Below are 243793 nucleotides of genomic sequence, written 5' to 3'. Positions count from 1 at the left end.
CTTTGCAGGTCTGCAAAGCAAAGGAAAACTGAAGGAAGATCATAAGCACAGCTGCGGGTTCACTTAGTGACCATTCATTTAACGGCAGAGTTGCCAGTTCCAATTGTGATCGCTCAGTGAGAATGATCTATACATGGCAGCAAAGAGGAAGGGAACTTGGTGCTTAAACTGTAAATCTGACTGAAAGTGAAAGCTGTGCATTTCCTAAAACAGGAGCTTCTTTCTGGTATTTGCAATTAAGTGGGACTTTCCCTCAAGGAATTCTAAAGACCAATCAGCTTTAAAGAGGGAGAATTCTCTTGTTATAAATGCCCAGCATTTGCTAGAAAGAATTAACACTCAAGAACTCCTATCACCATGAGCAGAGTGTGCAGTCTCTTCCTTTCTTTGTTACTGCTTGCAGCAGGAATACAAGGTAAGAAGAAATTACAGCAATTGGGGACTGAGTGTGTTTATCCTATAGCAGTGCTTTTCAACTTGGCCACTTGAAGATGTGTGGACTTCAATTCCCAGAATTCCCCAGCCAGCAAGGCTGGCTGGGGAATTCTGGGAGTTGAAGTCCACACATCTTCAAGTGGCCAAGGTTGAGAAACACTGTCCTATAGTGTGAACTGATTTGTTGTTTAGTCGTTAAGTCGTGTCCGACTCTCCGTGACCCCATGAACCATACTGCGCCAGGCCTTCCGGTCCTTCACTGCCTCCCTGAGTTTGCTCAGTTTCATGCTCATTGCTTCAGTGATGCTATCTAACCATCTCATCCTCTGCCGTCCTCTTCTCCTTTTGCCTTCAATCTTTCCCAGCATCAGGGTCTTTTCCAAAGAGTCCTCTCTTCGCATTAGGTGACCAAAGTATCTGAGCTTGAGCTTCATTATCGATCCTTCCAATGAGCAATCAGGGTTGATTTCCTTTAAGATTGACTGGTTTGACCTCCTAGCAGTCCAGGGGACTCTCAAGAGTCTTCTCCAGCACCACAGTTCAAAGGCATCAATTCTTCGGCGCTCCGCCTTCTTTATGGTCCAGCTCTCACAGCCATACATTACTACTGGAAAAACCATAGCTTTGACTATGCGGATCTTTGTCGGCAAGGTGACGTCTCTGCTTTTTAATATGCTATCTAGGCTTGCCATAGCTTTCCTCCCAAGGAGCAAGCGTCTTTTAATTTCATGGCTGCAGTCTCCATCTGCGGTGATCTTGGAGCCCAAATAAATGAAGTCTGTTACTGCTTCCATTTCTACCCCTTCTATTTGCCAGGAATTGATGGGTCCAGATGCCATGATCTTAGTTTTTTTAATGTTGAGTTTCAAACCAGCTTTCGCACTCTCCTCTTTCACCCTCATCAAGAGGCTCTTTAGTTCTTCTTCACTTTCTGCCATTAGGGTGGTATCGTCTGCATATCTGAGGTTGTTGATGATTCTCCCTGCAATCTTAATTCCGGCTTGTGATTCTTCCAGCCTGGCATTTCTCATGATGTACTCTGCATATAGGTTAAATAAGCAGGGTGACAGTATACAGCCTTGTCGTACACCTTTCCCTATTTTGAACCAATCGGTTGTTCCGTGACTGGTTCTAACTGTTGCTTTTTGGCCTGCATACAGATTTCTCAGGAGACAGGTAAGGTGGTCTGGTACTCCCATCTCTTTAAGAATTTGCCACAGTTTGTTGTGATCCACACAATCAAAGGCTTTTGCATAGTCAATGAAGCAGAAGTAGATATTTTTCTGGAACTCTCGTGCTTTCTCCATGATCCAGCGAATGTTGGCGATTTGATCTCTAGTTCCTCTGCCTCTTCGAAACCCAGCTTGTACATCCGGTAGTTCTCGGTTCATGTATTGCTGAAGCCTAGCTTGTAGGATTTTGAGCATAACCTTGCTAGCATGTGAAATGAGTGCAATTGTGCGATAGTTTGAGCATTCTTTGGCATTGCCCTTCTTTGGAATTGGAACGTAAACTGACCTTTTCCAATCCCGTGGCCACTGTTGCGTTTTCCAAACTTGCTGGCATATTGAGTGCAGCACTTTAACACCATCGTCTTTTAGTATTTTAAATAACTCAGCTGGAATACTGTCATCTCCACTAGCTTTGTTGTTAGCAATGCTTCCTAAGGCCCACTTGACTTCACTCTCTAGGATGTCTGGCTCAAGGTCAGCGATCACACCAGCGTGGACATCAGGGACATTAAGATCTTTCTTGTATAGTTCTTCTGTGTATTCTTGCCACCTCTTCTTAATCTCTTCTGCTTCTGTTAGGTCCCTGCCTTTTTGTCCTTTATCATGCCCATCTTTGCACTAAACGTTCCTTTCATATCTCCAATTTTCTTGAAGAGATCTCTAGTCTTCCCCATTCTATTGTTTTCCTCAATTTCTTTGCATTGTTCATTTAAGAAGGCTTTCTTATCTCTCCTTGCTATTCTCTGGAAATCTGCATTCAGTTGCTTATATCTTTCCCTTTCACCCTTGCTTTTCGCATTCCTTCTTTCCACAGCTATTTGTAAAGCCTCATCAGACAGCCATTTTGCTTTCTTGCATTTCTTTTTCTTTGGGATGGTTTTAGTTGCTGCCTCCTGTACAATGTTACGGACCTCCGTCCATAGTTCTTCAGGCACTCTGTCTACCAAATCTAATCCTCTAAATCTATTCATCACCTTCACTGTGTACTCACAAGGAATATGATCTAAGTCATACCTGAGTGGTCTAGTGGTTTTCCCTACATTCTTCAATTTAAGCCTAAATTTTGCAGTAAGAAGCTCATGATCTGAGCCACAGTCAGCTCCTGGTCTTGTTTTTGCTGTCTGTATAGAGCTTCTCCATCTTTGGCTGCAAAGTATGTAATCAATCTGGTTTCGGTTTTGACCATCTGGTGATGTCCATGTGTAGAGTCGTCTCTTGTGTTGTTGGAAAAGAGTGTTTGCTATGACTAGCTTGTTCTCTTGACAGAACTCTATTAGCCTTTGCCCTGCTTCATTTTGTACTCCAAGGCCAAACTTGCCTGTTATTCCGATTACTCCTTGACTTCCTACTTTAGCATTCCAATCCCCTATGATGAAAAGGACATCTTTTTTTGGTGCTAGTTCTAGAAGATGTTGTAGGTCTTCATAGAAGCGGTCAACCTCAGCTTCTTCAGCATCAGTGGTTGGGGCATAGACTTGGATGACTGTGATATTGAATGGTTTGCCTTGGATACGCACTGAGATCATTCTGTCGTTTTTGAGGTTGTACCCCATTACTGCCTTTCCGACTCTCTTATTGACTATGATTGCAACTCCATTTCTTCTAAGGGTTTCTTGCCCACAGTAGTAGATATAATGGTCACCCGAATTAAATTCACCCATTCCCGTCCATTTCAGTTCGCTGATTCCCAAGATGTCGATGTTCAGTCTTGTCATCTCATGCTTGACCACATCCAGCTTGCCTTGGTTCATAGATCTTACATTCCAGGTACCTATACAATATTGTTCTTTGCAGCATCGGACCTTCTTTTCGCTTCCAGATACATCCACAGCTGAACGTCCTTTCGGCTTTGGCCCAGCCGCTTCACTCTTTCTGGAGCTACTTGGAATTGCCCTCCGCTCTTCCCCAGTAGCATACTGGACACCTTCCGACCTGAGGGGCTCATCTTCCGGCGTCATATCTTTTAGCCTTTTAACACTGTCCATGGGGTTTTCTTGGCACGGATACTGGAGTGGGTTGCCATTTCCTTCTCCAGTGGACCACATTTTGTCAGAACTCTCTGTCATGACCTGTCCGTCTTGGGTGGCCCTGCACGGTATAGCTCATGGCTTCACTGAGTTACGCAAGCCCCTTCGCCACGACAAGGCAGTGATTCATGAAGGGGGTGAACTGATTAGTTCTCCATTAATTTCTATTGCCTGTTGAATCATTATGTTAAAGTTCAGGGCAGGTCTAGATGAGTTTCACTGCCTAGGCTGATAATGTCTAGTACTTACCAGAGCTGGGAAAACAGCTGGTTCCTTCAGATATTAAAAACAGATTGCTTATTTTTAATCTTGGATTGAGAAATTAAAAAAAGTTCTTCAGGGCAATTTTTGTTTCAGTGAGGACTAATGTTTTGTGGCCACTTGCAAATGTGCAAAGCAGTTTGTGCCCTTCCCAATCCAAAGGTGGCTTCTTCTCAACCCAGTTTTTCTCCTTGTAACTTCTTCAGTCACCTTATCTGTTGATAAGAAGAGCTCTTGCACAATCCTCAAGTTTTAATATGGATTTTCCCCCCTCACGGCCAGCATGCTTACCTTTTCTTTTACAGTACTTGCCTCACTTGTAACACTTATTTTTAAACGTTCAGATTCTCTCCCTTACAACTGTTTCACTGGCTTAAACTCCAGCTGTAAACTATCATGACTTCTGGCTCATGATTGCCTGAGTAATCACACACCTAAAGTTTTTGCCTAGCTGTGTCTTTCTCATTTGCAAATTCTCGCTTGATGCTTAGGCAGCAAGCCATGCACAAGCCAATTTAAACCTATGTAAGTAAGTAGTTTTGTTTCAAAATGTCTGCTGAGATTTGCAATAACATCTCTTGCTTTTTTTCCATGGGGTCTAGGAATTGTGACCAGTTTAAGGAATAATTGTATGTGCAGAACTATGTCTTCCAAACCTTTACCAGTGAGATTATTGATGAATTTTGAAAGACTCCCCAGAAGTCCTTCCTGTGACCACAAAGAATACATGTAAGTACTGAATCATCCCCAGAGCAAAGTAGGGAGAGAAGGGAAAAACAGCAAATTCTCCTGCCATGGACATACTTATCTGCTGTAGCCATCCAAAATCCTTGGCTGCCTTTATCTTTAATGCATGAAAGAATTTGCAGTGTTTAATTGGGATGGGGTATAACTGTAATAAATAAGGATTTATTTATTCATTCCCTCATCTTTCTTTTCAAGAGTGACACTGAAACCCTTGGGAGAACAGCAGTGCCTAGATCCAAATTCACAAGCCATACAGGAAATGTTTAAAAAGTATGAAAAATGTAAGTTGTTTACTTTTGTTCAGATTGTACTTTTATATCACTGTCCGGTTGCAAAGTTTGAGTGGCAGGATCTACACCACACCACTTACAGTAGTTACCAAATTAATCCTTTTTCTGGGTTTTCACAAGTCAGTGAACCCTGATTAACATGCTGTATTAAGTCAAAACAAACTGTACCCAACTTTAAAGCTATCCAAGCCTAGCAAGTTATGGGAATGCAGCTGTTGTTTGAACCCAGCTGTTAAGGGTCTAACTCAGCTTACTCCATCCTGGCTGCTCCTGATGTGTTAGACTACAACTCCCAAGATCTCTAGCTGCAATAACATCCTATTGAGGAAAGTGGCCCTAAACTATTAACTGTATTTGAACTTTGAATATATCTTCCTTTTGTTTCTTCCTCAAACTGTCCTGCTGATTGTGAGTTTGGGGAGCCACAATTCCTCCCAGGACCCAATTCCAGAAGGCTGAATTATCCCATGTTATCCTGTACAAAGTAGATTAGGCAAAATGGTTGCCTTGCTCAAGGAATCTCAGATTAAGTTTTGCATCAGAAATAAGAAGAGACACTTATTGGTCAGCAACAGCCTTTTTCCGACTAGGGGTGGGAAAGATTGCTTTTGGAAGGGCTGGCACCCAAGTTGGGCTAGGCAAACTCCACTTAGCTGAGAACTGCTAACCTCAGCCCCTGATGTTAGGCTGAGCCTAAAGGGTGGGGAGCCATTTGCAGGCAGCAGAGGGAGAATTATTATCTCATTAACTCACTCCCAAATGCAGAACACACCAGAAAATAACTGGCAAAATTGAACTACCAAGGTCTCCATGCCTGGATATGCTCAGAAACACACTGCTCTGGTTCCCTTTACTGTAGTCTCTTCAGAGAGATATTTTGTCCATCCTTAAGCACTCCTTGGGTCAATTTAAGAAAGGCTTTGTTCCCCTAAGAGGACTTTGCATGCATTCAGAAGGACCATGCAGACCGGGAGTCTAAATGCAGAAGCTATTTAGGTTTGGCCCAGGCACCCCTGAGTTGCAGGGACAGATTCAGCTCAGAAGTCACCAGGACTGGCCAGGAAGATGCCTCTCCAGCAGTTGGGTTTTGGCTTCACCTCTTCCATTTTGTTTAAACCAGTCAGAGCTTTGAGGAGGCCCCACCGAGGAAGCAGCAGAGGGAAAAGATCCCAGTAACTTCATCCAGGCAAGGGGTGATGGTCTTCGTTGGATGCCCCATGTGTGCCTCAGGGATAAAATCGCCCCAACCAGAGGATGCAAGTTGGAGAACATCTGCAGGCCTGTGCTGTGCTTCTTTCAAAACCATGTACTTTTGTAGATATTGTGCTAATGTGCATGCTAAGCCATCATGCAGTTTGCTGGGCTTTGTTAGAATAATGGCTTAGCTGTTTAAATATAGCCAACTGTGTTTAACTAACCAAATGATGGTAAACAAATGTTTGAAGCCAGTCTGTCTGGGGAGTCCTGTATGTCTCCGGCTGGGCTTGCATATCACACTAAGTCATCAGGTGGTTAGTTTGATCTGGGCTAAGTATGTAGCACAATCCTAGCCAATTGTGATCTTCAACAAACCAGGATTATGCAAAGTATGGGTCCAGGTTCTGTCTGAGAGCTAGCACAATCTAATGTTGCCAGAACTATTGAAATAATTATCCAAAAATGTTTATCCCTATTGGTGGGATCCAAAAAGCCATGCAATTAATTTTAGGTAAACCAAAGAGCTTTGAACCTACATTCTGATGGTACAGAGGATATATAGCTGAGGGCTGGATTGTTGGGTTGCAGAAGTTCTCTGAGCTTGGTTTTCCATGGCAGTTGCAGATGTTCATTGCTGCAAATTAGCAATGAACAATGTCACAGGGCATGAACTCTAGAACACTCTACCCGGAGATTAGATTGGCCTGGACTTTGCTGGCCTTTTGCAAAGCCCTGAAGCCCTGGATGAGCTCCAGAGCATGGGAGCTGAGAGATTAAGTGGCTCATGCACTGTTGATGGCCTGCTGATTGCTTTAGGTTTATTTTTCTCAGCATCCCTTGTAGGTTCTTTATGTTTCATTGACTTGGTTCTTTTTATTGTTTTGAACGTGTTGTGAGCCACCCAGAGTCGCATCTGCGGAATGGGACAGCCGCATAAATTTATTTAATTAATTAATTAACCAACCCACAGAAATCACTGGAGGTTCAGCTGACATGAGATCACAGCATCATTCCCCTTTCTCACCCAACTATGAACCATAACGAGAACCAGAGAATGACAGGCCAGTCTTGTAGAAAACAACTGCATTCAACAGGGCAGCTCACCGATGACATATAACTGATAGGACAGGCTCTGATGTATTCCACAATGATGTGCAAGCCTCACCTCTCCAAGTTCGTAGCACTGAAGGTGTGACTTGGTATAGGTAATGAAATGTCTGCAAATGGAAAACTATGCTCAGAGGACATCGCTTTATCGAATACAGCTCCTCTTGTCAACCGCTTTAAAATCTGTTCTGTTTGAACAAAAAAAAAATGTACAAGGAATCCATTACTACATATTCTTAAGACTTTAGATATGAATTTTAGTCTGCATAAATGCTAAAGGTTAGTAATGTAATTTATATTATTCATCCCATGTTGTGTGGGAATTTTAAATTAGTCCGGTGGCTCCCTCCAAGACATCTGTAGAAAGTTCACTTCTAATTTCCACCATATGCAGCACAGAGAAAAGTATTTCCTTATAAATCAGTTCTAAAGATTTGTTTTTGTTAAATATATCCATGAAGAAATATACAGTATTTAAAAACAGATACGTTTATATCTGAGAAGATATAGTAATACAGACTTGGTCAGTTCTTAATCAAACTGTTACAGATTTTGCCTACAGCTGTAGTTGAAAATATAATTTGATTGTTATGTGTGCTCAGGAAAAATAAAATTAATGTCAGAATGTATTTAAATATGTTCCTGTTAACATTTTTAAAGAAAATGTTATTTTTTTTACACTTCTTAATTTACCTTTTACCTGGAGAAAATATAAACTATTCAATAAAAGATGACAAAGCACAGACTTGTTTTATGGTGTTCTTCAACTATTAAAAGCGATGTTTCCATTTCCTTTTTACAAAAGGGCAGCAAAATATTTTCTTTTCCAAACTGTCTGGAAACCATAACCCAAACTGGAGTGTTCACTGATGGGGATTCTCTAAAACCATCCATTTTGGCACCATATAATACAGCAATAACACTGCCAGTGGGACATGTTGCTCTCCTCTGCACCACATGTTTTCCCCTGGTTAACTGAGCCTGGTTTCACCCAATGTTCTGGGTTCACACATCAAACTCAGCCCAACCCCATAGGATAAAATGCGGTTGGCTGGTTTGTGCTTCAGCATATTGTGTGAACACACTGTGAGTTTCCCTTCTACGACTTAAAAAGCAACCCTTCGCCAATCTTTCTGCCACCGTTGCAATTACTGCTTGAAATCTGAAAGTACAGAGTGGGGAAAAATCAATGCACAAAACCACAAAAACTGAAATGCAGGTTCCTGTTACATTACCTGTAAGTGGTTAAGGTCTCAGGCCAGAAACTGGGAGCAATATACTTGAGTATGGTTTTTTTTTGAGCTTCTCAAGAGCCAGTTTGGAGTAGTGGTTAAAGGCACCAGGCTAGAAACAAGCTAATGCATTGCAAGAAATGGCTAGAATTTGTGAGGGACTTGACTATTTCTGAACTTGCTGGTCAAAAGACTAGAAGTGGAAGTACTTCGGATTTGTCTGTTTTTCGTTTTAGATACACGTGGCAGCATGCAAAATGCTAAAGAGGATTAGACCTAGTAGGATATGGATGGGACACTACCAAGAAATCCCAAAAATGTGATAGGCAGCAACAAACTACTTCCACATTGTTACCAAGGAAGCTGCCTAATTCAGCAGGCCTCAAAGGACATTTTTACCTCAACCTCAGCAACTTTAAGATGCAGGGACTTCAACTCCCAGAATTCCCCAGCCAGCTTTGGGAGTTGAAGTCCCCACCTCTTAAAGCTGCTGAGGTTGAGAAACATTGCTCCACCTTAAAAGCCAGCTAGGTACGTGGGGACTCCAACTCCCAAAGTTCTGTGCGCTGGCTGGGAATTCTGGGAGGGCCGGGAGCAGCCGGGCACCTCCATGGTTTTTGCTCTACTGCACTCGAGGCGCTCTCGCGTTGGAAAGACCCAGGACCCTTCGCAGTTGCCGTAGCCGCGTGACCCAAGATGGCGCCGCCCAGCGACGGCCCACGTGGACCGTCCGGAGGAGGCTACGCCGGTCGCCGTCATGGCCGCTCGCAATAACAACAAGCTGCCGCTCAACCTGCCGCAGCTACAGAACCTGATCAAGCGGGACCCGCCGTCTTATACCGAGGAGGTGAGGAATTGGGGGAGGCGGCGTCCTGAGCCCGAGGATGGCCTGAGAAGAGGTTCTGCGTGATGCTTCGGTGGGCTGTTAGCGCTTGGCCGTGATGCAGCGGGAAGAGCAACGGAGGAGGGTGCCTCTGAGCATACACAGAGTGACTCAGGCCGGGTAGAGCTATGGCAGCCGCACCCTCTCCTCTGTTGGAGATTGGATCAAAGCAGGGCGGCCCTAGCCGACTTCGCAAAGCTAAGCGAGGGTGGTCTTGGATATTAATTACATTTAGGTTATATTATAACGCAAGTGTTATTAGGAGACCTGGCCCAAAGTCACCCAGCTTGTTTTCCTGCCTAAGGGAGGACTAGAACTCACCGTCTCCTGGTTTCTAGCCCAGCCCCTTCACTGCTGCACCCCACTTCAGCTCTCATCACTTCCCCTCCCTGTACTTTGCCACTAAATCCCGGTTTCGGCAACCGTTCCCAGTCGTTCTTCCAGGCCTCACAGCTCTCATAGTTTGCAGCCAGTGCAATGAAAGGAATTATGGGAGATGTGATCCAAAGATTTGATAGACGCAGAGCCGTTTTAATTGGTTTTCTGTTACCTCACTCCATTAGATAATATAACATGATGAAAATCTTTGTTTGCAGGCTCAGGACATTTCCCATTCCTAGTAAATCCTACAGTTCCACTGCTCTTTTTGAATGGAATATTCTTATTTCATTTGTTTTGTTGAGCATCCTTCTCGATCCTCACTCCCAGCTAAAGTTCAGCTATGGATATTTAACATGAACTACAGTGGAAGTAATTCTTTTTCTTTGGATTTCTCCTAGTTCCTTCAACAATATCGCCATTATCAGTCCAATGTGGAGATATTCAAACTTCAGCCAGCAAAGCCCAATAAAGAACTGGCTGAACTGGTGATGTTCTTGGCCCAGGTAAAGTGCATGGGGTGTGTAGTGTTTGTGTGTGTGAAGAATTTTGCTTGAATTAGATTAAGCCTTCCTCACTGAAGGAAAAAAATCAAAGTGAGAATGTTAAGGCTTTTCCTACAGATAATTCAAATGACAAGTTCTAAATGTAAACGAGTGAGAATCATCACTTCTGACAATTCTAAGAAATGGAGCTAAAATAGATTTAGTAGTTTCTTGTGCTCGAATCATCATTTTGCATGTGACTCTAATAGTATTTTCAGAGAAAATTCTCACCACTCTTGAGTTGCGAGGACGCTGTGGAAAAAACAGAGGTAGTGGATGGATCATAAGTTATATAGCAAGGAATGCAGTACTTCAGATTCAGTTCCAAAAAGATGATTTGGAGTGGGTGGGAGCATGAACACAGCACCTGCTGCAACTTTTTAAAGCAGCTGTATCTTTGCCAAGTCATGTGGCAGCTGCAGAAGATAGGAAATGGCATAGCTGTATTAAAGCGTAACCTTCAGAAGTAGCATTCTGTCCTCTGAAGTACCTTTTCCAAAGTATTACACAACCTTATAGTATACTTTGAAACATGCATTATCATGTAAACAGTTACATGGAGAAGAAGTGACCTCAATTATCAATAGCAAGCATCTTTAAAGGTAAATTTCCTTTTTAGTAGTGAAACCATGCTAGCTGAAGATGAAAATTGACTTCCGGTATTTCCAGGGAATGCCAGGTTAGGATGGTATGACTGCATGGTGGACTGAGTGGGACACAGAGGTATGAAGCCAGGGTATTAGAGGCACTCACCTTTGTGGCAGGGATTAGCAGTATCCTCAGGTATGGGGTCCCCCCAGTTCCTAAAGAAGGAAATTGTTGGATCACCAAATCTTCCAAGGTTCCAATGACCTCAACGCTGAGATTTCATGTAAGAATGCCAAAATCTTGCAAGATTTCAGATACTTTGTTTAAGTCACCTATGCTCTGGCATCTAGTAACTCTGAGGTTGTCATAAGGATTCATTAAGAAATCCACTCCAGTCCTGTCATCAGACACACCCTCTTGGTGTTATTTGATTACAACCAAACAAACTGTCTGCTTGGCATGGAAATATTTTTACTCAGCCTTCTTTTCTTTTTGAAACAGGTTGCCCATTGCTACCCTAAATATCTAGAAGACTTTCCACAACAGTTGAAGGAATTACTGTCCTATTGTCACACAGTCTTGGATCCAGATCTTCGGATGGTGAGCATCTGCAGTCCAGATTTTTGATCATTGGAATCATCTCTCTGCTATAGTAGGCAGCCTTTAATTTCTCATTTTAAGAGATTAGAGCCAATGTTTTGGAATAGGATAAATGGGTATCTCATGCCACTGTGCTGATATTTTATGTAATTAAGGAAAGGCAAAAAAGATGTGGAAAAACTCAGTTTCTGCTTCACGGTTGCTAGAGCTTCTAATCAGCTTGTAGGAAGTCATGGAGGTGACCTTGGAGAAAATCTTCAGAAGCGATTACAAAACTAAAAGGTGCAGAAGCATGTCTTGAGCCTGGGGAAAAGAGAAAGTAATTAGGAAGAGATTTAGGTTGGCTCCTCCCTGACTACTTAGGGCAGTGTTTCTTAACCTCAGCAACTTTAAAATGTGTGGACTTCAATTCCCAGAATTCCCCAGCTATCAGGAGGGGAGGGAAAATACAATCAAGTTTGCAAGATTCTGTACTAGAACCTATCTCATTAAAGTAGAGTTCTACTGGTCTACCTCGAAGGGTTGATATTTGCCCATGCTCTGAAGCTTTGGTCTGCCAACATTAAGGAGCAAAGATGTTCTTTTAAAAAATGGCAAGCTGAAAAACTGAGATGGAAGAATAGTATATGGTGATTGTTTTAATTGGTGTTGAAGTCTGGCAGATTCACACTTCATTATTGCCGTTATTAGTAATTCCCTTCTCCCTTTTGCAGACATTTTGCAGAGCTCTGATCTTGCTGCGAAACAAGAACCTGATTAATCCCACAAGCTTGTTGGAACTTTTCTTTGAGCTCCTCCGTTGCCATGATAAATTTTTACGAAAAGTGAGTAGCTGTACTGACTTTTTTGGGGGGGGGGGGAACCTTGACAATTTTACTTTAAAATATGTTAATTAAAAAGTAAAAGCAGGCAACACATTTAGCCATTTCCTTTAAAGACTGAGAAAGTGATTAACAATCTAATTTCATTACTCCAAATCATCCAGTAACCTTGTTTGCCTTTTTGTCTTTGAGAAATGTTGATGGAAATATTGCAAGTTAAATAATCTATCTCGGGAAGAGAAGCAGTAGCAAGAGTGTAAAGAAAGAAATCTAAAAATCTGCAGCAGGGCACGCGATTCCAGGTTTTTTAATGCTTGCATTTGGTCTCTTACCATATGCCGCAAGATTACATATTTTTTTCTGTTCTAGAGGCTGTGGGTAGATTAAAGTGAAGAATAACAATTCCCAGATTCCTGTGAAAAACAGGAAGAAAGGCTGGGCCCAGTAGCATCTGCATGGGGGATTAAAATGGGCAACTTGGCAGACAGAGTGTCGTGATTCAAGCTAAGTGTCTACCTGCCACTGAGGCAAAATACAGGTTGTTTGGTTTTGCCTCAGTTTGTTGTTTGACTCAGTAATTGCAGTTTAGAAACCACAGATTGTAGCTCAGTGCAAAATGTGAACTAAATCAGCCATGGCTTGTTCAGCAACAATGGTTAAAGGCATTGTGCTTTTACATGATGTGTGAGTGCAGCCTAAACCTAACTCTATTCTCTTGGCATGCATGTCTTGTGTGAGTAATATACTGCAAAGATAGAGGACTTTTTGTTGAATGGGATTGTCATATTTCTTCAAGAACAAAATATGTCAGATGGAGTCCCATGGTGGAGCAGAAACCAAGAAACAACACAGCTTCCCCCTTTTTTTCTCAATCCCTTCCTGCCTAGTTGGCTGGTGTTGGAAACTCTTGCTAAGAATTAGTTCTGGAGGGTTTCTAAAATTAGACCAAAGGCTGTCCAAATTCATCTCTACTCTGTTGTTGTCTTAGCCCAGTGGTGGAGAATCTTTTGCTTTCCAGATGTTGCCAAACTACAGGCCCTAGTGGTCCATCTAGTGTAAATTGACATCACCAGAGTTGCATTTTTGAGGGTTGGGTGGCCAAATCAGTCAATCAATCAAGGTATCCAGATTTTGATAGGCTCATCAGCTGTGAAGGTCGCTGTGTGACTTTGAACCAGTTGCATCTCTCAGACTGACCCATCATGGAGTGCTTGCTTCTGCTTCAGTTCGTTTTACTTGAAGAACGTTTGACAATTATTCATACTGAAATTTAATTTTCTTATTTTGACAGACGTTATACACTCACATTGTCACCGATATCAAGAACATCAATGCCAAACACAAGAACAACAAAATGAACACTGTGAGTTTTCTGCTTGATCCATCAGTTTTAAGTGTGGGTAGCTCCAGGAAACTCTTCCTCGAAAACAGTGTCTCTTCTTCTTCTGCAGATGCTTCAGAGTTTCATGTACACAATGCTGCAAGACAGCAACCCAACTGCAGCCAAAATTTCACTGGATGTGATGGTTGAGCTGTACAGAAGGAACATCTGGTAGGTTGCAGAGCACGTTCCAGGTATAGGATCTACAATATGTAGAAACAGTGGTGACATGTAAGAGAAAATAAAAATGTCTTTAATTTCTCAGTCTCTCTTGTAAAGTGTCTTTTTTTTTAAAACAGGAATGATGCCAGAACTGTGAACGTCATCACCCTGGCTTGTTTTTCCAAAGTCACCAAGGTAAAATAAGCATTTTGGACCAGGTAACTGTTTCAGTGCAACTTCCAGTTTATTCAGTAAGCATTAAGCATAAAGGAATGGGAGAAAGGTGTTCCATAAATTAAATTGCAAAGAATTGAAGAGGTGATTCAGTACGTTGTCTGTCTTTGCCTGGATTCCCTTTCTGGCAGCTGAGAAAGGCTGGTGCCTTTTATTTTAGTTCTTAATTACAGTTTACTACTTTGTTGTACAATTGACAAAGGTGTATTGGTTATAACCGATGGTTGCAAGAATACATTACAATCATTTGATGTAGAAATCAGTCACTTCTTCCCTCTCTCTTATGAACATGCTGATGCAGGTGAGCAGATGTATGGCTTCATGTGGCCCCTCAAAGGTCCTTTGTAGTCTGGGATCACGCCACCAGAATCCAACAACAACTTAGCCATTTCAGTGGTGTAACTTTGTGGGAGCATTTTTACGAAGTTAAGAACTGGAATGAGTGGAAGGTCTTTGAAAGCCTAACTGCTCATTTCCATCCTTTGAATCGCCCCACAAATCTTGAAAAACACCCCCACTCCAAAAAAAATGGCTTGTTTTTAGAGAGGTTTAAGTATGGAGGTGGTTCACCTTCTGGAGACCTCCCCTTCTATTCCCTCCCTTAAAACCAAAATAACAGGAAAAGGGGGGTTTAAGAAGGAGACTCTAGATGGTCTCCTTCAGAAGGTTGGGGCTAATTTGCAGCTTCCCACCCCTCCAAGGTTGCATACTTCTCTGTTAACTGAAAGGGTAGGAGTCTCCCTCTTTATGGAGCGCACTGAAAAACTAGCAGTTTTTAGCAATTATTAAAACTGTTGCAAGTTCATAACACTTATGAGTTAATTTATAAAATTGGTCTGACCCTTTAGGCTACATAGTTTGATATTAAATCAGCCTTCCCCAACTTGGCCCCCTGCAGAAGTGTGGAATTCAAAATTCCCAACTATGGTCCTATTGGCTGGGAAGGTCTTGGAATTAATCTTGAGGTAGCCCAGATACAAGAACATAAAGGTCAACCTTGAGCATGTTAATGAAAAAGGGGGATATAAACATATATACCTTTTTCTAATTGGTGTAGGGTGGACAAGATTTACAGGTGAAACTCGAAAAATTAGAATATTGTGCAAATGTTCATTTATGTCAGTAAGGCAACTCAAAAGGTGAAACCAATATTTGAGATAGACGCATTACATGCAAAGCGAGATATGTCAAGCCTTACTTTGGTATAATTGTGATGAGTATGGCGTACAGCTTATGAAAACCCCAAATTCACAATCTCAGAAAATTAGAATAGTGTGAAAAGGTTCAATATTCTAGGCTCAAAGTGTCCCACTCTAATCAGCTAATGAATCCATAACACCTGCAAAGGGTTCCTGAGCCTTTAAATGGTCTCTCAGGCTGGTTCAGTAGGAATCACAAGCATGGGAAAGACTGCTGACCTGACAGTTGTGCAGAAAACCATCATTGACACCCTCCATAAGGAGGGAAAGCCCCAAAAGGTAATTGCAAAAGAAGTTGGATGTTCCCAAAGGGCTGTATCAAAGCACATCAATAGAAGGTTATGTGGAAGGGAAAAGTGTGGAAGAAAAATGTGCACAAGCAGCAGGGATGACCACAGCCTGGAGAGAGGATTGTCAGGAAAAGGCCATTCAAAAGTGTTGGGGACTTTCACAAGGAGTGGACTGAGGCTGGAGTTAGTGCATCAAGAGCCACCCCCACAGACGGATCCTGGACATGGGCTTCAAATGTCGTATTCCTCTTGTCAAGCTGCTCCTGAACAACAAACGTCAGAAGCGTCTTACCTGGGCTACAGGAAAAAAGAACTGGTCTGTTGCCCAGTGGTCCAAAGTCCTCTTTTCTGATGAGAGCAACTTTTGCATCTCATTTGGGAACCAAGGACCCAGAGTCTGGAGGAAGAATGGAGAGGCACACAATACATGATGCTTGAAGTCCAGTGTGAAGTTTCCACAGTCTGTGTTGATTTGGGGAGCCATGTCATCTGCTGGTGTTGGTCCACTGTGCTTCATTAAGTCCAGGGTCAACGCAGCCGTCTACCAGGAGATTTTGGAGCACTTCATGCTTCCTTCCGCAGACGAGCTTCATGGGGATGCTGACTTCATTTTCCAGCAGGACCTGGCACCTGCCCACACTGTCAAAAGTACCAAAACCTGGTTCAATGACCATGGGATTACTGTGCTTGATTGGCCAGCAAACTCGTCTGACCTGAACCCCATAGAGAATCTATAGGGCATTGCCAAGAGAAAGATGAGGGACATGAGACCGAACAATGCAGCGGAGCTGAAGGCCGCTATTGAAGCATCCTGGTGTTCCATAACACCTCAGCAGTGCCACAGGCTGATAGCATCCATGCCACGCCGCATTGCGGCAGTCATTGCTGCAAAAGGGGCCCAAACCAAGTACTGAGTACATATGCATGCTTATACTTTGCAGAGGTCCGATATTGTTCTATTTCCAATCCTTGTGTTATTGATGTCATGTAATATTCTAATTTTCTGAGATTGTGAATTTAGGGTTTTCATAAGCTGTACGCCATAATCATCACAATTATACCAAAGTAAGGCTTGACATCTCTCGCTTTGCTTGTAATGCGTCTATCTCATATATTGGTTTCACCTTTTGAGTTGCCTTACTGACATAAATGAACATTTGCACGATATTCTAATTTTTCGAGTTTCACCTGTATGCCTTCATTAGTTCAGCACTGTATGAAATGTGTGCACTCAAGAAGTTGGCTGTAAAATAACTGGATTTTCTTTGAGTCCTTTTGGCCCTTCATTGTCACCTCTCATGCCTATGTAGATCCAAGTTGCTGGCTTGACGTTTTTCCTCGGGAAGGATGAAGATGAAAAGAAAGACAATGATTCAGAATCAGAGGTTAGTGCATCTGGAATCCAGAATAACAACTCCATGACGTCCCTTGGGCCTAATTCTCAAGAAATTAGAAGTGTTTACCTGGACTGTACCAGAAGCTTGTGTGTGGGCTGTACCACATTGATTGAATGTACCTCCATTAAAAACCAAGAAATGTCCAGGGATGGTGTCAGATGAGAAGGATTCTATGGCCATTTTTTCTCTGAGTTCTTATTTAACTTGTTGTTTCCAAAGTGTGCCTCTATTTTCAGTTCCATGACCACTTGAGTGTGCATTGCCAATAAGATGCAGTAAAATTTGTAGAGGAAGGTGTGCAAGATTATGTCTATACACCCAGGGGGTAGCATTTGATTAAGAGTAGATGTTAGTTACATGCTTTGCTCATTGCAAAACTTTACTGGATCTTAAATTGCTTTTTTGTGAATTATTTATTTTCCAAGGATGATGGTCCCACAGCAAGAGACTTGATGGTACGGTACGCCACGGGAAAGAAAACCACAAAGAACAAGAAGAAACTAGAGAAAGCTATGCGAGTTTTAAAAGTGAGTAGTAGGTTTGGTAGACCTGCTCAGCAAAGGAGATTTAGATGTATTGTGCAACCTGTTCTCTACGCTTGTCCTAATACCTTGATCACTATGTGTTTGTGGAAGGCCTCTTGTGAAGTAATGATTAACAATCTGGAAAATGGCCATGATACATAGGATGTTCACCCTGTACTTCGCTTTCATGGTCCCCAGGCAGATTTTAAGCTAAGACGTGGATGTTCAGCAGGTCTAGAACAAACATTTCCCAATAGCTAGACATGCAGGCTGATTCTTTCCATCGGTATCACCTTTCCCAGCAAGAAGTTAATTCAGAGAGGTTAATGAAATGTAATTGTTGTTATCATTCTCATTTTTCACTGAACATGTCTTTCCCTCTTGCCCAGAAACACAAGAAGAAGAAGAAGCCAGAAGTGTTCAACTTCTCAGCAATTCATTTAATCCATGATCCCCAAGGCAAGTTCATTTGATCTGAGATAAGTCTCCACAAGAGGTAGCTTCTGACTGACCTTATTGTCTCTTGGAAGCTGAGCAGGGTCAGTCCTGGTTAGTATTTGGATGGGAAAACTGTAAGGTATTCCAACTATGACTCACTCCATGAAGTCACTAGAAGCTAAGCCTGTTTCTGGGTCTTCTCTTTTTAAATATAATACAAGTCCTTCCGTACGTTGGGGAATGACTCCATCATTTGGGACATTGGTTCTAGATCCTAGAACATTCAAGTGGGCCCACTTTCATTCTGAGCTTCCTTAAGGTTGCCTTTTCTAACAGTATGTTGGATTTACTTCTCATAATCTCTATCGACTAAGGATTATGAATGCTGAAATCTCATGCTTTTCTCTTTGGCCCCAAGCAGACTGAATAAATTTTGTTTATATATCTGCTTTTACACTCCTCTTATTGGTTAACTCTAATGTTCAACTCATGATGCATTAATAATGAGTTCATGTACTGTAGCTAGACTGGAGTAGTGTTAAAACAGACTTTTCTGCAAGGAAGAGGCAAGAGGCAAATACCGTAATTGTGTCCTCCATTGAAGAAGACAATTCCTTAAAAGAAAAAGTCAGTGCAATTATTAATTTTCAGAGAACCATGACCCAGAACAAATAATAAGGACAAGAAACCTTAAATTGCAAAACTCTTTGGGGGACAAAGAAAATTTTTGATTTAATTTAAATATAATTAAAATTACATTAGATATCCTTCATAGGGTTGCCTCTGGTATATTTCATCATTTTCCTCTACTGTCATGGTAGCAATGTTAGGAAGGTGGCTACTTCCAGGTGTGAGGAAGTCATAGTGTCATACTGACCCTTGGCTTCTGTCCCCTTTTCACAAATCTAAATTGAAGATTAAATTGGCTTGGTATATGTAGCTCTGAGAAATATAGAAGGGCCAGTGCTTACTTTAAGCTTAATGTATTACCTATTTCCTCACTTAAAATCTTTTGATTTTTTTTTAAATTTTGCTTGTCGGAGGGTGGGAAAAGGGACAAGAACTTGCCAGACACGTGCATGGTGTCCTTCTTGAGATGACAGTGTTTATTGGTGTGATGCTTTTAGGGAGATAATTTGTACCTGTTTCCAATAGATAAGAGTGGCTTAACAAACTATACATAGACAGTTCTACACAGACAATTCCAAACAGAGCTTGTTAGAATCTGTTACCTGTTTCACTTCCTCCCTCCCTGACTCATGCGGCTTCTCTCAGTACTTTCATTTTTGGGGTCACAGAGCTAGGAGAGGGACGGGAAGAGGGAAAAATAACTCTTTCCTGGGCATCTTGGATTCCGCACCTGTGTCATCCAGTCATCTCCAATACCCTCCAAAAGTTGGAGCCTTCTCTGCTCAGAGGTTCTCTCCCTTGGGTCCTGCATGGTCTTCAACTGCAGATTCTCCCTCCACCTTGATACTCAGCTCTCTCCAGGTCACACCATACAAAACCAAACTTGGTGAATATCGAACAGCGTCCCCATCCATTACTTAACACCATCACTTTCTGTATGTTTTCACCTATAAGGCAAACTTGCCTACATCCAGGTATTTTAATCAGGCATGAAACTTCTCAGTATCTGTGTGACACTGAGCCTGGATTTGTCATGCAAAAAAACCTTTAACCTTGAGACCATCAGGGCAGCTCACCTTGCCACATGCCTGTCTCTAACTTTCCCCTTTCATCAATTTCTGGTGATTTCAGACTTTGCAGAGAAACTATTAAAGCAGCTGGAATCCTCGAAGGAGCGGTTTGAAGTGAAGATGATGTTGATGGATCTAATTTCTAGGCTGGTTGGGATTCATGAGGTACGATGAACAGGTTGAGTTACTTTTCTATCTATCTCTTCCATCCCTTTGGTGCTCTGTGGCAGAAAAGTAAAATGCGCTACTAAATTTTGTGGCCATTGATAAGAGTGTTTAGGAACACATATCCCAACTGAATGCCCTCCGATGGGTTGGGTTATAAGCAACAGCCATCTGCTGGAGATGGCTGGAGTTGTGGTCCAACACATCTGAAGGGTGCCAGATTGGGTTCATCTAATGATGTTCCAGCTGCTTTTCACTCTGGCTTTGCTGCAAAGTCACCCTGGTGGTGGCATTTCCCCCCCTTTCAATAGTCAATTTCATTCATAGCTGACTTCTTGCCAATGATCTGTTTCCATAGCTTTTCCTCTTCAACTTTTACCCTTTTGTACAACGATTCCTACAACCCCACCAAAGAGGTAAGTGACTTAAATTCAATATATTCTTCCCAACTTCCTTATTTCTCTTTGCTTTGTGTTTATGGGGTTGAAAGAAACGAAGTGTTCTTGTGCTCCCTTATTGCTAAGGGCTGCTTTTAATTTTAGCCCATCCTGAACCTTTCTGGCCCTTTGCAGCTATTTAAGAACTCAGAGCAAGAAACCAAATGACTCCGCTCCAGAGAAAAGTCTCAGTAACAAATTATGTGGATTTTTCTGTATTCCTGTGGAAATGAATCCTATACTAGCTCAGTTTTATGAGTAGTCAAATGTTTCTCTCTTTTTAGTCCAGGAGCTCCCAGGAAAAGTGAAAAGGGAGGCTTTTTCTACCTGTTTCTTTCTTTGACCCATTTTATTATATTCTTTTGGTAACAGCCTTGATTTTGAAAGAAGATACATACATAAAAACATCAAAGCAGATGTTCACTTGCCAGTAAAAATCTAGGTTGCAAAGTAAATGTTTTTTAACTTTTTAGGAAGTCAGAATACTGGAAAATGGCCATAACTCAAACTTTCAGGCCAAAGATTCAGTTCCTAACATCTTCAGGTCAGGTGAGGGAAAATGCCCATTATTAAATAGGGAGAACCACTGTTGGTTGTTGCCAGCAGTCCTAAACAAGATGCATCAATGATAAACTTGATGAACCTTTTTGCCCTTCTATTTGGGGAACGCATGTAGCTTTTCTCCATCATCGCAACTGTCCTTAATTTTGGTTTCTTTTTGTTGTAGAAGTTACCAAGATTCTTCTTTTTGCTGCACAAGCAACTCATCAGCTTGTCCCACCAGAGGTGAGGCTGTTTCAGGCTCACATTGACCAAGGCACTAGGAAGAAGCAATTGCTTAGCTTTCAGACTTCTTACCTGAAGGATAAAAATAGGATATCCCCTTTATAGATAGTCAGTATAGCTTAACGAAATGAACATTAGTCTGTGGTTGATACTGCATATTCACCATAGCGGCTGATTTCACACAACATTTTGTGTTGTGTCTGGATGTGCTGGAAATAGAACCAGTGCAAATCCACTCAGTGGTGTGTTGAGAAAGAGTGATTGAACAGATGCAAGTTCTCATTTGACCAGGATGTTCTTGAAAGACTCCTTAGCTCTCAACTAGACCTGTCCCATATTAGGAGGATAGTTTGTGGGGAAGAGTGAGTAATATGAACCTCCTTAGGCTGCTTGGAGTCAGGATAAATGCAACAAGTAAAACAAACTTCCTGTGTTGGTGTGTGGTTTGTGGGAGCCCTAACAATTTCATGGAACCTTTTCAGGAATTTCCAAATTTTGATGATCTTTCACAAAACGGGCAATGGCAGCCTTCTTCAACCCGGGGTTCCCTCTAGATGCTTTGGTCTATAACTTCCATCACACCTAGTCTTTTAGAACAATTTGCCCATCCTTACTAAATCTTTCTTTTTAAGCTCAGTTGTGGTAGAATATTGGATGCTTTTCTATATACACTTTAGAAAAGTGCCAGAATGTTTTGCCCAGTGCATAGAAGGTCCTAGCAGATTCTTAAGGGTCCCTCTGAATCCAAGTAGACATGGAAGGCCATATAATAGGTTGATCTAAAATGATCATGTGCCAATTGTTTTCTGTGTGTTTCAGAACCTAGTTTCAAACATAGAACAGCTCTGCTGGATGAAGCCAAACTTATCTTAGTTCAGCATTGGAGAAAATGCATCAGACTGCAGAGATAACAAGGGGGAAAAGAGAAAATTGGTGCATTTATACCACATTGTGGAATCTTAACCCAATGTTTTTCAGGGAAGACCTGTGGGAGAATTGTTAGAATACGAACAGCATTAAAAGTAAATGCTTACATTCAGATTGGTTTGCTATAGTAAAATGTTTCTGTTGTGATGGTTCCGCTGAAGAAGAGGTTCTCCCTTGTATCATATCAGGATTGAAGTTCTGCAATAAAGTATACGTGTACCATTTTCTTTTTTAAAGATTCTCATAGTAGCTGACCAAACATCCCTGCGGTTTTGAGATGGAGACTTAGCCTTCTTCTGCCAACCTGATGGTAACACTGGATCTTCAATAGGAATAGGCCTCAATAGCCTTTGGGAATTTGTCCAGTTCCCTTAAAGCTCTTCCATTTAATGGCCATTGTCACGTCTTACGTGAATCTCATAGGTTTAATCATGTGCTGCAGGAAGAAACAAACCCTCGTCTGAATGTTTTGAGAGAAGGAGATTCCCTGTCTACTTTCTTTATATCATGCCTGGTTTTATATGCTCCAATTCTGTCCCCTGTCAATTGCCTTTTTTTCTTCCTAAGATTAAAAGTCTGAAACTTTCACCTTCTTTTTGAGAAGATCCCAATTTGAGCTCCTTGATCATTCTGGTTGCTGAGTTCTATCTTTTGCCCAGTGGTTTTTGTTAATTTAACAGGGAGGGAGGGACATCAGCCAGGCTGAAACGTGCCATGTAATTCAGAGTTTGTTATAAACTTGATGTAATAAAATTCAATTCCTTGGTTTTTAAAGAAGGGGAAAAAAACTCTCATACCCCTTCTTCAACATAAAAGTGTTTTTTTCCCTTCTTTTTGACAGATTATGCAGCCGGTGCTCATGACAGTAGCCAACAACTTTGTCACAGACAAAAACTCTGGGGAAGTTATGACAGTTGGGTAAGCATTTAGAGCTTGGGCCAGCATGTAAGTTTTGATGCAACATCCAAGGAGGAGATAAAATGGCTTGGAAAAATTGAGTACTGGATTACTGAGAATCTCAATGTTTTTGTTTAGATTTCTAGCTGGTAAAGCAGCTAAAATAGGCTCAAAATGTCTACTTTGTGCTTGGGGATATTTCAGAAGTATGGATGGATTTAGCAGAATCTCCAAAACAGGAAGTTTCCAGGGCTTGAACACCCATTATTAGGTATAGCCCTTTGATTCTAGTAGGAATGGAATAAATTCAGGTAGTCTTCACTTGACAACCGTAGTTGGGATCCACAACTCCATTACTAAGCAACACGGTTGCTAAGCAAAACATCACGTGACTCTGATGGCTTACGACCTCACGCTGCAGTCATTAATCGAATCACCTGCACTCATTAAGTGAGTCATCATGGGACTGCAACGTGCAACTTCCTGCCGGCTTCTCCTTTGACTTTGCTTGTCAGAAGCCCTCAGGGAAGTCGCAAATGGCAATCACATGAATTTAGGACTCTGCAACCATTGTAAATGTGTACCGGTTGTGAAGCACCCAAATTGTATTTGCATGACCCCAGGGATGCTGTGATGGTCATACATTTGAGGACTGATTGTAAAGCTGCTTTTTCAGCACCGTTGTAAGTTTGAACAATTGCTAAACAGGGCAGTCATTAACCGAGGACTACCTGTAATGCACAAAAAGTAGATTTCCTTAGCTTAGGCAGAATCCAGCTTTTCACAGAATAGAATTTCATGGCTTTGGCACTGAATTTAATTTCAGCTAGTGCAGAATATGCATTATGGATTATATCAGGGTTGTGGAGTCCTTGGGGTTCTCTGAGCTTGGTTCTTAATGAAACATTTGCAAGAAAAGAACCAAGCTCAGAGAACCCCAAGGACTCCACAGTTCAACCCTGAGCTACACATATTCACCTCTATTGGTATATCAGGGTTGTGGAGAGTTTGGATTCAATCTCCATAGATCCTCTGAAGTGTGTAAAAGCACAAATTTAGCCCCTGTGTGCAACACTTCAAAGCAACTGCACCTTTTCCAGGACCATGGAGAGCTGCTAATAGGTCCTGTGTTTGTACTCCTGAACATTTCTTGGATATCAAATCAAAGGACTTCACAACTCTAGTATACATTCAAGCAACATAAGAGTATACATCTCCTATTCACAAATGTGTTGTATTTTCCAACTTTTTAGGATCAATGCTATTAAAGAGATATCTGCTCGATGTCCTCTGGCCATGACAGAAGATTTGCTCCAAGACCTGGCTCAATACAGATCTCATAAAAACAAAAGTAAATCATTTTTGTGTGCATAAAAAGTTAACGACTTTTGTAGATTCATATTTCCTCCCGAGGGACCTTGTTGAGTTGATTCAAATGCTGGGTAGGCTTGCAGAGTTCAGTTGTTACTAATCCCAAGTAACAAGAGAGTGTTTTCTTTGAATTGTCTTTAATTTATTTCAAACATTTCTGAGAGCTTCAGTTTTTTATCATCTTATTTATTTTTAATGGAAAGCAATCAGGAAGAATATAATTCAAAGGTGTATACTTCATAATAATTCTGAACTTAGCTTTGCAAGTCATGCTCAGTGTTATTCATTGTTCTTGACAGATGTTGTGATGTCAGCAAAGACACTGATACAGCTGTTCCAGTCATTGAATCCACAAATGTTGCAGAAAAAATTCCGGGTAAATAATTATTTCATTTTCATGCCCGTGAAAGAACTGCTAACCATTGATCCTTACCTTCTGAAATTAAAACAGAGTCAGGTACAATTAAGAGTTGGTTTGGACTTTGGGTGAAAGCTTTAATCTGTTGACCTCATTACTAGGTCACATCTTATGTGCTGACTCTTGCATGACCTGCCTGGCTCTTCTGACTTTGATTCTGGGGTGATAGCCCTTCAGCACTGGCTTTTCTGCCATTGGCCACTTGGTGGAGCTGGCCCACTCTGGCTTGGAACTCTCCTTGCACCTGTTGGTATTGTAGAAGGCAGTACTGGCTTCTTTAAGCTGCTTCCTGTGATTGCCATCCAACGTCTTCAGGCCTTAGAAGCTGTCCTCTCACAGTGCGAGAGGAGATTCCCCAAGCTTGAGGCCATCTGAATGGTCCTACAGCCTCATGTGCAAACCCAGCACAGCATCCTTTTTAGAAATAAGCATATAGGTGGGAGGTAGTGTTCATTAAGCAATAATTGATTTGTCTGTAGGGTAAACCAACAGAAGCCACATCAGAAGCCAAGATTCATGAATATGGGGAATTGGATGTCAAAGATTATATTCCAGGAGCTGAAGTCCTGGAGCTTGAGAAGGAAGAAGAAAAAAACCTTGAAGAAGGTCAGTTGGAGTTTTGCTTTCATAAATTGCTACTCCTGTTGGTTAGATAGGGGTCTGTGGCAGAAACAGTGATCCAAACTTGATCCATTTCAGGGTTGATTTCGTGGATGTTATTAAATACATTGGAACAGTCGTGCTCATTTACTCAGTTGAAAAAGAACAAGGAGTGAAGGAGGGTGCAAGTACTTTTGGAATCTGATCTTTTGTTTTGATCATTTCAAGTTTTTAAAAATTTAAGCTTTCGTTTACCAAACGGGTTATGTCCTTTGTCTCCTCAGGGAGACAGAGTAGTTGTACGTCCCATAACCTCCCCAAAGACCTGCAGGGTCTAGGTGATACAAAGACAGCTGTGGCTATAAAGACCCAGTTATCTATCCAGTATTGTACTTTCCAAATGGAGTAATGACATAGGAAGATTCTAAGGCTCCCAAAGTGGATCCTCAGGATAACATTGGGTGATGATCTTAATTCCACGTGGCTGCATATAGCAAATCCAAGCCATCAAAAACAGGAAATGTCAGTAAAAATTTAAAAATAATTTGAGGACTACAAGTTTCATGTTCCCCAGCCAGCACTCTATGTCAGTAATGGGGATTGTAGAGAGGGCCTGCTAAGACTGAGAGCAGCTGAAAGAGCTTTGGAGAGCAGGATGGAATATTTTTCTGGAGCCTGAAAGATGATTGCTCTGCAAGGTTCAAGATGGGGTTGAAGAGCATCATCACCTTACTTGTGGAGACATCACCAGGCACTTTAAAAACAATGGTTTCAATTAAGGGTGGTTGGCATACTTCCTTTAGCCTCATTTTTTTTTCATAATCCTTCTTTAAACTCAATGGGCTCCATGCATTTTCTTAGAAAATAAAAATAATCCCCCCCCCCAATAGCCACAAACTAGCCATGAATCAATTTCAGGCGGGGGTGTATCTTAGAGCGCCTTAAAGGGCTTATGTTTATAAGGGCTCGAAAGCTTTTGTGGATTAAACTTCATTTCCTATTCAGAAAGCATTCTCCTGGTTGGTATGTCTGTGTTTCTGTATACAAACATACAAAATAGCTGGAAAATTATAAATGATATGATTCCAGGGAAACCAGAGACAGAGTGGGCAGACTGACATTTAAAGTAATTGGTAATAATAATGATGATTCACAAAGTAGTTTTGATAGGCAAGAAATATTGGCCTTAATAAACTTTTTAATGACTGTGGTAGCCCTTAGGTTTACACTTTCCCTCAATGAAATTCTGAAAAGCAAAGCTCTCTTAAAGTAATTTTTCCGACTCTGTTTCATCACCCACCTCTTTTTACCTCTTTGCAGATGGTTGGGAGACAGCCAGCTGCAGTGAAGAGGAAGATGATGAAGAAGGAGAATGGGTGGACGTGCATCACTCCTCAGATGAGGACCAGCAAGAGATAGTAGGATGTTCTTTTATCCTATTTTTACCAAACATCCTCCCCCATGATTTCAATTATTCTTTGCTAAGTTCTTGGCTATTTTAGCTGTACAAGTAGTCCTCATTTAGTGACCACAATTGGGACTGGCAACTCAGTTGTTAAATGAAGCAGTCGCTAAGTGAAACCACGACTGTGCTTACAGTCTTCCTCCAGCTTTCCTTTGCTTTTCAGACTTGTGAAGGTCGTAAATGCAAGGACTGGTCATAAAGTTACTTTTTCATCACCGTCATAACTTCAAACAGTCACTGAATGAGGCAGTCACTAAATGAGGACCACCTGTACCTGTTTTGCAGGATGAGACAGACACAGTCTGGGACCATGTGAACAGCATGCTTGCCTGTGAACAGTTGCTCATTGTGTGCAGATGTGACTCATTGCTGTAAAACTTTCTCAGTGTAGTTCTTGGTGAAGAAGGGGGTGGATTTCATTGGTCTTCCAAGTCTCATCCGTTATGCATCTTCCCTTAAAAGGCTGAGAAGATTGAAAGCATGCCCGTGGACGAACGGAAGGCCAAGGCGTCAGCCATCAGCAGTGGCCGTCTTCTCACTCAAGAAGACTTTCAGAAAATCCGTCTCGCCCAGCTTAGCAAAGAACTGAACTCTGCCCCTGGCAAGGCAGCCAAGAGGAAGAATGTTGAAATTGAGAGTGATGAAGAATCAAGGTAAAAGTCATTGATAAAGGCAAGGGACTCTTGCATTGAGTGTTGGGGAAGGGAGAACAGCAGAATCGTACGTGAAAAGGCAGGCCAGGCCAGTCTTTTGAGGGATCTCTGAATGGGTTGCCTCTGATTCCTCTTGTTCTCCTAGGTTTTCCCAGCCTCTGCAACTCAAACTAATTACAGACCTGGAGCTTAAAACGATCATCGAAATTTTAACTATAAGGAGCTGGTGTTTCTCAGGCTTCCCTGAAATGTCCATTTGGCGGTGTGAAGAAATAATAATGCCAGAACCATAACTTCATGTTGAAGCTTTGTTTTAGAGTTGTCAGCTGCCAAGAATCTTGCAGGACGAAGGAATGTAACTAAAATATTGAATTGGGGAGGTAGACAGAAGGAGCTGACTGAGGCAAGGAGGTTATTTCAGCCAGCATTTACACAAGCATCCCCTGTGTAAAAAACTAGCTCGAAAGAAAGGATGCTTTGAACTATTTTGTTTATTTATAAGATTTTATTCCTGCCTTTATTTATAGTCAGCTCATGGTGGCATACGTACCTAATGCTCCCACCTCCTCTTTTCTCCACAACAACAGCCCTGTGAGGTGGGTTAGGCTGCAAGAGAGTGACTGGCCCAAGGTCACCCAGCCACTTTCCTGCCTAAGGAGGGACTAGAACTCACAATCCCTTGGTTTCTAGCCTGGTGCCTTCACCACTACCCCAAACGGGCTCTCGATTTTCTCCTCCTTTTGAAGGAAAAACATTTTCCTTTTGGCACCAGGCCATCAGTACCTTTGTGATCTTTTACAGGGGAGAGCTGCTTTCACTTAGAGACATCGAACGCCTCCATAAGAAACCTCGGTCTGATAAAGAGACAAGATTAGCCACTGCGCTGGTGAGTTGTTTTGATGTAAATGTGCCAGACTTAAAATTGGCTGCAGTTGTTCAAAAATGTGTGAAAAGCTCAACCACCCTTTCCTGGTTACCTCTTTAGTGTCTTCATTTTGATGTTCCCTCTGCCTTCCAAGGGGGGGTCCTTCATGTTAAAGGCTTTGAGGCCAGAGGCATGCAGTTCGGGTGAGGGGTGGGGGGGTGAGGTTGCATACCAGAGATTGCAACCCCAAACTTAAGCTTCTTTGAACAAGGAAGTAGATGCGGGCCAGATGTGTACATAGAAGGCAGGCCGTGTAAGTCCTTCCAGGCATCTCTTAGTGCTGACCAGTTTTCCTTTCCCAACAAAGATTATTAACAAAAAATAAATAATTAGGAAGCTGGCATGTAGCAAGGCATCAGCCTCTGTTATTGTATTTATTAACAGGAATGAATTTTGGCCTGAAGAATGGTCCCACTGGGAGGGGGGAGGGTATCCTGGAAGTCTGCCTTCTAATAGATTGAGTGGGGTTTTTTGACTCTCCCTGTCTGTCCTTACAGCCATAGTGTCAGGATTTCAATACAGGTAGTCCTCACTTAATGACCATTCATTTAGCGACTGTTTGAAGTTACAACAGTGCTGAACAAAGGGACTTACAGCTGGTCCTTGCCCTTACAACCGTTGCAGCACCCCCACGGTCATGTGATCACGATCCAGGGGCTTGGCAACCAGCTCACAATTAATGATGGTTGCAGCTCTCTGGGGTTGCATAATTGCCATTTGAGACCTTCTGGCAAGCAAAATCAATTTGCTTAACGACTGCATAATTTGCTTAACAGCCATGGTGGTTCACTTAATGACCGCTGCAAATAAGTTTGGAAAATCAGGCACGACTTGCTTAACAGCCACCCTACTTAACAACAAATTTTCCAGTCCCTATTGTGGTCATTAAGCAAGGACTACCTGTATAGTAAATATTATCCTGGTCCAAAATGGATGTGTACACCTAGTTTAAATTTATGAGCTGATTTTTAGCTGCTAATGTAGCTGCTTATTGTGACGTTGCATTTCTGCGACGCAACTATAATTTAATTTGTGAGCTTCCTTGTTTACTTCTGTAAGTTGTGCTGCATGTTTTAAAGTGAAACACATCATGCATTTTAAAGTTAAAAAAAAAAAGTGAACTGTGTTGTAAAAGGTTGTACTATGTCTCTTTCCTTCTCCATGGCTTTTAGGCTGGCAAGACCGACAGAAAAGAGTTTGTGAAAAAGAAATCAAAGCTGAATCCTTTCGCCAGCTCCACTAACAAAGAAAAGAAGAAGCAAAAGAATTTCATGATGATGCGATACAGCCACAACGTCCGGACGAAAAATAAGCGTTCTTTTAGGGAGAAGCAGGTGAGAAATTCACGCCAGAAAGATGCCCCAAATATGCTTGAGCAAAATACAAGTCAGATTTCTGTATGTTAATTGGTTAATTCTGTGGTAAGATTGCTGGAAAGGAGTAATTGTAATGTTTACCTATGTATAATTGCACCTTGCCCGAAGGAAGACGAAACTGAAAATTACTCCATGTTAATTAAATGTTGGAGATAATGCATACTGTACTTCTGAGCTGTGAGCAGCACATGAATATTAGGAATGGATTATTTATTTTTATTTCTGTACAGCGAGCAGCTTTTTAATTCATTACAGTGCTTAGTTCCCTTAGTATCTTTGTTTTCTTTTACATTTCCAAACGCAAGTTCCTATTTTTCTTGGCTGTAGAAAAGCTGGAAAAGTGAAAGTGCCGAAGGTAGGATGTAATGGTTAGAACAGTGTTTTTCAAACTTGGTTATTTTAAGACGGGTGGACTTCAACTCCCAGAATTCCCCAGCCAGCATGCTGGCTGGGGAATTCTGGGAGTTGAAGTCCACCCATCTTCAAGTTGCCATGTTTGAAGAACACTGGCTTAGAAAGTTGAGTGATGGTGCAAAAGCACTGAACTTCTAACATTTCTGCCTTACCTATTATTGCTTTTGGCGTTAAACGTACACCAGTAAGCATAATACGGCTTCTTTCATTTCTGTGATACAGGAACCATACAATTATGGTTTCAATAGAGGTGAATATGTGTAGCTCAGGGTTGAACTGTAGAGTCCTTGGGGGTCTCTGAGCTTGGTTCTTTTCTTGCAAACGTTTCATTGCCCAGCTAGGTGACATCTTCAGTGCTAAAATGGGATGGGGTTTGCTCTCTGTTTATGTGCTGTGGCCTGCCCTGCCAGTGTTGCTGGGGCTGTGTGGGTTTTGTTTTGCTCCTCTGGTGGTTCTTTGATATGTTTGCTGCTTGATTGTGTGCCAGGTGGTAACCTTTGCTTATCTGGGTGATGATTGCTGGTGATGATTGCTGGTGACCCCTACCAGCACTGGCAGGGCAGGCCACAGCACATAAACACAGAGCAAACCCCATCCCATTTTAGCACTGAAGATGTTACCTAGCCGGGTAATGAAATGTTTGCAAGAAAAGAACCACGCTCAGAGAACCCCAAGGACTCCACAATTATGGTTTAGTGTTATTTTGGCAGTTGGGGATTTTGGTACATGAGAGTTTATAAGGGATTTTCAACATTGTACAGCGTATCAATTCAGCTTTTCAGGGATTTTCCTTTGCGAAGTGTGTCTTGTATACTGACGGGTTTCTTTCCTTCCTCCCTCCCTCCCTTCCTTCTTTCTTGTTCTTATATTGCAGCTGGCTCTGCGGGATTCGCTCCTGAGACAGAAAAAAAGGCTGATGAAGTAACATCATGACAGGGTAGAGGATATAAATTTCAAAATTTACAGCTTGAAAAACAAAAACTAAAAGGGCTGGAGAACGTTTGAACTGAAGTGATACACGGATTTCCTTCATGACGTAGGAGAGTTTAAAAAGGGACTTTTGTACATTACATGCTTAAGAAAACTATTAATGAAATTCAGCAGTTTTCCCAGCTTGTGTCAGCCTTGGAAGAAAATCTGTTGTGAAAGTTTACAAAAATCGGTATGATGATAAAAGCCAATGATTTGAGTTCTGGCATTCCGAATCCAGCCCAAATCCTACAAACTGCAAAGGGATTGTCTTATGAAGAAATTGGCACTGGAAAGCTGCCATCAACTTGCAAATGTTTATATATATTGGGAGAGGAATGTAACTTCTACATGACTGTAAAATATGGTTTTAAATATATTTTAAAATATTCTCTCCCTTCTCATTTATTCTGACTAAACTGTAACATGAGTTGGGCTGACTGACCTAACCAATCTTCCTGAAGAACCTTTCCACAGAATCATAATTAGAAGGGATCGTAATCATGGCTGGCTGGGGAATTCTGGGAGTTGAAGTCCACACATCTTAAAGTTGCCAAGGTTGAGAAACGCTGGTGTAGGGGATTGTGTCATCCCACTTCACCTGATATTTAGTAGTTACACAATGCATTTTAATACTTACCTCTAATCCTTGGATGTTTCTAAGTACAATTTACAGGGCTGTGTGAAAAATGCTGTTTTAGGGAACCGCTGCTCCTACAAACTTCTGCATGACTTTGACCTAAGCACAGCGGTCTCTCCTGCACAGTTTAACAAATCTAACTCTATTTTACTCACATTACTACAGGATGATGAAATGCAAGACTTTGCAAATTACCGCATTATTATAAAAAAATGACTAAAACAAAATGCTTTTAGCAGGCTATAAATACTTGACCCTTGCAAGTTGTCTTCAAGAGACCAGATGCTCTATCCCCTAATATTTGAGGTGCACCCTCCTGCCCCACCCATGTGCTTAGTTAACAGATTTGGAGAACCACCTTCTTCATTAAATAATGAGAACGACATACCAAAATTAAATAGTGGGAAGATGCAGGAAACGTTGATGCCAGCCGGTCATCCGCAGCCACGGTTCCCGTAGAATTTGTTGGAAGAACATTGCTTAAATTATGACACCGCCGGGGTTAAATAATGGTGGTGGTGTTTGATGTCTAATACATTTGTTTCAATTGTGTTGCAGTACCTGTTGTTGTTCTGTACCTAGGTATAAGTGCCCACGTTTTTTTAAGGACTCCTAGAATGTCTACACTCCTAGAAACACAGAAAGGAAGGACATTTTTGCTGTTTCTTCCCAAAGACACTGACACCATCCTGGAGTTGTAAAAACGCTGGCTAGACCACCCACGCTCTTACTTTATGGGCGAACCCAAATGAACAGATCCCGGGCAGGTGGGTGTCCTCTGCAAGACCCGGTGGCCAATTTTGTAGAACTTTGTTAGACAGTGTTTCTCAGCTCTGACAACTTTAAGACATGTGGACGTCAACTCCCAGAATTCCCCAGCCAGCATGTCTTAAAGTTGCCAAGGTTGACAAACACTGCTAAGCAACATGGTGAAATCTAAACCAGGCTTTGTGAGCCTGATCTGAGATGAAGGGCTGTCGGCAGCACATCGCCGTGACTTGAGAGCGGGTGCCCCAGTGCCTGTGGCCTTCTTCCCCGGCAGAAACCACTCCTTGGTGCCCACTAGCCTTCCTGCCCCACCTGACTTCCCCAAAGCAGCGTCTGCCGCGCGTGTCCGTGTAACGCATAATTCCTTTTAGTGGGGCTGTGAATAACAGCGGTGTCCATTTTATGGACATAACGTAGGTTTGGAGCTTAAAAGGAAGGGCGACCCTAGCTTTGGTGACTTGCTCGGCCAACCAGGGTTCAAGCAGACCATGGCTAATGACGGCCAACCCGGGCAAAAGAAGGGAATCCGAGGCAAACGCAGGCTGGAAAGCCGGGAGAACCGCCCGAACAGCAGGACTTACACGGGGCGCCGTAAAGGGGCAGGTGACGCTTCAGAATCGAAACGGGCGTCTCCTTGCTGGCGCAGCGGGCGGCTTCGCCCTTCCTGCCGAGTGCCCGGGGCGAAACGCGCAGCCACCGAGGCCGCTGCTTTTAAGCCAGACGGCCGGGTCCCCACAAGGTGCCAAGCCCGGTCCAGCGCCCTGGTGACCGGGCGGGCTGTTTGGTGGGTGGGCGTCCCACGGGGCGCCAGCTTTCCGCCTGCGGCAGCGGCGAAAGCCTCCTCGGGTGAGGGTTTCGCCCGCGGGGCTCCCGCCCGGCTTCCCGCCGCGGCCGGGGCCAGCGCAGCCAGGGCGTCGGGCAGGTGGAAAAGGGGCGCGGCGTGAGAGGCGCCGAGCAGCCAATCCGGAGCGGGAGGGCCGGCCGTGGAAACGCAGACCCGAGACCCGGAGTCCCGCTCGCGTCCGGCAGTTGCATCCATGGCCGGGCAGCGGTGCGGGCGCCTAGGCTCCTGCCTGGCGCTGGGGCTCCTCTGGCTGGGAGCTGCCGCCGCCGCCGCCGCCGCCGCGGGGGGCCGCCGCGCGCCCGCGCCCCCCGTCACTCCCTTGCTCTTCAACATCAGCCTGGACAGCCCCCCCGAGCGCCGCTGGGCCGCGGCAGCCCAGCATTTCGACCCGGTGTTCCTGCGCGCCGTCCTCAGCCGGATCATCGAGTGAGCGCTGGCGGCGGCGCTGCCCCGCTGGGCGCTGGCCGCGCTCCCAGGAGGGGCGAGCGGGGGTTGCCGCTGCAGCTGCTTCGGGCGGGGGGGGGGGGTCTTAAGCCTTCCCCGGAAAGCCTGACGGTCTCTGAAAGGGAAAGCGGGTGAAGCTGGGTCAGGCCTGTGCCGGGTCGCCGAGGGCTCCGCAGCGGATCAACAAGCGACACGCCTGTCCCTTCGCCTGGCGTCTGCTTCCGTGCTTGCTCGCTGGACGGGAGACCCGCTTCCCCAGCTGAGCGAAACGCTGCAGACCAGACAGAGGAACTTCCTCCTTCTGTCCGTCCGACTGTCTGTCTTTCTCTCCCTCCTCCTCCCTTTCCTTTCCTTTCCTTTCCTTTCCTCTCCTCTCCTCTCCTCTCCTCTCCTCTCCTCTCCTCTCCTCTCCTCTCCTCTCCTCTCCCCTTCCCTTCCCTTCCCTTCCCTTCCCTCCTCTCTTTCTTTCTTTCTCTTCTCAGATTGAACTTCTGAAACAAGACCAAAGTTCACCTGAGCTGGTACCAAGTACAGGTCTCTCCTGGCTGGGTGAACTTTAGAAAGGAGGAGAAAAGGATTAGGGTAAACATTTGCTTCATGGCAGAAAAATTGGACGGGTTGAATTTGGCCAAAACTAGTTTGTTTACATTGTGGAGTTTATTGTTTTATGTAGCCAGTATTGTCAGTGGCTTTGTTTCCAGTCTCTTTCTTCTTCATCTTTGTTCCAATTCCTTGCAAACTGGGTCTTCTGTGGTGCAAAGCATCCTTTCTAGGAACAGAACTCAGAATTTTTTGCAGGGATGTCCCTCAGTGTTTAGAAGCCAACCGTGAAGAGTTTTGTGCCTCTTCAAGGTTTAGCTGATGTTCTTATGACATAATGCAGCATTGTGTTAATTGCTGTACAAGTTTTGATGTGAGAATAAAATAGATGGGGCATTAAGATGGCACTAAGCTCTTCAGTTTTGGTTTGTGCTTCAAAAGTTGCTACTTTCTGGGAACTATTCCAGTGTATGTTTTTAAGTGGGTGAGTTGAAGTTTCTACTTTGCTCCCAACTTTGGTCTTTCTATGTCGTGGGTACATAAAATGTAGATCAGGACTGAGTAAGAATCTGAATACTCTGCAGTAAAATTGCAAAACAGCTTTCTAATTTCTTATTGCTTTAGAAGAGCAACAGCTAAAGAGCCACGACTTCTATTCTACTGGTGGAAACAAATGTCTGAGTTGAGCAAATATGGGGTGGTGAGGTTTTGGGGGGGGGGCAATTATACAAAAGTAGTTTGCAAATGCCTTCCCTTAGGATATTTTTCTTTTACTTCTCCATCTAGCCTATAGATCTGAAATTTTCTGGAAATCTCCCATCCAAGGACTAACCAGATCTGGTTCTATAAAGAGGTTTTTATTGGATTTGGGAGCACGAAAGGAATGTAGAGTACAGCCTGTTAATTGTGCTATGAAAGTCCATGTTTATCACTTGGCTCTCTTTTTTTCCAGGACAGTGATCCCAAAATGGGTTCATCCCATTCTTCGATCTGTAGCGGAAGAAATAGAATCCTTTGTTCCCCAGCCTTATCGAGGAGAGATTCAGGGGCTTTCCGAAGTCCTGGGGATTAACGTTGGTGATGGACTCTTGCTCAATATGGCCTATGAATTCACCGCGTGAGTGTTGGGATGAGCTCTGGGTCTCAGGAGTGGGGAGAGAAAATCCGTTGCTGCAAGGGGATGTTGCAAAGATCAGGAGAGGGCAAAAGAGTGTCTCCTCCACAGGCTTCCTTAGTAAAATTTTGTCAGAAAAGAAAAGGTTGATTGCCAGCAGAAGCTGATGGCACAAAGGAGATGATTTCCGAGTGCAGTCAGGTTGTAGATAAGCCTTCTCCTTCCTCGTGCTCTCTGAAAGAATGCTTGGACACCAACAATCCATTGGTCAAACAGTGTCATCTGATGAGACCCAGGAAGTGGACCATCTCTGTTGCAGTGCCTGCGGTCTGGAACAGCATCCCCACAAAGATCTGTGTGGCCTCTCCCCTTTGACCTCATTTCAAAGGTCGCTAAAAACGTGGCGTTTCCTGCAAGCCTTGGCTAGAGTGGGTGATAATAGGCTTATGAACTTTGGTTTTATTCCCCTCCAAATGGGCATCATTCTTTTTCTTTGTTATATTGTTCCATGTTTTGTTTTGGGTTTTTTTGGTCTTCTATGCTTTCCAGAGTCCAGTGGGGTCAGGCAGCCTTCTATAAAATTGTGTCAGCCCCAGAAGATAGACCCAGCTAAGAAACCAATGCCATATAGGCCAGGACTACTTTTATTGTTACAGCTATATAATAACAGAATCTTGCCAGTCTGAATATGCTTCTCCCTCCCTCATTTTATCTTCATGTGAACTAGGGAGGGGCTTATCTGAGTGGCTTTCTCATATTACTTTCTTGGCCTGAGCTCAAACCCTGCTTATCTGACCATTGTCTTAGTAGCGGCTCTTCCTTCTGTCCTTCAAGGCCATTCCCTATTCCCCCTACAACTTGATAAATAACCAGTTTCCCCCCAGTCTCCAGCAAACATGGCAGTTGGGACAAGGCTGTGCACCAGATACCTGTTTCAAGTGGCAGCCAGTGCTTGTTCCTGATCAGTCCTGATTTGTCCCATCTGCACAACAATGGAAGTTTTCTCTACTAGAAAACAGTGATTTTGACACTTGTAGTGTTGCAGCGAAGAATATCACTCCAGGCTCTGGTGGAAACATCAGACTATCCTTACTTTGTTCACCATTGCAGATTCATATATCTGAAACCAAGAGGCCTAGGTTCAAGTGTCCATGTGTCCTTTCAGAAAGTGGAAGCTGGCACTCAGGAGGTGCCTTTACAGAGGGGTGATCTCTGCTCGGAAATAGTCCTTTGAAACTTTGTAGTGCATTGGGCAGGGAAAAGTATGTAATACACCTATGAATAACCATATGAATAATATTTTAATTGCACTTAATTGTAAATGAAATAAAATCCCAGATTTTGCATCGCTGTAAATTTGTCTTAGTTCTCCCTGTGCTGTTCTTGGTCCAAAAACATTGTGGGAATGAGGAGTCACGGTGGGTACATGAATTTAGAAGCTTAGCCTTGTTTAACAAACTGCCACCCTTTTTCTTTTGCAGATTCTGCACCAGTATTGTTGCTCAAGATAAACAAGGAAATATATATCATGGTCGGAATATGGATTATGGGTTTGGAGATATTTTACGCAAGCTTACCATCGATGTGGATTTTATCAAGAATGGGCAGGTACAAAAAGGGCCTGGCAGTGACCAAAAGTTATTGAGAGCAGCGTAGGAAAACAGTTCATTTTGCTGTATATACATTTAGTCGCCAAACCATGTATCGTCAGTAAATCAACTGTATTGCAAGCATTTGCTTGTCAGAATCTCTCTATCCAATTTTTATAAACATGACCATCCATAAAGTTTGGTGGTAAAAAGAAACACCGGATTGTTCCAATTTTTTTAAAAAATAATTTATTTATTTTAAAAGGAAAAGGAGAGAGAAAAAAAGATACATGTAGTCCTAAAGTTACAATGGTCCCAGAAGGTAGAGCACTTCCAGCCATCATAAAACATTGCGCCCCCCCGCAATCACATGACTGCATTTCACCCTGCGATCATGTGATCACCATTGGCAATCTTCTCTGCCAACTTTCCCAGAAAGTCAGTGGGGAAGCCAGCAGGGAAGGTTGCAAGTGGAGGGGACAGAGGGGAGCTGAAATCCTGTGGGCTGCAGGAATGGAACTGAAATCTTCAGGATTTGAGCTCCATTCCTCCAGCCCGCTGAAGGATTTCCCCTCTATGCACAGAGGGGAAATCCTTCGGCGGGCTGCAGAAACATTTGAGAGTGAAAGGGCTGCCTGCCGGGAGGATTTCAGCTCTGTGCAGAGCTGAAATCCTTCAACAGGCTGCTTTTTTGCTCCATCTGCTTAACAACCCAGGAGATCGCTTTACGACCACAACCGGGAGTGCCCAGATTGCAGCCATTGAGCAAAACAGTCACGCAGGTGTCTCGCTTAATGACCACTTTGCTCAATGATCGAGATTTCGGTTCCAATTGTGGTTGTTAAGCGAGGACTCCCTGTACATAGAAATTGCAAAATACAGATATTATATGGAAACGTTTGTAGAGTAGTAGTAGATAAAATGCGAAGAAAATGCAAATAATTTCACTGGAAGATAAAACACAATAAAAAATGTTTTTTTATCGTGGTGGGGTAGAAATATGTTAAATAATAACCACAGTAAATGCTTGATTTAAACTGTTGTGAAACTCTTTATATTTGTTCTAGCCCAAAGTCAAGTTTAACCCTTTAGCACTTTCAAAACTCTTATATTTAACTCATTAAAATCACATGATAGAAGCTAAGTCATCTATAAGAGTTGCAACAAGCTGCTGTAATTATGTAGTCTTCTGTCCTTGTACTACACAACAAATAAGAGGAGTATTCAAGTGTCCATTTCCATTTTTGTTGAGTGGTGATAGGTGTCATCTCTGCCAACTTCCACTCCCAGTCTGTGATGCTGGCTTTTTAAATAATAGTTCCGATGAACTCCGGCTCCATTTCTGGATAACGTGGCAAGCAGCTCTCAAGTGACAGGCAAGAGAGGAGAAAGGCTGAGGAATATAAATAATAAAATGAAACAAACTCCATAAACTTTGCACTGAGCTGGTTTGAGGAAGAATCAGTCAAATGCAGAAATTTTGCTTCCTTAGATGTGTTCCTCTTTTTTTGCCTTAGTAAACAAAATATGACTTATAACCTTATAACCTAAATAAGTATTTTAACTCTTAGGCTCTTATTCTACATTTAAGTAAAGATTTATGGGTTTTCATCAAGTTAAATTACTTACAACTTCCCTGATCTGTTGCTATTTTGGAGAGAACCTAACATTGAAAACAATTAGGCATAAGTGTAGCTTCTACTGTCTTTTAATTTTCAGGTAAAATTCAAAGGCACTACATTCTTTGGTTATGTTGGTTTATGGACGGGGCAAAGTCCACACAAGTTTTCAGTCTCTGGGAACGAGCGTGGTAAGGAACACTTATTTTTACTTGGATAAGGTGTTAATTTGCGGACTTAGTGGCCTTGTTCTGAAGACTAATACCAATGTTGAAACAACTGTAAGGAATGTCTGTTAGCTACCGAGCCAGGTTCAGATTGGCTTTTAGTACATGAAGCCCGGAACAACCTGGGACTTGTAGGATCTAGAATTCTTTCAGAGAAGGCAGGTTGAATTTTTTTCCTCAAAATTAAGATGTGCTGCACTCCTTAAAAAGACAGAGCAGTCCTTGAAAATTCAGAATTCCTCCCAGTGTTCCTGTTTTAGTGGCATTATTTTCTCCCCATCAAGTTTCCCCCTGAAGTTCCAAACATAAAAATATGAAATCTGAAAATTGTAGCCCCATCCACTTGGGTGACATCAGTTCCATGGCAGGTGAGAAAGAGGAAATACGGCCCCAAATCTGAAGAAGTTTGCTCATCCCTAAGTTGATCTAAGTTGAGGTTCTGCAGACTACCATATTGTGGCTGTATGCAAGCAGGTCTTTATCAGGGATGTCCGCAGGGTGGGGTGAGGGGTTCAAAAATGTCAAGATGGTGACTGTGACCGTGTGATTGAGGCTTCACACCTCTCCTATGAGCAGCGTGGGTGCATGTAAAAAGAGGCAAGGCTTTGATTGCACACTCATAATTGCCATCTTGAGTCTTTGAGCTCTCTCTCCTGCAGATGCTCCTGCTTTCTCTCCAGTGGCACCCTCTTTTAGAAATATTCTTTGCAGATATTCAAGAGACACATGAAGTGATTATCTTTGGGTGTTTTTAAAGCATCAGTGAAAGATAATATGTTCAATGGGGCCTTGATTAGGAAGGGGAAGACCCAAGTTCATGTCAATGCTCAGGCATGGAAGCTCACCAGAGTGCCTTGGGCAGTCCATCTCTTTCAGCTCCATCCACCTCTCAGGATGTTTGTTGTGGGGGAAAATTGGAGGAGGGAGCACTAAGTATGCCTCTGTGAGCATCTTCAGAGAAGGTGAGATCAAAGTTAAATAAATAAGCACACGTCCTTATAGACTTCATTTGATGTTTTATGTTAAATATCTTAATAACTATAATTTTATATGCTTTCCATTTTAAGTACTTTAATCCATTTAATTACACTCTGTCTACAATTTTGAAAAAATACTGGGCGTAGGAAGTGGGATTAAAACAGATTGCAAGCATACCGGCAGTATATATTCAATTTCCGTCAGCTCTATGAAAAAAGAAGTTTGTGTAATGTTGGCACTTGACTTGGAAAACCAATTTTGAACTAGGGAATGTAGGAGCCTTGGTGGCAATTGGGGTAAAAAAGAAAACAGGTCATTTCTCCAGTTGATGTACTTTTGAAAATAAGACTTGCAATAGATAGACTTGCAATTAAAGGCTTGCAATTAAATCTATGGCTGGATTTAATAATATGTTAAAGGACACGGCTAGTTCTATATTAACATTTTATGGATATATTTTTAGTTTCCACAAATGTCACTAGTTAATAAATTCTGCATATTCTTTTTTGATTGTATTAGCACTGTTATATTTTTGGTACTTCATCATATGTACTTCATCATATCCTCTGGTTGTTATACTTACCAATAAGAAAGGAAGAATAACTGAAAAAAAGAAAAGAAAAGGAGACCTGCTTTAGTTTCCAAGTTCTCAACAAAGCTCAACTATATGCATTACAGTTGTTGTTTTTTCTTGTGGATTTACAGTAAGGATAAGAGAAATGTTTAACAAAAGAGTTCCCTTTTGGACAAAGCAGAAGTAAGCAGAGTGATACAGTGTCACTGCAAAATGAAGAATTAGAAGAAGTAGCTGGCCACGGTCTGGTAAATTGGTGCTTTGTAACATGGAAGTCATTTTGCAAAGGGGCCCAGTCCCCCAGAGACCGTTTTGTAAGAGTGCCTACAAGTTCTCAAAAGGCCAGATTTGTCCAAAGGCCTGAGAAGGCTGGGGACCTCTGGTTTAGAAAAGCACATTCAAGGCCACATGAAGACCTCACAGGTCTTGTAAAAGCACCCAAGACCTGCTCTTGTTTGTGACTCTTGTTCAGTGATTCAGTCACTTCGGACTCTTGTGAACCGAGGGCATTATTTTGCCAGGATTAACTATCAGTGACTGCTCCCTTGGGCTTGTGTCAGCACTCCTATTAGGTGGCCACCTTGCCTTCTGCCAGCCTCTTTTTCAAGCATCCGGACCTTCTCCAGCAACTCTAGTCTTTACATTACATGTCCAAAATATTGAAGCTTTAACTTCCTGATAGTGCTTCAATCTGGTTTCAGTCCATGTGGTATTGAATGAGTAGATGTTTCCAGGATCAATACTTCGACATCCAAAGTATTCTCAAGCATTTTCATCAGCACCAAAAGCCTCCCTTTTTCTTTGTTTAGCCCTTCTGATGTTACACCTGGAAAAACCATGACCTTGACCATGTGTATCTTTGTTGTCAGTGTAATGGGTCTGCACATGCACAGTTTTTCTCCCAAGTAGCCAACATCTCTTTATTTCATGGCTGCAATCCCCATCCCTGTGAATTTTGGAATATTTAATTGCTCCTTATTCCATACTACCGCTTGCTTCCTGATGACCATATACATTCTTCAATAGGCAGATGAGATACCTCCATGTCTTTTAGGGTTATCCACAATAATATCCACAATCCACAATTTTGTTGTGGTCTACACAACAAAAACATTTGTATAACCAATAAAGCAAAAACATACATCTTTCTGGAGTTCATTTGCCTTTTCCATTATCCTTCGGATGTTAGCAAGGTTCTCTGGTGCTCCTCTGAATCCAGTATACACATTTGGTAATGCTCATTCCATATATTGTTGGCGTCTCTACTCCAAAATCTTGAGTGTTATCTCCCATGAGATGTGATTGTTCGGCAGTTTGAGCATTTTTTAGCATTGCCTCTTTTTGGTAGTGCAATATAAATGGATCTTTTCCAGTCTTTAATCCACTGTTGTGTTTTCTATACCTGCTTACAAACTGTAAATAGCACTTTATCACCATCATCTGTTATTCCACAAACTCTTACAGCTTTACTATTTGCAATATTTTCTATGTTCCCTTTAACTGCATTTCCCAGTAATTTTGGCTCTAGTTCAGTGATCAAACCTACCTACATATCTTTGCTTGGGATCTTTTTTGTGCTGCTCGTATTGGTGATAACTGGTTCTCATGAGGCATTTCATTTATTTTTATACTCTATTTTACAGATATGGGCTACTGGTGGGAGAATGCCATAGCTGCCTTTTTTGCTCAATACTCTCCAGCCAGCTGGCTTATCAGAACTGTGCGTAACTTTTTTTAATATAAGTATGTTGCAAAATAAGCCTTATTCCTTGGTAGGTATAGTAGCCATAGAAAAATAGCATCCTATATCTAATTGCTGATTTTTTAAATTAGAATTATTTATTTGTTCGTTTGTTGTTGGATTTCTCCCCCGCCCATCTCCCCCACAATAGGGGATTCTGGGCGACTTACAAAAAAACATTAAAACTATAAATATATATAAAATACATAATACATCTAGAATTAAGAACAATACTAAAAAAGGAAAATCCAAGAAGATGGAAAATCGGACCGGGGACAGCTGGCCACTATGGGGCTAGCCATCTCCCTGCTTAAGGTATTCCCTCCCTACCCCAGCCCAAGTGACAGAGCCAGGTCTTCAAGGTCCTTCGGAAGGCCAGGAGTGAGGGGGCCAATCGCACCTCCGGGGGCAGAATGTTCCAAACAGCAGGGGCCACCGCAGAGAAGGCCTGCCCTCTGGATCCCGCTAATTGGAGTTCTTTTACTGAGGGGGTCCGAAGCATGCCCTCTCTGTGTAATCGGGTGAGACGGGTTGAAGTCATAGGGGAGAGGCGGTCCCTTAGATAACCTGGCCCCATGCCATGTAGGGCTTTAAAGGTAATAACCTTTATTATTCTATATTAAGATATATTATCATATATTAATACCGTGTACAGTAGAGGGGACATTCACATTAAATTTAGGATTTCTGTTGAGTCAGTGTAGACTTAAAACTAACATTTGCCAATAATGAAGACCTAGAAGTTTTTTGGTTTTAAGTTTTGGGAAATGTGTGCTTTAGAGAAATCATTCAAAGTGAGTGGCTTAAGCAGATTTCCATACACACACACACACACATTAAAGATTTTTAAATATATACAGTGGTACCTCTAGTTACAAATGCCCCTCCTTACGAATTTTTCAAGATACGACCAGCTCCAGCCTCAAAAATTTACCTCTACTTGCGAACTGTGCCTCTACTTACGAACCGGATCCGCGGCCATTTTCCCTGCTGCCTTGTGGTCGCGGCTTCCTGTGGGCGAGATCGCGGTAGCAAGGAGACGTTCAGTGAGGCTAGTGGTGTGTTTTGTGGTGTTTGGAAGGTTTTTGTGGCGTTTGGAAGGTTTTTGAGGTTTAAAAATAAAATGCATATGTTTCAGAGCTGTTTAGCCGTATTTACATTGAACCTTATGGGGGAAATTTACCTCAGGGTGCAACCAAATTCGGAGGGCGGATTAGCCGTATTTACATTGAACCTTATGGGGAAATTTGCCTCGTGGTGCGACCAAATTCAGAGGGTGGAACGGATTAACCGTATTTACATTGAACCTTATGGGAAACTTTACCTCGACTTGAGACCAACTCGAGTTGCAACCAGAGTCACGGAACGGATTAAGTTCGTAACTAGAGGTACCATTGTATATATAAAAACTAACACAGATATAATGTAAGAAAAAGAAACCAAAGAGAAGTGCAAGAAAGGGAATAAAAGAAAGAAAAAATAGAAAAGAAAGAAAAAATATAAAGAAGTAGTTTCCAATTTTCTTTACAGCAGTTATAAGTACAACTATAAGTTTACCATTTACTCTACGGTTACAACATACCTCTCTTCTTTCTATAATCTAGCTTAAGAAGATTTCCGTGATAAATTTCAAAATTACATTTTAAAAAATGTTTCTTATCTTCTTCCAGAAGTCACTGTACAGCTTGTTATAGCCTCTAGCATCTATTGAAACTTCTTTCAAATGGGTAGATATTGAGAAGTGAAAGTCACTTGACCCACTCATTCTTTATTTATATTGGCCAAATACAGACCCGTCTTTGGCAATTTTCTAGGCCCTCTATTATGACTTTATGAAGAGGGCTAGAAGCTCTCTTTCTAAAATTAGGTGCTAATTTTTTTTCATTGTTCTGAAAAACATCCATCTAGTTCTTTGTAGAACTTTGTATGATACCTTCAGGCATGCCAGATCCCATCACCTAAGTATAAAAATGTTGAAAGGAAACCCTCACCAGCTGTGATTCTCCCAACATCTTGGGTATTTTGTGCTGTTTTTACGATGAAGCTCTACAGTCTGGCTAACAGATATTTATCCAAGCTTGAGAATATTGTGTGGAATCTTCTTTGTAGGTTCTAAGTGAAGCAGAAGATTTTGAGACAGCTGCTTTTATGCTCGCCAAAACGCCCATTATAGCAGATGTTTATTATATCATTGGAGGCACATCATCAAGAGAAGGTGCTGTTATTACAAGAAGTAGAAGAGGCGCAGTAGATATTTGGCCCTTGGATCCTTTAACCGGGGGGTAAGCTGCATAGAATCTGTGAGTTTTATAAGGCAAATACCAAGCAATGTATCAATTTGTAATGATGATGGGAGCATAAATGCTCCTTTATGGCTTTTAACTGGGGGTGGGAGAAGGCCCCAGAATACCTTCAGATGAATGCAAACACAGACTGGTCTTGTATGTTACCTAATCATTCAGGCCGAAGATTGAATAGAGGTAATAGTCTACAAAAAACAAAGTAGCTATGATGAGTGAAACAAAGTTAATGTGTTTATGAGCCATCTACATTCCTCTGTAAAGTAGGACTGGGGTTCATTTTTATTTCAAAAGAGGGTGCAGGAGAAAGTGGTTTCACTACCCATACCTCCATATGATCTGCCCCCAAACATTTTTGCAGCCTCATTTCCAATTTCAGAAGTTAGATAACATCCTTCTTTGATATTAAAATTCAATCCTGGACTGGCACTTGAGTAAACAGTAGGACTGATGCCAGGTGCATCCATGGTTCCTGAAGAGAGAAGAGATCATGGCATGAAAACATGAGCTTATGACATCTTAAAGCAGTGTTTCTCAACCATGGCAACTTGAAGATGTGTCAAGTTGCCAAAGTTGAGAAACACTGTCTTAAAGATATGCATTTGCTATGGCCTAAACTGGAGCTACCAACAAATATTGTTTTTTAAAAACATTAAATATTAAAATAAACTCTTATGAGAGTCAAATCATGCAAGTTCTCTGAATTCTCACTTAAGGACTCTCTCAGCCCTAGGAAGAAGGCCATCCGTGTGTACATTTGTGTATAATGTATATATGTGCATTTGCTTTAAAATTAATCTTTTAAAAATGTTTTATTCATTTATGATGGCTTTACCATTGTGTGAAATCATGTAGTGGTGCCTGTCATCTATAAAGATTGTTGCCTTCTAGACTAACCTGATATGAACTGCAGCTACCTCATCAGATGCTCTCAGGTTCTTGAATTTGTGTTTATTTATTCAGTTTTTAGTACATTTATATCCTGCCTTTCTTCTTGAGAGTTCAAGATAGTATATATAGCTATTTCCCCTAATTTGATCCACCGCAACAGTGATTCTGTGAGATAGGATGTGATTGGTGCAAAAATCACCTAAGAATCTCCAGAATTGCACAAACCATGATCCATATCTAGCACCTGATCTGCTACATCACGCAGGCAATCTTGAGCATTGTTTAACCTGCAGTTGTTAATCCTAAATTCATAAAGTGAGAATGCTGTACGTTACGCCAGGTTTTTTAGTCTTTTTATAATTCGTTCTTATCTGCCCTTCTTTTGGAAGGTTGGGACTGTCTTAAATTCAGAGTGGCTTTCCTTTTTGGTAAATAGAGTAGATGCTGTGGTGGGGAAAAGAACCAGATGAAGACCTGGGGTGAAGAGCTGAATCTGGCACAAGGACCAGATGTCTCCACCCCTGGTTAGGCTAGTGGTGTAAGGGGTTGAAGTTCCAAAGAATGGTTGGCCAAAATCTTCCAGAGCAGTCCTTAATACAGAGTGAAAGAAGGAGATAGTAAATAAGAGTCCCATTTGCCATTGTCAGAGGGTGCACAAAGTAACTACAAGCTCACTAGTGGAGGAGCCATCTTCTATCCCTCCATCAGAGCTTCTGCAAGCCACATGTGTTAGAAGCTTTGTAGATCACACCCACCTCATGTGTAGAGATTCTTCTCTGATTTTGATCTTCCAGATATCCAATATCAGTGGTAGATTCCCCTTTGCTGGATCTGTTCAGCAGAGGCTAAGCAGTCAGTCATCACAGATGCTTTAATCTGGATTCCTGCCCTGAACAGAGGGTTGGACTAATGGGCCTCCATGATCCCTCCCATGGTAGGATGACGTGTTGGATAAAATAATTGGAACAAATTAATGTCCTCCCTGTAATGAAAAGTGAATGTTGATATGCATGCTATAACATGGTAGCTTTTAAGTATATCTTCTGTTTGTAAGGTGGTACCGAGTGGAGACCAACTATGATCACTGGAAAGACCCACCACCTTTTGATGATCGAAGGTATGCTTTTCTGGAAGGCGACCATAACAAGATTACGCTCTTGTTTAAATGTAAACAGTTGTACAATATATCCTGCTTATGCTTGAGATCTCCTGCGCTGGGGTAAATATGATGGCTAAAATCTCAAAAAATAGTTTGGGATTGAGCAGGGCTTTGGGAAAGAGGGCATTAGCCGCTCTTCTGTTTCCCTCCTTTTTATGTGACTAGTAGAATATTGGGAGCCGGTTTGGTGTAGTGGTTAAGGCATCAGGTTAGAAACCAGGAGATTGTGAGTTCTAGTCCCACCTTAGGCACAAAGCCAGCTGGGTGACCTTGGGCCAGTCCCTTTTTCTCAGCCCTAGGAAGAAGGCAAGGGCAAGACACTTCTGGAAAACCTGGCCAAGAAAATTGCCAAGTGTCAACACTGATTCAAGGCACCCCCCACAAATATAGAATAATAATGATTTATAGGACATTTTAAAAGCTATGCATGAACCTGGAGGTTTGCACATCAATTTTAATCATGCAGAATAGCTACAGTTATATTGATTCAGTATAAAGAAATCTTGACATACTTTCCAGTTTGGATTTAGCCTTGGATCCAGTTTAACCATCAGAAGCATCCTGTGATTGTATCATAAATAATTTTTACAACTTGGTTTTGCATTCCTAGAACTGGTTTATGGATGCAAAATACATCCCAAAATACAGAGTTTCTAACAGAAGAAAGAAAGAAAAATCACACTGGGAAAGGGGGAAGCATTGTTGAGACTCCATGTAGGAAGTGACGGCTGTATTTTCCATGGCTGGAAAAATGGATGCAAGAGAAATATTCGGACCTCTTCCTGCAGTATAAAATAATTCAGCTCTTTAAAATTTTGGTGTACAACTTGTTTGAGCACACGCGCGCACACCCACACACAAAGCAGTAGATGCAACTTTTTTTTAATTCAGGTTTGCACACTCTTGATTTGTGAGATCAGTTATGTTTGTCCACTAACATTTTTTGTTGTTGTTCTGCAGAGGTCCAGCTATGAAAGCGCTAAATGCAACAGGGCAGGAAAATATTGATCTTGATTCCCTCTTTAAGGCAAGTTACCTAGTTTAAATCATGCTCGTTTTTCTGTTGTTTTCTTTACTCTCCTTCCTACGCCACATCAATCAAACCAACTCTAAGGGGCTTACAAGTTACACAAAGTAAAATAACAAAACACGATACCAACAATGTAATATAACATTGACACACCCCTTTTTAAATAAACAACTACAACAGTTCTTTCTGTGAGACTGCCATCTAAGTAGTTTCTGGTTGGATCTTTTATCAGCACCCCAATACCATAAAATAAAAAAGTATTTTAAAAGTTGGTGGTATCTCAGCCAGGACCATATCCTAAGATGGGTAAGTAGCAAAGGATGGTGAATCCTCTTTGGAGGCACAACTTAGTGGGTACTCAGGATTCTCCAAACTGCCTTTCAAATATTTTAGTTGCCCAGGTTTGGGAGAAAGAGATTTGTAATCCAAAACATCTCTGGAGGGTGCTGGATTAGGAGACATCTGGATAGTTGGCATATCACAGCTGGCTGGTTTAAGCTTTCTGACCATGGGTTCTGCTCAGAAGGAATCTGGTTCCACTCCATGGGCACCCGAAGGGCAGTGGCAACAGGCAAATTTGTGCAAACTCTGGCTTTTTCATACTTGCATTGTGATATCATATACAAAAGGGGGGGCTTGCATTATGACATCATGATGAGCAATTAATCATCACGGCATTGTTGTGCTTTGTGCCAGATACCTCAATTCAATAGAGAGAGAGAGGGACAGACAGACTGACAGACTTTATTAGAAAGGTCGGAGGTCAATGTTATGACCTCCATTTTTTCCCTCTTCTAACCTGCATGCATATCTATGAAGGAAGGTACCCATTGCACAAGATAAAAGTCCAATAATAATGCAGTGGCAGCATTTCTGTTCATAAAAATACAATTCCCCATATCTGAAAGACAAATAAAAATATCAATTTTTATTTTTATGTTAGAATTATAACCTGCTTAAGCATATTTACAGATCAAGCTTTCAAGTTTCTATGTATAAAAAGGCATCTTAGGACCAGACAAACACAAAATAACCAACTAGAAATCTTAATACATGGTACACCTTCAATTCACAATATCATTAAATGTGGAAATAACATGTTCCTGCAAGGCATGACGGTATTAATACCCTAATGCATCTTTTCTTGGTTTGAATTTTCACACTCAGCTTGGATTTTGAGGTTTGAAAATATTTTGCACATATGTAGTCTTGAAATGGGCAGGAAGACTTCGAAATGACCCATTTGTGGTCAGACCACTTCTGGCACACTTGGAATGGCCTTGTATTTTTGAGTTGAGGACACAATGTTCCAAGGTTGGAACACTTCATCAGGGCATATTTTGCACTTCTCTAGGCTAAACCACGATGATTTCTAGTAGTGTTCTGGGGATCGTGGCGATCCCAGTGTAGGATCATCTTGATGCATTGGCTAAATTGGTTGGGCTTCTGGGAACTGAAGTGCAACACATTTGTAGAGCTTCAGTAGGGAGAAAATTGCCCTAGGTTTCTCTGTAGCTGTACTTGTTAGCCTTGGCTTAACATATATTTGGACCCTGCTGGTATTCACTGTTCAAAATGCTGCATAAGTTTGAATGCATGACCACCTTGTCCTTCATTGTTTTCAGGTGTTATCAGTAGCACCTGTATTAAACAGGTAAGTTTTTTAAAATTAAAATCCATTCATTTTGGATTTCACACAATCTTTTAGGAAAGGATCACTGACCAATAGTTATGTGCAAAACACTCTATGCACAAACTGTTCGGTGCATGAACAGTTGGCTTTGGATGGTTCACAACTGAACCAACACATGCACATTTCAGGTAGTTTCAGGACTGTTTTGGTCTGGGCAGAGATGATTCAGGGCAGGACATAAAGAAGTCAAGGACATCACAGCTGAAGAAAGGGAAGAATTAGGGAGCTGATATTGTGCTTTGAGATTGGTAGCAGCAGTGACTAAAGAGAGGAAAGGAAGGTGCTGTGAAGATTGGAAGGTGTATGGACTGGTGGAATGTGCTTAAGCAGTGGCAGCTGAGGGGAAGTAGGGAAGATGCTTTTAAGCCTCTGCAGCTGGGCAAGATCAATGAAAGAAGAACTCCACAGATTTTGGTAAGGTGTCTTTAATGCTAATTGGGGTTAATACAGAATCTTGGAATTTCCCAGCCTCATTTATAGTGTTAATTAAGACACAGTCTCTTTGTGTGATCTGAAAGTCTTCTCTTCACCTGGGCTCCACTGCTGTTTATGAGATGACTGACTTATCTGTCTCTTGATCATTCATGTTTAGTCTCTCTCACTCCTTTCCTAGCCTCCCCATAATGTCTCATGTTTGGGAGGAGGGTTAGTGGAAGAGGCCAAACTGGGAGCTCCAGAGGGAAGAGGATCCAGATTTCAGTTCTAGGAAACCATCACTAATCCAAAAAAGTCTTGGGAGAACTTCCAGAATGTGGTAGTTTGTTCCAGGTTCAAAACAAAGCATTTTATTTGTGGTTTGTTTGCTATATTTTTTCACCACCATATTTCTCAAGGACTCCTAGTGGCATGCAGTTTTGTGTATGACCCTGCAAAGTAACATTTCAGTGAGTACTATTAGCAGGTAGCAATGCCAGGAGACAACTCTTGATTTCATTCCCCACCTGTAGGAATCCCTGAAACTTCTGGTTGGCCTTTGTGAAAAATGGGATTCAGCTGAGTTCACACATCATGCAGAGGCTGAATTTGGTTGGTTTCTTTGGCTCAATGTGATTTATGAAATCAGGTTTATTGTCCAAATAACTGTCATGCAAACACAGCCACTGTGATAAATCTAATTTTTATTCTGTTCCACTTGGGTTGGACTGAGAATTGGATCTGCTCCTGGTCTTCATTTTTGTTTTGTGTGTGTGTTTTTACCAGTTTCACCATCTATACCACTGTGATGAGTAACGCAGATCCAGGATCATACAAGACTTTGATCAGGATACTGGAATGAAAATGGGTAAGTCCTGAGTATAGTTATTGCAGATTGCCATTTGTAGGGGCAGCTGACCCTTCAAAGTTTCATTCCAATTCTACTCTTCATGTCTTCTAAAAATGTTATTTAAAACCTTCATCCTCATTTCTTTGTTTCCATAAAACAACCCCAGTGAAGGAAAAGAGACCCATTGGCAGACTCTATATGTATAACTTTCCTGTGGCTTGAGAAGTAAGCGTGAAGAGATTAAATCTCAATGTGCGAATCTTGCCATTCATTTGGTTTCATTTGGGTGTGAAATGTGAACCCTGTCAAGTCAACTGCAGTTCTTGCAAATTCTTGGAGCTTACATTCCACCACACTCAGTGGGGAACTGAGTGTTGATATGAGGTCTAGCCCTGATTCACACAGAGTTTTGCTGCTGTCTATTGATGGGTACCCATTGTCCATCTTGGTTGATAATTTGGAACATTATAGTACAATTCACTTTTTCAGGCATATGTAGCCAGTTGGTCATCTCTATTCACATGGCTTGGCCTCCTGCAACATCAAAGATTATGATAATTGGAAGACTTTGCCCATCTGTCCTTTCAGTATCTCTAGGGCAAATACAGTTCCCAGCAAACCCAGCTAGTATGGTTAGCAATCTGAGATGCCAGGATTGAACCCCATATGGAGTGTAATATTTTCTCACAGCCAGGTGACTGTCTAGGCCAGTGTTTCTTAATCTTGGGAACTTTAAGATGTGCGGACTTCAACTCCCAGAATTCCCCACCCAGTATGGCTGGCTGGGGAATTCTGGGAGTTGAAGCCTGTACATCTTACATTTACTAAGGCTGAGAAACACTGGTCTAGACCATGCAGTCATTTAGGTGCAATTAAATAAAGCTTATTTATTTTGTCCAACAAATTCAGTTGGGCAGCACTTTAAAAAACCTACTGCATGTGCAACTGAGAATCAATAATAAATTCTGAATAACAATTCAAGGGAGCTTTTTAAGGTTGCAAATTTTCAATGGGTGTGAGATACCCCCGTGGAATTCTTTTGTAGATTTTGTGGGGTCTATTTGATAGCAGGCTTTATTTTCATTTACCAAATAAAACTATATTTTGAATTCAACGTACTTCAATAAACTACTTCTATGTAAGCCACGAAGAGACTTTTTTGGAATTGCAGGGGGTAGCATGATATCAAGTAAATAAATAAAAATTAGATAGAGAAGGGGCATACAGTCAGTAAGTGGCATTGCTGAGTTTTGCAATTAACCTTCAAATGTTTTTAAAATATTGATTCTCTCCTTTTTTTTTCCTCTCCCTTTTCTCTCTCTAAAACCAGAAAATGAAGGAATGCAGGTCTTCGAAAACACAAAGGCAAGGGCTGTGTTTATGAAATATAGATGCAAAGTACAAGCCAATGTATAGACTTCTCTTCAGAATCGCCATCTTCAAAAGAAAAAGAAAGGAAATCACGTCCTTAAGGCTTAGTGTCTGGGCAACAGATATTGAAATAATAGACATGGATTAAGACTCAATTCCCCAGTCTTAGGAGGCAATATCTTTACCCTTTCTTTTATTGATTAAACATATTATATGGTGCTGTTTTACCCCATTTGTACAAAAATCAGCTTTCCCTTTTGCTGTATGACTTTACCATGCCTTGACTAGATACATTCTGACTTGATATTCCATGGGAAAATGCATTGAAACCATAAGATACAATTCTGGATCTCATCAGGACTTGAATGGACTACTTTGGATCAATATATCCACAGGCCAACAGCAAGGTATACATGCAAATATAGCTCCTATCTGTATGGCAAACTCTAGAAAAAATTAGTTTGAACATCTGTTAATTTCCAAGATAGACAAAGAGCTCTCTGAATTCGCTGCTTTGCAGAAGTACCTTAAAAATAGGAGACAGACAAATGCTGTCTTTGCATGGCCTTTTCTTCTAGAGGAAGGGGGTGAGCCAATGGCACTTCTGTAGCCCTCCCTTTTTCAGGTGTCAACTATATACATAATCCTTCATAAATGCACTTCCCATTTCCTGTAAAATAAATAGGATTCTAAAAAATCATTTAAAAGTTAATTAACATTTTAAAATCCTTTCTGATTAATACTTTCAGTGTTGCAAAAGCATTAGGATTTATACTTTGAAATGTCCTTAATCTTTAAATGAAAGCTTCAGGCCATATTATAAAATTTTAAAATCCTTTTTGACTAATAGTTTCAGTGTTGCAAAAGCACTAGGATTTCTACTTTGAAATGTCCTTAATCTTAAAAAAGCCACTTTTTCCTTTTTCTTTTGTTGTGAAATGTCGTCACGAGCATCTAATGATAGGGCTGAAAATAAATTGACTTGGAAAAAGACAGCATCCTGCTTGTTTCTGTCTCTCTCCCTCTCTCTCTGGAGAAGGCTCTGATGCTGGGAAAGGTGGAAGGAAAGAGAAGAGGACGATCAGCAAGATGTGCCAGTGTGGGTATTGGTTAAAGTTTTGGGCGAAGAGGGAAAGACACACGTTTTAATCCACCCTCAGACACGGAAGCTCACTGGGTGACTTAGAATCAGCCACTTTCAGACCAGCTTACTTCTGGGAAAAAATAGGAAGAAAAAGCCATTACATATGCCATTTTGAACCCCTGTGCAAAAGATGGACTACCAATCAAATAAATAAATTTCTGTATTGTGGCCAAGAAATAAATAAATAAATTGCCGTATTGTGTCCACGTATTCTCCAGGAGGCAAGCTTGCTAAGGGGATCTTCACCTTTGCCTACTCAAACTAAGGTTCCAAGTTCTTAATCTTATCATCCAAAAATACCATCGAGCGTTCCTATAAGTAGAATGGCAGCATATAAATAATAACTTACGTCTGCGCGAAGTTGATAATGATTTTGAAGACCACAATTGCCCACTGTTTTTGTCCAATGCTCCACATCTTCTGCCTTTTCAGTCCACCAGATATATTTAGAGCTTCAAGGATGTTTGCCAGACGTGTTTAGAGCTTCAAGGAATTTTGAGAATTCATAAAGAATTTTGCAAAGGAGAAAGGAAAAATGGAATTTGTTTCCAAGCAACTGTATTTAGACAGAGCACAGCAGATATGTGGTTCAGTCTAAGAGGATAAATTTATTGCATCTGAACCCTCATAAGCTTTCTTGAATTAATAGCAGCTGTTATAAATGCAGAAGGACAGCAGGAAATCCACACTGAAGTTGAATTGACACCCTCTCAGGATCTCAAAGCCTAACACAGCTTTCCCAGAAGCAGTCTTCAGGAATAATAAGGTAGATTATTCTTTATCCTTTATCCATGTCTCTGTTTGTACAGCTGTTGTTAGAATATCTTCCTTGTAGCTTGATCTAAACAAACCATACAGGGAAGAAGTTACCATTTGCTTTGAGTCAAGCTTGTCAAAGGAGACATCACCTTCTACCCTACATTTATTTGATTTAAATGAAGCCAAATCAGGTGAAAACTTGATTATTTTAACTCCTGTTTATCAGATCTCCTTTGCCCTAGTCTAATAAAGTCTGTAATGTTCAAGTTGACTGAACAGCTGTCTAGCAGGACCCCAAGCCTTCCAACTACAAGAGTAAGAGATGAGAAGTTCAGGGACAGGAATACCAAGAAGGATGAGGAGATCTAAATTTCAACTGGATTTGGAGATTAGTTTTGCCATCACATCTTCAGAAGCCTGTTCCAACCACAGACGTTTCTTTGGGGCAAAACTGAGGCTCATTCCTAACTTACCATCCATAGGATTCTATAACAAGTTAGGATAATGTCAAAATGACAGCATGTGTGTCGTGACATCCTTGTACAAATGACAAAATAATGTGCATGCTTCCTTACATCAGCCTTGACCCTCCTGCTGATGTACGTGCTACCATCTAGATTGCTTCTCAACCTCAGCAACTTTAAGATGTGTGGACTTCAACTCTCAGAATTTCCCAGCCAGTTGAAGTCCACACATCTTAAAGTTGCTGAGGTTGAGAACCAGTGATCTAGATGTGGACGACGACAATGATGATGATGATCTAACAAAGCCCACAACTTTATATATCAGTCTTCTCCATCTTCATATGCTCCATATGTTTGTATTCTTGTTCTATTGAGGGGGTTATTCAAACCTCAGTTAAGAAGATTAAGAGTGTATGCAGGCGAAGATATATAAGCAACGCAGAAGTTTGACAATCAAACTTCAGTGCAAAATGCGGTTGCTAGAATGTTTAAATGTGCTCGAGTCACTGTGCTCCTATGTTAAATTTCCCAGCTATGCTCCAGCTGTCAAGCTCCTGGGTTTGCATGTCTGCTTGCAACCAAAACATTTGGCCCCTTTTCATTCTGCAAGTCTCCGCATCTAGAGAGTTTCTCCTATATTAAAGAAACTGGCAAACTATGTAGTCCTAGGATGAATTCCTGGAACTGGCATGGTGTATAATCCTCAGAGAATAAATAATAGAATGAATAAATAAAATGGCATTTTTAGAATTCTCCCGTGGTGGCAAAAGGTACCCTCCCCCATTCACATGTGAAGGGCATGCACTACCAAACCTATGAGACCCCCCCCCCCCCCTATACATGTGAACTGCTTAAAGGGCCCTCGTAAGAAAACACAGCAAGCTGAATTGACTCTGAGGGGCAACGGGGAGGAGTCAGACAGGGACCAGTGGCCTGGTAAAGCAAAGTGTTTATATTCACTGGCCATATCTCCAAGACCTAATAGGAAGGGATAAATAATAAGAAGGTCACCCAAATGGGTTTATCAAAAACATTCCAGTGTCATGCTGTGATTTCCACTGTATCTGCCTTTGTCTTGCCTTTGCAATGTAGTGGGCCAGAGGTATATAAGCTCTGGTTCTGCATTTGCTCAGGGCTGTTCAGCAAGTTGCCAATGCTTTGCTAGGAGTCCGGGTTACACTGTTGTTTGCATGCTTAATAAATTTATGTTGGATCTTCAAAGTGATTTGGTTGTTTTAGGTGAGCCAGGTTCTGGCTACAATACTTCCTATGGCTTTCCCTCAACCTAGAGGTCTCTAGTTTTGTTGACATGAGCCATCCTGACTTAGAATTTTGTGAATTTCAGCCCCAATACATGGGCAAGCACCAGGATCCATTGCCAGTTTTTTTTGATAAAAATATAAGCTTATCTATGTGATTAATATGTGTTTCTAATACACATTAATCTAATTGCCCAAATCTTTGAAGGAATTAAAGGAAGATACAAGAAAGTATAAACCGGTCAGATTATTTTACATTCTGAGTAAATGTAGAAGTTTACTAACAGTGATCTGGAGTTAGATGACCAAATGGGAATCTGAACTAGCAGTGACCGAACAGCGAAGACATATCTTGGAGTCATGGTGGACAATCCAGTGAAAATGTCAACCAAGTGTTTAGCTGCTGTTTAAAAAAGAAGGCAAATTACAAGCTTGGGATCGTTAGGAAGAGAATTGGATGTAAAATTAACAATATAGGAAATGCCCTTATATAAACTTATGGGGGAGAGCAAACTTGGAGAACCATGTATTGTTTTGGTCACCACATGTGAAAAGGAGTATTGTAGAGGGAGAAAAAGTGCAAAGAAAGGTTTTCAAAATGACTAAGGGCTTAGATCAATACCCCTCTGAAGAAAGACTATATTGTTTTTTGTTGTTGTTTTTTACCTTGGAGTAAAATTGGGTAAAGGGGGATAGGACAGAGGTATATAAAATCAAACATGACATGGAAAATGTAGCTGGAGGGACACACTGTCCTCCTTTCAAGGCTGGAACCTAGGATCATTGCTGCCTCTAAATGGAGATTCCAAACCAAAAAAAGAAAGCCCATCTTCATATAATGCATAGATGAACTGCCATTCCTTGGGTAATGGCCACCAGTCCAGACCATTTTAAAGGGCACTGGCCAAATTCATTGACTTGCAGGCTCCATGTGGCTCTGATGACAGTTTGCTATCTCCAAAATCATGACTGGCATGCCTATTGGGGAGCAACAGTGGAGATGATCTACTGTCTTCCTACCCATGTTTGAGAACTCCCCAAAAGCATCTAGCTGGCTCATGTGTAACACAAAATGCTGGCTTAGATACATCCTTGACCTGTTCCATTAGGGTTGTTCTTACGTTCTTCTGTCAGAACTTCAGAATGGTACCTTTCTCCTGTCTAAGATTCTGGCCAATGAGAGCCAAGAATATTTCCTGTTTCCCCTCCAGCTTGTCCCATTGGGTGATTTAAGACAATGGGGAAGCTCACTACAAATCAGATTGCTTGGTCTGTTTTAGAAGCCTGGCTTCTAGGAAGCCCTAGAATGTCATTGTGTACCGGTTAAATCTATGTGGTTACAAAGTATGGAAAAAAGGCAATTCAACAAGGATGGAGGTTCAGAGAAAATGTACAGTAAAGATCCAGGTTCAGACAAAAGAACCCCTAGAGAATTTGGTATGGAGAAAAAAGGCAACAACTCTTACCTGGGTGAGTACACAGGCATGTTGCAACTGCCAAAATGGCTGCGAGTGATTCAAATCCATACATTCTGACTTTATTTGTTATAAAGTAATGGATTATTGAGACCCAGTTTGGTGTAGTGGCTAAGGCATCAGGCTAGAAACTGGGAGACTGTGCGTTCTAGATCCACCTGACACAAAGCCAGCTGGATGACTTTGGGCCACTCCCTCTCTCTCAGCCCTAGGAAGGAAGCAATGGAAACCACTTCTGAAAACCTTGCCAAGAAAACTGCAGGGACTTGTCCAGCCAGTCTCTAAGAACTGGACAAGATTGAACAGCTTGAAAGAATTATAATCACTAAAAATATGATCCGGGTTCCAAAAATTATTGACTTGGTGTACCGAACACCTTTATCCTTCCTAGATTTGTTCTCCCTGAAGTACATAGTGGACTTTAGAGGGAGACCCAAAGATTTTTTTCATTTCCTCTGTGACAGAGAGGTACGGCTGTCCAAAATCACTATCTCTGTGGTGGACAGGTGTGAGTGGCCTGCCATTTTAATCACAACTGTGCACTACTGTTGTGCCCTAACACGGACATTTCAGTTGGTGGACTCCTTCCATGGTTCAATCACTGTACCACCTTGTAGCACTAGGGCAGTGTTGTCCAAACTTGGCCACTTTAAGATGAGTGGACTTCAACTCCCAGAATTCCCCAGCCAGCATGGCTGGCTGGGGAATTCTGGGAGTTGAAGTCCACTCATCTTAAAGTGGCCAAGTTTGGACAACACTGCCCTAGGGGCACTGCAAAAATGATTCAGAAGAAGTGCTCTGGGGCTCAGGCAACCACCATCCTTTTTTCAACAGAGCCCAATGCACCAGCATCAAAGGAGATTCCAATAGTTGAAAGAATCCACAAGTGGCATCTTGAAAAAAGGCAGGTTTTGTTCAGGAATAGCAGAAAGATGCTGTGCTTCCATGAGGTCCAAAGCAGGTCCTTCCATGGATTTGGGTCAAAAAACGACAACAGGGCAGTCATGACTGTGTAGTCAAAATCCTGCCCATTTTTAAAAGCATTGCCAGAAGACTGCACATAAAAACATCTGAGGAAGTTCATAGAGGGTGTCTTTGGGAGAAAAAGTGCAGCCTATTAATATTAATAATCATACTAGGAGGGGGAAAATCATGTTTTCATTATTCATAATAAAATTCTCAAATAAAAAAATGATGATTTCTTCATAATACAAATGACTCAGATCTTGCCCTGAGTTTCTCTTTTTGTTCCTCAGCCCTTAAAGCAGCTCTCCTGATTCAGCGGTGGTATCGGCGCTATACAGCCCGGCTTGAAATGCGTCGGAGATGCACCTGGCGCATCTTTCAATCCATAGAATATTCAGGGGAACAGGACCATCTCAAGGTATCGTGGCAGTGGGTGATTTTTCTTGGTTTGGAGGGAGATTTGGTTTTCCATTGATTTTTAAATAATGGGTAAGATTCCATGAGAGGGGCAGAAAGTCCAGATGGTGGTGGTGACTCCTTGAATGAAGGCCTCCTTTCTTACATGAGTCGTAGGCTTTGGTAATGCAATGGGCAGTTGCCATCTGGACTTTTTTGAAACCCTGTAGATACTCCTGGATCAGTCAGGAACTGCTTCTTGGAATTGCAAATTTGGGTTGGTGGGATCAGTGATGGTATCTAGCCACCCTGTCTTCTGTCAGGTCCTTCTTCAACTGTCTTCCATTTCTCCAAGCATCAGGATCTTCTCTGACCTTAGGCAATACTGAAAAACATAGCACTAGAGGTGGTAGTTGATCAGGGTCTGGTAAATTGGTGCTTTGTAACATGGAAGTCATTTTGCAAAGGGGCCCAGTCCCCCAGAGACCGTTTTGTAAGAGTGCCTACAAGTTCTCAAAAGGCCAGATTTGTCCAAAGGCCTGAGAAGGCTGGGGACCTCTGGTTTAGAAAAGCACATTCAAGGCCACATGAAGACCTCACAGGTCTTGTAAAAGCACCCAAGACCTGCTCTTGTTTGTGACTCTTGTTCAGTGATTCAGTCACTTCGGACTCTTGTGAACCGAGGGCATTATTTCGCCAGGATTAACTATCAGTGACTGCTCCCTTGGGCTTGTGTCAGCACTCCTATTAGGTGGCCACCTTGCCTTCTGCCAGCCTCTTTTTCAAGCATCTGGACCTTCTCCAGCGACTCTAGTCTTTACATTACATGTCCAAAATATTGAAGCTTTAACTTTAACTATTTAACTTTAACTTCCTGATAGTGCTTAGATCTGGTTTCAGTCCATGATCCAATGATTGGATCTTTCCAAGATCAATACTTCGACATCCAAAGTATTCTCAAGCATTTTCTTCAGCACCAAAAGCCTCCCTTTTTCTTTGTTTAGCCCTTCTGATGTTACAAATTCTCCTCTGTTTCTGTTGCCTTTTGCTTTCCTTCACCTATTTTCAAAAGATCAGCCCACAACCATTTTGCTTTCTTTTACTTTTTTGCATTTCAGGATATTTTTGCTTGCTTCCTATTTAATGATACTGAAAACGTCAGTCCAGAATTCTTCAGGCCATTTATTTGTCAGATCGAATCCATGAAATCTATTATTTATCTTCACGACATGATCATATGGAATATTGCTGAGGCTGTGGATGATTTTGGTTGATATCATAATTTTGTTTTCTCTAGTTTAAACCATAAATTTTCAAGACCATGTTCTCAGCTGCAGTCAGCAACAGCTCTTGGCTTTGCTAATTGAATAGAACACTCCATTTGCTTGCAGGTTAGATAATCAACTGATTTTAGTATTGCCCATCTGATGATGTTCCTGTGTAGAGTTCTCTGTTAAGTTGTTGGGCAAAGGCAATAGGTATATACATGCCACGTTCTTGTCAGAACTCTATTAGTTTCTCTCCTGCTTCATTTCATAAACTGAGGCCAATTTTTTTCAGATGCTAGTTTATTCCAACTTTAGCTTTCCAATCTCCTATAATTAATACAACATTTAGAGGGGGTGGGCGTCAACAAGATGTGACAAGTCCCCATAGAGGAGTTCACCTTCTGCTTCTCTACATCAGTGGTTGGAACACGGACTTGGATCACAGTAATTTTGTTTGGACTTGAATTGAGATCACTCTATCATTTGTGGGGGGTGGGGAGGCTGAATCCATGCATTGGCTTTGACACCCTTTTATTAACAACGATGGTTTCCTCCATTTCTTCTATGGTTTGTTTCTTTGCAGTAGAAGATCTGATGCTCCTCTGATGTGAAGTGACTCGTTCTCAATCCATTTCGTTTTGCAGATAGATCTCCAGAACATCAATGCTCAATCCTGACATTTCTGCTCTGACAAATCCAGTTTCTTTTAGCCTCTAGGTCTCTCACCCAACATGCCAGTAGAGGGGTGCAACTATTTTGTCAACAGAGTTAAAAGATCTTTCTGTGTTGAGGCTGGGCAGTGTGAGCACCCTCAGTGTCTACAGAAGGCAACTTGTCTATTGGCGGAACAATGGAATAGAGCATTCTGGGAGAAAGTAGGACTGTTGTCTGAAAACACCATTATTATTGTTATTGTTCATGTTATTGTTAATATGATTATGATATTATCAAGTTGGTCTGGATGCATAGTCACCTGATAGACTTTCTCCTGGATGATCTGTCCTCAGCCATACAGCTACAATATATAAAGTGTATCTATTTCACACACTTTAATACTTCTTCAGATTAAGTTGTGGCTCGAACATGGATGCAAGAGGGCAACCCAGGAGGGCAGAAGGAGAATACAAATGTATGTTTCCTCTAAGTTTTGACAATGTTCTTCTTATCTTCTGCAGCTCAACCATTTCTTTGACTATCTTATAGAGAACATCACACCAAGAAGCAAGAAAGACAGTAAGTTTATGTATAGGTGTGTGTGTGTACAGTTACACACACTGACCTGTTGATACATGCTTGCTTCATTCTTTAAATGCTTTACACTGAGTAGAACAGCACTGAAGTATGTTGAAATGCATGGTCTGTTCAGCTAGTTTACTGTCAGCTAGAGTCTTATTCTGGCTTTTATTTGTGAAAAAAAATCTTTCTATTGCCTATTAATTAGCAGCTGGCTTTTGCTTTGTCTGTTTAACAGCCTTAATTATACCCAACTGCTTAATTGTTCCCATTGTCAACATTTGTCCCAAAATTCCACAGAATGGATGGGATGGAAATGGATGGAAACGTTAGACGTGTTGTTGTTGTTGCACTTTTTGATTTGGGGTATGATCTGATGGGCAAAATAGGTACATTATAGATGCGTAAGGAAAACTCTACACTTCTGAACATTTCCCCAGAATCACAGTGAAAGTAAGCAAAATTTAAGACATAAATGCTCCTGAACAAAGGAGACCCAACCTTTTGGCCCTGCCGATTCTGGTGATGACTCATCGTGTGTTGTAGTAGGCCTGAATGCGTACAAATATTGCAAATCAGCAAATGTACAAAAAGGGGGGAGTCAGAAATCAATAGCTTCTCTTTTTATTATAATTATTCCTTTTTTCTTTTACCTTTTGGGCATTTTAATTTTTGTTAAAATTGCTTTGTCTATCTCTTATTTCCTTTTATCAATACACACACACACACACACAGCAACACAAAACTATCTAACAATACAATAGAGTTCTTAATATTAAGTAGTTAGTTCAAGTAATTAGTTCAGTTATTACAGTATGTAACTGTAAGATGCGAATTGCAGTGGTTCTTTTTTTAATGTTATACTTAACTTTTTACATAATCTTATGTCTGTAATATGGATATCCTAAACTGCAATTAATACTGATACAGTAGAATTTTTACTTTTCGCTTTTTATCTTCAGTCCTTTAAGCTTTCTAAATAATAGAATGTCCATAATTTTTAATCATATTACATTAATATTACTGCATTGAAACAACACAAGGTATCAAGATTTATGATGTTACAATAAAAGGGGAAAAATGTAGATAAATAAACAAGTGTTGTAGTGGTTAAACTCTTGGATTAGGAGCAGAGAGACCCATGTTCAAGTCCACCTTCAGCCATAGAGGCTGACTGGTGACTTTGGGCCAGCCTACTTCACAGGGTTGTGGCAGAGGGAAGAACAGGAGAAGGGAGAACTATGTATGCAGGCTTGAGCTCCTGAAGGAAAGCCGGGATATAAATCAAATCAAATCAAATCAAATCAACTTCCCTGGTTTACCCCTGCTTTCCTCAGAAAAGGCAGGAAATTCTAGCACAGGCTGAAAAACAAAGGTGCCCATCCTTGATCTGCGGTATGGCAGAATAGAAATATCCAAACCTTTCCATGATTTGTTTCTCTGCTAGCTGTGGGGAGAGACTGAAGGCCACTCAACAGGACCAAACTCTATTTCTCTGGCCCTAAGAAATATCACTGACACACTTCCTTCCCTCAAACTAGTTTCTGAGCCAAACTGAAACAGACTTGTGGAAACATGTAACTGGGATTCTCACGAGTTGAACTCCAGCATGCTTTGCTTGTTTCTGCATTTGCTCAGTATGATTGTGTAATTGAGAGAGGTGCCCACAGATATATATTCTGTATGTCATAGAAGCACCCAGCTGGAAAGGTCCGCAAAGGTCATGATCCAACATCCTGATCAGTGCAAGATCTGCTACTAGAGCATTTCTCGCTGGGGCTGGCTGGGGAATTCTGGGAGTTGAAGTCCACACATTTTCAAGCTGCCAAGGTTGAGAAACACTGATCCAGACACTATTTTGTGTAAGATTCAAAACAAGGAATCTGGGATCTGATCCCTCTTATTTAAATTAACTACCGGCTCATGGAAAGAGTAGCACTGGGACAATAGAACATGCAGGATGCAACAGTGCATAGAAGCTTCAACAGCCTATAAGAAAAAATCATTTCAACTAGTTCTCAAGGCAAAATTGGATTTTGGAAGGGAAGTAGCATTTAGTGAATGCATTGGTGTGAGATGTTTGGCATTTTCATAGGATAACATGTCCACGTCAATTCCTGCCCCTCACCGCCTGCCAAAGATTTGCAGAGAAAGCTACCTAGAGCACAGTAAGAGAATGCTGAATATCTGGAATTTAGCCCAGACAAAAGCCAATTTTGAGACATTTCTGCTTTCCCAATATCTCATAGAAATATGTCAATACTAAGCAACATGCATGAAAAAACCCAGGTAGAGTTTTGGTTGAACTGCTGTGGCCGCCATCTTGGCTTTCTCAACCATGCCCTGAGGACACCAGCACCCATACTGTTGACCTTTAGTCAGGAGGGATACAGCTGAATGAAGACCCAGACCCTATTTTGTAGCCAACTCCCAGCACTCCAAGATCACCCTGCCAAATTTTAAGGATTCTTGGACTTCACTCATTTGGACATATCATCCAACTCACCTCCATGCATCCATTAGAAACTGACTTTTTAAAAATTTTAATGTCCTCACCCAAGCCCAAATACCACCTCTCTGCCATCAGGTACCCAATAAGGGTCTGAGAAACAACTCTTTTGCCCTTGCTGTCTGTTGAGGATGGGTATGGTTGAGGGGAAGGTCCTCCATGTGGGGCTGAAAGTTCAAGGTGATGGCCAAAACCGTGTAACCTAAACTCCACCCCTTCTCATGTAAAAAGTGGTGAGGCTTCATAATACCTGAACATAATACCTGAAACATCTTAAGGTTTTGCTCTGCTCTTCCAAAGGGGAGTTCATTAACCGTATACTGTTGGAGCCAGAAACTATGAAAGAGAGCAGGCTGGAAAAATCAGTGGAATCTACGACGGTACCTGACAGTTACAAGGGCCCTCGTCTTAGCTTCCCTCTCACGCCGGACAATGCAGTAGCCATCCTGGAAGCCTTCAGAAACAATCAAGTAAGTACCTGAAGAGCAGCTGTGTCGGCTTCACTTTGAGAAGTCCAGGGAATGTATCAGAGGGTCCTAAAACAGAAGGCAGCCATCCAGCCTAGCCAGTCCAAACTCAGTAGAGGATTCCACATTCATTGTTTCTGACCAATGATGTTGCACATTTATGTTGCAACAGGTTTGCTCTCTGCTCTAGGATTTCGAATCTTTTTTTGCAGCCCAAGACCAAAATCGGGGAAAACCATCAACAGTAGCAGGAGATTACAATACCAGTAGAGTTTAAAAGCTTTAGTTTAGCAAAGCAAGTATTTCCCCTTCACTCTCTCAATCTCATGAACTTTACGCACCTAGAACCCGTCTTGTCTTGGCCAAGGGCCCAAAGGGAATGAAAGCCCGGGAGTGATGCAAACCTCTTGTAGTATAAATTTGCAACGATGGCTGTCGAGTCTCTGCTTGGACATATTCGTGGAAAAAGAACCTGACGTGCCTTGGGGCATTGGCGTCACTGTCAGATTGTTCTTATCCCCACCACATTAGCCATTATGGAAAGTGATTTTTCCTGCTGGTTCCTGATACCAGAAAAGGAAATGAAATCCGGGAATCCACCAGTCACTGCCCTGAAATTTTCCTGCCTTTGGCCTGTAAGGAGAGAGCCATTCTTAGCCTTGTTGCTGAGACGCAGTCAAGTTCAGCCATGAGGACAACATGGATTATGTCAGCATAATTTTCCACTAACTCAAGGATGGGGCATGAAGCTATAAGAGTTACTCTTGGAATATTATCTTCCGAGTAATATTTAAAATATGTTGAGTGGAACTGCCTGGCAGGGTGTTAACAATTGTGGAGTCCTTGGTGCTCTCTGAGTTTGGTTGTTTGCTTGCAGATGTTTCATTACCCGACTAGGTAACATCAGCAGTGTGAGGGAGTGTGTAGTTTGTTCCCTGATTATATACAGTAGCTTGCCCTGCCAGCGTTAGTGGGGGTGTGGTTTTCTTCTTGGTAGTTCCTGATTAGGGTATTGCTTTCTGCTTGATTGTTTGCCTGGTGTTAATCCCTGCTTATCTGCGTGTAGGTTGCTGGAGAAGATGTGTCCTGGTCTTTGGGTTTCCTTCTTAGCTTTTTATTGTCTCTTTTGAACGGTGTGTAAATGTGGTTTATCTCTTTGTGTCTATTGATGGCTGATTGGTCTGAATGCCAAGCTTCCAGGAATTCCCTCTTGTTTTTGGATTAAGCTTGGTCTAGAATGCTCAGTTTCCCAGTTGAAACTATGGTTGACTCTATCCTTGTGATGTGAGATTAAGGAGTTTTCATCATGTCTTCTGTCAAATCAGAAATATCTTTCTCATGCTAAGTTTCGGCAAAAGTCCATCAAGGCTAATTTAAGATAGTTCCCAGATCATTAAATAAAGCAGAGGCTAAAATGCATGTTTGTCTAAACCCTCTAAATTTGGAGATAGCTTTATCAGTTGTCTTGCACTGCCAGATCCAATATAAACATGGCTGTTGCTCTATAAGTTCTTAGTGGGATGTTTAAAAAGTCTTTTATCAATAAACACATTATCCAATTTCTGCTGTAACTTCTCCCTAGGGAGAGGATCAAAAGCTCCTTTCAGATCCATGAAAGCTGCATGAAATTTGTCCTTTAAGGCTCCTGTTCAGTAGTGATAAAATTATTTCCACGATTTCAGATAATGTTTAGGGCTGTGCAAGGATTGGATGGCAAAAAGGTGTTTCAGAGTATGTCATATAGCAGCTATCTTCCTACAGTTCCAGTGTGAACCCAGGAAAAGAGGCATTTGGCTTAATGAGTAAAAGAGAGGTGCTATCAAGCTCTAATGGTTTCCAAATAAAAGTTGAGTCAGATCGTGGATCAGAAACCAAATCTCTTCCACTGACACATTTGCATAGCCTCCCATTGACTTGCAATATTCTTCTTTGGACTGGAACGATGGATGAGAATACTGTCTCAGCTTCATAACTGTCCTTCCTAGATCTTCAGAGTCCCTGGTGATACAGTTATAGTTGCTCTTGATAATATAATTTATCTTCAGATTGATTAGCAGAAAGGTATATTTGTCAGAAGACTTGATAAGTCTTGCAAGTTGTTCTATGATATCCCTGATTTATCCATCAGTATACTTTATAAGCTGATGAATCTGGTTGACACATGCTTTGCTTCCATTCTTCATAGAAGTGAGCCACCAACGATCATGTTTATTCTCTTTGTCTTTGTAAGTGCAGTAACATACTATCTGTCTTTCAGGGGTCCACTATCCTGAATTCTTTTGGGGAATGTCCATTTTTTTTTTGAAGCTCAGAGGCTGCTTCTTCAAGTGTCTAAAAACTCTTTGAATTCTAAAAGTGCAGTATCTCCTATATTTCTTGCAACTGATTATTACTCTCTTCCACTAAGCTTAATTATTTGTTTGAGAATCTTCTATATGTAGAATCCCTACTTCAGTCAGTTCCTGTTCTGGCACTTCCCTTGTTTGATCTGATAATTCTTCTCTTCTGAGCTGAAATGTGGTCACTCAATGACTTTTCCCCCCCAAACACTGCTATAAACTTGTATTTGATGTAGAAATAGGTCACATAGTTTTCAGCAGGAATATAAACACATCATAAGCTTTTTATGGCATTGAAGAATCATATCCACTCATGTTTAAACTTCCTTGCCAATTCTTCTCAGTTCTTCCTGGTTGGTGTCTCAGTGAGCTGTCCCTGGAAACTTTCTGCCATATATTCCTTCTATAAGCTTGCAGCAGCCTCTGCTTACTCAGAAGAAGCAGTCATTCAGCCACCCCTAATGGGTAATCAGCCACACTCAGGACCCACTTCTGGGAAATAACAGCTATTCAGCACTTTTTCACCTTCATAGTTAAACTTATTGTCCCTCAAATACAGCATTTCTTCCTTGCCTTCCTTCTCTTTGTCATCTTCCTTTGGTTAAGCCTTATTCCCAAATTCCTGTTAGTTCTCTGTGTTTGCTCATGCAGTTCATTTGCTCATATTTGCAAGTTTATTCCATATACTTGGACTTGCACAGAATATCAGGAAGAAGGAAAAGACTTCTCTCTGATTTTCCAGCTGTACCACTAGTCTGTACAGACAATACAGGGTTTTGCTTTTATAAATCACCATACTGTGTTGCCCTGTTTTTCAACGCTAAGCTGCCATGAGCTCAGGAGTTCTTCTAAAAAGACCTCTTTTTTTTTTTTAAATGGCCAGCTCCAAGTCATTGTCACCTTCCATAATAATCCTCCCATGTTTTCCTACCATATCTTCCACCTTTTCCCCTTCCCTTTATAGAGCTATGAAAGAAGGAAAATCAGAATAACTATGTAGGAAGAGCTGATGCACAGCGGAATATGCTTTGCCCTGATGGAACACTGGACGTTGTTTTGAAGCTTCCCCTTGTTTCCTCCCTGTTCTTTGCCAAAGTCAGAGGTGGCATCTTCTGGCTGTGGCCAGGGACCACTGAAGGTGGTGAGCAGAGCCAGAGGAGGTGAAGGGCACGTCCTTCCCCAGCACTTGGTTGAGTTTTTGGCAAATGGCTTCAAAGGAGGTGGGCGAGCACCGTGTTCTCCAGTGGCACTTACCAAAACTTTCCTGACCTGGAATTGTGAAGCAGAGTAAAGTGACCTCCTTTTACTTTACTCTTATGAGTAAAGGGGGAAAGGAGGGAGTGTTGATTTACATTTCCTACTATGCAGTGCATTTGTATTGGTGACACTGGGCCTTCTGTCTGCATGTTGCTCTTAACAGGTCTTGGAAATAATTAAGAACAAGGCCAACCTCTCTCTGACTGCCTTTTCAAATGTTTTTTCTTCATTCCCAGTAGCAGCTTCATCCTTACTATGTTCTAAAACTCTTCCGAGAGGCAGAACAGCATCTCAGCCAGCTGCCAAATATCACCAGCATCTCTACCTGCTACAGCGAGGAGATCACCGTGTGTGGTAAGTCTACCGGTGGTAAACATCAATCAGGTGCATGGCACTCGGCAGAGCTGCAAGAAAAAAGAGGAACAGGGCACCTCAGGTCAGCAAGGGAGAGCTTGAGTTGTTTCTCCTGAGCACTTCAAGATACACAAAGCAGAACAAGATGAAAATGTTAGCGCAGAGGTCTAAGCCATTGCAACATGCAGTGAAGCTTGGGCTCTTAAATGAGGTGTATGAGGCTTCAGCGAGACTCTTACCCGAACTCAAAGCCTAGCAGGCAGATTCAACAATCCAGCCAAGGTTGACTACGTGCTATGACCTGCTGTGATGCTAAAGAAGTAATATCCTCCATGAGTTTAGTTTAATTCCTGATGGACAAGTCTATGTTCTCTTGGCAGCAATAGGGAAATATTTTGGGGGTTTGATTGCTTAGTCTTTTCTCCAGCTCAGCAAGTTCCTATTTGATGTTAAATAGTTGAGAAAGAGAATTCCTGCAATGTGCAAGGGGCTGGATTAAATGACTTGAAGATCCTTTCCAATTTATATATTCTAGAATTCTATGAAAATCTTTCACTCAGCTAACACTTTCCCTCTTTCTTTTGTTAGGAGACTTACATGGGCAATTATTCGACTTATATCACATATTTTATAAGGTATGCAGAGCTTCCATGATTACATGTCAAAAGCAACTGAAATAACCCAACCCTTACAAAAATACCCTAATTCTAATTTTCCATGCAAGAAGACAGGAAAACTCTTCCCCAACCAAAGTATAAGAAATTAATTACACTTATGGTGAAGCAATAATACACACAACATATTTCTGCATCAATGTGTCTCTTTTGTCCATTTTTTTCCTCTTTGGAAAAAGGTAATCCTTTCAGGAGAAAGAAAAAGGGGGGGAAAGTCGTGGGGGAGGGGAAAGGGGAAAGAGGGGGAAAACAATCTTTAAAAGGGCGGCTATTCCATAGCATTTCACCTCGAGGGGTGCTGGCATCAACAAAAACTCATTTCTCCTTCTCAGTTCTATCCCCTAAACAACTGCAGTGGTCTGTGCATTTGCACAAGTATTTGGCTCATCTGCGCACCCATCTTTTTATTGAACAAAAATTGTCCAGGATTTTAAGCCTTCCCTCTATGGACTTGTCCTTACATGCCATGCTCTAGTAACCACTTCTCTTGATGTCATGTTCTCTTGATGTCATCTTCATCACATCCCCAGCCCACAAGAGAGGCAGCCTAAAGCTGTCTTTAACTGTTCGCATTTCAAAGGAGCATTTTCCTCCTTCTTCCTATACAATTTTTGCCATGGACTCGGTCTAGCATAGTTTGTCAACAAAGTGGTTACTGATATAGTCCAGTTCTGGGATCTGCCCAAATCCTGTTGGCCACTTAAGGCCACTGTTGTTCTGCCCTACATGGACACCCATCAGCTGTATGCAATTTTTCCAAAGTGCTTCTGAAAGATTGCTAAATCGCTTTGTCTTCTCCAGTGCCCTTTTGCCTACCCTGTGCTACTCCCCAGTGCTGCTGGCAGTGCCTGTTTGCTTCCAGCCTGCCATTCCTTTGCCACACCAGTTTAGGTCAGGGCTTGCTTGTTATTCTTTGCTTCCTTCTGCTTCACTTCAGGTCCTTTTTTCCTGTCTGGCTGTGACCTGTGAGTCAGGCTATTATTGAATCCAGGTTTAGTACTCTTTTAGAAGACAGCTAGACCCATGTTCAGAAATAGCCCAGACAGGTAATAGGTGTGGAGTGTCTCTGTACCTGGAACCGGACAGGTAGCTAAACAGGTTGTAAACATCCTTCTACACTCACCCATCCCTGCCCTCTCACATGTTAGGAAAAATGACTAGTGGTTGTTTTCCTGCTGGCAGGTGATGCTTGATGAGAGGGGAAAGAAAACCAAGGGATGCCACCAAATTTTCCTTAACTTGTTCTGCATTAAAACAATAATAACAGCACCACTCCTCTGCCTTGGTACTGTGCAAAGTAGGTTTGGGGGATTGGGACAGCACAATGTATGTGGGCATTTTTTTCTCCTGTTTTCTAGCACTTTGATATGGCCACATGGCTGTGCCCTTCCTTTTTCTTTACTTTACATATGCAGAGTAAAGAAAAGTGCTCTTCATCAACACAAAAGAGCAAGCTCTGACTGTATGCACACTTTAGTCCAAAAATTAAAGCTTGCTTGCTTGCTCCTCACCTCGTCATCCTACTGAAGTTTGATGTTAGGGATCTTTTGCTCCTTACAGAATGGACTTCCTTCTCCGCAGAGGTCTTATGTCTTCAATGGTGACTTTGTTGACAGAGGCAAGCATTCCATTGAGATCCTGATCATTCTCTTTGTTTTCCTCTTGATTTACCCCAAAGAGGTCCATCTGAACCGAGGAAACCATGAGGATTACATGATCAATTTCCGGTATGAAATCCAAAATATTTGCAGAAAAGTAGGGACACATGGGAATCTATTTTCTTGGGTAGACACAGTATATTTATATCCACAACCATTTTAAAGACAAAACAACAAGGCAATGGGCATATTATTCAACTAATAACCTACATTAAGACAGCAAAGATGAGAATGAAACAGATCAATAAATCTTTGAGAGACAGCATGCAACAAAAATCAGCCTAATGAAATGCAAAACAAAGAAATGCCTGAAGCAAGCCATTGAGACAGAAATTAAATTAAACATGTCAGAGGGGCTGCAGAAGAAGTAGATTGAGGAGAATGAAAAGGTATTAGCCTGGTCCTGAAAAAATTATAGAACTGGCACTAAGTGAGTGTCCTTCAGAGGAAGATCATTCCTTAACTGGGCAGATCCTTCTCTCATGATTATCTTCTAGATTTCAAGAAAGGAAGCATACTTAGGACCTCTGTAGATCAAGGAAGGATAAACAGGCCCCCATCCTTTTGTGATTCTCTCTTGAGCCCTCTTCAAGCACAGTTTTCAAAAACTGATGGCCCAGTTTCACACAAAAACTGTCACACAAAACTCTAAAATAGGCTTAGCATTGTTTTCAAAACAAAATTTTCAGCCCCCCAGATCCCCATTCATGACACAGCTCCACTCATTTTTCATCATTATCCCACCCACTGAAGCCTTGGTTTTCCCCAAATTATATGTGTCTTCCCCAGCTATCAAAGCTATCTATCTCTTAGGTCACCAGATAGCTAACAAAGAGAAAAGGTAGTCAGACATGAACTTAAAATCCAAGCCATAAACAGCTTTACAAGTGTAGAAGACATAAGGAATGGCCTTGAAAGACAGGAGGAAGAGCTGTTATTAAGATAAGCGGGGCTTGAGCCCTGACCAAGAAAGTAACATGAGAAAATGTCTCAGACAAGCTCCTCCCTAGTTCTTACAAAGATAAAGGGAGGGAGGGGGGAAGCACATTCAGACTTGCAAGATTCTGTTAGTGTAGCTGTTACAATAAAAGTAATCCTGACTGATATGACATTGGTTTCTTAGCCTGGTCTATCTTGTAGGGCTGAAAATACGTCAAAACTACCACTTTAAATATTATTATTGTTGTATTGCTATTGTTATGAAGCATCTATTTAAAACCATCTCTTCTCTTCTGTCTCTAGCTACGGGCTTGTCAAGGAAGTCACACGCAAATACAAGGTAATCTGGTTTGCCTACCTATTGCATCTTCTATGTTGTTGGATCTGAAAGTGCCCCTGAGTAGTGAGTCTCACCCTGCTTTTCTCCTATGGTTCTCTTAAATCTAGTATCATGGTAATAGAATTCTGAAGGCGCTCAAGAACGTCTTTAGCAGCCTGCCATTGGGAACCCTGATTGACAAGAAAGTTCTGATTGTACATGGAGGAGTGTCAGATAAGACTAATTTGGAACAGCTAGCCAAGATTGAGAGGTGTAAGGTATGGAATTAGAAGAGAAACTTTACCTGCTTTTGTTTGTGGCCCCATCCACCGTTAACCATGGTCAGGCAGTCCCTCCTTATTTGAAATTTGGATCTCTGTCTGTAAAGCTTCCATCTTTTGGTTCTTGCCACTGCAAAGAATAAATCCACACTCTCTTCCCTGTGACAGCCCTTCAAATATTGGAAGGGTCTTATCATGTCTTCTCTTCTTTAGGCTAAACATACCCAGTTCCTTTAACTCTTCTTCATAGTATTTAGCTTCCAAGCCTCTCGCTATCTTTGTTGCTCTTCTCTGCAATCTTTCCAGTTCCTCAGTATCCTTTTTTATATGGTGGTGACCAAAACTGGACACAGGATTCCAGAGAGACAAAACACAGGCACCTTAAGCTCCAAGCTAGTTTAGTTTGTTCTGGCCAATTCCATAATTGGATTGAAAGTTTGATTTTAGGACTTAGAAAAGATCTGACTCTCAGTCACAGATTCAGAATCTCTTTCTCATCAGCTCCTCCTTTTGTTTTCCTCCTCTGCTTAGATTCTCTCTGTGTTAACACCAAAGAGAAGAAAGACTCTGGATTCTATTGAATTTGAAAGTGGCAAACTTGCCAGGGGTATTTCTCCAACGGCACCTGAGCTCTCCCAGCAGGGACAACAGACAGTCCAGGAAGATTTGAAAATCTCCCGCAAATCATCTAGAACCCGCAGATCCTCAGGAGCCAGTTCAGCATGGGAATTGGGTGAGACCTCCAGTGAGCACTCAAGCTTTAAAGATGAGGACATTCAACAAGTAAGTGTTTTAATAACAGCCAAAATTCCAGCAAGCAGAAGAGCAGAAATGAACCCCAGCTTAATCTAACAATAGCCTAGCATCCATAGCTAAGGTAGTTAAGGATCAGGTAATGGAAAACCCCTCTTCCTAGAAGTTGGAAAGTCTCTTTCCAATGGAAAAACTCTGGTTGGGATGGACAAAGGTCTAAGGCCATAAGACAGTCCTGCGCCAATCTGAAAATAGGTTCGTATTACTCAGATCTGAGCTATGCTCTATAGGTAGTCCTTGACTTACGACCATTCATTTAACAACTTCAGTTACGATGGCGCTGAAAAAATCGACTTATGACCAGTCCTTGCACTTATGACCATTGCAGTGTCCCCATGGTCACATGATCAGAATTTGGGCACTTGGCAACCAGCATGTATTTATGATGGTTGCAGCATCCTGGGGTCACATGATTGCTCTTTGTGACCTTCCCAGCTGGTTTCCAACAAGCAAAATCAACGGGGAACTGCATATTCACTTAAAGACCATGTGATTCGCTTAACGACCACCACAAAAAATGTCATAAAATCTGCTGTGATCATGTGATGCCTCACTTAATGAACACACTGCTTAACCATGAATTTTCTGATCCTTATTGTGGTCATTAAGTGAAGACTACCTGTATAGTATTTAATTTTGGAATGTGCTTATAGTTAAGTACACAGCAAGACCTTTTTTTTTCCCCCACCACCTCAACCCTATGGGATAAGTTGGGCTGACAGAGAGAGAGACAGAGAGAGACTCGCCCAAAATCACCCAGGGAGGTTCCATGGTCGAAGCTGGATTTGAACCTGGGTTTCCAATTCATAGTCCAAGGCCTTCACGGCTACACCACATTAGCTCTGTACCAGACAATAGAGCAATATTTTCTCTTGCCATGTTTTGCAAGAAATGCAAATGTGTTAAAATGCTGAAGCGTCGTGGACAGAACCTTGATAGGTAACAGTGCCCTAACAGCTTTGCAGTTCAGTAAGCAGGGAAGTACATAATATGATCCCCCTCTCCTATGAAGCTGGACGATGGGTTTTTTCCCTCATACTCCAGAAACTGACAAGCAGGGTGTGGTGGTGTTTTCTTGATTTCAGCAGGAGCCTATGTGAAAGGATGTGCTCCTGAGCCTATGCAGAGGGCTAAAAGAACACCAAGTGATTGAAATAGTAGAATGTAACATTAACAAGAAAAATGCTCTGAATACAATGGTCTTGGATGCAGAAGATGTGCTTAGCCCAGCTATCCGTGATAGACATCCACCATCTTAGCTGATAGACATCCATTATGTCTGAAGTAGAAGGTAGATTTATCAAGAAAAGCAGAGGATAGGAAAGCCTCATTTCTGTGTAATATACATCTTGAGGAAGGAGAAAGATGAGAGAGAGAGAGAGAGAGAGAGAGAGAATGAGAGAGAGAATGAGAGAAAGTTCCCTTGTCTCTTAAACCCTAAGACTTATTTAACTAACAGCAGGCCAGGTGAGAAGCAGACTCGGAGACAGTGTGTGAAGATCCTTCCCTTATCAATCTCTTGTTCCTGTGATCAAACGGCTCCTACGGGCAAAGAGCTGATGTGCAAAGGAATGTAGAGATTATCTTGGGGAAGGAATGCAAACTGTTGAAGGGAGAGAAATGGCAACTCAGTCCTGAGGAAGTAGAATGCACAAGAAAGAAACTCAAAAGAACCCCTCCTTGATTTTCTTTAGGACCAGATGCAGCAGAGAGAAACTTGAACAGATTCTGTTATTATACCCCACAACAATGAAGTAGCATTCCTAGAATTCCTGCCATGTCTTTTTCTTGACCTGGCTGACCTCAAAGGCTTAACCTGAGGCCACCTCCAACAGGTTGATGTTCTTGGCTCCTTATTCCCAGCATTCTGAAGGCATCAGCAGCTGTCTCTGAGGGCCTGGCAAGTACAGGCTGGAGTCTCAAATTGGCACGACATGGTTTCCCACGTTCCTAGCTCCCTCCTATGGCTCAGGGTGAATTCAATTCTGAGCAAGGGGACCCCTCCAGAGTTTCAAATGTTGGCGCTGTTGCCTGCTGAGATTTGTTTTGAATTCTGTAACGTGGACATACACACACACATACACACAAATAAAATTAAAACACCGCAACTGGAAAATCCCATGTCTGTGACTCCATTTCCAGGTTTTGGATATTTTGTGGAGCGACCCTGATCCTAAGCAGGGATGCAGAATGAATGCAGAAAGGGGTGGAGGCTGTTACTTTGGACCTGATGTGACGGAGATGTTTCTGCGGAAACATGGCCTGCAGTTCATCATCCGCTCTCATGAATGTAAGCCAGAGGGTTTTGAGTTCTGCCACAATCGAAAGGTAGGTTCAGCAGAGCAACATGTTTATGGTGGTGCTGGAGAGGTATAGGAGGAGATCAGCTGAAGCTTCTGGATTGCAAAAGTGCATGGGGAAGAGAAAGGAACTATATTATTTTTTTCATATCCCTTGGTAGCATATATTATCATAGAATCATAGAATGTATGACTTGGAAGAATCCTTTAAGACCACCCAGTCCAACATCTTGCCAGTGCAAGAATGCACCATATCAGTGTTGGCTTTCTACAGGAGATAGGAAATTAATTGTGAATTAACTGGCTGCAGTCAAATACTCTCACTGTTTTAAGAGAAGAATATTTAGAGATTTTTGGTTTAGCCCTACACCACACAGCCTTCTAAATATGGAATGTTTGTGGTGATAGAACTTTGTAAAATTATCAGTAGTGTGAAGAAACATGAAGTAGAGGGATTTCTTCTCAAGTTCAAAGGATTGCTTTGGTCTACCTGACGGAACTTGCAGGACAGAAAGAGAGAAGTCTTGTCCATGGCCAGCTGGGTGGAAGCTCTAGCTGGCTGTAGCTGGCTTTGGCTAATCTACATCTAATCTGATGTTGACAGAATCCTGCAAGTGTGAAAGTACAATCCTCCCCTTGCCTCCTTTACAGCCTGAGAAACTAGAGAGGATCCCTTCTGAGCCTTTTGCTCCATTCACTATCCAGCTGTGGGCTATGCTGTCTCTTATTTGATTGTTCCCTTGGCAGCGTCTCTTGGCCCAATCTCCCAAGGCCTTTCCCACATACTATCACAGGTACAGACAGTCCTCTACTTACGAACTTTTAAGTTACGAACTTTTGACGATACAAACAAATCTATCTGCAACTCCAACAATGAAGGTCCCAGAAGGAAGGTCCCAGAGGTTTATGGTGCACTGCATACGTACCCCCAGAAGTTTACAATGTGCCACATACGTATGTTTGCTTGGACTTATGAACAAAATGGACTTATGAACAGCCTCTTGGAATGTAACCTGTTTGTACGTAGAGGACTGTCTATAATCAGGGCCACACTTTGTTAATACTTGGAAGGGGCATCAAGATAATCAAGGGCTATAAGCTACACTGGAATGTCCAGAAAACACCCCTGAAGAAAGGTGATGGCCAATGCCTTCCCTAAGCCACACCAAATAAAAATAAAGGCATGGATTGTATCATTAGGAGTTGAGCTCAACTCAGTGGCAACTCCACATGTCTACCCATCTCTTCTGGTAGTAACTCACCAGCAGACCTTGACACCATGGAATCCACCTTGTAGAACTATCTTCTCCTCGAAGGGAAGGGATAAAATAAGGGAAGAGGGGGGAGGGAAGGGGAAAGGAGAGGAGAATTAGATAGAATGGAATGGAATGTGTATAAAATATATAAATAATATACTATAATAAATATCTGCTGTCCTAAGGCATTATTCTTTTTACATTGTATTTTTAATTGATTTGAACTGCTTTGTAAACCACCCAGAGTCATTTTTAATGAGATGGGTGGTGACAAATTTGATACATAAATAAATAAAAATAATGATGATGAGATGCTTAGATAGCAATTAGATATAAATTAAATAATTCATAGCTCATTATCAGTGGCATTCATTGCTAAGCTGAACTTCCATATTCAGAAGCTGTGCTTCTCTGGATAAGAGGAGCTGGTCCAAAGGACTGCAGTTGACTGTGGTTGGCAACAGAAAGCTGAATGAGAAGACTATTTGGTCCAGGGGAGTAATTGTTGTGATAGTGAAAAGAAATATTTTGAGCAACTGTAATGGGTTGTGAGAATAACTTTGGGAGACAGGAGGAAAAGCTGCAGCCAAGGCAATGGTCAAACAAAGAGATGTCTCAGCCCACAGAAGGAATGGGGGTGGAGAAAGAATTGACCCTCCCTCATTCTCTGGAAAGCAAAGGCTGGGGAGGGGAGAAGTGCTTTCAGACCTGCAAGATTCTGTTACTCCAACCTTACAATAAAGGTAGTGTTAATACTCATGGTTTTGAGCTCCTGCCTGGACTACCTTGAAGGGCTGACAGCAATAGCAACTATTGGATTAATATTTTGCATTTAGTGGAGATAAGAGAAAAAAGGAAAGAGAAATAATTCTAATAAACACAAGAATTCAGCATTTCATATTTTGATGTATTAATTAATAACTAGAACTAGAATATAAAAGATCATTCCAGAACAGGTGTTGTATGTTTATTTTATTGTTATTACTATTTTACAAAAAGCTTGTTTTCTAAGAATGGTATGACTACAGAAAGAAGTATTTCTTGCTGTGGTGATTACATGTAATTTTTATCTGGGAGATAGGTGAAAACCATTTTGTGACTGTATATTAGTGGCATGTTTGCTGTGACAATGCACACCTGAAGAACAATATGGATTAAAGAAAAGCAAAGATGCTGATATGGTTCTTGGGGACTTTAACCTTGGGGATTGCTATAAATCTGTTGTACTCTGTCTTGTTTTGGCTTGATTTATTAGGTCATCACCATATTTTCAGCTTCAAACTATTACGCAGTGGGCAGTAACCGGGGTGCCTATATCAAATTGGGACCTGACCTCATCCCTCATTTTGTCCAGTTTCAAGCCACCAAAGGACTATCACGTCAACTGACCATGACTCAAAGGTCAGCCAGCACTATGGACTATTGTTGTAGCTCAACCACTCTTTAAAGGACCTTGGGATGGGTTACAAACCAGCAAACCGTAAGTTGGCCTTGAAATATAGTAGTCGTGTGAAAGGAAGCATCAGATGGTGAAAGGGCACAAGTTTGGATGCCAGCATCCTGTTCGCAGGTGTATAATTTTATTTGGAGAATCAGGAAGATGAGAGGGAGCCAAAGCCAACCTTGTGTTTCAATGGGTCTAATGTGAAAAGTATAGTATCCAAACCCAGGAAGGAATAATTCCACTCTTCTGCATTGCTTAGATCCCACCCTGAGTATGGTTGCTACTTCTGAGTAGCCCATTGTACGAAAGATTCAGAGGAAGTCCACGAATCAAGATTTTATAATAGCATCTATGTATTAATAGCAGCAGAAGTAGTAGTCATATAAATAAATCATTCTTTGGGAGAAAGTGGTTTGAGCAAAGGCACAAAAGGGAAAGTATCTAATCCTTTCTCCCCATCTGTTGTTCCAGAAAAAATCAGTTTTGCAGTTCATTCATGTCTTGGATACATGGCTAAGCTTGCCCAAGTGAATCAAGCTAGATTAGGCTGTATATATTATTAACTTTCTCTTGTCCAGTGTTCTTCAGATGCATTATGCTGGCTGGGGATGATGGGTTAGGAAGTCCAGCCAAGGAAGACTGGACTAGAGAAAAATAAGTGATGATTCAGGCAAAGGGAAAGATTTATTTAACTCCATAATCCAGCTGATGAAAAGAGGATGATTCTGTTCTTTCAGTGATCCGTCCCTCAAAGCCACTCATCCAGAAAGGGCATAGACTGAATGTTCTTCTTTGCTCCTGTGTGATTTTACATAGCAGAAATTTCTCTCTTCCTGTCAGGGTCAGCCGAGTGGAGGAGTCAGCCTACCAAATTTTAAGGGAGAAATTGTTTGCCTACAGGTCAGAACTCACCATAGCTTTCAGGAGCTTTGATAAGAAGAACACAGGTAAGGCTAACAAAGAGATGTTTTTGACAAGAAATGGATGTCCTCAGGGTGTGGTCAAAAAAGCCAAGATGGTGGCTCTGCACATAAAAACTAGGCAGAGCTTTAATTGCACCATCATGGCCACCATCTTGACTTTTTGGCCACACCCTATAGACATCCCCAATAGGAACATCAGTTCCTTTGCTGGCTGTGAGAAAAGAGATTGCCTATGGATAGATGCTCTGTAACAGAAGCATCCCAAAACCTCTGCTATGACACTGTTTTCAAAGTGGAGGGACATGGATTTTGTGTTTTATAAATCTGGAAAATATAGCTCTCCAGTGGCTCAAGGATGACCAAACATGGCATCCTCAGACTGAAGAATCATTCAAGCATTGTTTGTCATCCCCAAGCTGCTTCATACTTCGGAATGACCAGCACTTCTTAATTTGAGGTCCTTCTTTGAAAGTTACATCCTGTGATGCCCAACCAGGCTGTGCTGGCTGCAAGTTCAACCCAGTTTGAGGACCCCAGTTTGAATTTGCCTGGTTTCCCCATGGAGGAAATTCACTACAATTCCTTGGAAATTAGTGGGGAGGCAACAAGAACAGCAACTTATTTTCTTCAAAAGACACTAATGTTGGTCATTCCTAAACACCCTGTCTGTTTTTGTGTTCTCATAGGCTTCATCACTCTAAATGACTGGGCAAAAGCCATAGAGTCTGTCCTCCCTCTGGGACTGCCATGGCGGATGCTGAGGCCACACCTGGTACTGCAGCTGACCAACGGGAAGCTGGAATACAGGACGTGGCTCAAAGACATTGTGACGGAAACGCGATCCTCCACCCAAGAGGTATTGCAGTGGAGGGTTCCTGGGGATGCACAATGAACAAAGCCACATGGTAGCCAGTAGTCTCCTCCCCTCCCCTGCCCCCTCCTGAAATATTACTCTGAGTTGGAAGGATTTGGAAAAGGAAGGGATAACGGAGAGTTTCTTTTGTTTTGTTTTTTAGAACAAGAATTGGAGAAGGTATTTACATTTCAGGGGGTTTGCTGGTCAGCGCGATCTCCAGCCATTCAGAATGGGGTAGAGATCTTAGCTGGCTTTATGTACCTGCATGTATTAACATGTCCTTCTTGGATACAGAACTATTTGTTTGAAGTACTTTTGGATGTTGATAACTGTTTTTGTAGAAAATGCCTTGCGTTTATATCCAATTTTACCTTCAGGAGACGTACACACATTGGACGATATTGCTTCCCTGCCCCACCTTTCTCCTTACTGTATAACAGTCTTCTGGATAGTTGAGGGACTGCTTTTCACCAGAAGCAGTTCTGGATCTGTGTGATCTCACCCCATGAGATTTGTTTTGGAGCTGAACCAATTATGGATAGTTCTGTAGAACGTGGACCATCCTCCTAAGTGCAGGAACTCTTGCTTCATCCCAGCTCCTATTGCATAGCATCCTTTCAGTGCAACGGAGGAATGGTGGTTTGCAGTTTAACAGCTTCTCCTCATAGCTAGTGATGCAGAGGATTTTCCTGGTATGTGTGTTCCACTGTATGAAAATCCACGACATGAGCATAAATAGGAAAAAGTGGAAAGGGTGTATTTTTCTTCTTTTTTATGCAGAGTGAAAAATTGTTGCAGTCTTAACATTTCTTGCCAACTATGAAATTTGGTGACAACATGGCACCCAGTGAGGCTGAAGACCATCATTGCTGTAGACATATGCAAGAAATAAATACATGTTCATATCTTTATCCATGCTAAGCGTTTATGACTAAGTCTACACATATTTTGAAGATAGATTAGAAGTTTTTGGTGTAAACAGCGGTCTTGTTTCTTTCAGCGCCTTCAGTCGAGTTTGCTGGAAAGCATTTACCGAAACTTATCCAATCTGGAGACTATCTTCAGCATCATCGACACTGATAATTCAGGTAAATGCATTTATTATCTGCTGATTTCTCTTTAATAGCCAAAGTGATTATTCATGTGCAGAGTGCAAAGCCTAGTGCTATGGCGTTATATGCAGTTATCTGGGAGGCAGACAGGTAGAACTTGATTTACAACTACAGTTGAGGCTGGAACTTCCATCACTAAGCAATGCAGTCATTAAGTGAGTCACGCCCAATTTTACAACCTTTTTGCTGCGGTTGTTAAGCGAATCATGCAGTCATTAAGCAAATCCAGCCTCCTCCATTGACTTTGCTTGTTGGAACCCCCCTGGGAAGTTGCAAATGGCGATTATGTGACCCTGGGATGCTGCAACTGTCGTAAATACAGTTGCCAAATGCCCGAATTTTTATCAGGTGACCACAGGGATGCTGTGATGTTCGTAAGTGCAAGGACCAGTCGTAAGTCATTTTTTTCAGTGCTGTCGTAACTTTGAACAGTTGCTAAATGAATGGTCGTAAATCGAGGACTACCTGTAGTAATATTTACTTCTGTTCCAGCATTTTATAGTAACCCAGCAGAGGCAAGAACAATGCTGTTGCTGATTTTATAGAGAATCATAGAATTAGAAGAGGGTCCTATGGCCATCAAGTCCAACCCCTCAGCTCAGTTCAGAAATCCAAATTGAAAGCATCCTGACCAATGACTGATCTCTGGAAATCAATGCAGGGGAGCAAGTGGGGAAATTCTGTCCTACATCTCCAACTGAGGGTGAGTTTAAGGACATGAATGTGCGTAAGGAAAGGGTTTAGAATGGTAGAATTGGAAGATGTGGGAGAAACTCAAGGCAGCTCAACCAGAGGCTGTTAGGCCACTAAATTTTGGGATTACATAGTGGCTGCAGTCTGGAAGATCTGAGAGCTGTATGGCAAGCTGAAGATGAGTGAACTTGAGCCAGAGCACATCATTAGAGGCTGAGCCACAGAGCATGGAGGCTGTTGGAGGGGTGAAAAAGAGATTGTGCAGCTGCTGGAGAAGGAAGCAGTGAGATTAGTGGCTGAGACCACAGAAGAGAACCTCTTGGTGTTATACTGCAGAACAATGTGGGCAGCAGATTCAGTGCCAGGACCTTTGAGATGAGAGCCTTGGGGCCTCTGGCATCTGCAGCTGCTTGGATGTAAAGAAGATGACCTTGATGGAGATATGCAAGATCCGTTGCTAGCGGTGAAAATATTTCAAGTCCACAACAGACAGATAAGATTTGGAAGTGGTTCAGGCAGACACTTCTCTAATTCACTGAATTATAAGGAGCAGGAGAGCAGTACAAGAACAACACACCTAGTTTGTCCCTCAAGTCCAACCACACGAACAGGACTTCACATCTGCTTACCTGCTGATTTCTAACCTTCTGTTTTTAGGAAGTCTTGTCAAGAGTAGGGTGGGGCGGCAATTTCAGAGAATCCTGGAAGAAGTGGATTGTCTGGAGCCTTTTGCATCCAGAGTCAGGGGCTGCATGAAACAGAATTCAACCACTATTACAGACAAAGAGATGGGGAAATTGTTAAAGGCACAGAGTGGAAGCATAGGTGAGAAGCAACACAGCATGGTCTAGTCTGCAACAAAATGAGAATTAGGAAAATGCATAGAGGTGGTTCTTAGCAATGACAGCTATGTGCAAAAACTGAGTCTCAGTGCAAGTCCTAAACTGGGATGCCCAGTTTGTGATTTTTCCAAAGAAATCTAGGCTGTGCACCCATGTATTGCTAAATGATTGCTTTGTTCTAGGACAGCTGCTTTTATGGGTTTAAATCAAGGCAAGGATATGCAACTTCTAAACAAAACACTGCTGCCAACCTCTGAATGAACATTCATTTACAAACCAAATTAAAATGAATTTAATTATTCCACCAATATTTAATTATGTAATTCTTCTATCACATCAAAATCAGAATTCATACATTTTATATCAGACTAGACAATCCGTGACCCGCTGGGTCATCATTTCAGAAATATTTCCTTACCTAAACAGAATAACAAAGGGCAGTGGGGGTGTGAGCGACTTATAACTTGCTGCTGGTTTCCCCACTGACTTTGCTTGTGGGAAGCTGGCAGGGAACGTCAGAACTCCCTTTTCCTTCCTTCCTTCTTCCCTTCCTTTCCACATACTGTATAATACAGGCTTGCACTGTTTACTCTCCCCTCACAACCCTGAAGAGAACCCTGGTGAAGCTTTCTCTTCCTCCTGCTTGGCTGACCCACGGAACTGCTTGCCACTTTGCTGGGTGGAGATGGAACAAAGGGAGCCATGGACTGTGAGGCAAGAAGGCTCACCTGTTGACTCACCGGCACCCCCCCCAGCCAGCCCTATCTTGTCAGCAGGCATTCAAGTCACTCCTTCATCCTTCTTCAACACCCACCACCATTACGAGATTTCAAATTTCGGCCTCGGTTCCAAAGCAGCCAATCACCACTCGCCCGTTTGGCCTTGCCGCCAATCAACTGGGCACAGGGGACAGAGGGAGGTGGGAAAGAGGTTGGGGATACACCCATGATGATCGCGTGACCTGGGCTGACTGCAGCAGCACAGCAGTGCTTTAACAGCCACAAATCTCCCAAATTTCAATCCCACAGGAGTAATGGATCCTGGATTTTGGACGTGTTCTGTTAATTAGCCCATTTGACGTACCTTGTTCAAAAATTGTTGCCCTATGATGCACTGTTTCACCCAGCTGAAGGTTACAGATACGAGTTTTAGTAGTACAGTGGTACCTCGGTTCACGAACTTAATTCATTCCGCGACTCTGGTTGCGAACCGAATTGGTCGTGAACCGAATCAAATTTTCCCATAAGGTTCAATGTAAATATGGTTAATCTGTGCTGACCCCTCCGAATTTGGTCACCAACCGATTTTTGATCGCGTCCCGAATCAAATTTCCCCATAAGGTTCAATGTAATTACGGTTAATCCGTTCTGAACCATATGTTTTTTTTTTTTAAATCGCAAATATATGACACAAAGTACAGTACGAAGAGAGAGAAAGCTAACCTTGCTCGACGTAACTTCTGGCATGGAGGACAGGAAGGCGGGTGGGGAGGCGGATATTGCTTGGAGGGAGAGTCCCCCTCCCTACAGGAAGCCACGACCACGTGTCACGGGAGGGAAAATGGCCACGGATCCTGTTCGTAACCCGATCCGGCGTTCGCGGAGGCAAAATTTTGCGAACGGAGCTGTTCGTGAACCGAATTGTTCGTGAACAGAAGCGTTTGTGAACCGAGGTACCACTGTATATAGATTTGATTGTGGCTTGTAGGCAACAAGAAAGGTCAAGATGGCAGCCATAATCACGTAATCAAAACCCGCCTCTTTTTCAAGTGCATTATGTGCATGTAAAAAGTGGCAGAGCTTGAATCACATAGTTGTAATTGCCCCCTTGACTTTTTGGCTCCCTCCCCGACAGACACTCCCGATAGTGGGATTATGCCCATCAAATTGTTTCTTTTGAGTCCCAAGGATTTGAAGACTGTACAACTGTTGTATTTATTTCCAACCTCCCCATCTCAAGAAAGCTAATCCTGTGTTCTCACCCCACAGGATGTATTTCTCTTGAAGAGTTTCATCAAATGTGGAAGCTGTTCAGTTCCCATATGAATATTTATATCTCAGATGAAAACATCAACGATTTGGCCCGTAGCATTGATTTCAATAAAGATGGGAATATCGACTTCAATGAATTCATTGAGGCATTCCGCCTGGTCAGACAACCGACTTCCTGATAAAAATCAAAGCCACATGGGCTGGGCTGGTGGATAAGGTCCACTGTCTCAAATGGCAAACACTCCAGGTTGCTACTTCCATACCCATCTTTTATCCCAAAATGTGCCTCTGAACTAACTCCAAAGGGTGAATTATTTACTGCTACAAATGGAGCAATTTTTAATTTTCCTGAATTTGACATCAGAAGAAACTGGAAATCTTCCCTCTCACTTTAACTTTCAAGCATTGAAGCTTTTTAAAAAGTGCTTAAGAAAATGCAAACATTTCAGATAAAATGCATTTCTTTTAATATCTTACTCCATTTTAAAGCACAATACAGCATAAATAAAGTTTTATCAACTGTATCCAACGACTGGAGATTTCCTTTTCATTACAACTTTAACGGGTCTAATAAAAAAAGGCTATGTTATCATTGCCAAGGTTGGCTGATGAATGCATTAGCAAAACAAGTTTTAAACTTAACTCTTATACATTCGTATCTATCCAAAAACAAACAGTATCTTTGTTTCAAGACTATTTTATTTATATGTAGATTTGTCTGACAGTCCCTGATTTTCTCAAAACCATTATACAGAGTTAATTTTTCAAAACCACTATACACAGGCATTAACATAGAAGAGTAGTAGAAACTGGTCCTAACCAGAATTGCTAATCTAAATTTCAAAAATAGAGTTTTTCATTCCATCTTAAGTGTGGGTTCCAATCCTCAATATCCATTAACTTTGCCTTCATTCTCCTTGGCCTCCTTTTGGACCTTTTATTTTTAAAAGGCTATTAAATTAAGAAGGAGACCAATTAATCTTTCTTCACCCATCCATCTTCTTCCAGCAGGCAAATATGTTTACTGCCATTGACCAAAATCCTTTTGCCAAACTGGTAACATCAGAAAATCCTCCTACAAGTGTGCTGGCAGGCAGATGTTATCACTCTGGAGAACATTTGTTTTGCTGCAAGTGTTTGCAAGACTAGCATGGGAAAAAAGCATGAGAATTCATTTGACTGTAGCTAAGTACAGGGTTTTTGTAACTGCCTTAAAACTGCACTGTCTCCTGGCCACTCTTCATATACTCAGCAACCACCATTGGAAAACTTGATAGCAGCTACAATTCAAGTGCCTGGTTTCACCACTTGCCTTTGGCTGCACACATACGGGTTACCTTTTCTGTATTCTGGAGGGATACCAAGAAGCGTAAGTGTAAGCATTGATGAGCTGAGAGTCTACCATCACTATTCTGGTGCAATTAACAACAACAACAAATGGAAAAATACTAAAACGCAGAAGTGCTGTTTCACCATGCCAAGAAATCTGAATGAAGGATAGCATGCTGATGTGGCTATTCCCTCAGCCCCAGTTCTTTGGCTAAAAAAACAGCAGCTAACATCTTCACACAGCTAGCTCTCTGCTACAGTAAAGCAATGCTCTTTTTAAAAACTTTTGTAAGGATTTCATTTTCGCCTTCACTTCAGGAAATATAACACCAGAGGTCACAATAACTCTACTGTGCCTTGCATTACAAGAGGGATGTTGAAGCAACAGGCAGTGCTTCAATTGTAGGCTTCTGTTGTATCACTTGGCATAGGGGGTGGGTGGACAGGGATGTTGGTAGCTCTGAATCTCAGAGGCTATGTGGGCCAATATAAATGCTGATTAGGGAGGATTAAGACTCCTAGACACAGTTTGCATCTGCAGTTATTTTCAAAACAAGTGATCCAGTACAAAGAGCATATGGCTGGATAACAAAAACGAAGCACTGATTTTATTACCTCTTAGAAGAGTAATATTATAAAGTCTGATGAAGTAAAATGATATAATACGATACGTTTTTGGTTGTCATTGTTAAGAAAAGGGAAAAACACCTTTCACCTGTGCACTTCTTTCCACAGCTTGCCCCCAAACATTGGGCAGATGTGTTTCGCCTTTAAAGCATATGATTCACAAGGTATACCAAACGAGTTGTTTTGTGTTGCTTCTGATATAGAGAAGATGTGTTATTTCCTACCAATAGTTTAACAGTGTTCCTGTTGAACAACAGGAAGTGTTGTTCAGAAAAACAAAATGAGACACAGTTGACATAATAGAAATGCAGGGTTAGATCACAGAGGAGTACCTAAAGCAGGATTTCTCAACCTTGGCAACTTTCAGATGGGTGGACTTCAACTCCCAGAACTCCTGGGAGTTGAAGTCAACCCATCTGAAAGCTGCCAAGGTTGAGAAACCGTGATCTAAAGTATCTTTCCACCTTAAAATCAAGTGCAGCTTTCTAAACCTTTAGCCTTTTGACCTTCAGTGTTGAATGCCAAGCATTTGGCACTCTCTTGGAACTTACACTAAGGTTAATGGTCCAAAGAACCACCCAATGGATTTCAGTCAAGGAAAGCAACATGTTTTACATGCCCATACAGTCAATGGAAAGGACCAGTCAATCAACTGAAGACGCCCCCTCTAACTGGGATGCTCTCATTTAAGCCATGTTCTATCAGCTTTATGTCTTCCAGGTCGTCTTTTATAATACTGATCAGGTGGCTTAGTCCTTCTTGCTGCTGCTTTAAATGCTAAAAGAAAAAAATAGAGAGAGACATCTCAGGCGATTGCTTCTTTTGAGCACTTTGCCCAGATTTTGAACATCAGCACCTGCCTGGCGTTTTATAAGCATGCTGAGAAATCACTTTCACCCTTCTCCCTGTAATCCCAAATGGATATGATAAAGGAAAGATGAACATGTAATCAGAGGAAAGGAATATGCTAAAAGAAACTCATATACTATATTCCTTGTACAGTGGAACCTCGGTTTACGAACTTAATTCGTTCCGTGACTCTGGTTGCACCCCGAATTGGTCGCACCCTGAAGCAAATTTCCCCATAAGGTTCAATGTAATTACCGTTAATCCGTTCTGGTGTGGAGGACAGGGGGGCGGCTATTGCTTGGAGGGAGAGTCCCCCTCCCTACGACCACGTGTCAGGGGTGGAAAATGGCCGCGGACCACGTGTCGGGTGGAAAACGGCCGTGGACCACGTGTCAGGGGCGGAAAATGGCCGCGGACCACGTGTCAGGGGTGGAAAAATGGCTGCGGACGTGTCAGGGGTGGAAAAATGGCTGCAGACGTGTCAGGGGTGGAAAAATGGCCACGGACGTGTCAGGGGCGGAAAAATGGCCACGGACCGTGTCACGGGAGGGAAAATGGCCGTGTATCCTGTTCGTACCCCGAGGCAGAGTTCGCAAGCTGAGGTAAATTTTTGCAGCCGGAGCTGGTCGTAACCCGAAAAGTTCATTAACAGAGGCGTTCGTAACCCGAGGTACCACTGTATATGGGGTCATACTGAAGCTTGTGGCTTTTAGCTCTGATTATGAAGCAATTATTTCCAAGAACTATTTCATGTTGCATTTCACAATAGTTCCAAGCTGAAATGTCTTGATCCTAAGAAGTTTCTGTCATTAGCATACACACCACACAACAAGAAAATCAACATTCTCTCACTTAGGTTCATGTTAAGAAAATAATATTTCTAGCATTCATGGTTCTGAATACAATTCATGCTGGCAAGGTTTGGCTGCAAGATCTCATCTGGCGACAGTATGGTTGGCCAGCATTTCCAGTAAAGGTATCCCATGCCAGATTTTGCTTCTCAGCTTCCTTGAGCCACTTTATCTAAAACAAAAGTACTTTTCCCTCCTTCACATCATCCCTTACAATGCTAGAAACAAAAAAACATAGGGACCTTTTCTATTTTTTTTAATGCAAGAATCTAACTGTTCTGCTATTATATTTTATATTTTAAATCAGTCATTCCCAACATAGATAGCCTGCAGATAGATGAACGTCAATTCCCAGAATTCTCCGCAAGCACAGACATGCCTGAGAATTCTAGGAGTTGGGGTCTATATAGCTGGAGACTATCAAAGATGCAGAAGGCTGTTTGAGCCCAATACTCAAATGCTTAAGGCATGAAAGGCATAGCATAGCTATTCCAAGGATGGATCTCAAGCTACTTCTTGAGGAGCTCTGCCATTGTTCATTAGAATTCATAATAGATTTTGTATGTGACTGATGCTTACGGAGGGTTACAATTTAGTATTTTTTTTTAATCAATGATTAAATGGAGAATCTAAAGAAATTCACTTAAGACCATGAGCTACTTGATTCAATCAGAGATTTCAACCCCACTTTTATCAATTTGGTTCACAATAATTCAGTTACCACATACCTGTTTGATTTCCTGTAAGAGGTCTGCATCTATATAGTATCTCTCTTCAGATCTGACAGCTCCAAAGTGATTCTGCATTCTGATCTGTGACATCAGCTCATTCAACCGACCCTGGAAGAGAAAGTTACAAAATTCAAATCTAGTTTAGGCATTAGTTAAATGAGGCAGAAGAGTGAGCTGTGTTACTTCAGTTGCATTTTCCTACCTACAATAACAAAAACAAAAAACCTTTCTGTGTATTAAATGAGTGCATCAGATGGAAAGGTTCAGTTTCTTCTGAGATATCAGTATTCTACTTAAATGGAAATTGGGATATTTTTTGCTGCTGTTTTGCATAGAAAAGCACTCAAAAGTGTGATTTCATTGCCTGCAGTCCAACATTATACAACTTTTGGGGAAGTCTGGGGAAGGTGAATGACTCATTCACTTTTCTCTAAAGCTGCAATCTGAAACAAAACAATAGCTGTTCATGAGCCTCATGGCTTAATCTGTAACTTAAGATTTCAAACACGAACGCTGCTGTTAAAACTAGATGCATCTATCAGGAAACCCTCAAAAGAGCTTAAGAAATAGCAGAGGTCTTTCCAATAGCCTAAATGTAGTTGAAGTCCAACATGGCATGTACAGATCCCAGGGTGACTTCTGCTTTGAAGGCTGATATAACATTAGGGGGCTCCGTCCAACCTTTCTACCACTCACCTTGAACTGTGTAGGGGCGTTGAGTTCACACTGAATCGTATCCAGCTGCACACGGAGTTGCTCCTCATCTGCTTGGATGGCATACCCGCTTTTCCTCTGGATCTCTTGCTTGATTAACACCTGCATCAAATATTTTATTTTTTTTAAAAAATCATTATTGGATTCTGTAAAGAAAGTTAATCCTTTGGAAGCAGGGAGAACCTGGCCTACCTACTCTTAGCCACAAGGGCAATGAGATGCAAAACCTGTAACATATGACTAAGAGGAAAAGAGCATGGCACATCTGGCTAGCTACAGTTCAGGCTGCAGAACTCAAGTACCTTAATTCTTACATCCTTACATATTGTGCCCATATAACAGATGGGAAGAGAGATAAGAACGGATTTGTAGCAGAGCTACCCAATTCAATCTCTGTTTAGCTCATTTTCCCCCATCCCTGCACCCACTTGGATCAAAAACTTGTCAAAATCTGGAGGTATTTCCATGTATATTTCTCTTAATATAAGCAATTTCCTCCACAACCATTCTTTTCATTTATCTCTTCTGCAAGCAATTTTCTACTACATGTTATATGTCATATTTTCTAGTATATACATTTACTTACATTTATGAATATACTTGCTCCCAGTATATGTATTTTTGTATGCTAGTGGATGGACTAGAAGGAATTTAAATAAATGAATAAAACAGCACTGCAAAATTTGGAAAGTGTAACTATTAGAGTGTAACTGCGTTTCTATGCATTTACTAGTCTAGAACATGCTTTTCTCCCCAGCCTGAACTTAAGGCCATCTCATCGGGAGACTTCCTGACTGAACTAAAGATTTCTTGACATCTCACATTTTCAAACCTACATAATATGAACACGCTCAGTCTTGTTTTACTGAATGGCTGAAAAAAAAGTAGGCGCCAACACAGGCCTACCTGCAACGTTCGATGGGAAAGATCCATCAGCTTCCTCTTATACTGAGCTATTTTGGCCATCGTTGTAGTCTGGTTTTTTTGAAGCTCGCTGATATCTTCTGATATTATCTACAGATTAAAGAGAGATTGGCTCAGATATACAGACAAATAAGCCCACTTTGAACAATCAACTCTGTTGCGTCCCTAGAATCTTTTCACCTTTTCTATTCTCTTTTGTGCTGTTATGGAACTGGAAGCAACTCCATTCAGAGTCACTGTCGTTTTAGAAACAGATGATCATTCCTCATGGGGGGAACATGCACACACACACTACAACTCATCGGTGACAAACCCCACACCTTGATATGACACAACAGTGTCCCCTGAAGCACTGGATAAATTGATCCCATGCTGACGCCTGAAGAAACAGAATCCAGCTCTCCCCCCGACACACAAATGTCCCTTCCCCGTAATCCCATTTATACAAAGGCACAAAACCAACTGCACCTTTATTATTCCAACAAAGGTCATTTGGAAGGTGGGCTCAGCTATTAGATAATTTTTCACTCTGGCAGGTGAGAGGCACGTGGACCAGAACACAGGCTTGTCAGCGCTTGCCCCATCTTGCAGAATACCCTACCGCTAGAGAGGCACCTGGTCCCCTCACATCTGGCACTTAAAAACTTCCATTTTTACAGTGGCATCTGGCACCTAGCTAAGTTAGGGAGCTATTGTATGGATTTTTTACCATACTCTTTAGTTTTAATTTAGGCAATTATTGGATGTTTCTTTTATCTGCTCTATACTCCACCCAGCACCTCTGCATTGGGCAGTATAGAAATTAATGTATAAGCAAGCAAATAAATAAAGTTTGCTCTCTAGACTAGAGACAGCTCACTTTCTTTGGTTGGGCAGAAAGGCTGACTTTTAATTGTCCTTCCTGAGTTTAGTGCTATGGAGAAAAAATGAAGAGGAAGAGCGGCAAGGAAGACCTGCCTATCAATATCCAAGCAGAGAGCATGGATGATCTCTCTCCAGCTATCCTCTCTGTACCGAGCTCTGACCATGTTCTAAAACCCAAAAGTTTATTAAGGCGATAATATAGCTAAGTTAGCTAGGCTGACAATACTGATCCCCCCCCCCCCCAGCTTTGGGTCAGGATGATAGATGAACCCAACTTCTGGCAGGTGGAAAGTGTGTTTGGTTTACCATGGCTGTATGTTGTTCAGTGGTAATGTATTTTTTTTTCTTTTTGATTTTGTATCGTTTTCCATTAGTATTTATTGAGTTCTGTTTGGTTTTTGCTCAATATATGCCACTGGAGTTGTGATTACAGTAGTTGAAGATAAATCTCAATCAATCAATCAAATAAATCATTTCTCTTTATTGTAAATTCTCTATGAAATTATTGCCTTCTCTTGTTTTCCCCAAATTTCCATTTTCCCAATATATATTTTTTAATATCTACAGAATTGGCTTTAGAAGTTTTAGAATGGAATTTCTCATTAAAATCTTCCCCATGGTTGTACTGACACTCTCATGTTTCCAAACTGGCCCAAAGATGTTAATTCCATCCTTCTGGGTGGGAAGACCCAAACCACAGTGCTTTCTATTTGTACCAGGGCTGGGCTAAAGGGAAAATTCCCCAAACAGCTTAGGATGTCTTGGGTTTTGGTCTAAGGAGAGGCAGCCAAGAGGATCTTTTACTTGGGGATCTTAAAGAGACTGCCAGTGAGGCTTTTTAAAGTATCCTCTCCTCCCCATTTGTAACATTATCCTGCAAGCCATGTGCAGAGAACAAGAGTGAACGGGATCAGCCCATGACCAATGGTTTTGGAAGGGAGGCCATTCATCTAACCAATAAATCAGTGCCAACAATAAAAGCCCTGGATTTGAGCAGATTTGGTACTAAAGTCATTTCTACAGTTCTGTAAATATAGAAATCATATATACATGAACCCAGTGGACAAAATTCAAGGTGGCCCAAACTCAGGATGAGAAAGCATGAGTGACAGAAATTTCTTGGAGGCAGAAGTCCAAGACTGTTCCTTTGTATTTTAAGACCTGCTCCAATTTAGTCACCAGACTGGTCAATGAGACTCAGTACAAAAATCTGTTCTTGACTATTATTATTTTACAACTTATCATATCTTCCCAAGTAGGGAAGCTAGGAAAGCAAGGTTTTTTCTTCCAAATACAGACAAAAATCCGGTGCAATGCCCAGCTTCCCCACATGTAAAAACTCAAGGTTGCCAACTCCAGCTGAAATTAATCTTGAAGATTTCCCTACTCCCATAAGTATATGCATGTGACACATATGATATTTATGTACATGTTTGTGTAATGCCACAAACCACATTCCAAAAAAAAAAGACGGGTATTGCACAGAATTTATCTGTGTTTATAATTTTTTCTACTTACTCTTCTTTTTTGAGGGAGGGGGGAACAGTCTGAAATTCCAAGTCATCTTCCTTTCAGGTAAGACCACATTTTCCTCCCGGAAGCAATTAGGGGTTTTCTAATACACTACCTTCCTTAACTGAGTTGCTGATGGCTGGCTATGGTTTCTGTATCTGCATCAGATTTCATCACTATTGGATTCTGGAGTTGTATGTTAGCTCCGAAGCAATCCTTAAAACCCACAAGCATCAGAGGTCCAATGGACAGACCAGTGTTTCTCAACCTCAGCAACTTTAAGCTGTGTGGACTTCAATTCCCAATGCTGGCTGGGGAATTCTGGGAGTTGAAGTCCACACATGTCAGGCCCAGCCCAAGAACAACGATGAAACAGTCCAGTCAAGTATAGTTCCTTTATTTGCTTACACCTTACAGACAGAATCTTGCCAAACTAAATCTGCAACTAGTGGATATACTCTGGGACATTCTAGGGAGTGGCTATCCTGAATCTCTTACTCTTCTCACACTCCCCCATGGATTGTGTTGTCTCTTGTTCCCCTCCTAGAATGCAACCCCTCCCTCCTGATAGCTTTGATCTCCCACAACACAGCTTAAAGTTGCTGAGGTTGAGAAACCCTGGGATAGACAATGGAATAGCAATGGGAAACACCTCCAGCTCCAAAAATGTGGCTTTTCCCATGTTCATGGCAATGAAAACCCTAACTTATACAAGGCAACCTTTACAGGCAGCAAATATCAAAACTAGTCACTACTAAGCATCAGATGTTTGGGGAATTATTTTCTGGAATTTATTCTATCTACAGATGCTTAGTTGGGCCATTTGTGGTCAAGCCATAAGTATTTCAGAAGAGGGGGGTGGGGTTAAAGAGCTGACACTTACGTCCAAACGGGTTTGATGCTGCTTTGTCATTTGGTCTTGAACTTTCAACCTCCTTAAGAGTTCCTTGAAGCCAACCATTGGCACTGGAATCAGTCTGCAGAAGTAAGAGCACTGATTCAGCAAAAATTAAATGAATGGTAACCCCCATCATCATCAAATGTTATCCCTTCTTCCCAAAGGAGCCCAGTGTGATGTACAAAGAGCAATAAAAAAAATGAAATCATTAATAAAACTATTTATCCTAAAATAATACAAATGCAAGAATTAAATACATATTTAAAAGGTGGGGTCTTGGGGCAATTATTACCTTGCAGATAGTAGATTCAGCAATCATTTAAACCACTGTTTCTCAACCTAAGTGACTTTAAGATGTGTGGACTCCATCTCCCAGAATTCCCCAGCCAGCATGCTGGCTGGGGAATTCTGGGAGATGGAGTCCACACAAAAGTCACTGAGGTTGAGAGACACTGGCTTAAATGAAATACTGTTGGTGCCATGGGGGGAATAGTTAGAATGAGTGCTATAAAGCTGCAGGCTAAAAGAATAACTCTTTCGTATATCATAAAGGAAAAAACAAGATATCCTATGGAGATAATTAGGATCCTTTGTTTTCACTTTATAAAAATTGACAATTTTTATTAGCAGGAACAAAAGGAAGAAAAATGGAGATTGAGTAAGAAGGGCTAGCTGCACTAGGAAGAGAAGGAAAAACAAATGGAGAACAAAACTTTGTGGATGATAAGGAAATAGATAATTTAAAATGGAAAAGAAAAGAGAAGAAGCATTAGTTATGTGTTGCAGAGAATTAAATTCGCCATGCACGCAGCCTCTCCCATGCAACTAATCTTCAAAGCAGCCACTTTGCAGCAAGACTGTCATTTTTTGTCCATGAAAGACAGAGAACATGGCATCAATTTGCAACTCATTAAAGCAGCTTTGTCTGTTTTGAGAATCGCAGACAGTATTGTGTTCATGTTCTTGCGTTTCAAAACACATCTTCCAAATCAAATCTAATCCACCGTACAGCCATATTACATAAGGACAGTTGTGCTTGCAATAGCCTTAACCACTTTGAATGTGACACAACTTTATTAGGATCCCAATCCCGTTATTAATAATCCCATTATTGTGGTGGTTTAAACATGCATTCTCTTTCTAGACAGTTTAATGTGTTTTTAGGGAGTCAACTAAATGTTTTGAAATTGCTCTTGGGAACTGTGACTGCTTCTGAACCAACTGCTTCAATTTCTCCATCCCTCCTCTGAAAAGCAGTATTGTTCTCTTCACAAATTACTCCAACAGTGTACTTCTTAAAAGTCATCTTGCAAACCCACTTACTTTTCAGAATCTGGATTATCCACTTTGGCCTGTTCCCAAATGATAGGATCAACACCTGTAAAGGGGGAAGAAAATAACTAGTTCCTTCTACCATCTTTCATTACTACAACAAAGGGTCAGAAGAAGGTTTGCCCAAGCTGTCCCTTTCTTTTTAACAGGAAGTATCCATTATGTTTAAATCTTAGGTCTCTACAGTTTTGGTAAAATGCTTGAAATTCTAGCTGAAATAATAAACATACCATGCCAATTAAGATCCAGGAGCTTTTCCTTTTATGTTAGCATATGAACCGATTTCAAAAATTAAGTCAGACTCTCAAAATTATGTGAAGCTTCTCTCTTCTAGGGCAGAGAAATGATGAGTGTACAGTAATACCTTGGTTCACGAATGCTTCTGTTCACGAACAATTCGGTTCGCGAACAACAGCATTCGCAAAAATTTGCTTCCATTCGTGAACTCCAATCGGGTGACGAATACGACCCGTGGCCACCTTCCCTGCTCTGACACGTGGTCGTGGCTTCCTCTAGGCGAGACCATGGTCGCAGACAAACACTTGCTGTGAAGCTTTTTGGTGTCGCCTCAAGCAAGGTTAGTGTTCTCTCTCTTCATACTGTACTGTACTGTACTTTGTTTCATATTTTTGTGGTTAGAAAAAAAAATACATATGGTTCAGAATGGATTAACCTTATTTACATTGAACCTTATAGGGAAATTTGATTTGGTTCGTGACCAATTCAGAATCGTGGAATGAATTAAGTTCGTGAACTGAGGTACCACTGTATAAGCAAACCTAATCACTTTTCTGTGACTCATTCATGTAACAAACCCCAAATCCTTTTGAGTACCAGGGGTTGTATGTTATGGGTTCTGTGTATGTGTGTGCGTGTGTGTCTTTGCATGCTGCCTAAAGTCACTTCTGTGAGATGAAAGGCCATATAAATCGTGTAAACAAACAAACAAATGGAGTTTCTTTTTAATGAGTCAAAGACAACTGAATGATAGAATTTCTCTTACTGTAAATTAAATGTAACACAAACACAGGGAATGGATTTTTATTAATTAGAAGCAAACTACCTTACAGGGATTTAGTGAGAAGACTATTTCCAACTTAGGACTCTTTCCAAATTGCACATAAAATCAGAATCAAAAGGACTGAGTCCTAAATCCTGTTTACTGAGCTATCTCTCTTCCTTAATAAAGCCTTCTCTCCAAGAAGCCCAGAAGACCCACATCAGCCTTCTCTCCAAGAATCGCTCAAACAGCCCGGAAGACCCACATCAGCCTTCTCTCCAAGAATTGCTCAAACATTCATTCCGTAAAAATAACCATTCATTCACTCTCTTGTACAACAGAATGCTTGATCATCCATCCAAAGCCTGGGTTACCTGCAGGAGGATGTTGTAGCAACTGCTTAATTTGTGCTGGGGAGAGTTCTGTCCTGGCCATGGTGAGGGTTACTCCAAGCTGCTGCAACTGGGTTTTGATGTTTGCTTGTTCAAAGTGCGCATAGAGGGTGGTGGCTGGAACTCGCCTGGACGTCCCATTGGGTGACCGTTCAACAACATAGATCACTATTTCTGTTCTATAAGATCGGTAAAAGGATTCAGATTTGACATAGTGAAGATTTTTTAATTCTGTAGTTATCTGGTGTTAAATGGCATGCTACAAACTTCAACATACTGAACTTTTAAGAAAGCAAGATGTCTCCCTACTCCATTCCCATTGTTTTGAGAAGCAAAATGTAAAACTTCTGGATGAATTTTACTTTTTACTACCAGGGAGGCCAACAGATGAGAAGTAGCACTTAATGAACAGGTTCCACACATCTGCAGCTAAGTTATAGTTCAACCAGCATTTACTGAATAAACTACAATTGACTCTCTTTATATAACACACTAAACCTGAGCCATGGCTTACAAATAATGACAATGGAGTTCACACAATGCATTCAGCCAAAAGCAAATGCACTGTGTTATGCTTCAGTGTGTGGTGTGAACCAGACTATTGAGCAGACGGGCAGAGGACAAATCAATGAGGAAGAGTTTTATCAGGGGACCACCCAGCACAAGAGATCTTCAGTTTAGTCTTGGCCTGGGAAATCTCAGGCAGTTTAAAGATAGAAGGAGATAAAATACACTATCTAATTGTCTTACTGGTCATCTGGCATTGTCTTTACACCTTCTACATTGACAGTAAGCGTCTGGTTTGAACCCAAGATTTTGTGCAATGATTCCACAAGCTGCTGTTGTTGACTTCGAATCTCTGTTTCTTTTTTATTGAAGACTAGTGCCACCAAGCCATCTTCATCCTTATTGTTGGGCATGCAACTGTAGCCCACAGCCTGTAAAGAGACAATTGTCTTTTCAGTTGCCCAAAAGATGCCTATTCTTTTTGTGTATCAACACAGCACTAAAGAGGCATTAAAATTTAACACTGTACTGACAGAGAAGATTATCTCTAAATTCCCAGCAGATGGAACAGCTCACTCACAACTAACCAACCAAATCTTTCAATCCAGATAGAAAGATGAAAGAAAGACATCCTACCTTAAATCTGCAGAATGGGTTTTCCTGCGTAAATTCCACTGGGGCAATGTTATTGTTGAAATACCCTTTGCCTGTGCCCCAAAATGCCTGCAGCTGATTCCACTTGGCCAAAATGGCATCTCGCTCATCTCCCAAGAGGGTGGGGGCAGAAAGAGCACTTGCTGTGTTTATCAGCTGGTTGGACTGTGCAGGGGCTTGAGCAGGCTGGCTGAAGAGGCCTCCTAGTGCTAAAGTTGAATAAGAAGATCCACTATTAAGAAGCAGGTCAAATCCACCCATGCAATATCCTCTAAGATTACCCCCATTGCTTGTTTTTCTCAAAAGCATTTAATAACCAACAGAAGGCACTCCCCGCCCCCCCACATATACATACACTGTAGAGAAATAAATACAGCCCAATATTTATATTTATAATAATTTCCAAAGACTATCTGTGCTGGGAATCTCCAGGGGTCGTCCTGAGCAAGAATTGGAATTGCCAATGCTTAGCACTTGTACACAAAAATAAAAGGAAATTGAAATAATTCTGGGAAAGTATATAGTTCTTGCTGATCAGTCATTGGGGAAAGGCTTTAGATCAGAGGTGATGTTTAGAAAAAGACTGTCATGAAGTATAAAAGAAGGCTATAAAAAAGTTAGAGCCAGTGTCAATGAAAGAGAACTGAAGAAGCCATTATGCGGGAGAGAGGCACATCCATGTCTTATCAGATGCTTAGCATACAAACTCCTGGGAATTATAATTTGAAAGAGAATTTTTATTTTATTTAAATACCGCTGGTATTTAATTCCTGATAAGTTATCAAAAATGTATACTGGTATAACAAATGTTTGTTGGAAATGTTCACAGGGTGAAGAAACCTTTTATCATCTTTGGTGGACTTGTGAAAAGGCTAAAAAATTTTGGGACCAGATATGGATTGCTATTCAAAAGATTCTTAGTGAATATTAAAAAAAAAAACCAGAATTGTTCTTACTGGATTTGATGGAGAAAGGACTGGAGAAACAATATGGATCTTTGCTTTTATATATGATCACAGCTGCAAGACTGTTATATGCGCAAAGATGGAAAGACTTACAAATACCGACAGTGGAAAAGTGGATTATTAAACTAATGGACTTGGCTCAAATGGCAAAGCTAACAGCCTTAATAAGAGATAATACTGTTTCTAAATTTGTCTCCTCATGGCAAGCCTTCCTAGATTATGTGCTTGGGTTGGGAAAAAATGAAGTTTTGATTGTGGGATTTAATGATTGGATGGTTTGTGTTGATAGGAATAATGTGAATTAGGATTAAATAGTGGTAAGATATTAATTTTTTTTTTAATTTGTACTCATATCTGTATTGGAGATAGTCGGAAGTCACTTTCTGTTTTATCTTTCTATTTGATCTCACTCTTAGTTTTTGCCTTTTTCTTTTAGTTCTATCTTCTTTCTCTTCTACACCTTCTGATTTGTATTTTAATTGTACTTTTTATATACCTTAATAAAAGTCTTGATAAAAAAAAAGCATATAAACTCCTGGGATTAGAAAAGCAGATCTTGGAAAGGCGAGGATAAACATTTAAAGTGACAGCTCGCACAAGGCAATTTAATACAACAACTGGCAATGCCTGAAACAAGAGATTCCAGTAGAGCTTCTCTACCCACACAAAGGACCCCAGTGTTCACAACAGAGGCATTTGGCCCATTTTGGTTGCAGGAACAAGGCGAATGGTTGGAGTAATGAGTGTGTCAGTGAAAGTGAGGGCAAAGGGTGTTTTACTTCATTACTATTCCATAGTTTACTTTCTAACTATGGACTCTGTGTGCTCGTAACTCATTAAAAGAATCTGGCTGCTCTTCTAACGATGGCTGAGAGAAACCATACAGTTATTCAGATTTTCAAAAGAAAATTGTGACACAAGACTTGAGCATCTGCGTCAGTTTTCCAGAAACTAAATACCAGTTCAATAAAAACTGCTGAAGGGAAGGAGTAAGTAAATTATCTGAAAGTAAACAAGGGTTTATCTCAAATTAGCAGCTACAGTCCACATGTTTGCTGTACTTTAAATCTATTAAACGTCCAATCCCTCGCTGGCCCAACTATAACATTTCAGTTTCTGAAAACTCCAGGGAGCATGCAAGGTTGCCTTAAAAAGTCCCAGGGCTGTGAACGAGATTGGAAGAAGCCAGACTCAGAAAAACAAATTAAGAACAGTCTGGAAACAGCATTGGGATGCCTCAATGAAGGTTGTGTTTTATGTGTTCTATGGTTTTTATATTTTTAAAGCTGCACTGGGGTGGCATTTAATTTTGTTGTACGAGAAGTACAATGACAATAAAGATTACTACTACTCTGACAATGTAATTCAGCTTTCTCTCATCTAGGATACCCAGATGAGTTGAGGCATTTCCCAGAATGTTCATGGAGAAGGTCAGGCTTGTGTTGTCTGATCGATGATGATGATGCAGCCTGACAGTTATGTCATCTCACATTTTCATCAAAAATGCTTTCACCATCTTTTTAAAAAAGTCCTGTTTAAAAATAGTTGTGATGACCTCTTGAAACAGCTAACTGGAATATCGATTGTGGATACTGTCTCTTTGCCCACAGGGCTGCTATTAGGTCATAAAGGAGTGGGACAACAGTAGCTTTGCCCCTTCTAGCTGCAGTTCGGTCAAGAGGAATCTGTCCTTTCGAGGAGGGAGATTTCTCCAGTTTAACCCACCAAGTTTAAAAACAATCTTTGGAAATATTTAACCTTTAAATACTTACTTGGCTGCTGTTGCTGCTGGGTGCTGAAACCACCAAATCCCAAACCAGTTCCCAAGCCAGTGCCAAGCCCAGTTCCTGTACTTGGTGTTGTTCCAAAGCTGGTGCCAAATCCAAAACCTTTGTTCTGGGTAGCTCCAAACAGCCCTGGGGGAAAGAGAAAGAACATCACCCAAGAAGACGACTTGCAAAGGGGCAAGCTAATTTCCCCCAACATGCATATACTGTAATCAGACAGTCACCCCTGCACTGGGAATAATGGGCACTTACCCGTGTTCGTAGGCGTTGAGAAACTAAATGTGGATCCGCCTGTGGTGGTCGTTGTTCCAAACCCCCCAAAAGCACCTAGGAAACCAAATACAAAGGTTAAAAAAAGACCACTTCTTGCAAGGCAATTGTTCAATGATTGCATGCTGGTAGGTATTCAGGAAGAGAGATGGTAACAAACGAATGCTGCTGATGGGATTTTATACTCACACAGTATCTAGATATGAAGTGACAGCAGGAAATAGCCAGGACTATTTCATTGTTAGAGAAAACATACATACATCTGCAACCTCATTTTTTATTTTTATTTTTTTGGAAAGCCTAGTAAAAATATATATTTGCTCACATCTCAAATAAGGAGGTGAGACATTTACCTTAGGCTATGGCCACAGCATAGCAAGATGATCTGCACCAACTATTCAAACAATGTAGAAAACCATTTTACCAAGAGCATTGTAACTTCCGGACCCCAAATTCTGGGCTGTGAAACTACCATGGCTCAAATGAGGTTCTTTCCCTGTCTCTGAATGGCAAATCTAAGGAATCCCCACTGGCTATACTGATGCTTTTGTATTCACCAATGAATGTACCTGAAGCTTATTTCTCTAATAGATGTTACTTCCTATATTTACTAATATCAACTGTCAATTTTCTTGAAAGACACAGCATAGAAGAAAAACAACATTTTTGGGGTAGGGATTCCACATCTGATTCGCAAAAATCCTGATGACCATTACACAGAGATACAGAAAGCTTTAACTTTGGGTTACTATCTGGATTTTTGCAGCCCAGATCTTGTTGCTCTGGTTTCTGGACATTTAGAATGGATGGCCACATGCAGGGACAGATACAGAGGTAAGAGCAGGAAGAGGACCAAGTTGCCCTTCTGTTGCCTAGCCCTGTACTGGCCAACATGCTAGCAAAAGGTGCATTTACTCACATATGCTTGCATTCCTTGTGCCTATCAAGGATGGACTTGCCACCATCATTGCGTCTGCATCCTTTGTAGTCCAGGGCAATAAAAACAAGTTACAGCCTCCTGAATTCAAGCTCAATTCCTGGAGACTTCATGAACATGTTCATGTAGTTATCTTGACAAGAACACCAGAGTGATTTATCATAGCTGTCTTGCAGGATATTTTTTCAACGTCCCAGACTAGCCTACAGTTCTTGGTTTTCCAGGTTATCCTCCACCTAAGGACTAACCAGATCAAGCCCTGTTAAGCTTCTTTTCCAGATCAGCCAAAGTAGGCTAGGAGGGAGAACATTTTTATGAAGCCCCACTATATAAACAAGTGGGATGGATTGGTAATTCTGGAATTTTCTTGGCCACAAGGGCAACAGAACTTATTAAATGACTTCTCCCAATCAAGGAAGAAATGCACAGAAGCAGTTTGTTATTGCTACTTGGAGAACAAAACTGCTGAGCCACCTTTACAAGTCCAGTGAACCTATCTCAACAAGTAGCTCAGTTTCTATATGAACTGTAGGGATCAAATCACAGTTCCATGTCCTTTTGCATTTTTCCCTGCAAGCCAGTTTTCCAACAAGATTTCTTTAAAAAAAAAAGACAAGAAAGAAATGCATATTGAGGAAACAATTTCAATGAATCACAAAACAGTGTTATTAGGATTATTACTTGAGGTAGTGATTGCTTTAACAGTGAATATGAACTTACAATACACTGAGTGTTGAAATGTTTGCATATATGGTGCAGAAATGATGGGAACTATGGAATGTATTTAATTTCATATACGAGCAGCTACAACAACCAATACAAAATAAATCTAAGAATAGAGGCAAGCAGAGAAATAATTACTACTAGAAGTCAGCAAAAAATAGATTTTTAACAAATAGTCAGGATCTTTTTAACCAAAACCAGCTGGGGTTTTTTTTTTTTTTTTTGTGCTGATCGTATATAATTTTGTTTTTCCACAGAACCTTGAGAAAAGTATGGTGGATTCATGATGACTGAAATCCAATGAAGAGACATAGGAAATGGAATATATATAAATGTAGCAGAGTCCAAGAATTCAAGAAACAGAAAAGGAATTCCCTTAAAAGATTAACTGTGAAATTGTTTAGCCCACATGCCATGTTGTGCATCCCTATACATGTATTATAAGGTAGCTGGGCTCATCTTGTTTGGGGGGGAAAAAAAAACATATCCCAATCTTGATCCACATGGATTCAAAACAATTTGCATGTCTATATGGACGGACTCAAAGACATACACTGTGAAGTATAACTAATAACATATTTTGCCAGAACACTATATATGTGTATTTGTATATGTGTATATCCCTTTTTTTCTTTCTCTTTCTTGCATACCTATTGGAAGGCAAGACTGTGTGCCTTCTTGCTATGGATCTATTATCTGAATGGAAATGTATATCTTGCCTTCACGCTGCATTAGAAGTCAATCTACAGCTCTGCAAATTTTACATTAGCTCTCAGTTGATCAATCTCAATTTCTTGGCTACAGACTCTCCCAATCATTTAACCTGATCTCTGCTTTCTTTTATACAGCTGTTGTCAGAGATGAGAACATTTATTCATGATAGCTCCTGTCCCTATGAGCAACTGCTGAATCTTCAGTTATTATCACAGATAAAACAATGAAGAAAGCTGGCAAATTTCTGGCCCTATTTAATGAATCCTTAAGACCTGGCTCTAAGGTCTTGTGTGAGAGTGGGTGATGGACCCTTGAACAATGTTCTGCTTTTGATTGTTGTTTTTCTCGACTTTTGATAATTGTTTTTTTAAATATTTTTCTAATTATTTTGTAAGCCACCCAGTGTTGTAACAGATTGGGGCGGCCTATATGGTTCATAAATAAATAAATAATGTCAAGCAGAAATCAGATATAAATTATTTTTAAAATCAATAATAAAAGCAGAAAAATATTCTGTCAAATCTTGGTCTGAAGGACATCTCATGGATTTTAGTGGAATTTGTTCATGGATGAACTTTAAAAAACTGTGAAGTGTAAACTGAATTCTTGGATCCTTCCAACAACAAAGTAATTATAAGCATCACATGTATATTCTCTACCTGCACTGGCCAGACTGTTACCAAAATTAAATGGTGGCGCTGAAGTAGTAGAGACACCAAAATTCCCAATATTAAAATTCACTGCAGGATTAGCAGTTAATCCAAAACCCCCAAAATTAAACCCACTGGCAGTGGAATTTGCTGCTTCAAGCCCACCAAATCCTGATGAGTGGGAAGCATAAAGAAAGCAAAATAGAGTCAGTGAGAAATCAAACATCTAAGCAGTAAAAACATTTCTTAATTACCAGAAGAAATTCAATAAAAACAATAGCAGGCCTTATCAAGCAAGAGCTGTTAAACGCAAGAGTTTTTTCTGTTCCTAATTCTTTAGGACAACTTAATTTTAATAGCCAATATTAGGCAGCAAGCAGATACTTTTCCCCCAGTATGAAGACAAAGGTTCTGAATCATTTTTAGGGTTTGGAAATAAGGAATTTTCCTATGCATTAGGGTTTAGCTTTGTGTACATTAAAAGCCATATAGAACCTACAACAAATCCAATGTGGTCCCATATATTAGAAAGACAGCACTGCATCTTCCCCACCCTATTTATGTTTCTTTTAGCTCAAAGCACTTCCTAAATGCAGCCTATCAGCCATTTACAGTGACTTTTTGAGCGCATTCACACATATGTGCATCTTTTGCCTCTGCAAGAACACAGCAGCAATAAGTCTATCAACTCTATAGTGCTAACCAATAGACAACGAAGTGTTAGTGACAAAGAAGTGCATTATAATATTTTCTCAAATTATCAATACTCTGGATCCCTACTCCCATCCAATCAAAGAATCATATATAAAACAAATGTCTTTCAGCCTAGGAAAAAGAGTTATGTTATCAGTCTTAATTTTAAATGGAGAATTAGGGTTAAAAAAATATGAGGTGAACCACTGTTGTTGTGCTTCGTGACTATTGAGTCTGGAACAGGCAGTCCAGGGCAATGGGTAGACCCAGCAACAGAATCTGAATTGTCCTCTCTTGCCATTATTCCACTGTGAAATTTAACAAATCTTTAGTGGTCTCTCCCTGATACAAGTGTCCATTAGTCAGAAATGCCTAATTTTGCCTTCATCTTATAGCAAAGCTACTACATAGTCCAATTTCATGCCTGCTATCATTTCTTTTCCAGAGTAACTGTCTGCCAATTTAATTCATAACACTTTGATTGTAACAGAGAATCAATGTTGTTCAGCAGACAATACTAGGTGGTAATTTGTAATGAATTTGCATTCAAGCCCAGTATTTCAATTTTTTGAAAAACAATTCTCTGACTAACAGGATCTATATTTTATACACTTGATTTGTATCCTACCCTTCTACCCAGAAGACATTCAAGCCCAGCCAAGATTTCACAGCATTTGTTTGTTTGACATCCGTAAAATTTGATTTACAAACTTTTCTTGATGTGCAAAATTTTATCTATTCTAGGAGATTAATAGGTTATGGCCACAAACTGGCCCAACTATAGAGTAATTTTTGTTGGAAAGCATCAAAGAGCCCCTCTTCCCTAACCTCCCCGGTTACCAATAAGCCTTTTAAGATAAACATCTCAAGTTCTTTGGCAGGGATTTGGGTGAAAGAGGCGAACTGGTGAGGCTCTGAAGCTTCCTTGAAGCAGCAATGATCCAACTTGGCTGAAGACAAAAAATGGGAGCGTTTTCTCGGGAACGGGAGAGCCACACTCTCATGGACTCCTGCTGAGCTCAATCTGGGGAGAGGGAGCCCCGTTTTTCCCCTTCTCAGAAGCAGAAAAGCGAATGAACCTAATTTATGCACCACAGTGACCACGTAACGAAGGCGTTTTAGACATTTAGGGAGGAAGCAGCATGTCTTCCCACCAGCCCAACCAACAGGAGGATGGAAAGCCACTGCAAGGGTCCTCAAAGCCTGGAGGGCCACAGATCGCCTCAGGCGTTGATTCTTACACGTTTTCATCAACTCCCCGACTGAGGCCCGGAGGCAGCCGGTTGGGGTCCCTGCCTTCTGGAAGCTGCCCCAAACAACTGGCCCTTGACCCCCCTCTTCCTTTGGGTGAGGTAGGTTTATGTTCCTCATTCGTTTTCTCCGTGCTTGTTGTTCCTAGGGGAGCCCAAATCCTTAAACCGCCCAAAGTCTTCAGGAATCCGGCGGTTTAATAAACGTACAACGGCACCTCACACAGAAACTCTGACGGGCCCCGTCGCTCCTTCCTCCACGCCCCGCAATGGTTTCAAGAGCCAGGCAGGCATTCAACGGGTGCAGCTCTCCCTCCCCCGGCCCGCGAACCCGCCTCGGTAAGGCCGAGGCGTCCCTCTCCGCGTCCGCACTCACCCGCGGGGTTTGGGGCGGCCGCGGCGCCAGCAGCTGCCCCGAAGTTGAAAGCCATGAGGCAGCGCCGAGATCGAAGTGCTCCGAGCCCCAAAAGGTCCGGTCGCCGCTCCCGTCCGGGCGGAAACCGTGTCCCCGGAGAGAGGGCCCGCAGGCGGGCTGTAGATCTACGAAAGAAGCAGCATAGTGCTCGGATTCCAAACTATTACAAATACTGTAGAATGGAAATCCGTCGGCACAACACGGCGTCGTTCGACGGCGAAGGGCACGATTCAGGGTGAACTGAATTTCGGAAGAGGAACGGGCTGAGGTACACTGTATATGCTATATCCCTGCCGTGGTGCGACTCTATATTTCTAGCTCTATGAACGAGGAGCGTCGTTCACTCGGGCATGAGAACAGGACGCACAGAGCTTGATGGTTGCTCCGGCAACTGGGCGGAGCGACTGGGACCATCCGCGCGGCGTTCGTGGGTGCCGTCATTGAGGCAGCGACATCTGAGACCGATAATTACAGAAAGGCCCATAACGCCACGGAAGTTTCCTCAAAAGGGGTGGTGCGCCCCCTTAAGGATTGGAAGAGGATCACAGCTCTCTATCTTCTGCTTTATTGTATTACCGCACTTGTGTGCGTGATCGTTATTTTTGAGCTAGATGGTGTCTTCCGGGTTATTTTATGACTAACTGTATCAACAACTTTTTTTTTTAATCTCAGTTTACCAAGATGGGCATGCTAGATAGAATCTTGCCGTTTTAAAAAACTTTCCATCATACACAGTTCAGTGCCAGTTCATAACTCACACTGTCCTGGTTGTCCACCCTCCGAAACTAATTGTGAAGCGCAGAGCCCAAATTAAATTTTATTTTTTTAATGTATATAAAATCATGTTGGCAATGTGCATCATGCTTTTAGTAGTGTGCCTAAACAAACTTTTGGGCTAGTGATGATTCAGTGGCATCATACAAAAGTCCGTCTGTCCATCCTTCCTTCCTCTCTTTCTCCTTTCCTTCCTTCCTTCCCTCCCTCCCTTCTTTCTCCCCCTTTTTCCCTTCCCTTCCCCATACATCCATATATATACACATACAGTACATACACACCTATACACTCACACACAATTATACATGACAAGGGTTTATACGGTTGCCTACTTGCTTTGGTGACTCTTACAGGAAGTTTATGAAAAAGCACAGCAGCCACCTAGGTTTTGCAGCAATTTGGGAGAATTTACCCTCTGGGGCCACAGAATCTAACCCAGTGTTTCTCAACCTTAGCAACTTTAAGATATGTAGACTTCAACTCCCAGAATTCCCCACCCAGCATTTGTTGCTTAGTTGCAACACTGCAACAGTGAGAAACACTGATCTAATCCATTTATGTTGACTATCGAAACATGTAGGTCATGGGAACTTGTACAACAGGGTTCCTCAACCTTGGCAACTTTAAGACGGGCGGACTTCAACTCCCAGAATTCCCCAGCCAGCAAGGCTGGCTGGGGAATTCTGGGAGTTGAAGTCCGCCCGTCTTAAAGTTGCCAAGGTTGAGGAACCCTGTTGTACAAGAATAGGGCAGCCTTCTTGAACGCTCAAAGAAATGATCTTTCACAATTTGAAGGTATTGAAGTACACTTTATGCTTGTTCTCCCCCATGTGTAAACAGTGAGCTATTAAGTTAATTCTACTGTAAAAGCTAGAATAAATAATTATGGAATGATCCTATTGCACTAGTTGTCACCATATACGAGCAGTACTGTAGAAATATACTGAATGTGTTTATAGAACTCCTCTTTATGGGTTCAGGTTTTTGTAAGAGTGTGTACAACCTTAAAAAAAAAAAGGCACACTGCATCTCATTTTTCCAGTCAAGGGCTTCACTCGAGGGTTGGCAGGGTCACAATGTAAAAATGGAAAACCAGATTTAAAAAATAAAATGAAAAGCATTAGAAAATATTCTAAATGTGTAAAGATGCCTGTTTGCTGTTTTGGATTTTTCTCTTTTCCCAGCATCTGAACTCCAGAAGCCTTGTTTATATATCAATTTAAAATTCACCTGCAATTGCTTTTATAATGTAATTTGTGCTATTCCTCCAAATAAAAGTCTATTAACCACCATCTTGCAGCTTTTCAATTTGTACCTTATCAACTTCTGGGAAATGTTTGGCCTGATAATAACTTTACATCCATGGATATCAAAGTCAGTTTAACAGCATGGTTATAAGGACAGGTTTAGCAATGGTAATTTAGGGGGAGGGAACAATGAAATAACAAAAAGGTAATTTAATCAGATCATTGACATTGTCAAAGCTACATAGTATGAACTACAGTAGTCCTCAACTTACGACCACAATTGGGACCGGAACTTCTGTTGCTAAGTAATGTAGTTGTTAAGTGGTTTGCACAAAATTTTATGACCTTTTTTGCTGTGGCCATTAAGCAGGTCTGGCTTTCCCATTGACTTGGCTTGTTGGAAGCCCCCTGGAAAGGTTGCAAATGGTAATCATGTGACCCCGGGATGTGCAACTGTCGTAAATACATGCTGGTTTCCAAGGGCCCAAATTTTGATTACATGGCCGTGGGGATGCTGTGATGGTTGTAAGTTCAAGGACCAGTCATAAGTCACTTTTTTCAGTACTGTCGTAACTTCGAACAGTCATTAAACAAATGGCCATAAGTTGAGGACTACCTGTATTTTCTTCAAATGTTACCTAAGCCTACATGGCTAAACCACATAGCATCAACCTCAATAAGAACATTTAAAATGAACCTTCTCAACCTGGTACCCTGCTATAGATATGTTGTATCAGAGCTCACCATCATCTAAGGGTGATGGGGGCAGCTATCCAAGACACCTGTAGCTTGACAGTTTTGGGAAAGTTATATTAACCACCATCACCTGCCCCCAGTTGGTTTTCCCTTTAAAACATAAGAAAACAGAGAAACAAAAGAACAAAAACATCTTTTACTGCTTGTATAGTTCCATCATGCCATAAAAAAATGTGTTAGAGTTTGACACAAGATTGTTTTTAAGGTCAGCATTTGTCATTAACTCAGTAATGCAACCTTGGAAAAGCAGCTATGGGACAAACTTAACTTCCCATCTTCTAAAGGGGTTAATATTAGTGTTACCTTATGCAACTTGTAGAATACAGAGATCATCATTACCTGAAGCTCTTTCTGAGTTAAGAGAAGCAATATATAAATGTTATTAAGCCCGATCATGTGCAGTACAATTGAAGAGGCCTTGAGTCATTCTAAAGAGAGCAGACTATTGTTTCAGCCCAGGAAAGCTGGTCGATACACCACACTACCACTTGTGTGGCTGCAGGACTAAGACTGGCAGTGAGGTCCAGATGGGTTGCAAGGAACCTGCAAATTCCTGGGAACTCAATGACAAGAGCAGAAACAATGGCAAGTGTCCTGCAACAGTGCGCTCATCATCTCTAAATTTGTGCAAGAGAAGCGACTAGGCCTTAAGTACCATCAGCAGCTGCCTTGTCCAGCCAAAATAGAAAAATGCATCAGAAAAAGGTTACTATTTGGTGACTGGATCCTGAAGTCTGATTCTTACACGTATCCATCATCTTCAGAAACACCCAGGTTTGCCAGTTATATTGTTTTCAAGGGTAGGGAGATCTTAGCCTTGCTTCTTTTTTCTTAACAAGAACCCTGAAATCATCCATGAACTATAGTCACTTATAAAAGATGCTTAAAATTAAATAAGCACACATTCCAAGCATGTTTAGGGCCTTGAAATTGATTTCACAACAAGCTCATAGACCCCTACCAAAATCCAGTTGTGGTTCCCCCCTCCAAACTTTCTTCAACTGAGCAACCTTTTGGAGAGGAGGGAAAGCAAGCCCTTTGATTAATATTGAATATTAATGCAATAATTAATGCAATAACCTTGCATATTTAAAGCTGCTACCCAGAGAATCAACTGCTAATCTGGTCACATCCAGTTTTCAACTTATCAAACAAGAGACTAACAGGCCAACTTTTCTGAAGCCTGGCAAATGTTTGTAGTTGTGACAGAGGACTTTCCTTTGAAAGCAAGAGTGATTCCACTTTGCCTTGATAATCTGCAAGTTAGATCCATCCTAGGTTAAAACCTGTCCATGCAGAATAGGCCAGAAGACATCCAAATTCCTGACTTACAGTATTGGGCCGTACAACTGTGTGGGCTCCTAAGATTCAATACATTATTATACACTTTTTTTTTTTTTGCTACTTTATCCCTGCAAATACTCAAAACTGTCTCTCTCCCTGCAATGACTTTATGCACCATAATGTGACACTTTCGTTTCTGAGTTGAAAAATGTTGATGTTCAGATTTTAATTTCTCAGGTTTAGGTGACATAATTTGCCCAACCTCTCCAGGAAACCATTAATGTCACCTATCACTTTGCAAAGCATGTGCCTCTAACCCAGTGTCTCTCAACCTTAGCAACTTTAAGATGTGTGGACTTCAACTCCCAGAATCCCCCAGCCAGCATGGCTGGCTGGAGAATTCTGGGAGTTGAAGTCCACACAGCTGGAAGTTGTCACGGTTGAGAAACACTGAGTTAAAGAAATACAGTGGGCACAGCAAAAGCCATGGAAATCTGATGGGAAAACTTAGATTGCAAACTCAAGGAGCTGTTTCTTTTCTAACAACAGGACATTTGGGAACTGTGAGTAGCGAGATCTCAGATAATACTCAAGTGATAGATACACTACAAAAAAGGAGGAGGGGGAAAGGATACAGTATCCATTTTCACTGCTCACTTAGTAGGAAAAAGGTGGTCTTCAAGTTGAGCTTGACTCCTGGTGGCTTCATGGACGTCCATGTTGCTTTCTTGGCAAAAATATGGTTTGCTACTGCTTTGTTCCAGAAGGTTTTTTTCAACTTCCCAGATATGGGAAGACCTGAGCTTTCCTCGTGGTCTCCCATCCAAATATCAACCACAACTTCTGGCCGCAGACAAGGTCAGCCAGATGCTACCACTAAGATTATCTGCTACTACCTTACTTGCAGGACCTTCTCAAAGAGGACCCCAGCTTCCCTTCACCAAATCAGTGCACAGTTCACTGAACCGAGACACTAGATCCCTTCTCAATCCCTCCAGTGCAAGTGAATTATCATGCAAAACTTCCCTTTTTCCCTCAAAACAGACACATTATCTTGACAATCATAGGCTTCCGCTGCAGGGTTTAAATTCCATTTTGGTTGCAATTGTGAAGACTCTTATCTCTTTTTTCCCCCTCCTAGATTGAAGGGGGATCACTGCAAGGCACATCTGGATGCCTCTGAGGGAAAGCCATTTAAATCTTGAAAAACTATGTGCTGGATTTAGGGAATGAATGTGTTATTCCCAAATCACTGAAAACCAACAAGGAGACATTAGAGAGAGAATGCCAGGGAAAAACTTCTCAAATGAAGTTTTGTATCCTTGGAAAATATGTGTGACGTGCATCGTCTGTAGAGACTGGCTCCTTCAAACATACTTTCTGTACGTGTGTCCTTTTTTAAAAAATTAAAGAGTTGACAGAGAGAATCCCAGTAATGCTTTTGGCCCAAGGGCTGAATCTTTTTAACCCTATTTCCACAGATACACGAACAGGAGAGATTTCACTAGCTTGAACCAGCCTTCCTCAACATGGTACCCTCTAAAGTACTGCCACGGCATCTGGAAGGTGCCAGGCTGGAGAAAGCCAGTCTAGGCCACTTACTCAAAAGAAAATGGATGAACGGCATTAAAAAAAAAAACCTGAATGGGGCATCTGTGACTTGAATGTACTGATGGCCTGAACAAAACTGGGAATCTCCCTGGATGTATGCCAAAGGATTCTTTTGTTTTTCCCCCTTTCCAATGCAAATATTTACACGATGGGAAAAGTGAAACTCCAGGTAGATCCGACACACAGAATTCACCAAGAAACCAAATGACAGAAGGACAAGGCTGTGCTAGCAAATCTCCCAAATGAATAAGGATGTCACCGGGGCTGACGTCACCTTTCATGGCTCTTCCAATAAGCCATTCCAGCGGGGACACAGGCATGGGGGCGGCCCCACAAGTTCAACAAATGATACAAATGGAGTGAAATACTGCTAGTTTTGCACTCTGGAAAGGAAGTGGCAAATGATTGCCCAACCGGCCCCTTAAAAACAGTAATTTTGTCCTCAGTTCAGGTTCCTTTTACAAACACTCTCCTTTCTCGAAAGCAGATGGTCACTAAATTCTAACAAGAGGACTACTTCAGGGGTGCAGTTGAGAGGAATAGGTAGTGGTGGCAGTTAAAAACGGTTTGCCCAGTTCAGTCATCATCATGAAGCTCTTTTTTGTGAAGGTGGCATGGCTGGGAAATTCGAATTAAGTCCGGATTAGTGGAGCTCGCTCATCAACCGTACCCTGCTGTTAGGAGGGAAAAAACAAGGAGTCAATACAGAGATTGTGTTCACATAACCCATTTCGCCTATTAACTCTTGCAGCCAAACAGAGTTTTCTCAAGTTCTGTCACAGATAAATTGCTGATAAGTGGTCTCTAACTAGGAACTGATCTATATGAGCAGTTCGATGTAGGTAAGACCATCCTACCTTGGACCGCAGGGGAAGGATCACATGTTCAAATGTTCCTGTTAAATTAACTTCTCCTTGCTGCTGAGAAATTGACCCAGCGGGGAGATGTTTTTAGCCAAGCCATTTCCCTGAGCTGTTGTATTCCTACAGGCAGAGAAATGGGTTGGTTTGCTTTTTCCAAAGTCCATGGTTTCTACTCAAGCAAGAAACCTGAATAGGAGGAGGCCACAGCTGCAAGAGATAGGAATATTAGCCCTGGATTCACTTGAGCTGCAAACTTGGGGTAAGTTTGTGGACCTTTTAATCTCAGCTCTAAAAACGTTAAAAAGGAATGGGTGCAACCTACCTTTGGGTTCCAAGGCTGGGGAGATCATCTCTTGAAACCTACCTGGTTTGTTTCACAAGAGTATGTAAAAGCAACCAGTTGCTTAAAAAAAGGAAATCCCGCCCACCAAAGTACCTTCACCAGGATCACTAGAGCAAGCCTAACCAAGTCTATACAATCCCTGAAGAGCAGTGTTTAAAAGACCCTCCTAAGATAAAAAAGTGAGAATGGAAGTTGGAGCTGAGCAGTTGCCAGACACCCCTTCTAGCCTTCCTTCACTCATCAGACTAATTAAACCACTACAGACCCACAGACCAAGCCCAAGAAGTACCCCGGCACAGAGCGTGGGGCTCCCCTCACAGTTTAGGATCCCTGTTTAGAATATGCAGCACCAAGAGGTCAAAGCAGGAAGTCCTCCTCTTAGATGTTCCTCACCTGCCCTGTGTGTATACTATGGGTGCTGGACATAAGACTGGGAGAGATCCAGCTTCTCTCCAGTCTGTCCCAGTCTGGGCAAGGGCTCACACAGTTGTTGTGTATGAAAAAAAGGGGATAACTTCCTGTATATATGTCGGCCCTTTGAGGTAGACCAGACTAGGAAGCCAGAGTTACAAATGCTAATACTATTTTTATTATAGGGTTATAGTAGAAGAATCTTGCAAGTTTTGAATGTGCTTCCCCCATCCCTCCTTTTATCTTTGTGAGAACGTCTTGTCTGAGATGTTTACTCAGGTTTACGTTTACTCAGGTTACAATTCTGCCCCAGACTCAGGTTTCTTTTATTTGACCGTTGTCTTGGTTGTGGCTCTTCCTCCTGTTCCTCAAGGTTATTCCTACTTCCCATTACAGTATAACTCTGAGTTAGAGATGACGCAGAAATTTATTTGGTTCACTTTTTACTCAATCTCTGCTTTCTGAACCTGCACCGAAATTGTAATGCAATGTCCCCAATTTTGCCATAGAATTCGGCGCCTTCAAAAATGCACGCCAGGCGCTGATGTTAAGGCAAATGCGTGGTAAATTATGGGTGGAGGGACTCACAGGATCCAATGCTGTCATCATAATGGTAAAAGCAGGGTCGTGCTATAAGCTCCGCCCCTTTCTTATGTGCATGTGATGTCATGGCATGCAAAACGTGCCTATTGTAGAAAAATCTGTGCCAGCGTATAAGCAGGTATAGAGCTATCATTAATTTATTATCACATAAGAAAAAGCAATATTCAGAGGAGGGAAAAGGACAATCCAGGGGCAGCTGGGGGGGTCAAAAAAGTCAAGATGGATGCAAACAGTCTCCATCTTGACTTTTTTTATTTCACTCCCTAACCCCCACAGACATGCCTGGGGCAATCTCTTTATTTTTAGCTGATGTGCTCATGTCTTACACAGGCATTATCTAGGTGATGTTATTCTCTTTGGCATATACAAGAGAATGGCTTTATTGACAAACTCTACGTGAACGACAATTTTTATTCAAGGACCAGCATTAAAAAAATAATAAATTGCCTGATTAATCTAGGTTACCACCTTAGTGTCTTTGTTTTGTTTTTAAATGGCTCCAGCTACGCCATCACTAGGCTGTTGCAATCTACAAAGAGTTCAGCAGTGGGCAACCCAAGGCCTAGGATATTAAAGCAGAATAATTTAATCTTAAAACTGGTTCACACATGGATATTTATACTTCATGAGGCTCAAAGTTTTGAATAGTCCCCGCCTGAGCTCACAGTAAGGGACAATATACATTCATGAGATGTAATTTTAATTAATTCATAGGAGTTTCTACACTTGTACAAGTTATATTGCTGATAAGTGGCTGGCACATGTGCAGAACCAAGCTTTAAGATTTCAGAGTTCCCTAGACATGCTCCTCTTTGGCATTTAGTTTGCAGATACCGGGAAGAGACAAATTTTGCTTGTCTTACCATGCAATACAAGTCAGCAGCAGAATGTTGCTGAGACGCATTTACTGTGGATCTACTAAACCTCTGTCCTAGAATGAATAAAGCAGGTAGGAGATAGATAGATAGATAGATAGATAGATAGATAGATAGATAGATAGAGAGGGAGGGAGGGAGGGAGGGAGGGAGGAAGGAAGGAAGGAAGGAAGGAAGGAAGGAAGGAAGGAAGGAAGGAAGGAAGGAAGGAAGGAAGGAAGGAAGGAAGGAAGGAAGGAGAAAATAAAACGCAAAAGTGTTCTGGTGACAGTGAATTTTATATAAAAAAACATAGAACCAACCCAAAACAAACTTCTAAAAGAAATTTGCTTTTAAAATAAAATAACAGGGAAATGGAGAGACCTAAAACAAGCTTACCTCCTCTTTCTTCCCTCTGGGCCAGTAGGTGACTGCAAGAAATACTGCTCCACAAATAATTCCTAGTGCCAAGATGATGAATGGGACAGCTTTGGCCAGACTGGATTCAAGCAGAGCAATCTTTAGTTTTTCTGCACTCTCTCTGTCAAGCACGTAACTCTGAGAAGGAAAAGATGAATGAGGAGGTGGAAGAGGAGACACATTCGGGTTATCTGCCCACACCACTGTGGCCAAGCATGGTTTAGATGGAGAAGGTTGAGCCCCAAAATTTGCATTTAGGATGTGAGTTTCAGAGTTACTCCACTTCTGGTCTACTGTATCTTATCACTTCCAATCTACTCAAAGGAAACAGGGATTCTTATAAGCTCCTCTGTGCAGACTTCAGCTTTAGGCACTGATCTACACATGGGGATGCTCATCTACAAGGAATCAAGGAAGCCACCCGAATGTCTCCTAAAAGCAACCCCACAGAAGCAACCAATAACTTGTTGGAAGAGTATTTTGGACAGAAACCAAAGGCTAGTTGAACCAGAGAGAATCCCTGTTTGAATGGAACATCATCTCTTTGCAGGCCTGCCCAGCAAATGACCTTTCTGAGTGATCATAACAAACTGTATGATAAATACTCAGTCAATGGAGTACCTAAGTTCATTGAATGCATCAGTTCATGGATATCAAGGGAATAAATGCAACAGCAGCAAAACCAATGATGTGCCAAAGGCCAGGAGAAGATCAAAGACTGATGGATAAAAGCACCCGAAGCCAGACCATGAAGGTCCATGATCAAGAACTGCTCAAGAACCAGTGCCCTCCCTCAACTGCCTTCCCAATTGTAACAATATGCCAGGACAACAGTGATGAAAGCCAGCTAACCACAGTCCAACACTTTTAGGCTATAAAATAGGAGATGAAGAGGAGCTTTGGATGAGGCATGCAAAGATGTGCATATTGTGCCCAAGGACTTCTGGCTATCAGGCTAAGGAGATACACTAGAGAAGAAGAGGCCAAGAAGATAAATGCCCTGTTCTCCAAAAAACCATCCAAAACATACTCCCAACTGCAGTGCAACCACACAGTAACAGCAGAACCACCAGCAGCAGAAACTGAACAGTCCTGGAAGAACATATGGGAGAAAGAGAAGACACACACCACCAGTGCAAAGTGGCTGCAGGACCTGAGAGCAGACCACAGCAATCTCCCAGAACAGGAACCAGTCACCATCACAATAGCAGACATCCAACGGCGGGTCAGGAACATGAACAGCTGGACAGCTCCTGGCCCGGACATGATCCTCACCTACTGGTTAAAGAAACTAACAGCAGTGCATGAACGGCTTAGCAGCACAGATGAACCAGCTGCTAGCAGCAGGCTCCCACCCAGACTGGCTAACACAAGGAAGGACAATGCTGATCATGAAAGACCCCCACAAGGGAATAGCACTATCCAACTACCAGCCAATAACCTGCCTCTCCACAACATGGAAGGTCCTATCAGGCATCACAGCCACCAAGCTACAAGACCATATGGACCAGTACATAAGCACAGCTCAGGGGGGGCATTGGGAACAACACCAGAGGCTCAAAACACCAGTTGCTCATAGATACAGCAGTCACCCAAGACTCAAGGTCTAGGCAGACCAATCTGAGTACAGCTTGGATTGACTACAGGAAAGCCTATGACTCAATGCCACACTCATGGATCTGTGAATGCCTGGCACTATACAAAGTCAACAGGACACTAAGGACCTTCCTCAAGAACTCAATGGGATTGTGGAAGACAACACTGGAAGTCAACTCAAGACAGCTTGCACAAGTGGCCATCAAGTGCGGCATATACCAAGGTGATGCACTGTCCCCACTGCTGTTCTGCATAGGCTTAAACCCCCTCAGCCAGATAATCACAAGGACTGGATACGGGTATAAGTTCAAGAGTAGAATCACCATCAGCTACCTCCTCTACATGGATGACATCAAGCTGTATGCTAAGAGTGAATGAGACATTGACTCACTGATAAACCTGACACGGATATGCAGTGAGGATGTTGGGATGTCATTCAGATTGGAGAATTGTGGCCGGATGATAGTAAAGAGAGGGAAGGTAGTTAAGACCGATGATGTGGAACTACCAGTGGGCCACATAGCAGATTTATAGACCAGCTACATGTACCTTGATATCCTACAGTCATATGGGAACCACAATGAGGAGGCAAGGAACAACATCCAAGTACCACCAAAGGATAAGACAGGTCTGAAGAGCCAGCTCAATGGGAAGAACAAGATCCACGCCATCAACACATACGCCCTGCCAGTTATCAGATACCCTGCTGGTATAGTGAGCTGGCCAAAGGAGGACATGGAGGCTGCCAATGTGAAAACCCAGAAGCTCCTCACAATGTACAGAGGTTTCCACTCCAAGTCCAACACCCAAAGATTGTACACCAGCCGCAAAGAGGGCAGGCGGGGTCTAAGTGTCAAAGCCACTGTCCTGGACAAAACCCGGAGCATCCAGGAGTACATCAGTAAGATGGCACCCAAAGATGAGCTGCTGAGAGAATGCCCGAGGCAGCAGCAGACAGGGGAGGAAGTTCAACTGAGGAAGTACCATGGCATGGAATGTACCACTGACAGGTAGCTGAGGTGGCTGACCTTGGGAAATCCTAACAGTGGCTGGAAAGGGCTGGACTAAAAGACAGCACTGAGGCACTAATCCTAGCAGCACAAGAACAGGCACTAAGCACCAGATCCATAGAAGCAGGGGTCTACCACACTAGACAGGACCCAAGGTGCAGACTATGCAGAGCGGCCTCAGAGACACATAGTGGCAGGGTGTAAGATGCAGGCAGGAACAGCATATACTGAACGGCACAACCAAGTAGCTGACATTGTGTACAGGAACATCTGCACAATATATGGGCTAAACCCTCCCAAGTCCAAATGGCAGATTCCACAGAAGGTCGTGGAGAATAACAGGGCTAAGATCCTGTGGGACTTCCAGATCCAGACAGACAGGCAGGTACTGGCCAATCAACCAGACATTGTGGTAGTAGACAAGGACCAGAAGACAGCGGTAGTGATAATGTAGCAGTGCCAAGTGACAGCAACATCAGGAAGAAGGAGCATGAGAAGCTGGAGAAGTACCAGGGCCTGAAGGAGGAACTAGAGAGGATGTGGAAAGTAAAGGCCAAAGTGGTCCCAGTGGTGGTAGGAGCACTCAGGGCTGTGACTCCTCAGCTGGGAGAGTGGCTCCAACAGATCCCAGGAACAACATCAGCTCTCTGTCCAGAAGAGTGCAGGGCTAGGAACAGCTAAGATACTGCACAGAATCCTCAAACTCCCAGGCCTCTGGTAGAGGACCCAAGATTGAGGAAGACACAGACCACCCATAGGGGTGAGAGGGGGATTTTTTTTAATATCAAAATTATAGCACCACCAGCCACACTCCCATGACTCTTGCAAGCTATTTTTTCCCGCTAAAGGGACTTCTTCCAGTGGCAAGAGAGAATCCACCCCTAGTTTAGGTCTATAAACAGCAGCACCAGCAAGTACTGTTGTGGGCAATATACAAACTCACCACTCACATTTAGTGCACCATGACAGTCAACAAGCTGCTTGGAATAACATCCCTGCACACTTCCATCCTAAATGCAGAGTTGTCAAGCACCCCAGAGCAGCGTGTGACCAAGGAAGCGAGATGCTCACTGATCAGGTTTAATGCCAGGAAAAGGGAGTTGGGGCAAACTAGGTAAATATAATACTCCAACCTTCACTTATGACTGAGTATATTAGGGTGGGATCTCTGTGAGATGGTGGATCCTCCTTCTTGTGGGCTTCCTAACCAATGGACTGATGCCTCCTAAGAGTTAAGGCTGAAATGTCCACCTGGTCCTGGTCTGCCATGTTCCAAAAGCCCCTTCCCAGATTCAGAAAACACCCTTACAGTAGTTATCAGGAGCGGAGGTGGGGATGTTCGATCAGTGCCTACCTCATTTACGTACATCACCGGGTAAGCCATTGTTCTGATATTCCCTGTTTGGCTAAAATAAGACAAACGTGTAAGTAAAAGCATAGCATTTTCTTGTGATTCTCAAGGGAATTATCCTGCCCCAAGGGAATGTAATGGGGAAGTGACTCATTAGCCTTCGGGGCTCAGAAAACGGAATACAGGTCGTCCTTGTTGAGCGGCCACAATTGGGACCAGCAACTTGGCCGTTAAGCGAACCAATCGCTAAGAGAAACCGCAACTGTGCTTATGATCTTCCTTCAGCTTTCCTTCACTTTACAGACCTGCAAGGTCTGTAATGTCATTGAGAGGATTGGTGGCAAAGTTTCTTTTTCATCACTGTCATAACTGCAAACAGTCACTAAACAAGGCAGTCGCTAAACGAGGACTATCTGTAATCACTCAAAAATGAACCTTTTTGAAATGCAGCCAAGAGGCAAATCTCTTGTTTGTCTCTTTACAGTGAGGCAGTTAACCCCCATCCCACCCCCCAAAGCAATCCCCTTTCAGGCAGGGCTTTCACTCTGAAGGGCCCCCAAGGCCCCCTGAGGTGGGAGATGATGCTATAATATTACCAGAGAGGGTGGAGTTGAGATGTTCAGCCCCATTTTAAATGTATTTTTCCTTGGAGGTGTAAATTAATATAGGGAACCATCTTAAAGTTGCTGAGGCTGAGAAATACTGACCTACATGGCAGCCAAATTTACTGCAGCAGCATCAAACCCCATTTGACAATCTTGTTGACTGACTGATTGATTGATTGATTTTATCCCCCCCTCTTTTTTTTTCATATTAACTGTTTGGTTTGATTTGGTGGCTTGTTCTGCTAAGCTTGTATCATAAAGAGAGATTGTGAAACTAAACAATCACCTATTTCGTAAGCTGACCTTTTTCCTGAATATATTTCTTGCTGTTTAAATTTACAGGTATGTTATTTGCATGTATATGATCACATTTACTTATACCTGTGTTATTTTTCTGTTTCATGAAACGAATGAACATATATTAAAACACAGCCAAGCGCTCCATAAAATACTTACAAAAATTCGGGTAACGTTTCAACAAAAACGTTGATCTGCATTCGTTTGACTGCTTGCACTAATACTCCTGTCAACTGAGAAGGAAAGGGAGTGCGTTTTCATTTCAAAAATGCTTTATTGGTACATATTGTTTCAGCCGTAGTCACCTTACAAATTCAGTCCAAATCTGGTATTCTTACTACTTCCACCATATCGTTGGTGGAACAGCAAACACAATTGATAGTACAGTCCCAGATATTACAATCTGGAGGTGTCAGCCCAACAAGATAGACCAGACTACAAAACCAACGCCATGTAGATGTAATGGGCTGTGAGAATAACCTCGAGGAAGAGGAGGAAGAGCCAGAACCTAGATAACAGACAGATAAAAGAAACCTGAGTCTGGGGCTGAACTGTCACTTGAGAAAACATCTCAGACTTGACCCTCCATAGTTCTCTTTAGGATAAAAGCAGGGAGGGGGAAGGCACATTCAGACTTTTGTTATAATAAAAGTAGTATTAGTATTCATAACTTTGGTTTCCTAGTTTGGTCTATCTCAAAGGCTGACAGTAAGTCAGGACTACTTTTATTGTAACAGCTATAGTAACAGAACCTTCCAAGTCTGAATGTGCTTCTCCCCTCACTGTCTTCATGTGAACTAGGCTGGAGCTTGTCTGAGACATTTTCTCACATTACTTTCTTGGCCAGGGCTCAAGCCCTGCTTATCTGACCATTGCCTTGGTATCAGCTCTTTCTCCTGTCCTTCAAGGCTGTTCCCTGTGCCCTCAACAGTAAGCCCTGCTGTGTTCAGTGGGAAGGAAGGAATTCGAGGCATCTCACACTCAAAATGTTGAATTCAAAACATTTTGCAAATTGCAAGTCTTACGGCCAGTGGAACTAGAGGATAACAGTGCATCCAGGAGCCCTACTGGCAAACCGAAGATATATAAACATGGACTGAATTTTAGATCTATCTCCTTGCCACCAAAACATTTTAGAAAGCAGTTCAATGCCCATTAGCTGGTGCCCAGCAATACTGCCCTAATTAGGGGAAGCATACAATATTTAAATGCAAAAAGTGAGCTCCTCAGAATTGCAGGCTGGCTCACCCCGACTTTCCACAACAGCCAGCTAGGCAACCAGCAAATGGGAACACAACATGTTTGCTGCAACCAGTTTGGTGATCGCTCTGAGCAGGGAAGGCAGGTGTAACTCAAAATCATTCATCTGAGTCATTGGGTATGGACCACTGATCGTTTCTCCAGGCAGGAACATACAACATTGTCCTCTACCCACACCCGGCCACTGGGAAGGCAACGTTCACCCTTTTTTTCCTGCTATACATCAAAAGTAGTGTTTTCCCACTTTGCTGCAATAAGTGTGCCACCTGGTTTGCCCGCTGTGCTTCAAACCCCTCTACTCCAGTTGGCACTGGGGCAGGAATGCTCCCCCACTTCTGGTCACTGCCCTTCACCACCTTTTTTTTACGCATTTATCTGTGAAAAGCTGGCTTTTTTTTTTTTAACAGGTTCACTGATGGAACAGTGAAAAGCTTTTTTTCCCAACCAGATGAACTTGACAAGAGTTCTGTCAAATTCCCCTTCTGGCCCAAAGTAACAAGAAAACCTATAAAAAAAATTTCTTTTTTCCTTTCCCCCGCTACAGGAGGGCTAAAGAAGCAGGAGAATCCACCAATCCGGTGTTAAACATGGTCCAGACAGAATAACAGGCCATTGCTGTGGGCAAAGCAGAGGAAGAGGTTGAAATCCAGAAGTGGATTTCGCAAGGCAGCTTTATTCCCAGCTGAATGCAGAGGAGACAAGCAGTGGAAGGCTGCAATGGGGAAAAGCTCTATTGTATCTTGCATTATTGGCAAGCACACACTCCTTCAGGAGTCAGCCTTTAAATGTAAGGAAGAAACTTTCCCCTGTAGAAATCCTTGGAGCAAATGAAGTGGTCAGGAGGTAGAAATATGCTATGAGGTCCATATTGGGCAAATTCTACTTTTCACTTATGGCAGTCAAGCATCATGGCTTGAAATGGGTTTCCATAAACCATAGCTTATAGTTTAATGTAGTAAATATTCTTAACTATGTTAGGATAGTGGACTGCAACCTGAACATGAGCCAGCAGTGTGATGTGGCTGCAAAAAAGGCAAATGTAATTTCAGAACCATAATTGCCAAATCACAGGAAATATTTTGTTATTCTGCAGGTCCCGCCTCGAGTATGATATCCACTTCTGGGCACCACTCTTTAAGAGGGGTTCAGAAAAATGGAAACTGAATAATATAGAAAAAGAGAAAGGAGAAGATGGGTATGTTTAGCTTTGAAAAAAGACAACTGAGGAGGAAGATGGCTGCATTCTTTAAATACCCAAAAGGATATCACAGAGAAGGCGGCCAGGATTTGTGCTCTCTCATTCCAGAGTACAAGACACAGAATAACGGACTTGAGTTCCAGGAAGATAAATTCCAACTGAGCATTGGAACAACTTCCTAACAGTAAGTGCAGTTTAAGAGGGGAACCAATGCCCCAGAGAGGGGGTGGCTTCCCCTCCATTCGATTTATTCATTTGCCTAGGAAGTTTTAATCTGAATTCCTGCACAGTTCAGGAGGCTGGCCTGACTTTCCAGACCCCGCGGTCCTTTCCAACTCCAGGGTCCCACTGACAGTCATCATGCCTCAGGTGGGTCAGACATTTCGGAAGCCACCGGGACCCGATGCAGAGGAGAGAATTAACAGCCTGGGGAGGACAATCCAGCCCATGAACTCACAACAGGACTGTCAAAACTGACCGCTGACCCACTGATCAGGGTTTTGCATTACACACAAGCCAGGCTGCTCTGCTTCTGATCCCTAGTAAAAGCTTGACTTTGTATTCTGTGCGCACGCAGCCGATGAGATGAATGATTCTGAGGCCAACAGAAATGCAGACTTACTGGGTTAATGTCAAGAAACGTCTCGTGATACTCTTTATTTGGATGCATGCCATCCACGGCCTGGATGTACTTGTCTTCGGACTGGTAGAAGTGGGGGAGCGATAAAAGTATGGGTGCCCCTGGAACAACAGTAATGGTTAAACATGAACCCTGAAGGAGTGGTGAGCCACCAACCGGTTTTAAAATACCTCCCATACATCTGACCAGATTTCAGGATCACTTTTTCAACACGACATGTTGCAATTCGTGCTATCGTGCTCGTTCATCCATTTGTTAAAAATCAGACAACCGACACTATCAATAATTCTTTAGTCCGAGCTGGCCATTACGGAGCACCATTTTTTCAGCCATCTTGGCTGGAAGCTAAAGAACTTGTGAAGATCTTTGGTGCCTCCGGTTTGTGACCCACTAACCTTGTTTGCAAGCTGTGACATTCAGGATTCCTGAACCCATACAGTTTCCTGCAGGTACACAAAATCCAATGTTGTCTGGATTAACCGAGACATTAGCAAAAATTTTCGGGGGAGGGACAAACCGATAAGTTGGGACTCCCAAAATGGTCACCTCTTTTTCAAAGTTTAGATAGACAGATCTAGGAAAGAGAGAAAGGGCATTAAAAAGTCTGCTTTTGTTAAGACACATAGGTTTGCAGAGAAAGTCCAGGTTCACACATCATATGAAGTTTGTTTTAAGCCACAATGGCTTGAGTGCACACAACACACTAAGCCTTAAATCATGATTTATAACCCACAATGGCTGTGTTAACTGGACACAGTGGATTGGTATGGGGAAGTCTTTTACTGAAGTAGAAAATAGGACACTAGGAGTTCAAGCAGGCCACAAATGATCAGTAATGATCCAATACTGCAAAGTTATTATCCAGTGTTGAAATGAACTTGTCCACCCCAGAATTCCAGGCAGCACGTCCCACCACTCTTACCTACAGAAATCTGAAGAGAAGATATAGATTGTTTCATCTTTGCTGATCAGCGGGTGGAAAGTGCCTCCATCTGTTCCATTTATCATGTTGCTGCTGGGTGTGGTCCACCAGTCTAGCTTGCTGTCACAAGAAGAGATTGGAAGGAATCAAAGATTAGCCTTAAGGCATAAAGAGACATCCTGCTGGATTAGATCAAAAGTCTGTTTCATCCAGGATCTGGTATTTCTCCATGGAAGTGCCTGATCCACTTTCAAAACGATCTTGCCCAACAACTTGTGAAAGCAGTCCGTGATCTAATTATGGACTTTTTAGGACACAGAGAATAAACTTCTGGCAATCCTTAATACAAACCTGCTTAGGGCAAATTCTTTCCCAACCCCCCTTCTTTCCTACTGATGATTATGAGTTTTCCTGAAACCGAACCTGCCAAAAGATAGAGGTGATGTTTCTTCAAGGAATCTCCTGCTTTTTCCTTACTTAATCAGAGGCACTGAAGAAGAAATATTTCTTATCGAGATTGGGGCTGGAGAAGGGAGTTTTAGCCTGTGGATCCTGAACAGCCCTATCCAAAACCTTTCCCACCCAAGCTATTAAGAATGTTGGGGGGGGGGTCCACTAGCACCCATGGAGCATTTTGGAATAGGAAGTTCAAAATACTAAAACAAGAATTATAATATGCATTGCCACAGACATAAAAAGATACCAGTGAAGAAGAAAAAAACAAGCATTACTTTTTCCCTTTCCACTCAATTATTCTTGTGAAGTCGAGGTAATTATTTTCTCCACTTAGCATGACATATTCACCATCATCAGTCCCGTTGGCCTAGGGGGGAAAAACACACAAGAAAGGCTTTTACTTTCAGGTGGCTTTTGCAAATGGCTCTGAATTGGAATAAAACAATACACAGGACTTTTTTGATGCCTCTTCCTATTACAAGGAGGAGCCAACATTAATGCATTGAGTCCTCAGCACACAGGCACCAATGTAGAAATACTCTCCTTGCACTGACTTTTTTTTAAAATTAATTTTTGTTCTGAAAAAGGAAGCTCACAGACTGCCAAACACAGAAGCAGCCTAAAGCACAGTCTGGTTTCAGATAGATCCCTTGGACATTTTTAGAACATATAAGGCTGGGGAACTCCAAGCCAGTGGTTTGTTTGAAAGCACTCCCACCCAGGAAGAAAAGGGAAAGAAAGATCACCCTGGGATGCTAGAGGGGGTGACAGGGACCTCCCTCCCTCACATATTTTCTGCTGTGTGTTCTGTGATTGGCCCCTCCCACTATGAAAGCCATTTTTAAGTTCACCCACACCTGCTCTCAACATCCCACATGTATTCTTGTCCAAAGATGCTGAGGAAGACTATCGGATGAAGAGACTACATCGGGATTGTTGTTATTGTTATGTATAGAGTCTTCCAGAAAATTCTGGATAGTTTTGGTGCTTTTGACTACCAGACTCTTTCCAAGGACCTAAGACAGCTAAGGATACCGTCATAATATATGTGCTCTTCCAGGTAACGCAACTTCTTGGAACTGATGAGTTGAGAATCTGTCCATTCCTATTGTGTCCAAGTGCTTTTTCTAGATCTTTTGGTAGGGCACCAAACCCACTGACCACTACTGACACCATTACTACTTTCTTTTTCCACATTTGCTCAATCTCTATTTGAAGGCCTTTATACAATGATGATGATGATGATGATTCTTTAAAGAACAACACAGTACAAAGAACAAACCAACAAAATAAAATCACATCTTTGACGTGTTCTTTGGAAAGTGAAATTTCAGCCAGGAGCCTAGGAATTATCCAAGTAATATCTTAAGGGATAATATATGTCTAGCAAGATGGATTTTTGTAGTTTTGCAGTTCCCATAGCTGAAATACTGAGCCCTTGTAAACATTTATTTAATCTGTTAGTTATTCTACCTAGTGCGCCAATAACTATAGGGACGAAGTTGCAATATTTTTTCCATAATCCACCCATTTTGATTGTTAAAGCTCTACATTTTGTAATTTTTTTCCAATTCTTCTTCCTTGATTCTGCCATCTCTGGATTTAACCACTTCTATAAAAATAACTCTTTTCTTTTCAGTTATTGATTTGGCTGGTGTGATGTTTTCTAGATGCCAATCAGTTTGTATGCAAAAATCCCATAAAAATTTAACATCCTCGTTTTCAACTTTTTCAATTTGTGATTATACCACATTCAGAAAACTCAGAATTATTATTGTTATTATTGCTATTATTATTGCCACCAAGGGTCATAAAAGGAGGCACAGGGATGTTATGAGTTCTCTGGAAGAGCTGGGGTTCAAACCTATTTTTTCTTCCAGTGGGAGATTCTTTTTTAAAAAATTTTTTTATAATTGTCGTAAACCTTCTGGAAGTATAACGCATCTACTTTATTTTGCTTCCCCACAACATATCCTGGGCCAAAAAGAGACTGGCAAGCAAGCTGTCGATTGCCTTCTTCTGCCCTCTAAGGATAATCTATTGAGAAAAAACGACAGTGGCAATCAGCTCTCTGAAAGAGCTGCTGAGATTATGCTCATTTAAAAGAGACAGAGAGCAGCATTGAGATGGTAACAAGTGGAACGTCTAGGAGAGACTGGAGTCTATATGAGCAATGGGCAAACGCAGCATGATTTAATCACAGCCCTGTTTAAAAAGCAGTAGGAGCAGCAATCCTGAAGCAATGTGCATCTGGAGCACTCAAGACTGCCTAGATGCGTATTTCCATATTCTCCAATATAAAAATAGGGTAGGACAGAACCTCAGTGGAAAGCTGAGAAAGGAAAAAACAATGCAAAGCTGCACTGTATACAGGTAGTCCTTGGTTAACTATGGTAATCGGGACAGGAATTTCGGTCACTCAGAGGTGCTTCCCACTGAGAATCTGGTTGACACCCAGAGTTTTCACCATCTGGAACTTTCTGAAATCTCAGTTAGTCCAACGAGTCTAGGATGAACGACAGAAAGCCTGAGTCTGTTCGATTGTATTTGATTCTGAGTCACTGATGTTCTTGTTTGGTTTTACTGTTTTTTAGTTCCTACTACTGGACGTCTGGATTTGTATGCCTCGCTCTCCGCATTTGCGCTTAACTAACGTAAACTGCCAAGAGATTGTTTTGACCAAAACTGGTAGAAATGTGAAAAACACATAAATGATTAGATTTTTTTTCCAGGTTGCCTGCTTCTTTTCTTCATTTCTCCTTTTCAAGAGAGATGACACAGAAGGGGGGAGGGAATAGCAAGTTTGATGAGTTGAATTCCACTTGGCCCCATGTTTTCTTGGCTCAATTTGATGTCTTTTTGAAATGAAAGGACCAAGACAATAGATAGGAAAGGATGTAGCTGGGAATGTGACTATGCGTATTGGAGCAAATCAACATACGAGAGAGGCTGACTCATTTTCAGCCTTGTTCTGGGGGGAGCAGCTGGTGAAGGAATTACATGCATCAAATAAAAGCAAAGACCTGAGGGGAGAGCCAATCTACCCTCGAGAACAACAACTTTACCTTTTTTAAATAACCAAAGACTGGATCGACGGTGGGGAAAAATTTGTGTACCATCTGGAGAAATTTGTCTGTGTATCCCCATAAAAGCTCTTGAACTGTGTGCATGGCGAACAGGTTTTCGTGGTAGATCGTGAGCAATACTTCTGCAGGAAGACGGAAAGGAGTGGTTCTGACTAAATTCATGGCCACCTGACATGAAGAAAAAAAACAGATGAAGAGGTTAAGATTTTTTTTTTAATATTATTTATTTCATTGTCAAAACCCGTAGGCTATAACAACAGGCGTTTATCGGTTATTTATCAAATATACAATAAAAACAGAAAAATATAATTGACAGGCAGAATTCAGGTTATAAGGGTTAAAAAAGTACTCATTACCATAGTTTAAAAAGTTGCAATTAAAACCAAGAGAAGCTAGCTTTACAAATGGAGTGAAGATATGGATGTCGCTGAGCTGTATCATGGACAAAAGACCAGACAAATGGTGGTCTTCTGAGTTTTCAATACATATTCAATTTTATAGTGATCTGGCTTTTATTGGAAGGAGAAGATCCAAGTATTTGGATCTAGGAAGACATTCCTGCCCCAACCCTGAGCCCTATCTCTTCCACATGGCAATAGATCTCAGAGTATAGCTCTTTTCTTAGATGAAGATGGGAGAAGCTAAAATCTTCTGCATGCAGGGTGTCTGTTAAATTATTGACTCTAGCTAATCCTCCTTTTTATTTTCTAAATGCCACTTCCCTCTTTTATTTTCTAAAAGAATCCTTCCTTTCTTAGAAAGGAAGTCATTCAAATGTTCCCTGCATTTTAGCTGGGAAAACTTCATCAATTAATTGTCAAGCCATGAATGCAGATTAGCTTTGCAGAAGTTCTCACAGATTGACTTGAAAAGAAGAAAGAAAGAAAGAAAGAAAGAAAGAAAGAAAGAAAGAAAGAAAGAAAGAAAGAAAGAGGGAGGGAGGGAGGGAGGGAGGGAGGGAGGGAGGGAGACTACACATTCCATATCTGAATTTGTATCAAAACACACCACTGGTCAGCGATGTAAAACTGCATCTTAATCACTTCCTGCAGAGATGACCACCTATGACCAACTTTGGCATGAAGTAGCTACATCTCCTTCCTGGCTGCCACCTCAGTGCAACCTACCATATTTTTCCGACTATAAGACAATACTTTTTTCTAAAATCCTTACGCTAAAAATTGAAGGGCGTCTTATTCAAGGAAGTCAGCCGAGGAGAGAACTGCGCGGTTGCAAAACTGCCCATACTTTGTCTCTGCAAACAGGCTTCCTCCTATTTCTAGCCTCCAATCACGAGTGAAATAGCTTGTCTCCCAAACAGACTTCCTCCAATCACGAGCCGGATGTAACTGACGTCAGCTGATGCTGAACAAACCAATTGGAGGAAGTCTGTTTGCAGAGACAAGCTATTGGCAGTTTCACTCGTGATTGAATGTAATCAGTTATGCAAAAGAACATGGAAATAGAGCTGCAGAGAGACGGTTTGGACCTCCTCCCACCAAGTGTATCAGGTCAATGTTACCTAATTACTAAATAAAAATGTGTTCTGCATTATTTTTAAAATATTGATTTCTTAATTTTGGGTTGGAAAAGTGGGGGTCGTCTTGTACATGGGGGCGTCTTATTGACGGAAAAATATGGTATGTAGCTAAGCACTAGATTTTGAATATTAGCCAGTCAAATATCTCTAGAACAGTGTTTTTCAAACTTGACAACTTTAAGATGTGCGGACTTCAACTCCCAGAATTCCCCAGCCAGCAATTCTGGGAGTTGAAGTCTGCACATCTTAAAGTTGTCAAGTTTGAAAAACACTGCTCTAGAACCCCCTAACATTTTTGTCACCTGTGGTCTATCCTCATTATTCAATTCTTATGCTCCTGAGCCTGGGTGGGGGTTGAATGTCCTTACACAGTTTCCAAGAATTAGTTTAAACACATCCCCTGTCACCACTTACCTAGCCTAACCAGTGGTAAGAAATGCTTATCTCATGCTTCTCCAACAGGTATTCTTCAAGACATGTCATGATTACAATTCCAAGAGTCCTGACCCAGCCTGTTCAGCAACTTCCTAGGAATTCTGAGAATTATGCTTACATCACAACCGGAGAGCATCAGGGAAGGAAAGGCTGATTTAGATCAACTAGATCTTCACTGCTGTTTTATTGGAAGGAGTCTGGTAGCACCTTTTCCAACTAACAAATTTTATTAAAAAGGCACGTTGCTTCTTCCCCTCTGATTCAGAAATGGGCAAAAAGGTGCAGCATTTTTTTCATTAGCAGAAAAACCTACTGAGTTGGAGACCGCCATCAGCCACCAGATGGGACCTGACCTTCAAGAGCAGTGCGCAGGACTCATTTCTGCCAGCGGCAGCTTCTACACAATGCTCATTTACAGCACCTTTCTTCATCAAGTACTAAAAGGCATACTGATCATGCATTTCAGACTGCTCTGTATGAAGAGGGGATTAGGTGTACACGTTTACTGAAACCTATTCTCATAGCTCTTTCATTTTTCCTAAGACAAAGATTCCCAAACACTGTAACTCTTCTCAAAAAGGAATGTAGTTGCTCTTTTTTGTACTTGGTCAACCATTTCCATCATGGTGATTTACAGCACCTTCTGTGATGGAATGGAATTATGAAGGCCAGACTCAGGGAGAAAAACGTTTTCTTTCATCTCCTGAGGCGTGAGGGAAAGATAAGAGGATGAGACTGGCACCTCCCTGAGGAATTCACAATGTTGTGGCTGGCATTACTTGGGAGCTGGGGTTAGAGTCTGTGAAGATTGATGTCAGGCCTAGCCCAAGGAACTCCAAGAGACCATGTAAATTCAGTCCAGCAATGTTTATTAGCTACAACCTCTAGCAAGAATCTCCCCAGACTGAAACCCCAGCTCCCAAGTAATGCCAGCCACAACATTGTGAATTCCTCAGGGAGGTGCCAGTCTCATCCTCTTATCTTTCCCTCACACCTCAGAAGATGAAAGAAAATGTTTTTCTCCCTGAATCTGGCCTTCATAATTCCATTCTATCACACCTTCATAGCATTACTTAGCCATTGTTAAAGTGATGTATAGCCTTACTGTATTTTGGCCCAGCAGTGTTTGGCTGACTCCAGAAGATGCTCTAAATTCCTACTGCAGGAATGATTGGGGACGCAGTAATCAGCACGGCCCAGGGTAGTCCAAATGCAACTGCATTCTTTAATTTTGATTCCTTTTCGAATGATGCCCATCTCAGAATTTAGGCTTTTTCATAGGAGCTTCAACTCCATGATTCCTCTTCTGGCCAGCCCCTGTCATCTAATCACTCATGGTCAGTTCCAGAAAGCAGCTTGCATCAGTTGGAGAACAGCGACATTATTCGGCCCAGAAGGGCCAGGTGAAACCTCAAATCACTGACCACACAAAACTCACAGCCCAAGTGCTCACAACGCTTAGAACAGATGATAACAAAGCTTTGTGCACAAGAGAAGAGAATATGCTGCTTGAATGCCCTGCTTCTCTGATGTTGTCAGCCCTGCTAGGTAAACCAGACCATGAAACCAACTCCACAGGAAGGCTAAAGCTACTTTTACTGAGATGGCCTCTAATCACAAAATCTTGCAAGTCTGATTGTGCTGGACCTCCTCCTCCTTCTTATAGTTCAGTGAATTAGGGAGGTGTCTGCCTGAGCTGCTTCTGAATGTTATCTGGATGTTCTAGACTTAAAATATGTTTTAGCTCCTTTTGCCTAGGCAACAGCTTCTGCATATCTCCATCAAGGTTATCTTCTTGGTCTCTACAGGTTTTGAGACTAATTCCCACACCATAGGGTTTCTGCTCCCCAGTCATTCACAAAGCAGCTTGAAGGTGACTTCAAAAGGTCAAGAGCAGACAGAGAACACCAAGGGTCAGTCAATGTTCGCCTTCCAGCTGACCAAAAGGAGTCAGAAATGCCACATTCCAGAGATAAAGGAGCAGCAGAACCCACCTTGCCTCCAATTTAATGAAACTTGAAATAAAATGAATTGCCAGTCTGCTCCCCCATACCCACTTATGTTGTCAGTTCATCCTGTGAGTATTTATTTGCCCCAAAATAAAAAGTGGTTAACATTAGCATTCTGCAAAGCATTTGAAATAGAAGTTTTGCAATGCTTGGGCGTCTGAATGGAGCACCTCTTTTTGAATATTAAAGTAGCCCAGTTGTTTTGCCTGATTGCTTCAAAATCTGTTCCCACTTTTCTCTGCGTAGTTACTTCACAACATGACATCCCTTTCAAATGCTTTACTCATCCCTACTCATGGAGAAAATCTATTTATGTGGCTGCTAAGAGACAAAAATGACTTGATAGCACATAATCAACCATAATCACACATCCCTAATTGCAAGGATGAGACACTTCTTAGATGCAAAGATGGCATTCCTCTATTGCATTTAACAGCTCTTTCACACTTTGATGGTGAAATGATAGCATGTTAGCATTGTTACAAGCAGGCATTGTTTCCCAATACCAAGGTTGCATGTGGCTGGCGGAAGGGAAATATATCTCAACAACCCCTGCAGAAAGTCACTAACAAAGGGGCTTCTGGGAAAGCCACAGCAAACTGAAGACAGCTCTGCTGAGAGCAGAGCCAACAACCACGGCGGAACAAGGAGCCAGCGAGCGGATCGGCTTCTCAGAATTCCTCTCCAGACAAGGAGAGGTCTTGGGATCACCCACAAGTGCTCCAGACAGTTGCTCCCTGCTAGGAGACTGTAAGACAGTGGATTCTGGCAAGTTTACAGCTCTGGGAGATGAAGGAATAGCCATCTTTATCCAAGCAGCGATCAGTGCCTTTATGGACACAAGGTTTGCATACTTCCTCTCTCAATCACTTCTGAAAATTGCTTGCTAACTGCTTTTTGGATATTAGGAATCTTCAGAAAGGCAAGTTTCATTACACTGGTGAGTTTCCTTCACTCCTTAGAGAAAGAAGTTTTATGCAAGCTTAAGGACTTTAAAAAATTCTTATTTTGGAATAAACAGCAAAAGGGTGATTAGAACATTGATTTTGGAAAGTTATAAATGGACTAAAGGATCAGATGGATTGGAAATAAGAGTTTGAAATAAATTACAAGAATCCTTCCCATGGGAAAATGCTGTTGATTAAAAAAAATCATGGTAAGATGGGACTTTGAAGGTCGGACACTAGAGGGAACCAGGAAGAACTAAAGATTATAATTAAAGAAGAAGACACCACTAATATAAAATGGAGCAAAGTACTCTAACTTTGGATAAATTCAAGGATATTTGGGAACAATGCACTCAGAAGCTACTCTTAAGATTTCTGCTATCATAAAACTGAATTTAAAAGAGGATACAGAAGAGGAACAAGTTTTACTGAACAAGACTGAGACTGAGGCTGATTGAAATGTAGATTTAAAAATGACAGGCTACAAAAATGATATGGAAAAAAAATGTTACACTGGATATATAAATGAAACCTGCTGATGTCTTAATAATTAAAAAGGATTTACAAATAACAAACCAGCAGAGTGACTTGGATAACTTGCTTATTTTGGATTTACAAAAGAGACATGTTAAAGCTTTGAAGGATTTTCTGAGAAGAGGCACAGAAAATGAAAAGAAATCAGGTTTTGAGATGCTATTTAAAGCCATTAAAGATTAAGATTGTTAAAAACAAAAGGAAGGAATATAAAGTTGGTGCATTTGATCAAGGTTAAAATATGTATGTTGTTATTTCTGGCAATTCTTAATGGATTTTTCTTGACCAGGACCAAATAATGAGGCTTATCTTAATGTCCCATCTATTTTATTCTCACATCAAAACTTGTACGGCAATTAACATAATGCTGCATTATGTCATAAGAACATCAGCTAAACCTTGAAGAGGCACAAAACTCTTCATGGTTGGCTTCTAAACATCACGGGACGTCCCTTCAGAAAATTCTGAGTTCTGTTCCTAGAAAGGATGCTTTGCACCGCAGAAGACCCAGTTTGCAAGGAATTGGAACAAAAATGAAGAAGAAAGAGACTGGAAACAAAGCCACTGACAATACTGGCTACATAAAACAATAAACTCCACAATGTAAACAAACTAGTTTTGGCCAAATTCAACCCGTCCAATTTTTCTGCCATGAAACGAATGTTTACCCTAATCCTTTTCTCCTCCTCTCTAAAGTTCACCCAGCCAGGAGAGACCTGTACTTGGTACCAGCTCAGGTGAACTTTGGTCTTGTTTCAGAAGTTCAGTCTGAGAAGAGAAAGAAAGAAAGAGAGGAGGGAAGGGAAGGGAAGGGAAGGGAAGGGAAGGGAAGGGAAGGGAAGGGAAGGGAAGGGAAGGGAAGGGAAGGGAAGGGAAGGGAAGGGAAGGGAAGGGAAGGGAAGGGAAGGGAAGGGAGCCAGCCACCAACAAAGATGCTGAATTTCTAAAGCAGGAAAGAGAGAAAAGTGATGGCCCTGAATTCAGGAGGTGGGAAGTGAGGGCATGACAAGAGCTCTCACTGCTTAGAAAACCACCTAACTCTGCAAAGCATCGATTAAAAACCAGTTTTATTCCAATTTCAAATACACCAGAGCAGAACTAGAAATCCATGAGCAAATCTCTCCAAACAAACCAGAGGTAGGTCCAGAAGTTTATGAACCACCGTAAAATCCTCACGAAGAAGGGTCCCCACTTAGTCCAGAACCAAAGTCAAGCCAATGGACCACACCAACTCCTTTTTGCCTTGCTTTAACAGCCAGCTGCAAATCTCAAGACTTACCAACGCAGGTATGTTCACAGTCCGGATCTGATCCACTTCTGGGTCACCCACTGACATTTCTCGCTCAAAGAAATAAGAGGTTGGTTGAAAAGAGGACACTTTTGAGCCGTTCTCAAGAATGTGAACATCTTCTCGCCATTTCTGCTCCCTGCCAAAAAGAGCAAGACAGAAACATAGTTTTCCACCGCAGCTTTTTCCAAACCAAAGTCTATCAAATTCAGCTCTTGGGAGAAGGATTTACCAAGGAGCCTACTGCAGTCCTTAAGAGAGGATCTAGTAATTGGCAGAATCTGAGCTACAGAAGCCAAGTTGGGCTTAGGGACTTCTCTGGTAACTCTTTTCATCTCTATCCTCACTTTAAATCAGTGTTTCTCAACCGTGGCAACTTTAAGATGTGTGGACTTCAAGAATTCTGGGAGTTGAAGTCCACACATCATGAAGTTGCCACGGTTGAGAAACACTGATTTAAATTAAGAGGCTTACAGCCATGATTGCCAGCCCTATTAAGAAAGCATTAATTGGCGACCGTAGGAGAAACCAAGGAATGAGTGCAAGCAGCCACTTGGTAACTAAACATCCCAGGTTAACAGGGAGCATTTAGAAATACTTCCCAAATGCCAGAGGGCAATTGTAATTCCTTTTCTTTCTCCTCCAAACACACCCTTTTTGCTTCCATCTCAATTCAACCCAGGAAAGCTGCCAGCAATCAGCGGTTGGTGGTGCAAAATCTTAAAAAGTGGGTGAAGAAACACTGCAGTCCCCAGTCCAGAACTGGGAAGAAGGGAATATGTTTGAGGCACCATTAACCTTTTCACACTTTCTGAGACACAGGAACTTTCACTGAGAGACTGCGTCCAGGGGCAGAAATGTGGTATTTTTCTCCCAATTACTGTCATCGTAGGGGAAAACAAGCCACCAAATAAATCAATCGTCACATTGTTCACGTATAAAACAAATACCCATTTTTCCCCAACACACACATTCCCTCTTTGATTTATCAAAAAGCATCTAATTCGACAGTTTCCAACACATTTTCAAAGCTACTTCATAGCAATTCATGATTTGCTCACATACATAGCTCCTCCGGAGGTACAAATCCAGTCAGTTTTCTGCCTAAACAACAGCATCAGAAAAGCTCAGATTTTAAGCTTTTCTTAACAGAATCTCAATAATATTTATCTGAGTAAATGGGCAGTCTTGAAGGTACCATTTTTCCAACCGAGGTCCCCATTTTTAAAAACCTCTGTCCAACTTTGCAGACAAATGACAGTAACAAGCCTAGAAATTTCCTTTGAACACAACACTGAGAGAAAGTCAACTTTCATTTTAAAAGAACGCAGTTTTCTAGTCCTCAAGTTTTCCAGATGCAGGGGCAATGCTTGCTTAAACATTCAAAGTTTGTGGAGGAAATTATTACAATTAGCGAGATTCCAGATGACTATTCTCCCCGCCCACAGCTGTTAGAGGCAAAAGAAATGCTTTTAAAAAAAGGCTCAGCAAATGTATGAAAATGCTCCTGCTGATATATTTTGCATAGCTAATGAACGGAATGTTACTTGACAAAGAATGTAGTCATCTCTCTCATTCTCTCCCCAGCAGAGCAGCGTGAGCAAAAAGCTACATAAAGGGCTGTTCAAGCTTGCAAAACAAAGGAAACTTTAGTTCCCCGCATCTCCCTTTGAGCATCAGACCAGAGAAATTCAATCTCACCCAGCTTTGGCAAGTCAGAGCAAAGCCCAATAACCCAACAAGGTGGATAAACAAGTCCACAAAAGCAGATCTTGCCACTGCTCGGAAGACTTTTGCAATTGCAGCGGATCGGCCCCTCTTAGCTGGCATGGCTGCATTCGTATCCTGCACCTGAATAAAATCTGCATATGCCTCAAGCAGCCATAGCTGCCTTATATGAGACCACTGATCCAAGGGGACCAAGAAGGTTTAACTGGAGCTCCTCGGGGATTTGCTGAAGTCTCCAATAGAGTTTACTCTGCAAAACTGGTTACTTGGGTCTGTAAACAGTGGTTTATGGCTTAGCCCAGGGGTGGGCACAAAGTCCTTACTCCAAGGCCAACCCCCCATTCTTTGGATCAGGCAGTTATGACTGTAACCCACCAGGAGCCATCACATAACTCCACATTGCATATTCTGACAGGCAGAGCATAAGGTCTGTGAGGCAAGAATTCCTGATGCTCAGGCCTGAGAACGCTGCTTCGTAAGCAAGGGAGAGATTACAGAAATGTTCATGGTTGGAAAATGTTCAGCAATCAGGCAATGTCTGCTTGGGAATGCAGCATGGGAAGAGGGATTAAGTGTTGTAAAGCAGGGTTCCTCAACCTTGGCAACTTTAAGACAGGTGGACTTCAACTCCCAGAATTCCCCAGCCAGCCTTGCTGGCTGGGGAATTCTGGGAATTGAAGTCCACCCGTCTTAAAGTTGCCAAGGTTGAGGAACCCTGTTGTCAAGGCATGAAGCCTCGACACAAGAGGCTCTCCAGGGTTTCAGCCACAAGACTTGGAGGTACCAGGGGTTGAACTTGGCTCTGCCCATTTTTTTTACCACCGAGAATGGCCCATGGTTCCTCTCTGGCTCCCACTGAAATCACAACCAGTTCTGAAAATATGGTGTGAGCCTCTCCTCCATTCCTGGTTACCGAGAATCCAGCCCAGAATGCTCTCCGCAACTTCACCACATATTTTACATCCATGAGGGCTAGAAGCATGCCATTCACAAATCCCACGCCAACCGTTTACTGTAAATTGCAAGCTCTTTTCTTTGGGTCAGCAAAAATTCACAACTGCTTCCAAACATTCCCTTCTTTCCTGGGAACCTTCCATTGGAAATCTCCGCTAAACCCTCTGCGTAAGGCTGCAAATGAAGCAAGTCAAATTACCTGTATGTGTACGGCCCAATTTCCCTGACGATAGGAATTTCACCTTGAAGCACTTCTAAAGGATTAGTCAAGTTAAAAAAATAGACCTGCAGGAGAAGAGGTGATGGAGGATTCTCCCAGAATTGAAAAATTTCTGAACTATTTCTTAACACGGCTCCCTAAAGAAGAAAAAGAAGGGGAAAAAAGCTATATACTTCTAGCAACAGCAGAAAATACAATTGTATGTGAAGATATTTTGGCAATTTCCATAGTTCTAGAACTCACTGTCATGCAGCAGTGAGAAAACAGATCTATGAAAGTTCCAACAAATTGTGACTCTATGCACAGGTCTCACTAGGGAATAAGTTTTTCTTTTTCTTCTAGATACGTACTTTAATTTTCTGGACGTGAAAGTCCCACTCCTCCCACTACAACGGAGCACTCAGAAATCTAATTATGACATCTGATTGGAATAATGAACTCACCCAACCATTGGGGGCTCCACTGTTCCTTCGTAGGCTTTGAGTGTCAATAAAAACAGACCTTGCATGGGGGAGAGGAACATACAATCTTGTGTCCCACAGATAGTTTGGACATCTCCTATCCGTCACAGGGCAGATAGGAGTTGTAGTTTACAATCTCTGGAAGGCATCAGGTATCAGATTTCATTTTATAAGCTTGCGTCTCTGGAAAGCTCTCTACGGCTCTTTGCTTGAAATAGAAAATAACTGTGTCCTGATTAAATAATTGTGCCCTTGAAATAATATCGTGGATAAGGCAGGCGATTCTCTCTGGAATTGCACTGGTTGTTTATTCCTTGCCGCAAACAATTACGGTCTGTGTGGGCAAGTCAGCCACGTTTGTGTCTGAAGCTGCAAATTCTAGAGCAGGGTTTCTCAACCTTGGCAGCTTTCAGAGGGGTGGACTCCAACTCCCAGAATTCCCCAGCCAGCAAGGTTGAGAAACCCTGCTCTAGATCATTTGGTACAAAGATGAACCAAACCCCAAGATATCCTTGGCTGTATCTTCCCAAATTTACCGTATCTGAATTAAACAATTAGACCTCCCCAGCCTGTTCGCAAAACCCAGCCCTTGCTGTTCCAACAGCCATTACATGACCCTTCGCTCAGGCAAAGTTTCAGCAGCCGCGGATGCCAATCGCAGCGCTGTCTCACTCTGGCCCTAGAGGGTCGCCAAACGCCTCCGCTTAACGACTCCTTGGAGCCATTTCTCTTTGTGGTGACCTGGCTGTGGAAATGCCACCGTGATTCGGGGGGGGGGCTTTCTCCCCGGCGCCGGCGCACCCATTCGAAAGCCTGCACCCACCAGCCCGGCATCCTTTTCCAGTCTTTGCAGGGTGCCACCCGCAGCAGGGTGACTCGCCCGACAGAGGCGACCAGGGTCCAGAGGGCTGGCAAGGTCCCCTGCCTTCGAAGCAGAGGCTGGATGCGCCAGCCATTCTCTGCTGAATGGGGCAGGGGGGGTTCTCCTGAGGGCACACGAGGGGGGGGTGCCTGGTAGGCGCAAGAGAAGCTCCGGCGCCCGAGGGAGACGGCGCAGCCCTCCGCTTCTGCGCCGCGCGCTCCTGGAGCGGCGAGCCCGGGAGCCGCGCGCGCGCGCGCGCCGCTTCTCACCTGCTTGACTTGGCTGTCCACGAAGTTCTGCATGATGTGGGCCGCCAGGAGGGCGATGCCGGCGATCAGCAAGGCCGGCGACAGCATGCCCAGCGTGATCACGCAGAACCTCTTCATCGCTGCCGGGAGAGGCTCGCCGACGCCGGGATTAGGCCGGAGACCGGAGCGAGCGCGGGCGACTCCGCCGCGCAAGGATGCCAAGCCAAGAGCGAGGCGGTGTCGGCGTCTCCTCCTCCTCGTCCTCGTCCTCCTCCGCCCCAGCAAATGGGCACCTCCTGGCTCCGATGGGCGGAGGGAAGCCTGCGAAGGGACCTTCCCTGTCCCCGCTGCTTACTTTCGGTTTCCGAAGCGCGCTCGGCGTCGCCGGACGGCGCGCGTGCTCGCAAGGAGCTCGGACCCGGTCAGCTGGTGGGAGGCTCCCGCGCCCCCCGGGCCTCCTCCCCTCCCGCCCCGACCCCAGCCGGGGGGCCGCCCTTTCCGCGGAAGCCGCGAGCCCCCTTTGTCGCCCGGCATGTGGCAGATGTCCAGAAAAAGCCGAGTGCAGAGGCTCCCCAGCTAAGGGGGGAAGCGGGGTGGCGCGCCCGGGCTGCGGCGAAGGCGAGCGGGCGGCGCTTCCGCAGGGGCGGCTTGGGTTTCGTCTGCCATTAAGGCAGGGCGGGGGGGTTGGCTCAGGGGCAGCTTCCCTGCGAGGGGGAGAGGCAGGTTGCTGCGCGAGTCTGTCCTGGATCAGTTCGGCGCCGGGTGTGGACGCGGAGGTAGTGTGGCTTGGTATATAGCGGGCTGAGAGAGGCGACTGGCCCGAGGGCACCCAGCTGGCTTCCGTGCCACTAAGGGAGGACTAAAACCTGGCCTCCCTGCTCTTAATCCAGCGCCTTTATCACGACACCACAACGCAAAACAGTGCAATGCAACGCAATTGTTTGTTGACTGGAGTAGCACGTTCCCCGATCGAAGCTGGAAGGCAGAGACCATCTGTTTAAAAATCAGGTGGTTGCAAAGTTGTGAAAGAGACAAGGTAGCGAAACGGAAAAAACAGAGGGCTTACTTAAAAAAAAAATGAATATGTGACATAAGGCTATTTAAGCAACACCTCCCTGGGACTGTAAAGCAGCAGGCAATTCTCAAGAATGTGGCAAAATGATAAAATAGTAAAGGGTGGGGGCCTGACTCAAGACCACCTTTGCTTTCAGTCTGAAATGTGGGGATGGGGCTGAGTGAGCCCCATGGGGTGCAGAGGTGATGTCTGGACTCTGAGGAGTGCTGGGGTAGAGAAATCAGCAAACAATACTTCATCCCCCATTGAAAATACCAAACCAGTTAAATTCCCAAAGTGACCTCATCCTTAAGCAAAAATGCACAGATTACCGAAAGAGACTAGACAGGTGTAGTATTAACACAACTTAAGTTAGTTGGGACTCTCATGGAGATTGCTTTGCATCTGACAGTGCTTTGCCCCATCTGATTTTTTTAGGCTTAGATTTTTTTAAAAGTTTAAATTAATTTTCATTGTTTTAAATTTAAGAAAATGTGATGGCGTGTCAGCTTATTTTTATTTACAAGAATGTCTCTGGATGCCACGCAGCCCCCATTAAGCATTCCAAGAGCATCAACATGGCTTTGTTGGGATTAGAGAAAAAAGTCCACCATTGGAGCACATTCAACCTACGCTGAAGGTTTTAGGTAGAACACACTTCTCATCTCCTCCTTCTGATGCATCCTATCCCCCAAGGGCCTTCCCATCCTAGAAACTCTGCTGGCTTTAGCATCCGTATAATAAAAACCTGACTTCTTGATCCTGAGGCTTTCCAGATAGGTTGGGATTAAACAAATCTTGAGACCACCAGGATCCAGAAGCCTGTTGTAGATTCAGCAGCATGGAGTGTCCAGATTTGGTAGTTGAGATGAAGGACATGTTTGGAAAACTTCTATATTGACCCTAAAAATAATTGCCAGATCTTTCCCCTACTTGGATGTTGCTGACAACAATTCCTCCTATAACCATGGTGGGTTTTAAAGCACAGGGTTGCTTCCCTTTTTTTGGTTAAGAATTCAGTAGAAAAGTGTCTTGTGCCTACAAAAGGCTATTAACAATGTGAAAGGGCAGCTACCACACAAGATGGTGTTTTCGTGATCTTGGCTGTGTGTTTTCGCATACATTCACACGCTCAAATCTATAGCAGTTTCCCTTTTGGAGAGATACAGTATGTGCCAGAGACTCTGGGAAAAGAGATGTGAAGAAAAGAATGCAGCTGTCCATTCACACCAAGGGCCTCTTATAAATTCTGAATCCAGCTGATCTCCACCCATCCACGAGTTGGTTGAAAACATACCAGCGTGACTTTGGTTGCTCACAGCTGATCCTCACCTTGCCTCTATTCCCAGATGTTACCATTCACCTTTTTTTAAAAAAATATTTTTATTAAAGTTTAAAAATACAAAGATAAAAACAAACTAAGAAAAATATAAAAAGAAAAAGTGCAGAGAAAAAGAAAAGAAAAAAAAAGAAAAAAGATATATAAAGAAATGACTTCCCCCTTCATCAAGACAATTTCAGTAAATTACCACCTCCTCTAACATTTCATCAAAAGAGCTCTTCCCATATTTCATCTCTTATCTATAAGCAAATTATAAAGCCTCCTCATTCAGTCCTAATCAGCAAAAATCCATTAAGAGTTACCAAAAATAGCAACATACATATTTTAGCCTTAAATAAATCAATTACATATTTACCTTTACTTTTAACACAGTAACTTATCATTTTCTCTAAATATATCTTCTTCCCATCTCTTATCTATAAACCAATCTTTAAAGCCGCGTCATTCACATGTAGTCAAGAAAAATCCATTCAGAGCTACCAGAAACAATAACATGTTAAGAATCTTGATCTTTAGTCCCTTCAGTTAGTGTCCCACAAGATAATTTCTTATCATTTTCTCCTTGTCTCCTCTCAGAGACTCCTTCACAAGTTTAACACATACCAGAAATAACATCTATATTTTAACCTTAATCAAATAAGCCAACTTTATATTCCTTCTTTCTGCTTTAAAAATCTTGACGTTTATTTCCTTTAAATAGTGTCTCAAAAACTTATTTTCATTTTCTCTTTGTCTTTTCTCAGGAACTCCTTCATGAGTATAACACATCTCTTTTGTAAGTCTAAGATAAGAGAGGGGTTTTTTTTATTTATATTTCAAATTTAGACACCAACCATGTCACAAGGAAGTAACTCTGGGCGGTTGTCCAAGTCACTGTTCTGATTTATTTGTGCGTGTTTTGGTTATTAAGACATCATCTGGTTTCATTTGTAAATCCAGCATAACATCTTTCATATCATCCTTGTAGCTTGTCATTTTAAAATCCAAATCCAAAACAACCTGATTGTCAGTTGTATCCTCTTCTATCTCCTCTTTTAAACCCATCTTTATAGTAGGAGACAGTCTTACATTTCTGAGTGCATTGTTCCCAAATACGTTTGAATTCTTCCAAAATTAAAGTATTTTTCTCCATCCTGTATTAGTGGATCTCTTCTCCTTTAATTACAATCTTTAGTTCTTTCTGGTTGCCTCTAGTGTCCAGCCTTCAAAGTCTCCTCTTATCATGTTTTTCTCTAATCCACAACATTTTCCCTCGGGAATATTTCTTACACTTAGATTCAAAATCTTCATATATTTTTAATAGGATTTTAAACAACCCACAGGAAGGGTTCTTATAATTAATTTCAGAATCTTATTTTCCAACCCATCTGGCCCCTTTAGTCCATTTGCAGCTTTCCAAAATCAACGTTCTAATCACCCTTTTGCTGCTAATTTCAGGATAATTTTTTTTAAAAGTTCTTAAACTTCTTTCACTGTGGATTGAAGGAGAATCACCTGATGTGGTGAAACGTGTTGTTCTGAAGGTTCTTAATGTCCAAAAGGCAGTTAACAAGCAATTTCCATATGTGACTAAGAAAGGAAGTGGGCAAACCCAGTGTCCATTTGAAGGCTCCAAACCACGGCTTGGGCAAAGCTGACTCCCCCTTGGCTCCCAGAGCTTTAAAACCCGCCAGAGACCACTATTTTACGGTCTCCTTCCAGGGAGCCTCTGCATGGAGCACTTATGGGCAATCCCAGGTCCTCTTTATCCGGAGAGGGATTTTGAGGCATTGATCCGTTCGCTGGCCCCTTGTTCCACCGCGGTCCTCGGTTCCACTTAAAGCAGAACCGTCGTCAGTCTGCCATTGCTTCCCCTGGAGTCCTATTCTCACCATTCAGAAGTATAATGGAGTTCATGCACCTTGAGCATACCCTTGGATTATGTTGGAATAAGGGGCAGACCAAGAATGTAGTTAAGGATGATTTCAGGCTGATCAGTGGTCTGGGCATGACAGGAAGGCAATGTGTTGGGAACATGGCAGTGGGCGGGGGGGAGGTGTCAAAAAAGTCAAGATGGTGGCTTCAGTTGCAGTGCTATGGCCATCACCTTGACTTTTCCAACCCCCAGGGTGAATGCCCCTGCCATTTTTAACAAAGCATCTCCCTAATGCTACAACAGGGATGACAATATAGATGATGCCAAAAGAAGAAGAAATAGCACGTACTAAGGATAAAACTATTTGCATATGTTAATTTATATGCATTTAGAAATAATTGCCAGATTGTAAATAGAAAAAAAAACTGCAACACAATCCATGTTGCTCAGTCCTGCCCAGTCTATAATTCAAATGGTAATGAAGCAAATATGAATCCCCCTTCTTTGACGGTGAAGACTTGGATAAGATAGCCCTTCAAGTAGGAGATTTAGAATAGGAACTGCTAATATGGATGTTTTCTGATGGGCCATGCCAATCATGGCTGCCATTTTGTGGAAGTGCCCACATGTTCTCAAAGTTGGAAACATGCCACTGGCTCAAAAAAGATGCTTGAACTGCCCTTTCTTGACAAATGACCCCTTAGGTTGAAACAGAATTAGTGGTTTTCATAAGTTAGATATCAGGAAAAAGAGACATTAGCACTGGGTTACCTGCAAGACTGCATCTGGCCCAACCACATTAATCATGCTGGGAGAAGCAGCTGGTTGTCCCCCATTTTTGGGAGATGGGGGGAGCTGAACCCCAGAGGCATTGTCTTTCAGTGATGGGGCCAGGCTTCTGGAATGGCCTCTGGTTGAAGGTCCGCCTGTGTCCAGTTCCTAGTCTGCCTTCTAGGAAAAGTTGAAAACAGCTTTTCCAGAGGGCTTTTGAGATCTGATGCCATGTATTGTTTGGGCGGGTTTTATAGTATTCATAAGACATTCTTATGTATCGTTATTGTCAATTTTATTTTATTTATTTATCAAATTTATATGGCTGCCCATCTCATGTGGGACACTCTGGTGGCGTACAATAAAGCGAACAATTAAAACATAAAACCACTTAAAATGCTTATATAATGAAAGGCAAGAGGGTTAAAATCAGAATGTTATACATACTGGCTGGGGGAACTCTGGTAGCTGAAGTCCTCACAGCTTAAAGTTGCAGAGGTTGGGAAACAGCGGATTAAGGTGTTGGAGTAGGAGTGGGGAAGTCCCAGTTCAAGGGACTCAAAGCCCACTGGATGACTTCTAATTCCAGCTAAACCGGTTCTTGTGGGGATAAAATGAATGGCAGTCCCCATGTAAGCCATCTTGAGTTGGAGGAAAGGCAGGACATAAATCTAATAGATAAATAAACTACCTTGCATCGGTGAAAGTAACCCAAAGACAGGCAGGCTTGTGGTATTATCTCTGGCTTTAAAAAAATTACAAAAAGCCAGCCATTTGGGAGGCTGAAATGCGCTTGGGAGAACTGGCAAAGGTGTGGGATTGCGTAACCTGTTTATTTCTTCATGCTTTCCCACTCCAAAGCCCCACCTCCCAGCTGCTTTCTCATCTTCCCCTAAGAAAAGGCAGGTTGAGGTAAAGTTTTGAAGCAACTCGTTCAGAAAACTGTAAAAAAGGAAATTTGGCTGGCATTGTTGTATCCATTTTGTACACAGAATCATAAAATGATGCAATATGTTTTCCTTTGGCACAGATTTCATTATACTTTACAACAGTGTTTTTCAAACTTGGCCACTTTAAGATGGGTGGGCTTCAACTCCCAGAATTCCCTAGCCAGCAGAATTCTGGGAGTTGAAGTCCACCCATCTTAAAGTGGCCAAGTTTGAAAATCACTGCTTTACAAAACAGAAACTTATTTTCTTTTAAATCTGAAACCTTTATATATTACTTAATATTTGATACATGGGTGATATGCTTAGGCTGTTTATAATTTGTTTTTACTTATAATTAATTAGATTTTTTATTTTTGTTTATAGTTGGTTTTCTTGTATTTTTTTGTTCACGGATGTCTTTTTTCAGTGTTTTTTGAAGGCTGAAATAATTTTTAAATTATTTTAAGACAAATCAAATTTTTAAAAATTACATCAACATTTTAATTTTAAAAAAATTAAAAAGGAGTGACGTTGCTTTAGAATTAAGTGTACGGGGGGTGCGAGAGGAATACTGAACACAAACCCTGACTCCTTGCTGCAATATTGCTAGAGCAGCTGAAGCAAACTAATGTATTTGAAATGTATTAAGGGCCTTATTTGTAGGTGTCTTCTTTATTAAAAGTACATGATATGTCTCTTGTATTGTAAATATATTCATTTCCATTGGAACGGATCCAGGCTTAGAGAACACGGATTGAAAACCGGTGAGGTAAGTGAGTTGTTGATGCTGACGAAAATCGCATCGCATTCATGTTCAATAGATAAATCTGTAATCCAGATCCATTCCCAGTAGCCGTATTTAGCATCTCACAGCCCTTGCGAAAGTCATTCTTGCAGTTCAGGTTCTGCAAAGGATCCCTACAGAAGGCCTTACTCGTTTTAATTAAGTTTATTTCCCAGTAAATATCTGTGGGCGCTCTGTCTTCGTTTTACTTCTGCGAGACTGAGGGTAAACCTGCAGTATGATGGAGCCACGGAGAATCATGTTAATGTCTGGGTATATCCTTGGTAATCATAGGACCACATCTGGGAATGCAGTGCAGAAGTTTCATTCAGGGCAGAACTTCTTTTGGGCTGCATTCCTGCAGAAACGGAATGTGCAAAGAATTGATGCACTTGTCAGTTGCTCTAGAAATGGGTTTTTCTAGGCACCAGAGAAAAAGGCAGGAGGACCTTCTCATGGGGTTTCAAGAGGCTTGTGAACAGAGGGATAAATCTTTCTCAAAGCACAACCTTATCAGAGGAGCTGCTTCCATTCACAAGTAGACAAGCTGGGATATAGCGGTTTATTTAGACCAGTGTTTCTCAACCTTGGCAACCTTGAATTCTGGGAGTTGAAGTCCACGCATCTTAAAGTTGCCAAGGTTGAGAAACACTGATTTAGACTTTTAACTCTGAACCCCTCTGACTTTAAACCTTAATCTAAATCAGTGTTTCTCAACCTTGGCCACTTTAAGCTATATGGACTTCAACTCCCAGAATTCCCCAGCCAGCATGCTTATCTAGGGCATTATGGGAGTTGAAGTCCACCTGTCTTAAAGGTGCCAAGGTTGAGAAACACTGATCTAAATCATTTAGGAAGCTTTGGGCAAACCTGGAGTATTTTAGGACTACCATCTGCCACAGGGGGACTAACAATACCAACCTTTTCCAGTTTATGTTACTTTTGTCAATAGCCTCTAGTGGCTTTTCTGCTGGATGATACAGATGATACAACTTCACAATATCTTAAAATAGGTTCTATTTCCACGTCCATCCCCTAGTCTTCCCTCCTGGTCACACAGCCTCATCGTATCTCCAACCTATGAATGAAACATTCATAAGCCACCACTAGATGTTAAAAGTAGTGTTGTCCCTCTTATGTGAGTATAAAATGTGTCACTCTCTGTCACCCATCTTCTAGCTTGAAGGCCAAGCCAGGAGCGTGTGTGTGCATGACCAGAGATGTGTGTAGGGAGTGTTAGAAAGCACAGTCATGTTGCCTCCCTTCTGGGCACTAACTAGTCTCTGCCACAACCATTAGTATCCCAACCTTGGCCCACTCCATTAGCACTTGGTTGCCTGAGTTCCTTTCTCAAGTATCACCTCCTCCCTACCCTGTTTCTGAAACCAACTTCTCTGTAGGCTTCCAGCAAGGGAGAGGAGAGGACCGCAAACCTTCACTGCTTTATTGGGGATGAAGACAGGCCTTGTTTGCACAGTTCTATTTTAACTGTACTTTGAAATGCTGTCAGTGGAGATTTTTGCCTTTCGGTGCAGCAGCCCTGCTTTTTCTCATCACTGGGTCTGAAGAATAATGAGGACGTTGGACTGGGCTTCTGATTGCAATAGCTTCCTTATATTTGTCAGTTTCAGTCATGTTCCATGAAGCATGAAACCCAGTTGCCCAGCCGCTAATCAATCTCCATTCTGCAGCTCTACAGGACCTAGCTAGTTGCACGAGCCTCTCAGCCCTTCAAGGTAGGCCAAACCAGGAAAGCAACTCCAGAGGTTTGACTGGAACTATATTTTACTGATACAGGCTAAAATAACAGACTCTTGAAAGCCTGATGGGTTCTCCCTTCCCTCCCTTTTATAACTCAGAAAATAAAGATGGAGCCAGTCTTGAGCTTCTTCCTAATGCTTTCTTTGTTGCCTGGGCTTAAAGCATAGGTGCATTTATTTATTTATTTATACATACATACATACATACATACATACATACATACATACCAATTTATATAGCCCCCATCTCAGCAAAGGCAACTCTGGGCGGCGTACAACAGAGCTAAAAACAGTCAATAATTACATTAAAAATATCAAAAGCAAAAGAAAACAGAGAATAAATGGATGTTAAAAATAAGGGAGCCACTTTGCTAATTCCCCTTATACATATCCTTTTGTAACCACCTCTGCATAGTTTCTCCAAGGTCATCTTGTGGCTGTCTACAGCCTCCCTTTTCTCTGGGGCTCTTTTTGGCCCTGGTGTCTTGGGAGATACCTACCTGGGGAGTGGGAGGAAGGGCAGGCAAAGCACCGTAAAGAAATCGAGGCAGAGTCCTGAGGATGAGAAACCAATCATCTTGCTTCTAATGAAGAGCACACCCAAAAATGAGGACAGCATCTGGTGACATAATAGAAGTAGGAAAGGGATTGGCGATACTGTAGTACAGAAAGGCCCATAGAAAGGTGGTTACTGTACTGGGCAGTCCCATGCATCTTTACTCAGGGCCCTTCCTCAGTATTGATGCCAAGTGCTGTCGACTTACCTTTGAGTTGGCAGAACACTGAACCAGCATGAGATTTACTGCCCCCATTGCTGATCCCAGTCCTGCTTCTACTGCATCTGCATATTGAGTCACTACCAGACTGTGCTGTCCTGCGCAGCATGTGATAAGCCAAGCGATTGGTTGGTTCTTCCAGCCCTGCTGCCTTCTCCGCTAATGGGTGGGAAAAACATGCAGCAGTCATGGCATCACGGTGGTAGAAGAGCACAGAGATCGCCTTGAAGAAGGAATGCAGCGGCTGTTACAAAAGCACCAGATTAGCCCAGAAGGACAGGAAGGGGTGAGGAAGAAACTCAAGACCGGCCCATCTTGACTCTCTTGGGTATAAGTGGGAAGAAAAGAGAAACTCCATCAAACATTCAAGATCTTGTTCATAAAGCCTAAATCAATAAAGTAGAGTTCTACAACTTCTTTTTTTTTTTAAATAAAATTTTTTATTTTTTACAACAAACACAAAACATACATAAACAAACAAGAACATAGAAAAGCATAAAAAAAACATCTTCCATTTTATACCGTGTGTCAACCAGTTACCAACTTGTTGGTGCCCCTTTCATAATCTTAAATTCTCATATCTATTCAAAATATACTTGTGTACTTATCAATTAACAATTATTAATCATTCATAGCTAGTCTATAGAATCATTTATTACAAGAAATTTTAACTTTCAATAGGATTAGTAGTACATTTTCATCTATCGATTATATGTGTATATATATAATAATTGATATCAAATTTCTATTGTAAAATTTCCTAATCCATTACATTACTATATTTTCTCATCCAATCATTAATAAAACAAATCCCGTGTCATATAAAATTACTTATCTTCTTATTCTAATTTCAAATCTCAATTTAACTCATCTCTGCACATTCCATAATTTTCAATAACTTCCTCCTGCATAGGTACTTTTTCATTCTTCCAATTCTTAAAAGTTACAGTTCTAACCACTATCAAAACATACTTAATTCTTCACTACATGTTTCAACAAAAATGTCTCTAGTTTAAAATCTTTATGTTACTATATCCAACCATGTATAAATTTTAGTCTAATCTCTTAAAACATTTATAATCAAATACAATTTTTAACTATATATCTCAATTTTATACTTTATTCCAGCGCTTGCATAATTTTAAGTTCACCCTTTTCATTCAATATCCCAAAACATCTAGCTGTTTATTCCTTTTTCTATATTATTGGATAAGAGAAAGCAATGATAAATGTCCTTTCAAACATTCTGCTTTTTGAAGCTTCTGTCAGTTCCATCATTGTTGTATTCCCCTCGTTTTTTCTTTAAACATCTGAAGTAGTTTCTTTCAATATTGTTTTACTTCTTCTTTTTGTGCATTCTCTTAATACGATTTTCCATTATAATCTTGTATAACCCTAACCCTAACCCATTGATCCCGTTTTATGTTTAATTAAGTCCATTTTAGCTTTAATATCTTTTTTTTCTTTTTTTTGCAGGAATTTCTGCAGCTCTTCTTCCAGTTTTTTATAGTCATCCTTGATAGTTTAAAAATCTTTTTCTGCATTGTGTTTCTCGTATAGTCTATTATCTTGTATAAACCTTCATTGAGTCAAAGGATTCTTTATCTTTGTTCTTGCCAAGAGAAAGAGAAAAAAAAGCAAAAGAAAAAAAAAAGAAGAGGAGGGGAAAGGCTGGATCTCTTTAAAAATCCAACTGGGGGGGGGGGAATAGAGAGCAAAGCAGAGCTTCTAGCAGAAAGAAGAGCTACTGCCACTAATCAAGGCTCTTGTGACTAACTCAAACTTTCCATCTTGATATTTTCAAAGTTGCTTTCAACTCCACTTTCTTGTTTATAGTTATTCAGATGGCACCTGTATAAACATGCACATCCCACTATCTTTTTAGAAAGCCCAAGGTCCTTGAACATGCGTCACAATGGAAGAAAAAAGGCACTATGTCGAGCCTCTAGATGGCAGGGCAACTTTCTTTCATTTACTTTCTCTTAACTCCACTTTCCCCATTTCAAAATCAAAAAATATAAATTTCTTATAACAATAAAGAAATCTTAGTCAAAAAAGAGGCTTAAGATAAAGAATTATTGAGTATTAAAAAGAAAAAACCAGTCCAGTTAAAAATATATTTTTTTAAAAAGAAAAAAACATCTTGCCAATTCCACTAAAAAGGGAAAGTTAAAAAAAAAGATTTTCCCCCCCCCTTTTTTTTTTTATAAGGCTCAATCTCGCCGCTTGATCCACTTTTCTTCACTTTTAAAAATCTCTTTGAGTTACTTAAGGTGTTCTCTAAGAATAGTTGAATAGTAAAGGTCCATCTCACCCGGTTGACACCCCTCTCTTTCTTCTTCCTTTGGAGCTGTCCCGGCTTTCGCAGCCATTTTTGGCTGCCTCTCCTCCGCCGGCTTCAAGAGCTTCTCCCGGGATCAATCTGGGACTTGCGGCGTCCCTGAGATCCGCGGGACGCGCCCTTTGCGATCGCCATCTCTACGGGACGGCTTAGGTCCATCGGGACCGTCCGGGGGGGGAGATATTGGCTGCGATCCTGGGAGCCCAGGATCGCCCGCCGTACCGCCGCGACGCCAGCTCCGCCCTCCGCCGAGTTCTACAACTTCTTGTAGTGTCTGTTCCCTGACCTGGCCTACCTCAGAAGGCTGACACAGCAGCCACAGGCCAGGCCCAGCTGTAAGACTCCGTCCTCTGTTCTTTGCTCTCCTTCTGTGCCCCGTTCTGTCATAATCCCCCCACCCCAATAAATCAGAGTCATGAAAGGAACTTAGTCATAAGTAGCATTATAATTTAGGATCTATCTTCCTCCCATGACTTTTTTTATTTTTAATCTAGGCAGTATATGTGGACTCCCAGATTCTTCTGTGCAATTTCAGTCTGGCCCAAAAAAGAGTAAACACTCTGTAAAGCATTTATAGTCAAGCCAGCTGAGAAGACTAGCACTGTTAGACAAACTGGAAGGACCATGGGTAGTGGTCCCTGCAGGGAAGGGGTCAAAAAAGTCAAGATGGCAGCCACAGCCATGCAATTGAAATCCCACCCCTTTCTAATACGCATTGCAATCTTATGCGATTGCTGAAATCTCAAAGGTTCGGGCCAGGTTAGTACTTTTCAGCCATTTTGTTTTTCATATGTAAAAATACATTTATTTTAAGTGAACCGTGGAGGGCAGTGGCAATGTTTCAGTGTTCAAGAGCCCAAGAGATTCCCTCACACTTACAGATACCCCATTGTTGAATTCTGTCATGGAGAATCCTTCTAAATATCACCTTCTTTTAAAAAAAAGTTTTCTTTCCTTTCATTTCCAGTTTGCTTTATTTCATTGTTAACACCCCCCAGACTTCTTCCCAAACTGGCTACTCCAGTATATCCAACCAAGCAGGATAAAATTATATAAAGCTAGAAAAACCTGTTAATAGATAAGAAAGCATGTCACCATGGGTTGATGAATATAGAACAAGAACACTCCAAATCTGTGTGCTGTAATTCCCCAAAAACAGTACTGTGGTCTTGGGCATCCCTTGTTTAAAAAAAAGTCTCAAGAGCATGGAAGAAAATGTGCGGGTTATGTTGCTAATCTGTCACAAGCTTGTGGTTGAATAGTATTTCCAGTTCCTCAACATTCTGGGTAATTCTTCGCCGTTCCTAATGATTAAAAAGGAATAAATTAAGCAAGAGGTTTATACGACGACGCATAATTAGGTCCATTTCAGCACATGCTTTTGTTACTAGGGCGCATCCTGGTGCTTTCTGATCCTGGATGGTCTTCCAGATGCGGAAACAGATTTTCTCCAGGTTATATGAACTAATGGGAGAGTTCAAAATTTTGTGTGAGCAGAACTATTTGTTCTATTAAAGCCAGATTGTTCTGGGGTTTATAGCTGTACAGCTCCATTCCCGAATCATGCAAGGTTACAGTAACCTTGCAAAAGTTTTGTTTTTTTAATCTTTATCTTGATAGTGGTATAAAACACAACATTATCTCTCAAAATGTCAATTTTCCTCTCTTCTCCCCCCCCCACATATATATTTATGTATATGTATGTGAGTATGTGTATTAAACCCACATACTGAATGTGTTACCTCTCCTCCTTGATGATTTACATTTTCCTCAAACGTGCTTAGGCTGGATATCTTAAAATTTCATGAGTAAGGATAATTACATTTCCAAAATAAAGCCACCTTGTTAGATTAAAAATATCTTACCCTCGCTTTGAAAGATCAGTCATTTAAAAGGAGTCTACTTAGTTGTGTCTTATTTAAAATACGTTGTAAGAATACCAAAATCCATAAAAATGGAGCGTATATAATGAATCGTGCCATATGAAATGATACTTCATACATTCCGAAAGTTTAGAGCCCATTCCTTTAGTTTAGTGGGGTGAATCAAGGAGCTAATTTTACAATTCTAACATTAGCATCCTTATATGGTTAAAAAAAAATTTTTAATCCCCCCCAAGTACCAGTGTACTTATCTCAACTTATTTTTATATATAATTTTTATTTTTATTAATTAAGTAAAAAGCAGCAGGAAGAATAAAAGAATTACAGAAAAAAGGGAAAGGAATAGGATAGATTAGATACATATAATTACATACATTGCAGTATAATCCCTAACTTACTTATGTAGTTATTTATCCTTTTTTACATTAATGTTATTACTATTGTTGTTGCATAAGCTTTATACTGAAGGGAGGGTTGAAGTGAGAATTCAGAAGGTGAGATTTAATACTATATGGTGATTTAATTTTATTTTTAAAAAACAAAAATTATGTCTATAAGAAAAAACATTCAAGCAGCCCCCTGCTTTTTTTGTCGTCGTTGTTCTTCCAAACATTTATTAATAAGTTGAATTTTTAGTGCTTGCTAAAAGTTCATTTGTACAAATACCAAAGAGAAAGTTCATCGGTCTATATTACGATGTATTTTCCATGTTTTATTTACTGGATGCAACAAGTTGAGATGAGAGATGAGAGATGAGAGAGAGAGAGATGATAGATAGATAGATAGATAGATAGATAGATAGATAGATAGATAGATAGATAGATAGATAGATAGATAAGATAAATGATAGAGATGATACATAGAGACAGAGATGGATGGATGAAGATGATAGAGATAGGAAAGAGAGAGATAATAGAGAGTAAAGGCAACTTGGCAGTATAAAGAATTCATTAATCATGGGATTCCTCTCAAAACTGATATTTTAGTCCAATACAATTTTATTGCATAAACTGCATACTATTTCCTAACTTCCTTAACTCTATTTTCTGAGGATGTGGGGACACTAACAAATGGTGGGCTGTTACCTTCTATTTTTGTTTTTCTCTACCACAACAACACACAAAAGTAGAAATCAAGTTGGGGTCTGATTCCCAGGGACTAGGGGTGTTAGCAACTGGGGCAGGATGAAAGAAACAGCAGCTCTCTAACTTTTGGGAGTCCCTGAAACCTTTCACTGAATGTTTGTGGGAGATGGAAGGTTGTTGCAAAAGAGTTCAGTAGATGGCAATGAATTTTATCTGCGTAGAAAGACTGGAAAATAGGGTGGGACTTCCCCTGCCTCAGTTTATATAAAGTGCTCATAATCATTCCACTTTCAGTTGATTGCAATAAAACAATGCCCCCATAAGGTTAAAAGGCCCAAGTATTGTTTGGATAATTTTTTTTCTTTCAGCAGAGCAGAACACATTGCCTTCAATTAATCAATCAAGAGGGAAAGGAGGCCACTGTGACCTACTTAGCTATTGCGTCAAAAAATGGTGTTTCTATATGTAAATTCTGGTTAGCTGTATCTCCATATGAATGAAAACAGTACCTTGAAAGAGAGTGTTATTACAACATCTTGGCCTAGAAAGAGATTTGCTATAAAAGAAACAAATTGTCTGAATACTGTCTTCTCACAGGTATAATTCCTATCATTTCTCTGCCCTGGGGCTGCCAGGATAATTTGTTGCCTGATGCAAAAGAGCAAATGGAATAACCATCCAATAATTGCTTCATTCTCCCACAGTTGGTTTGCAAATTTCCAGTTGCCCACTAGGAGGCAGCAGAGAGAGGCAAAACATCTACCAATTTGCTGCCATCTAGTGGTCATCAAGGACCACGGTCCTTTACAGTGGTTTACACTTCCTCCTCTCCTATTTAACATCTACATGAAACCACTGGGTGAGGTCATCTATTGGCACAGAGTCAGGCATCATCAGTGTATTGATGATACTCAGCTTTGTATCTCAACTGCAGACTGAAAGGAGATGCAGTCAAACCTTGGCCCAGTGTCTAGAAGCCATTAGGATCTGGATGGAGATCAACAGGGTTAGGGTCAAGCAAGTAAGGCTGAGCAGTTTTGGATTCTGATTTTGTAGTGCAAGGAAGATGACCTTGACAGAAATAAGCCAGATCTGTTAGCAAACTGACAAGGGAAAAACATGACTTAAGTCCAAAACAAGAAGAAGCCATGTGCAAATGACTCAGGTGGACAACTCCTTAATTCACATGAGGGGGGGGGAATAAAGCACAGTCAGAATTGTAAGATTCTGTGACAATAGCCAATATTAGTAAAAGTAGTTTAAGCCTTCTTGTAGAATGGATTTCTTGGTTGGGTCTATATAGTGTGCCTGATGAGTTTGGATTTGCTTCTGATTCCAGAGAATAACCATCTTGAATTTTGGATGTGGTTGTGCTTCCCTAGACAGAATCACTTCATAATCTGGGGGGGTCTAGGAGGTCCTGCCTAGCTTGTGCATCAGTAACCTTCCATGGAGCAGAAGGCTCTGCTCACTTTCATTCATGCCTTGGTCATCTCTTATTTGGATTACTGCAATCCACTCTACATGGGGCTGTCCTTGAAGATCACCTGGAAGCTTCAGCTGCTCCACATTGCAGCAGCTGAAGCAGTTATGGGCATTAACTGGTTGTTATGCTTCTGGATGCAATTCAAGTGAGGGTTGCTCCCTTTAAAGCCATCCATGGCTTAGGGCCTGGCTGTCTTCAGAATTGTTGCTTGCAGGGTTTCTGCCTTCCATTCTCATTCATATGCAAGGTCCACAGAGGAGAGTCTTCTCAGTTGCTGCTGCCCCATCTCTGGAACCGTATTCCCTCAGCTCTAGATACCTGGCTCTTTCTGCATGCCTTTAGGGCTTGATAATACACATAGGAACATGTCTATCTGTGAATTGTTGTTAAGAGTACTTGGGGTCTTTGGGATTGCATTCTTATGCATCATCTTTAATCCGAGTGCCTTATGGGATACAGACGCTTCAACTCCTGCAACCGAGGCTTCCAACAAGCCCAGCAAATAAATAAAGCATCCAGCACACAGGCATTGCGAAAGAGCATTGAGGGGAGGGGGCTTGGCTTTGACTGCAAGGCGGCCTCATGGTCTTTGGAAAGGTCAGGAACTCCATTGCCCAGAATTCCCACTCAACAAAACAGCCATCTTGGCTCAACGTGCCTGGGAACCACCAGGTTGGAGAAGGTTCCTCTAGCCAAAGTGGGTAGGCCGAAGCTTGTGTGGCAGTTCCTGTGCTTTATGGTTGCCACGGCTTTGCTGTTGTCTCCTAGCAACTGGAACAAATGGTTGACTCAAACATCCTGTTGCTGGGAGACCAGCATCCTTAGCTCTGCCCTGTCCTTTTTAGCAGAGGGAACCAGACTCTTGATCAGCCCTGCAAGAGCTTCCCCTGACTCCGGGTAACATGTATCCTGCCCCTTGGTGAGCAAATAAGAGTGAGCTGATTGAGTGTGCAAGTGGTGAGGAAGGGACAGCTGTTTGTACCGAGTATCGCAGTCAGTCGAGGACTTATTTTAAATCAACTTATTAATGCTCAGTTCCATGAGATTATTGTGTGTCTTGGGGAGATGGGCCATTTCCACACAACACAATCTGTAGCTAACTTCACCCTGGTTTACTCAGCAGCGCCATTTGCTTGTATTCCCACAACATGGCACACCATAAATTAACCATACTGCCGGCATTCACACAATATATTACAATACAATCTAGTCCACCAAATTTTAGCACAGCATATGGAGTCTTTGGGTTATGAAGTCACAAGATTGGGCCTCCTCTTACCTGCTCATAAACAAGAAGTACAGATTGTTTCTTCCCACACAACTAGGGCAATTTTTTTTAAAAAAGTATTTAATCTTTGCAGAGGTCCTAATGTTGCTTTTTCAGTCGTTTACAACTGTGGAGAAAGAATGTTCAGAACAAAACAGTTGCATAATTTATTTTGCAAATTATGTAGCGTCACTCAATAATGTAACCTTATTAATGAAAGTAAGGCTGGGTTAGATGACATCACAACTTCCCAGTTCAATGAACCAGAGGATTCACATACTGTAACTCAATTTTCTGGGCTCACACAGTACAATGACTTGTCAACTACAGAGTTCTCACAACATGCTGAACTAAAATGTGACTGATTCGTCTTTGGTTTAGTGTCTTTTAGACAAATGTGTATTATTCTTTAAAGTTCAAAGTAAATCATTTTAGGTGTCTAATGTCTCAACTGATGTTTTATATCAGCAAAAATATAGTTTTTGATCCTTCAGTTGACCCAAAGCAATATATTGTTCTGAATGCCGTGCATGGAAGTACTGTTTGTTTAGCAGTTTAGGAACTGTTATGACCTTGGAATCTGACTCAATCTCAGTTAAAGCTGCCTTCAAAACAATGACTTAAATTAGAGTGTTTAAACATGTTTATTTGAATAAACCATGATTAACTGGGTTGACACTAAAGCCTCCACTGTAACCAAGCTAACCTGTTTGACAATGCAATGTGTCAAACACACTTATTATGGAAACAGATTTGAATATATATCTGGGGTGTGAGGTGTGGAAATCTGTGACAAACCTCCAAACTAGACATGTGATTTTGCAAAGGAAAATAACATTTGTCTGGTAGGATGGCAAGAAAATGATTCCTGATTTTTTTGCTGCAGGGGAGAAGTAGAAGCAAGTGAAATTATCTTGGGAAGCTATTTCCTATAATGTAGATCTTATGTCACAAAGTAAAAGCCTCATATCCTTGGATTAACCACATTTGTGAAACTCACAAGTCGTAAATGCAAGGATTGGTTGCAAAGTTATTTTTTCATCACCATCGTAACTGCAAACGGTTGCTAAATGAGGCAGTCGCTAAACAAGGACTATCTGTACATACTTTGGCAGAACACAAACAAACAAAAAATGTTGATAAAGTGAATATTGTAAAGCAAGCTAGTAAATTCCCAGCTCATTTTAGAACTATTTAGGCAAGATGCATTTGCTTAAGTGCTGGCCATAACTCTTTCCATCCAGGTATAAGAAAAAATTACCTTCCAAGTGCTTTCAAGAACGAGTCACTAACAAAGAGAGATTCTCCGATGCTCTCAACAGCCAGCGATGGAGATTCCTGAAAAGCGGTCTGGATGATTTCAGAAATGGGTGCCCTCCACCTTCGGACAACATAGTAATTCAAGGCACAAAAGGGCCTGTCCCCATAATCCTACATTATAAGAAAATTGATGCTTCACAGATTGTACCTTACGAATCCAGAGACTTGCTGAGTAAAAGCAGAATCATTTACTCCAAACTCACTACAACTCAGAAAGCCAAGAAGGACTACATTGCCCAGACTGAGCACTGCCTGATGCAACACCCCCTGGCACTTTATCCTCATCTGGAAGAGAGCGTGCCTCCAGAGGTAAAATGAATCTCTCCTTTGCCATCAGGGCATATTCAATCATATTTACCCTTTGGAGATTCAAGTTCCTTGGCCTTTCCACTCGTATAACTCACATTGGACCAAATACAGCCCAAAAAAGCAGGACAGTTTCTTGGTGTGGGTCCTACAAACAAAAACATTAGTTTGCTTCACGCTGTAATACTTTTCCTTCGTTTTTATTTTCTACTCTGCAAATGCTGAGCTTGATATCTTCTGAAGCTTTTGCTTGCAGTACTTATATATGAACTATCTGGCACCTACAATTTGCTCCCAAGTTCTACAAGATCTATTAGAAGTCCAACAACAGAGATGGGTAGAACACCATGGTTCAGCTGCTTTTAAATGAATTAGCCCTACAGGAAGTTACACCTTTAAAGTGTTTGTCTTTAAGGGTGAGCATGCTCCCAGGTTTCTTTTAACTAACCTGCATTTCATTTGGTGTACATAAGGATGCTTTTGTACACATATCAACAGTCGTGCGTAAAATTAAGGGACAAATAGAACAGAAACTTCTCAAAGGCATGATCTGAAGACATTTAATCTTGTTACTTCCCCCGTGTTAAGCAGGTTTGGACCTGGTCAGTGATACCTAAATGAGAACTGGTGCCTGCTGCTCTAATTCCATGGTAAAAGTCAGGAGTGACTGTGAGGGGTGTCAAAAAAAGTCAAGATGGCCATCGTGAAAATGTGACTGAAGCCCTGCCCTTTTTTATATGCATCACACAGACTTTGGTCACTTGGTGGTGGCCACCATCTTGATGTTTTTTAAGCAATCCAGGTTATTGATTTTTTTTAATGAATTATGATTAACAAACATTATCAAGTAACTAAATTAACATAAATCCAAGATGCACAGAGGGAAAAAAATATATAGAACCAATCCTGGTTAAAGTACTCCATTCTTCTACCAACTTGTTAAATTCCCTTTATGTGATTCACAGTTGTCTGTTGCTATCTAGTATTTCATTACAAAGTTGTTTTGAGTACTATAGTCAGGTAGCTCCAAAGATGATCTTCTAGGAAATTCCTTATTAATTTATTTGGGATTTTTTAGTATTAATACTACCAGAGAATCTTCCCTGAAAGACAACTCAATATACACATTCTTTCCTGTATACTTTTTCATATAGAATATTAATTTATAAGTGAATGAATAATTAATAATTGCAGTTGCAACATTTTGTTGTGTTCAGCTAAGCAGGAGATTTGTGGGCTTAGCTAAAGTTTTCAACCTGTTTTGGGTACAATTACATGAAAGTCAGCTGGGTGACTTTGGGCCAGTCACTCTCTCTCAGCCCAATTCGCCTCACAGGGTTGATGTTGTGGGGAAAACAGGAGGAGGAAGGAATATTATGCATGTTCACAGCCTTGAGTTACTTATAAAAATAATAAAGATGGATAAAAAATCTAAAAAAAAATCCCCTGGCTTGGTAGACCTTATTAGTTCCCATAAACTGGACAGTCTGGTCCACAGGAATAATTTAGTAGTGGGGTAAACTTGACGTCCGTCCTAAATACCTCTTCCAACTTTAGGCTTCTATGACTTCTGGACTGGTTCTCATACAATTCAAAGTGTTGATACTTTTCTTTAAAGATAAGATCTTTAGATCCTCAGTACCCAAATTAATGTCAGCATCTTCTTCAGATACTGCCCTGTTGCTGTTGGTGACCAGAAAATGCACCTTCTCTGTGGCAGTTCCCTAGCCATCCAAGAAGGAAATCAGAATTCTTTGATTGGTGCCAAACATATATATTTTTATTCCCCTAGAATAAAATATTCCCCTGGAATAAATTATTCTTAATTTGTTTAATTCATTTCTAATATGCTGTTTATGTTTTGTCTGTGATTATAATTTTACACATATAAAATGCCGTGCACGCTTTGCTAAAACGTTCATTAGCTAAATAGGCACAGATGGGAGTCCTTAGCTTAGTCTCAGGCCCAGTTGTTCAATATCCTTAGCCAGATCCCTGAAAGTAATAAATCTTATGTATTTGTGACTAGAAGAAAGGATGTGTGATGGCAGGAGCAGCCATCATTTTCCTCCCTAGCACCTAGATTGGATTATTGTAACCAGCCATTTAACAAAAGGGCTTGGCCTAGGAGGTTGGTGTTGAGGAGAAGAGAAGAGTTGGTGCAGAAGGACAGAGAAGAGGCCCAAAGAAAAAGATGTAAATGATTGGAGAAGCTTAAACATTTTGGGAATTCCAAAAAAACTGCAGGAAACACTCAAACAGGAGGTGCAGAATGTATTAAAACTAGGTGCCACTGATCCATCTCAAATAGAATGGAATTCACCTGTTGTCCTTTTATCCAAGTCCAATGGAGAAGTACATTTTTGTGTGGGTTTTAAATGGCTGAATTACATTACAAAGTCCAACTGTTACTTCATGTCCAAGATTGATTACCCCTTGGACAATCTAAGAAAAACATAATATTTACCTTTCCTTGATCTAAAAAAGGGCTGTTGGCAAATTCCTTTGGATGAAAAGTTCAAAGAAAAATCAGGCTTGGCAGCACTTCAAATACTTTTCTAATTTGCAGAGCTACAATTTGGACTGGACTCCTGCCACCTTCCCAAGTGTGATAGATCAAATTCTCCAGTGAGCACAATATTGTGAAGCTTACCTAGATTATATTATGATGTATGGCACAACATGGGAAGAACTTTTGTAAAACTTAGAAAAGGTAGTGCTGAGCCTTCCAGAAGCAGTTAACCATCAGTTCAACAAAAAGTCATCTAGAACTGAAATATCTGGCCTTTAATGTTAGTAACCAAAAAGTGGAAGTCATATAGATGGTAGTCTCCCCAGATGAAAAAAAAAAAGACCTGTGTTCATTTTGGGGGACTATAAGTTACTACAGTTGCTTCATCCCACCATTCTCTAGCATAGCTCAAGTGCTTGCTGATTTAACAAAAAGGCTGAATCCAAAAAAATTCACTGTCTGCAGATTGTGCAAGAAGCATTTTGCACAAAAAGCTTTTGATGATTGAAAACACATGCTTTGCTCTAACCCCTTACTGAAAGGAGTAAACTTTACTCCTCCTTTTGTTCTGCATGTAGACTCACCTGATAATAATGAAAGAGGAATGGTATTGCTACATAAGCTTTAAGATCCAGAACATCCAATTTTGTACTTGTCCAGGAAAATGCCTAGGTAGAGAAAGGAAATACCATACCATTGAAAGGGACATATTTGCCCACAAACAAACTCAGTATATTTTGGGGGCAGGGAAGTCACTTATCTGTACTGATCACCTCTCAGACCTTCAGTAGCTGGAGTAGCTTCAGTAAAGTTGGAAGTGCAGTGTTGTCCAAACTTGGCCACTTTAAGATGAGTGGACTTCAACTCCCAGAATTCCCCAGCATGGCTGGCTGGGGAATTCTAGGAGTTGAAGTCCACTCACCTTAAAGTGGCTAAGTTTGGACAACACTGACCTAGTGTAAAGTATTTTTTCCCAAGCACCAACCTTGCTAGAGTTATCTCTAGCAAGATCCATCAAGATGAAAGCAATAATAATAATACAAGAATTCCAGAAAGTAAGCTACTTTCAATGTAGAACCAATATATCTCTGTGTACCTTGAGGGTTGGGGCTTTCTGATTTTTTTTCTCACAGACTAATAGCACTTTGGAGAGGAGACAAGTTTCCTCTCTGATAAAGGGGGAGCCTGCAGCTGTAGGTTATTTATACAACAGTTGCCTGAATTCTTATCAGTCTGAAAACCAACTCTTAGATCACCTACTTCTTTTGTGACTAAGGGAAATGAAGGACACTAATAGATGCCTTACCTGGTGGGATCTGATTTTTACAGCCTTACAAATTCACCACGCCTTCCAACGTCGACCAGACAAACAAAATTATATTGCAGATTTCCTCTTAAAATTTGGGGGGGGGAACCCACAAAAATCACTCTGTGCAAAGACAACATCACCAGACTAAATAATTAGCTCTAGATTTTGCCTCGACCCTTACCTTAAGGGGTGGGAGGTGGTATATGGAAAGGACAACCTTCACGGTCTCTGCAATTAAGGATCAGCAAAGCCAGGCTTTTAAAAAGGGATTTGGCTGGACCAGTAAGGTAGTGTTGGGAAGAACAGAAGAGCAAAGAGTTGAAGAACAGAGAAGACTGAAGAAAGAAGAAGAGCTGAAGCCCTGAAAGGGCTGCGGGAAGGAAGACCCTGCAACGTTGGCATTGTGGAGGATGGGATGTGGCGTTGGCAGTGGAAGACTTGGCCACCACAGCAGCATCGTCAATGGGGAGAGGCAGATCAGCAATAGAAGTCTTACCAGTCAGGAGGCCTGTCCGATAGCAGCAGGGCTTCAGGGCCTTGGAAGTTTTAGCCAGCCCCAGCCCCAGCCCCACAAAAGCCTGTGGCCAGCCAGCAACTAGTAGCAGCCCAACAGGGGCTGGTGCCAGAGCAAGAGGGCTTTGGAGGCTGGCAGATTTGAAACCCAGAGCACTGGCAAGCTTTGAGAAGCCAAAGCCCAGACCACTGAGCCCTGGCTGAAGTGAGGTACCCGGAGAGAAGGCTCAAGGAACCAGGTTACACTGAAGACATGGCTTGCAGCACAGACTAAGCCCAACCCAGTACCAGTCAGACCATGCAAGTGACCCTGGGAGCAAGGTGGACTAGAGAGGGGTCAGGCCTAAAGGGCTGGGGTAGAAAGCTAAACTAAGGAAAGCTGAAAAGCAAAACTGGGGTGGGGGGGAGGGAGGGAAGCAGGATATAGAATTATTGCTGGTATACTGTAATATAGAGTAGGGTTGGCTGATAGACTTTATGAGAAGACATTGCAATATAGGTTAGGTGATAGATAAAACAAGAAAATAGAGATTAAAAGGATAAGGCTTAAACAATAGGTAAGAAATCAGGCAAGAAAAGGAATAGAGACTGTCAGATTTAAAACTTAACTGCTCCTGGAAAACAGAGACCCCTAAACTTCCGACCAAGCTCTTTATTTCATTGGGCTTTAGTAATTCAGTGTCTTTGCCTCTGTCTGATACTATCTCCTAATGGAACCCGCAACAACAATGTGGAATTCTTTGTGTTGGCCATCTGACTTTGCTCTTTGGTAGACCCTGCTGTGTTTTTTTTCTTACCTGAAATTTGAGATTGTTCAGACAGGAGAAACATGTTGCATCTTGCTGTACCCTCAGCTTTTTCATGATGTTGTGAAGCTCCTGGACCCTGAGATGCATCTGACTAGAACATCACCTGATTATAGTAAAACTGATGTGACTATCCCTCCCACTGGTCAATATCATCTGAAGTATGAAGTGAACCCAAATATTAGCTACAGCGCCACCCTCCCGTGAGTACTGACATAAGTAAATGCATAAGGTGTCCCAATTCCCATGTTGTAGCCAAGTGATATGCAGTGCTTGTTCCTTGCAATGGGCTGAGGTGAGAAGGAACATGGAGCTGGACTCTTGTGGCATGAACTTCTGGACTGTACCCTTCTCATATGATCAGAGTGTGCCTCAATGTTCATATTTGATTCTATTAATGCAGGATTTAATCTGTGGAGAGAGGGAAGATATATCTCAGCAGAATAGCCTTGCTATTAAAATGACACTGCTGCTTCTGATGCACCCTCTGAATAAAATCACCCTCATCTGTCCAGTCTAGTCTGCAACACAAAACTGCTAAACCCTCTTTAACCTGGAAAACTTTCACCCAGGAATTCCCCACAAGCGTGGCTACGTTGGTTCATCTCAAGCCTGGCCATGGCTGCTGAGATTCCCACCATGCCAGATTTTATTATTTACCTATGATATCTCAGTTGTTTAATTGGTAGCGATCCAGTTAGTGTAGTGATCCCACAGGCAAGTGAACTGTGCCCAGTCTATTTCCTGAAACAAAACCAGAATCAAATAAATAGAAGAAACTTAGAATGAGGTGTATAAAAAGATTGATGGAGGCAACAGGAAAGACAACAATGTCTTTCTTCACTGAAATCTACAATACATCTACACTGTTTCATCCGGCATATCCACCCATTTCTAACCACGATAACACCAAAATGATAAACTCTGCATTGTGACTTCACAATATAAGCATCACCCTTTCACACTTACGTTGCATCCTCATAACTCAAGGAAGTATTGGGTGGAGTTACATTGTGATGTTACAATGTACATTTCATCAATTACCAATCATCCCCTTTCCTGCAGACTCTTATGTCCTCAGCGTCTTATTTTTTGTGGTTTCTTGTGCCAGGGGCTGTCAGTACGGACCCAACTGATTAACCAATTAGGACATCAATGAGATGTGCCACAGCATGTGATTGTGTCTGCATGACATTGCATTAGTTCAGCAAGGAGTGGGCGGCACTAAGGATTAATAGAGGAAAGAGCATAGACAGAATACTACAAAAAGAAACTTTCCTACAGATACTTAGCTTTTTAGTAGACCAGTAATCAAGAAAATGCTTTTCCTATGATGCAAATATGCTGAATCAGTCATCAGTTGGATTCTCTGTGAGTGCCTTTCTTGCAGTAATTAGTAATTAAACTAAAGAAATCAAAGAACAGAGCACAGCAGAATCCAGGAGGCCCAAGATGAAGCAAGTGTCAGTTTTCAGTATTCATAGAATTAGATAGTGTCCCACATACAATAAATGGGAAGACAGAACAATAGAATACTTCGAAAGAAAGATGGAAGATCAAGGGGGAAAATACAGAAGTTAAAGGTGGAACCAATTCATGGCCTCATTTTCAATATTCATTTGCTAAACATAGGAAGACAGTGAAACACGTGATATAGTACAAAGAATTGCTCATATTTTCCAATATTCTAGCCCACCAGGTTGCTGGGCATGTGGAGAAACGGGTACAAGGTCAGATACATATGCAGCTGACTTGTGGAAAGATGAACCCTTTCCGGAAGATGGTATTTGCATAAAATTACTAGTCAAGAGGTCAAACGCCTTTATGAGCACTGTTAAATCATCTTCAGGGTTAAAATTAGCAGTTGTCTGATATAATCTTAATAAGACATCTATTATTGGCAGCAAAACAAACTAATACAAAACCTGGAAGGATCTGAAAAGATTGTCAGATACATGTTGGCCTCACAGATAGGACAATAACAAAAAGGAAATTTCTTTACAGAGGAAAAGTAAAATCCCTCCTGGCCTTTCGGAGGGACTTGAAGACCTGGCTCTGCCATCTGGCCTGGGGCGAGGAGGGGGATCATCAAGTGTGGGGTTGGCTAGTCCCTTAGTGGCCTGGCATTGCTGCTTTGAACCATTGGCCTCCTGGATTTTTTCCCTTTTATTTTTGTGAATGTGTATTGTTATCGGTTTTAATTGTATATTTATTTATTGTTTTAACATGTTGTGAGCCGCCCAGAGTCCCCCATTGGGGGGAGATGGGCGGGGGACAAATTTAATAAATAAATAAATAAAAAGTTGTACAGTAGTACATAAGGATAGTTTTAACAACAACAATAATAATAGTCTAATATAATAAAAATATAACATAATTATTAACATAAATATCTATGGCAAAAGAAAGCAGATAGTACCAATAGTAATAGGTGCCTTAGGTACGATCCCAGAACATCTGGAGCACCACTTGAAGACCATCAGCATTGACAACATCACCATCAGTCAACTGCAAAAGACAGCTTTGCTTGGAACAGCTTCCATCCTGCAAGGATACCTTTAACACCATCAAACAACATCTGCCTATCCCAGGCCCTTGGGAAGGACTCGATAGGTGGATAAAAATGCCAAATCCAGCCTAAACGTCTGGCTGACTGTGCGACCAACCATAATGATAGTCTGAATGTATAGCATATGTTTATTCTAAACAAAGGGAAGATGTATTATCCAGCATGTTGTAAAATATGGGATATAAAGCCTGATGTGTTTCTCATAGGACTTATATGTATATTGATAATAAGGATGATTTATGAAAGTGTAAATTATCGTGTCTGTGTGTGTGTCTGTATATGTGGGTCTGTGTGTGTGTATATTCCCTCTATTATACTCTGACATTTTTGTTTTATTTTTATCATCATTCATTTGATGACTGATTCTGCACTTCTTGTATCTGTAGCTGGATACACAAAAACAAGAACCCTTACACGTGGTTTAGTGAAAAAGAGGTGGCCGAGAGAAAACAAGCAGCCCAAATAGATTACATTCCTCCCCTGGATGAGAATGTCAAGCGTGTCACAAAGGAGTTTTGTGACTGGATCAACGCAATGGTAAGTAAGAAGCACTGTAAAAATCAGTTGAATGAAAACAACAACAGCCACAGCTCAGCAGGCAACGTAAACCGAGCAAGCAAACACCCCCCCCCCGCTCTGCTCCCAGTTTGATACCGTTATAAAGAATAAACTGATTATTTTAAGAAAGACTGCAAGGGTTGCTGGAAAATAAAGTATTTTGTGTTTGTATGCTGGATATAGGCAGTCCAAAGACTGGAGAATGTCAGGTTGTAGGTTAGAACTGCAATTTTCAGGGAATGCTATATTTTTCTAAGTACAGTGAGTTACCCACAAATTTTATAGGGTTGTTTTAATATTGGATAATGAAAAATGTAAGACAGCCAGTTTGATCTAGTAGATAATGTGCTGGACTAGGAGTCGGAAGATCTCAGTTCTAGTTCCATGGGCTCTGTCAGCCCTAGGAAGGAGGCAGTGACAAAACGCTTCTGAAAAAGTTGCCCAGAAAACTGCAGGCACTTGTCCAGGGAGTCACCAGGAGTCAACACTGACTCAAAGGCAATACATAAAATCAGAAATAAAACATCAATTCTGAACTCCAAAGTGCTCCAATTCAGCCACTTGTTTATTCGTTCTGGGTAGCTTAATTTAGTTTAGGTAAAATCTACAATTTAGTATGGATCAGTGGTGTTTCTGATGTCCACAGCTACATTAGTATGCTCAAATATACTTGCCTGAAATGATTTAGGGAAGTATATAGCCAAATGGTTTATTGTTAGGGCAAAGTTGGCTGAACACATCCCCACGTATACAAAAGTATTTCTGCTCTCTCCTTCTAAAGTAATTTTATTTTATTTTTCTCATTCAGTTGTTAATCATCACAATTACACCTGCTAGACTACATATGATTTGTGTGGAGTGGTGATTTTTCCATTGTACAATCACCGAAACAATATGGGTGGCAATGAAGTGGACACTGGTCCAAATTTAATTCAGACCTCCTTTAGTAAATCTATTCATGAATGCATGTTTATCTTCCGATGAACAAGAATTTAACATCAAATGGTAGCCCTTACGTGCAAATCAGCGACCTGAGATCAAACAAAGGAGAGCCAGTTTGGTCTAGTGGTGAAGGCTCCAGGCTAGAAACCAGAAGACTGAGTTCTAGTCCCACCTTAGGCATGAAAGCCGGCTGGGTGATTTTGGGCCAGTCCCTCTCTCTCAGCTCCTGACATCAGGCTTAGGCGACAAGCCGGTCAATCAATTCCTGTCGCAACCAATAAATCAGCATTTGGCTGATCTGAAAAAAACAGACCTTGCGCTTGCGGGAAAAAGGCTAGGAAGAAAAATCTGAGATCAAACAATACAGAGAAAATGTATTACTTTCTCAGATTACCTGGAATACAGTGGGTTAGATAAGGTTATCTCTGTGGCCTTTCTGAATGGGGGAAGGAAAGAGACAGCCTGACCATCTCTCTCATTAAGTACAACTGCCCCAATTCTGATATTTATGGATGTCCATGTGAAACCTCATTTTTGCAATATGATCCACAGGGTCAAGTCCTTTCTTTTATGCAGTCATTTTCCTTGATAACATCTAATAACTCATTGCATCATCTGAGTCAACCCATGCTTGAGGTCTAATGCTTGGAGGTTGGACTGGCACACCAGATGGACAGAGAGGGATATCATGTGCTTTTACTCCCCTGGGTTTTGTATGACTGATGTGCAAAATAAGAACAATCTGACCCAATGCTTTTCACTACCAGTCATCAGATACTGAGGAATTGCATAAGTATACATGCTCTGCCTGTGGTTTCGTGCTTCCTCCTTCATGATTGGAGCTGGCCTTTGAGAAGGGAACATATGCGCATAAACATATTTTTCACTAAGCTAGCTTTTTCCCCCAACACTTTCCTGAATCTCACATTAACTCTGGAGTTCCTTTTTTAAAAATCCAGTTTCCTAATCCAGAGTAATGACAAGCAGATGTTTCTAATGGAGGAAGGGTGGTTTTGACTCACATTTATTTATTGATTTATACATCACATTTATATAGGCACCCATCTCCCACAAAGCACATTTACATTTGCTGTCAGGTATAAGAACATGTATTAAACCCACTTCCACACAAAATATCAGCAGGTCTCTACTACAGAACTCAAGAAGGCAGCTGGATGAATCTTCTGAATGTTCTACCCAATAGCTACTTATTCCTATCTGACATTAATGTAACGAAGTATTAGAAAATATTTGACTTCTGAGCCATTTCCCCAAGTCAGAGGATCTCTGACCCTCTGAACATACCTGCTGCATTTGCAATCTCGCGTTTTATCTTGTTCTCTTTTGTCTGCGCATAAGTAGTGTTGGGTCCTCCTTCTGAAATCAGAATGCAGAAATATATATTAACAAGAATGTTGCCATTGTTTTAAAACTTTTGCAGTTGGGTAAGAAAAAAAAGGAGGAAATAGGAGAGGGTTTTCTAAAGAGGCCTGATGATTCAGCATTGATGAAAGTCTGATTAGGTTATTCTGCACATGGGTTACGGTGCACTCTTGTGAAAGCCACAATAGATGGAAAAGAAAGAGAATGGTGCTTTCAGCAAATATTGACTCATATATAAAAATGGGTCCCCTCCCCCCCTTTTTTTTCTGTAGTAGAGCACACTGTTTAAAGGACTTAAACAAGAACACTGCATTTCTTGAATCCTACATTAAGCAATGCCACCAGCATAGGTATGAGAGTAGTTCCACCATTAGACAGTGTTATAAGGGAAGCAAAATCCAAGTATTTATTAAGAACAGTATTTGCAAAGGGAATGACAGAGTGTCAGTTTCAAACAACAGTTTACAAATAATAGGTTAAGATTGCATAAATGTACCTAAATATGCTTGATCATCATTTCTGAGAGGATCTTCCACTGCTGCCAGGAGTTTCCCCCTCAAACAAATTTTCACAAACTCAATCCCAGCTTAAATTAGTTTAAAACCAGGAACAGATGTGGCAAAGTAGATTTCCTCTGCCTCCAGCTCTTTCTGCTTCTGGGTTCTAGGATGTTTCAGATTTTTCAGGCAGTTATTCAGGTTCCTTGTAGTCAAGTTTCCTGCCTGAACTCTTCTGGTGCTGGGCTCTGCTGCTTCCATTAAGTTCCATCGAGAACCTCACAGCAAAGAGACCTTTCTGACATCCTCAGCTGAGAACTTGGGCCTTCAAATCTTTTTCTAATGCAGTTTTCACAGACAAATCAACCCTCTTAGCTTATTTCACTGCTGGGAATTCCTTCCTTCAGCCTCAACAAACTACCCATTTCTCTCAAGTTTTTAAAACATTAATGGACCTCCTGACTAGTTCTAATTGTACTTCATGATCTGTCTGGTACCTACTGGAACAAAGACAGTTCTCTTTGGTCATTTTCAAACTCTTATCTTGAAGCCTTTATTCCAAAGCAGCCACAACCGAAGCAATTTCAGTGGGTTTATATCTAATAAAAGCTGGATGCAGTAGCAAAAGCACGTTTCTCGTCACTCATGGAATTCAAACATTGGAATTAATTAAAAAGTATATTAAAAATGCAGTATTTCTTGATATTGTCATTAGCTCTGGCCAAGTACTTCTATAAAAGGTAACTGCTGTAATAAAAATATTGCTCTTTGCGAGATTTAGGTCAGAAATATTTCAGCAAGAAACGGCCATGACTGGATACTATATAGGTAAATAATGTATGTCCTAAAAGATTGTGATTTTATGGCCATACTTAGTGGAATTTGAAGGTGGAATCTTGGTTGATCTCAGTGAAGCTAAACAGGGCTGGATCTGGTTAATATTTGGGTGGGAAACCATTGAGAGATCTCAGGTTGTAAACTAGATTGGGAAGTCAAAGAATATTCTAGAAAAAAAGGCAATAGCACACCACTTCTGCCCTGTTGTCAAGAAGAAAGCTACATGCAGTGATGTCTGTTGGACTGGGCAGGTCAAAATCAGCAAGATGGGCCAACGGAGTGGGACAGTGCAAATTCCACCCATTTGGGATCTTCACTTGGACAGATCAAAGAAGTAGGACTTGTGCAGCAATGCTCTGTCCACCACTAGGTGGTTTTGATCTGTCCACCACCACAAATGCCACTGGCTACACAGATATGTCCTTGAAGTCCCAGAAGTGGAACTCAACTTTACTTTGAAGCTCAGCCCAGGGTTTGTTGCTCAAATGTCTAATAATGGTCTTCTATCACACACTGGAATTAGTTTGCTAGCTAGAGCAGCCAGTTTCTGCTCCTGATACTTGCCCATTTGCTGAAGTACTTTCTCTAGTCTAAGTATTCGCAGCGCCACCTGAACGTGTATGCTTGGTTTACTATTCCAGGGAGGTGAAAAGTATAACATCGATGAAGGCACCATCATGAAGTTGTTTGACACAAGGTATGAAACTGATATCAAGACGGCAGCACCCATTAAAATAGTGGAGCTCTATCAAATACCGGCAGAGCTAAGACAATACCTGGGGAGGGTCCCAGCCCGGAAAACCGTTAGGAGTTCTGCAAAGGTAAGGAGACCGAAATGAATTGAACTGAATGGTAATACATACTGAGATAATTATTTAGGGATTCAATATGCATGTCACATAAAAACAAATAGAAATGCTCTTGGGCAATGTTTGTCAACCTTGGCAACTTTAAGATAGGTGGACTCCAACTCCCAGAATTCCCCAGCCAGCCTCACAAGGCTTTGGGAAGGGCACGCGTGCCCAGCAGCTGCCTCACAAAGGGCCAGGCTGGCCATGCCTTGTCAGCAGCAGAACAGCAACAGTCATTTGGGGGTGGGGAGGGTGGCAGGGGTGGCGGAGTGCAGGGCAGCCAAAAGGGCAGAGATGGGGGGAGATAGGTGCATGGGGGGAGTTGAAGAGCATGGTGTGGAAGTAAATGTGTGGGGGGTAGCAAGCCCAAATTTTGTTCACGTGACTGTGGGGGTGCTGTAACAGCCATAACTTCAAGGACCGGTCGTAACTACCATTCATTCAGCACTGTCATAACTTTGACAGTCGCTGAACAAATGGGTGTTAAATGAGGACTACCTGTACTTATTCCAGAGTATATGCTTTTCTCTCCCAATGTGTGAGAGGAGGGGAGAATGGTTCTTAGGTGACAGGAACAAAATGATTCTCCATCCTCCCTGGTGCCTTTTCTCCCGTATTGCCTTTCTTACAGGCTCCCTTGAAGGTGCTTTTTGGTTTAAAAGACAAACTTTGGAGAACTGCGCACAAACTGAATGCCACCATATCTTATTGGGACTTCCTGCTTCGAGACACAGCAGCAATAGTCCTTTCCATTTTGATTGCTGCAGAGATTGCAAGCCTTGCACTCACAAGGTGCCCCCAGAAGGAAACACAAAGAGGGCTGGGGTTAATTGATCCATAGGGTCTCCTTGTTCTCCTTGTAGATTAATTCTTGAACCATTCCATTCAGACCTGTAAAAGTACAGTAGTTTTTCCCCCTTGGTTGCCAGACATACAGTACAATGGATCTAAGATGAGTGTGTAATAGTTCTGGTATTACAAAAGTCATGATGACTGTCTAATGTGGAGTCCCTGGGGTTCTCTGAGCTCAGAGAACCCCAAGAACTCCACAGTTCAACCCAGAGCTACATATACTGTATTCTCTTCTATTGTCTAATGCTATGGTGTAATTTCTACAGAGAAGAAATATGTGGAAAATGTTCTCCCAGGTGAAATCATCTCACAAACTTTATTCTCCTCTCCTGTAGCTTCCCTCCCTCCCTCCCTCCCTCTCTCTCCCTCTCTCTCCCTCTCTTTTTCTTTCTTTCTTTCTTTCTTTCTTTCTTTCTTTCTTTCTTTCTTTCTTTCTTTCTTTCTTTCTTTCTTTCTTTCTTTCTTTCTTTCTTTCTTTCTTTCTTTCTTTCTTTCTTTCTTTCTTTCTTTTCTTCTTGCCTGCCTGCCTGCCTGCCTGCCTGCCTGCATTTTTTGAACTATTGGCATTTAGTGTTTATTGAAAAATGTATAACCTACTCCTGGTAATACTTTCAGGGCAGCTGGCAATTGAAAACAAATATAAAAAGCCAATAAAAAAATCAATATGAATTGAAGCAGTGTAAGTAAAAACATACCATGGGAGGTAAAGAATCAAAGAGCAGCAGATTTAAAGTGAGAGTCAACTAACATTTAAAAAGATCAGAACAAATCAGAAATTCTTTGCTTGGTATCAGAATGATATCAGAGTCAGCCCCAGAAGCATTTAATAAGTGAGGCATTATTGACAAAAAGGAACTCAAAATAGTGCCTATCCCCCAGCGACCATAACTTTAAATGCAGACGACAGCCACAAAATATTTACTTTCTGGAATAAATCTTCTACGACAGGAAGTGGTTCACAATGTTCTGGATGGAGAACACCATTTTGCATATCCATGCTATTTATGCAGAAATGGGAATTCTGGAATGTGCCATTCCCTCCCCCCCCCCCCCCACGTATAGCTCAATTTACTTGATTCTTGGATACATAACTGATGTCTATCTGATTTTCACTAATCCTAAAAATTCAGCAGGGATAGGACTTGGGAATTCCAGGCTGTTGAGTAACCTGGGAAGTCTTGAGACATCCTGGAAGAAAGCAGCAACAATCCATTCCTTACAGCTTCCAAGAGGACTGCATGAACGATGCAGCCTGAGAAGTCAAGCTTGTTATGAGACATCTTTACCTTTGCCCTAGAGACAAGTAACAGGGCTGTTCCAGGTGGAGATTCAGGTGCAAGATGGATTGAGATGAGTCCCTATGGATCATATGATGCTGTGACCATACCCTTGCCATTTTTAAAATGCTGGCCTATTGTCAGCCTCGCGAGGTAGTCCAGACAAGAAGCATACCCAGAAGTCCTAGCTCTAACTTTATTGTAAGGTTACATTAACAGAATCTTGCAAGTCTGAAAGTGCATCTCTCCCCCCTCGCCTTTACAGTCCAAGAAACTAGGAAGGGTCCCTTCTGAGACATTTGCTACACCCTCATTCCTTCTGTGGACTCAGCTGCCTCTTACCTTACCATTGCCTAGTCCGCAGCTCTTCCTCCTGTCTCCCAAGGTCATTCCCACATGCCATTACACCTATCTAGCAACAGTTTCAGCCTATTCTCCAAAAATGAAACCTTGTTCCACGCAATGAACATTATTGTATTGCAGAAGCAGATTCACTTCACCATTTTGTCTTCCAAAAGACCATCTAAGGGTGATGCCCAGCCAATAGTTAAGTACACATGGACTGGCTAATATTTCTCCATATTCAGCTGCTGGCCAGGAATTCTAGAATCATAGAGTTGGCAGGGACCTCCGACACTACTGAGCACCCCAAACCCCCACAGCACATGGGCAGATCACACACGCAACCTGCAAGAAAAAAAATACATGCTCTCTCCTCCCAGCTCCCCCACATGGTGGGTGGGCAGGCCCATGGTCGAGGGGCTTCCCAATAAAGCAGGAGCAGAGAGCAGCATCTCCTGCTTTACTGGGAACCCCTCCAGTGCCTGCTGGATGAGGGTGCACTGGAGATGAGGATGCAGCTTCCATCACCCCACCTCAGTAAATCAGGTGTTACAAAGAGAGGTGAGATCAGATTTTGACAGACAGCCATCTGTCCACCCTACTGCACATCAGGGGAAGTGATTGGCAGATGTCTTTTTCACTGGCAGGGAATCCACCAATTACTGCACATTAACTTCTCCCCACAGCAAACTTTTAAGACAGCACTATTCATTGACTGGACTGCAGGCTGGCTATTTGGAGAGAACGACCACAGTCTGGAGAACAGCAAGTTTCCCCCGCTCTCTGGATATCCCCACAGATTCAGAAGCATAAACGTGCCCCATACACAGCCTCCCAGTGCTCGTAAGCCATCAAAGCAGTTCCAGTCCTTGATTGTTCAACCCAAAGAGTTGGACAGCTGAAAGACTGTTTGTCTGGACACACCCTTGATAATTGCTTTGTACTATTATTGCAAAAAATGCATCTTTATAAAATGTCCAGGACACTCCAAAAACAAGTCTGATATCTGTTGTCTTTAGCTAACACCTCCTGAGCCCAAATGGGAAAAGATTAAATATGGAGCCTGGTACCTCCCTCCCAAGACATGGAAAAAGAGACAAGCAACTGGGCAGGAAGAAATTCCTGAATGTCTGCAAGTATTTCTGAATGTCAGGAAAAAGATTATCCAAAAGGTAATGTCAGAGCACTCTATGTTGCATTTCATATTGGTGGCTCCCCTCATGGTTGGTCCTCCCCACTACTTGGGGGAGGCCTGTTTTAAAATTATTGTTTTAATTTTAATTACTTAATTTTACTTAAGTTACTTAAGTAAGTAACTTAAAGTAATTAAGTTACTTTAATTACTTAAAGTAATTTTAATTACTTAATTTTTTTCCAGTTCTGTCTTGGATTTGCTCTTCAAATCCTTTAGGAATATTGGAGGAGGGAACATGCAGTTTCTTTGGGCAGTAATCTGCTTCGCTGTTCCCCAGTTTTATGAAGTATCTTCTGGGTCATTGGAGACAAATCTGAGATGATGGAAGAGCTGTCATTCTTGCCTTTGCAGGGAACTTGAAATAAAAACCAGGGCACCCCACAAGCTATCTGTAACCCAAAAACCCTTTTTGGTGTCCCCAAACCCTGCTGAAATAGCCCTGCTGAAATTTGACTTCATACTACTGATCAATTGAGGGATGATTTCCCAACGTTTGGTAGTTAAATAGATGGTGTGACGTGAGCTATAGGCTTGACACATCTCAAAAAACCGCAACCCCTACCAGAATCTCCATCTGCCGTATCCCCAGCAATAAAAATGTACCAAGGTCACCAGGTCTACCTTTCAGAATGGGCTCTATCCCTGTTACAGCTTCTAAACCACCCGAGTTTCCAAATATGAAAGCAAATCAAGGGTCACTGCACAAAATACATAGAAAATGCTAGGAAGGGGGGAAATGCTATTTTATTTGTGAAGAGTTGCCCTGAAACCTCTTTGTTTTTTTATTTATTCAGCTAAAACTGTATCTGTGAAAAATAGCATGGTCTCCATGAACACCAAGATATAAATGTTTATCCAAGACAGGTTTCTCTGAATGATACCATTGGAGGCTTACAATGTTCTCCTGGTGCATGTCTGTGTGTGTGAATATATAATATGCTAATCTTATATAAGCTTCCAATTCTATTTCTGGGGGAACAATGATCAATAATACTTTATTGGGTCACCTTTTTGCCCCAGATCTTGAGATCAAGGTTTAGGGATGGAAGTTTCCTGAGAAGACTGTATTCACAACATCTTATCCCCTAACACAATTTAAGTTTTCCTTTGATGTGAGAAATGAACAAAATCTCTTGCAGAACAAGGGAGGATGGGAACCACCACTTCACGGAACGTATGCCTTTGAGCATTTCCTTGAAATGAAAGGCTACAGGAAGCCCAAGGTGAGTGAACTTGGATTTGATCCCATGAAGACACTGGGATTTGGCTGCTGTACCTGATGGAGGGAGTGTTTTTCTATCTACCTTAGAGCGGCCAAATTTGTGACTGCCAGGTGAGCTATCTGCCGGCCTGCCAACCCTTCACAGGTCCAGTTAAACAGCAAAAGCAGGAGGTTTGATATTGTTCTGATTGCAAGGGCAATGGGCTTTATTCCGTTTGATGGATTATATCTTTTACAGGCCTGGTTTAATGCTCTGAGAATAGCATGGTTCCAGGTGAATGAAGTTTTTGGGTACATTGTTCTGGCACATGGATTTTGTCAACCTTGTTGTCAATCCATCCAAAGTCAGACTAGGCAATTAGGAAGAGGATGTATTGGGCCAGAGATGGTGTATGCCCCAGAGCCAAGTAAACATGGTCAAGGCTGATTGTTGTTCAGGCAAAAGCTAAACTGGACCTAAAACCTTGTTTTGCCCAATCAGATGTGGAGAAAGAGTGAAGTGAGCTAAAGGAAGGGAATTGGTGGTGACTTTGGGCATTTGAGGATATCTTAGCCAAGAGGACCTTTCATGACCTTTTCAAGTGCTCTTCTGAAATCAGAAAACAAATCACAAAAGACCTGCTTCTCAGCCTCCGAGTGTTTCACAGATCCTTACCACCACTTTTCTCATAGTGAACCTAATTTCAAGAGCAACTCGCTTAACCTTAACAAGGAACTGTTGGGACTGCAATGGAGACTCCAAATGCAGGACAGGAGGGAATAAAAACAAAACCTCTACCAGGAGGGGGGCATGGTGAAAGAGAATCATGGTTTTATTGAAAATCAAGGCAAGAGGAGTTTGCTAGGAATCTGCAGGTGCAATGCTATTCTGAATTTAAGTACAACCACATGGCTCTTTGAATACAGGCCCAGAGAGATTTTTAAAGCAATTTGAAAGCAGATGGAAAATGGAGTGGCATGCATTAGCACTAGAACATTCATACTGATCCTTTCAAGAACCTTGTAATGTAGGTCAGTTGTATTATTCTCCTCTTGCAGGCAACTGAAGTCATCCAGTCATTTGATTGGTGTAGAGGGAAGACTGAACCAGGGACTTCTTGATTCACAGCTTGGCCCCTTGGTCTCATCAGATGCATTAGCTCGACTATTGCCTCTGACCAAACAGGCTTTCCCAGCACTGAAACAAAAAAACATAAACGAATCCAATTCTCCATTTTAGAATCCTCATTTTAAGTTACAGTAAGCACTGGTATTTTGTAGTTCAGTCTTTTGCTTCTGTATTCTGCTGGGTCTTAAAGTACATAGAGAGTTAGGGCTCTGAACAAGTATGGGAGTAGGGAATTTGTTGGCAGGAATGGTTACAAGGCTGGTTTCCGAAGCATTAAGTAAATCTTTGCAAAGTGTCCTTAGGAAAAAGCAGGTAAGAAAAGGGAGAATGATAAGGATGCATAACCTTTTACCTAGTGGCTCTGGCCCTCTTAGAAGTAAATGCACACAGTGCATGCCTCCAAAGAAAATGGGCATTGAGACTACGTGTACCACACCCACAGATAGTTTAAAGGTCACTTTGTGGGTTAGATTTCATACACATGTGCTTTTTTTGCACAAGAGTATACTTAAGAAATAGAAGGAGGAAGCCCTATGCACACTGCCTTGAGTTCCTAAAAGAAAAGGAGGAATTTAACTCAACATCATCATCATTGTCATCAGCAACAACAACAGATAAATTCTGCAGAAACAGGAATTACAAGGAGTGTCAGTTTATTTGCTACTCAGTGGCAAAGGTGGGCATAATGCCACATATTCCTGGGGGGTAAAGCACTGGAGTGGCAGACAGTAATGATGACAAGTGTAAATTAAGCCACATGAACAGAAATTGCCTTGGCCATGTTGGCGGTTGGTAGGCATTGTTGGGAGATCCATACATAATCAATAGGAATTGTGATCACAGTGTCCTTTTGGACTGACTAGCAGAACTGGGAATACCTCGTTCTGCTTCAGTGAGTCTTTTCCTACCTCTTATAGAAGATGGCCCGGAAGTTCTCTGTTCTCTTCCCCTGGAGTTGTCTGACAGGTGTTGTCATATCTGACCTACAGTCAGTCAGTCTCTCTTGCACCACCCATTGAAGTACATGCTCTAAGGCTTGGAAACAGGCATCTTAAGACTACTGGAGAAATAGCCTTGGTAATTAGTTGGAGGCTTATGTGGGGAACACACACACACCATAACTTCCCAGGGACAAGGGAGTACATAGAGAATTCCAATAGAAGAGCATATACGTAGTTCAGGGTTGAACTGTGGCGTCCTCAGAGAGCACACAGATAATTCCTCATTAACCCCCTAGCTTTATTGAGTACAATATAGCCAAGTTTTGTTTAAGCACTTTCATCTGCACGCACCTTTCTCTCTCACAATTCCACCAAGCAACTAATTCAGGAATCTGAGGGGAATGGAGAAAACAAACTGCAGCTTCAGAGGTTGTGTGTACATGTGCTATTTCCTAACCAGTTTCCTCTCTTGCTCTCCTTTTATAGCATTATTCTTCCTTTCTGCCCTGGCTGTGCCTCATTGGTTGTTGCTGGGCTAAGTCAATCTTGCCTGATGTGTAATTTTCACGTACTGACTGGCTTCTGGACAAGTTAGGTTTGGTTTCAAACTGGGTCATTCACTGGTATTTGCACATCCAAGGCTACATTCCTTAGATTGCTTTGTTCATTGTTTTTCTATGGCCATTGCCTACGATGGAACCCATACATTTTACAACAGCGCTTCTGGGGGCAAAATAGACATTTGGGTTTGTTGAAAGGGCTGCAATGACATCAGTGTCCTGTTGTTTCTCATTGCTTGTTAGAATCAGCTTCAGGTTGAGTGCTTGTCTGTATTCAACTATGAGCTTTTCACCCAGTGCTTGAGAAACTGCATTGTTATTGTCCAGGATGGGCTTTGAGTAGTCTGAGTTATGGGCTGTAGGTCCCCCTACTTGAAACATCACAGTCCCCTTGCAAGGAAGTTTCCTCACAACATGTAGGTACTACTGACCTCTCCACAAATGATTGAAAAATATAGGCAAGGTTTCTAAATTTTTCCAAAGTTTTGTGCCACTTTGACCTTTCTGAGTTTTGGTCAGATGGAGAAAGTTGATTTATTTCTTACCACATATTTCTTAATATATGTTTTAAAAGGTTTCCTAAGTATTAGTTTGAACTAATGTACTTTGAATTGTATTGTAAACCAATACAATTGCTATTGCTCCTTAAGCAGTGCTTAGAAAGGATAATAAATAAAATAATAAATCTAGGTCTGAGGACCAGCAATCTTGCAGTGATAAAGAGGGAATCATGTACTTCAAAAACATCCAGTTCATCTTGGATTCATTTCAGGTGCATCTGAGCTGAGATCTTAAGTATGGTCAGATTACCCTCCCTATGCATGTTGGGGGGGAAAAAATGACAGCGTAACGCTATGCATGTTTAGCAAAAGCCACACGAGGTTCAATAGAACATAAAGGCAAACTTTTTCCTCCATTTGTAGACTTGAGATTTGCTTTTGATTTAACCTCCAGATACATTCTGTGAACTAAACAAGCTTCTACTTTTATAATCAGCTTTTGTTTCTCATCCAAGTCTTGCACAGCAGTGCAACAGTTTAAGTCTGTATAATGTTGTTAGACATGTAATTCTGCTGCTGGATTATGTCAGAGAAGTATGTTGTCTCCCACCCTTTTCAGCACACTCTACATGGCCAGCATTTTCTCATAAACTGGCAGATCGGGCTATTGTAATTCGGTTGCATTCAAATATATGCAGTTCCACTTTCAGAAGCATCTAATGGGGCTGATTAGGCTGATGCCTCAATATCCTAAGAAATAAAATTAGCCATAATAAACAAACTTATTATGAGTTTCTAGCTGTGCCCTGAAATGTATGTAGTAAGCAGATGGTCCTATGCTAGAGCAGGATATTCAGCTGAAATACTGGGGCATTTGGTTTCGGTTTTATGCTGTTCAAACTGACCACAGAAGTGCAGCTATTAGGAACTCCAGACCCTGTCATTAGATTAAGGAAGGACAACGCCTATCTGCTGTTGGGAACATCACCCTGGCTATATCACTGACTCAGCTATTATATTAGGTCACAGTCTAGACTGCAGAAATAAATAAGGTTGAAAGAAATCTTTCCAAGGTTTTCAAAACAACTTTGGGAATATCTAATTGTCCCACCAGGGAGCAGCATCTAACCGACTTTGTCCTGCTTGAACAAGCAAAGCAGAGTGAAACCTGATTAGAACTTGGATGAGAAATTATGAGGGAATCTGTTTAGGCTGGGTGCTTGAAAGATATCATGCAACCCTTGGAAGAGAGAAATGACACACCACTTCTTCACTGTTATCAAGAAAATAACACTGATATCTCTGTACTCTTCAAGAGTTGAGCTGGAGGGAGAACTTTTCCTTCTTAACTGTCTGGCACAATCAGTTATTCATAGATTAAAATCTGTAAACTGTAAAACAAGTAGTACATAGGTGAATAGGCAAGTCTATAGGCCAAAATGAAGTATAATATTAGTGAATTCCGAATCATCAAAAGAAAAATAAGTGGAAAGTAATTCATCCCTCAGATTACATTAAATAGATTTCATAAATCCAAGAATCAACTGCTTCAGTGTATTACTAAAACTGACAAATTGATGTAGCAATATCACTGAAGATGTTTTTCCCCACTTTGATTTGACAATTGGGTAACTTTCTTGTTCAGATTCCTATGGATCCATATTACTTCCAATCAGTGCATTATATTGTACTTAACAAGGCCAAATGTTTTTATCTCTGTAATTTTGGGAGACCGCAATAAAAATACTTCAGAAAACAATAGAATTTGTCATTGCAAAGCAATAGAATCTTTCGCCTGTATTGTTTTACTTATTTATTTGGGCCATTCATTAAATTTATATTGCCACCCAATTCCATAAAGACTCTGGGCGGCATATAATAATAAAATTATTACTAAAAAAAATACAAAAAAATTATGAAAAGATAATAAAAGAAGATAATAAAAGATATGCGAAGTAAAACCTAAAAGTATATACAAAAAGCGAGAATCTAAAAGAATGGGTAGGAGCATTAGATGGGTGTAGGGGAGCATAAAAGGTCAGTATGTGGAAGGCTATAACTACCAAGTTACAAAGCACTCTAAAATGGCGAACCAGGTGGTCATTAAATCTAGTTTATGGCCCAGGTCATCACCTGATGAATTCTGAGCGCGAACCAGCACCAGAATTGCACCCAGAATTCTCTTCTTGAAACCACAAGTAGGTGTCAGGAAGGCTCTCACAATATTCAGAGGCCTTAAACCTTAACACAAACCCACTAGGCCATCCAATGCCATATCTAGGGTTGTCCACAAAAGGAGGGAGGCAGCACTTCATCCACGAGGCAGGTGGCTTGTCTTGGTGCATGAAGACCAAGAAAGTTTCCTGTTAGGAGACTTTCCTAACAGACAGTTCAACTGTTTAGCCACAGTGAAATGCCAGCCCAGAATGCTATTGCTAAAGACCCAACAAGGCGGTCTGCTCTCAAGGAATATGGATATCCCCCCCAAAAAACCCTAATGCCAACAGTGATGATGAAGTGGGTGCTAAAGATAAAAAGGGCTAATATGACCCTTTCTTCTCCTCCTCCTCTTTAGCAAGGGATCCATCCAGAAGCAAGTAAACTGTCCTTGTGAACCTTTCTTCCAAGACTAAAATGAACTCTGCTGACTATCCTAATTCCATTTCTCATGCAATTCTATAATCACTTTTAACTTTTTAAATCCCCCCTCCCCATTTTTTCTCAATGGATTCTTAAAGTCTATTTCAGCTTCAGATCATCGGGAAGACAGGGGAGGTGCATTTCTTCTTCAGTCTGAACTGCCCAAATTGATTTGCAGTGCTCAACCCCAACAATATGGCCCTATCATTGCTAGAATGTAGGTAGAGATGCAGATGTGAAGAAGCATCACCTTCTCCAGTTCGCTTTCTCCAGATACGTCAGACCACAACTTCCAACATGCCAACTTAAACTTATGAGAAAGCTCGAGAGACCCATGTTGGGTGGACTTAGGCCAATCCAATTTATGCTTGCAGTTACTAATCTATTAAGAGATGACAAAATGTGCACGTGCACACACACATACACACTTTGCTGCATTACGGATTTGGTTCTATGTACCTGCAGGAAAGGTTCTTGGTGCCCACCAGATTCTCTGCCCCTGTAGAAAGTAAGGAAGATGACCTTGACAGAGAGATGCAAGGAGGGATGAAACGTATCTTAAGTCCACCAGACAGAAAACATTTGGGAGAGGCTCAGATAGACGCCTCCTTGCTCTGGTAATGGAGCTTGCATAACTCCATCAAGGTCTTCTTCCTTACTTTCTACAGCCCCATTTCATTTAATGTTTTTTAAAGGAATCTTTTAATTAAAAATAAATAAATGGGAAGCAGGCATGCTGCAGTGCAAAAGCTCATCCTCTTGATCTTACCTCTCTATCAATCTCAAAAGGCAAAGGGGAGATTCAGGTACTTAGCAACCGAAACCAGTAGTTAAAGGTGTGTGTATTAGGACTAATCTGTGTTTTATACCAAATTTTCCTCTTTCCTTCCCTCCTCTTTATCAACATATCAGTACTAATTCCTCTCTATCAGCATATCAGTACACAGGAAAGGACAACATTATTTCCAAATCCAAAAGTTCTGGTAAATTAACAGGGAGAGCCAAAATCTCAATACAAGAGACAGTAAAATCAAAAATTGAAAGCAAGAAAGTTGGTGACATGAAGAAGCTACAAGAGAATACAATAAAGCAGCTCAGGAGGATGTTTGCCTTCCTCCTATATGTTTGGAAATGAAAACTAATCATCCATCGTCGTATGACTTCTAATATGAACAAACTATATTCCAGACAACCCTTGAAAATGAGTCTACCTTAACTTTCTTTTTAACTTGTTCCATCTCTTTGCTCTATACTTTTCTTCACTGTTTCATTCAGCAGAATCATGCAGTAAAATTTATCTTGGACTGCTTCAGTCTGTAGTAGAGAAGATACCATTGACATGTTAATAAACCACCCCTCTCCACACCTGCATAGACAAATTGCTTCGGCCAGAAAAAAATTCTGTCAGAAGATACCCAAGCAGTATGGCAGTGAAAGTGGTTCTGCTTAGCTTTTCCACTTTGGAAATATCTCCTCCCCAAAGCCAACAAAGAGTGGTGGGTCTGTATGAGCCATGGATTTTCCAGAGACATGTTAGATTATACAGTGTATTTCAGTTAAAAACAGTACCTTGAGAACTGAAGGCAATACTCGGATCTCAATCTGGGTAGGAGTTTTTTGAGAGCTGGCTTCCATGAGCACGTCTCTTAACTTTGGAGTAGAAACTGAACGCAACAGTAGTTATCCTGATGGACCCATTCGATTTTCTTTGGAGCCCAGAGTAGAACATTAGAGACTAACAATAAAGTGTTATGGGAGGGGAGAAAGTTCTGTGCCTGGATTAAATCTTCTCAACCATTTCCATCAAATTTATACAGCTACTGCTCTTCTAGTGTGGATTCACATTCAGATATTGGTAAGTATCAGCGATGTTCAGGATTGAGTCATGATAGTGGTTTGCTTAAAACTATCTCGACTGAAGAGTGAGTAGGCTTTTCCAAAACTGTAAATCAAAGCAGGGAACTTGTGATCATCCAGTTCTTGTTGAGTCACAACTCTCATCATCCTAATCACTGGCCAAGCTGGTTGGGGACAAATGAACTAATAATATTTTCAGGGTTGTAAATTCAACACATCATTGGCATAACTTGCTCATGTTGACCTATCAACTTCCACCTATCAACCTACCTGCCCACCCACCACTCTTATATCACTGTGATATTTGATGTCACAGTGGGCTATGAGTGTGGATTATGAATATCTCAGAAAGAAATAAGCTGTGACATGTAATACCCATAAAATATAGTGCTGTGTCTATTTTACTGAGAAAATTATTCGATTTGAAGTTCTGTTTATGTTTCTCTGTTTCAGTTTCTTCTGCAGATGTTGGCTGCAAGTCATTCTGACAAGATAGAAGACAATGAATTTTTCTCCAGGAAGCTTTCTATGAAGGTCCTTGAAGACTTTAAATTACACTCTTCCTCAATCTTTTAAGTTTCCATTCTGCTCCAATGGTGTTAGTTTTAACCTTGGTAAAACCAAGTCAGAAAGCCACCCGTCACCAGAGATCTTGTACATTCCCACTTCACTTTTTTAGCAAGAGTCAGGCACAGTCAAGTGCAGAGACAAATAAGCCAAGGAAATGGAAGGGAAGGAACGTAAGACCAAGTAAAGTTTGGCCATGAAATGATTGCCCTTACTCATTATATGGGAGTGGAAAGAGTTTTTCAGACTGGTATGTTTTAGGAGGATGTTTATTTTAAATGTGAAAGTAACATTTACAATGTTACACAATGAGAAAAACCCATGTAGTATGTTTTGGCAGTACTTAATAAAAGTTCTTATTTTATTATCTGTGCTTGATTCTCACATGTTCCCTAAGGGTGGCTGTTGGATTTTTACGGTTTCTGGGGAAAGAAAAGCATTTTGTCCTCTTTTGTCTTGGCATGAAGTCAAAGGGCAGCGAGACATTTTTGTAGTTATAGCATTCGGGGAGCATCCAAATAAGAAACTTTTTCCAACAAAAGTGAAGATAAATGAGAGAGCAGTAATAACTAACTCCACCCTTGCAATGGTGAAGGACAGGAACTGTCTACTAAAGATGCACTTTAGAAAACATTTTGCAGCACTGCTGAACAGGAAGTAATAAAACTCCCCATTATTTGTAAGGAGGAACAAGAGGGGACATGGAGGCAAGCATTTGCTGAAGGCACTCCCCTTCTGAGAAGTGTCCTCCCACCAGATAGAGCAGTGTTTTTCAACCTTGGCAACTTTAAGATGCGTGGACTTCAACTCCCAGAATTCCCTAGGGGAATACTGGGAGTTGTCCACGCATCTTAAAGTTGCCAAGGTTGGAAAACACTGAGCTAGAATAATTGAACTCTCCCTTTGAACATTCAGGAAGTTTTTGAAAACATGGCCTTGAAGACTGAGGTAAAAATGGGAGATGTACCTGAGTTCAGGATAAACCTAGCTGCTCTGAGGTTATAAAGTATTATGGTTTTAAATGATGATATGAGGATTTAGGTTGATGGTATTTATTGTAATGGTACACATTATGTTTTGCAATAAGAGTCAGAAGACTGAAGCAGCCAAAATCCATTTAAATCAATCAATCAATCAATCAATAGCTTCCAGAGAATTTTGCTGAGGAGAGATTAGTTCTGATCAGGTTTACTGAAGGATCTTGACCACAGAAAGGAGTATTGTTGTATGAATACAGCCCTGTGTGCCATAGAGCCCTGGTTTGAAAGCAACCTGCATGCTTACAGACAAGAAATTAAAAATACAGAAAAGGATAATAAACTATCCCAAATGAAGCATTTTTAAATCTCATTGATTTTGCAGGAGAAATTTAATAGCATGTAGTTAACTTCTCTCTGGAAATAAATGAGAATTAGAGTTATGATCTTATGCACACTTTCTGGGGGGTTAAATGATCAGTGGCAATTACAAGCATAAGACAGAGCCATAGCTGTGCTTAGTTTTGGTTGAATTATACCCCAAATAATTAGATGCTAAATAATGAGAAAAAAACTGACCTGCCTTCAGACGTGAAACTGGCCTTGTAGCCATCCAACACAAGGATTGCTGGAAAGTCAGGTGTAATGGTATGCGGGAATAACCTTGGGAGACAGGAAGAAGAGCCACAGCCTAGACAACTGCCACGCAAAAGGTATCTCAGCCTACAGAAAGAAAAGGAATGTGGGAAGCATCTCAGAAGGGACCCTCCCTAGTTTTCTGGAAAGTAAAAGTAAAGGAGGGGAGAAGTGCTTTCAGACTTACAAGACTGATGTCAGCTCTTCAAGGTAGTTCAGACAAGAAGCACAAACCATGAAGACAAACTCTACCTTTATTGTAAGGTTACAGTAACAGAATCTTCTAAGACCCTTCTGAGATGCTTCCCACGCCCCTTTTCCTTCTGTGGGCTGAGATATCTTTTGCATGGAGGTTGTCTAGGCTGCGGCTCTTCCTCCTATCTCCCAAGGCCATTCCCCCATACCATTAACCCAGTTGTGATTTCACTGGCACAATGCCAGTCCTGACGGTCCCTATCAAATGGTTAAGGAACTAAAGGCTTTGTAAAATAAATCTGTTGATTGAGTGTATTCATTGCAATTCCAGGGGGATTATATTTTCTAATCTAAGGAATTTGTGGCACCTCTAAAGAAATCCATATAACCCTCCCTACAAATTCCAATACTGCCATTAAAAAGCTCAGATTTAAACATGCCAATTTTAGCAAGGACTGGCTCACTTTTATGTACTCTTAAGAGAATCCATGGATTTGCCCACCCAGCTTTTTCTATTGCAGACCAGAAACTGCAACCCTAAGTAAGAAAGAGTGAGACCGATTAATATGAAGTTAATTAAATATATTTAAATATGTTCAGGTTTCTTAGAATTACAGGACACCACCCACTGGAAAACTCTACTCGACAAATAAAACATGAATGGGAAATCTGGAACCGCCCTATTTCTGATTTTCACTGTTTACAGAGGAAATAATCTGCGTGGATGGGCTTTTGACTTACTGGCCTCTAAACCAAAAGATTTGAAGACGTTACGAGTTGTAGAGTGCAATGCAATCTTCCCCAGGTCTTTATTAAACAGTCTCATGGGTTTCAATAGGGTGTAACAACCTTCTTTCACAACCTCCTTTAACGTGTATGTCCCCTCTCCACACTGGCTGAGGATTATAAAACATGAAGCCTAGGGCATTTGGAGGGCACCAGATTGAGGAAATACGGAACAGGCTTGATGCTGTATTGTAGCATTCGAAGTTGTAGCACTGGTTTCCATAGCTATTTATTTATTTATTGCATTTACGTGGCTGCCCAACTCAGATCACGTGACTGGGCAGCATACAAAAGAAAAGAAAAAGAGAACCCACCCCAATCAATACAAAACAATGTATCTCATTAAAACAGTGTTGTCCAAACTTGGCCACTTTAAGATGAGTGGACTTCAACTCCCAGAATTCCCCAGCCAGCCATGAAGTCCACTCATCTTAAAGTGGCCAAGTTTGGACAACACTGCATTAAAACATGCAAATAATACAGCAATTTGCAGACATACAGCTGATTCTCTACACTATCAAGGATTTAAGAGCCTGTAAAATTACAAGTGGATGATCTGAAGGAGTGTAGTAGCACCTTTTCCAACTGACAAGATTTACTAAAAAGCAGAAGCTTTTCTGAGCTGCAACTCCTGCCTTTTATTACAATTTCTTCACTGGGAAAAGGTGCTGCCAGACTCCTGATGTTTTGCTAACATGACTCTCCTCCTACAAAGCTGATGATCCGAAGCATTCTCCTCTATCGCTGCTCCTACAAAGACATGACAGGTTCATTTCAGAATTTAGGCTGCGGTTGGGAAGACCGGCCACCTGGATGCCTATAAATTTAAATGACATGTAATGCTCAAAGCACTGGATGGCAAGGGAAGATTGAAGAACTCTGAAACTGAAAATAGCATCACAGTCAGACCGCCAATTAGCTGTGCCCATTTTTAATAAGGCAGCTGGAAATCCATTCTCACTTGCGAGCCTTACATTTCAAATCAAGACCAAGATATAGATCAACATTTTTTTTTAAATCAAAGAATGTTTTGTTGAGAATGGACTTGAACATCTTTCCAGTATTGAATCAGTAGGTAAAAGAGTGCCTTGAACTAGAGTCTTAGCTAATATCTAAACCAGTGTTTCTCAACCTTGGCAACTTTAAGTCGTGTGGACTTCAACTCCCAGAATTCCCCAGCCAGTTACTGGCTGGGGAATTCTGGGAGTTGAAGTCCACACATCTTAAAGTTGCCAGGGTTGAGAAACACTGATCTAAACTGTTAGCTGCAAATCTCGAGCTCAACTTCCCTGGCTGTTGGTTTAATCCTGGGCAAAATCCTGACTCAGAAGCAGTATCAAAAGGGATAATAAAATTAAATGAGCATAATTGGTCAAACTAATCTGTACTAATATAAAGTGATAAACCTCTCAAGATTCTCTTCTCCAATTTCTCCAGACTTTATCACCAATGAGGGAAGGACAATGCAGCACTAAGAAATCCATTCCAGACCATAACTTTTTAAAAGTTGGAAAAAATTAATGGGGCAAAACTGGCACTTAACAATAGGGTTCAATAACCATCAATGGATATTGGTGTTAATCACCGAAGTATATATTGTAATTTTTTGGGCAGCTGTTGGAATCTATCTTCACAATTTGGTGCTGAGTTTGTTGAAAGACAATGAGAAACCCAACCTTTTTTCTAAGGACTCAAAGTGTTCCATAATTGCTGCAGGACTAAAAAATTATTTATCAAAGTCTGCACAAAGGCAGCATATTTAAAATTATTTACATGTAAGACCGTGTTTCTGGTTGCCCATGACTTTTCCAGGGTTGTTTAATAGCACTTTATAATGCAAAGATCTGTAAATCAAGGCAACTTTTATCATAGTTAAAATGCCATGCTGTATTTTGAATCTAACACTTCAGCTTCATTCTCTCTGATACTCCTGGACTGTATCAAATCAAACAGCAGAAGCTGGCACAACATGCATCACAGCCTGTTTCCTTGAAGTCTCCCATCCATGTGCTAAACCAGGCTTGGTCCTGCTTAGCTTCCATGCTCAGATGAAGTTAGCTAACTCTTAGCACCTGCTAAGACTCAGTACTTCTAATTAGGTTACTAAAGGTGGCAAGAAGCTCTTTTGACTGCAGTCCTGCATATAATTAAAAAGAAATAAATTAGTTGAAGCTCCCAAGTGTGTAAACTGTTATTAAGCTTTAATTGTGGCTAAGGTACCAGTCCTAACAGGTCTAGAACTTAGATTCCTTTCACGTTCCTGCCTCAAGAAGGTTCTGCAACAGTGTTTCTCAGTCTCAGCGACTTTAAGACCCGTGGAGCATGCTGGCTGGGGAATTCTGGGAGTTGAAGGCCAGGGGTCTTAAAGTCGCTGAGATTGAGAAACACTGCTCCATGAGATCTCTCCAATGACTACAAACTCTATTTCATGCAAGCCTTTTTCCCTCATCTTTGCCAACTCAACTTCCGTTTTTCTAGTCCCCCCCCTCCCCATCAAAACTGACCATTGTAATCTCGCCTCTGGCCTTTATGCCCTCTGTCTTTCGGAGGGCAAGTCTATCCAGGACGCTATCGGAGCTTGGCTGCAAAGCTCCAGGTGGCCACGAGGGGGCAGCCATGGCGTCGCGTCTGCGGTAACTTCCCTGCCCTTTCGGGGCGGTCCAGATGTGGAGGGGGGACAAGAAGGTCCCCATCTTCTGCTAGGGAAGCCCCTGCTCAGCGTTTGCGAGAAACGAAGTGCTGGGTTCCTTCCCTGGAACCAGCCGCTCTATTTTCTGTCCCCTTCCGAGCCCTTAAGGCAGGGTTCCTCAACCTCAGCAACTTTAAGATGGGTGGACTTCAACTCCCAGAATTCCCCAGCCAGCATGGGAGTTGAAGTCCACCCATCTTAAAGTTGCTGAGGTTGAGGAACCCTGCCTTAATCCGTCGGACTCCAGGGACCGCCTCTGCCTCGACGAAGGAGAATGCCTCGACGTTCAAGAGCAAAGGCGAGGTTGCGCGCAGCGGCCCACGCTCCGCAAGGCTGCAAGTCCGGTAACCCTCGCGCCGGGCGGGCGTGGCGCAAAGTTGCTTTGGGTGGCTCGGAGCTGCGCTTTTCTGCCTCTGCTGTGATTTTCTCCGGTCGAGGGCTTTGGGGGGGGTGTGCGCGCGGCGTGTCATCGGCCCCCGGGAGCCTGCCCAAGCGCTAACCGAAAGGAAGCGAGCGCCATCCGCTCCCTCGCAACAATGTTAAGATGCAGCCCGCGGCTGCTTTCGCTTTGGTGCTGCAAGGAGGGGCGCGTCCGGATCAAAGTTTGCCCTCCGCTCTCGAGCCCGCAACTCGGGCGGCCGGTCCGGCAGCGACGGGGCGCCCCCCGCTTCCCCCAGCCGGGCGCGAGGCTCCTCCCCGGCCTGGGCAGGTGCCTGACTCGCTCCCGACGCCCATATAAGGCGCCTGGGCGGGAGGGCGCGGCCCTTCCTCGCTCGGGCTCCGCGCTGCGCCCCGAGCGCTCGCTGCTCCCGCTGCAGCTCCAGCCGCCGCCCGGCCATGGCCTGGCTCTGGGCAGAGGGCGAGGACGCCGGACCCCTGGCCGGGCTGTGGCAGGCCTTGCTGGCGGCGTTGGCGGCCGCCCTCATGAGCTGGCTGTGGTACGGAGGCGGGGGCGGCGACGGCCAGCAGGAGGTGGTCGAGGAGCCCACGGGGGAGACGCGCGGAGCCAGAGGTACCGCCCGCGCGCCTGCCCTTCCAAGCCGGGATTCCGGGCTTCTTCGCCCCTTCCTCGCCCGCTTGAGCTTCCCTAGCGCAGCCCTTCCCTTTCTGCTGCCCCGCTTGTTCTGGGACCAGCGCCCCAGGCATCCCCGCCCCGCCGGGCGAAGGGGCTCCGCGCCAGGACCGCCTGCGCCTTCGCGCGCCACTGGCCTTCGGGAGAAGGGCGCGCGCCCTGCAGGCGTGTGCGGGCGGCCGCCTGCGTCACTTTCTGCCTTCTCCCTGCTGCCGTCTCGCTCCGAACGGTCTGGGAGCGCAATTGGATTCCCTCCCCCCCAAAAAACCGTGCGGGGTGGGGGGAACGCCCTCGCCTTCGCCTCGGGCGGGCGGCCCCGGGCGCAGCTTAATCGGGTCAGGCGAACGCTTGCTAAAAATATTCGTGCTAAGCTGGGGACGGGGGGGGGGGCGCTTAGTGTGTGGCGCAAACCCTGCTGTTTAATAGGTGGTGCAAACTATGTTTAAGGTCAGAAAAAATGGAAGTGGTTAATTTGGCCACCAGTGCGTTGTAAGAACGCAGCCAGAATGGGCGACGTTAAACGTGGAAAATTTTAAACATCTGTATTGCGGGTGCGGGGGGGGGCAGGATGGAGAGGGACCCTGCCGCTGACATCTCTGTTGGTAATAAATCGATGCAGCTTCTACAGTACGGAAGCAGAGGGCAGAAGGACTTCTGAGAACTAACTTCCTCAATATTTTTCGTAATAGTTGCTGAGACACTGTAATAGGGGGTGGGTGTCCTCAGTCACTTTGGGTCTCCATCCAAAAGCACGTTGGCTCATCTGGCCCTTGCATTGCCCCATTTGTGCACGTGGTAGAGAACTACACAACCGGATCTCTTGTACAAGATTGCACACTCCCAATTCTCCTTGGAGGGAGCACCCACCTCTATCCCTTCAAAATTCTTCATCTTCTAGAGCACTCTTTGGATGGGCCACCCAAACCCATGCGGTTTGCTGATTGTAATATTGCAGACATGCTTGTGAGAATGTTCACATTGCCTGGGGTGAAGCTGCAGCCGGCATTTTGTAGGGAAGGCTTGGGGAAAAGATGAGAGAAATTGCATGCAGACATCTGAGCTTCAGAGGATATCTCCCCCCCCCCCCACCCCTGTGCTTGCTCTTGGCAAGCGTAGGAACGATTAGATGGGTGGACTGGGCCTGAAACAGGCAGCTAGAAGGCCTTTGGCTAGCCTGTTCAGTGGTGCTTTGGCAGGGCTCTTGTAACTATAGAAGGGCAAGTATGCAAAATATCATCTTAGTCTGTGCGACCTTTGTGTGGACCACAGAGCACAGCGCGCTCATCAGTTCTGCAGGCCCCACAGGAATCCTCAGCATTTGGGCCTGTCTTTGCCTGATAGATGGACAGGCAACACAAGCTGGGCTGCAGCTATTTTTAGCTTCCATGTGCCAGTGCCCTGCTAGCCGTTACACTTATTCATGGCAGAGCGGAACGAGAGCCTCATTCTAAAAGTTAACAGGGCCCACATCAATCAGATGCAAGCATGTGGTGGGGGGAAATGTTTATTGCAAATTTAAAAATGAAGTGATGCAAGAAAAGAAGGCCAAAAACAGGAAAAGGGCAATAAATGCTGATAAATAACTGTTCAGTAAAGATAGTAATCGCCCGCGATTTGATTGCTTGTATTCTTGCCGTGGCCAATCTTGTAATTTGGCCAGCTTGGTGAAAGGGAAAAAGGGTGGGCTCTAATTAAACAATGGTCAACAATCTCTCCTTGGTATTTCGGCTATTGTGAAGCCTTAACTTCACAATAGGCTCTCGTTTGCCAGCTGGCTTGGAGTACAGTTTGGCATCTGGCAGCCTGGAAGGGTGTGGAACTCTAGCAGCCCTTTGCGAGGGCTGGTGGCATTTGCAAGACTATTTTTGCAGCTTTCCTCCTGTGCGTTTTGTCTAGTGTTCATCTTACAGTTTCAGTCAGATCTGGAAAGTAGCTGTGAAGTTGCTATTGCCTGCTCACTAACGTACCGTCAAGAAGCATTTCACCTGGAAACAATTCCCAAGCACTTTCATTCAAGCTTATAATTCAAGTTTTTATTATTATTTACGCTCGCACTTACAGTGCATTCTACAGATAGAAAGGGCAAAAGGTGCTGACAGTGGGGTAGGGAATCTTGGTAAGGATTTTGCTGATAGACAGGGAGCTCTCATGGATACCAGTTGCCACTGAGCACAAAAATCAAATTTGTATTGAAGAGTTACATTTCAGGAGAAAAAGTACTGTTTGGGTGGGATTAAATCATCAGTAAGCACATTTTCCTTGCTTTAAAGATTTGTTGTGTGGTACACAAATTATAACACATACAAGGAACTTATTGCTGAGTCCTTCATGGCTAACATAATATCCTTTCTCTTTAGAACCATTTCAGAAAACCGATGAATGTGTCCTTTCGGAAACAGAGCCAGCGGATGTATCCAGCCCACAGAAGCCAATAGAGAACCAATTAACACCCCCAGGAGAACGCCAGACCCCTGACATTTTCACAGAGCCTCCTGAAATAGAACCAGTGGTCAAAGAGCCTGTAATCCCATTAATGAACTATTCAGGATATCTAAGGAGCGAAGCATCTGGTCACCCTAACACAGCCTCTGAACCACCTCAAAGCCATGAAATTGAAGTGGACGATGGGAGGACTTCACCCGAAGCAGACAACTTTGGTGATAAGCCTGAGGAGAAACTCAAGGAAGACCTGTGTCCAGACACTCTGGATCACGAGGATCCTGAGACCACCTGGAAAACTAGTGCAGACGACATTGGCAACAAGGACTTGGAGCAAGCAAAGAGAATTGCAGCAGTGCCTCCCATGCCTCAGACTGTCCACGTGGTCTTTCGTGTCCACTACATCACTCATTCAGAAGCCCAGCTGATTGCAATCACAGGTGACCATGAGTGTCTAGGCCAGTGGCGCCATTATGTACCCCTCAGGTATGACAAAGATGGCTTCTGGTCAGACTCTGTGGTCCTACCGTTTGATACCAGAGTTGAGTGGAAGTTTGTATTAGTGGAGAACGGCAAGGTCGTGCGATGGGAAGAGTGCACCAACCGATTGCTAATAACGGAACATGAAGATCAGGTGGCTCATAAGTGGTGGGGGTATCATTGAACAGGGACTCCAGTTTTATTCCATTCATTCGTAGTTTATTTCTCTGTCTTTACCTAAGTGTCTTGGCGCACTTTTTTGCTGCGTGTTTTGCTAGAACTGCCTCATAGCCAGCCTATCTTCTGCTAGCCTAGGCTTTAAAAAAGGAACATGCTCTTCAAATAAAATCCGACCAAAATCTCCCTAATAGCAGGCAAGTTAGGCTCTCTAGTGGGCAGTGTTTCAAAATAAAAAGTTTTCAACGCTCAGTTTGACATTGTATTGTGTGAAGAGACAAGTGTATGAATCATGAGTGCTGGACTTAGGAAAGGAGTAGTTCAACTACTCTGTAACTGTATTAAAATGTTCTTGGTTTATTATGACTGCATCAGAAAGCAATAAAGATGGACTTTTACAATGATGGCTGGTCTTTATATTTTGAGTTCTAAAAAAAGAGGTGTTCTTGATTTAGCTGCATTTAATCTGAAAACCCCTCCCTTTGTGCATTGCTGGACAGCACAAATATCTGCAACTCCCTTGATCTTGGAAAGCTGGTCATTACTGGTTCTGTCCTGTGCACAGCATAGTCTTAGGTGTGGTATTAACTCGTTAAAATAGAGCATGTATGAAAGAGGCAGCTTCCAGTCTCAGAACAGCACTATTACCCCTGCTGCCCCCAGGTTCAAACATGGAGCCTCCTCTATTCATGGCGGCTCTTTGTATGATTTAAATCCCAACACTGTTAGGGAACTAAATTCCAGAGGCACTTCCATGATTATCCAGTCTTCCAGGCTCACTTACCTACGTACAATAAGTTAGAACAGAAATGTGATTTGATGTTGAGTTTAAATGCTTAGTACTATTACCCCTTCATGTGAAGAATGTGCTTAAGACATAAGTTAACTACTACAGTTATATGCAAGTTCTTCACTGAAATTCACAAGAAGCTTAAATTATTGCCTTGCTCAGGAGAAAAAAACAACTTTCACTTGGTGTCTGCTATACATGCCGAAAAGTTGTGTTAGAGAAACTAGTGGCTTCTTTTCAGTCAAGGGTAGTTGTGGGGTAGTTAAGACATGATGGAGCTGTTGTATTCCCCTTCAAGAAGGGGGAAAAAAAACATTTTAAATTTGAAGCTTTTTGAATTAAAATTGCATGGTTCAAGCTCAAAACAGGTACTCTAGCCATACCAAGTGTTTTGAGTGCAAGATTGCCCTGCTTCAAGTTTGGAAACCTATAATAGACCAGAGCTGAACCATTGGAAATAAGGTTGGAACACTCTCTTGCAACTGAAATATTTGTTGCACACCCATTAAACAAAGTCTGAACAGCACTTGAATTATTAGGGGCTACAGGAATGTGTATGTACATTGAAAAATGGCTCTTTTAAAAGATGAGTATAGGCTATGTCATCTTTTCAACATTTATATAAATATGTCAGCTGATACTTGTTATTATTTTGAATAGTAAATCAAAATTTTGAACAGGCTTCTTTCCCGTAAATCTAGAGAGTTCAAAATCTCTGCTCTCTATCTTTAGCTGTAAGTTGAATAAGAATGCTAAAATCCACTTCCTACACTTGTTTCCAATATGAGAGAACAATACAGGCTAAGTTGGACTTGTTCAAGAGCAGATTACTTGTATGTTCTAAACAAGTCATTTTCACAGAATATTTTCTTGGAAAGCTGTTGTGAAGAGAGGAGGAAAGACAAAAATACAGATTTTAAAATTAAATCAACGCACTAATAATATCATTCATGATTAGGTTGCGGGTTCCTGGTTTTCTTACTGAAAAGGTTAGAATGACAATTAGGCTGAATAATAGATTTCAAACAAAGTAAAACTGGATGTATTTTTAAAATAAATATAAATACTAAGTTTACTAAAAATAATTTGGTTATCTGTACAAGTATGTTGGCTTACAGTTAAGAACTATGATGAATCAGTGTCCTCTCCCAGATGCACTGAATTGAAGGAGGCTTTTCTCCTTTGTAAGTAAAAAAGCTAAATGGATCCTGAATATATTGACTTGCACTTTGGAAGGAAACTAAGATGCTATTCATGTACTTAGTAGTTGCGTGATCTTCCTACTTGTAATTTGAATTGGCACAAATGGGAATGGTGTGAGCGATGCTGTTTTCTCCACCACCCCCATTGGCATCCAAACATGGATTGAAATTCTTTCCCTGAAACTATTTAAAAAAAAAAAAAGCAAACTCTAAACGAGCCCTTACTTAAAATTCCTGATTAGCCATTTTAAAGCAGTAGACCAAATCCAGTTTGGCACTTATTTGGCACTTTATAATTCCTGTCTTTCTGGCTGTGACTTAGCTTTTCTTAATCTTGTCTCTCTTCGTTGCCTCTCTGTACAGAAGCACGTTGCTTTTTTATGTCCAGTGATCATAGAGCCATAGAATGTGAGGTCACTTGTAACTGTTTTAATATATAAATATATCTTTATGACCTGAGGAGTTGAATCTTATTAGTCTCTTAAAATATAAAACTGTAGAAGGGGCAGAAATGAAAAAGAACTCTGTATGTCCTTTTTATATGTTTAGTTATTACTGAAATGACAGCCATTGGTCTGTGTTTTGTGAATGGATTTCAGGGCATGTTGGAGGATTGTCTGGGAGTATTAGCTGCATCATGTAGCTGATTCAGGTAGACCCGTCTGCCTTTTGTTAGAGTAACTCATGGCCTGGTTCCTAGGGAGTTCATTTTTGCATTGATGGGTTGGGAACTTACTCTCAATTCATGAAGCAGAATTTAGCAGGTACCAGCAGAACAGAAGCCCAACCCCTGTTTCAAAATGTTGCACACTCAAGCAACACAGCCCTTCCTTTATAGCCCACACAGCTCTTGGATGGTAGCTTTGTGATGGTCTGGCCATAGAGTGAAAGACAGACATGAGTTATAGAGACCCAAATTCTCTCACAGTTGTGAGGAGTCCCATAAGGCTTATCTAAAATATTGGAAAAAAAGAATCAAATTCTTTTCTTTGGGTGTTGACTGTAGTGCCTTTCTATTTCTGTGGAGTTAATCTCATACTCTTTTGTGGGCTGAGGATAAGGTGCATGGAATGCTTCTAGCTACGTGTAAAATTTATTTAGAATTGATCAGGGCAATGGGCATGTTTGTTGAGCTTGGGTGAATGGAGGAAGCTCTAAATTGTACCTATCGTGAGGAAGATTGTGTGTGTGTGCGTGTGCATGTCTAAACCAGTAAGGACATGTCTTTGAAGGGAAAACTTGTATGCACATATAGATATTTGATTTAAATAACTTCAGATCAGTTTCTCAGAACTGCAGTGCAATTCACAACGTAGTGTTGTGGGGTATATGAGCAGACCATGAAATGCACCATGAGACTCTGTGAAGCAGGGCTGATCAACCAGGGGGCAACCAATAGGGGTTCTTTTTGCTATTAATAAAGTGATTAATAGTGATAACCAAACGTTTTTTCTCAGCAGTTGTGTTCCCAGCAAAGTTTGTCTCAAAATTGCACAAGAGGAGTGCTTGAAAAGCATTAATACTTTTGTTAGCACACAATACATTTCCTGCTGCTGGATTCTTGTTCAACCAATGATTAATATAATGCAGAGAGCCAGAGGAGTCAACAGTGAGGTCAAGGATCTGCTCTGTAGTTTGAGCTGCCTGGCCACACAGTCATTCTTTAACTAGGAGGCTTGCCTTATAACAGGGAGGTAGCAGAATGACTGTCTGCTTTCTCTTTCAGCAAGATGATTTCTCTGTTTTAAAGCAAATGAGCCCTATTTTGGGGTGTGCACCAAGTTTTAGGATGTATCCTTTCTTTACATGGGATGATAAATATGGATAAAATAGAAATCTGCAAGACAGAATCTAGGTTTTATATGCTTTTCATTTGCCTTTTTCATTATGAAAATAACACTGCTCTTGCTGTTAAGCATCTGTCTGCAACATCTAAAGAATACTTAAATCTTTTACAGAGATTTAATAATCAGATCCATGCTGGGAGAGCCTCTCCAAGCTGGACGGCCTATTTTCTGTATGACTCATCGGAAATTTAAATAGCCCTGCTTATTTCAGTTTCTTGGCTGAAACTGTTATAGCTCAATAGACAAACGGAGGAACGGGATGTCTTCTGAAACTGCAGCCATTTAATCGGATCTTATTTTGAATCTGCATCCAACCATTTTATGGGAGAACTGGAGCAAAGTAGGCCAATTGCAACCTCTATGGGCCTGAGACTTTCAGTTTGGGCGGGCAGTTAAGGTTTGGGCATGCAATAGCTTGCTTTCAATCATTTACAATTTGAGAATGTTATCAACACTACTTTCATCTTACAAAGTGATTAACCAATGCTTAGGATAAGAATGTTCCAATATTCTAAAAGGGAATATGTACTGAACGTTTTAAGCACACATACAGCACAGCAGAGAGAGAGGACTGCAGGAGAGACATGCACATAATACACCAGGCATGCAAAATGTTTTTGGATTTATTTTTAAACTACTGAAGACATTTAACATGCCAAGGTTTCTGCACTGATGCTTGAATAAATGGCTTGACTTTCATTAGTCTGCTTTTGCATGACAAACCAATCATGTAAATGGGGAAAAAGTACTGGAGTGAAAACTTTCACTAGGTGACTGTAATTATTGCAAGGATACTAGGGTTAACTTTATTCTACTGACTTGGAACTGAATTAAACTTGAGGCTGTGGCCTCCTGCCATCTGAAAAGGGACAGTTTACCTTAGGTGAGGTTTATAAAGATGCTGAGAGAGCTAACTAAGAGTCCAAAGTCTGAATAAGTACTGAGCGTACCTACATGTACCAAGAAGGTCTTTGCATGGAGAAAAAAAACAGATGAAATGTAAACCTTGATGGGTGAAGCAAGGAAGAATCTTCCCAGAGGTAGGGAACCTGCAGCCTAGATGATGACAGACTCAGTCATTTCATCTGCTAATTCTCCATGCTGGCTGGGACTAATGCTTGAAGTCCAGCAGCATTTGGAGGGCCATAAGATCTTGCCCTCCCCTGAAATTCTATGCTATTCCTGCAATAGCACAGAATCAAGTTGGAACTACAGCCACTGGATCACCAGATCTGGCTCCTTTCTTGAAACAGGCAATCTTCAAGTTACTGCTCAGCATCTTAACAGCAAAGACGAACAGAACCAAGCCCCTGAATGTAAGAGCTGCATGAGTGATCATCTTCCCGCTGATCACTGCCAAAATAGCAGTAATGAGGACAGGCTTTATGTCACTTCAGTGGCTGGGTGATGCTCTGAAGAAGCTTTTGCTTAATATAAGTTACATATCTTTGGGCTTCCAAAGTTTCCCTATACAACTTTCCCTCCAAAGTTTGGAAGGAAGAGAAAATCCTTTCTGCATCAAGGGAATGCCTACAAAATTATCCCAAACAGACTCTGGGGCAGCTACTGGAAGCAGCTTCTAGGCAAAACGGGGGTTGGACCACCTGTTACTAAACTCCAACTTCCATCAGATCTAGCTGGTGTGACCAATAGTGAGTATGTTGGGAACTGCAGTCCAACAGCTATGAAAGGGACATATGTGGACCACCTCTGGTGGTCACCTATACAGGATCAATGGTATAGTCACATGGTCCTTTCTATGACAGTGGCTAAAGGAGCTGCTGTTGCTATGTTCAAAACTCAGTGACATACCAAGGGTGGGAGCAGTCATCTCCAGGTGTAGGCAATGGGGATGCCTTGACTGAGGAGGCTATCTGGGGGATAAGCTACGAAAGTTGGGTCACTGCTGTTGGGTCACTGTTGGATCAGTGTAGAGAGTGAGTCGCACAGCAGCAAAGAAAAGAACTGTGCCTAGCATTGTCCCATTAACACTATCATGGTTGTATCTGACTCCTCAAAGGCAATTTGCAGTGCTTTTTTGCCTTCCTGAATAACAACTCATGATATTGCAAAGCTACAGGGACAAAATGACCACCCACAGTATCCGTTCTTTACCATACATGGCATTCTGCTAAACTGGATCATTGCACCTGCTTGAACTTGGCCACTGATCAGTTCCTGTCTTCCAGAGTTGATACATCTGAGTCAAACTGCAAATTCCTAAAATAATGAAGTGCATGATAGCAAAGGATGAATTCTCTCAGGACCTGCATCTGTTTTTGTGGCATCAGGTTTGTGTCAGTGAGAAGCTAACAGTCTTTGCCTGCTTTTTCTAAACAAAAGGACAGATTACAAAACTACGTCAACTTTTATTATTAACAAGAACAGGAGGCATGCAACATTCCATTCAGCCAGGTTCTGAATGACGTATCTAGATACATCTTGAGTTATTAAAAACCATACCCATTTTCATTTGGAAAGCTTCTTCTCTTTTTCCTTTGCTTGCTCTATTTTCTTTTCCTGACATCTGATCATTGTTGACATTGCTGGAAGTAACATGAAGGAAAGGAATGGTTGTTAACACCACATAGGTATGGAAGCAAAATGTCATCCCCTTCATGTCATAGCTTCTGAAACATGGTTTTTGTGGTAATTTTCCCAAGCTTGCTTTTAGCTCAGATGTGTTTTCATTGTGCACAAGCCGCCATCTTCATTTTGTTGACAACACCCTGTGGACACCCCTGATCTTGTGTCTGTGCATTAGACCCAACCTCATCTAAGGATTACATGGGTGGTATGATTTATCCTCACATCATCACAGCTTTGTGGCCTTTCTTCCCTAAGCACAGAGTGGGGAAGACTAGTCAACTAGTTCTCTGGCTCCTTGAAGTTCAAGCTAGGCACAGCCTCCAAGGAAATTATAGCTCGAAACAGCCAGGTTAACATGGGAAGAAGAAAGGCATCCAGCAAGTGTTTGTTCTAAATGGTTTAATGTCCCCTCTGATCAGATGTGATGGCTTTAAAGATGGATCTTCCATTATTGCAAGCCCTTTGTTTTTGGGTGCAATTCAAGGTGCTGGTGTCCACCTTTAAAGTCCTACCTGGTTTAAATCCTGGCTATCTGCAAGACCACCTGCTCCAAATAGAATACAGCCACCCAAGGTGGGCCAGTGGAGAGTGCTTGCTGAGGGTTCCCCCCCTCATGTGGGGCAATAGGAAAAGACTTGGAGGTGAGCACTCTGCAGGACCTCCTCTCCTGTGGAACACCCTTCTACCAGATGGAAGAGCTACCTCCCTACTTTTAATATTCAGGAAGGTTTTAAAAGCATGGCTTTTTCAAGAAGCATTTGGGGACTCAAGCAAAAATGGGTGTACATGGCACCACACCTTTATGATGATAATATCAGAATTGTTGATTGGATTTTACCACCTGATACCTTGACAATGTTTTGATTACTGTGTTAGGTATCTGCATGTTGATGCTTAAAGTCAGATGACATAAGTGGCATAAAAAGATTTGTAATAAATAAATACATAAATATCTGAAGCTGACTTTTGTCAGCTACAGGCAGAAGCCCCAGTGGCCCCTCTAATCAGAAGACAGGAACAGCAATTTTAGGAGGTGAGATGAAGCTCTTTTGTATTGTAAAAGCACCATGTATATTGATGGTGCTGCATTAATAGATAATCTGCCAAAAAGGCACAGTTGGAGCCAGCCTTTCCTATGGCAGTTGTGTCTACTGAAATTTGCTGCAATGGGAATTCTTCAGAAAGTGGAGGATTTCAATTTATCTTGTCTCCCAAAGCCAACAAACTTGTTTTTTAAATTATCAGGGTGATTTTCTGCTTCAGACTCCTAAAATGACCTTTTAACATCATAAATGTGCAAGGACAAAGCAAAATTCCCCTACCTTGGTTTTTTGACTGCAGTGTTTCCACAAGGTTTTGCAGATTCTCCATCTTATTCTGTAATTTCCTGCATGCATTTCCAGTGGCTTCCCCCGTTTGAATCGCTATGGACAAAATAGTCAGTCACGTAAACCGTCAAAGGTATAAAAAGCACACTCACCCACAGGCAGAACTGCCAATGGTAAAGGCAAAGGCACTGGGTCAGCTCACAGTTCAGTTTATTATGAGCATCACATTAACACTGGTCAATGGTGGATGTGTTGATCTTCAACATTACATTAACATTTACAAAGTTCTAGCTATTTCGGAGCCAAACTGATGGGACTGACAAAGCTCCCCAGGTTTCTACCCAAAGAAATGTCAGTCAATGGATTCAGAATGTGCATTGCTCTTTCCATGAAAAGATGTGTAGGGTGGGGGAAATGTTCTACCAGCCCTTTGAAGATTGAGGCTGTTTCATTTATCTCCTAAGAAAGAAGGAAACTGCTTAAGGCAATGTAATGAAATCTAAGAAGTGATGTTTGGGGATGTCCATCTGGCCTTCTTTTTATGTAGAGTGGATCTATGTCAATGGACCAGCCGCAGCTCCCTTATCATCTGTACTTGGGCCCCAAGTCTGCACTGGTTGTTTCTGCTGAAGAATATCAATGTATGCAAAACAACTACAGTATGTTTACATGATGGTATACAAGCATTTGAATCCATGTGGAACACTGGGAGGCCACTAAGGATCAGATTTGCATGAAATAGGAGCCAACTGAAATTTTACTAATTCCTAGCCCCACCAGGGCTGAGTCCCTATCATTGAATGAGTAAACGAGGAACAACTTGCAAAATGCTTGCCTGGGCCAATGCATTCCGTAAGAGTGGCTATAGTCCTGTTTCTAAAATCTGCCTCTGTCATTAAAAAGAAAGGAGGTCTATTCTAACAAGATCAGGGATCTGTTTAATCGAAGATCAAAGATCTGAAGATTCAAAGATCCAACGAAGGGCTGCTGTGGGGCCTTATCAAGAGGCGGAATTACAAGAGGGAAATGAATGTAAAAAGCAGAGTTTAGACGTGAACTCACAGGATGGTTTCTCTTCCCTTTCAGCCTTCCTCCTCCTAATCCCTAATCTTTAGTAACGGAATAAAGATATCCGCTTATGTTTCAGGGATAATTGAGCCAAAATCCCTGAAATGTTTTGTTCGTGTAGGAAGAAAAAGGTGACCATGATTACCCATAAAGTCTACCGGTCACTGGAGAAGAGGGATGGATTTCAGAATGAGTTCACACTTTACAGTAAGACAGAATGTAGATTGCTTAGTTTGACTTATTGTGTTGTACCAACCCAGACTATATAATGTAAGGGGCTTTCTTTTCTCATTATTTCTGTGCACTGGGAAAGAAAACAAATGCCCATTTTTCAGTAATAAAGACTGATTCAGAAACAGCTTTACTGGTCAACAGGAATGCAATGGGATGTTGGGAAAAAATAGTAATATACTTACAAGAAGAGGTGCTGAAGGACATACCTGTTCAGAAAGTAAAAACACACAATTAAGATCATGTTTCTGTTAACCAAAAAAAAAAAAAATCATTGCACTAGCTACTTCATTTCCCCCTCTCTCTATGAATTCTTATGCATGATAATTACACCATGGTATAGACCAGTCTTCGTCAAATTTGGCGACTTTAAGATGTGTGGACTTCAACTCCCAGAATTCCCTAGCCAGCATGGTGTAGACTAAATCTTCACTTGCAACTGCCATGAGGTCCCAAGTAGCTTCAGAGGTAAGCAACATGTGGCCCTCCAATTACTAGACTGCAGTTCTCATCTTTCTTCACCAGCATGCCAGAGTTGGAGTTTAATCTGTGTTGTAGCAAACATAGCCTCACCATGGAATGTGCACCTGAAATGGATTCAAAAGGGATCAGTGCAAGAATCCAGATTCAGACAGAATCCAGATGGCTCTTTGCCTGAATATGTCTAGTGAAAGGGAACTAACTGTCTTGTTGGGTAATTTGGTTGCAGAACTACTCCCTTCCAATAACTTAAGCTTATTGTTTCTCATTCTTAGATAGCAGAAACTGTGTGAAACCCCTTCAAATACTTAAATTGTGCTGACATCTCCCTGTCAGCCCTTCGAGGTAGACCAGGTCTAGAAACAGAAACTACAAGAAGTAGTAGAACTCTACTTTATTGATTTAGGCTCTAATAACAGAATCTTGAAAGCCTGACAGCATTTCCCCCTCCCTCCCTTCTTATACCAAAGAGAGTCAAAATGGGGCAGTCTTGAGTTTCTTTCTCACCCCTTCTGCTTTCCTGGGCTAAGCTGATGTTTTTGTAATGGCTGCCACATATTTTCTTCAGTCCATCTCTCTACTCCTCTACGCTCCCCTACCTAGTCATCTCTTAGACATACTTAGTTCTCAAAAGACTAACTTTTCAGTCCTCTGATTATTTTTATTGTCCTTATCTGCTCCTATCCCATTTTCACTGAAATTTTGTTAAATTCTATCCGGCCAGGGAGTTCTGAACTCATTTATGTCTCAAAGTATCCCCTTACTATGTCAAAAGCTGTATTATTTCAACAAAGGTTAAACAAACAAAAAAAGCATGATGAGTCACAGTAACATGGAATTCTCAAACTATGAAGTGCTGTGACCCTGTAATGCTTAAAATAGGACTTCTCATCATCTTGATATCGCAAACCCAGAAATCTGTTCTGAATGATACAACTTTAACTAAAGTTAAGTTCAAACCCTTGAGAAATGTAGTAGCTTGGGAATGTAAGACTAACAGAAAAACAGTCTTCCATATAAGGGATTCCCTTTCAGTTTTACTAACTCACTGGCAACATGATTCTTAGGGTTGCTTTGCTAGGAAGAGCTGGCTGTGTCCTCCTGAAATGGAGGACGCTTTGATGATTACTTGACACTTACTTCGACTGGAGGTTGAGGTTGTGGCTTCTGGGACACTGTTCTTCTTCAGACTTGACCGTCGTTCCAAGGAGGGTCGGGGAATCACCTTAAGGTCATCCAATGGAGCAGTTAGCAAGGAATGCACAGGAGACCTATCTTTGTATCGCTCATCTGAGGACGGTTTCTTTGAAGAGGTATAGCGAGCGGTAGAGATCATTTGAGACACTAAATGTAGCAAAGACAGGGTATGTTAAAAGGGAGCGCTTAACGGGACTTAAAGTTTCCCCCCCCCCCACCAAAGATTAGAACACAAGAGTGTTTCTTACAAATTTCAACTACCATTTCCAATGCTGACATTGTAGTTCCATAAGAGAATTTTCAACCACACTGATCTCCCAGGATTTGTGCTGGGCTGTTAGATCAAATTCCCCTCTTATCAATGGTTAGCTTCTTCTACCTGGGTGCATAAGTTGGCAAGGCTTGGGGCAACTTGTGTTTGGCTTCTCCCACTAGGACTTTCTCCATCAGAAGCTATCTTACCTGATGCTGTGGAGTCTTTGGTGCTCTCTGAGCTTGGTTGTTCACTTGCAGATGTTTCATTACCCAACTAGGTAACATCATCGGTGCTAGTGAGTGTGGGGTTTGCTCCCTGTTTGTATACAGTAGCTTGCCCTGCCAGTGTTGGTGTGGGTGTGGTTTTCTCCTTGGTAGTTCCTTGATTAGGGTATTTTTTTCTGCTTGATCATTTGTCTGTGGTTAATCCCTGCTTATCTGGGTGTAGGCTGCTGGAGAGAACATGTTCTGGTCTTTTTGTTTCTTTCTTAGCTTTTTTATTGTCTCTTTTGAATGATGTGTCAGTGTGGTTTATCTCTTTGTGTCTATTGATGGTTGATTTGTCTGAATGCTTCCAGGAATTCCCTAGCATTTTTGGATTTACCTTGGTCTGGGACGCTCAGTGTTTCCCAGTTAAAATTGTTGTTGAGTCTGTCCATGTGTTGTGAGATTAAGGAGTTTTCATCATGTCTTCTGACTGCTTGTTGGTGTTCATGGCTGCACTCTGCTAGTCTTCTGCCTGTCTGTCCCACATAGTAGCTGTTACAATCCTTACACTGTATGTTGTAGATGACTGTTTTGGTTTACTTAAGATGTTTTGGAGGGCTTTAGCTGGTTTGTGTGGTATGGTGATGCCATGTGGTTGTAATAGTCTGTTGATTGTTTCTGAGAAGTTTTTGATGTGTGGCAGTATTATCCTTTTCATAGCTTGTGTTGATTGTGCTGTAGTGGGTTGAGTGGTCAGGCACTTTTTGATAAAGTTGTGTGGGTATCCATTTTGTTGGAAGATGTTGTATAGGTGGTCTGTTTCCTTTTTCTGGTGTTCTGGGTTGCTGCAGTCCATTTGTACCCATCTGAATAATGTTCTTACACAGTTCCTGTTATGGGAGGTTGGGTTGTTACTTTGATAATGAAGCACTTGGTTAGTGTGAGTTGTTTTTTGATAGACTTGCATTTCTAATTTGCTGTTGTTTCCTCTACGGATAAGGATATCCAGGAAGGGTAGTGTGTTGTTACCTGATGTCTTAGAAGGATGAGCAGAATGTTCCTCTGGCCAGAACATCCTCCTGTTTGACTCTTCCAGCTGATCATTACATAATTAATTATTCAACAGGATGAAATATGAAAATCTGAATTTGGCATCATTCTTTTTTTATTGCAAGTCACTATTTTACATTGAATACTATCTTGGGTACTGAAGGCAGAAATCTAGCAGAGATATGGCTGGGTTCACATAATGTACTAAGCCATAGAGTAACCCGTAGTTTACAAACTACATTGGCATGAGTTCACAGAACATTCCAAACTCAACCCAAATGAAGCACCTTATGGGCTTGTGCAATATAGAATCCCAGTCACTAAATAAATGCATAGCAAGTAGTCAGTGATCATGAGGATCATTTATGTTCTCTAATCACATGTGAACTCTGGTTTCAAGGATCAGTTTTCCTGACTAGATCTGCATTAGTATTATTAAGTATCTTAGGCGTTCCCTTGTTTAATGCACAAGCAGAAGCTCACCACTGGATGTAAATGGGAAAGTTGCTTCTTGATCTTCAAGATCTGCACTATGTAACGTTAATGCATCCCTATGAATCAAACAGAAAAGAAAACAAAGTTGCCACTCTGCTTATTCAAGAGTCACGTACAAGATCAGGAATGTGGCCTTAGGTTATAAAAAAGGAAAGAATTACTTTGGAACCCATCAGTTTCACATGAGAAATCATACAATTTATTTAAGTACTGAGGAGCACATTACAGGAAGCACCACATCTTTGCAGAGACATTGCAAATAAAAATGGGCGATCTTCATCCTATTTCAGAAACAGACCCACCACATTCAACTGTATGCTCCCAACTGAAGTTGGCCAACCAGATGTTTCTGAAAGTTCAGAAGGTGGGAATAACGGTTAAAACATCTGGTCTCTTCTGTACGTTTGTTTGCCCATCTGATAAATGCATGTATAAACAACGTTTGCAAAGTTTGTGAATACTAAAATTCCATTTAATGGAATATGGGATGTAGCTATTCATGGGTCCACCATTAATTTATCAAACTATTTTTAACAAGCAGTTCTCAGCAGGCTGAATTCCATGAGTTAATTTTGGAAGGGTGGGGTGTGGGGTTTGTTTGTTTGGGACACAAGGCAAATGTCCATCCATTTTTCTGAGTGGAATAAAATGTTTTCCTCTTTGTTGATCATTATTAAACCACTCAGGATTCCCTATGGGACTTGGTTGTGTTCTGTGCCTCTTTTCCAGGCTATTGATCAAGGAAAATTTAAGCAAATATATCAGGGCATATGTTCATCTCAGTCACATTCAGTTGAACTAGACTGAGCTGCAGAGATGGTACACAAAAGATGCCTCAAGTTCTTAAGTCTGGAGAGGGAATCAGAGGGTGTAGAGAAGAGACCAAAAACTCTATAATCCAACATGTTTCTATGTATTTCTTGAACTACCATGAAATATTTGTGCTTTTAACTGCTCTCAAATAGCTAACTGTCCTTGGAAACTAGTATGCCATACAAATTCTATGTAATCCCAGGAGTTTTAACTGTAGGGTTTGTGTAGGCAAGGAGTGTGGTAGAAAATTTCTGGAAAACTCATTTGGGTTTCCTCAGGTCTGAGAGATCTAGCACGAAACTACAGAAGAAGAAATATATAATGCTGAACTTAAGCAGAAGAGAAGGCCACTTCTGTCTCTGTTGAAAAAATGAAATGATCTTTTCTATCTGAAATATTTGTCCCTTTGAAAATTGAAGATCTTAAAGCAGAATCCAAGTATGTACTTTGGTAGACAGACTTGCTTCTATCAGTGGAACAGGCAATGGTTTCTCCTCCCTTCTGAAGTCCACACAAATGCTTGACATCTACTGTGGAGGATTAAGGGACTCTCCAAAAAAGATCTGGAAAGGAGAGGAGCTGGACGTTCCATTCCACAGATGGTAATGTTAGAATTCTACCCTTAATAACATGTGATGAATTTGCTGTGTTGGAGGACGAAGCCAATGGTATCACTTCTCACCTGCTAAATGCTTCTTGCCCCACAGCCATCTCTGAAGGTAAATCTCTGACCGCAGCCTCCCTAAATTGAGAGACAGAACTCTGTGAAAGCTATCAAAGAATGTTGACTATTGATCAAATAAATTTGTGATGATGATGATGAAGCTATCAAAGAACCTCCTCTGGGAAAAACAGGAATGGCCATGGAATCCCAGGAGCAGTCTGCTCCTGGGATTCCATGGCCATCCCTATTTTTCCCAGAGGAGGTTCTTTGATAGCTTCATCATCATTATCACAAATGTATTTGTTCAATAAATTTGATCATTACAAACCAAACCAAGCCACTTTCTGAGAGGACATTGTTTATGATCAATTCAACCAGGACAGCTTTCCTTCCCTAATTATTTCTTTAACTAGCAGGGGCCCAGAAGCTAAAAGCACTGTGCAAGAAGACATTGCTTTCATCCCATCAGCCAGTAACTGAAAAAAGGATTTCTGAATTTTCCATTTTATAATAGGATAGAGTTGCTGGATCATTTTAGTGTTTTTTTGCGGGGAATGATGCTTTCCTAAAAGGGAACGTTTTCTGGAACAAGCGCATATATTTGTGGTGCAAGCTCTCCTTTCATTGTGGGAGAGCTTCCTACCATGTTGGAAACAGTGTAAGATGTATCTGTCAGTGTAACTGTAACTTTAACGTGGGATAATTGAAGAGTAAAGAGAGTATTTTTTAGTTGTCTCCATAACAGCATTTTGGATGCTGTTATGGAGGGTTAATGCTCAAGGATGTTTGGTACCCCATAGAAGTGCCTAAAAAACACACAGTGCTAGAAATGCAAAAAACACATTCTTCCATCTGGCTCAATCAGAATATTTTGATCTTCAAGGGAATTTCAGAGCCTCACCTGCAGGGGTCATGTGATCTTCTGCCAATGCTTTCTCTGCTAGGAAAGTCTCTGAATGGGGGTAGAAATGCAAAAGCCACATAATACATAATATTATTTACATCGTTTGGGTGGTTATAATTGTCTTATACAAACTGTGTTCCTGATTGGGAATAGGGACATAGCTGGGCGGCTTCATTACAGCATAACGTAGCAGTCTGTAAGTTAGCAGAAAAGGAGGCCAGCATAAAGTGTGCTGCCCTGATGGCCGAGCCATGGTCTGCCTCTGAAACAAGGCTGATGGTGGTGCTGTTCTTATGATTTTAACGTGGGACAAGTGAAAGAAAGTGGATTCTGCTGGATTCCGTTGGCTTTGTTTTCCCTTCCACCCAAGTCATCCACTAGTGGGACAAAAATCACCAATCAACCCTTCTCCTTAACACGGAATGGGCAAGGATAGACATGTGCTTTGAACAACAGGTCTCAACATCTCAAGTTGCCTAACGAACTGGTTGCAGATGGGGAGGTGCTCAATGCCTGTGACCTGTCAGTTGACTTTCTGAACATGGGTCTAGAACTCTTTTGAAAGAGCCCTAAAGCTGCGTCCAAATGTAGTCCAGCTGATGTCACAGGTGTGGGAGAAGAGCAAGGGATGAAGCAAAAGGGAGCAATCAGTAACAAGCAGGAATCTTCCTCAGTAAGGGAAAGGCAGTGCTAACAGCGAGTGGCCATGGCCAGCAGCATCTGGAAGTAGGCCACAGAGTAGACAAGGGGCAAGCAGTAGGCAAAATGGCCCCTGCAGTAATAAAAATAAACAGTGGAAAACCTGTAATGCACTCGCTGGTTGCAGATCCAGCATCGCACAGCTAACAGAATTTGGCTCTCTTTCTCATCTTGACCTGTGCAGCGCAGGTGTTTTGCCTAAGTACAAAGCCATAGCACTCAGCAAGTGATGCTGGGAAATGTAGTTCAACAACCTACCCCACTCCACAGACCGCTACTGCTGATCTGAGAGGCTTAAACAATTGCCCTGGGTCACCTCTATGATAATATGAAATTCTCCTATATGGAATCACACCATTTCTTCACCTAGCCAGATTTCTGTTCTAGGTGGGAACAGATCTCAACGTTTTGAGTTTCTTAGCACTGATACCAAAATTCCTTCAAAGGGAGATCTTAGTTATTAAACTGATGTAAGTGTATGTGTGTATACAGTATCTCTCTCCTTCTCTCCATCCATCCATCCTGCTAGAAGGCAGCATCTAGCTATCTTGGCTGATTTCAGAAAGCTATGCAAGATTGGATCTGGTTAGTACTTGGCTGAGAGGCCCATGAAAAATACCAGGGCATGGACTGGATGAGGGAGTTGAAAAAACATCCCAGGAGAAGACAATGGCAAGTCATTTATCAACTATTGCCAAGAAGACAACATGGATATGTCCATGAGGTAAGGAGGAAATGGGCTCAGTTTGGAAAATTTAATCTCAATGGATTAACACAAACTCAGTGCTGGTGAGGTGTCCATTGATGACTGTTATTATACATGGCAAAGTTCCCTTTGCCTATAGATCACTCATTTCCAAAATAAGATCCTAAACACAGAAGTTACCAGTATTTTGTCTATCCTTACAGAGTATTGCTCGTGCCTTCTATAAAGTCGGTCTCGCTGTCACTTTCTGTTTTGGGAAGAATTACAGAAGGTATTTCATCAATTGTATTTCGTAAGTCTTGAAGAAGTTGTTTTAAATCTTGCAACGGATCCTCCTTGGTGTAGCTAAGTTTGGATGGCATCTGAATGGAAATATGGTTTTTTAAAACATTCATGAAGGCAGGACTAATGAAACACACACATAAAGACCCTCCCCCCAAAACACAATTGGTAGCGATAAGAAACAGTTTAGTGTTTCATCACGTATTTTTTAAAAGAATCTGGAGATCTGACCAAATGACTGAAAATTATTATGTGGCTGCCATCACCCTCGGAACTCCTAGCTCATGGTAATACATATGAAAAAAAGATAATTCTTGCCCATAACTATTCAAAATACTGCAATCTTAGGGAATTAAAAATTTCCTCTACTCCTTGTAAATAGCTAACAAGTGCACTAATTTTAATGCATCTGGAGTAGCAACAACCTAATGAAAAACAGGAGTTGTACGACTGACTCATTGAGATAATTAATGAGTGCTGCAGAGAAAACTGTAAAATATAACTAGAATAATAAAAGTTAGGGAATTGAAAGACTGAAGAAAGACAGAAGAAAGGCAATCCAGAAAGCTGATGTTTCTGAACCAGTGAAGGAGAGCCTGCAGTGATACAAGGCATAAAATGTAATTTTGAGAAAACATCATGCTCTCTTCTTTGCTCCCCTGAAAGATTTCCAAGGTGGCTCACAACACTTAAAACCAACTTAGCAAAAATTTCAGATCAAAATGAAAAATGATACATCTTAAAGCTCCACTGCAGCAGAAAAACGGAAAGCCGCTCATCCTGGCTCCATTAATGAATCTCCACACCTGTACTGGAGCAGCCAAGCCATGATCTTCTGGAAAAGTAGCCCTAATGCCTACACAAAAAGTTTGAAGAATGGAATTGCCCAGGATGCAGACCTATAAGTGTGTGTTGAAAAATGCTAAAATTTTAGCACTTGCAGTTTAATAGAATGTCAATGATCTCAGCAGGTAGCAGCACCTAGTAAAATAACCGCTGAACTTGAAAAAGCTAAGCAGGGTCAGCCCTGGCTAATACTTGGATGGGAGACACCAGTAAATCTGTAAGTTAGGCCAGTGTTTCTGAACCTGGCTGGAGAATTCTGCAAGTTGAAGTCCACACATCTTAAAGTTGCTGAGGTTCAGAAACACTGGGTTAGACTGGGAGTCCCTCTCCCCCCCCCCACAAAAACCCCCCACCTTGAAGGAGGCAATAGCAAACTACTTTTCTACTGTTGTCAAAAGAACAAGGGTGTCTCTCCATGAAGTCACCAGGAGTTGGGCTCAACTTGAAAGTGACATTCAGTTTTACAGAGTACAAAGAGTCAAGCCACATCCTAATGGAAAAAGGTTTAACCCTAACCCTAACCTAACCCTAACCCTAACCCTAACCTACTCTTCTATATTTATTCCAGCAAACTAGATAGCAAATGTTTCAAGATGACAATAGTACCCGGGATGTTACTGCTTTATATATCACTGTTGGACTTTGGGTGTTTCCTAAGTGATATGAATCAATTATTACAGTTGCCATAATGTTTCAGGTTCCAGAGCAGATAGAGTACTTACATGAGAGAGATGGCCTGCAAAACTTTGAGATGATGGTGTGCTGGATGAGTGAGGCAAGTTCCTCATCAAAGAGGAACCCAGTGTGTATCCTGGTCCCTGCAGCTCCTGGGGAAAAGGATGCTTATGAATAAGCACAATAAAATTTGTTGAAAGGAAAGAAGCCAGAATGAAAAGCAAATGGGGAAGATGGTAGATCTGTCTTCAGTTGGATCTGTCTTCAGTGTCTCTGGGGTTGTACAGACACAGGTTCTGGATCTGACTGGGACAAGACAAGACCACACTGTTTCCAGATTGTTCTCCGATTCTATTCAAGTTTGTAAGACAGAAATAAGTAATTTGGATATCAGCCAAGCCTTATCAGAGTAGACAAGTACTTTTACTTTTCACTAGCTTCAACCTGGCTGATTTGCATTCTTTAGCTAACAGTTTCTTATCCCCCAACTCACAGCCAGACACAATTCAAAGGAAAAGTACCAAACAAGCATTTTTCCCTACCTTGTTTTTATAGGTAGTCCCCGGGTTAAGAACACCCAGGGTTACAGATGACCCATAGTTAAGAACAGAGCCTATTGTAGCAAAATTTGAGTTAAATACACAATGGTTTGAGTTCATGACACAACACTACTTACATAGTGTTATACAATAATACTGTTCCCGCTTCCATACAAATTCGACTTAAGGACAGACCTTGGGAACGGATCTCATTCTTAAACTGGGGACTACCTGTATTTTCAACACCATTCTAAGTAAGTATATCTTAATGCTGTATCAGTGTGGGTTCCTAATAAATATACAGCCTCTTCCCCTGGCCCCAAAATCCTGATCCCTTTCCTGTTTACCCCTCTAGGTTCAAGGAGAGGGCTTAGGTAATTAATTGATATTGTATCATTCTCTCCCAGACTAAAGATATGATAGGTAACTGGCTGATATCTAACAGGACAGATTTGGCCCTGTTTCTTTTGTCTATCATCAGCTAGCTCTAGCCGCATGTCCCCACAGTGCTGTTCCTCTTCAGTGCTCTTCTTCCAAGGGCATGCCCTTGTGTATTTAGGCAAGTCTTGTCTAGGTCTTACCCAGCATCTCATAAGTCCTAGTTAGTGGAAATTGCTCAGGTTTACCAGTCATCCTTACTCTGGATAGAAACCAACAGTCCAATATTGCATCTTCCACTGCTACCTAAAGTTGTCTAATCCACTTTGGCCATTGTAGCACCTTTAGTTGCCAGCCAGCTCAATTACTCAACTGCTTCTCTCCAGAATGTTCTCTGATCTTAATGGGTCCTCCTGGAAGCTTCCAAGATCTCCCTGTTTATGCCAACTTTGTTTCTGCCCATCCCTCTCCTATGAGAAGCTAAATTAATTCCTATTCTCAGTCTCACTATTATCCAAAACCAAAGCAGCAAACTAAAAGAAGACAGTTTCTTTGAGTTACTCTTCCTCCTCCCAACACCCACTTCAGAGTTTACACGGATGAAGGGATCTGTGACTAGTCAGCTCCAAACCATGGATGACTGCTGGCTTGCCACACAGGGAGCTATTTGATTTAGAACACAACAAGATGTTTAATAAAGACCAATATTGGGACCAAGTTATCCAAATTCAGATGCTAGCTGTGGGCCAAACTACCCATTCCTAGCACTGTAATGCTAGGAACATGTTTGTTTCTTAAATGTGTTTATTCATGTGGTTTGGCCTGCTGTCCCCATATCCATTCAGGGTGTGCTGTTATGAAAACTAACAATGTTAACTTTGTGAAAAGGAGCAGCACTCCTCATTTTGCACGGTGAGTCATCTGAATCACCTGCCCACAGTCTCTTTTTACCACCTACTTAGGACAAACACATTAGTCTTTACAGCAGCCAAATGGGCATAAATCTAACATTAAAAACTATGATGTTCATAAGCTTTCAGGAGGCTACCACCTCATAGAATATGTCGCTCAGATCAACTGCAGCAACAAGTTTGTTAGTTTAGCCTCAGCAAGACTATTTTTCCCCTTCACTGTTCACATCAGGCCAACAAACTAGGGAGTGCTGAATAGCTATTGCTGTATTCTTATTTTACATACGTTTGGATTATGTAGAACAAGAGTTTTCATGGCCTTTTGTATTAGTCTAGCTGATCAGGAAGAAGGAGGAGGAGGAGAAAGGGAAGATTTTATCCCAGCCTTGATACAAGTCTTTGTGGTGACTTACAGGAGTTTATTCCCAACAAGAACTCCATGAGCTGGGTTTGGCTGAGAGAGAGTGACTGACCCAAAATCACCCAGGGAGTTTCCGTGGCTGAAGGTGGACTTGAACATGCATCAGTCCAGTCCCAGCCCAACATCTTAAACATTAATCCCACGTGGCATCATATGCATATGATGAAATGAGTCCCAGTTCATAAAAGGTTCTGCAGTAACACTTGTTCTATTATTCAATCCAGTGCATCTCTGTTCAGAGGAAGTATTTTTAGTTCCTTGGAATATACATCCATGTAAGGATGCACGCTAAGGGCTCTTCCTCGTGGCTGCATTAAAGTGCTTTCCACCAATCCTTGAGGTAGCAGAAAAGTCTGCCAGAGTATTTTGGCACTGGCTTCATTGCTGAGCCTGATTTTGACTCAGTAACAAAGCCGGGGAGTGTTGCTGACCTTAAGAAAATCGATAGGTGGATTCCCTTGGTTCTGATTGCCCACCCACCAAACATCTTGGCCCAGACTCCGCCCCTTTTGCTTATGCATGCAACGTCACAATGCATTTACAAAAGAGGCGGAGCTTGCATCACAACAGCACAACGCTGCTTTAACCATTTGTCCGCCTTGACCCTCCCACAGACACCTCTGCTCTTGTCCTTCCCATTCAGGTGTTATCAATTTCTTTGCATTGTTTTTAGAGATAAACTATAGGTTTAATTCCCTTTCATCATAATAATCAAAGCCTCTATAACATGATAATTAAGAAGCTAGCGCACAAGCCTCACCCCTACTTTGACTTCTGAGTTTTCACCTACCATTCATCTAGCATTTTCAAGCCTAACTTTGCATAGTGGCTTGAGTTTCATTAGTCTCACTGAAATCCATTCAAGTTACCCAAACAGGGTTACCCTAGCTTTTTTCCTTTGCTAATTTTTATCCCAAATAGCACTTTATACACTTCATGAGTATAATACTGGACTATAAGCAAGCCAAGAAATTGCTGGTCCTGAATGTAGAAACCAAAAGACTCACGCACCCCAAATCTAAATCCAGTTGTAATAATGGATTCTGTGATTCTGAAAATTAATAAAGGTTCAGACATGGTTTTAAAGCACTTCAGCGAAGCAGAAGACTTACTTTTACATCTAAAGTGTGCTGAAGCTTGAAGCGCATAACTTCCTGCTCCTGCCGCTGAATGATGCACTGGCATTCAGCAAACTGCAGAGATGCCTGTATGAAATCAGGAGTGGGTTATTTATTATTGGGACGCAATGCGGATTTGCATACAGTATTAGCCGTAGCATTTAAGACATGTAAGTAGTTTCCTGCTATCTAGAATGGTGTTGAGAAAACTAAGAACCGTACACTAACTTGGGAATCTAACCAACTCTGCTATGGTTCCTAGTTGTCTCATACAAAAGACAAATCCAACCCCATCCATTTAAACATATCGTATTGATTCCATAGTAGTAGTAGTAGTAGTAGTAGTAGTAGTACATTTTAACATCAAAGATGGCACACAGCTGAAGATATTTCAATTGTCTTTTCACCTTCTCATGGCCTGTCTGTCACATCCAACCACCCTATCAAGACCAGATAAGAACTACAGAACAGCAGTGAAGAACTTCATCACCAGACCTAACATCTACAGTGTTTGAGTTCCATTAAAACTCTAAGGATACCATCCAGGAAGTTGAGGAAGATGCAGAAGATACCACACCACATTCAGGAAGGAGTTCAGCTTGGTAAAAAGCAAGAACTGAAGGAGCAGTGCCTGTCTGGCAGATCAATATTTCCCATCCCTAGCCCTACTAGGGAGAAGAAAGCCGGACCCAACTTCTACACCAGATCAGAGCCCTAGTGACAAAGGTTGGGGCATCAGGAACAGGTATACCGTCTACATTTAAACAAAGACAATCTAATGGGCAAACCCTCTTTGGATAAGAAAAAAAATCTGGCTAAGAGGATACCTACAAATAGATTTATTTCTGTCATTCTGAGGGGTGTCTGTAGGGTGAGGTCAAAAACATCAAGATGACGGCCATGACTCTGTGATCAAAGCCCCACTTTGACACATGTTAAAAAGGGGTGGGGCTTGGATCACACAGTCAGGGCTGCCATCTTGACTTTTTTTACTTCCCCTGCAGACCCTCCTGGTTGTTCTATTGGTAACTGTTTTGTTTTAAAACATTATGAGCTAAGCCCCCCACCTACTCTTAGCACAAGTACTGAGAAGAACAATTTGATGGGTTAAGGAACCCTACTTTATCTAGAGCAGCTTCCATTGTCACAAGTTTGTCTTTCAAACGTTTATCCTGTGACTTTAGGATTTCTAATTCTCCAGCCAATTTGTTGTTTAAAGCAGCCATACAGGTCAGCTCATGGCTTAATCGGTTCCTCTCTTCTTTCAGATAATGCTTTTCCTGTATAGAGAAGATAGAAGAAATACAGCTGATGCGAACTGTTGCAAAACCTTGAACAATGAACAGCAACTACCACACGGCTTTTGATTTCGAATGGTGACGTCTAACAATAAATGTCCACAGGGTTTGGTAAAAAAAAGTCAAGATGGTGCCCATGATCAGGCAATAGAAGCTTCACCTGTTTTTTATGTGTGTCATGACCATTTTGAATTTTTTTTATCATACCTCGTAGACACCCCAGATCTTGATGGGCTTTGGTCATGTTGTGATGAAATGGGCAGTTGACTTTTCTACGTGAGAATTCAGAGAAACTGTCTTGTACTTTGTGATTGAATGCTACTTTGGGAGATGAAATATGTTAAGTCAGTGGTTCTTAAACTGTTTGACCCAATTATCCTTTTTCCCAGTCTTGAACAGAGTCATTACCCCCACAAAAAAACCCAGACTCTGTCGTTTTATACAAGCATTCCAGCAGCAGCAGTCCCAAACTGAATTTTCAACTCACAAACAAGCAATTACGAATTACTCCATTACCCCCAGGATACACCCAAATTATCAAGGTTTAAGAACCATTGTGTTAAGAGGTCATGGTTGATTCAGCAAAAGTATAAAACAAACCTTATTGGGAGGTGGGAGCAGCCTATCTGTTACATAGAAATATACCCAGCTAACCTACCTCACAAGACAGTTGTGGAACAGCTTCTCTGTGCAAAGTTGTAAAGATAAGCTGTACAAATTTCAAGCATGTGCACACAACTTTCTCCTCAACTTATGTGGATTCAAAACCTTTATGTTTTTGATTCACCTCAGTCCTAAACTACACCTTAACTATAGTTAGTGAAAATTAGTCCACTCCATAAGCTATGGCTTGAAGGTGAAGTTATGGCTTGTTTCTACTAAATAGGATTAAAATTAACTTTTTGTCTACTTTGCCAATCCAGGTTTTTTTTTAGATTTTTATCCCGCCTTTTCTTTTCATATACAACTCAAGGCGGCAAACATACCAATACTCCTTCCTCCTCCCTTTTTCCCCACAACAACAACCCTTGAGGTGAGCTGGGCTGAGAGAGAGTGACTGGGCCAAAGTCACCCAGCTTTTTCAAACTCACAGTCTCCTGGTTTCTAGGCCAACACTTTAACCACTACACCAAGCTGGCTCTTTGTAATCTCTTTGTCAGTCTAGACCAGTCTATCTCAACCTTGGCAGCTTTCAGTTGTGTGGACTTCAACTCCCAGAATTCCACAGCCAGCAAGGAATTCTGGGAGTTGAAGTCCACACATCTGAAAGCTGCCAAGGTTGAGAAACACGGGTCTAGACATGATAAATTGACAAGGTGCGTTTAATTTAAAATAGGGAGAAAAAAATCTTCCAAATTCCTCCCCACAGCAGGTTATCTCTTATCTGGCCCATTCATTTTGGAAATGCATTGGATCAATTTGAAGAGGAAGTAACCTCAGGTTTATAATTAAGACCTTTAGGGAAAAGCTACATTAAATTTACAGAGGGTGTGATAACATGATTTAAGATTCATGACAATTAACTGGCGCTCGGTACATTTGATTCTTTCAACCATACTGCAGACAGATTTGCACCCATAACATTCTTTCAATGTGTTAACATTTGGCCCGGAAATTCTACTGGGCTACATTTATCACAGTTAAATAATTTAGCAGTTTGGACCTTAGTTGCATTAGTCATTGCTTCCTCCAAGAACTTAATTTTGCTCTGCAAAGCATCAATCTGTCCTCGTTTGGCTGTAATTTGCTTTTGCATCCCCATCGCAACTTTCATTGCTGTAAAAGAAAAGAGGTCCAGCACATTAGTACCTCTGAGAAGAGAACTCTTTGCAAGAAATACACCAAGTATTTTTAGCATAGAAATGGCCTCATATAATTCTGGATAAATTTCTGTAATAACAGGAATAGACTTGCAAGTATAGCCTATAAATAATTCTATATAAATTTTGAATTTATGAACCCACAATAGCTTGCAGGAACCTTCACTCTTTTTAAGATCAATATGAATACATTCCACTCCAGCACAGAATGGCAATGCATTTTACTGTATTCTGTACCCAAAATAAAAATAAATTCCACTCCAAGCTCCTATTGATTCAAAGACCTACACTGCCAATCTATAACTGTTCTGTGTGGTTTGTCTGTGGCAGCTCTTCCCCAAAGAATGCTGGGAATTGTAGTTTAGTGAGAATACCAAGAATTCTCTACTAGAGATCTCTACCTCCCTAGAGAACCACAATTCCTGCTTCCCTCAGAGATAAGGAAAGACACTGGTTTCAAGTCTCTAATGCCCATTAACTATTTGGGAACTTCTAGCTGTGATCATCTCTAGCTGGGAGGCACATCATCTTATCATCTTATACTAAATGCTCAGATCTGATTCAATAGCATCCATGTGAACATCTGTATTAAAACCATCAGATTAAAAGTAACAGGTTTACCCATTCCACCCTTTGCAAAAGAAGAAAATCATTCCATATGAAGAAAGTAACACTTCCACGATTACCATGGCCATCAGCCCCCTCCATAGTCTTTAAAGTGGCTCTGGTTTGCTCCAATTCAATCTGAGCAGATTTCAGCTGCAGCTTCAGTTTGCTCACAGTTGCTTCCATATCTTCATTTTTCTCTCGGTAGTCACTCTTTATAACTTCTGCTTCCTCTGCAACACACCAGAAACAACAGAATCAAATCACGCTGTGCTGTGCTGTGCTGTGCTGTGCTGTGCTGTGCTGTGCTGTGCTGCATCCACGTAAAGGAGCCCAACATGAACTCAGTTCAGGAGCAGAGAGACCAGTTGGGAAGTAAGCAGTAAGTGTAAGTAAGTTTTAGGTTATTAGGTGTTTTAGGCAGACAGAAGATAAGGAAGGACAAAGAGTACATAGACATGTGTATTCCACAGATGACTGGGCAAAAGCACGATGACATCAAAATGAAGTTGCCCATGTTAGGATGTCATTGCCCAAATGGCTAGACTCGCACGCTTGCTTCATTATGCAAAAACATACTTCGCAACATTTGTGCGACAACGTTGTGATGCATGCAATGTCACCTGTTCCACCTTCCCCAGGGATGCCCATGCGTGTGGGGAAGCTGGGGAGATTTCCCTTCAAGAAGTCCAGACACTAAAAGGGGTAAAAGAAAGCTGCTTGACCCATCCATCTAGGTGAGGGACGGAGACAACCAAAGTTTGGGGAAAATCAAGGATTGAGGATCCAATCGGGAAGGTGGGTTTTCCATCCCAGGTAGGTTTGTAAAAAAAAAAAAGGAGAGGAAAGAAGTCTTCATTTTGCCTTTTGCGGAGGGGTGCGTGTGTTTTCTCCTCTGAAGTTGGCTGAAGCAAGATGTAGTGAAGGAAGAGGATGGCCTTGAAGGACAGAGAGAAGATCCACTACCAAGACAATAATCAGATAAGTGAAACTTGAGTCCAGGCCAAGAAAGTGGCTTGTGAAAACACCTCAAACAGTTCCCACCCACCCCCAATTCTCATGAATGTAAAAGGAGGAGGAGAAGAAGCATATTCAGACTTGCACGATTCTGTTACTATAGCTGTTCTAATAAATGTTGCTTTAGGTCTGCATGGTGTCCATTTCTTAGTTGGGTATACCATATATTCAGCTGACACAAGATAGGGGAAAAGCTTCCCCAACCAGTAGCACACGTTCTTGATCTAGTGAATTGGGGAAGCAAGAATTTGGGAGCTAACTGAGGTAGGATTCTGTATAATTTCATGAACTGAGACTGGACTATGTGAACTTGAGTTTGTGTGGTGTATTTGAGAGATCCTGGGGGTGAGGTACACTGAGTCCCTGGCTTAACTGTGACTTTACTTTTACTTTTTACCTTTCAACTTTCTTCTTCATCTCTGTCCTTGTTATCTATAATAAGGACTTAACTTCTTAATGAAGCTCACAGTGCTTATTCTGGGAAAGAAAAGCCTTCAGCACACGCCTCCCTGCCAGGTCAGGCTGCTGAAGGAAGCGGTTTGGCCACTTGCCTCCTCCTCAGTAAAATCAGAGAGGATTTCTCTTGAGCAAAGTGATTGACGGCCCCTACCTAATTGGCTATCTCCAGGGATTGCAAGGAAGGTACACCAGGATTATGAGAGGAGGGTTCAGAGATCCTTCTGGGAATCCCATCAGTGCATGTACTGACCCTCTTATTTAGGAGATATCTGACTATCAAAGCAAAGAAAGACTGGACAGGGAAAGGTACAGCTCAACTGGTAAAGGGCTGCATAAGGTAGATAGGTCTGATAGAGAGATACAGCAGATCTGATACCATTTGATGTCTGACTGAATCAGAGTTCCACAACATGATGTCTTCCAGGTTCATATTCAGATTTGTCTCAACAGGCTGGGAATTGTGACCACTCCAGTCCCAAACATATCTAGGGTGATGGAATGCCTAACACACACTGCGCACATGGAGATGGCAGCAGGACCATTACAGAAAAGATTTCTTAGTCCAGAAGAGAAAGGAACCATGAGAAACTCAGTGTACCTCTGCCTTAATTATGCTAGGTAAATTGATCTGGAGAACTGCTTTCAATATTCTGCTACGTTACCCTAATAGCAATAAAGATCATCCAGAAATTCAAGTGGTTCTTGTTTCCTAAATTAGCCATCCTCAAAGGGCTAGAAAGGGTCATATTGGAGAGAGTTGGGTGGGATAATAGTGACTTACATTTCTTTCCTTGTTGAAATGAATAAGTAAATTTGGACAGTTTTTGGACTCTCAAAAACCACTTAGAGGAGGACTAAAACTCTAAAAATACATTTTAACACAACAAAAAATGAAAAATGAATATCCAAAGAGACAAATAACCATTGAAATACATCACTAGGAATTTGGTGGAATAAAAATGATTTGGCTGCCCACTTAAAAGCAAGCAAAGATAGTGCCAGTAAAATTTCATTCAGGAGAGAGCTTAAAAGTCAGAGGCACCACCAAAAAAACCCTAATATGTCCTTATCCAGTGGGCTGCCCTTAGCAGCAGAATGCAGAGGGTCTAGAAAATACTCATGTGTGAGTAAGAATTTTTCAAATATCTTGGCCCCAAGCCAAAATATATTGGTCTAGGGCAGTGTTTCTCAACCTTGGCTGCTTGAAGATGTGTGGACTTCAACTCCCAGAATTCCCCAGCCAGCATGAATTGGGGAATTCTGGGAATTTAAGTCCACACATCTTCAAGTGGTCAAGGTTGAGAAACACTGGTCTAGGGTATTGAGTATACAGAGTCAAAGAAAGAAAGACAAAGTTGACAAATACCTGCTAGAGCCGTGAGCTCAATGCGACTGGTTTTGATTTCATTCACAAGTTCTTCTCTTTCCAGTTTCATCTCTTTCAGTACCCGGAGCCTCTCAGAGCACACGTTCATCAGTTTCACCTTTTCTAATTCCATGTCACTCAGGCTGGCCTCTAACTCACGAATGTGGTTATCTTTCTTGTCGTGCAAAATCTAGGTTGGAAAAACACCTCCTTATTTGCCCTGAACAACTGCAATGGGGCTGTTTCCAAGAATGAGAATGGTGAAGGGTACACCGTGTTAAGGGCAGCATGATGACTGCATTGTATCTGCCAAAAGACAGACCATTCAGCCAAGGAGAAGGGACAGAGTTGGTTTTTCCAGGCCCAAGTGATACCCTGTTGCTTTTCATATCTTATAACCAGTACTGGGTCTAGCAGTTGCTGTATCATCCCCTGCCCACATGGAGTGGTGGTGCCTAGTGCAGCAGAAAGCTGGCCATCACCTGCTTCTAGGAAGCCTGTGAATGGGCCCTGCAGCCAATATTTTAAGACCCCTGATATCTGCTAAAACCAAAGCTCCCAACCTAGGTGGAAAGCACTAGTTTGGAAAGCTTTAGATTAAAATGTAGCTCTCCTCGTCTTTTTTATCACTCCTGATCCTAATACCCTGGGATCGAAAGGGAAGTTGTGTCTTTAAGAAGAGTCATATGCACCTTCAGTTCGTGAAGCTCCAACTTCTTATCACTGACTTCTTTTAAGAGCTGAGACTTTTCTGTCTCCATGGCACCAGCTGTCCGGCTATGTTGGCTTACAATCTCGGTCATGCTCTCAATTTGCTTCTGGAGGATCTCAATCACCTTCTCCTTTTCCATCACCTGTATCTTCATGGACTCACAGCCAGACTGCACACTTCGCAAGTGATCGCTTTCACTTTTTAGTTGCTGGAGCTCCTGCAATTTGCTATCGACCCGCCCACGGAGCTTCTGGATCTCCTCATTGGTCAACTCAATTACTTTTTCCTTCTCCTGCAGGGAACATGTCAGGTCAGATATTTGCCTCTCTGCAGACTCCAAACTTACTTTTCTGTCGGTCAGTTCTTCGACAACTTTATGGAGCATTTCTTTGGTTGACTCTTGCTGGGCAGTGATAGAGGCTACCCTCTCCAGGCTTTCGTTCTTCTCTCTAATTGCAGACATCTGAAAAGGGAAAGATATATTCCAAATGTTTTCACTTCACCAAAGGAGATTATCCCAAATGGAACAGAACTGGGAAGAGGAACAGGCGTTATCCTGAGCTCTAAAATTTGGGGGGGGGGGGTGAAATGGACATTTATTTATTTTTCACATTTCTATCCTGCCACAGAGGCAAGACTCTTGATGGCTTACATAGAATATAAAACCAGTAAAACATCCATGGCGTTAAGATTCCATAAAAACAATAAAAACGACACCCACTGAGCATATAAGTACAAGCAATAAAAATAGAAGTCAAAGATGGTGCAATAAAATCAGGGGAAAGTCTGTAAAACAACTCCATCTTTAAAAGGTGGAGAAATACTAGTCTGAAGGGGGCTAGCCTGATCTCTCCTGGGAGGCTGACAACATACAAGCCACCATGCCGAAGTGGTGCAGTTCCCAAATGGTCCTCCAAGGCAGCCCCACGTTGAGAGCATTGCAGTAGTCCAGATCCGTATTCAACCCCTTGTCTCAAGAGCCTCAGGTCCAAAGAGTGGGCATGATACTTTCACCCACTTTCTTCCCTCATGAACTTTCTCTCCTACTGCCTCTAGCATCCTCCTTTATAAAAGAAAGACACTGCAAATTCTCCACGGACTAGAAACTGAGCTGCTGCGAAAGCCTGGCAATGCTTCTAAATGGTTACCCCCAAACAAAGGCCTTCTTGCTTTCTACCTCTGTGGCTCTTTTCGACCGCTGGCTCAATGTTCCAACCCAAGTCCTCTTCCCAAACACCCGCAGACTCTGCGATAGCATATGAACTTTGAAACTCAAGCCTCTCTGAATTCAAGCAAGGTTTTCAGCTGATTAAACAAACACTTTCCACATCTGTTTACTGCTTGACACTGAAAACGACGCTGAGTGGCTTTTGTAGGAAAAGAGATCGGTTTCCAGGAGAGAGGGACCTTCTTAACTTTGGGTCAGACACTAAGAATATCTCTGTTTATGTGCTCATCATACTGCATAGCAGGTTCCTTTTAGTTATCTCAATTATGGCCCGCTTTCCCTTTTCAGAATGCTAGACAATCTATATCTCTTTCCCAGAAGTGGCTGGATTGTATGGGCAGGTAGAAGAGAATCCCCATCTTTACTCAGCTTCCTCCTGAATTGAATTGGGTCTGCCAAAGTTGATTCTCTTAACCCAGCTTAGGGTGAACCTGGCTTCTGCCTCATCAGCCTCAGGAGACACCAACCACAGCTGTCCTCCCCACAGGCTCAGAGATTGTGTCTGGACTACATCACGAAGGGAGCCTCATTCCCCCAGTCCTACCTCCACTTGCTAACGATTTCACCTACTCTGGATGAGGTTCTGCAGTGAATTTTCATTTTTTGTTAAAATGGGTGCGTTGAAATTTGCTTTAAACACAAGCTGAGATGCCTAGAGCCACTGCCATTAAATGGTATTCCCTCTTTCAACTGGGGAATGTCTCAAAGACCCTCCATTATTCTTCCCCTCTACATATGTACGTATTCAGTCTTTTAACAAAAATCAGGAGCTGGGTAGCCTCTTTTCCAACTAACTAAAGCTTATGCCTTTTCATAAAGTGTGGTAGCTAGCAAAGGTGCTAGACCAGTGTTTCTCAACCTTGGCAACTTTAAGATATGTGGAATTCAACTCCTTGGCTGGCTGGGGAATTCTGGGAGTTGAAGTCCACATATCTTAAAGTTGCTAAAGTTGAGAAACACTGTGCTAGAGGATTCCTCCTGATTTTTGCTGCCACAGACTAACAGCGTTCTCCTCCTTGTTGTTGTACCTTCTCACTATTTCTCTGGAACTGTAGAGTCATGCTGCCATCTGCAGACAGTTGAAAATACAACCGCAGATGGCTGACTGGTCCAAGATGTGTCCTGCCAAGTGGCATTTTTATAGCCACACAATTCTCTGCTCTTGTCTTGTCTTGTCTTCCTCCAAGTAGGACCCAACGGACCCCCCCCCCCCACTTGCTTCCCTGGTTCACAAGGATGTTTATTCCAGGCATGAGGCCAAGACAGAGGAGACCTTGCATGAACAGCAGCAACTTTGAAAAAATAAATAAATAAAAACCCATAGCAGCAGCTTAATCTCCTTTCTCTTTATATACTTCAACTCAGGGCATGCAGATGAGAACTGCTGCTGATGCATCTCTCCTCCCATTTAAAGGATCCCTCCATCTTAGAATCTGGTATTAAAAATGGCCTCACTACGAATATAAGGTGAGAAAGGCTCTGCCTATCCAGTCCAATATCCATTTTCCCCCAATTGCCAACAGCGTGAAACACCAAAGCAAGACCTGAAGCCTTTTTCTTCCCCCACATTTCCTCCCAGTAACCAATATCAGAGGTCTGATGTAATTGATGCTGGAAGCACCCACCGTAAAGCTGTCTTGACCTGACTTTGCTATATGGCTTTTTAAAAATGCTGGCACTGAAGGGAGTTGCTTTTTTTTTTTTAAGAGTCTAACAAATATCCTTCCCCCTCAGATATTAGCCAGCCCCTCACTTTATTAGCTATTCATTTATTTATTGAATTTAAAGGCTGCCTGACTCTAGCACGACTCTGGGTGGTTTACACTTTTAAAATGATAGAAAAGAGGAATCTGGACAGACCACATTCCATTTGCCACAAAAACACAACTGACAAGGTTTCCACGGTTTCCCTATCCCAAGGCTTGGGAGAACGGCCAAGTTCTCAAAGGCTTCCCGAATATCATCAAGCATCAACATGCATTTTGTAAGTTGCTCAAAACGAAGTTATTTTAAAGGATACTGCAGCTGTGATTGCTGCCATCTATTGATTGCCTGGCTATTGATTGGCTATTTTTGTAGTTCCTTGTTATATATTTGGTACAGGCTGGTTTTCATATTGTATTTTTATGTTATTAGCAGGGCACCACGGACGCTTTAATTATTGGATCATCTCGTGAGCTGCCAAGCGTAGTTTTTGATTGTGGCGAGTCACAAATCTAATAAAGGAACAATCAATAAATGGGCTGCTTCAGGGCACTGATAAACAGCTGTCAGCTTCCAACTCTTCTGAAAAAGGAGGCCTCCCATTTTAATTCAGAAGGAGAAAAATGTTTCTTTTGGCTATTAGAAGTTTGGGAAATACTCAAGGTCTGGGGTTTCACCAGACGTGGTGGCATCTCTGCTTGTGGCAATGGGCTTCTTTTCTGACCTGACGTTCCATTTGTCCTTGACACTCCATCTGCAAGGACTTCACAATGGAGTCCATGCGCTGCAGCTCCATGTTTCTGTTGTCCAGCTCTCTCCGCAGATGGTCAATGGTGATGCTGCTCCCTGTGTCTCGATCCCAGAGCCTCTTATTCTGCTCCCTTTCCACATTCAGCTCTGTATCTTTCTTATGGAGCTCAGCCTACAAGGCAAGGCAACCTGTTAAGCAATGCTCCATAGAGTTTCTAAAAGTGGAAGGGAAAAAAACTTCAAATGCATGAAAGAATTAATCCAGGAGCAGCCAATCCTAAGCAAACAGAACATTTTCACCCTCAGGTTAATCTCACCCAATGAAATAAAGCTCAGAGAAAAAATAAGTATGATTTACAATCTACCAAGCAAAATATCTGATGGTTTGCCTAGTCTGGGAGGTGGAAATTGCTCAGCTGGTAACTCCAAAAACATAGTTGTCTCTTTGGACTAGATCCAGGATGTCTTTTTCTCCTGAGGGTTCCTTATCTCCAAAATGAAGCCTCCAAAGCTATAAACTGAATATGAGATTGGATTGAACTGCATTGCTTAAACTTTTATGCTTTTTTTCCCAGAGTGAAAATAACAATAAACAACTGTTACCAGCAAAAGAAGTGAGGGAAAGACATTTTTAGCAGAAAAAATGCAAAAGATGTAAAGATAACAGGTTCCTTTCTCTCCTGCTTCTCTTCTCTTTTACCATCTCCTCCCCCTTCATGCCCCAAACTGGGCTTCTGCTTCAGACTTCTGGCTGACCATCTTAGGCTGTATCTACCTCCCTCTCTCCCTCCCTCCCTCCTTCCCTTTCCCCAAAGTTTCCCTATACATGAATATCTGATGGATTGATTGCAACTAAGTCCTTCTCCCAAAGTCACTTTGAAAACGTGAAATATTCTCAATATTTCCCTCATTAGTCCCAATGTTTTTTTTTTCCCTTACTGAAACAGTGGAAGGCTTATATATTGTTGGAGGTAGAAGAAGGGTTCCCTGGGTGCATGAGAGTGATCCTGAGAATAGGAATCTGACCTGAGCAATGACTAGTGAAGCAGGCTTTATAACTGGTAACCAGTTAACAGAAATAAGATTTAACTAGCTACATCCTACCAAGAGGAGAATCCAAGAACATGTACTCCATGCATGAGTGCCGGGGAAGAAAGGCAGAAGGAAGCAACTCAAGATTAGTAAATTCTTAGGCGAACAACAGGCAGTGTGACAAAGGGGGGCACAGAGTAAACCTGCAACTCTTTACTTACACCCCACTGACGCTTGATCAGTAGGCTGTGAGAGGCTTAAGAGTTAGTGGCACTGAAGTCAGACTTCCATCACATATCATGAAGATGAGTCAGTCTTCTTTTGTAAGATCGAATGTTCTGAGTTCCTCATACAGTAATGGAATTTGACCCACTTAGCTAGATTATTAACAGCATGATTTACAAAAGCCATTTTTATTGAGGCGCTCCTGTGCCAGATTCCTACCAACAATTGCTGAACCTGATCATCTAAGTTTCCAGTTTCTTGGCTGTATTGATCCCTTTCATTCTGAGCCTCAGCCATCTCAGAGTGAACCAGATGCAGCTGCTTCTCCAGATCTTCTATCTAAAGTATTAACACAAAAACACACTCAGAAGCAACCCTCAGAAGGGCACAGAATGCAGTTTCCTGAGAATCTCAATGTTTTCTTTTTATTCAAAAAAGGCACCTTTGTAGTCTAGCTCAAGTAGGTGGCAATGCTTAGCTGGCCTTTGTTGATCTGAAAAAGCTAAGCAGGGCCAGATCTGGTTAAGAGCTGGCTGGGAGACTACCAGGAAACATATCCTAGAAGAGGCAACAGCAAACTGCTTCTGTACAGTTGCCCACGTCCATGAAGACATCACAAGTCAAGCTCAACTAGAAGGGGTTTTTAACCTTTACTTCGCAACCTACAGCTTTGACAGTGTATGGAATGTGTCTGCCAAAATATTGGAATCTGGAGTTTAACTTCATTTGTGGTCTTTAACAGCACTCATTGATTCCTATTATGCTGGTACAAGAAGTGTGCCAGCTTTGCATTTTCAAGTTTAATTCATGATGCGGTAAATCCAAGGCAGGTGGAATTTAATAATGCACCTCTGTATTGTGGTCAGAAATTCTAGGTATCCACAACCAGCATCAACAATCTACCTATTCATTAATTTCTTGGACTCTTATGTAACAGCAGCGATCATGCATGCACCAAAAAGGGATGACCATTCAAGATGGCAGCCACAGTGGTGTGATGGAAGCTCAGATCAGGTCTGTCACAACAGACAGATCAGGTCTGTCTGGTCACACATAAAAAGCAGACAGAGCTTCAATCACATTGCTGTGGCCGCCACCTTGACTTTTGGACCACACCCTACAGACACTTCTGTCTCAATATGAACCAGCTCAGAGACAACTAGGAGATCAAGATTGATTAACAAATTATGCAGAATCCAGTGCCAGAAGTCAAATGGCAATGCAGTGATGAGTGTTTCTTATTTTAAAATTCATATCAGGGCAATCTATCATTATAAAGTCTACCAAAAAGGTCACAAAAGAAAGTGTTAAGATCTGGGTTTTCTAGAACGCTTCACCAAGCTAGACCACTACAATGGTAAGAAGAAGGTGGCTGATGTTAAAGTCACAGAATCTGCATCAGTCTTTGGATGGAAGGTGGAAGAGTGGAGCAGCTGTTGAAAGATTTCAGCTTGTACTAAGGAGTGCCTCAAGTGCGCTCTGGAAGTTCATCTTCTATTTTTAGAAAATATTAAATCCTGGATGTATTTGCATCTTGATATGACTCATATAAGCCACTTGAGAGGTAGAATGCATAAGTAGGGAAACCCTGCACTGTTTTCGATAGTAACAAAGCTGGAAATAATTTTAGAAGATATGAAGAAAGGTTAAGAAAGGAAAGAGGAGAGGCCAACTACCAGCAAACGTCTCCAGCCTCGCTTCTGCTGGGGATTCAGAGGACCCCTGACCCTCATGGGCTTCTTTCTGTAGGCTGTTAAGACCTGTCTTTTCCCTCAAGTGTTAGGACTGGGATGTTATAGAGGAGCCCAATATAAGCTTGTCTGTTTTGAGGTTTGTTTAAATGATTAAACTTGCATGCCTCCTGACTTCCAATGACTCTAGGTGGCTCATAACAATCAAAACAAAGAAATCACAATAAAACCAATAAAAGGAAGAAAAGATAAAAGATGGCAAGAATGACAGACGAGGTGGAAATGAAGCAAGGGATCTCCCTCTCCCTCACCAAGGCCTGGGTGAAGAGCTCTTCTAAACAATAACATGGGGGACATCCGGATCTTGGGGGGAACCTCATTCCTGAGGGCTGATATATGCTCCCTCAGTTTTCTTTTGTATTGGATTATTTTTAACTGTTCTTCATTACAGTTGTTTGCCACCCAGAGTTATATATTTAAGACAGCTATAGCCATTTCCGAAATAAATAAATAAAATTTCCCATAATTTCATATATACAGAACCCACAAGTTATATCATCACAAATGTGCTATGTAGGTATGCTTTTATGTAGGCTATTTTTTATTTTAAAAAGTATTAATCAATAAGCCACACTTTGATGCATACCAAGGCAGAAATACTTCTAAAAGTGGTGGATTTTAGTATATTTGGGGGTATTAATTACATGAGCACAAAATTAGTAAATCTGCAGAAATGTTTGGACTAAACAAAGTTCTCTGCCTCTAAACAATGCTAAATCAAGTCTTTTCTTTTAAATGATACTGGCGGTTTTTATATTGCCTCAGAATAGTTAGCAAATGTTCTGCATTTATAATCACCAAGATAAAATACACCCAAAGATCATACCCAAAGATCCAGATATCATCAACATTCTTGTTGTGCTCACCTTATCCTGGGACATTCTCCTTTCTTCCCGTAGCTCAGAGCGCAGCTGAGAAACCATGCCTTCCAGTTGACTGATCTGGCGCTTATACAAAGAATTCTGATTTCTTGCTTGTTCTCTGAGGAATAAAGAGAAGAAATAAACCGAAATGAGAATCTAAAATATTCAGGAGCGGACAGCTCAGTTATAAAGGTGAGAATGATGGTTGCAATCTAAGCAGTCAATGAGTTGTGAAAATCACTACCAAAGAGGCAGTTTTGCAGTTATGGCAAAATGTATATGTACTATTTGAAGAGATGGATAAATGTTTGGGGGACAGGTCTGTCAATTCTTATGTTGTGCATTCTGTCTGAGAAGCATTGCACTAGAACATTTGCTGCTATGCACTTCAGAAGAGCATTACGTACTGAATGATTTCCATCTGGCTTTGAATATTGCTGGCGTGGCTGCGGGAAGCCTTAACTGTCTCGTTCAATACTTCCAATTCCTGTTCATGTTCACCGATCAGCCTCTCCATGCTGTTATTTATAAACAAACAAACAAACAAACAAACAGTGGTAAGGCATCTGTGATCTAATGCGCTGATTATCTCATCATGTTTTAGCAGGGCCAAGTTACAGATCTGGGAGAGAACTGGGCAACTAGGAAAAGACTTAATCAGCCATGGAGCAAGGAGAAGATAGCTCCCGTTCAGTGTTGTTCTAAAATGTACCTCCTCTTTTTCTCTTGTAAAAATGAATGGCTGCTGTAATCATTCTGAAGCAATCCCTTTGGGGCTTTATCGTTTTAAGCAGCTTTTGCCATATGACCCACCTCCTCTGATCCCCAAAGATCTTCTGACAAGCTTCCGCTCCAAGTTCCACCTTTTGTGGAGGCTAGATGGGCCTCTTCTAAAAAGCAGAGCTTTCTCAGTAGCAATCCTGATGCCCTGGAACTTTTTCAAGAGAAGCTCATTCAGTCTTTTTCTAATTATCCTCCCACAAGAAATTAAAAACATTTTAAATTTCACACTGCCTTTGCTAACAGCTGATTAAAACCTCTTTATGCTGATGAGCACCCCTTTGGGTTTCTGCTTCTCCGTTTCTGCTTTATACTGCTTTGACTTTCTGGGTTTATTCTGCTTTGATGTACTGCTTTGGATTTCATTTTTTGGGAAACATTTTCTTTTTCACACTAATCTGCTGCGGGAACTTTCTTGATGAGCGATATGAAAATAATCTAAAATACATTTCAGTTAAGAAACTAGAAAACAACATACGTGTCCTGGTGCTGTTGAAGCAAAACTTCAGTTTTAGACTGTGATTCTCTGTTCATCATTTCTATTTGCTCTTCCAGCTAATAAAATGTCACAAGTTATGGTTAATTAAACAATTATTCTTATACAGACAACTATGTAAATTAAAAGATAAAGAATGTTCCTCAGTAGTCAAGGTACCGCGGCCCATTTATGAAACACGGGTGCTAAGATAGATAAGAGGAATAACCTAAGTTTGTTAAGTATCTACAAACATCAACAATGATTTTCAGGGTGCCTGGGTCAATATTTCCTTTATCTTACTGCCAGTGCTGTTTTTGGGAATTCCATCTATATTTCCATAAGATAGGGATAAGACTGTTCCCTTACACTTGCTTTCTTCAACCACAGGCTCTCGAAAAGGGCAACCTCTCAGAATGCATGACAAACAGTCAGTACTAGATATTAGTGACTGGAAAATCCAAGGTTTTTGTCTGCTTGCCAAAAATTTCCACAATCTGTCTGAGTTGCTCCACAAGCCACAGTCTTAACTATCGGGTACTTAAAGCTCTCCAGATGTGGCTGAGCCGTAACTCCATTCTTATTGGCAAAGGATGCTAGGACTTGTAGTCCAGCAACATCCCCTACTCCATAGATGTCTACTCCTGATCTCATAGGCTTCAACAATTGTCCTGCATCATAGAACTCATGATATTGTAAAATTCCCCAACATTGAAACAGACCATTTGTTCACCTAGCTGGCTATCTATTTTCTGTGGAAATGTCTGAGTTCTGGACTTTTCCAGCTTTGCTACAAAAAGGGCTTCAAAGAGAGATATCAGTGACCGAACCTGGATATTTTTTTGTTTTTCCTTGCATCCAACCAGGAGGCAGCCTCTGGTTATCTTGGTTGATCTCAAACAGCCAGGCAGAATGGGACCTGGTTAGTGTTTGGATGGGAAACTCCCAGGGCTATAGGCCAGACAAGGAAGTTGGAAAAACTTCCCTGAGGAAAACAGTGGCAAACTATTTATTGTGGCCAAGAAAATGACAGGGATATATCCATGAAGTCACCAAGGGTTGAGCTCAACCTGAAGAAGACCTACATTTATTTTTTTCATGTAATATCTCCCACTGTGCTACGGTCTCCCCCTAAACACTTATCTAACTCAAGTTCCCATCATCCTCTACAGTTCTGTCTTGGAAGACTGGTTGCTCTTTGGACTGAGATCTACAACCAGTGGTCATTGGGGCTGTACTGCATTTCATGTATTTGCTATGACTTCTGAAGCTCCTAGTGATGGAATTTCTCATGGCTTTTCGGATTCCCAGAAGCTACAAAATATTCAGAGTGGAATCTAAGGCTTACTAGGCAAAACAACTAAATCTGTCAGCAGGCATGAAAAGGAACATTCTAAGGCGATATACGGAATATCAACAGGAAAAAAGGAGATTTGTTTGACATTCCTGTTTACATCAGAGATGCCTTAATTATATCATCATTTTCTGTAAGATGCTAGGAGGACCAACAGGCATGTTATATTACATATAAAATTTGGCCTTGCATATGTAATTGGTGATTTATAGCTAACAACAGCTTTTAACTATATTTAATTGGAAATAGGTTCCATTTCCCAAAATGGAAAGTAGAATGAAACCAGTTAAGAATTATATGGATTACACCCTTGCCATTTGTGTGATTGCTTTTAAAAATTAAAGTATAGGCAGATGATCTCTAATCTGAAGCACGGCTCTAATGTGGCAAATAGGAAGCATTGGGGGCAAGGTATTAAAGCAATTACACACAGATTGGAAGCTTTAATACCTTGCCCCCAATGTGGTCCTGACTGCATTTTGGTCCATAAGGGTTCCTTCAAAGTTGAACCTCAGGCAGAAGTGCCCAATTGGCTCCTTGTCAGGGACATCTGCAAGGAGGGTAAAAAAAGTCAAGATGTGACTGCATGATCTAAGCCATTGATCACAGCTTCAATTCCCTAACTGTAGCCACCATCTTGACTTTTTTGACCTTCCTGTGGATGCCTCTGCTATTGATTGATTGATTTTATATGATTACTTATCAATAATTGGGCCCAATATCTGAGCAAAACAGAATGTATTAGGGACATGATCCAACTGGCAAAGTAAGGATAAGAAGACATTTAAATTACATCACGGGCAAATAGAAGAAGGACCTGAATCCTTCCCTCATCTAATTTTTCTTCCTGAAATTGCATCCTTGTCAGGGAAAAAAAGGAAGAAAGCAGGCAAGACTAGATTTTAGCTTCTATTGCCCACTTTTCAGAACTCTGCATCATATAGCATCTTAGTTCTAGCTTTATAGAAATGAAATATGACCCAGGTTTGACACAGATTCCTCACTTTTACAACTGAGATAGCCCTGTTAGATTTGGGATGGTCTAGTTAGAAATGTAGTAATGTATTTGCACTTAAGCCTTGGTGATTTAGAAGGGTCCAATCTGTGTGTAATTGCTTTGTCCAGGATACAGTCAGTGCAATGGCTACCAGCTCTGAAAAAAGTGGTGCTATGGTTAAATTCAAAAGTACTCCATCTTATGAAAAGGGAGACAAAATTTGGTGTAAAACTAATAGCAGCGTGGTGGCCAGGATGATGTTCTCACCATTTGGTTACAATCAGCCTGACTTGGCTATGCCACTGCCCCTAATGTAGACACATACACACACTTCCAGATTTGGGGTGAAGATAAGTAACTTGAAGAGCAAATCACGTACTGGAGCAAACCTTGTTTTCAAACGCAATATGTCTGTTTCCAACTCCTGGAGAACCTTGGCAAAAGCAGAGGGCAGGTTGCTGACGCGTAGATTGGGCACACTTTCATATTCATACATCTTCCTGTTCGAACTGTCTCCATGACGCAGGAGAAGATTTCGGAGTTCCTCAAACACATCTTCATGGGCCTGTACCAACTTCTTTAGATGTTCAACCTGGCTACTGGACTCCTTCAGCATTTCATCCTGAAGTAGGCTCGCTGTCTGCAGTTCATCAACTGTAGCCCTCAGCCTACTACTGAGATCTTCTTGCGTTTGAGATTCCTTTCGTCTGTTTATCAGGAAAGGAAGTATCCAATACAAGTTCAAGAGCTACAAGCAATTCCATAATTTACTTCTGATCTCAAATTAGGGCAGTTTTGTTTTTATTTTTATGCTAACCATGCACTTCCTACTAGTTAAAGAGCCAGCATACGGGGGAAATTACTATATATGTAGCTCACCCATCTGCCCTATAACAAGTGATTCTCAGAGCCTTTCCAAACTGTAATTTTGTATAACTGTAACTGTAATTTTTAATGTGGCTGGAGGCAAAATATATTAATTGGATGGGTACCAGTTGAATTTAATCAAATTGATTTACATTGGGCTAAACTTCAATTAAATCGGTTTCAATTTTTGTTGTGGCTCCACCTATTTTTTGAGAATAAAAAGCAGCACATCTCTAAGCTAGACAACAGAATTACAAGCATCATGCTGACCACACTTCAAAATAAAACAACAGTTTTTTTGCAATTTCCCTAAACACCTGGAAACAACTCTCAAAGCACACTTTCCTAGGCAGGGAGGTCCAAAGCTTTCTCATCAGCTTTATAACAACATCCTGAGCAGAAGGAATCACGATGATAATCTCTGTTAGATTAGCAATAACGTTACCTATAGTAAGTATGAAGACCAAGAAATTTACATCAGAGACAATTAGGACAGATAAATGATTTCAAGGAGAAGGATTAATATTGGAAGTAGAGAAGAAGCCCTGTTATGAAATGCCATTATTGCGACCACCACCATGGCTATCCTGTTGTGTTAACTGGATCAAATCCTTCCTTCCTTGCTGCCTTCATTAACTAATGGTCAAAAGGCTTTTCGTGGTTTTTGATTGCTGGAAGATGCTATTATATACTACACACATGCCATCTGCTGAATGGGGAGTAGGAAAAAACAGCGTGCCAGTCAGAAGAAAGGTGGAAAAACAGACAGAAGCTTGACTCTTTGCAGCTAGTAAGAGAATTAAAGCTTTGCAATGGCGCGGAGAGGCCTCAAAGAGATCACCATTTGGTTTGGGGTCAACTAACACTAAATGCAAGAAGGCAAACCATGTGGACGAATAGGAATTATTTGTCGATTTGTACACAGAAAAAGATTATACACAAAATGCTTCTGGTACACCCTTCTCACAAGCAAACTGACCCAGCAGCAACTGCCTTTGGGACATCACACTACACAAGGAAATGGAGGAGCCATGCCATGGTATCTTTCCCTGTCTGAGAAGGTGAGCTAGAAAGAGATACCCACCTGGCTTCAAAATAGTTTCTCAACTCCCACTGAAACCATTCTGGAGCTAACCCGGAAAGAGTAATCAAAGGAAAGGTTTACAAGGGAACAGTGACTCTCTTTGGCTCATGCTGTGAGAGGGCTCACCTTAATTCATTAATGGAATCTCTCTCTCTCATCACATCCTGAAGACTTGTCTGCAGCTCAATAATTGATTGCCTTAATGTGAATTTCTGTTGCTCATTTTGTTCTGTACTCTACAGGAGATAAAAGAAGATAATTAAATAATGTTGGAAGAATGGGGCAAAGGAGGAGACATCAGTATGGGAGAGATTTTCTGGAACACGGCAATTGAAAGAAAAAATTTCTTATGGAACTAATTCACTTTTAGCTTTCCTGTTAGATGAATATGCAGACGAGTAGCCTTGGCAGGTAATGGAAGACAAGCCAAGGAAGGAGCTTTTACCTGTCTGTCTTTTAGCAGGACTCACGCACCTTTGCCTCAGCAGGAAGCAGAAAGCGAACCTTGCTGATTCCAAAGCTAAGCAGGGTCAGAGCTGTTGATAAGAGAAAGTAAAAAAACACCCAGGAAGAAGACAATGGCCAACCATTTTCATACAGTAACTAGGAGGAAGTTAAGCTTGATTCAAAGGCTTTTTTAATAATATATGTTGCACAAACACACAAATATTCACATGCAGATAAAATGGGCCTCAGTGAATTAGAGAGATCTCTTTTTCTTTACATAAAGTTCAAATTTGATGTCAGTGTTATTTTGTTCTCTCCCATTTCTTTCATCCCTACAGAATTACTATGGCATTCAAGAGCCAGGAATCTAGAGAAAGAGACTGGAGCCGGGTCCTGAAAACTTCAGACGGATGTTGTTCTTAGTTATTAGTTGCCTTCTGCTACAGATATACAGTATATGCTGAAGCCCTTTAAGAGCCCTAGTCTTAAAGTTGCTCTTCTTCGTTATTCTGTGTGATGCTTTATCACCTGGCACAGATGTTGTTCCCATGCATTGGGGGTCAAGAACATGGATGGCTTGATAACCCCCATTGCAGATTTTTATACTGAAAATCCCTTAAAGCTTCTAGCTCTGGTTCAGACAGGAAATAAAGCTGCCTGTTGAGATATGAGACCCATGGACCAGGCCAATGGTACAACCAGGTGATGGGGAAGCAGTTGGTTTTTTCCTCTTTTGCCAAACACACATTATCACTTTTATGATAGTTAGCTTTCCAACCTTCTGAGGTTGCTAGATCAATATTAGCTTTCATAAGGTGGTGACAAAGAAAGACTTAAAATGAAGTTAAAAGTCTGTAGCTAGCAGAAACACAAGCTCCAAGATGGACTTAACAAAAGAGATGATGGATCTCACTTGGACATGCAGATGCTGGAGTAACAGTGATCTGAGATCTAGAAGGCAGTTCAACTGAAAAACACACAGGTATCAGCAGACCCAGTAGGGAATCAAGTGAGGATGTGGACTGATGTTCTTGTTTCCATGTCAACAATAGGAAATGGCTATCAACCCAGGTGTGATAAGTTACTAATACAAATCCCTGGAGTTTTAGGTTAATGACAATATAAAGCTTTACACCTGTGAAACTGCTGTCATTTTCTGCCTTTTGTAAATTTCAAGAACATTCTTTGGAAATTGATAAAATTGTCACTAAAAGGAGATTCAGGAGGAGACCTGTCTTCTTCACTGAACTTGCAGAATTCATGAGTGACTCTCAAGATCAGAAAAGGTTAGAAATAAATCAGACAGAAACACTGAGGATTAGATTTACTTTGTATTTTGCCTGGTTTGAGTTTTATTACAAATTATTCTTAGAGTTGTTCAGTAATGCAACATACAGTACGTGGTAAATTCAAGTCTGATCTCAAGAAACGGGATCCAAGATTTGAACCTTAAAACAGAAGCACTGTACTACATTGGTTCTATATTAAGTGACTACATGATGCTAAAAAAATTTAAACATTCATTGTATATGAAGGATGATAAGAGCATTGATGCTTTGAAGGACTTGGGAAACTCAAAATAGAGAAATAAGTGCTGTGAAAAATAGTTCTACAGAACTTACTGAACAGGAAAAGTTCTTTGCAATAAGGAACACGTAATATTCTCTCTGTGCAGTGTAGAATAATACAGAATTTAGTGCTGGGCCCAGAATCAGTATCCTCTGAATCTTATCATAGTTCAACAAAAATGTTTCTAGCATCTACAGTTGAACAAGATATATGAACATTTGTGGCAATTTTCTAGAAAAGTCAGTGCAGTCAAAAGAAATGAATGAGAAGTAAGGTCAGTATAATTTCCAGGAAGTTTCTAATGAAAAAACTGGGCAACTCCCTCTACCTCAAATACAGAATTCAATAGAGATTAGTTGTCGTCTTTAAGTTTTCCTGTGCTTCTAGCATTTTTTTTTAACCACAGAAAAATCTATTCAGGAGGAAAGATACTTTTTGTTTTAATTGGCAGATCTCAAAGTTATCCATCTTTGAACCACGGCCTCTCTCCATAATAACAGAAGGAAAACAAAGAAGGTAAATGAAACATATGTATGGCCTAATCTACATGCTGCAGAGTTCAGTTTTTCTTAGTACATAATGTTAAGCTGCAGTTTCTTTTCTTTTTTAATGTTTTCTCCCTTTTTACAACATACAAAACTCCCAATCAGGACAGTGATATCTGTGTCTCCAGTGACCTGACAATATACAGGTAATTGGGGCAAATGTCTTGGGACAAATGTGACACTTACTTCACTTAGCTTCTTCTGCAGGTCTTTGACTTGCTGTGCATATCCTTCCAAGATGTTTTCAATGTGCTCTTTTCCTGGAAAAGTACTCGATTTTCTCTCAGTCTCCAATTCATATTTTGAAGACAGGATCTTGGGAGGACTACTGTTTGAACTTGGAATAATGCACGAGGTGGTGTCCAGGACAATACTGCGCTTGGTAGAGCTTGATAAATTTGGGCTGGTTTTAGACTGAATCCCTAAAACAGACATATGGACCAGAATTTGACAGTAACTGAAGAAAACACAAAGTAATATAACTGTGGGGAATACTAATTGATCACTTACTTCTGTAATCAGCACTTGCAACCATGGAACCTGAGAAGATAAGGGATAACTGCTCATAACAGCCTCCCTACACATACAAACACACACAGACACACACATATCATGTCATGATTTTTGCTTTCTGCCGTGATGAGGAATTACCATTTCTCAACCAGCGTGGCTCTCAGAACCATAACCCATAGTAAATAATAAAATGGAGCAGCAGAAAGTGCACTGTTCAGCAATGTCATTCCATTAAAGTAATTACAGGTAGCCCTCGTTTAGCAACCACAACTGGGACCGGCAACTCAGTCACTAAGTGACCCAGATGCTAAGTGGAAAATCACATGACCACAACTGTGTTTTCCTTTTCCCCACTCCCCCACCTTTTGGAATGCTCACCCTGGTGCTGGGATAATTAGTAAGAAGGGAATTAAAGTTTGTATTGGAGAGGAAGAGATTACAAGAGAGTAAGCAAGCACACAATGGGGAATACACTGGGCTGTTTGCGTAGCGTGCTCATTGCTTCCAGCCCTGAACATGTTTGGGACTGCCACATTGCTTTTGATGTGTATTCCCCATTGTGTGCCTGCTTGTTCTCTTGCAATCCCTTCCTCTCCAATCTCTCTGCTCTGCAAGGAGGAAAAAAAAGAAAAACAATAGGTCAGGAACAGGATAACGTGTATTGACGGTAATGGCAATCACATGACCACAGGATGCTGCGATGCTCATAAATGTTGGTTGTGAAGTTATTTTTTCAGCACTGTCATAACTTCAAACAGTTGCTGAATGAGGCAGTCAGTAAACAAGGACTATCTGTATTTGTATCGCCAAATAAGCAAGACATTATGCATAGAACTTAACTTCTCAGAAAAGATACTGTGATCAAGTTATTCTAGTGATCTCTTTGCAAAAGGTTTCACTGCTTCTACTGTAAAATATGGACCATTCTTTACCATCTTTTTTTTCTTTATTGATAAAAACAGTCCTGCAAGGTACATCAATGTTAACTTTCTTTTATAGGTTGAAATTGGCCTGAAAGACAGAGATTTGATATTGTGGAACACAAAGAGTTTGCCTAGGTTTTACACAGTATTTCTTAGGTAATATTGTGGTGGTAAAAGGTACCCCCCCCCACACCATATATATAAAAGCGGCATTCACTTCCAAGTCTATGAGATGCCGTACAAATGAACTACTGAAAATGTCCTTGTAAGAAAACATTTACAGCAAGCTGAAATGACCCTGACTGGAGACAGGGAGAAGAATCAGTCAGGAACCTGTGGCTCAGTAAACCAAATTGTTTCTATTCACTGACCATATCTCAGAGATGGTATGGCTAGTATGCGGACCTAGTAGGAAGGGATACATATTAAGGTCACATGGATGGATTTATTTAAAACATTCCAACATCCTGCTGTGATTTCCACTGTGTCTGCTTTTTTTCTTTGTCTTGTCTTTGCAATGTAGTAGGCCAAAGGTATGTAAGCTCTGGTTCCACTTTTGCTTAGGGCTGTTCAGCAAAGTGCAAAACTTTCCTGGGAGACCAGGATATACTGTATGTGTGCAAATAAAATCATGTTGTATCTTCAAAGTGATTTGATTGAAGACCTAGGTGAGCCAGGTCTTGGCCACAGCAATCTCAAAATATTTTGTATCCAATATTTTGTGTCCATCTGCAGAAAAAGGGCCAAGTGTAATCTGCATATGTGCAGATTGAACATACCTACGACACTAGAAGGAGAGGACCTTCCTTCTCGACGTCCAGTGGATTCTGAAGACAACTTGGTTGCTTCTTCTTGGAGTTTCAAGGTTTCTTGTGTTTGCTTTTGCAGTGCTTCCCTGTACAATTAAGTTGTGGAATCAACACGTGGTAGATCATAAATAGGATCTGTACTAGAGTCTAGCACTATGCACACTTCAGAACTGATTTAGAAGAACTACCTCAGACTCATGTGGGCACAGCACCTCTTTGCTATTTATTAAAGCAACCGTGTCTTTTTTTTTCAAACTTCTGCATAAGATTAGGAAAAAGAAGTTTTGTCTGTTTTGTGTTAAAGACATGGCTGCTTTAATAATTCAACTTATTAAAGCAACTACATCTTTTTTCAAACACATGGAAGTCCGAGAATAAATGTGGCTACTTTAATGAGTAGCAGAGAGGTGCTATGTTCATGTAAATTCCAAAGTATCTATTCTGAATAAGTTTCAAAGTGTGTACAACCCTACTATATTGTCAACATATTTCCTAAACATACAATGAAAGTGAAAAGCATCAATACATTTCATATTTAAAAGACATCCAGAGATTTCTTATTGTTAAAAGAAATGCTAACTCTTATTCAGAGAAAATATTTTATTATTATACTGCTTAATAAATGTACCACTTATAATGGTAAAAATGTTGAGCAAAATATTAACTGCAGATTATTATTGAATTGTCTATAATAGCATAAAAGCAGGTACTACCTTAGCTCTTTAATATTCTTACTCATTTTTGTAAAACCTGCAAAAAAACCACAATTATTTTATTGCTACATAATAAATCAAGTTCACAAATTTTGTGACAAACCATATCAATGAAAGGACATTACAATACTGGTGGTTTATATTTCATGAAAGAATTCATACTTGTTAAATGTTAATTATTTATTAATAACATTTATATGGCTGCACAACTCAAAGAGAGTGTCTGAGCAGCGTACAAGAAAAGAACATCCACAACAAATACAACGTAAGGAAAACAACACAATGTTTAAAACCAACTAAAATGGTAAAATGGCAACCAGACTAAGATATACTGCAGCTAATCCAATTGGGACTCCACCCAAAGGCCTGGGGAAACAGCCAGATCTTAACTACATTTCTAAAGGTCTACAGGGTGAGGCCAACTGTATATTGTGGGGAAATTGTTCCAAAAAACAGGAACCACCACAAAGAAAGCATGCCTTCAAGGTCCCGTAATGTGACAGCGAGGGGACCTGGAGTATGCCCTCTTGTTAGACGTGTGGGATAGGGAGTCCTGCAAATTGACTCGTCCTAGCCATGTTAGGCTTTATAGGTGATAATTTACCTTGAATTGCTGCCAGAAGCCTAATAAGAGCCAGTGCAGTTTGTAGAGCAGAGGTATAACATGGGAGTAATGAATAATCCCATAACTACCTCCCCTTCTACATTCTGGATCAACCGAAGCTTCTGGATGGCCTTCAAGGGCAGCACATTGCAATAATCCAATTGGGAGGTGGCTAAGGCATGAGTGACCATGAGCAGGGCCTCCTGGTCCAGGAACAGGAGCAGCTGGTGCACAAGACAAAGTTTTGCAAAGGTTCATCATGATTCTCATTTTAAAAACCCATACGCTTTTTTTTATTTTTAAGAAAGATATTAAAACCAACAAATAGACCAGGAAGTATGAGATGCAAGTATGCAATGGCAGCATTTGAGCGATGATGCCATCACACACACCTCACTGGGGCCTCATCACAGGTTGCTGCGGATTCCGCTGGCAAGCCAGATGGCGTACAAAGGTCTATCCTCTAATGATAAGGAAATAGCCAAGGGCTTCCCACATCTATCCCCCAGGATCTGAGATCTGACACAGAAACTTCACTCTACTTAATTATAAGTTGGGTTTTGTCTGTGCTTGGGTGCAAATGGAAGTATACACAGGCTAAAAAAGAGGTCTGCTCACAGAAAACTAGAAGAAAAGCAAAACTAGAGGCTAGAGAATGGCTTTGTTCAAGAAAGCTGATTTTTTTTAAAGACATAGACAGATGTTCAAGCATCCCAATATAATTTAAAATGGTACATCACAGACACAGACCCCAAGGCTTCATGGGCCCTAGAATTTAACACAGGTTCCCATATTTTGGTGGATCATCTGCACAGTTCCAAATGGCCCCAGAGCTTGTATTTTTCCATGTATTAGTAAAGCAGGATAGATAGGATTTGGGTTTGCCCTTCTTTTCCAAAATATAATATACAATGCAAATAAACACACACACACACGCACACACAGATGCAGATAAAACACAATGCAGATAAACACACACACACACACAGAGCCAACTGCAAATATTCAAAGCATTGCAACCATATTGCCTCAGTAGAACTATGACTAACAGATGAAGAAGAGGCAAATGACTAAAGAAGAATGTATTACCAAAGGCCACCTCATCAGCTCTTGACTGAAGTAAGGGCACAATCATACTTCCTCATTTGTATTCACTGCAGTGCAACACCAATTATTCTATGGAGCTGGTGACAAGTACAGTATAATATAGGGTGCACAAATCAAATCATTTGGAGGATAAGAACCCAAAACATCTTCAGAGCTATCATCTGTGTAATCATATTATGCAGTACTTTTCAGTCTTCCAAGAAGGCACATTAGCATGGGAGTTTCGGATATAGCTAGGCCCTGGCTACTTCAATCAAGAACAACAACTCATAATTATGCAAGGTAGATATATAGAGATAATTCTCTTATCCTCACTTTTGCTTTTGATGGGCTTGGCCAGGCTTTAGATACTCCCATAAAATTACTAGGAAGAACCAAAAATAATGAGTCCTGGGAGCTACAAATAGAAAAAGTGGGCTTTGTAGTGCATTAGACAGAGATGTTGTTAAAGAGATTGTCTTAGCATAATTCACTTCTCTTATGTTCAGTGGAGTTTAAATGTTCTGGAGGACATTTGATTAAAAATAAGGCCCTCTTTGGAAAACTGGTGTCGAACAATCTGCAGTCTTCACTATGAAGGTAATAAAAAATTGACTTCACAAACTCCAGAAAAATACATGCAAGTAACATTCTCAAGGATGGTACTGTATGCCTTTCACACCAGATTCCATAAAAGGCAAATAAGGTTCTTATGGGCCACCAAATCATACATTATAGTCAATGGGGAGGGGGGGAGGCAGAAACGGTTACATTGTATAATTAACGTTTCTATATCATTACATAGTTTTTGCCAGTACCTGCATAACTGAATGTCAAAAGGTCCTGCAAGGTGCCTTAAACCAAGAACAGATCTGATCTTGATCTAAGGTTACCTCTTAAATAAAGCCATATAGTTCAACCTTACACTTATAAGATGGATCTGAATCTTCCAAGTGTATAAATATACAATCTAGTGCTGAAATGGATATCAACCCTTGGAGGCAGCCTAGAAGATCTTATAGCTGAGATGAATCCCAGGGACTTCTTCAAAGAGAGGACTGGAAGTTTACAAGAGTTCCTTATACTTTTAGGCATCTCTGTGTCACAGCAAAACAATCATTAACCATTAAACTTTCAAGGAACTTAATCATTAATACGGCAGCGTGAAATATTGGAAGATGCCGTGTTGGCGTTCTTTTCCTAGATTACGTTCACTTATATGAGTATTCACATACTCACATTGCTGCCTAAAGTTACTTCAGTGATTGAGGTGTCATACATTGATAAATAAATTCATACCCTACATATAAAGCCAGAGGATAAGAAACGAGAAAGTGACATAAACTGCCTAGTTTTTTGTATTTGTAAGCTGCCCAGAGTCTATGGGAGTGGCGGCTATAATAAATTTAAATCAATAAATAATGTAATAATAATAGTTGAAAATGGTAATTGTAAAATAGGAGGCGAACGCTGAAAGAGGGCCCTGATTGGTTATGGAGGAGAAAGGGGATCACGGGAGTTGATATTTAAGGGAGATAGCAGAAATGGCTGAGTTTGTGACAAATTGGTTAGCTGCTATCTGGATAACTGAGTAGCTTTATGAACAGATTAGTCTATCCATTTGAAGGCAATTTCTAATTTCAGAAAGTCAATTATCAAGTCATCATCTATTAATAATGAATTATACCCATTCTCAGGCACCTGCTAGATCACTATCATCTTTGTGTTGGGTCCTAGAGGGAAGGCTTGAACTTGGCAATGATTCCAGTCTCCCCTTTGTATCTCTGAGTTTTAATCTTATAGAACACTTACCTCCGGTTTACTCAATCTTCTGGCTTCACACAACACACTGAATAGGCTAACCAGACGAGCTGGGTTCCAATCTGGATTACCCCAAAATGATGTTGACTTGTTTGTGACTCAAAGTATTATACGGTCCCAGCTTCCAAGACACTCAGTTATTCACAATAGGACCCCTAGGGCTCAGCAAAGGGAATCGAGAGG

General features: G+C 41.6%; 9 protein-coding genes across 18 annotated transcripts in view; 6 read left to right on the top strand and 3 right to left on the bottom strand.

Moving 5' to 3' along the window:
- The first annotated feature begins 327 nt into the window (after positions 1-327).
- On the top strand, positions 328-6222 carry LOC148216898 (C-X-C motif chemokine 10-like). The gene is made up of 4 exons (XM_088133167.1): positions 328-415; positions 4558-4684; positions 4898-4983; positions 6113-6222. Exons 1-4 carry the CDS (start codon positions 358-360, stop codon positions 6166-6168), a joined length of 327 nt encoding a protein of 108 aa, XP_087989293.1. The 5' UTR covers positions 328-357; the 3' UTR covers positions 6169-6222.
- A 2992-nt stretch (positions 6223-9214) lies between these two features.
- SDAD1 (SDA1 domain containing 1) lies at positions 9215-31462 on the top strand. The gene is made up of 22 exons (XM_088133166.1): positions 9215-9375; positions 10191-10295; positions 11424-11522; positions 12236-12346; positions 13635-13706; positions 13795-13895; positions 14024-14081; positions 16920-16994; positions 17432-17533; positions 17920-17989; positions 19730-19833; positions 20192-20249; positions 20998-21056; positions 22825-22901; positions 24134-24231; positions 24551-24627; positions 25149-25275; positions 26590-26687; positions 27197-27387; positions 28189-28273; positions 29485-29646; positions 30977-31462. The coding sequence occupies exons 1-22, from the start codon at positions 9286-9288 to the stop codon at positions 31025-31027; spliced, it is 2070 nt and encodes a 689-aa protein (XP_087989292.1). The 5' UTR covers positions 9215-9285; the 3' UTR covers positions 31028-31462.
- Positions 31463-33491: 2029 nt separating this feature from the next.
- NAAA (N-acylethanolamine acid amidase) lies at positions 33492-52852 on the top strand. Its single transcript, XM_088133165.1, has 11 exons — positions 33492-33749; positions 35260-35424; positions 36903-37029; positions 38730-38820; positions 42052-42128; positions 44259-44431; positions 46395-46457; positions 47460-47526; positions 49155-49183; positions 50423-50504; positions 51817-52852. The coding sequence occupies exons 1-10, from the start codon at positions 33517-33519 to the stop codon at positions 50496-50498; spliced, it is 1101 nt and encodes a 366-aa protein (XP_087989291.1). The 5' UTR covers positions 33492-33516; the 3' UTR covers positions 50499-50504; positions 51817-52852.
- A 478-nt stretch (positions 52853-53330) lies between these two features.
- Positions 53331-84375, top strand: PPEF2 (protein phosphatase with EF-hand domain 2). 6 transcript variants are annotated; one of them, XR_015794636.1, is made up of 17 exons: positions 53331-53767; positions 58215-58342; positions 60764-60821; positions 63631-63800; positions 67633-67747; positions 68336-68382; positions 69982-70148; positions 71322-71358; positions 71466-71615; positions 72150-72401; positions 74574-74759; positions 77243-77388; positions 78272-78378; positions 79041-79210; positions 80211-80298; positions 80815-81025; positions 83846-83966. XR_015794636.1 is itself a non-coding variant. In XM_025174101.2 (17 exons), exons 2-17 carry the CDS (start codon positions 58274-58276, stop codon positions 84025-84027), a joined length of 2112 nt encoding a protein of 703 aa, XP_025029869.1. In that variant the 5' UTR covers positions 53331-53767; positions 58215-58273; the 3' UTR covers positions 84028-84375. The 6 variants fall into 6 exon arrangements, 4 of the variants coding, with proteins under 4 accessions (XP_025029869.1, XP_087989285.1, XP_087989286.1 ...); XR_015794637.1 differs by lacking the exon at positions 83846-83966 and adding an exon at positions 81673-81756; XM_025174101.2 differs by lacking the exon at positions 80815-81025 and adding an exon at positions 81673-81840 and having other exon boundaries at positions 83846-84375.
- Positions 84376-84380: 5 nt separating this feature from the next.
- NUP54 (nucleoporin 54) lies at positions 84381-105526 on the bottom strand. 4 transcript variants are annotated; one of them, XR_015794638.1, is made up of 13 exons: positions 105398-105526; positions 100037-100111; positions 99770-99913; positions 97015-97241; positions 96622-96809; positions 95854-96050; positions 94471-94525; positions 93133-93226; positions 89856-89963; positions 88932-89051; positions 88233-88343; positions 86246-86581; positions 84381-86156 (listed from the first exon to the last, which is right to left on the bottom strand). XR_015794638.1 is itself a non-coding variant. In XM_088133164.1 (13 exons), the coding sequence occupies exons 1-13, from the start codon at positions 105450-105452 to the stop codon at positions 86453-86455; spliced, it is 1665 nt and encodes a 554-aa protein (XP_087989290.1). In that variant the 5' UTR covers positions 105453-105519; the 3' UTR covers positions 84408-86452. The 4 variants fall into 4 exon arrangements, 3 of the variants coding, with proteins under 3 accessions (XP_087989288.1, XP_087989289.1, XP_087989290.1); XM_088133164.1 differs by adding an exon at positions 103088-103249 and having other exon boundaries at positions 84408-86581; positions 105398-105519; XM_088133162.1 differs by having other exon boundaries at positions 84381-86581.
- A 2808-nt stretch (positions 105527-108334) lies between these two features.
- Positions 108335-138708, bottom strand: SCARB2 (scavenger receptor class B member 2). The gene is made up of 12 exons (XM_088133158.1): positions 138271-138708; positions 136658-136815; positions 133768-133915; positions 127003-127191; positions 124213-124304; positions 123482-123601; positions 122955-123133; positions 122542-122660; positions 119621-119694; positions 118563-118614; positions 114582-114740; positions 108335-111782 (listed from the first exon to the last, which is right to left on the bottom strand). Exons 1-12 carry the CDS (start codon positions 138385-138387, stop codon positions 111741-111743), a joined length of 1449 nt encoding a protein of 482 aa, XP_087989284.1. The 5' UTR covers positions 138388-138708; the 3' UTR covers positions 108335-111740.
- A 16509-nt stretch (positions 138709-155217) lies between these two features.
- On the top strand, positions 155218-183055 carry FAM47E (family with sequence similarity 47 member E). Its single transcript, XM_088133254.1, has 8 exons — positions 155218-155234; positions 156827-157211; positions 162397-162551; positions 165304-165454; positions 169776-169955; positions 173476-173628; positions 174791-174874; positions 182933-183055. Exons 1-8 carry the CDS (start codon positions 155218-155220, stop codon positions 183053-183055), a joined length of 1248 nt encoding a protein of 415 aa, XP_087989380.1.
- A 5470-nt stretch (positions 183056-188525) lies between these two features.
- Positions 188526-192901, top strand: STBD1 (starch binding domain 1). Of its 2 annotated transcripts, none has more exons than XM_007442525.4 (2): positions 188526-188673; positions 191759-192901. In XM_007442525.4, exons 1-2 carry the CDS (start codon positions 188604-188606, stop codon positions 192502-192504), a joined length of 816 nt encoding a protein of 271 aa, XP_007442587.1. In that variant the 5' UTR covers positions 188526-188603; the 3' UTR covers positions 192505-192901. The 2 variants fall into 2 exon arrangements, with proteins under 2 accessions (XP_007442587.1, XP_087989283.1); XM_088133157.1 differs by lacking the exon at positions 188526-188673 and adding an exon at positions 189073-189341.
- Positions 192902-198685: 5784 nt separating this feature from the next.
- Positions 198686-243793, bottom strand: part of CCDC158 (coiled-coil domain containing 158) — a 46056-nt gene continuing 948 nt past the window's right edge. Inside the window, exons 2-25 of the mRNA XM_088133252.1 lie at positions 239357-239472; positions 237328-237563; positions 234707-234816; positions 233009-233336; positions 230282-230358; positions 229431-229541; positions 229027-229141; positions 226629-226748; positions 225127-225324; positions 221451-221933; positions 220759-220948; positions 217997-218149; positions 217154-217266; positions 215314-215472; positions 214187-214279; positions 210873-210977; positions 209224-209384; positions 207615-207665; positions 206732-206791; positions 205225-205292; positions 203173-203376; positions 201738-201761; positions 200248-200349; positions 198686-198882 (exon numbers count right to left, since the gene is read on the bottom strand). Of these exons, the coding sequence (XP_087989378.1) occupies positions 198806-198882; positions 200248-200349; positions 201738-201761; positions 203173-203376; positions 205225-205292; positions 206732-206791; positions 207615-207665; positions 209224-209384; positions 210873-210977; positions 214187-214279; positions 215314-215472; positions 217154-217266; positions 217997-218149; positions 220759-220948; positions 221451-221933; positions 225127-225324; positions 226629-226748; positions 229027-229141; positions 229431-229541; positions 230282-230358; positions 233009-233336; positions 234707-234816; positions 237328-237563; positions 239357-239472 (3454 nt within the window). The 3' untranslated portion in view covers positions 198686-198805. The remainder of the gene's footprint in view (positions 198883-200247; positions 200350-201737; positions 201762-203172; positions 203377-205224; positions 205293-206731; positions 206792-207614; positions 207666-209223; positions 209385-210872; positions 210978-214186; positions 214280-215313; positions 215473-217153; positions 217267-217996; positions 218150-220758; positions 220949-221450; positions 221934-225126; positions 225325-226628; positions 226749-229026; positions 229142-229430; positions 229542-230281; positions 230359-233008; positions 233337-234706; positions 234817-237327; positions 237564-239356; positions 239473-243793) is intronic.

This window comes from Python bivittatus, unplaced genomic scaffold (assembly GCF_059951505.1).
Source record: "Python bivittatus isolate LINGU-HERP-01145 unplaced genomic scaffold, Pbiv_v1 ctg000070_np1212, whole genome shotgun sequence".
Classification (NCBI taxonomy): Eukaryota; Metazoa; Chordata; class Lepidosauria; order Squamata; family Pythonidae; genus Python; species Python bivittatus.
Note: the sequence above shows the minus strand (reverse complement) of the source record. Positions and strands in the feature narration are given on the sequence as shown.

Bases quoted from the DNA above. Each gene is read 5' to 3' on its own strand.
- SCARB2 (XM_088133158.1), bottom strand. From the start codon at position 138,387: ATGAAGAGGTTCTGCGTGATCACGCTGGGCATGCTGTCGCCGGCCTTG. The intron at 124,305-127,002 runs GTAAAGTTGTTG...TTTCCCCCCTAG, and splicing joins TCTTTGGTTATTTAAAAAAG to GCCAACGGGACTGATGATGG. The intron at 114,741-118,562 runs GTAGGCACTGAT...TTTCCTTCTCAG, and splicing joins CGGTGATGTACGTAAATGAG to AGTTACGTGCTTGACAGAGA.
- NUP54 (XM_088133164.1), bottom strand. From the start codon at position 105,452: ATGGCTTTCAACTTCGGGGCAGCTGCTGGCGCCGCGGCCGCCCCAAAC. The intron at 89,052-89,855 runs GTAGGCCTGTGT...TATTTGATGCAG, and splicing joins TTTCCCATCGAACGTTGCAG to GTGTTAATCAAGCAAGAGAT. The intron at 86,582-88,232 runs GTATGTGGTAAC...TTTTTCTTTTAG, and splicing joins TCTTACAGGAAATCAAACAG to CATTTAAAGCAGCAGCAAGA.
- STBD1 (XM_088133157.1), top strand. From the start codon at position 189,167: ATGGCCTGGCTCTGGGCAGAGGGCGAGGACGCCGGACCCCTGGCCGGG. The intron at 189,342-191,758 runs GTACCGCCCGCG...CTTTCTCTTTAG, and splicing joins GGAGACGCGCGGAGCCAGAG to AACCATTTCAGAAAACCGAT.
- PPEF2 (XM_025174101.2), top strand. From the start codon at position 58,274: ATGCGTCGGAGATGCACCTGGCGCATCTTTCAATCCATAGAATATTCA. The intron at 63,801-67,632 runs GTAAGTACCTGA...CATTCCCAGTAG, and splicing joins AAGCCTTCAGAAACAATCAA to CAGCTTCATCCTTACTATGT. The intron at 74,760-77,242 runs GTAGGTTCAGCA...TTGATTTATTAG, and splicing joins AGTTCTGCCACAATCGAAAG to GTCATCACCATATTTTCAGC.
- NAAA (XM_088133165.1), top strand. From the start codon at position 33,517: ATGGCCGGGCAGCGGTGCGGGCGCCTAGGCTCCTGCCTGGCGCTGGGG. The intron at 42,129-44,258 runs GTGCGTAACTTT...TCTTCTTTGTAG, and splicing joins CCAGCTGGCTTATCAGAACT to GTTCTAAGTGAAGCAGAAGA. The intron at 49,184-50,422 runs GTAAGTTTTTTA...TGTTTTTACCAG, and splicing joins GTAGCACCTGTATTAAACAG to TTTCACCATCTATACCACTG.
- LOC148216898 (XM_088133167.1), top strand. From the start codon at position 358: ATGAGCAGAGTGTGCAGTCTCTTCCTTTCTTTGTTACTGCTTGCAGCA. The intron at 416-4,557 runs GTAAGAAGAAAT...CATGGGGTCTAG, and splicing joins GCTTGCAGCAGGAATACAAG to GAATTGTGACCAGTTTAAGG. The intron at 4,984-6,112 runs GTAAGTTGTTTA...TGTTTAAACCAG, and splicing joins GTTTAAAAAGTATGAAAAAT to TCAGAGCTTTGAGGAGGCCC.
- SDAD1 (XM_088133166.1), top strand. From the start codon at position 9,286: ATGGCCGCTCGCAATAACAACAAGCTGCCGCTCAACCTGCCGCAGCTA. The intron at 14,082-16,919 runs GTAAAATAAGCA...ATGCCTATGTAG, and splicing joins GTTTTTCCAAAGTCACCAAG to ATCCAAGTTGCTGGCTTGAC. The intron at 19,834-20,191 runs GTACGATGAACA...CTGTTTCCATAG, and splicing joins GGCTGGTTGGGATTCATGAG to CTTTTCCTCTTCAACTTTTA.
- FAM47E (XM_088133254.1), top strand. The intron at 162,552-165,303 runs GTGAGTACTGAC...TTGTATCTGTAG, and splicing joins AGCTACAGCGCCACCCTCCC to CTGGATACACAAAAACAAGA. The intron at 165,455-169,775 runs GTAAGTAAGAAG...TTACTATTCCAG, and splicing joins GTGACTGGATCAACGCAATG to GGAGGTGAAAAGTATAACAT.